We start from the raw sequence: 288358 nt of genomic DNA on the forward strand, positions 1-288358 counted from the left end.
ACTTGTTTATTTTTCTATGTGCAATTTTTTTTCCATCAAAACGTACAGTTGTATGGAGGAAGGATGTGCGTGTTCCTTATCAAATTAATGAATATATAGTTCAAATGGGAGAAAACTATGTGAGTATCATGGACAATTACTTTGATGCATTCAAAGACAAGATGAATAACAGATTTAGGATCCCAAAGAAACTTGTTGATGATTACAAAGATGATGTTTGTTTCATGGTTGATAGTGACAAAGTATATTTTTAGGAAGTAAGACCAAGAATTGTATGGGTTAAGCCTCTTGGTTATGAAGTTAACATTAATGAAACCAAGGAAATTATTGAAGCACTAGCTAATGCGCCTATTGACCCTAATTTTGCATACTTTGGCACCTATGATGAAGCAAAGGCAAGAATTGAACTTAAAATTAAACTCCCTTAGGCAGTCAACAAAGGGAAGAAGAGAACTGCAAAATTGAAAACTAGCTCCACTCTTCTGTTGAATGAAGACAAAGGAAATGACATTAAGGATGATGAAGCAGAAGAGAAGAGAAATCAGAGGAAAAAGAGCTATTGAATCAGAAAGGTAAGGTTATTATAACCAAGCCTGCCAAAACATCTACTGTTGTATTCCCAAGAAGGTATCTAGGAATAAACTTGATAAAGAAGGAGGAGATGTAATCTTTAAAAGGCATCCACCTACTTTTTAGGAAAGAATGAAAGAAATAGAGTCAAGATCTAGCATAACAAACTTAAAAGCACTAAAGTATGAGACTAGGACTGCAAAGGAGTAGAAGCAAATAGAAGATATGATAATGTCTAAAATGGGTAAATGGAACTATTCCCTAGACCAACTTACTTAGCAGATTCTTAATATTTTAATGGAGAAGATTAAACCAAGATGGGAGAATGCCATGAAAACTACTAAAGGTATATATGAGCATACTCTGAGGCAACTCATGCCGAGTTTGAATGACAAAGAGCTAAGAGAATCATTAAAGAAAAATGAAGAAAATATTACCTTGAGATTCAACACCTGTCTTGTATTGTTGAATGACATTGAACATGTGGTAAAGAATGCTACAAACACATGGAAGAACATTTATCTTCTTCACAAGCTGAGTGATTTTGTAGTTAGTGTTAGTGACAAGGATGAAGATGATGATGAGCATGAAAAAGATGAGGAAATTGATGATGAAGAAGTTACACAATATGATAACACAGATGATGAGGAAGAGGAACAAGGATGGGAAGCTATTGAGGAAGATTTACTTGAAGTGCAGAACACTAAGAAGACTGACCCAAAGAAAATTGTAGTAGTGGTCATAGCCTCACTTCCTCATTCTCTGAGCAAGGCATTGAAAATATCAAGCCTAGAGAAATTTGATGCAGGATTGAGTGTGTCAAACACTATAAGCACAAGCACCTAATCAATTTTTGCACCTATTCAGCTCAATACTTCATTGACAAAAGTGGCAAGCACTTCATCTATCGAGCATACAACACTTCCTCCTACATCAATTTTGGTTACACCAAGTATTTCAACAACTGGTATTTTAGGAATAAGTGTAGTATCTACTATTTTTAGCAAGTCCTACTATTTCTACCATTATTTCCATTCCTAGCATGCAAATAATAAGTGCAAGGATAGTTGAGACCAAGCCTCAACCAAGCACAAAATTCTTGAGTAAAGACAAAGAGAAAGAATAAGAAATTGATCTTGATGAAGAGATTGTTATTCCAAAATGGGACATCTCTTATCTAAATCCTGATCAAATGCATATATTTGGAGAAATTCTTTAGAAGAAAGCTAAGCAATAGAGGCTTAGAGATGAAAGAAATAAGTAATTCCAAATAATTGAAGATGCAAAGAATATCCTAGTAGAGGCACTAAACACAAAGGTTGATACTTCTCAACCAATTTTGAATTAGTTAGCAGAGGTAGTCCAGAAATTCAATGAAGAATTGAATGGACAGGAGAAATTGTTGCGGAGAGCTGAGAAGAAGTTTGAGAATAAAGTTTTGGAATCAGTAGCTTAGAAGATTTCTAGTCATCAAGTTGATCTATCTACTATTCTAGGCTCATTAGAGACCTCTTGCAACAATGTGTCTTCTCTATTTGGTAAACTCTATGATATTTTAATTTTCACCAAAGATATTAAAGAAAAACTTTCTAAAATTGATGAAGATTTGAAGGTAAGTGCACAACAGTTGTAACTTGACTTGAATTATAGCTCTACCCACTACACAAAGATCAAATTCGTGATTGATATGTAGGCAAAATTGCTAAGAGAAGAAGCTAGAATAAGAGCAACATTGATAAATATATAGGGCATGATTCTCCTAAACATGGATGCATTGCAAAAACACATTGCACGTGCTAAAATGCTCATCCATGATAACAACTTCTCAATTGCAGATCACATGATAGAACTTATAGTAGAAGTTCAAGTTCTGTTGCACACATGCAAGGTGTTGCAAGAAAATTGAGACAAGACAATGGCATTGATTTTAAAGGTACATTTAGATTTCTTCTCACATTTTGGCATTATTGTATAGTAAATAGCATACATCTTTGGTGTTAATGTCAAAAAGGAGGAGAAGATGTATATTGTATAAAGGAAGATGTAGAAGATGTAATATAAGGTGAAGTATACATAAAGGGGGAGAAAATGTATTTATCAGATGTAAAAAGATGTAAAGTATATTGTATACATATGTATGGGGGAGCATTATCACATTATACATGTATAGATACTCAGAACTACATTTCTTACAAAAGCAATTTTGAAAAATCCAAAAAAAGAGTACTTTACCGAGTTGGAGATACAAGGTGATGAATAAAAAGGTGTTCTTGATTTTTTTTTGAATTCAATTTTGACTGATAAGTGTTTTTGTCACTAATTCGAAAGGGGGAGATTGTTGACATTACAATCATGTTTATTAGTAGTGACATACACTTATTTAGATTGTAAGTATCTACCAAGCACATTATATAGTTAACAAAGTTAACCAAGCATTTCAAACTCTATTGAGTTCTATAGTTGCTATTGAGTCCAAGGGATAGTATTCAGTTTGCGTTGAGCAGTTTCTACCATGTTGGTGATCAGCTATATAAACCGAGCTTTGTAAGGTTTACCGAGTTCCTTAGTGCAAACCAAGTTGTGTAGTGCTTATCGAGTTCATAATTGATGTGATGTGAATCTAATGTTAACTAAGCCACTTAGAATGTTAACCAAGTCACTCAATTTATACTAAGCTCACAGTGATAGCATTGACCAAACTATGCAGTGTGAATCCGTTGATTTAGTCTATATGCTGAGTTTCATAGTATTTGTCAAGTCACCGGTGTAGACCAAGTTCAAGACTACTTAGAAGTGATCAGTATGGACTAAGCTTCTATGTCTACTGATTGCATGATGATGTAGAGCTTGACAATGGATGTTGAGTATTAGAACCTCACTGAGTTAGTCTTCAGAACTCGAGTTCCTGCAGTTGGGTTGACTTTGTGTATTTTGTGTAAACTTGTATTGTAGCCAACTTTGTAATTTGTAATTTGGATTGGTATATATGTAATGTATTGTATCACATCTAATGAGAGTAAGAAGTAATGTAACAAGCAAAGAAGAGAAGAAGAGAAAATTACAAAGGCTACAACAATATAAGGAGCATCAAAGATTTATCTATCATAGTAAGGTGATCATTACACTCAAAGGTATCTCACTCAGCAAACCAAGTTGCGGATTAGAGATCAGCCACTATTTCATCCTAACAAGTGGATCGACTAAATCATTTCAAAAGGTAGACCTAATAGTCTTTTGTAAATCTCTTTACTAAGTGCATACTTCATTGTATATTTGTAAATCCTTTTGCAAGGTGGACCTAGTAGTCCTTATTGCTCATAATAGGGCAAATTATCAAAAGTGATCATTGTAATCCTTAACAAGCCAACTTTATACTACAATACTAAAGCTTGTTGGTATCATCCCCACCCTACTTTTACTTTCTATTTGGAAGGTTTCTGGGTCACCAAATTGTGTCAAAAGTGTTATGAATGCTTTAATGATTTTAGTTTTTTATGCATACAATTAGATCAAAATACACATGAAGGATTAATTGCTAATAAAATATTAAAGTTTTATTGGTTACTGATTCACCCCTCCCCTCTTAGTGACTTAGCCTATCACATATATTCACACCCTTCAAGAATACATTGAGAGCTAATTCCTTAAGAAGAAAAAAGTTATGTAAACCAAAACAAACACTGAATATGCAATTATAGTTTGTTGTATAATAGTTGAGTATTATAGAAAGCGCGCTTCATGCCTCCAAATTTAAATTGGAATACAAAATTCTCATACATGATCCAAATAATAAATAGTATGCTATCATAACTACGATTGAGATCTGTAATCATCCCACATCCTTTTTTCTATGTCATCTCTAAACTTCCCCCAAATCTCTCTATCATGTCAAGTCATCTCATATGTCTGAAGTTTTGGTACATGTATGCCCTCACGATCATCTTCCTCATCAATGTCCTATTCTATATTAGATTATTTGAAAGCTTGATCTAGATGCTATAAAGAGGGCTTGTTGGCTTGCTCATGACCCACTAAATTAGAGCCTACGCAGGTACTACAAAAGGAATATTGTCTTCTATGGTAATGAAGTTGTGCAATATGTAGCATGCTAAAACAATTTTCATTTAGGTCATGATTTGATATGGCATTTCTTGCCTCAGGATAGGGAAGTGTTGATTCAAAATGTTAAATGTGTTTTCTATTGCATTCTTGAGTAAGGAGTGGTGTGATTAAACAACTCTTGAACAATGCTTATGGGGTTTGCTCTTGAAAACTCTTTTAGATGGTAATGGGTGCAACAATAAGGCATGAGAAATCTAGTTACATTGGGATATCCAACATCAACCAAATAATATTTACCTACATTAGATAAAAGTATATTAATATAAATTTGTAACAATTGTCATATGCATGACTATATAAACATATTTGACATATTGGGGGGGACTACCAATGGATCGGATCTTGAAAGAGTCAATACTAGAACACGACTATCTATGGTAGATCTTTCCCATCCAATAAGGATGTATTGAAACTTATAATCAAATGAAGGCACACTCATAACATTTTGTGACAAGTTGCCTTTTCTATCATGATATGGAGCTTGAGTGTTAACATCAACAATGATTGGAATATGAGTTCCATAAATTGCTCCCACATAATCCTACAATAGGAAAATTTATAATTAAATAAACATGCAATAATAGGATTTAGAGTCAAGAAGATAAAATTGTACAAATATGATATCTACCTTGAAGTACGGATCAAAATGATCCTTCCCACTAATTTTTGGAGGAATGGTTGGACCTGTTAGCAAAAGATAATTGCCATAGAGTGCCAAGATTGTCATCACAAAATTGTAGAAGTATCAACTGATTGTCTCTCAAGAGTGACCAAAGTTATGGGAAATCTTATGATTCCTCAAATTATGGCCAAGGGTATGGAGGAACATCACAAGTTGTTCTTCCAACGTTAAGTGCATTGATGGTATTTTTAATGCTTCCTTTTCCCCTAAGAATAGTTGCTAGATGAAAGAAGGCTCCTCTACTCATTTGAATTTGATCATGATAATCAGTATTATTTAAATAGATAATATGTTTATAAAATGGAATCTCTCCTCTTTTGTGCTTACGTATTACTCTTCTACCTTCTTGTGCAGACACTGTTATAGATGCAACAAAGGTAGCCAGACCAACTACAGGAGCACAAATGACTCTTCTCTTCCTAGCAATGTGTCTTAGAATGTTTTTATTTTTCATTAGATCCATCAGCAACCTAAAACAATTGTAGAGACACATTTCATTAGATCTATGGAATCACTACAATACAATTAATCCTATCATGAATTTATTGTAAACTTCATATAGGCTTCATTATAAAAATTTCTTATCATGTTTCATCCATTGCATCAATTTATTTATTATCATGTTTTATAACAACCTAAAAATATATATGACACCCTCGTCAGTCCCCAAAATATCATATCCACACTTCAGACAAGAAGTTTTGAGAGTGATGTATTCAAATTCTATTAAGTTCTAAAAGCGCAACTACCCCAAGATCACTTCAAGTATTTTTTATAATAAACTATTTTCCTTTTGTGCAAGATGGCTAGTAAGAACTTGGGCTCTTTACACAAAAATGTATGTGAGTTACCTATGCTACAAAACCAACAAGAAGATGCATACAACTTATTGTGTCCCAAACAAGTGTTTAAAGTAAGAGAAAAAATTTGAGCAACAATGTGTTATTAAAATCTATGAAAGCCTTGCATTGACTTGCCAATAAAATTGACAAATATAGACATTCCAAAAGTGTAGTTAAGTTAATCAAAGTTGCAGTTTCCTATCATAGTATTAAAGCTGACAAAAAACTATCATTTGCATTATCTTCACCCCTACTAAGGTTTTATTGATGTATAATAAACCATTGCTTGACAAGAACAAGTCCTAATATTTATGTTGTAATCTATGTTACAACTATTTAATTGAAATCTTGATCACCATAGGTTCTACTGAGGTTCAAAATTTTGTTTCTTTCTACAATCCACAACAACTAATTAAAATAGAAATAAAAGAAACTTTATAGCTTCATTAGTTAGGTGTTACAAATTATCATCTTGCTTGTATGACAGATTGACAAGTCCCTTGTTGAAAATAATTATTCAATTGTATATTATCATTGATGTTGCACAAATGTCAAAGTTTTACCGAGTACAGTGTTAACTAAGCTAAGGAGATTCCAGTATTAGCTTAGCAGAAGTTAATGTTAACTGAGTTTAGTTGGTCAATGAAGGAAGCTAATATAAATCGAGTTAGCTTGATCAATGAAGAATAGTTAGTGTTAATTGAGTTTGGTCAGTCATTAAAGGAAGTTTTGTATTAACCAAGTGATTAGTCCATTATTAGCCGACTTTCAACAAATTACTTTTGTTAATTAATTGGTTAATACAAGTTGACTAATGGATGTTAAATGTTTTTATGAAAGGCTATTCAAGCCGACTTGACATTGAATATTATATATATGAAAGGTCAAGTTGTAGATTTAAAAAATCAATTGAGGAACAATGTGAAAGAAGTGAAATGAGAAGGATATCTTAGTAAGGATAGAACATCTAAGGACCTACAAAGAATATTCTAATTAGGAAGGATCAAGAGGATAAACTAGAATAGTGATTTGAATCTGCATAGTCAATTGATTCAATAATAAGGTCAATTATTGTTACTCTCTAACAATTGTAGTAGTGAAGAAATCTCTTAATAGAGTTGGCTTAATGGTCATTTTGTAAATCCTCTAACAAGGTGGTCCTCCAACAAGATGGCATTTCTAGATTGAAATTTATGAATACCTCTAACAAGGCCACTTTGAACAGGGTGATTCAAATCCTTTAATAGGGTCACACTTAACTGTGTGTTTTGTAACCTTTAACATGGTTGGCTCCTAGTAGGGCTCACTTTAGAAGAGTGAAAAGTTGTAACTAGTTACATTGGTGGTTTTCCCAAATTGGGTTTCCATGTTAAATCTTGGTGTCTCATCTATTCATGTTATTTGCCTAATGATTTATGTTCTACAACTAAGTTATTAAAGCTTAATACACATTAATATCTTAAGACTACTTTGTTAACTAAGTTATAGTAATTACCTAGTTCTAACTAAGTAGAGCAAGGATTTTGTTTAGTAAGAGAGAAGTTTGTGTTGACATCTAAGGGACTTGGTATTATTTTTGTGGTAATTGATTCACCCCTCCACTCTTAGGTACTCCTTGCATTTCCAACAATTGGTATTAGAGCTATTGGTGCTTGTAGGAAAGGTTTTAAAGACTTAAGCTAAATATCAAGTTGTCTTACAGAAGAGAGATTCCTAAGCTTAATTGAGAGAACTTTTCAGTATGGCAGGAACTGATGAAGCTACATCTAGGAACCATTGGAGATACAGGTCTACACTTCTTATTGAACTAGTATGTGGTACCACCTAAGCCTTTAACTGTGGATCAAATAGTGTATACAAAGAATCATAATATAGTGATGATTGATATTGCTTCCTCTCAGCTATTCTGAATTTGATGAAGTCAAAGATTTCTCTATTTAATACGACATGTAGAATATATTGGAGAAGATCTATGGAGGAGATGATAATGCAAAAAGAGCCAAAGCTGATCAGATGAAGATGAAAGAAGATGAAAATATTGTAAAATATAGTAAAAGAATCAAAGCAAGTGTAAGTGCAATTCGAGTGTTGATTTATGGAGGTATAAATAGGATAAACAATATAATGAGAGGTGGGAGTAGGGTGAATCAAAATCTTAAACACTTTAAACTTTTCACCAATTCATGCCTATTAATAAACTTGTGCATGTAAAACTTGTAATGTAAATCTGTTGTAGCATATAAATCTGATCAATCACATACATGAAAATGAAACATATAACAAAATATCAGTTACCCATAAACCCTCTAGGGTGAAGGTAAAATTGGGGTGGGGATGACACCCACAAATCTTCACTACTACAATAATAAAGTTAACCAGTTAAGGTTACAATGTTTGATCATAAGATATGATCTACCCTATGAGGAGTCCACTCTTTTAAAGGCTTAAGAGACTGCTAGATCTCTCCTTGTTAGAGGATTTAACACTCACAACAAAGTAAGGACTCTGTTAGTAGATTTACAAAGTTCTATTAAGATATTTACCTTGATTCAAGTCAGTTAAAACCGATTCAGTACCTAACTCTTAGTTTTCTTTGTAAGATAATTTCAAGTCTTTTCCTTTCCAATTGATCCTCTCCTATGATCTGATATTACTTGTCTTTCGCTTTCACTTTGCTACTATGATTAGGTCACGTGCTATGTTAGATGATAACATAACCCTTCATTCACTTCTGATCTAATCTCAATCCTTCACTTTACTCCTTGTTTTCATGCATACACTTCTTTATTCATGCCCTTTCTCTTTCTCACACATGCATCACACTTTATGATATAGGTTAAGATCTTCACCATTTAAAGAGTTTCTTAAAGAGTTTTCTATATTCTTCCATAGTAGCCTCTCCATCTGAATCATTGATTGCACAACACAGGGATTCGCGATCCATGTCATGTAAATGTTTTGTAACAACCTTTGCATGTATTAAATGTTCTATAACAACCTCTACAAAATTCAAATGTTCCTTCCAAGTAATCTTGATAATCGTTTTGCCTTAAACTCTGTTCCATTCCTAACTTTTATGTAAACTCTGCATTACTTGGTTTTTATTATTTCCTAATGCTCAACATTTTTGTTGCTTAGCCTTTATTATCCTTCTTATGCTCAACATGTATTGTGCTTGGCACACACTATATAACTTAGCACTTGTATACTTGATACTTTCTTAGTCACTGATGAGCTTGACTTGTATTGAAATACTTGGTGATCATACACGTACTTGGCTCCTATAGAGATTGGTACATACTTACTTTTGTACATGACTCAACCTATATAGAGTAGCTTAGTCATAGCAATGATCGTCTAACTCTGCCTTGTAAATGACTAAGTGGTTGAGACTAATAAACAACAATGGTTAGAGATACCAACATAGAGCTGCAAGAGGAAAAATATAACAGTAGTCAGCAATGTATTAATAACTCTTCTTCATATTTATGCAATTAGAGTTTCATCTATTCAAGAGATGAGATGTGATCCTAAAAATGATATAAATTGTGATGCACTAGTTGGAAGATTGATTGCTTTTTAGTTGGAAAACTTTGATAACTATCTTCCTAACACTAACAACGTAGAATTTGAATTCAAAGCCAAACTAGCTCTTGGTAGAAAGGGAGGAAATGCAAAAGGCAAACAAATTGACAATGAAGAAGATGGTGATTCCAAGGATGACCCTGAAGCCATTGAAGCCCTACTTGCAAGAAGTTTACCAAAAGGAAAAGATAAATTTAAAGGTAAAATGTCATCGATTTCTTTCTCTTATGAAGAAGTTCGTCACATTACTGCAAGGTGTCCAAATAAAGAAAATAAAGATGACAAAAAATTCAATAAGTTCAAAGGCAAGAAAGACTTCAAGAGCTGCATGGACTAAAAAGACAAATGTGAGAAGTCTTGTTACATTTCTAAAGATTCTGATAGTGATGATGAAGATGAAATGGAATATATTATTTTTAAGGATGAATCAAATTATGAGGGAAATGAAAAGATGGTACTTATTCCTCATGTTAGAAAAAATGACACATGGATAATAGAAAATGGTTGTTCTCATCACATGACTAGGGACAAAACTAAGTTTGAACACTTGGAACATTATGATGGTGGAAGTGTTAGATTTGGAAATAATGAACCATGTTATGTGAAAGGAAAAGGATACATTGCATTAACTGATGGAATCAAATGTGGTAATCCCTACTAGGTTGAAGGACTAAGGCACAATCTTCTAAGTGTGGCACAAATAAACAACATTGGATACAAGGTAGAATTCATGAATGGGAAAGCCAAGCTGTTGGATGGTAAAGAAAACCTAGTTGGGATTGGCAATCAGACAAAAGGTAATCTATTCTATCTAGACCTCACTGAAAGTTCATTTGTAGAGGAAAGTTGGCTATGGCATAAATAAATCTAGCATGTAAACTTTGATAACATGGTTACCATAAGAAAGCAAAAATGAGTAAGGGTTATTCCAAATCTGAAGAAACCTAATATGGCCATTTGTAAACAATGTCAAATTGGAAAAATGGGCAAAGGTAGTTTCAAAAGTAAGAACTATAATACAAAAGAAGTCTTGGAACTAGTTCATACAGATCTTAGTGGACCAATAGGCATAAAGAGCTACAATGGAGACAAAAAAAATTATTTTGTTTGTTGATGATTTTTTTAGGATGATGACAGTAATGTTCCTACAAGAAAAATTTGAAGCTTTTCAAAATTCAAGTGGTATCTGGCTAGGTTTGAAAAAGAAACAAGAAAGAATCTAAAACACCTAAGGTCAAATAGAGGAGGTGAATTCATCTCTAACGAATTCAATAAGTTCCTACAATGAAAGAGAGATCAAAAGACAAGTATCTGCACATAGTATACCTCAGCAAAATGACATAGCTAAAAGAAGAAATAGATTCATCATGGATTGTGCAAGAACACTTATGATTGAGAAAAATGTTGTAATGAAATACTAGAAAGAAGAAATTAGCACAATAGTTCATACCTTGAATTGAGTTCAACTGAAGAAAAGGTACAAATCAAACACCTTATGAATTATGGTATGGCTATAAACCTAATGTTTGTTATTTCAAAGTATTTGGAAACAAATGTTGTATCTTGAAAGAGACAAGGAAAGGAAATTTTGATGCAAAAAGTGGTGAAGGCATATTCTTAGGCTACTCCAACAAGAGCAAAGCATATAAATGTTTGAATCTTGGTACTCACAAAGTTATAGAAAGTGTACATGTGAAAATTAATGAGTTTGTAGAAAAGAATGAAGAACAAAGAAACAAGGAACCTGATGACTAAAAAACCTTTGTTTAATATGAGTGTGAGACTTTACTCAAGCTACAAGAATGTATGGTCGAACAACAACATACCATACCACTTGAGTCACCTAAGTCTATAGTACAAACTGAGTTTTAGCCAATGCAACCTAAGCAACAAATAGTTCAAACCAAGTCTCACACAAAGGAACCCAAGTCATAGATAGAGGGAACCAAGTCTCAGACAGTTGAACCAGAGAAAAGAGTAGAACATGGTGAACTAGGTATAAAAAGTCTAGAATTGAGAAGGAAAGAACCTATACTTGCTAAATATGTCAGAAGGCATCATGCACCTGAACAAATAATTGGAGATTAGATAGGAGGCATACTAACAAGGAACAAAATAAAAGGTACATGTTTTCTTAGTGAATTTGAACCTAGATCCATAAAAGATGCTTTGAATAATAAAAGTTGGATAGGGGCAATGAATGAAGAAATTGAGCAAATTGAAAGGAACAACACCTAGACTCTTGCTCCTAGACCCAAGGACAAAAACATAATTGGTACAAAGTGAGTTTTTAGAAGCAAATTGAATGAAAAAGGTGAAGTATCAAGAAACAAGGCATGGCTAGTGTATAAAGCATATGCTCAAAAAGAGGGTATTGACTATGGAAAAACATTTTCTCCTATTATAAGACTTGAAGGAGTTAGAACACTATTTTCATATGTTGCAGATAAAGGATTCAAAGGTGTATCAAGTGGATGTAAAATCAGCTTTCTTGAATGTAATTTTGGATGAAGAATTCATTAAACAACTTGAAGGTTTCTTTGATCCAAACAAAAGAAATATGGTTTGCAAACTACACAAAGCCTAATATGGTCTAAAACAAGCTCCTAGAGCATGGTATGGAAGACTACATGGATATTTAGCAAGGATTGGTTTTCAAAGAACAAATGAGAATAGTAGTTTGTATATTAAAGAAGGACCTTAGAACAAGATATTACTGGTAGAAATAGTGGATGACATTTTATTCACAAGACATGACGACTTATGTAAATAATCTCTAAAGAAATGAAGAAAGAATTTGAAATTTCAATGTTTGGAGAGATTAAATTCTTTGTTGGTTTACAAGTTAGTCAAATAAGAAATGACATCTACATCACTTAGTCAAAGTACATCAAGGAAATATTGAAGACCTTTGGAATGGAAGATTCCAAACCAGTTGGAACACCTATGTCTATTGGACACAAACTATCTAAAAATGGTGATTCAAAGGAGGTAAATCAGACTACATACATATCCATAGTTGGGAAACTTCAGTATGTAGTACACACAAGGCCTGATATTACATTAGCAATTGGTATAGTTGCAAGGTTTTCTACAAATCCTAAAGAAAATCATATGATGACACTCAAAAGAATTCTGACATATCTAAAAGGCACTGAAGACTATGGTTTATGGTATAAGGAGGAATCTTTGAGTTAAAATCCTTTACTGATGCATATTGGGTTGGAAGCATTGACGATAGAAAAAGCACAAGTGGAGGAGCATTCTTTCTTGGAAAGAGGTTAGTGCCATGGACAATCAAGAAGCAAAATTGCATCTCCTAGTCTACAATAGAGGTAGAATATGTTGCTACAACAGTTAACTATTCTAACATAATATGGATAAAGCAATTGTTGTCAGGAATGAAGGAAGAAATCAAGGAACTAGTGGTTATCTATTGTGATAAAACAAGTGCAATCAATATATCCAAGAATCCAATGATGCACACTAAGACAAAACACATAGCAATCAAGTATCATTTTTAGAGGGAATTAGTTAAATACAAAGAGGTAAGATTGGAATATGTGAACACCATGGAGCAGATTGCAGACATATTCACCAAGCCATTACCTAAGGATGCATTTTTGTATCTAAGAGGTAAGTTAGGTGTCATTCCCCTATTTGATGCTCACTAGAGTACACATTAGTGATGCATCAACCAACTTGCATCGAAGAACTATCAAGTTGATGCTATATTTTCAAAGCACATTGCATATAAATCAGTACATCACGTACACTACAATTTCATTGTACAAAGTCTTGGGCATTTGACATCAAGGAGGAGAGATTGATGGCATGTCAAAGAAAAGGATCAGAGGAAGAGATTTGTATAAGAGCAAGAGGGAGAGATTGATAAGATTGAGTTTGAAGATAGATGACAGAGGGAGAATCTTAGAGGGAGTTCTCATAGATGAAGAATTAGAATCAAACTAAGGATATTATAAAATCTCAGTTATCATTCTATTGCTCTAAGTTTTCTTTGCATAATGACTGTTGGAATAATGATACATTTGTCATTAGTTACAACACTTATTTGATTCTGAATGCTTACCGAGTTCATCACTCAGTTTACAGTTCATACCGAGCATTCGTTGGTTACCAAGTATGTTCAGCAGTGTTTACCGAGTCAGGAAGGTAAACAAAGGTTTTAGTGTTTACCGAGTCAGAAAGGTAAACAAAGGTTTTAGTGTTTACCGAGTCAGAAAGGTAAATGAAGGTTTTGGTGTTTACCGAGTCAAGAAGGTAAACGAAGGTTTTAATGTTTACCGAGTCAGAAAGGTAAATGAAGGATTTAGTGTTTACCGAGTTAGGAAGGTAAACGAAGGATTTAGTATTTACCGAGTCAGGAAGGTAAATGAAGGTTTCAGTGATTACCAAGACAAAAAGGTAAAAGAAGTATTCAATGATTACCAAGTGAATCGAAGGAGTTAGTTTCTACCGAGTGACACAATGTTTACCAAGTCACCAGTGGTTACCAAGTTCCAAGCTACTCAGAGTGATTAGTATGGACCGAGCCCCTACCTCTACCGAGTGCATGACGATGCTGTGTAATGTAGTGGATACCGAGTGTCAGAAAGTCACCGAGTGAGTTTGAGGAACCTGAGTTTTCTACTATCTGGCCGACTTAGTAATGTTTTGTCCACTTGTGTTTGGCTGACCTTGTTGCTGTAAATATTGGAATGGTATATATGTAATGTATTGTGCCATTTGCAATATAATAGAAATAATGAAGACAAGTAACAATGAAGTAAGAGTGAATTGAAAGAGAATCAGCAGCGGAGTATTCAGCAAGGTTATCAAGGAGCAGCAAAGATATATCCATCACATCAAGTAATCAGTACATAAGATCTAATCAGCAAACCAGTTACAAGCAGATCCACTGCTTCATCCTAACAGGTGAATCAGTTTTGTAAATCCTTTAACAGAGTAGACTTAACAGTCTTTTGTAAATCTCCTAACAGAGTGCATACTTCATTTTATGTTTATAAATCCTCTAACAAGGTGGATCTAGCAGTCCTACTTGCTCCTAACAGGGCAGATCACCAGAAGTGATCATTGTAAGCCTTAACTGGCCAACTTTATACTGCAGTATTGAAATTTCGTGGGCATCATCCCCACCCCAGTTTTACTTTCAAATTGAAAGATTTCTGGGTCACCAAATCAGTGTGTTAATCTTTTCATGCATACAGTAAAGTAGATGAATGAATGGTGAATTTGTTATTATGCTGAATTGATTTAAATTTTAAAGTTTACTGATTGACCCCTCCCCTCTTAGTAACCTTGTTAGTCCTGAATATTTCCAACAATTTGTATCAGAGCTTTGTGGTTCTCAGGACAGAGCTTGATAGCTTGAGCAAAGATCAAGGACAATGGAGATATTCAGACTTGACAAAACTATTGAGAATGAGAAGCTAGATTTGGAGATGGCCATGATTCAACTCAAAGAAGCAAAGGAACATCTTTCTCAATCCCTAAAAAGAAGAAAGGAACTTGCAAGACAAATAAATGACCATTTTTATGTTGAAGAAAGGATTGAAGATTTGTTACCATCAAGTAATACAACAGAAGCTGACAAAGCAATCAAAGAACTTCTAGAAAAGAATGGATCTTTGCAAGAAGAGGTAAGAAAGCTTAAAAGAGAGCAAGAAATACAGTCAATCAAGCTATGTGAAGTTTTGGAACAAAGAAACAAAGCACAAGAAGAATTGGAAGATAGAAGTCATGAAACTCAAAATCAATCCCTTGAACATGAAGATCTAGCAGATCAACTATCCAATGCAAATGAAGAAATCAGGACTCTCAGAGCACAAAATGAAAGTCTACAAAATGACTTAAGAACTGAGAGACAAATCAATGAAAGCTTGGAAAATGATCTAAATATTGAAAAACAAGTCAATGAAAGGATGATGAAATCTCAAGCAGACATGAATCAATTGAATCAACAAAATGAGCAAAATTTTTATAAGCAAAAAGGTAAAGTTGGTCTTGGATACAAGGAAGAAGGTGAATCTTCTGAACAAGGTACCCAAAGGAATCAAAGACCCACTTGTAATCATTGTGGCAAGATAGGTCATACATCTAACAAATGTTGGAGTAATGGTAAAGGTAAATTCAATGGCAAATGTTTCAATTGCAATCAGCATGGTCACAAAGCCAATGAATGCAAGGAGAAACCAAAGTTTGAAGGCAAATGTCACAAATGCAAGAAACAAGGACACAAGGCATCTGAATGTAGATCAAAATCATTCAATCCAGCAAAACAAATTGTTAAAGCAATATTTGGTTGGGATTACAATACTTGGTGTAGATGTCACTATTGTGGAGAATATGGACACATAGGAAAAAACTGTAGAAGGCATCACCTAAGGAAGAAAGATACAACCATAAGATGCTATACTTGGACTGAACTTGGTCATATAGCCAAGAATTGCATGAATATAGGAAAGGTTGAAGATGAAAAGAAAAATAGAGCTGATAATATTCGAAAGCAAATGAAACAACAGTGGATTCCTAAGTCTACCGAGCAAGAAAATTCAAATGATGGAAATGTCACTCTAAGAATGGGTGACTCCACCATTCCTAATTAGACTTATCAAGAAGGATAAGGGACTGCATCTACAAGCCATATCCTAAGCAGTTCCAGAAAGAAGGAGTGGAAATGATAAATCATTATTGCAGATACAAGTCATAATTCACAATGTTGCATCTACCGAGTAAGGTTGATTTTCAGACTTTACCAAGCTTGGTCGGGAAAATAAGAAAGATTTTGTCTGTTCACCGAGTTGCAAGGTTTACCGAGTAAGTCGGTAACTATTTATAAAACCCTAATTCTCAGCTACCTTCGTACCCGAGCATTAATGATAGGATTTCGATCAAAAAGGCAGAATTTGATCTCATTCTTCACCACGAATTCAAAATTCACAGAACAAATATATTTTCAAGTGCATCCAAGCGAGTTCAAGTGATTTGAGGTGATTTTTCAGCAAAGAATTTGTGTTACGAAATCGTTCTCTCACCGAGTAGCAATGGCATCCGCAAGCACCAGCGGCAGTAAGGCAAAGAGAGGTTCTGAAATGCTTGTGAAGGGAGTCGAATGGGAGGCGCCCAATTTCAAAATTGTTCCTACCATCGCTGAATCACTCGACCCGCATGGAGCTCAATTGCAGATTCCTCCAAAGGTACTTCTTATCAATGATATTCGTACTCATTTCAAGTGTACTGTGCAAGAAATAGGGACATTAGATATGGATAGTACCCTAGCTGAGTTATGCGTGGATGGAACCCTAAAACCTGAGTTTAAACATTTGGAAACCAAAGGTTTAACCCATATCCCGCATCTACCAAGAAGTTTCCAAGTGAAATGGGTGAGGTATATCTTAAGCCGTGTGCATAATGGAAAATTGTGGTTAGAGCAACCCATCCTCATAACAAAGAAGATGATCCACAAGATCACGGGTTTACCAATGTTGACCAAAGCCAAAACCACCAAAACCCTAGGTCGAGATGAACTTTAAAAATTAACCCAAGCTGAATGGGATGGCAGAGATTTAAAGCTCAACAATGTTTCAGATATAGAACTAAAATTTGGTATTTGTGTTATTGCATACAAACTGTATAGTTCCAGCAGGCTGAATAGTGTACCCTGTGAGGTTGTAGATTTGGCATATAAGATTGTAAAGAAAAATATGGAGTTTGACCTAGCTGATGTGCTATTAAAACAATTGAATAAAAACATGGATAGCATAAGGACTGCAAAGACAAACCCTTGTAAATTTGGTTCTTTGCTAGTTTGTTTATTTTTCTATGTACAGAAATTCTTTCCATCTAAGGGTGCAGTTGTATGGAGGAAAGATACTCCAATTTTGTATCAAATAAATGAATTCATAGCAGAAATGGGTATGAATTTTGATAAGGTAATGGATAATTATTTTGAAGATTTCAAGAAAAGGATGAACAACAGGTTCAGGATACCTCCGAAACTTGTTGAAGAGTATAAGGATGATGTCTGTTTCATGGTTGACTGTGACAGAGTCTACATCCAGGCAGTCAAACCCCGAGTGGCATGGGTAAAACCATTGCCCTATGAGCTAAATATTGATGATGCCAGAGATATTATTGAGGCACTGGTAAATGAACCAGTGGATCCCAAGTTGCTTGCATTTGGAACCTATGAAGAGGCAAAGGTTAGAATAGAGCTCGAAATCAAGCTTCCTCAAGCAATCTCTAAAGGCAGGAGAAAGATAGAAAAGCTAAAAGCTGATACTGGACCTCTCATGATAACAGAAGGGAGAGGAGAAGATGAAGAAAAGGAAGAAGAAGAAGAAGAGCCTCAACGAAAGAAAGGTAAGGTGACTATCACCAAACCTACAAAGCAAACCACTGCAGTATTCTCTAGGAGAACAAGACAGGGAAAAAAGGAACCTGTATTTGTTAAGCCTCCACTCACCTTTGAAGCAAAACTAAAGCAATTAGATGAAGGAGGTAGCTTCACAAACTTCAAAGCATTAAAATTTGAAACCAGAACAGAACAGGAGAAAATGCAGATTAAGGATCTGGTACTGAACAAAATGGGTAAATGGAAATACTCTCCAGACCAGATAGCCTCTCAGATCTCCAAAGAGCTATTGGAAAGATTACAACCAAGATGGGAAGCTGCTACCAAGACTGTCAAAGACATTTATGAGCAGACCCTGAGGAATCTCCTGCCAAGTCTCTCTAATGCTGAAGTGAAGAAATCACTGAAAGATCATGAAGGTAATATGATGATTAGATTCCACACTTGTTTGATACTTGTCAAAGACATTGAGCATGTAGTAAATGATGCAACAAACATGTGGAAAAATATCTATCATCTACACAAACCCAGTGAGGATACTGTTGAAATCACGGACAATGATAACAGTGATGATAATGATGATGATGATGATGGTGATGACATTGAAGACATTCCAGAAGACCTACAATCATTAATGTTAGAAATTGAGGAAGAAGCTGAAAGAGAAATGGAGGAAGAAATAGCCTCTACTGGTGAGATTGTGAGCTCAATAGCCTCATCAATTGATCAATCTCCACTTGTCTCCTCTCAGCTCCAGGTTTCTGCAATGCAAGTGCCAAGCACTTCATCTACCGAGCTAGCAGTCACTTCTTTAGATACCGAGCTTCCAAGCACATCATCAACCACCGAGTCATCCACTGCAACAGTCACTTCACCGAGTGTATCTCTTCCACCTGCAGCTTGTACAGTAACTCTTCCAAGTTTCATATCAATTTTATCTTCCTCAGCCACATTGGCCCCAATTTTTGCTCCAGTAAGTTCTCCAATTGTAAATATACCAGTATGTACATCATTTTTGACTAGTACTTCATTTTTGGGAAGTATATCAAGTTTTGATACAACCAACACTTCTCTTAGTTTACCTTTAGTTGGTCCCATTCCAGTTTTGACTGCTAGTCCTGCAGCATCGACCATTGTATCTACTTCAAAAGGAAAGAAGGTAAGTACTGTAGATAAACCAAAGACACCCTTGAGATTGCTGCTTATAGATAGTGATATAGATTTGGATGAAGAAATTGTCATTCCACAGATAAATCTAGAAATTGCTACAGTTAATGAACTGAGATTGGCTAGTCAGCGTCTAGAGCAAAAGGCACAACAAATGCAGCTAAGGAATGAAAGGGACAGAGAATTCAACATCATTGAGAGTGTTAAGAACATAATAACTGAGGCTATAAGTGTTGATGTGGATTCATCTCAACACATTTTGTTACAACTAGAAGAAGCGGTGAATAAATTTAATGAGGATAATCTCAGGACAAGAAAAGTTAATAGAGAAAGCAGAAAGGAAATTTGAAAATAAGGTGCTTAAGCACATTTCTCAGCACTTAGCAATAAAACAGGTTGAATTAACCTCAATTTTGTCTGACATTGAAAATTCTTTTAATAATGTAACCTCACTTTTTGCAAAACTTTGTGATGTTACCGAGTATACAAAGGAAATAAAAGAAAAGTTGAATAAAATTGATGAGGATATAAAGGTCAGTGCCAAAATACTGCAATCTGACCACAGTGCAAGTTCATCCCATCATCTGAGAATCAAATTTTTGTCAGAGAAACAGGCAAAATTGCTGAGAGAGGAAGCAAGGATCAGGTCTACTTTGATTGACATCCAGAATATGATCCTTCCTGTCATGAACACAATGCAGAAGCACATTGCATATTCAAAAACATTGATCCATGACAAAAACTTCTCTGTTGCAGACCATGTGATTGAACTTTCTGCAGAAGTTCAAGTAGCTCTCTCCACATGTAAAATCCTGCAAGACAATTGGGATGAAACTTTGCAACTAATTCTTCAGGTACATTCTGAGTTTATCACACATTTTGGTGTCTCCATGTAAATACACTCTTTATTCTTTGGCATTATTGTCAAAAAGGGGGAGAAAGTAATATATAGAGGAAAATCAGACACAAAAAGGGAGAAGGTAATAAAGTAATAATGAATAAAGTCATATAACTCATGTAAAAACCTTGTGTATATTGTATGGGGGAGTTATATGTAAGGTAGCCCATGTATATTCAGCACAACAGAATCAAATCAGTTTTGTCAGATCTTGTATATAAATTTTGGCTCATAAGTGTTTTTGTCACTAATGCCAAAGGGGGAGATTGTTGGAATAATGATACATTTGTCATTAGTTAAAACACTTATTTGATTCTGAATGCTTACCGAGTTCATCACTCAGTTTACAGTTCATACCGAGCATTCGTTGGTTGCCAAGTATGTTCAGCAGTGTTTACCGAGTCAGGAAGGTAAACGAAGGTTTTAGTGTTTACCGAGTCAGAAAGGTAAACAAAGATTTTAGTGTTTACCGAGTCAGAAAGGTAAACGAAGGTTTTGGTGTTTACCGAGTCAAGAAGGTAAACAAAGGTTTTAATGTTTACCGAGTCAGAAAGGTAAATGAAGGATTTAGTGTTTACCAAGTCAGGAAGGTAAACGAAGGATTTAGTATTTACCGAGTCAGGGAGGTAAATGAAGGTTTTAGTGATTACCAAGACAGAAAGGTAAAAGAAGTATTCAATGCTTACCAAGTGAATCGAAGGAGTTAGTTTCTACCGAGTGACACAATGTTTACCGAGTCACCAGTGGTTACCAAGTTCCAAGCTACTCAGAGTGATTAGTATGGACCGAGCCCCTACCTCTACCGAGTGCATGACGATACCGTGTAATGTAGTGGATACCGAGTGTCAGAAAGTCACCAAGTGGGTTTGAGGAACCTGAGTTTTCTACTATCTGGCCGACTCAGTAATGTTTTGTCCACTTGTGTTTGGCCGACCTTGTTGCTGTAAATATTGGAATGGTATATATGTAATGTATTGTGCCATTTGCAATATAATAGAAATAATGAAGACAAGTAACAGTGAAGTAAGAGCAAATTGAAAGAGAATCAACAGCGGAGTATTCAGCAAGGTTATCAAGGAGCAGCAAAGATATATCCATCATATTAAGTAATCAGTACATAAGATCTAATCAACAAACCAGTTGCAAGCAGATCCACTGCTTCATCCTAATAGGTGAATCAGTTTTGTAAATCCTTTAACAGAGTAGACTTAACAGTCTTTTGTAAATCTCCTAACAGAGTGCATACTTCATTGTATGTTTGTAAATCCTCTAACAAGGTGGATCTAGCAGTCCTACTTGCTCCTAACAGGGCAGATCACCAGAAGTGATCATTGTAAGCCTTAACCGGCCAACTTTATACTACAGTATTGAAGTTTCCTGGGCATCATCCCCACCCCAGTTTTACTTTCAAATTGAAAGATTTCTGGGTCACCAAATTAGTGTGTTAATCTTTTCATGCATACAGTAAAGTAGATGAATGAATGGTGAATTTGTTATTATGCTGAATTGATTTAAATTTTAAAGTTTACTGATTCACCCCTCCCCTCTTAGTAACCTTGTTAGTCCTGAATATTTCCAACAAATGACATGTTGTGTTGTCATCAATGCCAAAGAGGGAGATTGTTAAAAATAATTATTCAATTATATATTGTCCTTGATGTTACAAAAATGTCAAGATTTTATCAAGTACAATGTTAACCAAGCTCAGGAGATTCCAGTATCAACCGAGCAAAAGTTAGTATTAACCAAGTTCAGTTAGATAATGAAGGAAGCTAGTATAAACTGAGTTAGGTTGGTCAATGAAGAGCAATTAGTGTTAACTAAGTTTGGTCGATCATTGAAGGAAGTTTAGTATTAACCAAGTGACCAGTTCAGTGTTAGCCGACTATCAACAAATTACTTTTGTTAATTAATTTGTTAATACAAGCCAACTAAATGGATGTTAAATGTTTGTATGAAAGGGTATTCAAGCCGACTTAACATTGAATATCATATATATGAAAGGTCAAGTTGTGGATTGAAAATAATAATTGGAGAACAATGTGAAAGAAGAGAAATAATAAGGATATCTAATTAAGGATAGAACATCTGAGGAGCTGTGAAAAATATTCTGATGAGGAAGGATCAAGAGGATAAACCAGAACAATGATCTGAATTTGCAAAGTTAGTTGCTTCAATAATTAGGTCAATCATTGTTACTCTCTAACAATTATAGTAGTGAAGAAATTTCTTAGCAGAGTTGGCTTAACAATCATTTTGTAAATCCTCTAACAAGGTGGCATTTCTAGATTGAAATGTTTGAAGACCTCTAACAAGGCCACTCCTAACAGGGCGATTCAAATCCTTTAATAGGGTCGAAATTAACCATGTGTTTTGTAACCTTTAACAAGGTTGACTCCTAATAAGGCTCAGTTCAGAAGAGTGAAAAGTTGTAACTAGTTGCATTGGTGGTTTTCCCAAACCGGGTTTCCATGTTAAATCTTGGTGTTTCATGTGTTCATGTTATTTGTCTAATGCTTTACGTTTCTACAACTAAGTTACTAAAGGCTAATACACATTAATATCTTAAGACTAGTTTGTTAACTGAGTTACAGTAATTATCTAGTTCTAACTGAGCATAGCAAGGATTTGGTTTAGTGAGAGAGAATTTTGTTTTGACATCTAAGGGACTTGGAATTGTTTTTGTAGTAACTGATTCACCCCTCCCCTCTTAGTGACTCCTTGCATTTCTAACAATAATGTTAAAAAATTATCTCAATTGGAAAGCAAAACAATTATACTGCATAGTTGTTGAAAAAAAGAGTTTTGATTCTCCTTGGTTGTTGCAAAACATGCAAAGGAATTTTGTTTATACAATTCACTGCAATTGCTAGCATATGTAATCTCTTAAATTAAGCTTTTAACTTAGCAAAGAGTTGACACAAGCATCTTACGCATAAAACATTAAATATAGCAAAAAAATCCTAAAGTGTTCATGCCACTCACATGGTTACTAAATATCTTTTACAATGATTGATTCTACATTAAAACTGTGCAAACTTTTATGGATTTTAGTTTATCGTGTATATTTCAAAAACAAGTAGCATACAGACATACGAATCTATAGTTATCCAACCAAAAGTTACATATGTTGCAAGGCATATAGAGCTAATGAAATTACATGTGTTATAAGGCCTACAGAATTAAGAGAATTAACATATGTTGTAAGGCATATAGAATTAACAGAATTAACATATGTTAAAGGCATACATAATTAAAATTCTCCAGTCCATATTTTTGCAAACAAATTGCCTATGGTGTCAGAGCATATATGTATTTACAATTCCCTTGTATGTTTGACAAAGTTGCATACATTGTTTAGGATTCCCACTCTAATATTTTCACAAACTAGTGGCATATTGCACATTGTACATTCTAAGTTCACTCAGATGATTCTACAATCAAGTTGCACTTTCCACTAGAGAGGTTGGATTGAAGGTAGAATGCAAATATGAAGGCCAATGAGGGCAATGGTTGAATGAAGCTAAATGGTTGAAACATACCAATCATAATGCAAACCTTAACATGAAGTACATGGTTAATGTACCATGCATGATCAAGATCTAGATTCGAACCCATCTAATTTGCCGTAGATTCAACTAAAACATTCTCCCTATATTCTAGAGGCATATATTGAAATAGTCAAATCATGACCTCTTTGAATTTTAAGGTTGTCGATGACCACCAGAATTGAACTTAGTTGTTGAATGGAAGAATAAAGTTGATCAAGAAAGCAATGGTGAAATGAATGTCATAAAGAGAAACAACCCCAACCATTGGGTCTATAGTCTCTATCTATCTCTATTATATAACTCTAAATCTATCCATTCCGAAAGAGAACTAACGGATCCGAGATACAAGATTAGCAGAAGCTTATCATATCAATTGGATCAATGTTTGCTAAAAAATTAAGCAACCCAAAACCATATTTTAGGCTGTATTAGTAAGATTAAGGTTTGCTCTGTAGTCTCCTTGCCTCTAATCATTCTTACAAAATGTTGCAATCCAAAAACTAAACTTCATGATTTGGTACTCTTGTGCTAAAACTTTCTTCTTATTATTTTTCAGGCTTCAATGCTTATTTTCTTTTTATAGTCATTTCCCATTATTTCTAGTATAAATTTTCTCTTTTAATATTTAACCAATAACGATAATATAATTGTTGAAATACTTAACTTAGGTATTTTCACAAAATACTTAACTCAAATATTTTGACAAATAGATTCAACTAAAATATTCTCCCCATATTCTACAATATATTCTAGAGGCATATATTCTGAAAAGTATGACATGGCATAATATAAGTGCTCAGATGAGGAATGGCTAGAGCAAGCAAACTACATAGGATACATTGAAGATCAAGTTTTTTCCTAACCTGTTTAAATACAAGACAATAAGTAGGGCAAATAAATTCTACCCAAGCTTGAAAAGTAGATAACCCACCCTAAAATTTTAAAAAGTTGTAGTGCTTGACAAAGGGTAGAGATGATCGAAAGCATATCAGAGAATAACCTCATGAAGATGTAGGAATTAGTCTAGTTGCCCTTTAACATTTTTTGAAAATAAAATTCTTAGTCTTGTAAACCCAAATCAGCGTGTTGTTGTTGCCATTGTGTATCATGGCAACTTCCATAAAAGTCAATATTAATATGATGCAAATGCAAAGAAGTCCTCCAAACAATGGGCTACACAGGGGAAATGGGGACTAGGGAAAAAACCTAAAAAGAAAAAGTGCATGTGAGTCTGTATACTTTTACCATAAAAGGTCTAAGCTGCCGGTACTTTTAAAGCCAAAATTTGTAAAGCGACACAACACTAAAACCCATAATAATATCCATCAAGAAAGGGACGACATATATTAGGGCCAAATTGATTCTTCGAGACTATATAGAGAAACAAAGCAGCAAAAATAGAAGAATGACTAGAAGAAGCTTTAAATTGTTACCTGGAAGAGGAATGACTGGTTGGCTTCCTCTTTCGTTTCCCACACTTTTTATCTACATAAAAATATGAAGACCTTTAGCCATAAGCTAGCTACAGAGCAAATGAGACCAAAAAAACCAAACAAGAGACCAAGCAAACACGTATCTATGCAGAGAAACAATTTGTAGGGAAAACTAGAGCCAAAAAAAAGAAGAGCAAAGCAAACTATGACCAACACCAAGATTTTAATGAGCAAGTGAGCGGGAAAGAAAATAGGTCACCTGGACCTCAAAAAAATTCATTTTAATTGTTGTGTAATGCCCATTTTGGAAAAATTGGAATTAAACAAGAATCTAGCAATTCCACATATTTTTATGGAAAACCAAATTCAGATTTTTGGAGGGTAAATGGGTATATCAAATTCACATTTTTCCTAAATCCAAATCTAATTGTGCCGACCTAAACAAGTGATTACAAGTTTTTAAGAACTCTAAATGTCAATTCCATTCCAATTCCAACAACCAAAAGGATAACTCACAAACCAACTAGTTCTTTTGAAAAAGAATCCCTATAAAAAAGGCTCTTAAAACAAAATAATTTGATATATCTTCATCCTTTACTCTGAATCCACTCAACTGGACATCAAGAAAATATTCACTCAACATCATTCATATAACTTCATTTAGTTCTTTTTTGAAGAGAGAACATACGCATGCACAAGCACATCTAGGAATCATTGAAGTAAAATAAAAGCATGGACAAGGATGAATGATTAATTGAGCGGCAAAAGCTATGGACTGTCTCTGCGTGTTCTTGACCACTTCTCCATTAAACTTCAGGTATGTTTTTCTCTGATATTCAGAGCTCTGGGGTGGTGGTTTAAATTCGTCCGACTCTAACCTTATTGTTTGCTTGCAGCAGTCACAAGCTTCATTCTCAGCAGCCTCTTAAAGTTGGGGCTTTGCCATGCTTTGCCAGAGCAAGCACTAACCGTGCCGTGTCCTCCTCAAATAAGAAGGCATCCTCAATATCATTAACATCGTTACCATCATCAGAGAGAGAGTGGAAGATGCTGATGATGGACATTGAGAGTTGTGGTTCCGCAGTTCCAGTTCTGAGGAGTCTGCTCACGCGGCGTCGTGTCCTTCCCAGAGAGCTTCTTGTGGGTACTCTCGTCCGATTCACTCAACTCAAACAATGGGATACCGTCATTGAGGTAAGCTAAAATGGTTTACATTTTCGTTCTAAGAGATTTGGTGTTGTTTTTCCATTGAGTTAGTTGGGACTTTACTACTAAACTACCGGCTCCAGTGAGGTTTGCTCTGGCATTTAAGCTGGGCAATACGACAATTCAAGTGCAGGGCAGAAGCGCCCTACTTTCATCGTTGAGGAAGTTGCAAGTCAATTTTGCTTTTAGGATCAAAATACGCAACGGTTTATTGCAGATTAATACACAATTTTTAGAGATTGCTATTTTAGATTAATTAGAGAAGTCAGCAACCCAGAGCATTTGTGCAGGAGGAGGTTAATGTTAACGTTGGAGATATCACGACTGAAGACCCAAACTCCAGAATAATATTCAGTCCCAATAAAAGACATATGGTTTCAGATTGTTAAAGGTTCATATTCAAGCAAGCTGCACAATAAATCGGACACAGTCTGGGAGAGAATTGAGAAACTTTGAGATGCTTAGGTGGCCACCCGGTAGCTCAAATCATATCCAACAGAGATAAAAGATCAGATAGAGTGGCAAGCTACTGGCTTTAATGCCTTGAGGTATGTCCCTCAGCCGTAGCCAAGTATCACCCAGTAACTTGGACGAAATTGAAACAATACGTGGAGAGGTAGAACATCCTGGGGTGACTAATGATGGAAAAATGGGGGAGAATGTAATATCCCAGTCGGATATTCTCTCCAATTTTTCCTCAAATAAATTTCAGAATCATAAACAAGAATTTGTACAATAATAACCAGCAAATAACCAACAATCATCAATCACCGTCAATCATCAATCAATAATAACCAACAATAACTCTAGAATTCGTTATTGCATTATAAACCAACAATACAATAACAATCCAATCGCATAAACAATGACAATAGTCACATTGGATAATTAGAAAAGAACCTGAAATGCAACTGTGAACTCTGTCCCAAATTCACCACATATGATGAATCGGGGTTACGTCCAATCCATTAAAGAAGACCTAAGGGTTTGCATCCTTGGTTCCTGAATAGAAGTTGAGTTTTCTTAATTTCTCTAATAGAAATCTCAAACCAAATCAATGTCCAAGCATGCTGAAAATGAGCTCTCTATTCCCCTTTTAAGCACAATAGGATGACTCTTCATATTTCCTTACCTGTCTCTTCAATTTTTATTCTCTTTTTCCTTTTTATTGTCTTTTTCCCTCGTAAGAGAATAATATAACTTTATAAGCTAAAGTGACTTATTAATACCCCTTTTTTAAATTTTAAAGTCATTTTATCAAAACTAGTTAATCTTCAGGCATTAAAATAAATATCTTATTGAACTCAGAAAACCATGTATAATAGCTTGCCAGAAAGCTTTCGGCAAGACGCTCCAAGTCCAATATTGCAAACTTGGAAATATGGACGTTTTAGATGTAAATGGATAGAAAAGGGGACATTATAGTTCTCCCTTCCCAAAGATTGCTTGCCCTCAAGCAATTGACATTTGCATGTTGCAACCAAAAATACCTAGATCCCATGTCAATCTCAGGGAAGTTGCTTCTCCAAGCTGCTGCACTAATCTGATACAAACAATATGTCCAAAACTGTGAAGTTGCTCATCAATTCCCCACATCCGCAATGCACCAATCATGCTAATACCAAGATCTTGCATCACTACACATGCATAATCTATTGAATCAACCGGCCATGTGTTGCTATCATATGTGAGAAAATCCTTAGTCCAACTAAGAACCTCACTCGAACTGAGATCACAACCACTGCTAGAGTCAAATAGAGATGGGAACTCAATATCTGTAATGTTCCCGTTATAAAATGAATTTTAATTAAACTGTTGTAATTGGGCCAGTTGATTAAATATATCTCGGATCCATTTTTATCTTTGTAGTTTGTGTTGCCGTCAACTATCTTTGTACACCCTCGGAAAGTTTTCCTTGACGGGTATTTAAGCATGGCTTGTAGGTAGTCATTAAGTAATGCATTTTTGGATTATTTCTTTGTATTGCGAATTCCTGTTGGAGTTTTGGTTGTTCGCCATTTCAGAAGTGAAAGGTCTTCCCTATTTGGTTTGTGTGGGATTTAACTCTCACCCTATTCCATCTCCTGTAACACTTCGCTTGGATCTGGTAAATCAGAGCACCATCTTTTGGCAAATATTAATTGAAGGTTGTTTGTGTTCTAATCTCCACTCTTGTTTGGCATTGTTTGATGAATTTGGAATTAATAATTTACAGTGTAGATCTGAAATCATTCTTTCTGCTTCTCACAACATTTTGTGCAATTACCATTATGCACCCGTACGGCTTCCAAGCTAAGCCGTATTGCCTCCCAACCAATTGTACGACCTCCATATACTCAACCGTACGGCCTCCATATTCTCACTGTACGGCCCCATAGTCCCTACTGTATGACCACTCTGTTCACTGTACAACTTCATTCTCACTTCACCATATGGCCCCCCTTATACCTTCGTACGACTAGACTGCTAATTGCACAGCTATACATCATCTCTCTCCCACTATATGACACATTTGGTGTCCAATAACATATCGTACGACCTGGGTTGTACGGCCTTCATCCTTTTTCGTACACCCTATTTGGTATCCATAGAAGTGTTTCACACTTCCCTACTGCACTCAGCTGATTGTACGACTTCATTCTAATGGCTGCACATTGTTTTATAGAGGAGTTGTAGGTAAGGGTCATTACAATATCATGCCAAGTAGCTTCTTGAAATAATACATAACTCTAATCACTTGGTTCAAAGCTTTTCTATAGCAAATTTGAACTTTGTGAGTTCTTAAGTTGACAAAATCCTTAAACTCAAACAAAATAAAAGTTATATGAATGCTTTGGGATACTTAATTGTAAAATGAATATTTTTGAATGAAGGCTGTAGTTTTTATGAGTTATGGATATGACAAAATACTGAACTTCAAGGTCTCAGACATCAACCCACTTTCACAAAATAAATTGCAGACTAGTACTTTATCCAACCTACGGTAAATAGAGTCAAACTTTCTCTAGATCCCTATATACAACCTTGAGAGATAGTGCTATACCATCCACTACTTTATGGATTGAAGATTCAATTGGCAAAACAAATCCTAGTCTAATTGAATTTAATTTCTTGGGAGAACCAATTAGACAAAATTTACATAGACAACATTTCATATGCAAATTTTGATGACTAAAGACATGTATTGAAATCAATTTCTTCACCGCTAGTAGCAATTGATTTTGAAATTGATGCAGGAGCATCCTAGGTTTCCTCGTAATCCTACACATTTGTTTATTCTACCAGTTGCTATTGAGTTCCAATTATTGCTGAGTGCCAGAGTTTCAGTTATTGCCGAGTTCTCAGTAGGTGCCGAGTGTTTAGTGGATGCTGAGCTTCCTGGTTGATGTCGAGTTCATAGTTGCTGCCAAGTGATCTTTGGTTGCCGAGTCATCCTTTGATGCCGAGTTCATAGTTGCTGCCAAGTGATCTTCAGTTGTCGAGTCATCCTTTGGTTGCCGAGTGATCATGTGGATGTCGAGTGTCAGTATTTCGTGGAGCCTTCGTTTGTCGAGTTGCTTGTGTTTTGGTTCTTAGTGGGAGCCAACTTGCGTATTTAATTTTGATCATGAATTTAACGATAGGATCTTGTTTAGGGATGAGTGTTGACCATTTCGAGGTCGGCCTTTCTATTATGTAATGTTCTAGAAACTTCTGTAAGCCGTTTGTGCAAGTATAAATAGGGTGTTTAGGCTTAGAGTTAGGTAGATTCGGGGGGGAATAGCTAGAAGAGAGAACAGAGAGAACTTAGAAAGAGAGGAGTAAGAATGCAAAGTCATATGATATTCACCAAGTACTTTGTGTAATGGCCTCTAGAACATCAATTTGCATAACATTCACCATGTACTAAAAATGTTGATAAGGCATGTGCACAGGTATTCTCATAATGTGTACCATATAAACATCCACCGTGCAAGGTATAATCTATCATAATCTGCATAGACATCGTAAGGTATCCATAATAATAGAAATTTATGTTATTGTAAGATCGTCACCTTTCAATAACTTCTGCAAATACAAGTGACAATCATTTGGAAGTTGTCACTTCCTCATGATGTACTTAGGGGGTAGGCCCATTAAATCATGCAGTCGCACAGATGATACCAAAAGTTTACATGAAGTCAAAACTCCCTTCGATTCTGATATGATCATGATCTTCAAAGATCAACTGAAACATATCCTCTATTCGCTCTTGCAAACAGATATGTCAGACAACCTCTGATCATCAATCTTTAGAGCTTTGTTCCCTTTGAATAAGTGTTAGACATCCTTTGAATTTGATATCAATCTCTCTTTTCCTGCAATAACATTCTTGTATAGGAAGATCAAGGCACATAGCTCTTATTAAAATACAAATAAAAATTAACTATAAAATAAATAAAATTAGTTCTCAAGATATAATATTAACAAGGACTTATCTCTCTCCTTATCTTGAGTACCACTTAATAATATGTAGGATTTCAATCATTCATTATTTCTTGGTTATGAAGATCCTAAGTATCCTATATTTTCCTATGGATATTCTCTTTCATATAAATATATTTACTTTATATTCATGCACAATCACCATGTATTTGATGGCATATTAGATATACGGGGCTTGTATACATGTATATATCCTCATATCCTTTAATAATGCAAATATATATATTACCTTTTATACCCAGGCGGTTGGTGGTGGGTCCCTCACCATTTGTGACCTATACTTACCCCTTAATAAGTGGTGTCCAGTGGCATACATGTCATCCTTGGTTTTGACAATGCTACAAGGGAGGCTTCCCCTTGAATGATATTATACTTTTCTGTGTGTTTAGAAACACAGTTGGGTATTCGGTGGGGTTGAGCCAATGGAAAGGCCCCCTTCTTTTCCTTGTGCGTGGGGTCTGACGACCGCTTGTTCTACGTCCCCCCCCCCCCCCCCCCCCCTTATCGATTGAATCACAAGTTATTGCATTGTTTTGCATTTCAAGGGGAAATTCTAACCTTGTTTACAACTTTGGGCCTGCGATGATCTGTCTTCCTATCATATTAGATCTTCCATTTGCATTCTCCAAAAAAAAAACTATGGTCAATACAAACACTTGCTGTTATTGACAATAATATTGGCGGTTAGTAGTCTATCTATGCTTTTTGTGCTTTTTGCTTTGACTATCGGCAAAGCCGTTCTGCATTGGTCCCCCCTCTTGAGGCGTATGCTCTTTTTCCCAGACTTGGACTTTTTATATATAGTACAATGTTATTCCCTCTACAGAGTGCATCATTTCAAATCTTGTATGCCAAGGCATTGACCCAGATGAGAGATGAGCATAGGCGCACTGTGTGGGCACAAATTCAGATTGAATTACTAGGCCCTGATTAACTTGTATCTGCAGTGCACTATCATGACCCTACTCTCATCTATTGGAGATTCTCCAAATGTACTAAACACTATATGTTTTTATGTGCTTTCGGCCCCCTTATATACCCCATGTAAGAATGAGAATACCGTAGGCGTTTGGATTTGATTACTTGTCTTAGATATTTGGCAACCTATGTATCACCATTCTCCACATTATCATCCAATGGAATCTCCTCCTAAATTGGCGTTTGAATATTTTATAACCTATGTTTTGCCTTCTTTTTAGAAGAGGCTCCCCTTTATATTTTTTTTTTTTGTGTTCGATTGTTTATTTCCTCCGATCCGAATGGCAATCAAAATCTCCTTTTGACCCTGTCGTGATCTCTATTTATTTCTCATTCTATCTCCTTCATTCCATCCATGTAATTTTTTTCTCCCCTTGTTTGGTGTTGAAAATATGTAATTTTCCCAAACGATGTTTGCGTCATTGCCTTATTTCCCTTGATTGCCGCATCAAAGCATGCACTAGAAATTTGCCCATGCTCGTGAAGCTCTGGCCTTTGTGCTTCCAATCCAGGAGTTGCTCCCATTGCTGCAGGGTTAAATTGCTTCCCGCCTTCGATGGCCATTGCTAGGTGTAAATAGCATAGAGTATTGGATCAAACATATGGATTCACCCTTTCTATCATTTGTTTCTTTTTTCTTTTGAATTTGATTGTCATATTCCATTCCTCAAAACACCAATATCCCAAAAACTGATTCATATAGACATTCACAACGATTTTATACACAAGCATCTAGATGCAATTGTCTATTGACTTCCATTTTACAGGATTCACCACAAATCAGCACCAGTCTGATTTGAAACAGTCGATGAAGATTACACCTTAGATCTAGCACTCCTTCGCAATGAATTTAGATCCGATTCTTCATGACTACCAGGATTGTAATTTGTGCTTTGATAACATGTTGATTTTCATGGATTGCTACAAATGTAATAGCACTGCCTATATGGTATTTGTGTTCCAAGTGCAGCGATCTCTCTTTAATATTTATATTATGGATGAGATATGGATAGACATGTCCCTTCATGGGACATGTCTATTCATTAATACTTAATTAATATAATAGTTTATTATTTAACTACATGGACACACACATATAACTTCAGTTTAGTCTCATGAGTTAATCCAACTGAAGCTACCAAACTTTAACAATTCTGACTGCCATTGTTTGACTTCTTGGTATTTAAATATTAGAAACTTTCGTATCTCGTTTCTTTTCTTGGTAAACTTTGTCTGGCTTCAAATCTTGTTAATAATTATTAGAGGCTCAAAACTTCAAACTCTATTCTTTTCTTATTACAAGAAACACATGATTACTATATTTGTGTCATTCTCATCCCTCTGCAATTGCTTTATGAGTGATGATCTTCATTCCTTGGAAGACTTTAGTGAAATATGTGCCAATCATATTTATGGAGGCTTGTATATAATAGTTTGTTGTTACTTCAAGTGGCTATGTATTTTCATCATATCTAAGTTAAGGACCCTTTTTTCTGTCCTCATAGCATATTAATTTGATGTGCATTATACTTTTCAGCCCATCGGGCCTATTGCTGCTGATTACTCATGGTTCTTTTGTCTATAATTTATGAAAGCCTTTGTCGTTCATGATTATTGTGTAATAGTATCTTTAGTATGAGTGATGATCTTCATTCCTTGGAAGACTTTAGTGAAATATGCGGCAATCATATTTATCGAGGCTTGTATATAATAGTTTGTTGTTACTTCAAGTGGCTATGTATTTTCATCATATCTAAGTTAAAGAACCTTTTTTTGTGCTCATAGCATATTAATTTGATGTGCATTATACTTTTCAGCCTATCGGGCCTATTGCTGCTGATTACTCATGGTTCTTTTGTCTATAATTTATGAAAGCCTTTGTCGTTCATGATTATTGTGTAATAGTATCGTTATGACTTGGTTGGTTCTTGACATAGAATGCTCGAAGCTCCCCTTCCTTGACTGTTAAGGTTGCATATAACTTATTATATGATATAGGATGTAAGAACTCCAACACTTAAGTTTGCATTGTAATAAAGTCACAGCTGCTTCATATTAAAGATTATAGATGAGGTAAATATTTCATCATATATATATATATATATATATATATCCAACTCTGTAGACATGAGTTCTTCATAATTTCCATCTCTGTTTTGACATAAATTATATTGATGTCAATTCAATGAAAGTGTCTTGTTCAATTCTACTTTCCAATTTCCTTATTCTGCCCTCAACATTTATGATGTTGACACTATAGATTTGTTCATGCTTTTGACATCAATGACAATCCTTTCATCAGCTCTCTCATCAAGTAAACAAGGGTCGACTCTCCATTTCAGATTTTTGTCAACAACCTGCCTTAGTGTTGTTGCAGCTTGATCATTTGTAGCTCAATATTTTCAGCCAAATCTTTATAAGTGAAAAATCTGTGCTGTAGAAATCGCATTAATTGTACAGATCAAATATTTTTGTCCCATTTGATTAAGCCACCTCTCTTTTGTTTGAGACGAACAATCTTTAATATGATTAGAAGATAAGACATGAATCTCTAACATTATTTCTCAAATGGACTGTAATGACCCTCCTCAAATCTGCTCTAAAAAAAAATGCTGATGAAAGCCCAAGGAATTTCATCAAACAATTCACATGCAAGGGACGTATGACTGATATAGTATTTCAGCTGGCTTTAAATGACTCTTTTTCAATTTGCATCAATGAGAATCTTGTGCTAGAAGACTCCAAATGGACTACACAATGGCCTAATATGAGTGTGCTACTAATTTTGACAATATTCAGTGTATATATATGATCTAAGCATGAGAAATGAACACCTACAGCCAACTGACATTTTTACAAACAGTTCGTGTGCAAACTAACTAGCTGATAAATAATGATATTGAATTGTTTAAATGACACCAACAACTATTATCTTCTTAATTTGCAATGAAATTTCTAATACAATGCTCATGAAATATGGCCAAGACTTTTGGCATTTACATGGATTACAAAATGATAATGCTGGTATAATGCACACTTACAGCTGAAACTTATAACACCCAAAAAAAACAATACTAATAAAGGAACCTGGTTGTAGATGGCTGTAATAATTTTCTTCAATGTTGCCCTTTCTGCTTTGCTTTTCTGATTTGCTTTTTCGAACTGCTTTTTCGGACTACTTTATCGGTTCCGCTTTTTCGGATTGCTTTTTCGGCCTTCTTTTTCGGTTCCGCTTTTTCAAATTGCTTTTTCGTATCTACTTTTTTAGACTGCTACCCTGTTGAATCTCAAGACCATATCTTTCAATGGCGTCAAGATTTTCGGCTTGAAAGGATTTCGTCTTTCAAACTATTGAGACATAATCTCCAAAATTTTTTCCAATTTTTTTGATATTTCCAAACCTCCTAAAAAGAAGCTCTTCCCTTTCTTTTATAGTGTTCTCACAAGAACTCAATCCTTCATTTTCTCAATGTGGGATAAAACATCACTCCCTTTATGTAACTTATGTCTCCAATGTGTTATAAAATAAAAGGGACTCTTTTAATTTAAATATTTCTCACAAACTATAGTCTATGCATTAATAAAGTTAAATATTTAAATTTAACTTTATAAAATAGCTTTATTAATGCATAACAAATCTTATCAATGATAAACAAGTCTTCTTGCCGATTTTAAACAATTACCATCGACATACTGCTGCCACTAAATGTCCGACCATATCCAAGATGACTTACTATAAATAGTAAGTATGCCCAAAGTTGCCTCAAAACCCCTCAAAAAGACCTGCAACTGAAACTATCTAGGCCAAATGGCCTCTAAGCCCCTTTAATGTCCTGGTTAGCCTACGGGACCGTGGGGAAATAGGCTAACGACAACATCATGCTATGAATGCTAAAAAGGGGACATTACATGGACGCCCTAATTTGCAAAAGTAGGGCTCCATTAGTGGCTCTTGTTGGGGACATATGTCCCTTGGAGACATAATGAGATTCCAGCTATCTCTGGAGAAGAAGACCAAGTATTCATACTTAATCTGATGCAAAGTGAAATTGGGTGGCCCTAGGCCCCGGAAAAGTGAAAATTGATCATTTCCTCTATCAAGCACCTGATTATGATCATGCAATACATTATTCCTTTTGATCACAGTATTATATTGTTCCTTAGTATAATCAGGTTCATTAGCAAAAATAAAAAAAATAACACAGTCTGTCATAAATCCTTGCTAAGTGCTTATTTGAATATTGACCAAGGAAACCTAATGCTTGATTGCATCTATTTTCTTCTGCAACCTTGTGATAAACATTAACATACATGTGTTTTTCCTTCATCACCTCGGTCTATTGCACATGTTTTAAACCTGCATTAGATGCATCATCCTTATGGACAACACTTTGGTTCCATTTCATCAATGTAGTCTTTGGTATCTGACTTTTGCTTTGCATTGGAGAAGTCATCAGGTGCGCTATGGTCATTGTTGAGTGGAAGATCCCTATAGTCATGCGTTTATCAGTCATACAAGCATCTAGATTAATTTTCTCCGCTTGGATGTCTTCTTGCACACAATTTGCTCCATCTCCATACTCCAAATACCGTTTCTCCTCATAAAAAGGTTTTGATGATAGCTCATATTCAGGAAATATTACTTCTCTTTTATCAAGAATCTGATCAGATAGGACACTTGGAAATTTTTTAGAACTATTCTTCAACATATTCTCTTCATTTTGTCTGTCTGATTTCATCACATCTTCACATGTTTGATATAATTCCTGCTCATAGGATGAATTGAAGAATATTTCACCTTCTGAATACATATCACAAGTTTTATCATCTTCAAAATTATCATTAGGCTTGCTATCTTCATCATGGTGCATGTGCTCATCTTTTGTAGGGTCTGATATATCTTTCATTGTGTACATCCTTGTTTTATCTATAAAACACAACTCACATTCAAGGAAGATTTCTTCATGCTGCTGATGGACTTGATTGCATAGAAAATCCTCTTCGAATGTTTCATCTTTCTGGACTTGATCTAGGACTTCATCAAAACTTTTTCGAACATGCACTGATTCATTAACTTGTTTATTTTGGTGGATTGAGAAAAAATTTGGACTATTTTCCTTAACATGTTTATGATATTCCATGTCTAATAAGATTGTGATTTCTTCAGAACTATGAGGATCCTTTGCCTCATCTTTACACTCACTGATATTTGTTGTTGTATAAGTCTCATCATGGGTGGATTCTTCTTCAATTTGGTCCAAAATTTCTTTTACATTTGAAGTTGAAGCATCATTTGGTTCTTGTGCCCCTTCCCCTTCTATACCCCTCTCCCTGTATTCATTTTCCTCTGCAATTATTTGATCGTATACACACTTGATCAAATGATACACCTGAGAGTCATAATAGATCCCTAACTCATACAATTTATTGCATATTTCATAGAATAGACGCTTAACCTCTGAAAATATCACCTGATAAATGTTAAACATCCTTAGGAAGAATTTGACTGGAGATTCATCTTCTTGTCTTCTTATATTCAGAAATTCATCCAAGGGAGACATATAGGATTCTTCTTCCAGAATGCAATTCTGATTTTCCTCTTGTTTATAACACATGTTATCTTCTTTGCTTGCATCATGAAATTCATATAAGAACCATTGTTCAAGCTCTTTCCAAGATGAGATGCTCTGTGTAGGTAGTGATTCCTGTGCTTGTCTTGCATTATTCCACATTGTTCTAACAAATAGCATCATTACCTGGTCCATAGTATATATCTGATTTTCCTCTATGAATATGTTGAATGCATTTAAGTGGTCAAGTGTAGATTCATCCCTTTCTCCATAAAATTTAGGTACAAGCTTTAAAAAAGGTTTACAATCAAATCTTCTGAGATCTAATGGCTTGATGCCATATGGGAAAAAAGGCTTTTTTTGAGATGATTGATACATTTGAAGTAAAACTATCTACCATTTCCTTTTGAGTCTTCTTACTTAGTAGAGCTACCAACTGAAATTTTTATTGAATAGAGTTGCCATCTCTTTCAAGAAAAACATTGATTGCTGGGTCTTCTGGGCTCTTCCCTCCATCATAGTTTACAAATATCTGATTTGAAACAAAATTCTTGAATATCATAATGCCTTCGATAAACCAATCTCTCTATGTTGGTTTGAAAACAAAAACTCTTTAGGTTTAATATGCAACTCTTCCCCAATAGAGTCACCAATCTATTGGTTCCCAAATCCACAGATTAGAAATCCAAGGGCTTTTCCAATTCTCTAATAGGATTACTCAATCATTATTAACCAATGAACGGCCCTAGTTACCGATTTGGGATACGAATCCGATTCTGGCACGTGAATCGGATCCGTGGATTCGCAATTTTTTTTTCCAATTAGGATTTGTGGAGGATTTGTGAATATATATATTACTGATCTTGGCCAAACCCCAACTAGGAACAGAGGTATATTTCTCTCAGTTTTTAGTATATATAATGCATAAAAGGGTCATTTTAGCACTAGAAAGCAAAAATATATATTTAAAAAAGTCATATTAAATAACTTAGACTCACTTAAACTCGTCGATCCTTGAGGATTTGCACTAGATTCTTGAGGATTCGTGCAAATCTGGGCAGGATCCTTGTTTTACACTGGATTCGTCTGGATTCGTGTGCTACAAATCTAGACAAATCCACAGTGTAAAACAAGGATCCTGCTCGGATCTGCACGAATCCAGATCCGGCCTCTAGGGTATGAATCCGGTAACTAAGATGAACGGGAATAACCTTTTGATCCAGTTCCCTTGCACTTAAGGCTTCGCTAAATCTAGGTGGGTAAACCTTCATCGTAAACCCTAATCACTTGGTTCAAAGTTTTTCTATAGTGAATTAGAACTTTGTGAGTTCTTAAGATGGCAAAATCCTTAAACAAAATAAAAGTTATATGAATGCTTTGAGATACTTAATTGTAAAATGAATATATTTGAGTGAAGTCAATAGTTTTTACGAGTTATGAATATGAGAACATATTGAACTTCAAGGCCTTAGACATCAACCCACTTTCACAAAATAAATTGCAAAAATTAGGGCTCCATATTAAGATATGATAGCGTCGATTATATTTCAAGGATATACCAGCATGGCAACTGTATGCACATGTGTGTGCATGTATGTATACCAGTTCATGCATAGACATTAAAATTATCTTGCCGAGATCATCCTTGTATTGAACTGATATTATAATTATCAAACTAAGACTGATATTATAATTATCAAACTAACTATGAAGATCTGAGCAATCAGATTATATCTATCTCTTGGATCCGACAGTAAATCCCAGATCAAGATCGATTGAATGACAATCATATGGGATTGAGTTACGAACCTCTATATTCAGATCAGAGGCTTTAATGTTGAAATTGGCTTAGCAAATAATCATGCTCGATAACCATAGGGTCTCTTGATAATTTGTTTGGTGACTAATTATACCCGATAACCTTTGGGTTTGTTGGCTAATTAAGTTTATGCCTTTGTGTCTTTTCAAAGAGACATGTAGTTGAACAGTCAGCCGCCCCTTATATGCCTCTTGATTGCAATATATAAGATGACCGATCACAAGGGATAGCTTATTGAAACTCATAGATGATTCTATCTCTTCGGATTGGAAGTTCTTATCAGTGATCAAATTATATATTCAGACCTGACAAACAGTTTTCTGTATTGGATTAATTCATATCCATTCTATATTGATTATCACCTGCAGAGATCCATTACATTTGCAGAGATCCTTCTTTATTTAACATGGTATCAGAGCTTGGCTGCAGAGTTAGAGAAGCTTGAAAGATCTATTCTTCAGAAATCAATCTCAACAGTTTGTCCAAATGAGAATGAGTCAACGTGGAACAAAGCCATTTAGAAATTGCCCCCAATTGCTGCTGACAGTTAGAAAAGAGTGCTGATGCCCTCCCTATGCTCTAGCAACACACTATCATCTTTGTCGAATGCTGACTTTTTAATGGCCCATGTGTGCACAATGCTCAGAACCCCTGCTGCAGCGCGATAGTTATACTTTCTGAATCATGGCAGATTTAAAATCAGTTAACACCTACAATCAAATATATGTTCCTTTTCCATACTGGGTAAGGCTTAATATATGTCACTGCAAGTAGTGCAATAATCTCCTCTTGATGCTGCAACTTTATGGAATGCTCACAACTATTGATATCTGATGCAAATCATATGCTCTTGAGGTTGCACAACAGTGATGCGTTCTCTGGAAAAACGAGCACCAAATAATCCATTAACACAACAGGGACCACATACAAGTCTGCTGATTAGGATAGGCAATTTAGATGTGGCAGATAAAGTCATTGTTAATGCAACACATATGCAATCGGTTAAGAGGAAATTGAGAGCATAAAATAGAGGAAGTTTGGAGGAAAAACAGACTGGAAAATAAAAAACATTTGATAGGAAGAATAGTCTCCCTATTAATTGGAAAAGTATTAAAAAAAAGGGAGGTTTAAAAGGATATTTATTAGCATGGAAGTTGAAGGGAACCAAATGGATGTGAAGCAACCATTAAGAGAGATGAATGATTAGATATAGTGCAAGATTAATGCTGTAATTCAGTTTTCCAAAGCCCTAAACTATTATCTAGTACAACTGGTCTATGCATCTGCGGTCTCTTTGTTGATACATGGAATCCAAGTAAGCTTCATCTTCCAGTTGAGAAAATATGAATCTGACATATGTAATTGCAGAGTTAGTTTAGCAGAGCATAGAAAATGTTTGATATGAAGCCCTGTTGATGAGGTAATTACTTGGAAACAATTGCATTTAAAGCAAATGCAATCAACATGTATGAGGGCCTGATATATCAGCTCATACTCCAATAAGGGAAAATAAATTCATAATTCTACATACAGTAATAAAGAGTGATATGGGACAGTCAAATGCTCAAATCATGGCACGTGTTTATCAATTGAATGCACATTGATTGACTCTTGTGTAGTTGTGATTTGTCTACCATCTAAATTGGATGAAGTGACTGAAATGATTACACTGCAGTTGATGATCAAAGACAGTAACTTTAATTGGACTGTAAAAAAAATAAAGCAACTGTATTCAAATATGAATATTTAATGATCACAAGGAAGTGTTGAGACAAAAGGAAAAGTCCTAAATGGCCATTCACATAATGTGCAATAAACAGTGACGTTTCCAATTTAACTAAAGCCTATAAATTGTAGATTAAAGTCCATCGAAACAAGAATTGAATTCAGCATTGGATTCATATCAGAATTGATGATAGCAAACAACTGTTAACATTCAGCAATTGAACAAAGTAGGGCAGCAAAGAACTCCCTTCTATGAAATTTTGAGGAAGGCAATCTTAAATTCCATAAGATTGACCAGTGGACAATTCGGATCATTGTACAAGATTGGCTAGGGGACATCATGTTTGGTTGATTATACACAAACTACTACTGCTATTAATGTAGCTTGAGAGATGAGTGAAATTTGATTGATAGCCTCTCATTGGATTTGATGGTGACTGAAAACTTTATAAAATGGTGTAAGTGGTGTTGTGCTCATCACAAAATGGAGGTAACAATACGAAACTTTTTCAAATAAGTTTTACATATCTTTGAGGTAATTCACTATTTAATTGACCAACATTGATCAACCAATTGTTCCCAATTTGCATAGTGAATCCTTTTATTAAAGGCTTTTGTCAAGTTCTTTTTGTTTTTTCATTTTGTCAGTGAATGCTTGATTTTTGAAGCCTTCAACATCACTTTTTGTGTTTTTTGAGTGTTTGTTTAGTTTGTTTTTAGCTTTTTGTTTCGCTCAATCTCTTGCTTTCAGTTTTCTATTCTATTCGGTATATCTTAAGGCTTAATCGGACTTAGATGTTATATTCTAATATTGAGTTTCACTTTTTCAAAAAAAAAAACTTAAATGCACTTTTTGTTACGTTTTAAAGTTACTTTATCACTTAAGTGACTATAGTGCACTTTGTGTTATAATTTCATGTTGAGTTGCTTTTTGATTTTTCACTTAAGTGACTATAGTGCACTATATAGTCTAATTCAATGTTCAGATTTACTTTAATGTATTATTTAAAATGTTTAAGTAAATATTGCTTTTAAAATAAATATTTACACAATATGTAAACTATATAGTGTAAATGTTATATTTGACCCATTTTAAGTGATATTTACTCAATAATCAATTAGACGTGCTAAATAGAAAGTTTAAGTTGTCCAACTGAATAACATGTCTTTTTTTGAAATATGTCAAATGCAAATGCATCTAGAGAATGAGATTTACCTCTTGCATGCAAATGCAAATGACAAACATGCAAATGCATCTAGAGAGTGAGATATACTTTCTCTTACCCAAATGCATGTACAGTCAAAGCATATTTTCAAATTTCAACACATGCAAATGCACTTGGAGAGTGCAATTTGCACTTGAAGCCAAAAATAAAAAATGCAACTGCACTTGGAGGGAAATGTTTGACTTAGAAAAATGAAAACATGTGTTTGCATGTCTAGAGTGTGATTTGCACTAAAAGACTCAAAACATGTTATTACCAAGTCATTTTAAATATGCAATGCTCTTTCTAGAGTGCGATTTGCATAAAGAATGCCTTTTACATGCAAAACATCACATGTAAATGCCTTTCTAGAGTGTTATCTTGCACTACATGTTTGATTGATGACTTTTTAAAACATGCAAATGCACTTGGAGAGTGCGATCTTGCACTACATGTTTGATTGATAACTTTTTAAACCAGCCAAAACGTTACATGTCTTTTCATGTTGAGAATGTGTTTTTTCTCTCCAAGCAAAAATGTTGGGGTTTAAGGAGAAAATAAAACATGTAAATGCGTCCCAAGAGTGTGATTTTCCTCTTGGATGCATATAAACATCATTGAAAGGCATTTTTTACTCAATCCATGTCAAAACGTTACATGCAAAGGCAGCCAAAGGGTGCATTTTCATCAAACATGCCCAAAAAAGACATTTCCAGCCCATGTGTTTGCATTTCGAGGTTACAATTCAGCATTTGAATGCATGTATATGGATTAAGAGACCACGTTTTTCATCATTTCCAGCGAAAACATTTCATGTATTTGCATTTCTAGGACACTTTTTTTTCAAAAACGCCAAAGAAGATGTATTTTGCCAAAACATTTTGCATGTAAAGGAGTTCGGAGATCACATTTTGGCATCTACTAGCAAAAACACCCATGCATTTGATCTTGGAGATCACGATTAACAAATTTGAATTTGTCAAAGGCTCTTAGTTGTTGCATGCGTTTGCACTTAAAGAACCCGATTTTGGAGAAGACTTGTTCATCCAAACTTCTCGTTCCTCCATATTTGGCTCATTGAGCTCCAAGTAAATAGAAGGATTCAACTTTGTTTGTATTTCTTACTTGTTTAGCTTCAATATTGCATTCTTTGGCACGTATTTGGCCATTCGTTCAAATGCAGCCCATATCTTTTGCATTTTAGCTTTAAATAAATTTGAAATCCTCTCATTGCAATTGCAAAAAACTCCTTTAAACTCCAAAAACAAAAATTGCATGTAAAGGGATCTCTTGAAGTTTGTCATGTTTGAGTCAATATCAAGAGGTAAGTTTTTGTTTTGTTCATAGTTTTTCTTTCTTTTTTGTTGCTTGCTTTTAGTTTGTTTTGGGGGAAAAGTTGAAGTTTTTAATCCAAGAATGCAAGTGCATTTCCATGTTTCCATTTCCCATACTCCATCCATTTTCCAAACTCATTCATTTTCCACTTTCCCATACATGTAATCGCACTCTCCGAACCATATTGCATGTTTTATATCATGTAAAATGAGGAGTTTTTACCACATGCAATGACATCTAGAGAACCCAATTTGGGTGAAAACTCACATTTTGAAATGCCAAAACTTTCATTTTGCACATACCCAAATGCTTCGGACTTGCATTCTTGGTCACTCAAAGCAAAAGCCTCATTTGCTAACATGCAATCCACCATCTTAAAGTCAAATTTGGCCATTTTTTCCCAAAATTCAGGTTCTCTTAAACATTTACAGCCTTCCAAAGTGTTTAGTAAGTATCTAATCCATACTTTGAACACTCATCTCTCATGGATCCTCATTATAACTCAAATCCTATTGTTTCAAGGATCCAATGTCATTGGAAGATGTTTTCCTCTTCATAATGCGACACACTCTTCGAGATATGTTAGAATTTCCTCAAAGAATAGAGACATCCTGTCAAGAAGACGTGCTTTGGATCCAATGAAGTAATAATTCATTTGGTCTTCACTTTCCCAGTAGCTGGCCTTGAACCTGAGTTCGCGTGGGAATGTGCCAAAGCACTTTGAGAAAAAAAGAGATAAAAGAAGAGAAGAATCATTTGAAGATGTTGATTGGAAATTCATTTTTGAGTTTACATACAAACATCATTGAGAAGGGTTTTCAAAGTATTAGAAACTCCAGAATGTGTGAAATTGACAAAGAGGAATTCACAACAATTGTGGAATGAGGAAAAGCTTGATTACATCAAATTTTCAAATGAGAATCGCCGATTCATCAGAGAGAATGCAGTAATGTGGAATACAGGAACTCCTGATTTGTTGATCATCCATGATTACACCATCAAGTACAAGGCCTTTGCTGATAATCTACAGGATTGATTCATTCAGAATCAACAACTTCAACATTTTCTTTAAGTGTTTTCAGCTTTGTAGTTGTAGAAGATTAATTGCATGTGATGCAATTGCATATAATTCGATTGCATGTCCTCATGTCATGTAATCCAATAATTCTTGTCACCTAGGTTGACTAGGTCAAGGTGGTTGAGTTCCTCCCACCTTTTTCTCCTTCTTTCATTGCTTTTCCCTATTCGAGGAGTGCCCCTCTCATTGTATGCAAGAAAGCTCTAATAAAATTGTGCAAGCATAATTTTGATTGTGTAGTATTGTTTTGAAGAAAAGTGAATACAAAGAAGCAATTGGAGCTGAAACTTTGATTGAGAGCAATTGTGATATGCAATCTTTGATTCATGTTGTTATTGTATGTTTAATAATAGACAATAATGAGTTAAGAAGCAATCAGAGCCAAAACTTTGATTGGGAGCGATTGTGGTGATACATAGACTAGATGCTTTGACTATAGCTTGTATTGCCATCTCAATTCACAAAACTGTTAGAATTCCCTACTTCTAAAAGTCTTTGTGCCCCAATGGTAGAGGTTATTCTTATAAAATAGATTAAAACAAGACTAGCCTTTGAGTTGGTGTTTGGCATCGGTATCACCATTTCCAACTATTAGATAGATGTGTAGTTAGAGATTTCGTCTTGCTCATTACATGCTCTACAGGTGAGTGAATTATTTTGTGAAAGATAAGAGGATAGAATATTGGTAACACTCCTTACAAAATCTCTCAACTTCTTGCTTACCTTGAGTTGATCCAGGCTATGGTGAGAAGGGAGAGCCTTCCCTTAAAGGTAGGAGAGATTCTGTCTCATATGCTGTGGCTGGTCTACCTATTTTGCAATTGAATTTGCACAAACTGCCAGTTGTAAAATATCCACCCAACAAGTGGGATTTTTCATTGTGGGGGGGAATAATAGCCAATGTCTCATTCTCATTGTTTAACAAATGCTTAAATGGAGGAGTTTTCTGATGGACCTTGATTGGAGCAACTCGTATCGAGGGTGTTGATGTGCATATAAGAAAATAAGAATGGTACATTAGAGGTGAGTCTGTTAAAGAAAATGATCTTCTATGAATGGATATCTTTCTATGACAAGAGGGAGCAACTAGAGGATCTGATTAAATTGATCTTCGAGGATAGATGGATACCTAAATGCTTACAGTCATGTGACTAAGTTGATGGCTGCAACATTTTCGAAGGAGAAGAAAATAACATTACATTAGAAGCAACCTTTGACGAGGAGGTCAGCAGTTGACAAATGTAGCTGGATCTTTAGAAGGAAGCCAAATTAGCATGAATGTCTGCTGTAGCCAAATCAAGGGATAAATCCACAGTTAATTACATTCACTCATATTACTATAAAATCAGACAAGTACATTTGTGTATGGAAAGTTGCTCTTGTGAACAATGTGGTGTTTATTATAACTAATAAATGTGCCTAATGATGAGTCCTTTGAAACAAGATATTTTCCATGATTAGAGTATATGAACATATCATAGGATCTACATCTATTGACATCCAATGATATTGATTTAGAGGGAGTAGACCATGACGAGATGTTTTTTCTAAGTTTCAATTGAGGCACATTAACATTGAAGAACCGACGACCGACATTCTCACCAAGCCTCATGGTAGAGAGAAGTTTTGTGTACTTTTGCGACAAGCTTGATATGTTGGAGAATGAAGCCCTAGTTGAAAAGGAATTTCAACATCAGTAATCTATTACTTGTATCCTTGCATATTCTTTCTTTTGAGAGAGAAGTTTGAGGAGAAAGTCATTGTTTTCACCCTATGGATTGAGCCATAGTGGATCCACTCTCTTATATGGTTCATGGTGGATGTACGTGCCAACTTCTCATGAGAGAATCTGTAGTAACTCTGTGTAAAATCTTTTATTGTTATGTGTGTGACTCCTTGACTTTATGGGCCCCTTGTATACATTACTGGAACTTAATGATTTATTTGATAATATACGCTTGTATTCAACATTGTAAGGTAACGACTTTACAATGTTCACCATCATGATGAATATCAGCTAACTCGATATTCATGGAAATGTCTTGATAGTTAATATCTCTTGAACTTATTGATAGATATTATGCTGAGTTGATATCAGTTGTGTATTAGTATGTTCTTAATGAGATAATTACGGTGTATATTATTTGACGTAATATTCATGGACATGCCATGATAGGTTATGGTAGATATCATGCGACATGGTGTTTGTATACATATCATAAGTAGGATATACGAATGCCATATGACTTGATATTTTGTTTACTCTTTGATATCATGTGTTAGGCGATATCTAAACTAGTTCATACTTAGTTATCTTCCCTAGCTAAGTGGGAGTGTTAAAATATGATAGTGTCAGTTAGAATTCAAGGATATACCAACATGGCAACATGTACCCATCTTTGTTAATTTTCTTCTACCTCTCATCATCTCCTTGGCACTATCTATGGCTTCAAACAAATAGCCCATGGGGGATTTATCCCATCCAATAATCTTAAAAACTTCATTAGAAGCTTTGCAATTTCTACAACTTGTTCAGTAACATCCCAAAAGCTAGTAGATTACATGTAGCTTTCTACTGCTATGTCATTCATTGATTTGTGAAGTCAGACTCTATCCTCTCGTTTGAAAACAAATATTCCTTTCAAATTCATTTTTTTGTTGGCAAATAGTCTATAGTGTAAGGAATTGTGTTGCGAATCTTGTCATCCTGGCCAGAATATCTCCTTGGCTTCCATGAAAGAGAACATCATACACAAAACTCTTGTGTGATATAGATGAATTTGTTAATCACATTTTCTTTTGTGGTATTTCCTTAACCCATTCATGTTTTTTAATGTCATCTAGGTTATAGATCAAGACAATTTGCTACACATAGTGTAAAAAGTATACAGGGTTATTCATCCATTTAAACTCCTAACAACAACACAAACAAGAGCATCGTTAACACTAAACTAAAACACATTTGGTGGCCCTACATCATATTGACCATCATGTCAAAAAATTCGAACAATGTAGTTTCAGATTCGATTCTGTTTGATGCCACCACAAGTTTCAAAATATCATGCCAATATCACAAGAGAAGAGGAAGTTGATGATTTTTTAGTTTCTTTTGTGTTTTCATCGATCTAACATTATGGCACAACTAGTCTTTGCCCACTCTAGGCAACATTCATTAACGTCCTGGATTACATCATTAGGCATGCCAACCCTTGATGTCTTGTAAGATTGGACTTGGAATTAAGGACTTACAACTGTAATAACATCCACCATACCTTGCCATTATGGGGGCCTAGCAACATGGACTGGCAAACTAGAGCAATACTAGAATATACAATCACCTTTTGTGCTTGTCCATTGACATTCTTCATCCATCTTGTAGTCGCCAGAGTGATGCTAGATCTTGGTTTAGTATGAGTTGTGAAGAAATAATTAATGTTTTCTACACTTGTGTTTTGGCCATGTGTTGGAGAAAGCATTGACCTAGATTCCTTGAAAGTCACATGCACCATCTTCCTTGTCCAAATGATTACACCTAGCATCTATAGAATTAGATCTTATTTTAATCCCAGTTTTGCCATTTTCTCTTCCCCTAAAAAATCCCTTGAACAACATTTTCACAATATGTGACATTTGCAAGGCATTTTGTGTGATCAGTGGTGTCATGTTCTCTCTCCTTTGCCGGATGCTCCTTGAAGTGGTAAATTCCACCATTGATATCATTTAAACACCAATTGGTATAACTCTACGTGTACTTGAATTTGACGTGCAATATGTTCATGTAAAGTCTCTCTTACATGGTGTTATGATCAAATATGCAAAAGCAATTTAATGCATTGTTTTCACAGTACCATCTCATCCAAACAATTTTTATAGTCCAATTTGGTGCCAAAAGCCACAAGAAAGTTTGAAGGCACAAATAATTTTTGTGGAAACATTGCAAATTTCATTTTATTTCTCTTGTATTTGGCATTTTGTTTATTATGAGATGAGCAATGCAGTTCAATTGTAACTAATTTGGAGGATAGATAATCATGTAAGACACACATGCTCGTTGATAAGAGTTGAAAGGCATGTAGTCACTAAATGTTTTTAAGCTTTCATCTTTATCAGTGTTTAAAATATGTCATTCATTAACTTGGGGAGCTTCTTTGGTGGCAACCTTAAAGCAAGCCATCCGAAATATCCCTGCAATAAAAATGTTTTTCTCTACAATACAATTGTTTATGACTGAAATCAAATATCTAAGTAGTTTTCTTGTGGGATCAGCTTAACAAGGACCTGTAATTGATTTTCATTATAATGGAAAATGAATGAAAACGTGTAGAATTGACATGAGAGCATTGAAAGAAAGATGAGCAACACACATCACCATAATGTCATGTGTTGTCCTCAGAACATCCCTTCTAAGTGAAAACTGTTATTATATATTGATATTTACAATAGAGACGAAAGGCTCTATTTATAACAGATTACATGACGATTTTTATAAACGTAACACTAATGAACAAAAATAGGAAATAGAAACTTACTAAAGCAACTAAGATGTCCATTGAATAAACATTACATTATTTTAATACTCTCTTAATGGTCATCGTTCTAACTACCCTACAAAAGACATAATTTGTGTTATTATAAATTGATATATACAATAGAGTTGAAAGGTTCTATATATAAGAGATTACAATACAATGTTTTTAAACATTGGTTAAATGAAGCCAAAATTAGAAACACTAAGCTAAGATGACCATTATCAATGAAATCTTAATACCCTCCCTTACTGGTCACCGTTCTAACTACCCTACAAAAGACATAATTTGTAGGTCTTCTGGTCACAAATGCATAGGAGGTTGGTGCCTTATGGCCACAAATGCATAGAGAAGGCTGCCCCTTTCTTCTTCACACCAATTATTCCAAGTAAATGGAAACTCAATATTGCTTCGTAGAAAGCCAGTAGGAGGATCCAACCTGAGATTTCCCCTCGTTCTCTCTTCCAAACTTAATATTGCATGAAAATCCCTTGCCAAAATTGAGGAAAATAAAGGAGTAAGAGAATGAAGTGATCTTATCTGTGACCAAAGAAGTGACTTCCCCAAAAGGTCCGTTGCAACATAAACATTAACAAAGAGAAGGTTCTCACTAGATTCATGGCTTGTGGCCACCAAAGGGATAGAAGACCTGCTAGAGACCCACTAGAGTGGTGCAATCTTACATGGATCCCACAAGAAAGCCATACCCCCAGAGCTGCCTTGAGCCCCAACGTACTAAAAACATTTTGAACATACCATCAATAGATAATTCTGTTTCCTAGATAAAAACAACATTAGGAGATTAAGAGACAATCAAATATCGATTAGCCTTTTTTCCACGGATACTATTCAACACCCTTAGATTCCATGAAAGAATCATTTTTGAGATGTAGAAAAACGACAATTAGTGGTCTTCATCAATCCAAACTCCACCAAAATCTCACCCACTAGCTTCACTTTTTTTTGATCCTTCTTTCTAATGACTTTCTCAGTCTTCTCCTAATTGCCTTTTTTGAGGGCTTTTAATTGGATTCCCAACACAAGTGGGGTCCCCTTACTCTTGCTGCTCTCATGTGAATCTTTTGCCCCAAAAAGTCTAGTGCATATGAGGCTTAAACTATTTTTAATCTCGATATCTCCTTTTCGTCCCAGTTCCTTTCAGCCCTCTAAAGGAGCACCTGCACCCATTTGCACACCTAAAACCTCCTCCCGTGGTCCAGTTTGAGCACTATTACCAAACTCTCCCTCCAAACTCTTGAAGCCAAAAGTTCCTGACACATAGGAAGATTGGCAATAGCCCCATCAAGCTGATCAAGGTCATCTAGAGCATCAAACCTATTAAAAATTTCATTAGATTGTCTGTCATGTAAGGTACACTCTTTACCTCTTCCCTTGTTCTAGGTTTTACAGGGATAAAGCTCTTCTTGTTTGTAAACATAGGAGCCTTCCCCTTATCTTGTTTAGGAAGTGAAACATTTGGTCCACTTCTAGAATTCCTTGCAGGTTTAGATTGTAATGTCCCTTGTCTCCTTGGGTATCTTGTGAATCTTTGAGCTTATGAACCTACGAGTATGTCAGTATTCTAATAGGAAAGATATGCACATATTACTACAAAAACAAGGTAAACTTTGAAACATTTATGGATCCTAATTCCCATCTAATTCACTTATCAAGGAGAAAGTTTTTGGTCAGGTCCTCAGGTCGGTTTTCTGAGGCTATTAGTTGAAAAAACCAACTTTTCACTAAGAACCTTCTTTCCACAATGCTCCTTTCTCCTCAAGTCCTTACGGATAGTTAGTGCTAAATCTATCCATCCTTCCTAGAAGAGATCTTCCTCATTCTAGGCCTCCTGGATAGATATATCCAGTCTTACCATATGCATGTCTTAAACTACAGTATATACTAACCTTCAGAGATTTGTATTGCTGCCCTAGAATTTATAACTTCCGCTGGGGAAGTCCTTGCTTTTGATTATACTGCTTTCTTAGATCATGTTCATGTATTTGTTTTTGAGTCTCGTCCTCTATTAGTCTTAATTATTATTGATGGCCCTTGCAGGACATGCTACTTCACTCCAACCCAAAACTTGTCACTCCCGTGGTTTCTAAGGATGATTGAGAATGCAAAATGTTTGTACTTTGGAGTCTGTAATTTAATTATAAGTATATGCCCTTGTGGTGACTAGAATACTCCTACCGTAATATGATATTGTTGTGAAATCTGATGTTTCCACTTGATGGTATTCTTGGTGGTGTTCCTTGTTGCTCGGTCTTCTTAGTTTAGTCTAAATCGCAAGGGCAAGTATTGTGGACTCCACTTGTCTTCCTCATGCGAAATCCTTTTTTGCAATTTTTCTCTCTCGGGAAAGTATTATATATGTGAGATGATTGCGTTGCGCTTCTATTCCTGACGTTTCCACTTTCTTGTCTATTGGTGATTGTTCGATAATTCTATCGTATGCTTCTTTGCGTTGTTGGATTTGAAAATAACTCCGTTAGTCTGTGCTAGGTCAGATCTCTAGTTTGTGTTAAATAGATCCTTCACTCTTCTTCAATCGGTTTTCTTCTATCTTTTTTCCCTGTGTCCTTTGATTTCTTCCTCCGTCGGTTTATACGAATTGGTGAATTGCCCGTGAAGGGTCGTGTCTTTGGTCATTGATTTAAATTGCTCAACTTTGATTTATTCATTATGGTAAATTATTTAATTAATTGTTATTATATATATTTATTAAAGAGTCAAATAAATGGTAATAAAGATTTATAATCTATTTTACTGATTTATTACATTTGATTAATAATTGTCATTGATTTCTAGGGTTATTACAGTCCCTTCCGCTTGATTTTGCTTGTCCTCAAGCATTTTAATGGTCTCTTCATTCTCCCATGTGGCATTCTCTTTAGGTAGATTCCTCCATTGGACTAAATACTCTGTGATAGTTCGATTTCTCAACTTCCTTTTTCGTGTCTCTAGAATAACCTCAGGTTCCAAAACAAGTTGGCCTTCGTCATTTAATGGGGTTAATTCGATACAAGGTTTATTTGCTTTCCCAATACTTTCTTATGGCATGATACATGGAAAATATTGTGTATTCTACTTCCTTCAGGCAGTTGTAGTTTATATGTTACCTCCCCAATTTTCATTGTTATTTGATATGGTCCATAGAATTGTGGTTTGAGTTTTTCTACTCCATTCTTTTTGATCGACGTTTGTTTATATGACTGTAATCTTAGGAATAGTAAATCTCTAATAGAAAATGTCCTTTCGATGCGCTTCTTGTCAGCATACATCTTTTGTTGATTCTGGGCTTGCTGTAGGTTCTCCTTGAGTGTTTTTGGAATATCTGTATTTTGCTGAACAAAATTGTGCGCTTGGTACTCGACTTTCTGGTGGAATCAGATTTGCAAATGTAGGTGCCTCATAACCATATAAAGCTTTAACAGAGGTCATCCCAATGGACATGTGATGTGTCGTATTATAGCAAAATTCTCCTAACTGTAGCCATTTGATCCATGCCTTCTATTGCCTGGTTAAATGGTTCCTCAAATATCCTTCCAACCACTTATTTACTATCTCGGTTTGTCCAGTTGTTTGCGAGTGATAACTTGTATTGGGGGTTAAGCTTGTTCCTGCTAATTTGAATAACTCTTGCCAAAATTGACTGATGAATTTGCTATCTCTGTCCTAGAATTTATAACTTCCACTAGGGAAGTCCTTGCTTTTGATTGTATTGTTTTCTTAGATCTTGTTTATGTATTTGATCTTATTTGTTTTTGAGTCTGGTCCTCTATTAGTCTTAACTATTATTGATGACCCTTGCAAGACGTGCTGCTTCACTCCAACCCAAAACCTGTTACTCTCGTGGTTTCTGAGGATGATTGAGAATGCATAATGTTTGCATTATGGAGCCTGTAATTTAATTATAAGTATATGCCGCTGTGGTCACTGGAATACTCCTACTGTAATATGATATTGGTGTGAAATCTGATGTTTCCGCTTGATGGTATTCATGGTGGTGTTCGTTGATGCACGGTCTTCTTATTTTAGTCTAAATCGCAAGGGCAAGTATCATGGACTCCACTTGTCTTCCTCACGCAAAATCCTTCTCTGCAATTGTTCTCCCCCGAGAAAGTATTATATATGTGAGATGATTGCCTTGTGCTTCTATTCTTGACGTTTCCACTTTCTTGTCTATTGCTGATTGTTCGATAATTCTATCGTATGCATCTTTGCATCGTTGGATTTGAAAATAACTCCGTTAGTCTGTGCTAGCTCAGATCTCCAGTTTGTGTTAAATAGATGCTTCACTCTTCTTCAATCGGTTTTCTTCTATCTTTTTTCCCCTTGTCCTTTGATTTCTTGCTCTATGGGTTTATACGAATTGGTGAATTTTTAGTGAAGGGTCGTGTCTTTGGTCATCGATTTAAATTGCTTAACTTTGATTTATTCATAATGGTAAATTATTTAATTAATTGTTATTATATATTATTATTATTTTATTAAAGAGTCAAATAAAATGGTAATAAAGATTTATAATCTATTTTAATGATTTATTACATTTGATTAATAATTAAATGATAATTGTTATTGATTTGTAAGGGTTATTACATAGATTTAGGGCACATCCACTACAAATGCTCATATTCATGATAAACCCAACGATGAAATGGCAAGGCTTCATAATCAAGTTGTTGAGTCCATCAGTTTAATCCAAATTGGATTTCCATTGAATTTGGTAATGGCTTGTGTAAATCAATTCCAACACAAATGTAGACACGTGATTACCATTTTTTCCAAGTTTTTTCCATGAAGGACCAATTAACTTTCCTAGTTGCATTACAATCAGATTGAGATGTCCTCTTGCCAAAATTCTAGCGGAAACCATGCAAGCCTCACACAAACAAGAACCTCCTCCTGTGGTCCAATATGAGCACTATTACCAAATTCTCCCTCCAAAACTCTTGAAGCCAAGAGTTCTTGACACACAGGAAGATTGGCAATAGCCCCATCAAGCTGATCAAGGCCATCTAGAGCATCAAACCTGTAAAAATTTCATTAGATTGCCTGTTGTGTAAGGTACACTCTTTACCTCTTCCCCTGTTCTAGGTTTTACAGAGATAAAGCCCTCCTTGTTTGTAAACATAGGAGCCTTCCCCTTATCTTGTTTAGGAAGTGAAACATTCGGTCCACTTCTAGAATTCCTTGCAGGTTTAGATTTAGGGCACATCCACTACAAATGCCCATATTCATGATAGATCCAATGATGAAATGGCAAGGCTTCATAATCAAGTTGCTGAATCCACGAGTTTAATCCAAATTGGATTTCCATTGAATTTGGTAATGGCTTGCGTAAATCAATTCCAACACAAATTTAGACACATGTGATTACCATTTTTTCCATGTTTTTTCCACTAAGGACCAATTAACTTTCCTAGTTGCATTACAAGAAGATTGAGATGTCCTCTTGCCAAAATTTTAGTGGAAACCATGTAAGCCTCACTCAAACAATAACCTCGATGGAAGCTCTTTAGTAAGCTTGAATCCAATGTGCCATGGTTTGATAAAGAGGTCAATTTGACTATAGAAATCCTTTAAAAGTTCTATTCCTATTAGACATTTGTGAGAAAACTACCAAAAAATTACCCATTAGCAGCTAATAACACCTCCATTTCCCCCTCCGGATTCCATGTGCAACGAGCCTATGACTCTAAAAAGGGTAGATACACTCTTATCCCCATAAATTTGCAAATCAAAGCATGATTAGAAAGATAATTAATATCTTCTTCCTCTAAGGTAGGTTAGATCACAAGAACATGCCTAATCTTGCTCCTTGCAAGGCAGCCATTAACTTTTGAATGCTTGAAACCTGCTATATTAGAGGAAGTCTCACCCATGCCTGCATCAAATGAACCAAGTGCAAGATTCTCACAAATGTGAGGAGGAGAGATTCTACCTACTACAACATCCCTAATTGGAGAGTTCTGATTTCTATAACTACCTCCAATATTCTCCATGTACAAACAAATGAAAGCTCCCACCACTAACACACAAATCTCCACAAACAACTATTTTACTACCATAAGGAAACACAACTAACAAAAAAAAAAAACACCTAGCCCCAAAGAAATCCCTGCAAGAAATCCTTCTCTGATCGAAAATCCTACAACTTCCTAAACAAACCTCTGTAAAAACAAATTAATAAAGGAACCTTGCCCCCTCCGCGCAACTCCTTGTTCACAAAACACAACCCCAAAAACGCAAACACAAATCCTCAGCAGAGGCTAGTGCATAGGTGCCCTAGTCTTGGTGTACTATGTCACTCTTCATTTCCAAAGCTATTTCTTATTGATGGTTGTTTCAATCAAACATGTTTTATTTGTATTAAAGTTTACTTTAAACTATTATTGTGGGGATTTAACATGTAGAAGGTATTATGGATTAAGAAGAATTTGAGGTGCCTAGGAATCGAAGAATTTTTGGTGGTTTTGGAACCTAGCAAACAAACACTACATTATACTAAATATAGAAATGATATAATACTCTTTATTGGCCATCATGTGATACAAACAAATTTGACACTTTTTCTTGAAATTCTTGTGAGAACTTGCTACTTGTCAATGTTAGAATTGTTGCAACATTTTTGGTGTGGTTTTGGTCACCCATGTCAATGAGATGGGGCATGTTGGAGTGTAGTTTTCTTGAGGCAAAAATCTATCTTAATAAAAAATAAAATAAAATAGATATTTCCAAAGAAAAATGTTGTACTTGGGCAACGCATCATTATAACAACATTCTAATTACATTGAAAACATGATACAAAGAATCACCACCATGACAACAAACTACCATAAGCCCTGTAATGTCCCCTTCTCCACACTAGACCTATTGGTGCCTAGTTGGTCTATCTTTCCATCCAGATAGACTAACGACATTTGTTTTAGAATGCCAGTCAGTCACATAAGTCTTTTGGTTTCAATAGAGGATATATTTAAGTGGGAAACTCTAAGGTTGAAGTCACATTTTTCTTAAGTTAATTTAAAAAGTACTTTATTATTTAAAGTCACTTTATGACTGAAGTGACTAAAAGAAGAAATAGTCTTTTATCCCACATTGCTATGTTTTACACATCTTCTCTCACTTCGAGGTTATAAAAGAGAGCAACTGCATAGGGATTGCAACCACAAATACATGTTATTTTACAAATCCTAAAAGGTTGCTTAAATGTGACTGGATTTTTCCTAAGGACAAAACCCCTTAAGGAAGAACAGTGAGACTAGACGCCAACCTAGCATCTCACATTGCACTTCAGAATCAAGCTTCCAAATTGATGCATTGAAGGTTTATGAGAAGTGGAAGTTCAGCGACAGAAATAGAGGTGATTGAAGACACTTACAAGTAACTAACACGTACAGGTCAGTAATTGGCATGTTGGATGTTTAGGAGAGACTGAAGCTTGACGATAGGAAGAAGTTTAGCAGAAGGCAGTCTGTTGTAGTAAGCAGTAAGTGCAATGCATCAGTAGACTGTCATGCTTTGACGACATTCAAGGTTAGCAGATAACCACAGTCGAGGTAGGTGAGCTAAAACGTGGTTGAGAAACCTGCATACCTAGCTTACATTGAAGTCGGGTCATCTTCAATAATGCGTGCTATAGTTAGCGTTTACACATCATAATCTACAAGGATCATAAGGGACGACAGTGTTAGCGGCCAGAATATTGGTTATGGAATCTCTACCTGCACTTACAGAGAGGACATGGGTCATACACATCATGCTAAGTCTGATACTAGTAAATCATGATGAGTGTTGGGGTGATTGGGAGTTGACAGTTCTAGAACTGTAGCCATTGGAGGCATGTCGTGGACCACAGTACAAACTTACAGCTACCTATGACTAAACCAGGTTTCATTTATCATTCATTGTGTTTACAAACTTGAGTTAGGGGTGTGAACATAAGTAATATGTTGGAATGCACTTAGTTATTATTCCTATATGATTCCGGGTATATACATCATTGTATGAGACTTGCTGTAGGGGTGAATAATATAATTTAGTACTGTTATTTTCTGAGTTTTTTAGATTGTTTGCAAACTCTATTAGTCATATTACTATATTCCCTAGAGTCGGATTTCTTACAGCAGTATCAAACTTTAAGACCCATGGATACATGCCAACTGTTTGACGAAATGCCTTTAGTCTGAACTTGATTTTCTTTGACCGGAATAGGTTCGGTTTATTACAAGCCCTAAAGAACCCACCTTAGTCTACAAAAATACAATACCTACACAATCAAACTACAACAAAATGTAATGCCCCCTTTTTTAGCAAGCTCCCATGGTTGGTTTGGTCAATTCATCATCACGCCCATCGTGAGCTGATAGTGGGATTTGAGGGTCTCATTTGTGGACTTTCTATTTTTACTTTCAGTAAGTCTATTTGGGCAATTGCCATAATTGGTGGTGTAGTTGGTGGCACTGGTTGTTGGTCATCACTTGCATTGCATGGAGTTATTTGTTGATGGGGTTCATGTTTACCGTATGGGGTAAATAGTTTAATGCATACAGACAATAGACAAGATCATGTAACATAGTAGTACTATTATTATTCGCATATATGCCGAAGAGATTACATAGTGTTTCCAATCATGATTACAACCCTGATCCAAAGTCCATTCCAGACAATGTACACATACCATTTCGAAGGGGTGACTCAATCGTCGCGCCCATTCGGAAATAATTAGTTCTACTCGTCGGCTACATAACAATTATCGACAACATGCTAATCTACCTGTCGGCTATTTTATAACTTTACCGACAACATCATCCCCCCAAAAAGAAAAGTCGTCTCCGGACGACAATGTAACAAAACACAAAATTGAAAATTGCACAACTAATCAATATATAGATACTAGGTAGGGGGATGGGTCCCTGGTGTGGTAGGTGTTCATTTTCTCAGTTCACTCAGCTCAGCTCGTCGCTTGTAGACTTGCTCCTTTCAAACTTTCAATTCAGCTTCCCCTTCCATCTGAAGCTCCAGAGCTGATCGCATCATCCCAACAATCTCTCCCAATTCCTTTTCTTTCTCATCTGCTAGCTTCTCTTTCTCTGCTGCCAATTGCTGTAACTGACTCTGTTTTTCTAGCAAGGCTGCCCTCTCGGGTTCCCAGGCTGCCCTTTCCACGGCTAACTCGGCAATTGACTCCTCTCGAGCCCTCTCAACTACTGCTTGATTTGCTTGGCTCCTCCGAAGGGTGTAATATGCCTCCGTGTATATCTGCACAATCTCCTGAGTCAATGTCTCTATCCGGCTCCCCAAGCCTGGACTCCCTATAGTGGCCCAATCTTGACACATTTCTGTAGTTTCCATGCTTGGCCAACCTCTATCCTTAAAGCAAACTGTGAAGGCAGCCAGGCATCTTGATCTCATAAAAGATACCACTCCCTCCAGCTCCTTCACCGCTGATTCTAAAGCCTGCGCCTCCGCGGATGCCACCACCTATCGAGCCTAAGTTGCTAGAGCGGCTATATCAGCAAAGAATGTTTCCACTACTTTTGACGCCCCTAGGTGTTCCTGTTGTACCCCCACAGCCTTCTCTACTACTTCCGCCATATACTCAATAGCGCTACGTGACGGTCCCACATCTTGTACTGGCTCCGCTACCTGTGCTTGCTAAGTGTTTTCCTTTGTAATTTTGTCTTGTGTAGGTGTCTGCATGTAGGCCATCTATACTCATCCTCTGAGTTTGACTCTTCCTATCTCGCTCAGGTGATGCTAAGAGTGCTGAATCCATTGTAACTACTGTATTCGAACCCACTACATCCAAGTGCACACTAGGCGTATTCTGGCTCTCTGCTATCTTTGGTACTGGTAGTTTGGGTACCTCCATGGTAGTCTCCTCTCTCTCCTCCGGTACACTCTCTGCTGTAGGTGCCACGGTTTCTACTACTAGTTGTGCTTTGGCAGGAGCTGGCATACTCTCTCGGTTGACGGGTTCTACCACTCGTGCAAACCCCACGACAAACCTAACTGTTGGTCCAATTGATCGGATTGGGGGAGGTCTTACCTCGTGCTGCGAGGGTGCAGCTACTGTAACCACCTGTTGTGGTGCTGTAGTCATCACTATCGGCTGTCGTGCCCGTCCAAACCCTGGTATATGTGCCATGTGCACACCTGCTGGGACTAGGCAAGAAGTGGCAAACAGTGTAGGACGCGGAAATAACAAAGGGGTGGCTGTGACAATCTCAACCTCGTCATCATTGTCTTCCCCTTCCTCCTCTCCCGTGCTATTCTCCTCGGAAGATGTCTCCTGTCCTCTGCTGTTTGTATCACCTCCTGTATCTAGCAGGGGTCTTTTCTGCGCTGTAGTGCCCTTTTGCCCACTGACTGAGTCTAAGTGTTTCCACTGCATTATAGGAGGTTCCCTAGGGGCTAATGGTCTAGGTCTCGCCTGCAACCTATCTTCTAGAATCATCTACGCTGTAGCATCGAGAAAGAGGCCTATGGCATAATGCGGCATATAAAATGTCTAATGCTGGAGTGTCATAAATTCATGCATCCGTTCAGCTAGCACAAATGCCCAATCATGCACCTTTCCATTCATTATGCCGTTCATCATGGATACCTGCGGAAAGGAGATATCAGATACCTTACTTGATCCAGTAAGTCTGCTCTTGACTAAATCCATTAGGCATCGCCATGGTCCCTCCTAAATGTTTGTTTTCTTGAATCCCCTACCTTTTGATGTTTTGGCCAATAGTTTCTGTTCTACTTCAGCCATGTCTCCACATACTAGCTTGATCAAAAACTTTTTTACCGCTTTAGTAATCTTCTTGGGCTGTACCTTTTTTCCCTACGGCCCTGGTATGCCAAACACACGCCTGAAATTTGCTACTTTGAATGAAATTACCAGGTCCCTTCCTAGGTATGGGAATGAGCTTTTCCAAGAGGCCCTGCCATAAGTCTCGATCATGGTGCATAGGAAACCCTCATACTCCTAGATGCAAAAAATAGGCATCCGAATCACCCATTCCACTTGTGCCCTTCTAATGCTGGCTTTTATGGGATGACTGATAGGAGTTTCTTGCCACCATTTCCTACATTCCATACCACTCAGTCCTTCAAATGCTATATTCCGTGGTGTGATTTCAGCAGTTGTAGGTGCATGTGTCTGCGCCTTGGGCTTCTTCTTGCTGCTACTACTGGTGTCTTCACTTTGGTTACCTATGGGCAACATTTTCATACCAGCTGAAGATTCTTCCTCTAAGTTTTTCTTCCACTGCCTCTTTCCTGGAGACTCCATTTATTCTTCTGCTTAATTAGGTCAGTTATCCCTCTATACACACATTCTTCTCCTTCCTAGCGTCCGTACAACCCTCCTTGAAGACTTTATGAAGGGCTTCTGGCTTTTGCTGCACTTATCGATCCCTCCTGCAATTATCTAGTAGTGAAACATATGACCTTATTAGCTCCTCTAGTCACATGCCAAGATGTTTGTCTCATTGGCTGTACAGGCTTAATACTTCTTCTTTATGAAGTTGTACACTGTACGACAATCAACCTAGCCGTCCCTCTGTGTTACGTTGTTGGTTTCCGTACAGTTAAGTTTCCAGTGCGATTGCCGTATGGTCCTCATTGTTCCACATGCTTGCTCTTTGCTGTACCGTACAGTCTGGGTTTTGCCCAACGATTCTCCTCCACTGTACCTTTTTTCCTCCTTTACAGTACGCCGTATGGCCTTTGCCCTTCACTCCTTCCCTTTTCACCATACATTGTATGGTTGAATGATAGACTTTTGCTGTAATTGTTTAGTTCACTTCATCTCATTGGCCGTACGACCCTTTACTTTTGTATTTTTCCTCCACGAAATACTTGTACAGTCCTACTAGCTACTGTTTCATCGACTATCCCCTTCACCGTACGGCGTACAACCTTTGGTCTGCCTCCCTTAAAGTTTCTTCAACCACGCCATACGACCTTTATGTCGAGGGCAATATGTACAATTTCCTTGTCTATTCGCCGAACAGTATCTGTTTTTGCATATGACCCCCCTTCATGCAGCCGTACACCGCATTACTCTTGATTATGTTTACCGTACAGTCATGGGGGGCACTTAAACAATCGTATGGTCGTGATCATTAGCTTTTTGAAGTTGCCGTACGGTGACCTTTTTTTTTTTTTTTTTAATAGTTTTTTTTGAATTTTACTGCTCCTCAATATTTGTTGATGACGAAACAGTTCGCACATGATATATTTTTAACTTGGAACCGTTCATCGTTTTTGGAATTTCCTGCCTGTCCAATGTCCATAGCTTTATTGCTCTGTCAGCATCTACTTCCTGGATTTGGTATGGCTTGACCCATTTGACTTTAAACTTTTCTGGTTTGATTTTATTCCATTTGTCATACTTAAACACTAGCTGTCCTGGTTGGAACTTATTGAGTTTTAGGTGCTTATCATGCCACGCTTTGCGCTTGTTCTACGTCACCTCCGTGACCCGTTGTGCCAATAGCCGCTTCTCCTCGAGTTTGTTCAGATTATGCAACCTTTCTCTCAAGCTTTCCATGTCGCCTAACTTATTTTCAAGTGCGATCCTCTGACTCGGTATCATAAATTTTGCTTGTCGTAGGTAAATATTGTGTAGCAGACGGGTCTCGTCGGGAAGCTTCTTGTTATGTAGCCAACGGACCCCTTCGGAAAGGTTCTTCGAAAAGTATTTGTACACTCTTCGAGATTATTGTAAATCATCATTCAAGCATAATGTAATGTCTTTGGCATATGCGAATAATATAAGAAGTTCTGCTATTCATATCTATTGTTTGTGCATTGATTTCTTTACCCAGTACGGTAAACACTGCTAGTACCATCGCCTCTTGTCCAAACATCAATTGGAATGGTGTGTATCCCGTTGTCACCTTGTATGCCGTGCGGTATGCCCAGAGGGCAGACGACAGTTTTTCCTCCTAGTCTTCACCTTCGACTGCACGACTTGTAGATGATTGCTAACAAGATCTTGTTCGTAGCCCCGGCCTATTCGTTTGTTCTTGGGTAGTACGAGCTTGATAGAGTGATATATTTTGAATTTCGTGGTTAATAGTTTAATGACGTGATTGACAAAATGCCCTCCACGATCACTTGTTATCTGAAGTGGAATCCCATATCGAGTGATTATTTGCTCATATATGAATTTTGTTGTACTAATTGTTGAGTTATTTGGTAGGGCCCGTGCTTCTACCAACTTCGTTAAGTACTCGGTGGTTACAACTATGTATCAACATTAGTGCATTCAGCTTACTCTCAGGGGTCCCACGAATTTCAATCTCCATCATTCGAATAATTCTTGTGCATGTGAGGGGTTAAGCGGCATGAAGTCTCTCTTTAGTGGCTTTCCCGCCCTTTGGCAAGTGTCACACCTGACGATCCATTCCTGTGCGTCTTTGTACACTGTTGGCCACCACAGTCCTGCCAGCAATATTTTTCTCGCCGTGGCATTTGGTCCCATATGACCTCTTGCTGGACCCTCATGTGTTTCCTTCAACACTCTTGATATTTCCTCCTCTAACACACACTGTCACAAGATATGATCAGGACCCATTTTGTATAGTAATCCATTAATCAATTGAAATGTACGACTCCTTATTGCTAATTTCTGCCTTTCATTTTGTGGCATCTCCTTCGGTGGCTGTCTCGTGGAAAGGTACTCCCCAATACTCGTGTACCATTTTGGCAGTACTGCAATTTGAAATAACTGTGCATCAGGAAAATCATCATTCACTCTGTCCGCCTGTTCACCTGTTTTAATTCGTGACAGATGGTCTGCGTTGACATGATTCTTCCCGGGCCGTACAATGATCTTGAAGGTGAATTCCTGCAACAAAAGTAGCCACCGGTTGATTCTTCCTTGAATGATAGGTTTATTTACTAGATACAACAGAGCCTGATGGTCTACATAAAACACGAACGGTGTCGCTAGCAAGTAATGTCAGAACTTCTACACTGCATACACCATTCCTAAGGCTTCCTGTTCTGTTGTATTGTAATTCTGTTCTGCTTTTGACAGTAGTCTACTGGCAAAATACACCAAGTGATCTAACCCGTGGTTACCTATTTGCACCAAAGTTGCTCCTATTGCATAATTGGATGCATTGACGTGAACATGAAATTCCTTGTTCCAATCTGGGTATACCAATATGTGCTGTGGCCAATCGTACCTTCAACCCTTCAAATGACTCATCCTATTCTTTCTCCCATTTGAACGGTTCCCCTTTGCATGTCAATTTGTCCAGTGGGTACGATACTTTGGCGAAGTTCTTGATGAATCTTCTATAATATCCTGTGTCCCAACAATGACTACCTCCATTACATTTGTAGATGGTTGCATGTCCATTATTACTTTGACTTTGTCAGGATCTGTTTCCAATACCTCCTTACAGACTATTTGTCCCAGTAATTTTCCCTGCGGAACCATGAATCTGCATTTCTTTGGATTTAAGGTGAGTCACGCTCTTCGACATCTTTCCATGCATTTGCCCAACGCCGCCAGATGTTTGTCTTTGGTGTTGAATATAGACTAGTCATCCAAGAATGCTTTGAAATTTTCGACAAACATTTTGTCGAATATGTGCAATATGATCATTTGGAACGTAGCCAGCGCATTGCACAGGCCGAATGGCATTCGGTTGTATGCGTATACCCTGCCTTCTACCACAAATGTCATTTTAAGTTTGTCCTCTTCTACTATGCAAATTTGATTATATCCTGAGAACTCGTCCATAAATGAATAAATCTCATGTCCAGCTACCTCCTCCAATATACTGTCTATGAATGGTATCGGGAAGGGGTCCTTGATTGTTACTGCATTGAGACATCTGAAGTCGACACATATCCTGATTTGGGTGGTATCCTTCTTCAGGGATATTACTATGGGTGACACTCATTCACTTGTTTGAACTTGAAAAATAATACCAGACTCCAGTATTAGGTTAATTTCTTCTGTAACCTGTGCCACGTAATTTTTATTCATCTTGTAAGGTAGCTTCCGTACAGGCACTGCACCTTTGACCAACAGAATGCGGTGAACACACAGCTCCAGCAGTACTCTTTTCAAATCCTTGTATGTTCAAGCAAATACATCTTTGTATTTCAGAAATATTTTAAATGTCGTTGCTTTTAGTACTGGATTCTAGTTATCCCCCACTAGTATGTTTTTTGGTTTGGCCTCATCTCCTAAATTCATGGTTTGTACTGTGGCTTTGTCATATTTTGTCGGCTTTCTCTCATCGAATACATGTGTAGGTGTTTCATCTAGTGGTGCGTCCCCTTCTTTTATTTCCTTAAATTCTTTTGGAAATCCATCTTCGTTGTGCCCTTCCTTTATTGTTAGTATGTTGCAGCTCTGGAATAGCTCATAATCCTCCATTTGCCAGTAAAATAATTCGTTCACCGAATCCAAGTCATCGTCTGTCGATCCACCTACCAATCGTAGGACTCCTTCCTCATCCAGTTCCATTCGCTGATTTCTCTCATCCTCTTTTTCGAAATCAGATGATAAAGTTTCTTCACCCACCATATGTGTGTGTAAATCAATAATGAATTTTCGTCCTTTGCTTTCAATTGATAGTGTATTCTTCTTCTAGTCATGCTTAACCTTTGCTTGTGTGAGCCATCCTTGGCCTAGAATGATGTCATATCCTCTCCTTTTCAGCAGGATGATAACAAAATCGAGTAGGAACGACTGTGTTTCAATAGTCACTGGTTGTGCCATTAGGACCCCAAGAGGTTTAATGCCGTATTGGTCTGCCGTTAGTAATTGGAACGTAAGTGGCCACAACGTCAGCTATCCCAACTTCTTCCAAGTATCTTCTGGTAGGATGTCTACCCCTGAACCTCCGTCCACAATTATGTCTGAAAGGATCGTTCCTAATATACCCATCTCGACGATTGTCGGATGCCGTCCGGATGTGAGGGCTAATAGCACTGGGTCTGCTGCACTTGGTCCACTTTCCTTTTCCCTTCCATGTTCTCTTGGTAGTTTAGCAGTTAGAGCGATGTTCGTGAGTGCCGATCGAAGTTGAGGCATTGTGAGGATCAGATCATTTAACTTGACTGGTATTTCAGTTTGTAATATCTGTCTTATGATGTTTTGTTCCATGCAGTTCCTCGTTGAGGTATTGGTAGTGTCTTTCAATTGTGATTTCTTTGTTTGTGTTGCTTTCTTAATTTCTGCTCGTGCTTCTTGCAATCTCTTCTTTTCTTCCGTGAGGTCGGGGTATAGTTTTGCTTGTTGACGGGTGATTGCCAAGACTTCTTCGTCCGCGCTGATGCTTATCAAATTAACTTTTGATTTCGGTCACTTGGCATCTTCATGGTCTCTAGGACCGCACCATCTGCATAACAACTTTGGTGCGTTTGTTGACATACAGTTCTGTGCAAAGTGGCCCCACAAATTGCATGCTCGGCATTGAACCATCAGGTGACCGTTCGCATCGTATTGAATTCGGCTGCGGCCCCCATTATTATTGTTGGTATTGTTGTTTTGCCCTCTTCTATTATTTCTGTACCCACTCAAAGTGGCACTGCCATTGCTAGTGTTTCTGCTCCCTCTTGACGCGAAAGCCTCCTGTGTTAGGAGCACTTGTTGATGCCCTCTTGTTTTCATATTGAAGGGGCATTCTTTTGTGGAATGTTCCATAATCTGACAGATATCACAAAATTGGTTTTTCAGACAGGACCCCTTCATGTGACCTTCTATCTTGCATTCTGTGCACCATAGCTCGTTTCCCTTCATCTCTTTCTGTATATTCTTAAATTCCTTCATCATTCTGATCATATCCTTCTGGAGAGCTCGGACCTTCTTACTGTCCCTTTCGTCACCACTACTATCTCCTTCCAAAGATGTGTTATCTGAGTTGGATGAGCTACTTTTCTTCCTCTTTTTCGTTTTCTGTTCACTCTCTAAGTCCATCGCCTGATTGTATGCTTCGGTGTATGATGATGGCCGCACAATTTTCATTTTTTTCATTAACTCCGGGCGTAGTCCTTCAATGAACCATCTCTTTTTCAGCCCATCTGCCGACTTACTTTCCATTTTATTAATTAATTCTTTTAATTTTCTGGCATATACACGGACTGTTTCATTTTTCTCTTGCTTTGTGGTGTAGATTTCTGCTACGATCTTATTGCCGTCTCGTAGCAATTGAAACTCGGCGATAAACTCCTTTTGAACTGCTGCCCAACAAGTTAATTTTTGGGAATCGGCATCGGTAAACCAATCAATTGCTACACCCCTTAGGGTTGCTGGAAATTGTAGAACCCATTCATCTATGTTAGTTATGCCTTTCGTCGTCCAAATTGTTTCGCATGTCTTACAATGTCTGATTGGATGGGTCATTCCATCACCATCACACTTTGGCAAATTCTCCTTTGGTCCAGCCATTACTATTCGAGTTGGAGGTACTTGTTGTGTGCCCACATTGTTTTGCACTCCCGCGCTATTTTGCACACCTATGCTGCTCTGTACACCCATGCTGTTCTGAACACCTGCATTGTTTCGGAATGTCATCTTATTTCCCATAGCTGTGTTATTTGGTAAAAAAGGGTCTTTGTTAAGCGAAGTTGTTTGTTCCGGAAGTGTATTGCGGACGAAGAGTTCACTCCACGCTCGTGCTCCCTTGGCACTTCGAGCCGTGTGAGTTAATTCCCTTCTGTTTAGATTCTCTTCCCTCGACATATATAGGTTAAGAAATTCGTCCCTTGTTTCTTCCACCAAATCCAACCGCTGTCGAGTCTCTTCCGACAATTCCTGGATGCTTCGGTGTCTGTTGGCAATTTGCTGAAACCTCCATTTGCGTTCAGCCTGTTGTGCCAAAATTAAATTCCCTTGTGCGGTGCGTATTTCATCTTTCTTTTAGCTTATTCTTATTTTTGTTCAGCTGATTCAACATTAGTCTTCATTCCTCTGCCTTCGTTCCAGGTCCATAGGGCAACAGTGCCAAATGTTTACTATATGAGGTAAATAGTTTAATGCATATAGACAATAGACAAGAACATGTAACACAGTAGTACTCCTATTATTATTCGCATATATGCCGAAGAGATTACATAGTGCTACCAATCATGATTATAACTCTGATCCAAAGTCCATTCCAGACGATGTACATATACCATTCCGAAAGGGTGACTCAACCATCGCGCCCATTCGGAAATAATTAATTCTACTCGTCGGCTACATAATAATTATCGACAACATGCTAATCTACTTGTGAGCTATTTTATAATTTTACCGACAATAGTTCAAATTCATTAGTTAATTAACGACACTCTATTATTGTTAGAAATGGAAAAAGAAATATGGAAATAAGCAAAAAACCAGGAAAGAATCTAAGTGAGTTAATGCATGAAAAGATATTACAATAAAATAGGAGAGGAAAAGCTTCAAGATCCAACACCATGAGACAAGATATTTGGAAAGGGGAAAGCAAAGAAAACCCCTTGGGACATTATGAATGAGGCATGAAAAGCCTAAGAAGAAAGAGAGAGAGAGCAAGAGAGCAATTGCTCATATAATAATTGAGAAGAGGAAGAAACCTCATTAGAAATGAGAGAGGAGGGTCATCTCTTAAATAGAGATGAGAGAAAGGAGTTAGAATGTAACTCCCATGTCTATGAATGCCACCATTCATAAGTGTGTGAGGCCAAGTGTGAGAATTTTCTTAAGGAGGAATAATCTAAATTACAAATTACAATAAATATTTGTCCTCACATATTCCACTAGATGACAAATAAGATGTAGTGGAAAAAGGACAAAAAAGAGATATATTAGGATACCTTGGCTTATATCCTAATATATTATAACAATAAAGAAAGGAGGTCTAACCTTGGTTTATAAACACACCAAGGAAAGATTACAACTTCTAACACCCCCCTTTAATCTTTACTTGGGGTAATTACATCAAAGGGTATTAAACCCATAATTTACAAAAATCTGCAACTTAATCTTCAATATGAAGTAATTTGATTGTCTTCAAGCGATATGGTACATTTGCAGATCCAAGAGAAGTACATGAGTCCTTTGAATGTGATCAAGTGGAAGCATAGACACATCTTCATATGTGAAAAATCGAGAAGGTTCCTTGATGGATCACTTGGAAAAAAAAGACAGAGAACAGAAAAAAGACAACTATCTACAAGTAGAATATTAGTAAAAAAAGTTATAATAATTTAATCGAGGAGGAACTAAGAGAGATGAGAATAAATGAATGTGTTCACCAACATGCAATGGAGTTAACATGATATCTAAAATAAGTCATAAGCTCAAAATGATCATTATAGATGCAATAAATCTCTCATGAAAGGAACATACCAATGCACAAATGACCATAGACAAGGCCAACTAATGAAACCTGCATCAACATTGCGTCAATCGCATGGATATAGACAGTCCATTAATGAGTCATCCCACTATAAGTGAATGGGTCGCGACTCCATCACCTATATGACCCATGATCTAGGCAATAAAGTATGCAGAACATTATTACATTGTATATTTATCAAAGAAATATAAGAGAGAGAAAAATAAATAAGTAGAACATGTGCCTCAAGCACCAAATAATTCAATTTACAGTTTTTCCAAGAATTATAGCTGAAGTGGACCAACGGAAGAGTTTATGAGGAGTAACAACATATTGCCTTCAAATAAGAAATCCATCATGGACAAGCAACATCATTGCCATGAGGAAAAAGATCAACATGGGTCAAAACAACTTTCTCAAATAAAGTCTCCAATATAGGAGTGCTCCAAGATATGGTAGCCTCGTCACCTATACACTCAAAAATGAGCAAAGTGTAGGAAGTCATACCATGACTAAATCAAAACTAGGAGCATACACCAAGGAGATAAAGAGATAGAAATGGGAAATCCCCATAAAATATCATCCTCGCATTGAGGAACAAAGTGGAACAAATGGAGTAAACTCTATTGAAGTAAGTGCACACCAATTATAGGTTGGAGGGATACTCCACGGGCCAGATAAGGCAACTACGAGTCAGTTTAAAACTGTCGGGTCCACCATAGTTAACCTTGATAAATTGGCTCTCGATGCAACTTACAAAAAATATCATATAAATCAATGGTATAAAACCATAAAGTGCCAACATGGGCATGAAACGATGCTATAAAAGCATAAAACTGCAACCATGTGCAGATAGATCAATTAACTCAAATCATTAAATAATGAAGGCAATAGTGTAAGATACTCATAAATCTGAATAATTGAGATAAAAAAGAAGTATTTGGAAGAGCAATAAGCATAAGTTATCAGTTAAAATCTCCATGCAAGGTGAACACAAGTGAGAAGATATTAAGGATGGGCTCACTATCAAAGACAATAATCCTCCTAGATTATGGCAAAAAAAAATTATAAAAGAGGATATTTATTTATTTTTAAAAAACATAAAATCTCTTAACTTTTTATGTAAAAGAAATAATAAAACTTTAATTAGTTTTAATATTTAATTCTAAGAAAACTTCTCAAAAAAAAAAATCCTTAACTTCTCATTTTTTACTTAAAACCACGTAAAGGAGTAAGAGAGATTTAAAATAAAATATTGCACTTGTGTTTGCAATTGCATATTGAGCTGTTGACAATGAATGATTACATGCCAAAAATAGGTTGACAAAAGGCAATGATAAAAGCAAAAGATGCCTCCGTCGAGAGCTCAAAAAAGAAAAAAGAATCTTGCATGAAAAGACAAGAAAACATTACTAAAATAATAGATTTTAGGAATAGTAAAGATACGTTATGGCAGACTGAGGAATCCAAATGAAATCATAGCTGGTCAAAAGAAACACCTGCAATAAGGCCGAGCGATACTCGCCTGTGACTTTAAAGTCTGCATTTATGTTCTGCAGAAGCTTCAAAAGAATGCTTGAAACTAATGTCGCCATAACTAAACCAGAAATAAAATTTTAAGAAGCCTGGAAAGGATCACCAGGATGTAGGGAAAGGCTGGATATATGCAGTCACCCCTTCATCAGATAATGACCGCAAAGGCTCAAAAATTTAAAGCTTAGACCATGCCCGTTTTCTACCAAAACCGGGCTTCGCTGCTTTAATGATGCTACCAAATGAGTTAAAACCCAAAGTTTGGCAAATATTCATGAGCAAAAAATAAAATAAAATTTTATTCTAAATTTCCCTTGAGGAAGCTCTAAACCCCTCCCATTGTTGTGAATTTGCAGATAGGATACTCGGGATGCAAGAGTACCACAAATATTGGTACTGAGAGTTCAATGGCAGCTCGTTATGGCACATTTTCAAGATCAGCAAGGAATGCATTCACATCCACATTCAGATCTTCAACAAACGGCGCGCATTGATATCGGTCTCAATATCAATCTCAATCCCAATCGGCGCATCGAAGGAATTTCTTAAGAAATGAGGGCGCAATCTTTCGGCGGCGTTTAGCGGAAACATCGATTCCACTGCACAGTGCAATTGCAGCTGCAAAGCTTGTGTCCCATCTCAGTTTTAGTTCCCGCAATGCTAAAAGCGCCCTCCCTCTCATTTTTATCGAGAAATTCTTCCTTTCAACAATTATGGACTGCAAAAGCTTGAAGTTTTAAGAAAGAAAATTAGGTCTTCAAGGATATATTGACATATTACCAGTAAGACGTGTGGTCTTGCCTTGATTGGATCATTGCTTGGTCTTCAGCTCCATGTGTGCAGTGGGATATACTGCTATTTTACTTATGGGCGGGCACAGAGGTTGTTGTAACAATGTGGTCAATTTACTTCAATTTACTTCAATGATGGTATGAAGAGAGGAGGGAAGTACGGCTAAACACCCATCTACTCTCTCCATGGCTTCAGCCTCTAAGCGGTTCAACGTCGCCGAAAAGCCATGCAAGACAGTATCATACGCATATAACAACTCCCCTGATGGCGAGATCTGGCGAAGCATTGAGGCATACCAGTGATGGTGTGAAGTAAAATGGTTGGGTTTTGCCGATTTTGCCACATGAACAATGTAAGCTTCTCTTGTGCTTTCATTTGCACAAGTACACAACGAAATTGCAAAAAAGAAGCCCAAGATTAGAAAGAAAGAGGCAGCAGAGGCGCTCGCCATTATTAGCAGAGAACAAGTAGAAGCAGAAGTGGGAGTTTATGTGGCATCCCTAGATAGCAGTCGAGAAGCGATTGGATCATAGTAAAAAAAAGATATCTAGATAGGAAAACCTTTTGGCGGCAAGCCTTCTAAAGGGGGTTAGATGAAAACTAATAGAAAATAAGAAGTAACCTGCACAAATTAGAGCAAACAGAAGTTAATCAGATTTGGCGGTAAACTAGCCAAACTCAAAAAAAAATAATTCAATTTCTTCCAACTTAAGAAGAAAAAAAAATTAGTGAAATCTCTCTCCAGAGTCTCCTTTGAATCGTACCTTCATGCAAGTACTCAAAACAAAGATTAAATTGCTCTGATACCACGTTAGAAATGGAAAAAGAAATATGGAAATAAGTAAAAAACCAGGAAAGAATCTAAGTGAGTTAATGCATGAAAAGATATTACCATAAAATAGGAGAGGAAAAGCTTCAAGATCCAACACCGTGAGACAAGATATTTGGAAAGGGGAAAGCAAAGAAAACCCCTTGTGACATTATGAATGAGGCATGAAAAGCCTAAGAAGAAAGAGAGAGAGAGCAAGAGAGCAATTGCTCATACAATAATTGAGAAGAGGAAGAAACCTCATTAGAAATGAGAGAGGAGGGTCATCTCTTAAATAGAGATGAGAGAAAGGAGTTAGAATGTGTTAGAAATGGAAAAAGAAATATGGAAATAAGCAAAAAATCAGGAAAGAATCTAAGTGAGTTAATGCATGAAAAGATATTACCATAAAATAGGAGAGGAAAAGCTTCAAGATCCAACACCATGAGACAAGATATTTGGAAAGGGGAAAGCAAAGAAAACCCCTTGTGACATTATGAATGAGGCATGAAAAGCCTAAGAAGAAAGAGAGAGAGCAAGAGAGCAATTGCTCATACAATAATTGAGAAGAGGAAGAAACCTCATTAGAAATGAGAGAGGAGGGTCATCTCTTAAATAGAGATGAGAGAAAGGAGTTAGAATGTAACTCCCATGTCTATGAATGCCACCATTCATAAGTGTGTGAGGCCAAGTGTGAGAATCTTCTTAAGGAGGAATAATCTAAATTACAAATTACATTAAATATTTGTCCTCACATATTCCACTAGATGACAAAATAAGATGTAGTGGAAAAAGGACAAAAAAGAGATATATTAGGATACCTTGGCTTATATCCTAATATATTATAACAATAAAGAAAGGAGGTCTAACCTTGGTTTATAAACACACCAAGGAAAGATTACAACTTCTAACACTCCCCTTTAATCTTTACTTGGGGTAATTACATCGAAGGGTATTAAACCCATAATTTACAAAAATCTGCAACTTAATCTTCAATATGAAGTAATTTGATTGTCTTCAAGCGATATGGTACATTTGCAGATCCAAGAGAAGTACATGAGTCCTTTGAATGTGATCAAGTGGAAGCATAGACACATCTTCATATGTGAAAAATTGAGAAGGTTCCTTGATGGATCACCTGGAAAAAAAAAACAGAGAAAAAAAAAAAGACAACTATCCACAAGTAGAATATTAGTAAAAAAAAGTCATAATAATTTAATCAAGGAGGAACTATGTTAGAAATGGAAAAAGAAATATGGAAATAAGCAAAAAACCAGGAAAGAATCTAAGTGAGTTAATGCATGAAAATATATTACCATAAAATAGGAGAGGAAAAGCTTCAAGATCCAACACCATGAGACAAGATATTTCAAAAGGGGAAAGCAAAGAAAACCCCTTGTGACATTATGAATGAGGCATGAAAAGCCTAAGAAGAAAGAAAGAGAGAGAGAGAGCAAGAGAGCAATTGCTCATACAATAATTGAGAAGAGGAAGAAACCTAATTAGAAATGAGAGAGGAGGGTCATCTCTTAAGGAGAAAGGTGGGTTTATAAACACACCAAGGAAAGATTACAACTTCTAACAATTATTATTAAGACACTTTATGTTATTTGATGTTATAAAATGAAATTGTGAATTTGAAGTTTCTTAAGTGAAAAGAGTGAAGAAGAAGCTAAGTGCCATTTGGTGTTATAAATACGAGCACATTGTGAGAGAAAAACATCCAATTGTCTATCTTGCTTTTGTTGCTTTTGTGAGGGTTTTTGAGTTTCTGATCCACTGCTGAGGTATAGTAGCACTGATCTAATTATAATTTGAATATTGGTTTCTTCTCATACTGTGCCGACTGCAACTGAGAAGAGTTTAGTGCTGAGAAATACTTTGAAATTTGTTGGAGATATCTGTTGAGAAATCGACCATCATTGTGGTTTGTTCATTACTGAAAATTGGTGTCTAGCTGCGATACTTCAGCGTGCTCGAAATTGACTGCTATCTGGGTGTGTACATTTGGAATTCCAGTTCTGCACATTTGGCGTCTAAAATCTGTCTTTGGGCATGTGTTTCTTCTGAAAATGGTGCTCAGTACCTCTGTTTCAGCGTGTTTATTATCTGCATTATGGGCATTGTTTCATCTCTGTTTTTGGGATTTCTACCTGGAGTTTTAATGCTGTACCTTAGCTGAGTATTAATGTGCATATTGGGCATCTTTGGAAGACCCAACTTCTTGCAATTCTTGACGCCAATTCCATGCACTTTCTTGGGCAGTTATATCTGTAGCAGTCCAACTCTGCCGTACATTTGCATTTGGCTTTCCTTGACTAGGACCGAGCTGCATCTAGGGGACCTCTGTATATTTTGACTGGGGCGACGATAATACTTTCGCAACAACACCTGCAATGGGAGAATTGTAGAAGGCAGCATGTGGACAGATCCTTTATCTACTACAGTGATCTTGGAATTGTTTATAAAATCAGGTTTCTTTCAAGAATTAATTGTAATTCCTCTTTAGGTTTCTTTCAAGAATTAATTGTAATTCCTCTTATCATTGCTCGATTGATTTGATAATAAAGTGTTTTGCAAACTTTCAAAATTATTAGTTGGTGTGAGTTATATGTTACATATGCAAAAATTTCCATTTCAATCTAGTATTTCATTTCATAATCATTTGAAAAAACCAAATACCCTCAACGCATTCACTTGCATAGCCAATAGAGCCAGCGTGTGTTTGTGATATTGGAAATTACAGTTTGATTGCCAAGTGTTTGATGAAATTGTTGGGTGGATATTTTGCAACTGACAGTTTGGGTAAAATTCAGTCACAAAATAGGTAGACCGGCCACAACGTGTGAGACAGAGTCTCTCCTACTTTAAAGGGAAGGCTCCCCCACCTTAAAGGGAAGGCTCCCCCTTCTTACCATTCCTTGGATCATCTCAAGGTAAGCAAGAAGTTGAGAGATTTTGAAGAGGTATTACCAATATTCTTTCCTCTTAATTTTTAGGAAAGAATCCACTTACCCGTGGAGCGAGTAATGGGCAAGATGAAACCTCTAACTACACTTCTATCTAAAGTTGTAAACGGTGATACTGATAAACCAGCACTAACTCAAAGGCTAGTTGAAAGCGTACTAGTTTGGCTCTAAGTCCGGTCTTAATCTATACCATAAGAATAACCTTTACTATCGAGGCACAAAGACTTCTAGAAGTAAAGAATTCTAACTATTTTTCTAAGTTAAGAAGGAGATACAAGTTATAGTCAAAGCTCCTAGTCTATGTATCACCACAATCGCTCCTAGTTAAAGCCTTGACTCCAATTGCTTCTTAACTCCTTATACTCAATTATCAAGAACACAAAAACACATGAATCAAAAGTAACAAATGCAAATCACAGTCAAAGCTTCCAACTTGCACTAGTCACAATTGCACTCAATCGAAGTTCAACTCCAATTGTCTCTTTGTATTCAATTTTCTTTCAAAATAGTATTACACAATCAAAGTTATGCTTGCACTATTTTTCCAGAGCTTTCTTGTATACAATAAAAGATGATTTTTACAATGAGAAGATACTCCTTTGTATAGGAAAATGAGTTGAGAAAAAGATGGAGGAAAAAGTGAGAGCAACTCAACAAATTTTGACCTTTTCTAACTAAACAAGAGAAATTATGGATTACATGTTATAAGGACATGTAAATTGAATTACATGTAATTACACAATTTGATACAATACATCCTCTCCAATCTACAAACATGAAAAAAGAAGAAGAAGAAAGCTAAAATTGTTGATTCTGAATGAATCAATCCTGTAAATTATCAGCAAAAGCCTTGTACTTGATGATGCAATCCCGTATGATAACAAGATCAGGAGTTCTTGTATTCGTGCCACCGCATTCACCTTGATAATCATGGTGTTGCATCTTTTGATAGCCTCTGACTCTCTTTGATGAATTGTTCATTGTCATTTGAAAATTCAATGTGATCAAGCTTTTTATTGTTCAAGTTGTCATGAATTCTCCTTTGTAGATCAGCACAAACTGGAGTCTCTGATACTTTGAAAACCTTCCTGATGATGTCCGGATGTAGAATTAGAACAAATTTTCCCATCAACATCTGCAACTACTTTTTTTTTGAAGCAAACAGTTTTGCGTATTCCCACACGAACTCAGGTTCTTGGAAAACCATTGGGAAAATGAAGATTAAATGAATTATTGTTTTCTGAGGATCAAAACATATCTTCTTGACGGGATGTCTTTGTTATGTTAAGAAGTTTTGACATATCTTGAAAAGTGCACCGCAACATGAAGATGAAAACATCTTCCAATGAGATTGGATCTTTGAAAACTTTGGGATTTGAGTTACAATGACGAGTCCATGAGGGGTGGGTATTTGAAGTATGGATTAGATACTTAAAAAACACATATGATGGCTGGAAATGAACCGAAAAGCATATGTATTTGGGTAAAAAAGGGCCAAAATTGGACTTTTAAGGGTGGATTGCATGTGGGCAAAGATAGGCTTTTGTGGGTATGGACAAGAATGCAAGTTGAGATGCATATGGATGTGATGTGGAAAGTATGTGCGGAGGGCTAAAATGGAACTTAGGAAGATGGATAGTATGAAAAATGCATATGGGCACTTATGTAAATGCTTTGAGGAATGAAAGTTGGGCACATGAGAATGCTTGTAAATGAGGACTTTTGACTTTTAAAGAGTGACCTTTAGTCAAAATCAGGTTCTTTGGATGCAATTACATATAAATCATCATGACATGTAATTGGATTAGGAGGATGGAAATGCATGTAAGTGGGAATGAGGAATGAGATTACATGTAAGTGCGGGTGGAGGTTGAGATTACAAGTAATAGCGTATGGAGAATGAGATGCAAAGTGCTATGGCATGTAATGATGGACATGGAATAAAATGACGCACTTGCATGAAAAGGTGAAACGTGGAGTGAAGTGAAATGCACTTGAGTTCTTGGGAAAGAACTTGCAACTTCTTGCAAAAGAAGAAAAACGAGAAAACAAGCAAATAAACAATGAAAACAAGCACAAAACAAACACATGCCTTTGGTCTTAGACTCAAACATGTCAACAAGCAAGTCGCTTTCAAGTGCAAAGTCGAATTTGGAGATTGCGGAAAATCCAAATATGTGAAAATAAAAGTTCTCATCAAAAAAAGGCAAAATGCACTTTTCATGGCATATTTTTGAACAAGTGTACAACATCAAGCTAAAATATGCAACAAAATAGCAAGATAAACATGAATTAATAACCAAGTTTCTTGCCCTTGAATCTTCAAATTTGGCTTCTATCTTTGCCAATGCATGAAAATCTGCAAAACACATTCTTGAAGGGAGTTTGCATATTTTAAAAACATGTATTTGTGCTCCTCATGTAAAACGCATTCTAGGAGTGCATTGGCATATTTTAAAATACATGCTTTTGTCCTCTAGATGCAGAACACATTCTAGGAGTGCATTGGCATATTTTAAAATACATGCTTTTGTCCTCTAAATGTAAAACCCATTCTAGGATGGGCAATGCATATTTTAAAAACTTGTTAAAATAAGTCTTTTAGTGCAAAACACTCTCTCTGGAGGTCATTGCATATTTTAAAAAGACTCAAATATGCAAGTCTCACTCTAAAAGGCCTATTGCATATTTTAAGTTACATGTATAAGTGTTTTAGAAATGCCTTTTTAAGTCCAAAAACGTGGTCTCTAGAGGCATTTGCATATTTACACGCAAATGGGTTGAAAGACATGTTTTGCACAACTTAAGTGATCAATTAAGCACATGTCTAATTGATTTTTGAGGAAATATCACTGAATTGGGTCAAAAATAATATTTGCACTATAGTTTAATTACTATGTGCAAATATCATTCAAAAAGTAATATTTACTTAGATGTTTTAAATTAGAACATAAAGTAACTCAAAAATTAAATCAAACTTTATAGTTAATAAAGTGACTTGAGCGAAAAATTTAAAAAACAATTTAACATGAAAATATAACATAAAGTGCACTATAGCCACTTTTAAGTGATAAAGTACCTTAAAAACATAATATAAAAAAAAAATCATGCTTTGTGAAGTGGGAGCTATATCTATTGAGGCTCATGCTATGGCCCATCTCATTAGCTATCTTAAAAAAATTGAAAAGATGGAGGCAACTAGATAGCCTAAAGTGGTTGCTAAGGATACTTTGTGTAAATGTAAAAGGACTTGGATGCAACAAAACATCGAATGGATGAGCAAATGGGATATCCGTTTCAACGCATGTCCCGCCAACAATAAAGAAATAAAAGCATTTGTTATGAAGAAATTTCATAAGAGAAAATGGGAAAAGGGGACTAGTAGGAAAAAGTCTTGCTACATCAACAAGATCAACCCCATGTATGACCAACGCCAAAAGGAGTATATAGAGGTCAATATACCTTGGAGAGCTAAGACCTCATTGCACAACTAAGGACCAACTCCCATCAACTTTGATGCAAGACCGAGCGGTGGAAGAGACCAAAAGAACTTTGGGAAGAGGGAATATGCTTGTTTTGCAATTCAGGAAAGGTAGATACCAAACAACACTTCATTTTGGAATGTGAGGCATACAGGGACATCAGGGTCAAATTCACGGATATCATATCCGACAACTCATGGTACAACCTATTTATTAAAGAGAACATTGAGAAGTTTGGTGGACTCATCATCAGCCTTCACAAAAAGAAAATTGAATGAACTAAGTCGATGTTGGGGGTATAGTGTCCTATAGGCTATTTTTTAGCCTCGTGGACATTAAAATCTTATCTAATCTAGTCTAATCTAAAGTGAATTTATGTTATAATTTTAAAAAAGTGAATGTCAACATTAAAATATAACATGATTTTTTAAATCATGCAATTGCATGTGGAGAGTCCACCTTTTGGGCACTAAAATTGTCATATCTTTTGAATGCCAACTCCAATTAAGCCCTCAGATATACCTAATCGAAGGGAGAGCTGGAAGCAATGATTTGAGCAAAACCAAAAGCTAACAAACACACTCAAAAATGAGAAAGAGGATGTTGAAGGCTTCAAAAATCAAGCATAAGCTCAACAAATAAAATAACTAAAAAGACTCGACGAAAGCCTTTAGTAAAAGAGTTCATTATATCAATTGGGATCAATTGATTGATTAATGTTATCCAATTAAATAATGAACTAACTTAGAGAAAAAGGAAACTAAATTGGAAAAGTTTCATACTGTTATCTACATTTTGTGGTGACAAAAATGCAGAACAATAGAAATGTCATACAACTACTTAGTATAGAGAATTGGTGTTTGTCTAAGCTATAACCAATTGGGCTTATTATAGTGGTATCAGAGTGGTTTCCTGCCATCCTGTGGGTTAGGAAATTCATTGTTATTTCTCATTTGGAGTTGTAATTGGTCATTAAATGCCCTCATAAAATAGGGTTGCCTTCTATGTCAAGCAAAGTACACGTAATCCACCAATAGATCTATGACCTAATGATAAATAGTCAGTATTTACAATGATAAATTATACACAAAATGTGGCTTTCGGGGACAGTTACTTTGAACCCTGCTAGGGCACATGGCTTCCGGACTCCACAAGGCAGGTATGCCTCCATTACAGTCCCCAATGCTCATTTATCAACAGTAACATTTTATAGTTGCAAGGTTGTGACAACATTATTATAACATTATAGGTCCTTTTTCAATCTTTGAAGAAACATCTTTCACCACATCGGATATTATCTCTTCCTTTGGTTTTCAACTAAACAAGTAAAACCATCTATTGAAGCTTAGCCTCTTTCAAGTATCGTGGCTCCTGATATTCTATTAGAGGAAATGTTGACAAACTATCTTCATCTTCTTCTGACCTGCAATGTCATAGGTTCATCAGTCCATGCATGCCAGCCAACTCTATGCTTTGAAAGCTCATAGATTCTTCAAGTTGCAACTATATGTATTACTAATCTTACCCAAGTGAATAAAGAAAAATGTCTTCATTAAGTTATATCCATTTAGACTTTACAACTATTACCAATACATTTTTGGCTCAACTGTTGTGTACATATAACTTGGCTTTAGCATGATTACTCATTTCTGAAATCATTTTTATTCTCATTGAACAACAGTCCAAGCAATCTTAAACAAGAAATAGTCCAATCTTTTTAGAGTCTTAATGTAAAATAACATGTAAAAGCCTATGCAAAATAGAATTATAGAAATCTGTCATTCGCTTATATGCATCTTGAGATTATTCGTAATTTGTTCCTTACTCCTTAGTTTCAATCAGCTTTTGTTATCCAAAGTTTTGTGCTGTATCTAATTGTAAGTTTTTTATTTAGTTGCTTGACCTTTTCCTAGAGTTAATGCAAAGGTATCACTGGGACTCTACAGTCTCTTTAGATCTTATGTGAGACAATCAATACTTTTTTTTCAGCTATTAAATGCTCTTAAAATTTCAATGCTTTTCGAGACCAGTTATACATTTTGATCTAAATCTGTGCAGCATGTTCAGGGGCACTGACATTTCTTGGGAAGAACTTGTCTCCAGCAATGCTTCACTTATGCATCTTCTCATGTCGCAGTAGTAGTTACACACCAGAAGCAAACCAGCCATTCATGCAACTATACATTTTAATTATGTTACAGATTAATACAATTCAATATTTCCAGAAAAAAATGTGTATTTACAGAAGTAACTTTCCTTAATTTGCTTGAAGGAGCAATGTATTAAGAAAAAATAGCAACAAACAAAGTAATTCAGAAATCTCCATCTTTGTATCCGACTGCTCATTATTTGCTCTAGAATTTTACTTTTCAAGTTGCTATTCACTCCTTGATTTTGGTTCAGAGCTATTAGTCATCATAAGTGCATCTAGAATTAGCTAGTAAATTACCTTAGCTGGCTATTGACTATTTGAAACTTACGTGACACTCCTATCTAGAAGCTCAATAATAATTAATCAAACTACTTAAGGTCACTAGAATTGCTCAACTGCCATTTGTGCAATAATCGTTTTCCTGATTATATTTTCTGGGATTGCAAAAAGGCTGAAGGTTATAGTTATATACATTTCCATCTCTCTCTTTTTGACTCATTATCATTTAATGTAATCTATTGGATTTGTTCCTTCTGTCATCCAAGATATGATAGCATGACTTACTATTTCAAGGAATTGCGCTTCTGTTAGGCCCAATGTTCATTCCATATGATGAAATTTTCCTTAGGGATCTTTGTCTTTATCTTTCCTTGTGTATTTTTTTGTTTTATCTTACTGTCAGATTAACCATTCTCCGGATCTACAGATACTGGAATGGCTTCGATGGCAGTACTGGTGGAGCTTCAGTGAGATGGATTTCAAGATGCTTGCTTCAGCCTATGGAAAGCAGGGCAACTCCGAGAAGGCAGAGGGTGCATTGAGATCATTGAAAAAATCTGGTTTGGTGTTGGATGTTGTAAGTTATACAGCCCTTATGGAGGCATATGGAAGGGCAGGAGACTACAGAAGGGCAGAATCCATATTTAGACAAATGAAATCATCTGGTCCGGAGCCATCAATGTTAACATACCAAACAATCCTAAAATTGTTTGCGGAGGTATTGCTTTTCTATTTTTAAGATCACCCTGATATGTGACTATCTGAATATTACATTCTTAATAGTAAATACAATTAGTTGTCAGTATCTTATGGGAATATAGAAAATGTTTTTGAATAGTCATTTGTATTGAATTTACACATACATTGTATAACAATTCTGGCATAGGAGCAAAGAAGCCTGAATTTCTGTTCCATTTTTGATGCATGGTTTTTGCCAATTTCTAAGACCAATCTACTTTTGGAAGTTTTAATTTAGGCATATGCAATGTTGACGAGGACATACCTTAAAGTTAGATTTTTAGAAAGATCAATACATTCAAATGGACTGGAAAACGGTATGACAACTGTATATAAAGTAGGAAATAATTTTAACACATGCAAATGGACTGAAAAAAATAAAGACAAATATATACACATTTGAATCTAAAGGAGCATTAAAGGATAGTTAGTGATGAATTAGAAGTACATGGACTGCTGGCCCAACAGTGAAGGGTAGATGGCGATTAATAAAAAATAAATGGACAACTGAAACAAGTGGAATGGGTAGATAGAAAATAAATAGACAGTCAAGAATATTAGATTTAATTTTAAGATAATTTTAGCCTTTATATACGAACAGATGTAAATATACATTCAGAAAAATAGCTCTATCAATTGGTGTTGGAGTTTGATCAGGCCTTTCCGTAACTGTAATTTTTTGTACTTGTTTTATAAACCATATTAGTTAAGCTCCGATATACGCCTTCTGTGTATTTGACATGCTGTTTGACAAATTGAAGTTCCCATTATTTACCGTACTGGTAAAGAAATCAATGCATACAGACAATGGAACAGAATAGCAGAATTATATTCGCATATGCCAAACATACATTATGCTTCATAAGATGAATAATAATAGAAGATAGTAAAGAAATCAACGCATACAGACAATGGAACAGAATAGCAGAATTATATTCGCATATGCCAAACATACATTATGCTTCATAAGATGAATAATAATAGAAGATCATTTACAATGATCCTAGACGGGATATAAATACTATCCGCTGAACCTTCTTGAAGGAGTCCGTCGGCCACAAACATTATGTCCACTACAAACTATTTAACCATCGGCTACAGAATACAAAACACCGACGACAATCATTCCGTCGGCTACAGAAACACCATCGGGACCATCCAGTCGGTTGACACCATCCCCCCCAAAAAAAAAGTCGTCTCCTGATGACTAACAAAATATCTTGATAGCCACCTGTGCTGCTTTCTTTGTTTTCAATTCCTCGGTACCCTGAGCCAAGTGTCGTTGCACTGCCTCCAATTGGATGATTAGCTCCTCCCGAGCTCTCTACACATCCACCAAGATAGCCTCTCGGCCAACACCTACTCCCAGTGCCTCTGGTACACAGAAAGTCCATGCCTGCAGCAACTTCAACTCTTCTCAACTGGTCAGACTCCCACGACTAATATCCGCAACGACTGGGGGTCCAAGGGGCAACGCCCCTGACGAGGTCGAGGGGCAACGCCCCAGGCCGCCAAGACCAAATTAGCATTTCGCAACCCACACAAAAATGCACGGAACACACCATTTCTGTCATTTTCTGCCGATTCTACACTCTTTCTGGCAACCACTGATGTACCCCCTTCCCTTTGACATCATCTGTAACTCATTCTGAACAATTTGAATCTGTCGTCGTTTTTTTTTTTTTTTTTTAAATTTAATTAGTTAACTCCTTCACTTCTGACTGAGAATGGGAACGATAGAAAAACCAATCCGCATGAGATATCCAGATGCCTGTTTGCCCCCAATCGATCCAAAGCAAAAATCCACATAGTTCCCAACTACAATTAGAAGCTCCTCAGGATCCCTTCTAATCTCACGATTACAACGAGTTGGGTCACAGATCAAAAGCTTCTCCAAATCTACTTTTCAATCACACGGGCGCGATAGGTACAAATCCCACATCTTCGATATGTGATGCAGCTTCCAAGTTAACCCTGCAATTTCATGGACTGCTCTCATGACTGGCTCCCGAAATCTTGTCTGAGTTCTTCAATATTCCACCAGCTACAAGCCGTGGGCAAAGCACAAATCAAGGCGACTCAACTTCCCTACAAACACACGCTCAACATCCGGAAATGATTTCCACGCGCAGAAAAGAGAGTTTGTGAGAAAGTGTGAATTTGTGAACTCTGGCGAACAAAACAATCCGCGGCCCAGCCAAGTAGAAAAAAGGGTTTGCGGAAATGTGGAAAGACTCCGCGAAAAATAAGATTCCGTAGACGAAAAGAACTCCGCGGGAAGGCAAGAAGGGAGACCTTGCGGACAAGCTGTCCAGGCGTCGCCATTCTGCAACGACGACGACGAAGGAGCTCTCAGAGCATTTGGCGACGACTTCTTCAGCGACGGCAACAACGTCAGATCATTCTGCAACGATTTCTTTGACAACGACAGCGACGGTGATGAGATCTTCCAGGCGCGGTATGTTTTCAATTTGGACCCCCTGACCGCTTGAGGGATCTCTTTCCTGTCCAAGGTTGACAATTTAATTGCTTCATTGTCGCCAACTTCTCGGATATGGTATGGTCCGACCCATCTGACTTTGAACTTCCCAGGCTTGATTTCATTTTGCCCATCATTCTTGAGTACCAACTGCCCCGGCTGAAACCTGTTGAGTTTGTCATGCCACGCCTTATGTCTGTTCTGTGTCACCTCTGTCGCCCACTGTGCGTGCGGTTGTCGCGCATCTATCTTATTTTCTTGCTGTCGATACCCTTTAGGTAATTCTATGGTGCGATGCATTCTTTTTTTCCTGTGCGGCCCGTTCACCGTGTACTGAATGGTGGGATCTTTCTTTTTTTAAGGTTTGGATTGTATGTTCTTCCCCTTAGCTTCAGGCATAACCGCCTTTCCTTCTTCCGCTGCTCTGTATTCCTTCAAACACTCATTTTCCTCTTTTTTCTCACCTTCATCGACCCTTAGCATATTACAATTCGGAAAGAGTTCGTAGTCTTCTATTTGCCAGTGGTAAAGGCCATTCACCGAGTCTAGGTCGTCTTCATTCGATCCTCCTTCTAGTGTCAATACTCCTCCTTCATCCGGTTCCATTCTCCTCTTGCCTTCGTCGTCACTATCACCTTTACCTTCTGAGTCTGACGATGTTGCCTCCTCACCTACCATTTGTGTGTGCAAGTCAATTATGAATCTTTTGCCTCCGCGCTCCATTGATAGGGTATTTCGTTTCTAATCATGTTTTACTTTTGCTTGCACCAACCAAGTTCATCCCAAAATAGCATCATATCCTTTTCTTTTCAATGGAATGACTACGAAATCCAATAAAAATGGTTGCGTTCCAATAGTTACCGGTTGCGCTTTCAAGATTCCCAACGGCTTGATTCCATGTTGGTCTGCCGTGAGCAACTGAAATGCAGGTGGCCACAATGTCGGCTTTCCCAACTTCTTCCAGGTATCCTCCGGTAAGACATTCACGCCGGACCCTCCGTCGACAATTGTCTGTCAAAACATTTCCCAAAATCCCCATCTCGACGACCACCGGATGCCTTCCTGTCATGAGCGCCAGAAGCATTGGGTTTGTTGCTGTCGTTGGACTACTGTCGCTTCCTGTGTCCTTTGTTGCTTTCGGAAATGGTGTATGATTCAGAATGGCCGTTCGTAATTGGGGCATTGTGGGAAGGTCACTTATCTTGATCAGTATCTTTGTTTGTAAGATTTGTCGTACAATGTTTTGTTCTGCGAAGTTCCTTGCCAAGGTGCCGGTGATGTCCTTCAACTGAGATGTCCCTGCCGACGATGCCTTTCCAATTTTCGCCTGCGCTTCCCCCAATTTTCTTTTTTCCTCCGTCGACAGTTTTGCTTGCCTTTGCGTAATTGCCAGAACCTCCTCTTCATCTGTGCCGACAGTGATCAAGTTTACTCCAGACTTTGGGCACTTGGCATCTTCGTGGTCGCCGGGTCCGCACCATCTGAATAATAATTTCGGTGTGTTTGCTGCTGTACAATCCCGCGCAAAATGACCCCACAAATTACATGCTCGGCATTGAACAATCGGCCGTCCGTTTGCATCATACTGGGTTTGACTTCGGTTCCCATTATTATTGTTATTGTTCGCATTATTGTTATTATTTTGCCCTCTGTTATTATTCCTGTATCCTCCGGATGTGGCACTTGTGCTATTCGTATTTCCGCTACTGCCTGACGGGGAAGCCTCTTGTGTAAGAAGCACCTGCGGAGATCCTCTTGTCTTCATGTTAAAAGGGCACTCTTTTGTCAAATGGCCCATGATTTGACAAATGTCGCAGAATTGGTTCTTTGGACACGATCCTTTAGTATGACCGTCGGTCTTACACTCCGTGCACCACAACTCACTGCTCTTTGTCTCCTTCTACATGTTTTTAAACTCCATCATGTGGATTATGTCCTTCTATAAGGTGCGGACCTTCTTGCTACTGCCTTCATCGTCGCTGCTATCTTCTCCGGCAGGCTCGTCGTCATCAGAATCAGATGAGCTAGTGTTCTTCTTCTTCTTTGTTTTCTGCTCACTTTCGAGGTCCAATGCTCTGTTATAAGCTTCCGTGTATGATGACGGTGGCACAATTTTCATTTTCCTCCGCAACTTCGAGTGTAGGCCTTCCACGAACCATCTTTTCTGAAGTCCGTCCGCCAGCTTACTTTCCATTTTGTTTATCAAGTCTTTTAATTTTTTGGCGTAAACGCGAATGGTTTCGTTCTTCCCCTGCTTAGTATTGAAGATCTCTGCTACAGTTTCATTATCATCCCACAACAGTTTAAATTCTGCCAGAAACTCCTTTTTAATGTTATCCCAACTGTTTAGCTTTTGTGGATCTGTATCAATGAACCAATCAATTGCTACGCCTCGTAGGGTGGCCGGAAATTGCCTCATCCAGTCGTCTTCATTAGTTATCCCATTTGCCTTCGAGATCGTTTCACATGTTTTGCAATGTTGAATGGGATCGGCCGTACCATCGCCATTGAACTTTGGCAGTTTCTCTTTTGGTCCCTCCATCAAAATTGGTTTCTGTAAACAGGCGTTGATCGGTCCTGCAACATTGGTGCTCTTCACTCCCACACCAGCAGTCTGCACTCCCACATTGGCGGATTGGTCTCCCACACCGGTGGACTGGTCTCCCACATCGGCGGACTGCTCTCTCACACCGGCGAACTGCACTCCCACACCGTTAGAATCAACAATTGCGAACCTTGGTGAAGAAGGGTGTTCTGAAGTTGTCCCTTGCGGAAGTATATCCCGGACGAAGAGTTCACTCCACGCTCTTGCGCTGTCGGCACTCCAAGCCGTGCGAGTCGATGCTCTTCCGTCTGGATTCTCTTCCCTCGGCGAACACAAATTCAAAAACTCCTCCCATGCTTCTTCCACCAATTCCACCTGCTGCCGAGTCTCCTCCAACAATTCTTCGGCGCTCCGGTTTTCGTCAGCAATCTTCTGAAATCTCCGTTGGCGTTCGGCTTGCTGTGCTAGAATTAAATTCTCTTGCGCAGTACGGATTCCATCTTTTCCCTTGATCTTATTTCGATCCTTGTTAAGCTGATTTGGCATTAATCTTCATTCCTCCCACCTTCTAGGTTCATAAGGCAACGACACCAAATGTTTACCGTACTGGTAAAGAAATCAACGCATATAGACAATGGAACAGAATAGCAGAATTATATTCGCATATGCCAAACATACATTATGCTTCATAAGATGAATAATAATAGAAGATCATTTACAATGATCCCAGACGGGATATAAATACTATCCGTCGAACCTTCCTGAAGGAGTCCGTCGGCCACAAACATTATGTCTGCTACAAACTATTTACCCGTCGGCTACAAAATACAAAACATCGACGACAATCATTTCGTCAACTACAGAAACACCGCCGGGACCATCTAGTCGGCTGACACCCATAAACTTCTGATGTTTACAGAATTTCAATTTCCCAGTCTTTTGATGTGTTACTCCTTGGTGACATTGATCATCTGAGATAAATCGCCATACATCATTGCAACTTCTAAACTTTTCATCAAATTATTCCTTCTTGACCATTTACTGAATAATGGTTCCAAGATTGTCACTGCAACAGCACACACTTCACCAGCTTCTTTATCTAATTGAGAAAATAGAAATAAACTAATAAACTAAATATGTCTAGATGACCATCAAATACTTTATTACCCCCCTTAATGGTCATTTTAATAACTACCCTGACAGGAAACAAATTTTTGAAGTCATGCGGCCATGGACAGATAGAAGGCTGACTCCTTAGACTGCTCTACTTCATGATCAGGTTGTTGAGACTCTCTTTTGGTTGGATTTCTGGTTAGCCAACTGCTGCTTGCAAAACCTCTAGATATGACCCAGCTTCCCACAATAGTGACGTGATATTCTTTTTGGAACCCTCCTCAGATGCCTGCTATCTTTTGTGCTGAGTGGACCCACCTTTGCCTTTATCTATGGTAGTAAATGCTTGTTCTGCATCGATCATGTCACTATCTTGCGACCAATAGCCTCCAATTGATTGTGTGTATTCTTGATCTTCATAAGATGCTCCTGAAGAGAAATCTTCTCATCCATTATAAGGGAAAACAACACTTTCTTCAAAATGAAAGCTCAAATTTTATCTAAAGTTTCATGCAGACTCTTCAGGTGCACCTGAATGTCTGTAACAGACTTGCCAAATAGCACTTCTGGAAGCATCTCATCGGTGATAGATAACTTCAGCAAGACAACCATTTCTCGATTACATTCATCAAACTTGTCTTCGTCTTTGCCTGCCACTGTGGGGCAAGTAGATTTACCTAATACAATCTCGTTCGAGTACTAATACTAAAAGATTGAGAGCATCCTCTGTTTCCAAGTATAGAATTCCTCCAGTTGAACTGTTGATCGCCTTCTAGGATGTTGGTCAACAATGACATCCCTCCCATGTACAAAAAAATGATGCAAACTTGAACTTCAAAAGAATCTGATTTTTCTATCAAAAACCAGTATAAACATTAGCACGAACCCCAAGGTAAATTTGGGCAGATTACAAAACTTTGATTTTTGAGGGAAAGCAGTATAATCCTTTTAGGGATTAAGTATATTCATCTATTTTAATAAATTTTTTGGTAAACCTAGCATTCACAAAAGAAATTGACGACCTTAAAACCCTAGCTGAACTGAAGAGAAGAAACTGACAATCTTGACACAACCCTTAGATCATCTGAAAAACCTATGTAGAAATAACTCTTCAGGAAAAACCCACAAAAATACCCTAGCCTCAGGTTGTATGAAACCTGAAAATGCAGGAAACAATTACCAAGATCGCGGGAGAAAGAAACAGACATGCCACGATATTGAACCTTGTAGAAACCTCTTAAAACAGCACAAAAACAAACTTCCAGTTTGTGGAAAATACAGAAACCTCATGCATGGGAAGGCACCCACGATCTAAACACTTCAACCGTCATGTGCGAACACATGAAACAAGGCTGTGATGCTTGTGAAAAACAATATACAGAAAATGAGATACAAATTGTGTCAAAATTGAGGTGGGCAACACTTTCGTTGCACAGGCAAAAAAGGTAGCAGAAAAAGCCCTTCACGAACAAAGATGCTAGAAAAAACATGGTGCAAGGCCAAACTTGGTGCATAGGAAGAATAAACAACCCAAACAACTTCTGCATGATTTCTAGAAGAACAAAATCCTTCTGCTGCAGGTAGAAAGGCCTTCGATGTCTAAAAGAATCCCACAAAAAACAGAATCACGTATGTCTTCTTTTTTGGAAAAAAATAGGTAATGAGTCATGAGTTTTTAAAAAATTGTGAGATCTTTTTCCTCAGATACCGTGTTACAATATTGCATTATTCAATGATGAGTGATTACAAATGGAGACATTGTCTCCTTATATAGAGAAACAACTAAGAGCAAGATAGAAACTTTTGAAAAGACTCAGGAAAGATTCTATGTTATTTAATTGAGAAAGTAGAAATAAACTAACTAATAAACCAAGTATGCCCAAATGACCATTAATTACTTTAATATGATGTACTCCTTGTGTATATCTAATAGTATAATACACAGCCCAAAAAATAAGTCCCCTGTACAATTATTCTGCTCATTTGAGCATCCACGTGAGACCAATACAAGCTCTTTTGAGTACAGCAATGAGACTAATAGAAGCTCCTGTTGAGCAATCACAATCAGATACCACCACCAAAATAGAAACCAAAAATGGAGGACCAGTTGTAGCTTATAATTCCATATTAGATCTCCGTCTTGGGATTTGAAGTTAGGCCTCCATGATGAGAACCCAAAGCATTAACCAATCTCAACTTTTTAGGTACCCTTTACAGTTTCTATATATTTTTTTAATTTTTAATTTTAAACTTTCTGCTCAACAGTCTGTGTCCTCTTGCTACAGCCAAGATACCCAGCAACATGGCTATTTATTTGAATTCAAGTTTCTCGTTGCAGATTTCAGCTTTTGAGGTCAACATCCATTTGTTTAATATGCTGTAGCCAATTTTCACTTCAAAACTTTTTCTGTTAAAATCTGCAGTCAGTTCTATTTTGATATTTTTCTAATGAGGTGTCAGAATTTTGTTATATAAATTGATTACAATTTCACACTTCTGGTATTCTACTGTTTCTTTGTGATGTCTCCATTTTTTAAATAGAGTTCAAGTGTAGAACCTGAAGCCTCTCTGTGCTCCAAAGGAGGAGAAAATCTGCAGGAGAATAAACTAATAATAATTTATCAAGCTGTCCAAAATATTGATTAAGTTTAAATGTTAGAAGGGGCCACTTAGTTAAATTTTTAATGTAAGAACCCTTGCCAATTTGCACCAAATTTTTGCACTTTTCCTGATAAGCATTTTATGATTTATTATACAGTTTGCATGCATGCACAGATTAAATGGTTTTCTGATACTTGCAACTTCAAATGTAGTTTGCGTGATATGATTTATGAAATATTGTATTCACAAGGAAATTCTTTAGTTCAGCCTGTTATATTAAATGTAATGAAATAATTAGCAACACTTCGTACAAGGACTTTTAATTAACAACTATCAATGTGACAGTCTTCTGTAAGAATAAGCAGATTACAATATGAGCAGTTCTTTTTTTTCTTACATTGTTTACTGGTAAATTTAGACCATTATACCTTCTTTTATGTCGCCCAGCTCAACTGGCTTAGATTACGCCTCATGCCACTCCTTCCACTCTGCTAAAGATGTCAACAAACTGTCAAATCCTAATAACTTGATTATATCAATGTTCTGATATTTCAGATTAGACAGATCTAATATGCATGTAAGTTCCCTTACATATGGCCTTATGTTAGTTACTTCTCCCTATACTGATTGGCGTTTTACTAGGAATATTTATATGCCTTTGTAATTAACTATTGTAGTTGATGATTAATTAACTATTAGTTAAATGGAAAGGCAGCCGATTTCTATTGGAATGGGATTGTTTCATAGAGGGCCGACCTAGAAGGTGTTGTGTCTTATGGAAAGACAAGACCCTTGGTTAATGTATAAAGAAGGAACAAGATTGTGGATAGAGGACACACAACATTATCAAAGTCTGCTCTTAGCAATCTGCTCTTTGACGATTTAGATCAGAGATAAAATATCATTTCCAGAATTCATTTCAGACTTCCCAAAAAATAACATTCAACCCAGATTTGAAGTAGATTGATTTGCAGCAAGAGTAAAATCATTATTTCAGTATTTGTTGATCAGAATTTGTAGAAACTTTACATGGTATCAGAGCTCTGGTTGTCAAGTTTAGGCTCTGCAAATTGACAATCAGATTAAAAATATCTAGCAACATCCTTCTATCTTCAATGGCTAGTGCAATCAGACCTGAAGACAGGTTTGATGGAAAAGAACACTTTGTTGCTGGGAAATTCAGAATTACGATGGTTCTTGAAGAGAATTATGTAGTACTGTTTGTTGATAAAGAATCCAAGCAACCTGATGCTAATCCTCATAAAACTATATGGATTAAAGGAAATAGGAAAGCCATGCAAATCATATTAGACAGAGTTAAAAATGAAATAGTACCTATGCTAATGAAACATCATACAACATTTAATATGATGATTGCATTATTAAATGCATATGAGGTTAACAATGCAACTAGAACCCTCGCACTAAAAAGGCAACTAAATCACATAAAGATAAGGAAGGGAGAATCTATGAATTCATACTTACTAAGGGTGGATAGTCTAAGAGATGAACTTGCAAGTATAGGGACCATGATTGAAGACAAAGAGCTATCGCTTATGGCTATAGATGGGTTACCGGATTCATGGGAAACATTCTTACAAGGAGTAAGTGCTAGAGACAAACTTTCAGACTTCAATATGCTTAAAGTAGATTGCCTTTTGAGAAGAATCTAGACAATTCAAGAAAGGAGGGAAATTAAAAACTGAAGATGAAGAACTTCATGTCCTCAAAACAAATTCCTATAAAGGTAAGAAGAAGCACTTCAAGAAGAGGGTAATCAAAGAAATGACAAACCTAAGAGAGATTTATTCGAAATAAAATGTTTCAAATGTGAAAATTTTGGACAATATAAATCTAATTGCCTTGAGAATACAAAGCAACAAGTAAACTATACAAATGTTACTAGGAAAGGGGAAAACTATGATCTTGAGAAACATGTATCAAATGAAGTATCAAGCAAAGCATGGGTAATTGATAGTGGATTATCTCGATTCTCGACACATTACAGGATACGAAGAAGTATTAGACTCAATATTAGAAGAAGTTATTACCATAGGTGATAATTCCACTCATTCTATCAAAGAAATTGGGAACTACACCTTGAAATTGGAGTTAGGTATTTCTCTTCATCTTAAAAGAGTACTCTATGTACCAGGAATCAAGAGGAATCTAATTTCTATTACAACGCTTGAAGGTGATGGACATAAGGTTGCATTCATGGATGGTAAATTAATGACATGGTCAAAGAACTCTTCATTTAAGAAGTCAAAGTTGATTAGTCAAAGAAAGGGATGCTTGTATGAATTAAATATAGAACCTATTCAAGCCTTAATTGATGAAGTTGCTGATATAAACAAAATATGACATAGTGTAATGTCCTGCTTAACTATGTGCTCTTTACGTAAGGATTTTTACCCTTCGTTTGATTGAATTCCAGCGGATGGAAATGAATGGTGCTGTGCGTACAATGCAGGATGACTTTCGTACGGTTAGGGCATGTATCCCATTGCTTGGAAGGTGAAGAGACAAAAGCTGTATGGTGGACTGACCAACCTTGAAATAGCCGTACTGTGTGCAGGAAGAAGAGATATGGTCAAACTGGACCCATATGTATTAATTTCTGGGGAAGATTGTGTGAGTTTTTTCATCAACGTTTCGGATCATACTGTATGATCCATTTTTTTGCTCTCATTGACTCATTGGCATCCTGATGATGGATCATACAGTATGATCCGAAACGTTGATGAAAAAACTCTCACACAATCTTCCCCAAAAATTAATACAATATTCATGGATTGTGGAAATCTGTTTGCTTGGACCCATATGGTAAAATAAGTGTGTTGGCTGGATATTTTGCAAACCGATACTTTTGGGTAAAAATTCAGTCGCAAAATAGGATGACCAGCCATAACGTGTGAGACAAAGTCTCTCCTACCTTAAAGGGAAGGCTCCCCTTTCTCATCGTTCCTTGGATCAACTCAAGGTAAGTAAGAAGTCGAGAGATCTTGTTAAAAAAGTGTTACCAATATCTTTTCTTCTTAACTTTCAAAAAACAATCCATTTACTCGTGGAGCGAGTAATGGGTAGGGTGAATCTCTAACTACACTTATATCAAGAGCTGGAAACAGTGATACTGATAAACCTTCACTAACTCAAAGACTAGCTGAAAATGTACCGGTTTGGTCTAAGTCCGATCGTACTTTTGTATGGAAAAGCCTTACAATTAGGGCACAAAGACTTCTAAAAGTAAGAATAACTTAACTATTTTGCGAATTTAAGAAAGAAGTATAAGTTACATACAAATCTTCTAGCTATATATTTCCACAACCTCTCCCAGTCAAAGCTTCGGCTCCGATTGCTTCTTAAATCACTATGCTCTTTTATTGAACACACAATAATAACATGAATCAAGACAATAGGCACAAATTATAGTCAAAGCTTCTAATTTTCTCTATCACAATTGCTTCTAGTCAAAGCTTCGAATCCAATTGCTTCTTTTCTTCACTTTTCTCCCAAATTCATACTACACGATCAAAGTTATGCTTGTACAAATGTGGCAGAGCTTTTTTGCATACAACAAAAGATGATTTTTACAATGAGGGGGTACTCCTTTATATAGGCACAGGAGTTGAGAAAAAGGTGGAGGAAAAAGTGGGAGCAACTCAACCAACTTTGACCTAGTCTAACTAAAAGAGAAAATATAGGGTTACATGCAACTGCACATGTAGCTTGCATTATATCTTTTACATACACATGTAACTCATCTTTTACATACATGTGTAACTCGCATTACATGTAATTACACATTTTTATGTAATACATTCTCTTCAATTACAAACATGAAAGAAGAAGAAGAAGAAAGACGGAAGAAAATTAAAACAATCCTAGGGATTGTCCTGAAAAGGCCTTGTACTTGGTGATGCTATCCTGGATGATCACAGGATCAGAAGTTTCTGTTCTTTGTACCGCTGCATTTGCCTTGATAACTATGGTCTTGTGTCTTTTGATAACCTCTGACTTTGATGAATTGTCCGTTGTCATGTGGAAACTTGATGTGATCCAGCTTTTCTCACTCAAGTTGTAATGAATTCTCCTTTGTAGATTGGTACATTTTGGATTCTCTGACACTTTGAAAACCTTCTTGATGGTGTCCGGATGTAAACTCGGAATAACTTTCCATCAGCACCTTTAACTCTTTTTTTTGGAAGTGCTTGGCACATGGGAATATGTGCAATTGGAGATTGCTGATTTCCAAAATGTGACTTAGGGTCTTCAAGACATTATTGCATGAAAAATGATTACATGTTAAGTGTAACATATAATGGAAGATGAAAGGTGAGATGAGTGAAAATGGAAGCGGAAAATGGGTTACCTGCATGTGCAAATGGTGAATGAGATGGAAAACATGTAATCGCATTTGTTGGATGAGATGTGAAGTGTTGTGGCATGGAAAGATGAAAATGGAATGTGGCGATGCGCTCGTATGAAATGGAAAGTGGAGTGAAGTGAAACGTGCTCAAGTTCTTGGGAAAGAACTTGCAATTTCTTCGAAAATGGAGAAAAACCCAAAATGCAAACAAGCAAAACACAAAAACAAGCACAAAACAAACACATGCCTTTGGCAAAAGACTCAAAACATGTCAAGATGCAATGCACTTCAATACACAAACCAAAAACAAGAAAATGCACTTTCCATGGCATTGATTTCAGCAAGTGGCAATCGTCAAGCAATAATGTGCATGGATCTAGCAAGATAAGCATGAATTGATGAGCAAGTTTGAAAATGTTCACTTACTTGGAGGTTAAAGAGCCAAAATAGCAAGTTTTATAGACTTGAAGACCAATTCTATTACAAACAAAGCAAGCGCACATATTACAAACAAAGCAAAATCTATCTGATTAAAACTAGCCAAAAATGCAAATTTCAGATGAAACCATTCACTGGCTCAATAAAATAGCTACCTTTTTTTAGTAGCTTGCATGTTTACATGCAACTTCATATTGATGAAACACGAACAACTGGAGCAATGATATCAAACCCTGATGTAACACCTCTTGGAAGAGATGGAAGAATTCACCCTTTTGAGATGAATCATGTGTACTGCTAGTCCGAGAAAGTTTTATGAATTGAACTTGCTCCTCTAGAATTGAATATTCTTGAATATCAAATTCAAGCTTAGAGAAATGCGAAACTAGCTTGAAAAAGTTTTGTGCTGCTACCAACATTTTGTGGTGACAAAATGTAGGACAACAAAGTTTAGTCAATATGCTGACCGTATAGAAATCCCAAAAGGCTATATGGTATGATTGCTAAGTGTGGTGAATAAAAGGGTGAGACCGTACGGTATGGTAGGAAGAAACAAGGTGATGGCCGTATGGTAACAAGGGAGGCCGTACAGTTGGATTGAGGGTAGTATGACTAAATTCTGTAGCTGTACGGGTAGGTGATGTGGAAGTGGCATTGAAGCTTGCGAGTTACAGATGGGGTATGGAGGGAAGATGAGTCCTGTTATACACCATAAACTACTAATCCCTAATTTATTAGACAAAGCCTAGCAACAATGGAGATTTGAACACGAATAACTTCTAATTAATATTTGCGAAAAGATGGTGCTCCAATTTGTCAGATCTGAGCAAAGTATTACATGCAACAATTGAAAGTATTACATGCAACAATTGAATAGGGTGAGGGCCGAATCCCATCGAAACTGCATGAGCCAAATAGGGAAGATCTTTCACTTTCGAAATGGCGAATAAATCTAGAACTCCACCAAGAATTCGTTGTAAAATAAATAATCGAAAATGCATACCTAATGACTACCTACATGCTGTACTTAAATACCCGTCGGGGAAAACTTTTGGAGGGTGTACAAAGATAGCTGATGGCAACACAAACTATGGAAACAAAATAAAAATGGGTCCAAGATGTATTAAATCAAACCGCCCAATTATAATAGTTTAATTAAAATTTATTTTATAACGGGAACATCACAGTCCTCCCATCCCAAATTTTGCTTGTCCTCAGGCAAATGCAATGCCAAATGCTATAGAATGTGCTTGCCCTCCCACATCGCGTTGTCCAACGGCAAGTGTTTCCAACATACCAAATATTCCTTAACCGTGCGGTTCCACAGGGTCTTCTCAAGTACTTCAATGATCTCAATTGGTTCCAATACGAGCTTTCCTTCTTCATTGAGCAGTGGAAGGTCTGCCACCATTGTGACGTTCTGTCCCACAGCTTTCTTAAGGTAGGAGACATGAAAAACGTTATGAATATGACTCTTCTCTCAAAGTTCCAACTCATAGGCAACTTCACTGATCCGGCGAACTACTCGGTAAGGACCATAAAATTGTGGCTTCAATTTTTCTTTCCCCTTTTCTTTCAATGAGGATTGCCGATATGGTTGAAGTCTGAGATAGACCAAGTCTCCCACTTTGAAAGTTCTCTCGATTCGATGTCTGTTAGCGTAGATTTTTTGTTGATTTTGTGCTTGTTGTAAGTATTCCTTCAAGCATCTGAGTATGTCCTACCGCTCTCGAAGCCAATCCCTCGCCCTTGGTGCGCGACTGTCACCCAGAATTGTGTCGATGAAGGAAAGGGGTTCATACTCGTATAGTTCTTTGAACGGTGCCATCTTGATGGACATGGTATGTATTATTGTAACAATATTCCCCTAACTGCATCCATTTGACCCACGCTTGTTGTTGTGCCGAAACGTAATTCTGAAGGTAACCTTTAAGCCACTTGTTCACAATCTCTAGCCACTTGTTCACAATCTCCGTTTGTCCATCTGTTTGAGGGTGATAACTAGTGCTTGGCGACAATTTTGTTCCTGCCAGTCAAAACAGTTCTGTCTAGAAGATACTGATAAATCGTCCATCCCGATCACTGACAATGTTTTGGGGCAACCCATGTAGACGAAAAACTTCTCTAAAAAATAGATCGGCTACGTGTGCGGCTTGAAAGTCTGGGAGATGGCAAATATATGTGCGTACTTCGCTAGTCTATCAACCACTACGTGAATACAATGTCATGTCCCCATTTTGGAGGCAATTTGATTTAATTAATTTAATTAATTAGGTTGTCCAAAATAATGAATATTTTATGAGGATGACTAATTAATTATATTAATTAAATAAATAAGTGGTATTAAGTTAATTATTTATAAAGTTATCAAATAAATAAATATTAAAAGGTAACTTTATATTTAATTAATTTAATAAAGTGACTTGAATTATAAAATATTTTTTACAAAGTCACTAATAGATAAAATAAAATAATGTTCTAGAAGTTTATGGAGAAAGTGGAGAAAAAGAATAAATAGGCACCCTGGGCTTCATTCTAATCATCCAGATTTGTTGTTGATGTTGATGTTTGTTGATGTGCATTATGGAGCCTAGGGTTTCTGCAATAGTCACAATTGGCCATTGAGAACAAAAACTCTCAATTGGTACGCAATTTTGAGGGTGTGAAATATCACTTGAATTATTGCAGCTGGGAGGAAGATAATTCAGTCTTCTATTTGTGCTACATTGAAAAAAAAAAATTTGAGTACAAAAAAGCAGACCGAAAAAGCAAGCCGAAAAAGCAAGCTGAAAAAGCAGGCCGAAAAAGCAGTCTGAAAAAACAGGCCGAAAAAGCAGTCCGAAAAAAGCAGGCCGAAAAAGCAGAACTGAAAAAGCAGGCTGAAAAAAGCAGACCCGAAAAAAGCAGGCGGAAAAAGCAGTCCAAAAAAAGCAGCTCCGAAAAAAAGCAATCCGAAAAAGCAGTTCGAAAAAGCAAAACGGAAAAGCAAATCCGAAAAAAGCAAGTGGAAAAAGTAGATCGAGAAAAAAGCAAGCAGAAGGGGCAGCATTTAAGGAAAATATTACAGCCATCCACAATCAGGTTCTTCACTTCTCATTTGGCATATTTTCTGAGAAATGTCGGTTTTTAGCTGAGTATCAAATATAACTTCAGCACTTCACTATTTCATATTGTACTTGTTTTTGTTTGCCATTTGGCATTATTGGTATCAAAGGAAGGCTAGGATTTTGCAATTGAAAGAGCATTGTAATTTTTAGACTAACTATATTGCAAGCCTAGAGTTTGATGATTAGCTTATTAGTTTGCATTCCAATTGTTTGACAAAATATCAATTGGTTGTAAGTGCATTAATGCCATGCTAGGTTGCATCCAAAGTATTTGTCATAATCACTAGTTGCTGTAGCTGCATATTGCAAGTAGTTAAGTCTCATATTTGTATTGAATATTGTCAAAATTAGTTGCACATTCATGTTTGGTCATTGTTTAGACAAATCTGGAGTCTTTTGTAAGCATTCTCTTTGATGCAAATCGAAACAAGAGTTATTGCAGCAATTTGAAAAGTTATATCAGTCATATGACCCCTTGTATACAAAGTGTTTGACAAAATTCTTCGAGCCTTCAATCAGCATTTTGAGATCAAAATTGAGCAAGATTATTTCAGTGGTATCAGAGCTTGCTTGCAAAGTGTTTGACGAAATGTCAAACCACTGAAGTATAAAGATTTTTGGTGTTGGAAGAAGTTATAACCTATTGGGGTTATTACATTCAATCCTTTCTGTTCAACTTGGGAAGTCCAGTAATGAAATCTATTGAGATACTTTTCCATTTCTATTCTAGAATTGGCAAAGGTTGCAGTAACTCGATGGGTAGAGTATGTTCGGAATTGTTCTGCTGGCAAACTGCACACTCTCTTACGTACTACAATACGTCTCCTTTAAGACCCTTCCATGAAGACCTCTCACTGAGATGTCTGTAAGTTTTGAGAAAGCCCAGGTGTCCTGCCAATGGTGAGTCGTGGACTTCCTTCAAGATTTTCTGCTTCAATTTTGATTCCAACACTAAAAATATCCTATTCTTATAGTAAATGATGTTATCCACCACTTTGTATCGATCATCGTGGGTGTTGCCATCCATTAGCTCACAAGCAAATGTATTTTTGAAATATTCTACCAACAAATGTGCTTTCTAATCAGCTGAAATTTGGGTCAGTAAGCAGATAGTGGGTTTTCTAGACAAACCATCTGCAACCACATTGTTCTTTCCTTTCACATATTCAATGTCAAAATCAAAAGCATGAACCTTGCTTACCCATTTTTGTTGCCTTGTTCAAGTGCCGTTGCTCTAGAAAAAATCTCAAACTATTGTGATCCGTACAAACAACAAACTTGACATCCACTAGATACTGTCGGAACTTGGTTACTGCATGTACAATGGCCAACATCTCTTTGTCATAAATGGAATATAAGCATTCTGTTTGTGTGAGCTTTCTGCTCTCATATGCTATGGGGTGTCTATCTTGCATCAGTATCATACCAATGCCTTCTTCGGATGCGTTGCACTCCAGAATGAAAGGTCGATCGAAATCAAGCAATGCAAGTACAGGAAAAGTGCTCATTGCTTCTTTTAGCTTATCAAAAGTGAGTTGTGCATTTTCATTTCACTGGAACGAACCCTTTCTTGTCAGAATGGGGCGCTAAACTGAGAGAATCCTTTTACAAACCTCCAATAATAACTGCACAGTCCAAAAAATCCTCACAACTCCGTGAGTGATTTTGGGGGAGGCCAATCAAGGATAGCCTAAATCTTCTCTTGATGAACTTGAACCCCATATTTATTGACAACATGCCCCAAGTACAGTATTTTCGTCATACCAAATTCACACTTGGATCGCTTGGCGAACAAGGACTGCTCTTTTATGATCCGTAAGACTTTGTCTAGATGCTTCAGGTGCTCTTCTCATGTCTTGCTATAAATAAGAATATCATCAAAAAATACTAGTAAGTACTTACGCAATTGTTTGTTGAAGATGCGATTCATGCATGATTGGAATGTAGCAGGTGCATTTGTTACTCCGAACGGTATGACGAGGAACTCATAATGCCCGTAGTGACAACGAAAGGCTGTTTTTTCCATGTCTTCCTCCCTCATGCAGATCTAATGGTATCTGGAATAGAGATCTATTTTTGAAAAATAGATTGCGCCATGTAATTCATCCAACAACTCATCTATCTTCGGAATGGGATATCTATTCTTTATTTTTTTTGTTCAATGCATGTTAGTCCACACACATCTGCATCGTCCCGTCCTTTTTGACCAATACCACTGATGTCGTGAAGGCGCTAGAACTGGGATGGATCCATCCTTTCTCCAGTAGTTCTTGAATATTCTTTTCAATCTCATTTTTGAATTTTTTGGGATGGTGGTAGGGTGTGGTTATGATCGGCTTGACTCCAACTTCCAACTCGATAGTATGTTCAAACCCTCGATGAGGCGGTATGCCAGGAGGAATGTTAACAAAAACTTTATCATGTTTACTAAAAATATTCTGGAGATCATCATCTTGGGGAGGTGTCCATTGCCTTTTTATAGGTTCCGCCAAGACAACAATATACAGCCCAAGCAATGTCATCACGTCAAAAAATTGTCTCCATCCGATGTGCAGAAACTTCTTTCGGATGTTCATTTGCGATTCGGTGGAGAACAACCTTCTTTGCATTGACAACAAAAGTGAAGTCCATCCATTTGAAGCTCTGAGTGTATTCATCAAGTGTCTCAATCCAATGTATGCCTAGAATAACCTCCATATCATCAAGGTCCACTATGAAGAAATCCTTGGTCACCGTGTGATTCGCCATTGTGATACTTAGCTGAGGAACAAGGTTTGTGCAGGGCAGGAGTGTCCCTTTGGCAACCTTGACTTTTAATCCTGCGTGTGTCTTCGTAGGTAGACCTCTTCGTTTCACCAGAGAGGAGATTATGAAGTTTAGAGTAGTTCTGCTATTGAGCATCACCATAACCCTTTGTCCTTGAAGGGTTCTCCGTACCCGAAACACTGTGCATCTTAGGCTACTAGCTAGGGCAATAGTTCCTCCGTGCTGTACCAATGTTGCAATTCTTTCCGTATAGTTCAAACTAACCATTTTGGTGTCCTCATGGGGTTGGTTGTCTTCGGTGGGTATATCTTCTTGTTTGTCCTCATCATTGGACACGACCTCAATGTAGTGGATCTTTCCTTTCCTGAGGCATCTTTGTCCAGGTTCCCATGGTCCTTTGCAGTTGAAACGTAGTTTCTTCCTTTGGAGCTCTTATTTGGTAGCTTCGTCCAACGACGGCTTCCTTGGCGGAGGTTTATTATATTTGTCCCTCGGAAACATTGGTGGTTTGGAATATGAGTAACCTCGAGAGGATGATGCTGATGATGATGCCATACTCCGTGCTTTCTTAATGGCCTCCGATAGCGTGATAGGATTGAACCTCTTTACTTAACTCTTTAGTGGTTTTGTCAGCCTGTCTATAAAGAGCACTATCCGTCTTCTTTTAGAAATGTCCGTGACCAAAACAAAGCGTTTATGAAATTCCGCACTGGTCAACCGATCTAGTTTGCCTTAGTTGAGCCAAATCTTTGAAATTGAGTTCCAGAGCTTTACCATCAAATCAATTTATCAATCTCTCAGTGAATTCCACATAGGTATTTATTTGATTACACCGCAGTGTGATGGTGCCGTAATGCCACCATTCATGCGCAACTCCCTCCAAGTGTAATGCCGCAAATTTAATTGCTTCGTCTTCTGGCATAGGATTCAGCTGGAAGTAAGTATAGGCCTTTATTACACACGCTTGCGTAGATATGGATCCAGATCCATCAAATGGAGACAAATTTACTTTATTCAACTTCCTCCTGAGATCATTGTTAAAATATCCTTGGTTTCTGCCTTCGGAATATCTCATTCTCAGATCTGCATAGTCTTTGTAATATATCTTCCTCGAAATTTGCATTCTTCCAGTCCTCTCTCAGTTGTTCTTGAGCCTCCTCAAAAGTTGGTTTCTTCCATCCTTGTGGTGCCTTTGTCCGTGGGGGAAAAGACGACATGGAAGGTCGTGAATGTTTAGGATGAGGGTTTGCTTTACCCGATGCAAAGTTCGCACTATGACTATTTTGTTCACTGGATACTTTATTGTTTGCCAATTTCTTGAGTTTCTTCCATGAGTTGCAAAGAATCATTGGTCTGTGCTTGATTCCTCGCAAGTTCTCTTTGCAGTGCCACAGGTTCGGCTGCTGTGGGTTCCGGTTCTACCACCATGTAACGCCCCGCCAAGAGATCCAAAAGAATTAACCTAAAGTTTTATTAAGTTTGCTAAACATTTTTTTTTTTTAAAGTAAGAAAGTATAACATACACATCAAACACATAGTAGCGGAAGCAATAACATGTAATCATCAACAAACATACATCACAAGTTACATTCCTTAAGGATCCCAAGATGTTGAGTCACATTTAAATTTAATTAATTCTAAGTCTAACAACTACCACATACATATGAAAGAATAATCAGAAAGTCCAATGTCCATAATATACATTTGTTCCGAATGCCTCTTGGCAAATTAATTCGGAATGCTCAATCATCCACTGTACATGTCACAGGGTATGAAAGGCTTAAAAGAATATATATATGTAAAGATAAAGATACATCGTCCCCAAATCCATGATACAAAGTACAGTAAAATAAATGAAACCATATACCATACTTGATACATCCATCCATCATAAAAGATATAAACATCCAACATGAAATACAACTATCCATCCATCATAAAACACAACTAATCTAAGTGCGTGGTTCCTCCCAACCATCAATAATATCATTAGACCATCATGGGCCCTAGTCATCCCCCACGCGTAACATCCCAAGTCACCGAAGAGATCATCAGTAGTATAGTAATAGGGACATCACTCGTAAAACATACTACATTATATGTATAAAGAAATCTAACATGCAAGAATAAAGCATAAGATGATCCTCCAAAGTAGAACACATCACCTAAACATTATGAACAAGCATCCCAAGAAGCTCCAGCCATGGTAGCACCAGACGGATCTCAAATGGTAAGAGTAAAAGCACTACCACCCGACCGCGTGGAACCTAAATGGTCCACTCCCACCGCGCTGAGGAGATAGTCTCAAGTCCCAAACAAGGTATCAAAACACAAAACACAAGTACTCTCTAAGTCTGGGAAATCCTAAAAGTACACTAACTCAAAGGTTCCAACATAGATAGACATCTAGACCCAGAGGCACCACAAAGACACGTAGGAAACCTGCTATGCAAGTGGGAAAGTGTCATCGCAAAAGTCACGTAGAAGTTACCCGAGCAATCCCTTAGGAATCTTGGGTCCTTAGTGATCCCTGCGGCCACTAGTATCCTCTCGTACTAACGAGGCATACTACGGAATGCAAGGTCGTAACCAAGCGTTCTCTCTACCCCATCCTAGCCTGTACTAGCACTCAAGGTATGAGAGAGAACATACAATTATCTTATTAGGTTCATTTAAGTCAGTATTTAGGTGAGATGTTTTCACTTATTAAAACAACTTACAATGGGTTACTCCAGGCAGCCTCTTAGGGCCCCGATCCCCATTGCAAGCCACTTTCCGACACTACACATAGATAACCTACCCTAGGCTCATGAAATCACAATTCAAAGAATCATAATAAAATCACCTTAGTCCTATACAAGCAACTGAAAAACATCACAAAAGATAAGCCACAAAAATTACATTAGTTCTTCATGAGCAACAGATAAGCATCAAATAATAATCATATGATCACAACAGTTCTCTATCAGCAACTGAAGGCATCAATGATAAATCACAAAATCCAATGGTTCTCCAATGAGCAACCAGAAAATATCCCAATAATAAATCACAATACTGATCAAAGAGTCCAAAATGGTCAAGTCAACACATGACATCATCAAGAACATAACAAACACTTCAGTCCTCTCAAGCGACCGAAAAGCAATCCAAGTATAACTGATCGAGACTCAAAAATGGTTATCAAATATAACTGATCAAGACTCAAAAATGGTTATCAAATATAACTGATCGAGACTCAAAAATGGTTATCCAATATAACTAATCGAGACTCAAAAATGGTTATCCAATATAACTGATCGATGACTCAAAAATGGTTATCCAATATAACTGATCGATGACTCAAAAATGGTTAAGTCAGGTATCTTATATACATACACTTCAGCTTCACACCAGGAAACTGGAAAGCAATAACAAACAGTAATCACAAACATGTCATAGAGCATATCAACACATCACCAGGGTTGGGTTTAAAAGATCGAGATCAAAACAACATAACATCACATTCACATAATCCCCGAGCCTTTGGTAACAACCTAGGACTGGTCAACATCTGATCAATCCCAAAAACCCCCAAAGCATAGATAGTACATATAAAACATCAAAATCTCACAGTTTGGTATGATTTAGAAATACAGAGCTGAGTTAAAAGTAAGGTTTTCAGTCTTTGTTTCATTGTATATTTCGTATTCATAATTTTCCCAGTTTGCCCCCACAAGTCAACCCATTCATTTATAGAATTACCCCTATTAGTTAGAATCAATTTTCTAAAATAACGTAAGAGTAATCTATTTAATTTAAGTCATTAAAACAATTCTTATTGATAGAATAATTTACAATTCTATTAGTTTTATCTTCATCATCAATTAAACTTAATTATTAAAATTAACAATAATTTTATTAATTAAAAATTATCTATATTTTAATGCATTGTTATTTTAATTAATAAATAAAAACTTATTATAATAATATTAAAATCTTAATAATAAATATTATAATAATAATTATTATTAAAATTGTTAATAACTATTAATTAAATTTTAATAATAACTAAATTAATAATTTATTAAAAATATTAATAATTAACTAAAACTTTAATTAAAATTAATAATAACTAATATTAAAATAAAACTTTATAACATTCAAACTTTAATGCAAATGCAAGTACGATTTAATATAATCGCAAGCGTATGCTTGCAGCTTTTATATAGCCGTACGACCTCCTAAAAAGGGGCCCGACCTTTAATACCTACATTGCCATACATGCAGGTACACTGCAATTCGACCGCTGACAAGTAAGTCAGGGGTTACGTTTATGTGATTTTATTTATATATATATATATATATAGATTTTTTTTAATTTAGTTTTTAATTAAAACATTAAAACAAATCACTCATCGCAGTTAGGTACACTACGATTACAGTGCCAATGCAGGTGGGAGCCACCGAACAGAGTAGGTAAGAGGTAAGTGTGGGGGTATAAATAATTTATTTTATTGTTATTTTTTTAAATTTAAATTTTCAAAAACAAAACCTCGTTTAAAATTAATATATACTATTATATATTTGTTTTTTTAAATACAAATTTTATTAAATTGATTCAAACACCCTCCAAATTGTAAATTATATCTTTTTCTTTTAAATCAATTTTAATTAAATTTATTTATTAAATTTTATCAATTATAAAATTTAAATGAAACAAATCTCCAATAATATATTTTAATTTATATATTTATAAATCCTTGCCCAAAATTTATAAATACATTAAATTTAATAAACAACCTTTTTAAATTATATATATATATATATATATTGTTTTCAACATTATTCTAATAGAGAAACTATTATTAACCATCCAAATTTTCAATCTATAATTTTCATTTTTAAATTCAAACCCTTCCCAAGTTAAATCCTAATTTCTTTAATCTAGAAAACAAGGGTTTATGATTACTTTCCAATCTCCACGCATGCAGAAGATATAGGCAAAGATTTAATAATTTACAATATTGAAATGTTTAAGCATTCATCATAAAGAATTTTGATTTACAATCCACAGGCACGAAGAAGACAGGAAAGGAAAATTGCGTTATTAATCAGCGATAAAAAAAAACAAGGCCCTACCTGAATCTGATGCTAATACGCAACCTTCTGAGAATTGAGAGAAGATTCACTTCCAAAATTCGTCTCCAAAATTTGTTCCCAAATCCCGTGTCCAATATCTGCGGTCCTCTAAAATGAACCCCTAAAGTTGTGATAAAGAGTTTTCTCCTCAAATCGGGGCACTAATTGTGCGTTCACCCGAGATGACTCTTTGCTCAACTGAGTTAACTCAAAATTATCTTTTATTAATCTTTGCTTTATCTTTTTAATGCATATTAAATGAATCATTAAATAACTTTATTTAATTTTTCCACTTGACTTCTATTTTTAATCTTTATTACTTTTAATCCCATGCGCACTTTATGAAATTAAAACAACATTATAATTTTCTCTTATTTTATCTTTTTAATTAATTTCTTTTATATTTTCAACTCATGCTCACATCATGCAATCTTACAACTTTTTAATAATTAATATATTTTCACTTTTTAATTTATTTTAGAAACTTAATTGATAAAATATTTAATTAACTTAAATAACAATAATATTTAGCATTTATTTAAAAATGAACTCTAAATATATTATTATTAAATTAAATAAATATTATAATGTTCTAAATTATCTTTAACTTTAATCTCCAAATTTAATTCTTTTTATTTAATTAATTTCTCAATTAATTAAATATAATTAAATATTAAAATATCATAATAATTTTCTATTAAATTAAATCATTAATTAACCTTTTTAATTAGACTTAATTAATAGAAAATACATCAAGGACTCATATAACAACATACAAAAACCCTTCATAGAAAAACACATACTAAATCAAAACAAAAAGGGTTATAATCACGAAATAACATCATTTGATGCATTCGGAGGGTACTTAACTCAGATACTTGTCCTAATTATCAATTAGGACAATTGGCTAAAGGGTTTAGGATTTGGACTTAAGAGTTTATCTCCCCTCTCTTACCATTGAGATAATGCGATAGGGTACGCTCATCCTGGCAATTCAGGGAAGTCGATACCCGGTACCTGCAACCTGCATAAAATTCACGCATGTACAAACACAATATTCTAAGCTAAACAGACAATGGCAGGAAGTGGTGCATCGTGTAGATCCCGACTAGCAGGTGACTACGACTCCCTTCCTTAACCACATCAGAAACACCATACATAAAGAAAACAAACACTCACACCATACACATGCAGTATGGGGTAAGTATCCATAAGAAAGCACATGTGATAATAAACCATCTAACTAATCATCATCGATAACTGAAAACATTGAATAATCATCATACATGCATGAAATATAGAGTACCAAGTAATCTCATCATATAATAAACTGAGTGTAAAACAACATCTGATAATCTCTAAAATAATAATACTAACCATCAAGTATAAAACTGGCCTAAAAGAGTTTGGCAATTAAAACAAAAATGTGAACTAGGGGCAGGCACTACACACCATTCTATCAACCGAATGGGTTCTCCTTCTCTTCCGGCTATAAACTCTCATTCACTATACACAGGTTGGCGAGATCAAAGCTTTGATACCACTGTAACGTCCTGCTTCACTATGTGCTCTTTGCGTAAGGATTTTTACCCTTCGTGGGATCAAATTTCAACTGATGGAAATGAATGGTGATGTACGCACAATGCAGGAAGACTTTTGTACAGTTAGGAGATGTATCCCACTACTTGGAAGGTGAAGAGACAGAAGCCGTACGGTGGATTGGCCAACCTTGGAATAGATGTACTGTGTGCAAGAAGAAGAGATATGGTCAAACTAGAGCCGTATGGTTAAACAAGTGTAGTCAATATGATGGCCGTACAAAAAACCCAGGTCGTACGGTATGATTACTAAGTGTGGGAAATAGAAGGGTGAGACTGTACGGTATGGTAGGAAGAAACAAGGTGATGGTCGTATGGTAACAAGGAAGGTCGTATTGTTGGACTGAAAGCAGTACGATTGAATTCTGTGGCTGTATGGGTAGGTGATGTGGAAGTGGCACTGAAGGTTACGAGTTGCAAATGGGGTATGGAGGGAAGATGAGTCCTATTATACACTATAAACTACTAATCCCTAATTTATTAGACAACCAAGCAACAATGGAGATTCAAACACGAATAACTTCCAATTAATATTTGCTAAAAGATGGTGCTCCAATTTGCTTGATCCGAGCAAAGTATTTCATGCAACAACAGAATAGGGCGAGGGTTGAATTCCACCGAAATTACACAAGCCAAATAGGGAAGATCTTTCACTTCCGAAATGACGAATAAATCCAGAACTCCAACAAGAATTCGCAGTAAAAGAAATAATCCAAAATGCATACCTAATGACTACCTACAAGCCGTGCCTAAATACCCGTCGGGGAACACTTTCTGAGGGTGTAAAAAGATAGCTGACGGTAACACAAACTACAAAAACAAAATAAAAATGGGTCCGAGATGGACTAAATCAACCGGCCCAATTACAATAGTGTAATTAAAATTTATTTTATAACGGGAACATTACACATAGAAGGTTAGGACATCTAAACTTCAAAGTCTTATCGACTATGGAAAAGATGGTTACTGGTTTACCTAAGTTGAATAAAGATCATTCGAGCATATGCAAAGGATGTGCTTTAGGTAAGAATGCCAAAAGTCCATTTCAAGATAGCACTAGAAAAACTAACAATGTTATAGAATTAGTCCACTCAGATTTATGTGGACCTATGTCTGTTCCTTCTCTTAGAGGATTCTCGTACTATATGCTTTTTATAGATGATTTCTCTAGGAAAACATGGATTTACTTTTTACAATATTAGGAATTAGAAGAAATCCTTAAGAGATTAAAAAAAATTCAATTCATTAATTGAAAACCTGTCAGGACTCAAAATTAAAACTCTTAGGACTGATAATGGAGGGGAATATACTTCAAATTTTTTTAAAGATTTTTGTAAAGAAGCAGGAATTAAGAGGGAGTATACTGTTCTTTATAACCCATAGCAAAACGGTGTAGCAAAATGGAAAAATAGAACAATTATAGAAGCAACAAGAACTATGATACTTGATCAAAATTCAAAATATTATCTTTGTGCAGAAGCATTGTGTACTACTATCTATATTAAAAAAAAAAGTCCTCACTCTCACCTTAGAGATGAAACTCCTTATGAAGTCTTTTCTAAAGTTAAACCAAATATAAGTCATCTTAGGATATTTGGTTGCCTAGTATACATACATGTTCCAAAAGAAAAGAGAATTAAGTTAGAACCCTCTGGGAGGAAAGGTATTTTTGTTGGGTATAGTGAAACATCTAAAGCATATAGAGTTTACATACCTGGTTAGAAAAACATTGAACTTAATAGGGATGTAATATTTGAAGAAGTTTAACACTCAAAAGAGCCCTAAGTTCTGAATAACCTCCACATATGCCTAGTTCTGAAGAAAATCATGAATCTGAGTTTTAGAGGGAGAACATTGAAGAAATTTTAGGTGAAATTCAAAATCTTAATCTCGAGGAAACTCAAAATCCTAAGAAAAGACCACTTTGGGCTATTAAGATTGTGGAGGAAGCACAAGACTTTGCTGCACCATCTGAAACTTTTAGAGAAGCAGAAGACTCAAAAGATTTTCTAGCAATGCAGCAAACATGAGTGATTTATCTAAATCATAACCAACCAATGTTTCAGATGCTATTAAACATATAGCTTGGAAGGATGCTATGACGAAAGAATACTAATCCATTATTAAGAATGATGTTTGAGAAATTGTTCCAAGGCATGAAGAAAAATCTGTTTTTTCTTCGAAATGGATATTTAAAATCAAGCATGCTACTAACAGTAGCATTGAAAAATATAAAGCCAAATTCATAGCCAGAGGATTCTCTCAGAAGGAGGGAATTGATTATGAAGAAACCTTTTCTCCATTTGCCAGATACACCTCTTTAAGAGAAATCCTAGCTATTGCAGCATTGAAGGGATGGAAAGTACATCAGATGGATGTAAAAACAACATTTCTGAATGGAAAGATTACAAAAGAGGTATATTTGGAACAACTTGAAGATTTGAAACTTATGATCCTAAAATCTTTGTTTGCAAACTCAAGAAAGTTCTCTATGGGCTTAATTAGGCTCTCAAGGCATCTTATGAAAGAGTCAATACATATCTCACCAGCTTAGGTTTCTCTAAGAATGAAGTTGATCCAAATCTCTATTATAAAAGGAATAAAAATGATATGATAATTTTGATATTCTATGTTGATGATTTACTAATAACAGGTGATGATCATCTTATAGATCAATGCAAGAAAGATATAATCAAAGAATTTGATATGAAAGATTTAGGACTCTTTCATTACTTCTTAGGACTGGAAATGTGGTTGAACTTTGACAACATCATACTTAATCAAGGAAAGTATACGTTAGACATCTTGAAGAGATTTGGAATTTGGAACTGCAGACCTATGTCTTCTCCAATGGAGACTAATCTACACAAACTTAAGGAAGTAGCAATAGAATTAGCTTACATAGATTCTACTCTTTATAGATAGATGGTTGGGTCTCTTGTGTACTTGGTAAATACAAGACCTGATATTTGCTATGGTGTTAATGCTTTAAGTCAGTTTATATGTGAGCCAAAGGAGATTCACCTAGTTGTAGTTAAACACATTATGAGATAATTACAAGACGCTCTTAATTTTGGGCTCAAGTATGAGAAAGGTGACTTGGACTTACATGGGTTCACAGAGTTGGATTGGGCTGGAAGTGTTAGTGATTAGGGAAAACACTTGTGGATGTTGTTTTGGTTTATGCTCAGCAATGATATCATGGATATGCAGAAAGTAGGCATCGGTAGCACAGAGTTCCACATAAGTTGAATACATTGCAGCAGTAATGGCCTCTCGGGAAACAATTTGGCTTAGAAAAAGTTACTTGTGGGATTATTTGGTCAACCCATGAATCCCACTATCATTCACTATGACAATCAGAGTTCCATCAAGCTTTCTGTGAATCCAGTTTTTCATGATAGGTCCAAGCATATTGAAATTCCTTACCATTATGTAAGAGATATGGTAGACAGGAAAATTGTCAAGTTAGAATACATTTGCACTGCAGATCAGACAATAGATATTCTTACCACACCTTTCTCTCTTGAGTGAAGATAAATCACTTTCGAAAAAGACTTGGTATGGTTGAATTATAATACACTTGTATTCTTTAATTATCAATAAAATAATTTTGTTTTAAAATTATTATTGTTAGGCTATTGATTGTTATGAGCTTCACCATTTGTATTCATTATCTAAGAGGTGACGATTTTTGAGATGATGAACACTTGTATAAAAGACATTATGAGAGATGACGATCTTTAAGATAATGTACTGAACAGTAAAGAACTACTTTCAGATCTGGATGAGTTCAAGATCACATTGTGATGTAGACATTTCTATGCCTATGGGTCACAATTTGGATAAAGGAAGAATTTTATCATTCTTTGGATTTTATCCTGTGTACTAGTAGATCTTAACTTAAGATCATATTGTGATATAGACCTGCTAGTAGCTATGAGTCATAATTTGGATAAAGGAAGAGTGTTACCATTCTCTGGATTTTATCATGTGTATTGCATTACATGAATACTTTTATCACAAGTGTTAGTGATAATCCATAGTACAGGTTTAGTAATATAACAAAGTATCATATGTACCATGATACTACATGCATGGAAGAATCAGATAGATATAGAGTACAATTCTATGCTTAAACAATGTTGCTAGATATGTTTCTCTCATTTATATTATCAAGTTAAGAGAGACTGTTAAATCCTAATAACTTGATTATATCATTGTTCTGATATTCTAGATTAGATAGATCTAATGTGCATGTAAGTTCCCTTACATATGGCCTTATGTTAGTTACTTCTCCCTATACTAGTCGATGTTTTACTAGGCATATTTAAATGCCTCTTAATTAACTATTGTAGTTGATGATTAATTAACTATTAGTTAAATGGAAAGGCTGCCGATTTGTAGTGGAATGGGATTGTTTCATAGAGGGCCGGCCTAGAAGGGGTTGTGTCTTATGGAAAGACAAGACGCTTGGTTAATGTATCAAGACGGAACAAGATTGTGGATAGAGTACAAACAACATTATCAAAGTTTGCTCTTCTAGCAATCTGCTCCTGATGATTTAGATCAGAGATAAAATATAATTTCCAGAATTCATTTCAGACTTCTTAAACAATTACATTCAGCCCAGATTTAAAGTAGATCAATTTGGAGCAAGAGTAAAATTATTATTTCAATATTGGTTGATTAGAATTTGTAGAAACTTTACACAAACCTCACACTACCAACATTTTTCTTTCTATCCACACTAAGCTTATTAGACACAGTTCATCAGCTTTTGAAGTTGACCAGATTAGCATGCTCCACAAACAACCATATTAACTATCACACAGCTGTTGTAAGCTCATGCCATCCCAATCTCAATGCATGCCAACATACTCAGACATTAATGAGTAGAATATTTGATTGTCCAGCAAGTTCTGAAGGTGATAGCTAGCACAATGAATGAAGCTCCACAACAAGTTTCTATAGTATACCTCACTCATCTGAAAAAGATTTCCAAGCAAAGCTATGAGTATGAAGGTGACTAGAATGACATGACCCAATCACTTGACCCATTCACTCCAAATATATAAAAATTCTATGCTTTATAACTACATGTTGTCGCCCAGGCAATAGAGAAAAATGGCATCCAAGAATGTATCGTTCCATCAAACAATAATAACAACCACATATGTGCAATCACCTCAAGCACTCATATGCATTGTCCTGCTTGCATCACCTCACAATTTATACATCCGCAATCAATTAATCCATAGATGAAACTAGAATGTCCCTACCTGCAACCAGCTAGGGTAGATCTTCCACCATGTAAATTTTTAATGTTTTGACCCAGAAATATGGATAAATAGAAATAAAAGAGCATAAACAATACACAAAAGATGCAAAACATATATCCCAAGAAATCCATTCCACTTGAAGGGAAAAACCCAGCCACACTAGCAACATATCTCTGTTTTTGATCAAGAAATTTTCATAGTACAAGGCTTTCACTTGATTGATTTACAATATGCCAAGCAATCACATAAATAGATTGCATAAGACTCTTCATCTTTCACACAAAGGTCCCTTTGAGTCCCAAAAATAAGGCCCTTCATATTTGCACACGTTCAACACTTCACATTTCATTACGCATGATGTATGACCCTAGTGACAAGATTCACTGAGATTCACGTGATTTGATTTAAGCCAAACAATTTTTTGTGAATCGGTGAATTGAATTAGCGATAAAGGGTTCATGAAATATGTTACTAAATTTCAAGGGTTTTTTAAATTTGCGGATTCGTGGCCGATTCGATTTTGATTCGTAATTCGATTCGGCCTTTACCGATTCTGATTCTCGTTACTTTGCGTATGACACATGTCTTTTTTATATAATACTAACTTAAATATTCTCACAAATGCTCTTTCGACTGAAGGTGACCTTAATAATCCTAACAAACATATTTCCCTTTTTATAAGAGTAGAGATAAAGATCTATTGCAGCTACAAACTTCAACACTCCCTCTTAGCAAAAAAGAGATCTTTAATGAGGTAGGCACACATAGCTGCAACCAAAGATGTCAATGATATATTCTCATTACATACCATATGTTATCTCAGTATAACATAATTCACCATAGTTACTTCATAAGCACATAAAACTAGAGTCATGGAGTCACACCCACGACTTTTACCATGCCTACTTGCAGAGGGTGATCCATCATACCTACTCGTACAAGGTAGAACAAAGAGCTTTTATCTCAAAAATTCTCCCAGAGAAGGATACATTTCCACCATGCCTACTCGTAGAGGGTGGTCCAGTGTACCTACTTGCAGAGGGTGGAACAAGGGCTCTTACCTCAGACTTCTTCCAGAGAAAAATGCATTTCCACCATGCTTACTCGCAAAGGTTGGAACAAGGGCTTTTACCTAAATGTCTCCCAGAGAAGAATGCATTAATAACTGAGATTTTCTCTTAGCAGAGATTCCCTCTCAGCAGGGACAATTTTAGTCATGGAGACTCCCTCTCAATATGGCAACTTTAGTCACCACAATAAGATGGCTGACATTTCTCCCTCTGTCATGTAATCTCCCTCTGAAGTTGTGTTAGGTAGATATTTTGCAACGGACAGGTTTTGTTAAAATTCAGTCGCAAAATAGGATGACCAGCTCTAGAGTATGAGACAAAGTCTCTCCTACCTTAAAGGGAAGGCTCCCCCTTCTCACCGTTCCTTGAATCAACTCAAGGTAAGCAAGAAGTTAAGAGATTTTTAAAGAGTGTTACCAATATTCTTTCCTCTTTGCTTTCAGAAAAAAATCTACTTATGGGCAAGATGAAATCTCTAACTACACTTATATCTAATAGCTGGAAACAGTGACATCGATAAACCAACACTAACTCAAAGGTTAGGTGAAAGCGTATCGATTTGGCTCTTAGTCCTGTTTGTCTAAGAAAAATCACTACCATTGGGGTGTAAAGACTTCTAGAAGTAGAAAATTCTAACTATTTTTAGTGAATTTGAGATAGTAACACAAGCTACAGTCAAAGCTTCTAGTGTATGTATTACCACAACCACTCCTAGTCAAAGCTTCGGCTCCGATTGCTTCTTAACTCACTATGATCTATGACTTAACACACCATAATAACATGAATCAAAGACAATAGGCACAAATTACAATCAAAGCTTTTAATTTGCGCTATCACAATTGCTTCCAGTCAAAGCATCAAATCCAATTGTGTAGAATGATTATTAACACACGAAGTATAGAGCAATATACCATCGATTCAATAGGAACAACAAAACATTCATTACTCTAACCAGAATACGAAAATGGCGAGGAAATATTATTACTTTATTGATTACCAAAATATGAGTACATCATTCATAATTCAAAGTTCTTGTATAATGGTCGGTTGATTGGGAAGACCAATAGATGCATCCCCTCACTTCCTAAATACCCTTTCCCAACAAAGCTTAACTAACATTAATTACAACATTAATTTATTACGCACTACATTTATACTCCACATAAAAGAAGTTGTCTTCCAGATGACTACGCAGCAAACTAAAAAGGGAAATCAAACTTCAAGAAGTAGGTTGTGAAGACATCCTTGGACTCAGAGCTTGTCCACGGAGGCGTAGGAGGTCTTGTTAGCAGTCTTCTGTTTGATATGAACTCCCTGCAAAACACACAATGCATTTATCTTCTTTGCCTCGTTTGCAAATTTTTCCTCCAGGAAGCTTTCTCTATCTTCCATTTTTCATCCAAGGCATCCTTTGCCGCTTGCCACTTGTCTTCTAGAGTAGTTTTTTTGATCTCCCAGTCCTTTGCCAATTGGTCTGTCGATTCCTTTGCCTACTGAAGTTCCAAGTATGTCCTTCTAAATGCAACTTCCATCTCAGCAAGTGCATGTATGAGAGGTGATTGTTGGTTAGCTAGGGGTATGGTGTATCTAGCTATCTATTATTTCCTCCTGCTTGTATCCACCCTGCTGAAGTAACTTCCAGTCTGTATGACAGTCTTTTCTCATGAATGCTACCAAGGATTCAACCGTTCTAACTGTGGCTCCCCTAGTCTGATTTTTAGTATGCTTTATAATTTCCTCGGTGGTGTGCTCCATGTCTTGTAATTCTTTGAGGAATCTTTCTGCTTTATTTGCTAACCCCAGGCCCTTGCTTTTTTGTATCTCTATTTTTCCTTCCCCTTCTATCTCCAAGGGGGTTGGTGAGGGTGGAGGGACCAATCCTTCTTCTTAAAGTAGTTTATCCGCTTCTAATATTGTGTCCTCAATTGGTATTGCCTCTCCAATTTTGGGTTCTTCCACTTGCTTCTCATTTTGTGCATCCATTTGTCATATAGGTTGTGCCACTAAAGCAACGGTGTGAACCACTTCCATACCTTGCAGTGTTTGCAACCTTACCTTATGCCCACACTTTTTCTGGCACCTAAGATCTATCTCCTTAGTGCAAGTTTGGTGGTTTGCATGGACCAAATTTGCCACTCTTGGTAGTGAAAGTTGTGTTGCCCCCCATTTAGAAATCTCCTGTTGCTGTCCACTTGGGTTCTCCTCCATCACTCCATCACATTTCCCTCCATACTAGATCTAGTACAGATGCCTTGCTTTAGGATGCCTATCTCCGTACTAGTGCTGGTACAAACACCTCTTTCTACACTAGTGCTGGTATAGACACCTCTTTCTATACTAGTGCTGGTACAAACACCTCTCCATACTAGTGCTGGTACGAACGTCTTATAGAGTACTAGGTAAAGTATAGATAGCTTATACCGTATTATGCACTTCAACTTCTATACTCTCGGCTCTTGTACTAGCAGATTTGTGAATTTGGGTGTACTCACGTACTTCGGATGGCAATGGTCTTGTTGCTAGAAGAAAAATGACTTCTCCTGACGTACTGCTTATGTGACTCAAATCGATTTTTGCTTCTTGGGAGTCAGACGAGGAGGATGTGTCTGTGCTGCTCGTATCCTCTTCTGAACTATCCTCTCCACTCTTTTCTTGACTTAAGCTCTCTATACTTATTTGGGGGTTAATTTTTCCGGACCACGATTCAGTATGTGACCAGCTATTCAACCCAGAGTTAATAAGGGTATGGGTTCTCTTGCTTTGCTTGAGAAACAATGTTTCAAGCACCATTTCCAGGATACCTTGTCCAAGTTATCTCTCTTGGACTCTCTTGTGAGGCCAACTATTCTCTATGGGTCTGTGGTTTGGGGCCCATCTCTTCTTGGTTCTGATTAGGCCTCAATCGAGTGGGTGCAGACTTTATTTTTGAGGCACATCATTAGATGTCACAGGTTCAATCCTCACAGTGTCATTCTTGCAGAGTTTGGCGCTCATCCTTTCAATCTTGTGGTCATTTTTGATTTGGTTTGGTTCCTCCATTGTCTTTGTGGTTTTGCGGGTCATGCTGGTGATTGTGTTTGATACTCCTATTTTAACTTTTTGTTCGTCTGTGTCTACTACGAGTGTTGAGTCTGGTTCTCGTGCACGTTGTTGGTATGCATAGACCTCTTCTCTGCTTGGTTCGATTGGGATTGATATTGACCGCCTCCCCCCCTTTCAATTCTTGTTGGATGCCCCGATTCATCTTCTCCCCTCTCGGCAAGAGTTGAATGAGCATGTCAGACTTGACATCTATAGACAATACATTACCACTACCTGGGTTAACCCTCTTGGTGGGTTACGCCCACGACTATCCTTTTACGCGAAACACTTTTTGGAGATGTCTGATGGTATTATTGTTCGTCCTAGCTACCTTTCCTAGAGGTGGTCTCATGCCTTGCGTATCTCTTTGGGGTCTTTCAGAGTTGGTTCTCACCGTCTTCGGGTCCAGATTGATCATCATATTGACAGTGGTGAGCGGATCTGTAGGCTTTGTACTTTGAGTGAGGTGGAGACTGAGACACACTTCATTTTCCATTGCCCCATTTATTATGAGATCAGAGGGAGATTTTTCTGTCTATTTCGAGAATGCTTCTCTCTCTATGATTTTTTCAGGTACTATGATCAGCACTGTCTTGCACTTTATCTTCGAGAGACCACTATGCTCCGTGATAGCACAATCCAGTCACTGCTTCCGCATCGACACTCATCTACTCAGCTCATTACTATCTTTTTCACACCATTATCTCTTTTGTGTGGTGTGAAAATGTCATCTAGCTCCACTAGATCTACCAGGCATTCCAGATGCATCAGGTCTTGGACCAGCTATTTGCACCAGTGACACTCCTCTATGTGTGGCCACAGACAAAGCAGTGCCTTTACTCATCAGCATGCATATCATTCAATGACTGACTTCTTTTCGCCTAGAAAGGACTCCTAGTCTCTCTCTTGGCCTCCTTTCTGGTTCGTTGTTTGCTTTCTCTTGCTGTTGTTTGTATTTATTTTTGGACACCTTTGTGTGCTCCTGTTGCTGTCAGCCTCATTGATGCAATTCTCCAATCTCATAGACCTTTTGTTGGTCTTTTGTTGGACATTAATATCATTATCTTATCTTATCTTATCTTACCTTACCTCTGCAACAGAGGCTACTTGTGGTACTTGTGTGATTGCCTATTTTAATTTCTTTCTCCGAGTTTCTCCGCCTGACCTTGCTCCGAACTTGTCCATGTGAACCCAATATTTCATTGCCGGCCTGTAGGGTTCTTCTTTGTTTGTTGGAACCAATGCCCCTCTATGCTCAGTGTCCACTTGAGTCCGCACTGCTTCCAGAAATAAGGCTATGGCATGGTGTGGGTGGCATGTAGAATGCCTTGTGCTTCAACTCCATGAATTCGTATAGCCATTTGATAGAAAGTTTGCCCAATTATATACATGTCCTCTATTTAACCTATCGACCACAGGTAACATCCATAGAGAAATATCTGATGTGTGACTCTCGGTTGTAAATTTTCTTTTGACCAAGTCTACAATGCATCGCCATTCTTCATTAGCTATGAAAATTTTCTTTAGGCCCTAATTATTCTTCTTGCTGAGAATGCTTTCCTGCTCTTGTGCATTGAGATCTTTTCTGCACATTAACCCTAGCCACTTCTTTTTTCTTCCATTGTCATCAAGGTTTCTGTGAGTTCCTGTCCTCGGTTTGGGATATCGAATACTTTGTTATCTCTTTAGCAGAGTAGGAGATTGTCAGAGTTTGCTGGGAATGTTGCACTACTAATTTATGGCCTTTGGTATCACAACCTGTCACCATGGTTCGTAATATAGTTTCAAACTCTTTTAAATCAAACATGGGCATAAAAACTATTTTGTCTACCTCCGCTCTCCGCAAGGCCTCCTTTAGGGGGTGATTATCTTCTATTTTCTCCCATGAGGTCCGACGCTTGCTTCCCATTACACTTTCAAAAGTGACATTAGCTGCAGTAGTTTTCTTTATTGTTTTGCCTTTATTCTGTTTAGTAGCCATCTTCTTTGCCTCCTTGGTAGTTTGCAATATTGACTTCTCTTCTTGGAATCAATAATCTTTCCTCAGCTAGGGTTCCCCAGGTTTGTCTTTACCATTTTATAGTTGGAAAATCTCCAATTGGTTGTATCTTGATATAAGCTCACATGGTTTTGTGCCTCCACGTGCTTGAGTCGGATTGCTTGTTTCACTTCCAATTGTCTTCCCTACCTCCTAGGTACGTTGCCTTTGTCCGTATGATCACCTTCTCGCGTATGGAGTGTTATCAGTGCATCATCCTTTCACTTGTCCTATTTGTACAACTGCACAATTGAGTTGAGGTATGACTCATATGGCTGACTCGTCCCTACCTCTGCTTGTTTCTTGCTCCTTCCTTTGTACGCTATAGAGAGTTGCACAAAAACAATTGTACGTGGTAGTATATTGCAATCTTGTTCGTATGCTTGCAACCTCTCCTTCCTTGATGGTTATGCTTCCGCTGTATTACGCTTATTTGTCCTTGATGTCCGTACACAGACCTTCCGATACTCCCCGTCTTTGATGGTCGTACGCAAACCTCCATACCTTGCTCGTACGACGCTTCTTTCCTCCTGTAGACCCTCGTACCTTGCTTGTACGTCGCTTATCTCTCCTAGCTTATACTCCAGTTGCCTTCCTTTTCTTGAGTCTATACGCATGACTTGCATAGAGGACGTCCTTTATTGATCGATGTACTCAGGGGGTTTGAATTTTTTAAATTCCTTATAGCACTGTTGTTTAATTTTTCCTTGACTCGCAAGTGGTAAATGAAATAAGTGTCCTTTCATTATAAGGTTTTGATTTTGATCCATTGACTGGGTGTTTTAAAATATTATTATCTAATGTCAACAATTTTACAGCCCCATTTTCTTTCACTTCATTACTTTGTATGGTCCTAACCACCTAATTTTAAACTTACTAGGCTTTATCTCATTTTTGCCATTATACTTCAGTACCAACTGTCCTGGTCTAAAATTCATTGTTTTGAATGCTTATCAGGCTAGAATTTCCTCGCCCTTGGGCTACTTCAGTCGTCCATTGGGCAAATGTCATTTTCTTGTCCAGTTTCATTAGGGTATTGAGTCTTTTTAAAAATTTCTCCACATCTCCTAATTGGTGTTCAACTTCTATTCTTAGAATTGGTACTGCATATTCTATTGGCACTACTGCTTCATGTCTGAACATATTCTATTGGTACTATTGCTTCCTGTCCGTACATTAGATGGAAGGGGGTGCACTCGGTAGTGGTCTTGTAAGTAGTCTTGTATGTTTGGAGAATTGTTGATAATCTTTCTTCCCAATCTCCTTGTTCAACTCCACAAGTTCTGTACAAAATTGTCACCAATATTTTATTCGTGGATTTTGCTTGACCATTTGCCCTTGGATAATAGGGACCAGAAAAAGAATAAAAAATTCTGTACTCACCCATCATTCTTTTGATTGTATGATTTACAAAATGTACCCCTCTATCACTTCTCAACTGCAGTGATATACCAAATTTGGTTACTACCTGCTTACAAAGAAACCTGGCCGTATTGAGAGCTGTATTGTCCGGGAGTGTGTGTACCTCTGTCCATTTTGTAAGATATTTTGTTGCCACAACTATGTATTTGCATCTTTGCTTACTGCTAACAGGCAAGGGCCCTGCAAAGTCCAGTCTTCAGTGCTCAAATAATTCTTGTGGCTGTGATGGAAATAATGGCATAAAATCTCTTTTTAGGGGTTTGCCTACCCCTTGACATGTGTCACAGCTTAAAATCCATTTGTGCGTATCTGCGTATAGGGTGGGCTACCATAGTCCTATCAAATATATCTTCTGAGCTATAGCATCAGGTCCCATATGGCCTCCTGCCAGTCCCTTGTGGGATTCCCTTGGAACTCTCGAAATTTCTTTCTCCATGACGCATCTCCTTAAAACTCCGTCTGGCCCCACCTTATACAATAGTCCCTCGATCGACTGGAATGTATTGCTCTTGAGTACAATTTTTCTTTTGTTTGCCACTGAGATTTCATTTGGAAAGCTAGCCATTGACAGGTATTGTTCGATCCCTTCGTACCACTGAGGTAGTACGACAATTTAGAAGAGGTGGTCACTTGTTAAATCCTCGTTCACTGCGCTTCCAGAGGCTTCCCCTGACTTCATTCTAGACAACTGATCTCCAATTACATGAGTTTTCTCTAGCCAAACTATGATCTTAAAAGTAAATTCTTGTAAAAGAATTAGCCATCTACCTACTCTCCCTTGAATCATAGGCTTGTTCACTAGATACGTAAGTGCTTGATGATCATCCAAGAATGTGAAAGGAGTAGTTAATAAGTAATATCCAAATTGTTGTACTGCATAGACCATACCTAGAGCTTCCCTTTCGCTGGTGCTATAGTTCCGTGCTGCCTTTGATAATAGCTTGCTTGCTACGTACACAGGATGGTTGAGTCCTTTCCCCATTTGTGCCAGAGTAGCACCAATTGCATAGTTGGATGCGTCCACATGGATGTGAAATTCTCTGTTACAGTTCGGGTATATGAGAATCGGGGCTCCTACTAGTCTCTTCTTTAACTCCTGGAAGGCCTCCTATTCTTTCTCCCAGCAAAACCGTTTTCCTTTTTCTGTATAGCTTTTCTAGGGGTAAAGATACTTCCACAAATCCTTAAATAAATCTCTTGTAGTACCCTACATGTCCCAAGAAGGGTTTCACACTAGTTACATTTGAGGGAGCTTTCATATCTAGGATGACCTTGATCTTGGCTGGGTCTGTTTTCAACCCTTCCTTGCATTATATGACCAAGAAGTGTGCCTTGTGGAACCATAAATCTGCATTTTTATGGCTTCAAGGCCATCCTTGCTCTTCGACATTGCTCCATGTATTCACCAATGACTTTGAGCTAATACTCCTTCCCATTGTTGACGAACTAGTCATCCAATAAGGTTATGAAATTCCCTACCGACATACCGTTGAAGATATGTAGTATGACTCTTTGAAACGTGGTTGTTGCATTGTACAACCCAAACGACATTTTGTTATAGGCATATACCCTATCTTCAACGACAAATGTAGTTTTTAGTTTATCCTCCTCAACAATACTGATCTGATTATATCCTGAAAACCCATCCATGAAGGAGTACATTTCATGGCTGACCACCTCTTCTAGGATGCTATTAGTAAAAGGAATTGGTAAAGGATCTTTTATAGTTACTGCATTTAGACATTTGAAGTTGACACATATCCAAATTTGGTTGCCATCCTTTTTCAATGATATGACTATAGGAGATACCCATTCACTTGTTTGTACTTTGAATATTATCCCGACTTTAAGCATTTTCGTGATTTATTCTTGGACCTTGGCTGCATAGTTTCTACTCATTTGATATGGTCATTTACGCACTGGCCTTGCTCCTGGTATCAATGGTATCCGATGGACAAAATTTTGTGGGCACTCCTTTCAAGTCCTTGTACGTCTAAGTAAAAACATCTTCATACTCTAGGAAAATTTTAAAAGCTGCCACCTTCAACACGGGATTCCAGTCATCCCCTATTAGAATCTCCTTAGGTTGATCCTTCCACCTAGGTTTATTGTTTGCAATGTCACCTCCTTGTATTCTATTTTTTCCTCAAATCTATGCACTTGCTTGTTATTGAGGATTGCCCAACCCTCCTTGTACTCTTTATAGCCTTCTAGATACGTTTCTTTTGACTCCGCTTCTTCAATGTTAAACATGTTACATTCTGGCTGAAATACTTCATAGTCCCCCATTTGCCAATGAAACATGCCATTGAGAGAGCTTGCTTCGTCTTTTGAGCACTCCCCAAGTCGGAGTACTCCTTCCTCGTCTGGTTCTCCTCCACCTTCTTCTTCCTTTGGATCTGATGCCAGGTCCTCACCCACTGGCTCCTTAGATCTATAGTATATTTCCTGTCGTCTACTTCCATGGCTAGGGTATTCCTCATCCAATTATGGGTGGCCTTTACTGCCACTAGCCATCCTCTCCCTAACAGTGCATTGTATCCTTTCTTCTCCAGTGTGATCACCACAAAGTCCAAGAACTGTTGTCTACCTATTACCACCTTTTGACCTATTAGAGTTCCTAGTGGCTTAATTCCACGCTAGTTTGCACCAAAAAATTGAAATGTGGGTGGCCAGAGGTAGGTTTCCCTAATGGCTTTTAAGTATCTTCTGGGGAGATGTTCACCCCAGAGCCTCCATCGATGATAGTATTTGATAGTCTGCACCCTAGTATCTCCACTTCCACCACGGCGGGTGTCCTCCCTATTCCTATGGTGAACAAAGTATCGATCTCTTTTCTGGCTTGTGCTTCCTCCTTCGAGGGCGCCCCTTTAACACTTGTCCCTTGTTTTATAGCTACTCGTAATTGAGTTGGTGTTTCCAATAGATCCCCAGTTTTCACGGGGATGGTGGTCTCTAGTACTTGTTTCATGATACTTAGAACAGGCCTAGAAATTTTATCAACACTTACCTTCCCTTCTCTTATCATGTTGTCTCAAATGTCCTTTCTGGCTTCTTGGAATCTTTCCTTCTCCATGGTTGTATTTGGTAAGTTTCCTAGCTTGCATTTTTGTGATATCAAACACTTCACCTTTTGTTTCTACAATATCCAACATGCTCACCCATTCTGTCTCGGGCAATTTGCATCCTCATGATTGCCTGGTCCACACCATTTGCACAATTTACCTCCATTTTGACAGTCCCATGCAAAATGTCCCCATTCATTGCACCGTCTACAGTGGATCATAGGTCTCTCGTTAGAATCAAACTGGATTGCTCTTCGGGGTGTGTTGTTGCTGTTATTGTTGTTATTATTGCTCCCCCATCTATTATTTCTAGGTGGGGCTTCCATATTTGTATTTCGTGGAGGGGTGGAGGGTAGTGTGGATTGCTTGCCTTGGGTGAAGAATACTTGTGTGTTCTAAGCTTTTAGGTAAGGGAAATCTTTGATTGTTTGTCCCAATACCTGACACATATCACAAAATGCTTTACACGAGCATGTTCCTTTTGTATGGCCTTCTTTTTCACAATCCTTGCACCATAGTTCTGTCGCGTCTCTTTTCTCCTCCTTGTTTCCTGCTACCTCCTTCATTAACCTCATCATGTCCTTTCTCAGGGCTTGGATAGTCTTGGATTCATCCCATCTTTCTTCTGAGCTTTCACTTGCGCTACCATGCCTCTTGGCATTAGAGGTTTTGTTTCACTTTCTATATCCATTGCACAGGTGCATGTGTCTATAAAGGAGGATGATTAGACTGTTTTCATTTTTTTTCTTAGGGACAACATCAGCCCTTCAATAAACCATCTTTTTTTAATCCATCCATAGACTTGTTGTCAAGCTTTCCTATCAATTCCTTTAGGCTCATGCTAACGCTCTAACATATTCTTTCTTCCCTTGCCTTGTATTATAGATCTCTATCACTATTTCATTGTCATACCGAAGGATTTTAAATTCCTCTTCAAAGGCTGCTTGAAGATTGTTCCATGTGTTCTTCTTGCCCGCCTCTAAGTCTGTATATCAGTTAATGGCTATACCTCTTAGTGTGGTTGGAAATGCATTTAGCCATTCATTTGCATCATTCTCTCCATTGGCTTGCCATAAGGTTATGCATGTTTTACAATGACTTGCGGGGTCCTTCGAGCCTTCCGCCATGAATCTAGGGAGTTTTTGTTTGTCTATTGCTATTCTTCTACTGCTTTTCCCTAATGCTGGGATGCTCCCTTCGGATTGGACGCTTCATCCTGAGGGGCTAGATTTCTGGTTGCTTCACTCAACAATATCTCCTCCTCCTAGGCTGGAGTTTTGTTCCTCGTGCAAGGGTTTCAGGATTTCTGCACCCTTCCTTCCCGGTGTCTCAGATATAGCCAAATTGGCTATTCCTTCGATTGTGTTGTCAATCAATCCTTCTTGGATTCGGAAGTGGTCCCCTCGTCCCCTTAGATGATGGTGTCTTTCCTCCTATTGTTGGAGGCATAATGTCCTCAGGGCGACTTCCTACTCAGTTTATTCCTCTGGCACATGCCTTAGATATTTGTTTGGAAGTAGGGTCATGAATTATTTCAGCGTCTGGTTATCTTCCGTAGATTGACACGCTCTTCCAGTTCCCGCATACTTCTTCTGGCAAACTGTTGTTCTTGTTGTCTTCTTCGTTCTCTTTCTGCTTTTGCTCTTTCTTCCTTCCCATGTACCAAGTTTCTTGTTAACAGTCGAGGGATTTATCCAAGTAGATAATACACTATTGGTGGTACCAAAAGTTTGTCCCATACCGTGCTCTTCGGAATTGCTCTCTCGCGGGCTTCCCTTTGCATGTACTGGTCAACAAAAACTTCACAGGCTGCCACCAAATCGCGTGTCAAATGATCTTTTCTGGTTATTTCCTCTTCTCCGTCACTTTTATTACTTGTATACGTGGTGTAAAGGGCCTTCCCATTACTCCATCTTGCCTTGTTGACAACCTCTAGGTTCAAACTTAGGCAACGACACCAAAATGTAGAATGATTATTAACACAGGAAGTACAGAGCAGTATAACATTGATTTAGCCGTAACAACAAAACATTCATTATTCGTACCAGAATACAAGAATGGCAAGGAAATGTTATTACTTTATTGATTACCAAAACATTAGTACATCATTCATAATTTGAAGTTCTTATATAATGGTCAGTTGGTTGGGAAGACCAATGGACGCATCCCCTTGCTTCCTAACTACTATTTCCCAACAAAGCTTAACTAGCTTTAACTACAACATTAATTCATTATGTACCACAAATTGCTTCCTTTATTCATTTTTCTCCCAAATTGGTACTACTCAATCAAATTTCTGCTTGCACAAATTTGGCAAAACTTTCTTGCATACAAAAAAATGGATGATTTTACGATGAGAGGGCACTCCTTTATATAGGCAAAGGAGTTCAGAAAAAATTGGAGGAAAAAGTGGGAGCAGCTCAACCAACTTTGACCTGGTCAAAATAGGTGAGCGAAGTTATTGGATTACATATCATAAGGATATGCAATCGAATTACATGTAATTACATAATTTCATGCAGCTCATTCTCTATGAAAAACACTTGAAGAAAATGTTGAGGTTGTTTATTCTAAATGAATCAATCCTGTAGATTATCAGCAAAAGCCTTGTACTTCGTGATGGTCGCGGGATAGGGGATTCCTGTATATTGCACCATTGCATTCTCTTTGATGAGCTTCTAGTTATCATTTGAAAACTTGATGTGATCAAGCTTTTTCTCATTCGAGTTGTCATGAATTCTCCTTTGTAGATTGGCACATTCTGGAGTCTCTAACACTTTGAAGACCTTCTCGATGGTGTCTAGATGCAAACTTAGAACAACTTTCCATCAACACCTTTAATGTTTTTTTAAAATAAAGAAGCAAATTGATTGGTGCATTCCCACACAAACTCAAGTTTTAGGCCAGCCACTGGGAAAGTGGAGACCAAATGAATTATTGCTTCCTTGGATTTGAAGCATGTCTTCTTGATTGGATGTCTCTGTTCTTTGAAGAAGTTCTAACATATCTTGAAAAGTTTGCTACAACATGAAGATGAAAACATCTTCCAATGAGATTGGCCCCATAAAAACTTTGGGATTTAAGTTACAATGATGAATCCATAAGGGATGAGTATTCAAAGTATGGATTAGATACTGATGGAACACATATAATAGCTGTAACTTAACTAGGAAGCTTATGTATTTGGGCAAAAAGGGCCAAAGTTGGACTTAGAAGGATGGATTGCATGTGGGCATAGATGGGTTTTTGTGGGATGGTCGAGAATGCAAGTTGGGATGCATATGGATGTGTGCAAATGACAACTTTGGTGTTTAAAAGTGTGTCCTTTTAGCAAAATCAGGTTCTCCGGAAGTAATTACATGTAAAGTAATTCACATGCAAGTGTGACTTGATGTAAAAATGTAATTGGGTTTGAAGAATGTAATTACATGTTATTGGGTTTGAAGGATGGAATTATATGTAAATGTGGATTTAAATGTGGATGGGTGATGCAATTACATGTAAATTCTCTTGGAATTTAATTGCATATATTGGAAAGAGAATGCAATGTGCTTTGGCATATGTTGGTGGAATACGAAATGGTGTGATGCACTTGCTTGAAAATGTGGAAAGTGGAATGTAGTGAAAATGCTCTCACATTCTTGGGAAAGAACTTGCAACTTCTTCGAAAAGAAGAAAAACAAAACAGCAAGCAAACCACCAACGAAACTAAACACAAAACAAAAACATACCTTTGGTCTTTGAGTCAAACATGACAAGAACAAAGTTACTCTCTTATGCAAATTCAAATTTAGAATTTGGAGAAATTCTAAACACTCAAAAATGGAAATTCTCATCTTATTTAAAGAAAAAATGCACTTTACATAACACATCTTGGGACAAATGTACAAGGATGAATGAGAAGATGCAATGAAATAGCAAGGAATTGAAAACTTCAACTTGGTGATCAAAGAGTGAAATGTGGAGAATTAATAGGTTTGAAGAAAGATTCTCTTCCGAATTCGAATCCACAAATAACTATATTGACTTTTTCAACTTTGCAAGTGATGGACATTGATGAGTAATCAATGGGCGTTTTTGCATGGATATGCCCAAAACGTGCTCTCCAAGATGCAAGTCATTTCTGCAAAATACCAAGTAGAGGGACGCTTTTGACCAAAAAATGTGGTTTTTAGCTGCCACTACATGAATCGTTTTTGACAATGAATGGCAAAATTGTGTTGATTGATAGCAAATACAAGGCTAAAAACTCCAAAACAATTTCAACATAGACAAAAACATGATCAAAATGCCCCAAATCTAGGCGTTTTAAACCAAAATGTGCCCTCAAAATATCACAAAATGCATTGTTTCTTTTATGGATTTCAATGCCTAATGCATGGGAATGCATAAGGAGGCAAAAACGACCCTAGTTGGAGAGATTCCAAGCCATGGAATGGGCAGATCTGAAGTTCTCCTGAAAAGCGTGTTCTTCAAGGGCAAGAACATGGATGTTTTGCCCTCTTTTGCAAAGTTGTGGTCTCAAGAAGCAATATCATGTGTTGGAAAGCCCAAACGCATTCTTGGGGTATCTTCACATGTTTTAAAATGCACGAGACTTGGTCTTCTATGCAAATCACACTCTTAGAGTGCTTTTGCATGTTTTAAAATACGTGTATATGAAGGCAAGAGACAAATCACACTCTCAGGTGTCATTACATGTTTTAAAATGCATTCAAGTGTAAAACAATGCAAATCACACCCTTCGACCCTCATTGCATAGTTTAAAAACTTAACTTTTATTTGTTTAAGTCCATAAAAATGACTTTAGAGTGCAAATTACACTCTTGGGATGCAATTGCATGTAAAGTGAACTACATGTAAAGGAAGTTTTTTATGCAAAGTGGACTCTAGGAAGTCCATAACATGCATTTCAGTGCAAATCGCACTCTTGGAGGCCCTTTACATGTAAACATGTAAATGAGTTTGAAAGATGCATTTCCACAACTTAAGTGATCAACTAAGCACATGTTTAATTGATGTTTGAGGAAATATCTCTTAATTGGTTCAAAAATAATATTTTAATTATATCGTTTAATATATTATGTGCAAACATCATTTGAAAAGTAATATTAACTTAGCTGTTTTGAATTAAAACCAATGTAACACTAGTATTAGGGTACGTCGGAATGAGTTTCCAGGACGGGGGGAAAGTGTGCATCATTTTTGGGACAGCGGGGGACGGCCAGGGGATAGTGACAAGTGGAGGATGAGGCAGGGAGGAGTGATGCATAGTATACATATAGAACTTGAAATGCTTGTTATGAAATGATGTTTCATTGGAACATACCAAATTAAAATACTTGGACATAGCAAAATTGCAATATGGACTAGAACCATTAAACATTCAACACATTAACATACTACATACCCAATAGTAACATTGAAAAATCAAAATTCAAGTAGAAATCAAAGTCCCCATTCCTGCAGCAGCATGGATGCAGAATGGCAGAGGTGGGGGTACTTGGGTACATGAGTACCTGGTGCAAGGACGGATACTCCGAGGTTTGGGAAGGGGTTGCAAGTCCCCGTGTAACATTGATTAAAACATAAATTAACTCAAAAAAAAATCAAACTATATAGTTAATAAAGTCACTTAAGTGAAAAATTTAAAAAGCAACTCATGAAAATATATCATAAAGTGCTCTATAGTCACTTAAGTGATAAAGTTACTAAAAAACATAGCATAAAGTGAATTTGTGTTATATTTAAAAAAAAAATGAATGTCAACATTAAAATATAGCATGATATTTAAAACATGCAATTGCACCTAGAGAGTACACCTTTTGGACACTTAAATGGTCATATCTTTTGACTACAAAATCCATTTAAGACCTAAGATATACCGAATCGAAGGGAAAACCAAAAGCAATGGTTTGAGCAAAACAAAAAGTCTAAAAGCAAACAAATACACTTAAATATGCGAAAAAGGATGTTGAAGGCTTCAAAAATCTAGTATAGGCTTAACAAGCAGAAAAACTAAAAGGACTTGATGAAAACCTTCAGTAAAAGGATTCATTATATTAATTGAGGTCAATTGGTTGATCAAAGTTAGTCAATTAAATAATGAATCAACTCAGAGAAAAGCGAAACTAAGCTGAAAAAGTTTCATATTATTACCTACATTTTGTGGTGATAAAATGTAGTTCAACAAGCTGAATAGTCTCTCTAAATATTATCTTCCCGTTCTAGTAAAGTGTCACCAGTTTAGGATCAAGACTACAAACAACGTTGCATAATATCTCACCATCCCATTGCATTCTGCAACGAAGAGAGATTCATAAGAAACATTTATCATAGAGATCAATGCAAAGATATAAACGCTATTTACAACTATATACAAACACCATAAAATACTTATTTCGTTGAAGTTTGATCGCAATACACACATTAGAGATTCTGTCTTGTGCCTCTCCAATCAATTTCATGCTCATGACATCAATAAATTTTTTTTACTATTAAAAATCTGATACTAGTATCATAAAATAAGAACAATAAAACTTATCTCCTTATCATCTAACGTCACCTTTGAATAGCTTCTAGGGGAACACCATAGGCATCAATGCTATGGTTTAATCAAGTCATGATAAAAAATACATAAACTATATACGTAGACAACCCCAAAGAGATAGGCAACTCCTGGTACACACACATGTAGGCAACTCACACTAGAACACCGACTGTTAAACTAAACCAAGAATAGGCAGATTGGCATATAATCTCTCCTAATCAGAATAACAGATATTCATAGAGTTCGCCATGGCAAACACCAAGTCAACCAATATATCAAAGGAGCCAACACAGATTCTTTGCTTTTGAAAGGTTCAGAATACTATAATAACAAATGTCTTTAATACCAAGATGAAAGAGGCTAAGAATAAAAGGACTCTAAGATATCAAAACATAAAATAGACTCTATTATTGGCAAGGTGCATCATGCACTAGATATTATGATAATAGATAAGCTTCTATTATTAGTTAATGGTTATCTGTTTGTAATCTATTGTAAATATTAGAATGTTTCTAATATTTAGTTACCTGTAGTTATTTGTTAGCTTTCTTTATATAGAATACAATATTTCTATTCTTTACGATCGTTTCCTAAGGAAATTGCTTTATTCTTTGTATATATAGACCTCTCGATCTTTGTTAATAACAAACAAGTATTTTACCAATTACTTCCGTAATTTAGCATTAGAATATGGTTCCGTTTTTTTCGAAAGTAATATTTTTTTATTGAAATATTTGGTTTTTTATTTTTCGAAATTATTCTTTTCCTTGTTTTACCTGCTTCGAAATACCTATTTTCGTCTAGGGTTTAAGAGACGAATATCTGCAATTTTGTTTGCTAAAATCACGTTTTTCTTGGACTTTTTTTTTTGAAAATTGCAATCTTCATATTCGTCATTTCTTGGGCATTTTTCCTCATTGGTCGTCTATACTCCAAACTCCTCAGCTCATGACTAGATCTTCAACAAAAATAGGTCATTTTTGACAAGTTTTTCTACAGACGGCTTTGCCTTTTTCAAACGCCCTATGACTGCCAAATCTGCCATTTTTTGGCATTCAAACTTTGATTTTTAGTGCTGTCTTTGCCTGTAGTCGCGCTCTAGGAAACAAATTAGCCATTTTTCTCCAAAAAATCGCCATTTTTCTGCACATCCAATCTTCAAGGCCCTCGACTAGGGTTTTGCTCGAAACCCTAAATTTTGAGGTCAATTTTTTTTTTCGGATTTCAGATTCTTGGTGGATTTATCGAGAGCTCAACTAGGTTGTCCATTTTTTCTAGGTGCCTCAATTTTTTCATATATCGATTTTCAAGCCAAGAAATCTAGAAAATGACATGTTCTTTTTGGGTTTTTTGAGCTCTCTTCTGGGTCACTCTTCAAATTTTTCGGGTCTTCCGTTTTTTTGCCTTGAAGAACATGCCTTCATAGATTTTCATATTTTTCATTGAAAAATGTGCTATGGCATCCTTGACTAATATTTTGCTTGAGAGGAATTCAAAATTCAATGGTTGGAATTATGGCACTTGGAAGTAGCGAGTCATAGCAATTTTTGAATATTGGAATACCGATCAGATTGTTTTGGGTGTTAGACAACATCCGACTACCCCTAGCACTGATCAAGATACATGGGATCTGAATAATCGGGAGGTAGTGATGCTTCTCAAATTATTTGTAGCTGATGACCATCTCTCTCAGATTCTATCTGGGAAGACAACTGTTGAGATATGGACACATCTCAAAAATCTTTATGAGACTTCTGACAAAAGTAGAGCTTTCTTCTTGAAAAACACTCTGTTTTCAATCATCACAGATGAGCAATCATTGCTCTAGGCTCAGTTGAATAGGATTTAGAAATCTGTGATTAGTTGCTTGCCATTGGTCGCAACATGGAGGAAGAGGACATTGTGGTTATCACTCTTTGGAGTTTACCAAAGTCCTACGATCATTTTATCGGGACTCTCAACATCATGTCTTTTGGTGTTGATCTGAAGTTCATGGACCTTTTGTAATAACCCCAATAGGTTATAACTTCTTCAAACACCAAAAATCTTTATACTTCAGTTGTTTGACATTTCGTCAAACACTTTGCAAGCAAGGGTCATCTGACTGATATAACTTTTCAGATTGCTGCAGTGATTCTTGTTTGGATTTGCCTCAAAGAGAATGCTTACAAAGACTTCAAATTACAGTTGGTATGCAAGCTAACTAGCTGATAAAAAATGATATATTAACGCTCAAAGACAACTATTAATGACCAACAATTGTATCTCCTTGATTGAGAATGAGTATCCAATACAATATTCATACTAAGTTAGCCAAGACTCTTGGCATTTACAAAGATATCAAAATATGATGATTGCTGGTAAAGTAATATGTACCTACAACTGCCAATGAAAACTAATGCAATACTAAATATCTAACTTCAATACTCCCCTACAGCAGTACGCTATTCACATGCATGATTAAATACAACTAAAGCCATGGATTGCTGATACTATTGTGAGAAATGTAAAAATGAATGATGTATCTATTAATGAATGATAGGTTTGATACGAAATGACAGTTACAACAGCACTCGATAGTGAAAAGCAACTATGAAAATACACATCAAACCTGGCATATGAAGTCGCCTTAGAGAATAGATGTATTGCAATACCACTGAACAGAAAATAACCTCTTCAAGTGCCCAAGTCGTGCCTCTCTAGCTGCCGCCCCTGATTGTAGATGGCTGCAATAAATTACTTCAATGGTGCCCCTTCTGCTTTGCTTTATCCCGATCTGCTTTTTCCGGATTTGCTTTTTCGAACTGCTTTTTTTAGATCCGCTTTTTTTGAACTGCTTTTTCAGACCCGCTTTTTCGAACTGCTTTTTTCGGAGCTTCTTTTTCAGACTGCTTATTCGGCCTGCTTTTTCGGTTCTGCTTTTTCGGCTTGCTTTTTTCGGACTGCTTTTTCGGCCTGCTTTAAAATGGCTTCCTATAATTTCAGACTTGCTAGAAATGACCTCCAATAATTTCGGCCTTGCTAAAATTGCCTCCTGAAATGCTGAAATGCTGAAAATGGCCTTAGGCCCAATGATGCCCTAGCTGAAGTGACTGAAGTATCACCTCCAAATGCGCAACCCTTCAGAAGATATTTCACTTCCTCAGTTATGCTAATCCAAGGGAGTTTTCGTTCCCAAAGATCAATTGACTATCTGAAACCACTTGGCTCCAGAATAGACTATGTGACTGAATCACAATTTGATGTTAAGAGAGAAATAAACAACTGGATGATTAGAATGAAGCCCGGGGTGGCTATTTATTCTTTTTCTCCACTTTCTCGAGAAACTTCTAGAACATTATTTTATTTTATCTATTTAGTGACTTTATAAAATATTTTATAATTCAAGTCACTTTATTAAATTAATTAGATATAAAGTTACCTTTTAATATTTATTTATTTGATAACTTTATAAATAATTAACTTAATACCACTTATTTAATTAATTAAAATAATTAGTTAGTCATCCTCATAAAATATTCATTATTTTGGACAACCTAATTAATTAAATTAATTAAATCAAATTGCCTCCAAAAATGGGGACATGACACCTTTGCACACTTCTGCTTTAGCAAGATCGATGGAAACAACAATTCGGTAGCAGTTCGAGCTCCACCTCCACAGAGCAAGCCTTTGTTGCTAAATCCTTTCAGAAGGATAAAGGCAAGTCTTAGTAGTCTTCTCAACAGAAGTCCTTTGCTCTAGCTTTAGAAGGCTCTCGAAAGAACATTCAATGCAACTATTGCCACAAGTTTGGTCACATGAAGGTTGAATGTCGGAAACACTAAGCTGCCCAATCTAAGAAATTAGGCTCGTAGCCAAAAGCGAATAGTACAGAGCACACTAAGTAGACATAATCTACCTTTTACGCCTTCATAGCTATAAGATCTGCAGATCATGTGAAGTCGTCTTCTTGGTATATTGATTCATGTGCCTCATCATTTCACCCATCCTAGAGACTAGTTCACTGAGTACTAGCCTTACTCAGATTCTGTTATTTTTGGTGTCAGAGAAGAGTACACTATTGTCGGTAAAGGCAACATTTAGATTTAGGTTGTTGGGAGAAATCTCATTTTCCTCGATGTGTACCATGTTCCAGGGATGGAACTAAATCTACTCTCAATCAGTTAGTTATTGCTACATTCTCCATAGTTGGATGTCACCTTTAGTTCACATCAGTGTACCATTACTAATAGGGTGACTCAGACAATTATTACAGTGGGTCTTGAGGATCATGGTCTTTTCTGCCTTACTGATTTTGGTGATTCTCGGGACTTAGCTATGGCTCCTCGATGGTCTTCTGTTAGTACACTTTGGCATCAGTGGTATGGGCACTTAAATGTGCATTATCTCTCTCAGCTTTCTTGGGAAGAGCTTCTCCTCGGTTTGCCAGAGATTCAGATTCAACAACTTGGAGTTTGCGACGCATGCCAGGATGGGAAGCAACATCGTACACCTTTCACTAGTATTGATTCATGGCGAGCTTCTTAGGTGTTTCAGCTTGTTCATGCCGATATTTGTGGCCCTATGGCCACTCCTTTTGTTCTTGGGTCTAGGTGTTTTTTATTGTTTGTTGATGATTTCAGTAGAAAAATGTGGGTGTATTTTCTTAAAAGGAAATTAGATGCATTTCTTGTATTTCAAAAGTTAAAACTTTTAGTTAAAAAAAGAGTCTAGGAAATCGATTATTACTCTTAGATCAGACAATGGGGGTAATTTTGTTCTAATGAATTCTCTAGCTTCTTGGATGCTCATGGCATCAAATGCCAGTTAACCACACCTCGCACCCCACAACAAAACAATGTAGTTGAACATCAGAACAAAACAATCACTGAGATGACTTGTTTCATGCTCAAACACAGACATGTTTCGAAGAAGTCCTGGGTAGAAGCAGTTAATGCTACAGTTTATCTTTTGAACTGGTCATCCACTGTGGCAGTCAAAGGTAAGACTCTGGGAGAGGCCTAGTTAGGTCACAAGCCCAGAATCAGTCACTTGAAAGTTTTTTGCTCCCTTTCTTTTGTTTGGATCCTTGATGCGTCACACATCAAGTTGGATGCCAAGAGTAAAAAATTCATGCTTGTTGGATAAAATAGTCTTCAAAAAGCCCACCACTTGATTGACATTGAGACATCTCATCTCCTATATAGTCACGATGTAGTCTTTGATGAATAATGAGGATCGTTCATGCCTGTTTCTCTTGTTCCTGATTCGACAAACTAGCCTACGAAGGCTCATGATTTAGGAGTTAGGCTTCCATTAGGTCCACCTGATGGAGGACTCTAGTAGCTCTTGCAGCTCCAGTTATACCAGTTATCCATGTACCGACACCTCCAACTTCTCTTGTAGGATCACCTCGATTTGTAGATGCTTCCCCTGAGTTTGATCTAGATTCTTCTGATGAGAAACCTGATCATAGAGAATCTCCTGATACTAATGTTGGTCATTCTCCTCTCTGGCTTAATGGTGGGCTAAGACACTTGCTGATCTTTGTGATGATGAGTTCATTTATGATAGAACTGCTCTGAAAAAGAGCAAACCTATATAGTCTGTTAACTTTGCTCTCATGACCAACATTCACAGTGTGTTTGAACATCAAACATATTCTGAGGCTAAAGGAATTCTAAAGTGGAACAAGCCATGACATCTGAACACCAAAGCCTGTTGAAGAATAACACTTGGGTCCTTTCTGATCTTCCACCAAGGAAGAAACCTATTGGCTGCAAATGGGTTTTCAAAATCAAATACAAATTTGATGGTACTTTGGATAAGTGCAAAGCTCGTTTAGTTGCGAAGGGCTTTTCTCAGCTTCAAGGCATTGATTATGACGAGACCTTTGGTCCTACTCCAAAGATGAGCACAATCAGATTATTCCTAGCCATAGCAGCACATATTGGTTGGAAGGTCCATCTAACAGATGTTAGAGTGCTTTCTTGTATGGTGATCTCCATGAAGAGGTCTACATGACGTAGCCTTTTGGTTTCAAGGTTGCTAGTACAGACCATCAAGTTCTTAGATTGGTAAAAGCTCTCTATGGCTTGAAGCAAGCCCCTTGGACGATGGGCATGGTACATAAAAATTGATAAGTACCTCAGTGATCAGGGCTTCTCAAGGAGTTTTTTAGACTCAAATTTGTACATCAAGACTACTAACAGTTACATCATCCTTCTGGTTATTTATGTGTATGATTTGATCATCATTGACAGTTCGACATAATTGATTTAGGGAATTAAATAGAATTTATGCCAGTGTTTTCATATGACCGATCTTGGGCTCATGCATTATTGCCTAGGTGTTGAGGTTTGATAACTGTCTTCTAGTATATTCATCTCTTGGTCCAAATATGTGAGGGCTCTGTTAGACAAATTCCGTATGCAGTATTGCAAACTTGCATCTACACCCATGGAGAAAGGTCTCAAGTTATCAGCCAAGTCTGATTCTCCTCCAATTGATGATACTTTTATCAAATAACTAGTAGGCAATCTCATCTATCTCTCTACTACTAGGCTTGATATCAACTTCGTAATCAGCTACATCTCACGCTTTATGACAGCTCCCGAGGCTGATTATTGGATGGTAGCAAAGCATGTGCTTCGTTATGTGAAGACTTCAGATTATGGACTTATTTAGTCTTGAAGTTTTAATCCTAGACTTAGTGGGTTCACAGATTCAGATTGGGTAGCCTCTGTTGACGATAAAAACTCAACTTTTGGATGTGTTTAGTTTGGGATCAGGTGTCTTCACATGGACTAGTAAGAAGCAATAAGTAGTTTCTCTCTCCTCTACAGAGGTCGAATACAGAGAGACAGTCAAGGCAGGTTGTGAAGCTGTTTGGCTTTGTTGGATGCTTGGGGATATGCATATATCACTAGAAGGACCAACCACTTTGTTTGTTGATAATTAAGTCGTTGTCAAGCTAGCATGAAATCTAGTCTTCCATGAACAAACCAAGCATGTGGATGTTCATTGTCACTACATACGACAACTAGTTGAAGACGTGACAATAGACTTGCAATATGTTTTTACCACAGATCAGAATGTAGACATTCTCACCAGGCCTCTTGATCTTGATAAGTTTGTCAAATTTAGAGGACAACTTGGTGTTGTTGATAGATTAACCATTAAGGGAGGGTATTGTAATGTTCCTGCTTTCCTCTGGGGTCAGAATAAGACAATGGAGTAATGGTCTTTGGGCTTCCATATAGATTTAATGGATGGTATCCGAGAATTGTGGCTCACGCAAGTATGTATGGGGTTCATAGGAAGCCGTATGGTAGTCAAACCTAGCTGTCCGGAAGATATTTGCCCGTATACTAACAAACAGTCCATACGGAGTTGGGGAAGAGTTTGTACGGTGTAACCCAACAAGACCGTACAGGAGGCCTAGTAGACACCTCACGTATGGCCATACGGAAGTTGTAGAAGTCCGTACGAGGTTTTATAGTAGCCCGTACGATGATTCCAGTAGGTTGTACGGTGATTTCAGCAAGCCGTGCGAAAGATACAAATGGAGGGTTCGAATGGATGGCCACACGTAACTAGAAAACCCAAGCCGTACAATGAAGTGAAGAATAGCACGGATGGATGGATGGGTGAGGAATGAGCAATACGGGAGAACACAGTTGAGTATCTGAGACCGAAACACAATCTTGCTCATACACAAACACAAAAAATGTTGATGGAATCCACACAATAATGGAGACTTAAAAATGGAAGTACACAGAAAAAAGAGTAGATCGAACCAATAGATATTCGCAATATGATGGTGCTCCGATTTGCCAGATCGAGCAAAGTAATACATGCAACAACGAAATAGGATGAGGGTTGAGTCTCACTGAAACCGCACAAGCCAAATAGGGAAGGTCTTTCACTTCTGAAATGGCAAATTATAGAGAACTCCAATAGGAATTCACAGTACAGAGAAAATAATCTAAAAGGCATGCCTACAGACTACCTACAAGCCGTGCTTAAATACCCGTTGGGAAACTTTCCAAGGGTGTACAAAGATAGCCGACGGTGACACAAACTACGGAAACAAAATAAAAATGGGCTCGAGGTACATTAAATAAATTGGCTCGTTACAAAAGTTTGATTTATTATTTATTTTATAATGGGAACATTATAGGTATTACGATAATAGATAAGTTTCTATTATTAGTTAACGGTTATCTTTTTGTATTCTATTATAAATATTAGAATGTTTCTAATATTTAGTTACCTGTAGTTATCTGTTAGCTTTCTTTAGCTTTCTTTTAGCTAGAATATAATATTTCTATTCTTTACGATTGTTTCCTAAAGAAACATCGGTTTATTCTTTCGTATATACAGACCTCTCGGTCTCTATTAATAATAAGCAAGTACTTTACCAATTACTTCCGTAATACTAGACCCATGCAATTCTATGATAAAGATGTCATTGCCTTTCTTTTCCTTTATAGTTATGGTAAGAAAACATTTCCAGAAAATATAAAGCAATATAGATTACTAAACAGAACCCTATGAAGCTCATACAAAATGCCATACTTTCTTATTAAGAAAGATATTCCATAGATCATAGTGTCAACTAAATATGAATATGATAAAAGGCAAAGACGTAAAGCAAGAAGATGACTCTAAAACAGTTGTCTGACACAACAAAATACTCAGGATTAGAAAATGACAAACTCACTCTTCTTGATGCTTATGTCCATTCATCGATACAACAACCTGTAGTATGTCAAGATGTTGCTATACCTTTAAAGCTTTGAAATCACACATTGATCAGAATTTTAATTTCAATCTAAAAAATAATCAACTTGTAAATAAGAAATGTGATTAACTTTAGCACTTGCCATAGCATTTGATGGAAGATGAGTTCGCCTTATGAAGTGGTTACCTAAGATGATGGTGCTTCCAAAAAGAATGTCGAGTTACTATTGTGGAGATATACTCAAAAGTGAATATGCTGGCAGGACTATCCATAACATCCCAAGCAACTACCATGGTTTCCGACTTTGGTTTTCCAAAACAAATTTTGTTTTGTGAATCCCCGTCACTTCAACACGGAGAGATCCTTATCGCTGCTATACTCATCAAGCTTACACAGGGATGATAACAATACGACTCCTTGTAGAGGGGAATGCTCCTTCATTTCCATTAAAACAAATCCTTCTCAGAGTATCCAAAGACGATAATCTTTAGCCAACGATGCATTAAAAAAACAAAAACTAAATGGCACAAAAGTTCTTGAGAGTAGAATCCATTCACCCTCAGATGTTGAATACCTAGAACTGAATACATGCAAAAATGATAGCCAGATATTGAAGTGTCAACCTCAGAATCTAGAATTTTCCACCATTTACTTGAGTGATTCTTTTGGAAGATGAAAAGTTAGGAGACTATGACAAGACACAATCAACACATATCAAATGCGAAGAGAAGAAAACGCACGAACTGCTGAGGAGAAATAATAGTAGAATGATGTCGATCTAAATTCATCACAAGTAGAAATAAAGATTGATGAGGAGGAGAGCTGGCATCAACATAAAACTTTTCATTCTTGAATGAATGTAATATACAATGGCAAAGTGAACACATCACCAGGGCTGAATTTGAATCAGCAATCGGATAAATATAGAGGCCTTTGCTCACAATCCTTTTTTAAGAGATACAACAGCTACGATGAAGCCTGACAAATTTAATCATATTCTCATTCCATAGTGCTTTCAATGATATTTTGAACAGCAGGCATAAACAATATAGTCTGAGATTATTCAAGCCGATAATTTAATAATCTCTTGACCATAAGGCATCCTGAAATTGTCCGAGCCCGTCATATTCAGACACCAAGTCCTCAAATAAAATGGCTCACAAACCTTTACATATATATCTGCAGAACGAAGATGCAAACCTTATGCAACTCTAAATATAAATACGACAGCCAATGCCCTCAAAAAATAATATTAACACATTGAATAACAAGGGAAACTCTCTTAATTACTGTAAAAATTAACTTGGCTCTGATACCTTGTTAATGTTTTGACCCATAAATATGGATAAACAGCTATAAAAGAGCATAAACAATACACAAATGACACAAAGTACACAAAAGACACAAAGCATTTATCCTGGGAAAATCTTTCCACTTGAAGAGAAAAACCTAGCCACACTAGCAAAATATCTCTTTTATTGATCAAGAAATGTTACAATACAAGGCTTTCGCTTGATTGGTTTGCAATATGCCAAGCAATCACATAATTAGATTGCATAAGATGTAACATGCTAAAAATCTTGAGCCTATTTATTCGATTAAATAAAGGAAAGGTAGAACAATCTTAACCGAATGAAAAGAGATGTAGTTAAAATAGTTTTTCTATTCTTTCACATGAAGGAAAATACATTTAACTATAATTACTTTCCAACTAACTAGAAACCAACAACCATTTCAGTTGCTTCACTTAATCTTTAGTTACTAATGACCATTCCACTTGCATTTCATAAACTAACTACTTAACATAAAGAAATATACAAGTATATGAAAACACCATATCTATCAAATGAAATGCGAGAACATAAAATGGGTACTAGAGGATAAGTGATTGATGACCTTGAGTTGTGCAAGCCTTGACATTTGGAAGAGAGGAGAAGAATTGCCATGGGCTTAACCTCCTAAATGCGGACCCTTAGTATCTCCCCACAATCTCCATTGAGAAAGGTCCTCCCTACCCTGGGAGTTGGCTTAGGACACCCTTATTTAGCCACTGAGCATCCTAGTGTTAGAGTGTTGACTAGTCAACTGACAAGGCTGTGGACACTTTCCAATCAACCTATCTCACAACTGCTAGCACTTTGACCTCGGATGGGCAATTTAAATGCTCAATCACCCACCGCTCGACTTGACAACAAGAATTTATACAAAGGATTTCCATGGACTAATGTAGTTACTGTAATTAATTATTATTACTGATTTTATATTTTCTTTTGCAGGATTATTCCCGCTCTCTCCTTTATCTCAACCATGCTGGTCCTCTTTACTAAGGAGATTCATTATATGATATCTGATTCAAGAGTTCTTATAGATTTTCCATCCTTCGTGACAATTCTGGCCTATGGCATCATAAGGAAATTAAGCCTTCATTTTGATTGTTATTTTATCATATAGAGCAGTATCTCATCTTGGAGATATATCACTCATATCTTTGTATGGGTCAGCTCTCATGACAAGAGCAATAAGTATTTTCGAATTAAAAAGCTTATTACAGGCAAAGCATTTTCGGCAATCAAAGGGATGCTTCAAAATAACACATCCAATAATGGATTTTCAAACAAATATATGGGCTGGCTCTAAGAAGCAAACGACATAATCAGATTTCAAAATGTAAGCATAGTAATTGTATGTAAACGTAGAGCATGACCTGTTTTAGTTGTCACGATTGAGTAATATGGATAGAGCACCCGACTGTGCTCTACCAAGCTTCCAAAAGTGTCCAGAAAGAAATATTTAATTGATTCACAAGCTTTGGCAAAGACACAACACAACTGCCGATTACAATCACCCTCTTACTTGGGATTGAACAGAGAAATTAGCTTGAACAAGGAGATTCTATGGTGTGAAATGTAGGGAAAATTATGAACACCCGAGCGGGTGAGAGAGTATATAATACAACAAAGTTAGCGGGCAAGATAGGTAGTATCACTTGTGTGCATATTCAATTATGCCAAGACTAAGGTTGCAAGGAAATGTTTGCACAACCTTTCAAAATGCATAATTTTAAAAAAAGAGAGGCCGTAGCCCAATGATATAAAGGCAACAAGAAATAAAGGTGGCCGCTGAAGGCAATTACATAAAAATAAGAAGTGGAGGCCTACACTGACTAAATGTGGTTTTGGGAGCCTCAACATGTTCCCTCGCATCTGTCATGATTTGCTCGAACCGTCTAGGCATCCTAACTAATTCAGAAGGGGCTAAATGTGTAATGTCTCCATTTTAGCAGGCTCTTGCGACTAGGCTAAGTTAGCTCATCATGGCGATTCTTGTGAGTTGGCAATATGTTTTGAGGGTCTATGCGGCAAACTTCTTGTTTATCGTACAAGGTAAAAGGATACTTATCGCATGTAGTACAGTGAGATATAACATAGAATAGATACTTTATTCATATACGCAATATGCAGTCCAATGCTTACAATATGATTATGATGATAACCATGATGATGATGATCTTCCAAAGTCCCTTCTGGACGGTGTATATATACTTTCCAAAGGGGTGACTCAACCGTCACGCACCCTTTCAGATACAATTTCTGTCGGCTATAATATAGAATTTATCGACAGCATTGTCCCCCCATAAAGTAAAGTTGTCTTCAGAGGATAATTACAAAATTACTGAGACAGATTAACAAAATGGAATACATTAACTGTGACAAACTATAATAGGGTAGATCTTTTTCCTTCACATCACATTCACATTTCTCCCGTGTCTGCACCAAATTGGTCTCCAAAAACACGTTGCATTGTAGCCTTTGCTAACACAGTACTATCTCCTTAGCCAATTTGACCTTGATAAGCACCCATGCCGCTTGGGTACATTGAGCAAAGTGTCGCTCTTATTGCCTCCAACTGGATGGTCAACTCCTCCGAGCTCTCTATGCATCCACCAAGATAGCCTCACGTCCAACACCTACTTCGAGTGCCTCAAAGCGTAGCACCCTTCTCAAAAGGCTTGCTCCAGTGCTCTCTACACCTGTGTCATACAAACACTCTATGCTTGCAGCAGCTCTAGGTCTTATCAACTGGTTACACTTCCCACGACTGATAACTGCATTGATTGGGGGTCGTGGGGTCCTGGGTCAAAGCCCCATGTGTGTTCTCTGTTGCCATACAGCGCCTACAACCAAATCAGCACCTTCAAACCCACACAAAAGTCCATGGAACACACCATTTTTGTGATTTCCTTTCGATCCCGTACTCTTTCTGCCAACCGATAATGTTTTACTACCCATTTATGTCTTTCTCTTCCCTTCAGTATCATACGTTGTTCATTGTGAACTGTTTTGATTTGTCATCGTTTTTTTTTTTTAAGAAACTTCCTGCCATACTCTGGTATGCTATAATTATAGCCCTATTTCCTTGATTGTGTTGGCCATACGTTACTATTTTGTGCTTTGACTGGCTTCATTTCTGCTTGCCGTACAGTTCCCAATGTGAGATGTGTATATCATACGGTGTTATTGTTCTTTCTGTACCTTCCTATTGCCGTATGCTCATACGATCAAATTTTACTCTTCTCACTGATGTCCGTATGGTGGTGTGTAATCTCTCCTTGTTCACGCTTTTAGAAGCCGTACAGTGGTCTTATTTGCTGATGGCAGTACGGTATTCACATTCCTGTCTAGACCTTGAGCTTGACATATGGTCCCCCACCTCAAAATGTCATAGTCGTATTGCATTCCTTTCTTCTAGTTTCGTGGAAGCCGTATAGTGCCTATCTCCTCCCTATTTTTTAGTCGGTCATACGGTGATTTCCTTTCTTGCATAAGAATCATACGATGATCAGTGCTTCACTTTTGTGTCAAACGGTGCCTCGGGCATTTTCTTTATGTGTTGCTGTCGTACGGTGGGAGCGTACAGTGTTATGTATCTTCTGTAAATCACGCTGCTTCTATAATGTACGGCCGCACGATTATCTTGCTGCCACATGGTGAAGTTTAGTTCTTCTTAAGGACCGTACGGTATTATCTTCTTTCTCCTTGGTGACCATATGGTGCCTCAGTTTCCTTCTGCACTTATGCATATGATTTATTACAACTGTACGAAATGATTATCTCCAGTCTTCCATGGTCGTACGGTATCTTATATAGCCTTCAACTTGCTTTATATTATAATTTTCTTTTATATTTACTAATGTTTAACTTTATCATTTGCTTACATCTACTTATCTTACATATATACATCACTGCTTTTTATTACCTTTTATACTGTTTCTGAAGTGTTCGTCTGTACAGGCACGTTATTTCTTTCATAATAGATTTTTAGCTTCAACCCATTCACTGCATCGGGTACTTCCTTCTCGTCAAATGTCCATAATTTTATTGCCCTATTATCGCCAACTTCGCGGATCTCGTATGGTTCGACCCATTTAACTTTAAATTTGCCTGGTTTGATCTCGATACACTCATTATACTTTAAAACTAACTGGCCTCATTGAAATTTGTTCAAGTGCTTGTCATGCTGTGCCTTAAGCCTGTTTTGTGTAATCTTTGTGGCCCATTGTGCTTGCAGTCGTCGCTTATCAAGTTTATTTAAATTGCATAATCTCTCTCTTAGACTTTCCATATCTCCCAATTTGTTCTTGATCGCGATCTTTAAACTTGGTACCATGAATTCCGTCGGCTGCCACTTCTTGCCATCAATAACTGTATTCTTGATTCTAGAACCTTCACTCTTTACTACAGAAGTTTTTATTAAGCCCTTTCTCTTTGTTTCCTGTGCAAACCGTATGATGTGTTTTCTTTGATGCCGACACCTTTCTACTAAATCCGTGGTGTGATGTAACCTTTTTTTTCCGTGCGGTCCGTTCATTGTGTACTGTACGGTGGAATCTTTCCGTTTGCTAAGTTCGTACGGTATGTTCTTCTTCTTATACTAGCCATACGGTACGTTTTTTCCTTCAGCTTCAGTCGTAATTGCCTTTCCTACTTCTCTGTATTCCTTTGGACATTCATTTTCCTCTCCTTTATTGCCTTCGTCGACCCTTAACATATTACAGCTCAGAAAGAGCTCGTAGTCCTCCATCTGCCAATGGAGTAGGCCATTCACCGAGTCTAGGTTGTCATTGTTAGACCCTCCTTCCAGTCTCAATACTCCCTCTTCATTAGGTTCCATTCTCTTCTTCCTTTCGTCATCCCCTTCACCTTCGCCCTCAGAATTCGATGACGCTGCTTCCTCACCTATCATCTGCGTGTGTAAGTTGATTACGAATCTTCGGCCTCTGCGTTCCATAGATAGGGTATTTCGTTTCCAATAATGTTTCACTTTCGCTTGTACCAATCAGCCCCGTCCAAGTAAAGCATCATACCCTTTTCTTTTTACCAGAATGCCCTCGAAATCTAATAGAAATGGTTGCGTTCCGACAGTTATCGGTTGCACCATCAGGGTTCCCAACGGCTTGATTCCATGTTGATCCGTCGTGAGTAACTGAAATGTAGGTGGCCACAACGTCGGTTGTCCCAACATTTTTCATGTATCCTCTGGTAACATGTTCATGCTTGACTCTCCGTCCACAATTGTATCTATAAATACGGTTCCTAGGATACCCATCTCAACTACTGTTGGATGCTTTCTCATCGTGAGTGCCAGTAGCATTAGGTCTGCTGTAATCATTCCACTACCGTCCTTTCCTGTTTCTTCCGTTGCTTTCGAAAGTGGCATTATATTTAGAATCGCCATCCACAATTGAGGCATTGTAAAAAGGTCATTTAATTTTATAGGGACTTTCTATTTGCATTACCTGCCTTATCGTGTTTTTTTCAGTCAGGTTCCTCTTTGAGGTATCGACAGTGTCTTTTGCTTGCAACTTTCTTGCTTCCATCCGTTTTTCCAACTCTATTCATGCTTGTTGTAACCTCTTCTTTTCTTCCTCTGCATTAGGGTACTTTTCCTTCTTAGCTTGCTGACGCATAATGGCTAGTGCTTCCTCATCACATGTCTCGATGCTTAACAAATTCACCCTTTGCTTCGGGCATTTTGAATCTTCGTGGTCTCCCGGACCACACCATTTGCATAACAACTGTGATGTCTCCTTTGTGGTACAATCTTTGGCGAAGTGCCCCCAGAGGTTGCATGCACGACACTGTATCATCGGCCGTCCACTCGAGTCGTATTGTATCTGACTCCGACCTCCATTGTTATTATTGTAATTATTATTACCACCCCTTCCGTGCCGGTTATTGTTGCGATATCCCCCTGATGTTGTGTCGTTATTCATGTTTGTTCCGGTGGACACTTCCTGCCTCAGTAACACTTGCTGGTGTCCCTTTGACTTCATATTGAACGGGCATTCCTTTATGGAATGTCCTGCAATCTGGCAAATATCACAAAATTGTTTTTTCGGGCACGAGCCCTTTGTGTGGCCTTCCTCTTTATAGTCCGTACACCACAATTCCCCCTTCATCAAGTCAGGATTCTTTTTCAGATTTTTAAATTCCTTCATTATCCGTAGCATATCCTTCTACAACACTCGAACTTTCTTGCTTGATTCTTTGTTGCTATTGCTACTTTCGGACGATGAATTGTTTGAATCCGACGATTTGTGCTTCTTCTTGCTTTTTTTTGCTCACTCTCCAAGTCCATCGCTCAATTATATGCATTTGCGTATGATGTTGGAGGTACAATCTTCATTTTCTTCTTTAGAGCTAACTGTAGCCCCTCAACAAACTATCATTTCTTTAATCCGTCAGCCAATGGGCTCTTCATCTTCCCCACCAACTCTTTTAGCCTTCTTGCATACACACAGATCGTTTCGTTCTTTTCCTGCTTTGTGCTATATATTTTTACTACAATTTCGTTATTGTCCCTTAGCAGTTGAAACTCTGCTATGAACTCCTTCTTGATGTTTGCCCATGTATTTAATTTCTGAGGGTCGGCTGCCGCAAACCAATCAATTGCTACACCCCATAGGGTCGTTGGAAACTGCCGGACCCAATCATCCTCGTCCATTACACCATTTGCCATCCATATTGTTTCATATGTCTTGTAGTGTCTGATTGGATTTGCCGTCTTGCCACCATTAAACTTAGGCAATTTCTCCTTTGGTCTTGCGATTGCTACTTTTTTTTGATTTTGTGGTACCTGCTATGTACCCGCGCTATTCTGAGCACCCGTGTTGTTATGAGTACTTGCGCTGTTCTGAGCACCCATGTTGTTCTACACAACCATTTTGTTTTGGACAACCGTCCTACTTCCAACAACCGCGTTACCTGGTGAGAAAAGATCTTCCTCAAGCAAAGTTGTTCGATTCTCTACTTATATCCGTTCGTCAGGTGTATCAGGAACAAAGAGTTCACTCCATGCTCATGCTCCTTTAGCACTTCGAGCCGTGCGAGTTTCTTCCTTTCTGTTCGGATTCTCTACCCTCAGCGTATACAAGTTAAGGAACTCTTCCCTTGTCTCTTCCACCAAATTCAATCGCTATCTAGTCTCTTCTAGCAATTCCTTGGCACTCCATGGTTTGCTTGGTGAATGCACTCCCTCTGTCTGAGCTCCTTCACCCCTTTGATGTTCGTCAGTAATCTGCTGAAGCTTCTGTCCGCACGCCTCCTATTGTGCTAAAATTAAAACTTCCTGTGCTGTGTGTATTTCATCCTTATCTTTTATCTTATTCCTATCGTTATTAAGCAGATTCGGCATTAATTTTCATAACACTTCCTTCGTTCCAGGTTTGACTGGCAAGACGCCAAATGTTTACCGTATAGGGTAAAAGGATACTTATCGCATGTAGTACAGTAAGATATAACACAGAATAGATACTTTATTCATACATGCAATATGCACTCCAATGCTTACAATATGATTATGATGATTACCATGATGATGATGATTTTCCAAAGTGCCTTCCGGACGGTGTACATATACTTTCCCCAAGGGGTGACTCAATCTTCACGCGCCCTTTTGGATACAATTCTACTTGTCGTTACTGACAACACTTGCTATTTTGAGTAAGTCTAATTTGAGGTGGTTTCTATTATTAGCAGTGCAGTGGAGGCATTGGCGATTGATCTTCATCAGCAGTGGTTTGAGCATATTCACAGAGTTTGTAAAACTAGTTATTAAAGAGGCATTTATTATTAAGAAATTTTATTTTATCTCATGTTATAAATTGAAAGTGTAAATGAGAAACCTCTTAAGTGAAAAGTGTCTTCATGAAGCCATGTGCTTGAAAGTTATTTAATTAAGTAATTAGTTGGAAGCTTCTAACTGAAAGGTGTGTTGATGAAGCATCTGTAATGAAAGGTGTATTGGAGAAGCCAAGTGCTTTATAAAAGAAGCAATTTGAATCATCTCGTATTGTTTATTGCTTTTGATATTTTTTTGAGGGTCTTGAGACTGAGTTTGTGCATTCAATACATTGCTGAGGTATAGTGGACTTGAATTGAGTTCTTACAATCTAAATTGTGGCGTCTTCCTTAATGTATCTTATGTATCTGGGAAGGCGATTGTTTGGGCTGAAGGTTGGGTTTTTCAGCACTGTCATTTGGTGTTTAATACCTCTGCTAATAGGGCGATTTTCATCTGCAAATTATATGCTGTTGCAACTGAATTTGGTGCGTCTAATATCACTGTTTTGGAGGCAACATTAGCTTGCATTCTTGGCATCGCTGTCTTAGCATTCCAGCCATAGCTGGCGACATTTTTACTGGTATAAGGTACTGCAATTTTGGCTGCCCGAGATATCTTTACGGACCGTGTTATTAATACCGCATTTGGCATTTGTTCTCACTGCAATCACTCATGACTTGGTATGAGTTGTTCTCTTGGTGTGGTGACTGTTTTACAGTCTGTGTGGAGGTTTTTTGTAACCAATTACAAGGCAGCGATTGTTCTCCTTTCTAGCCGCGTACGGTTCTTGGCATGGGAAGTGTGGTGCTTCATGGAAATTGTATGTCTACAGCTGCGATCGGGTTCATTCTGATTTTTAATTGCATTGTTGTGAAAGTGATTGCTTAAACAGTAAGCAAAGGATATTGTTAATTTAGAGTAACTTGCTTGTCTATTTCAGTATAAATTATATTTGAAAACATTCAAAAAGCATGTACTTTTAAAAAATAAAAAAGAAAGCAAAAACACAAAATTTCCAAAAATATTATCTTTTCTTTCAGCATAGCCAACTAGATTCCTTCAACATAGCCAGTTGAGTCAGTAGGGTTCTCTATAAATGTCCCTCTCTTGAAGTTTGGCCCTTTGTTTAGAAGTTTGTGAACTCTTTTCACCTTTTTGAATCCTCTTGGAAAATATCCTCTGCAACTGTAGGTGGACCATGAGATTTCTTGGAGAACAAGTTTTCTTCAAACTTGACATCCCTACTCACAATTGTCTTCCATTGTGTCATTATAAAGACTCTGTAGGATTTTGACTTTTCACTATGTTCCACAACAATGGTATTCTTACTTGAGGGCTCCAACTTTGTCCTCTTCTCCACAGGCACATGAATATAGACTTGACAACTAAAAATCCTAAGATGTCCTATCTTAGGTTTAATCCTGACGAATACCTCCATCGGGTCTTGTCCTCTAAAACCTTGTGAGAACTCCTGTTTTGTAAATGTACAATTGTGTTGTATGCTTCTCCCTATAGAAACAACGACAAACTTTAATCATGGACCATGGCCTTCACAAAAATGATGGTAGATGTGTTCTTTGCAACCCCATTTTGTTGCGGATTATAGGCAATTGTCTTTGCCCTCTTGATTCCTGCTTCCTTGCAGAAACTACTTAACTCATCTGAGGTATACTTACCCCCGTTGTATGATCTGAACACTTGATCTTCTTCCCTTCCAAATTCTCCACTTGAGCTTTCAACTCCTTGAATAGGCTAAAGGCCTCATCTTTGGTCTTCATGAGTTAGATCTAGGTCTTCCTAGAGAAATCATCAATGAAGGTGATAATAGGATGCACCATTCATTGATGCCACTTGCATTGGCCCACAAACATAGTAGATCCAAAATCTCTTTGGATCAAGTCTTAGTGTTGGGAAATGAAGCTTTGACATTTTTGCCAAGTGCACAACCTCTACGTACCCCTTCGTGCTCTAGATTAAACTCTAGAAGTTTGGTGATCATCTCTCTAAATATAGGTAGTGCTTCGTGATGCAAGTGCCTCATCCTCTTGTGCCTCGGCTCATACAAGGTCTCACTGTTATACACCAGTGCCTGAAAGGGATTACCATGTAGCCTATATAAGTTGCCTTCCCTGACTCCAATCCTCACAGCTGTGTCGAGACTGGCTCCCTTTGGGCATATTATCACTTCCCCTTTCTGGAAGGTAATTGGGTAACCTTTGTCCTCCTCAATTGAGATGGAAAACCTGTTCTTCTTCAGACTAGGTACATACAACACTTCACGAGCATGAACTGCCTTGTCCCTTAAGTGGATACAAGGCATCATTGCCAAGCTCCACATTGATCCTTGAGTCATACTCATAAAGTCGACTAAACAACTCTTGAGCTTCAGTCATATGACAGGAGGCACCATTGTCCTGATGCCAATCATTTCTAACTATAGTGCTGGTAGAAAGGCGGGCTACAAGGGAAAAAAAACATTCTCAAACTTTGTTGCAAATTCACTCAATTGAGTCTCTGCTACTGCTGCTACTACTTGTTGTGTCTTCCTTGTGTATTTCTTATTCTCTAGATACTAAGAAGCATAGTGACCGTGCTTGTGGAAAACAAAGCACTTGATCTTGCTTAAGCTTTTCTTCTTTTCAGGCTGATGTCCTCCATAATTGTTACTTTTCTTGGCGAAAGCTTTCTCTTTTTATTTTCTTAGTCTTGGTGATGAGGGAAAAGTTTCCTCACCACCTCCTTGCTGTTGGGTATAAACTCCTCTCAGTCTCCTCTTGAATACAATCATCCCATAGCCTCTGCCAATGTAGAATGTTTTCTCGGGCACAAATTCCGTTAACAAATGGTTCACATTGCTTGGTGAACCATTTAGAGCTTCATTCACTAGCTTTGCATCCAAGTTCTTTTCTCCAACTGCTGGAAGCTAATCACAGATATGGGTGATCCTCATAAGATAACTAGTAACATTATAAGATTTGGTCATCTGACACTCTTGGAGCTTGTTCTTCAAAACCATTTGCGGGTTCATACTGTCACTCTGAAAGAGACCAAGGGATCAAACATGTCCCTGGCTTTCATCTTTTCTCCTAAATGTGGAATCAACTGATCTTTTACAACATCTAGAATCACCCTTTGTCCTTTAGTGTCCTTATCTTGTGTTGCCTGAAGTGCAAGATCTGCTTTTATTGGAAGAAGCTTTTCTACTTTCTACTACAAGTCTTTCCCTTTCAAATGCAGTGTGACTATTGTCTTACATTGCGAGAAGTTTGAAACCCCATCTAGCTTGTCCTTGAACCCGACACTACTAGCTGTCGTATGTCTTGTACTTTTCTTTTAGAGCTTAAAGCTCTGATACCAAGTGATTTTCTTAAATCCAATATCTAGGTAAATAGATCAAATGTAGATTTACTCCACTAGATTTATTTAATGGAATAAAGCAGCGGAAAACGAAAAACAAAACATAATCATACATAGTTCATATGCTCTTCAATTAGTTCATCATTCAAAATAACTTTTGAACTTACAAGAGCTCCCAATACATGGGAAAATGGCTTTGAAACTCATTATAAAGAAAATAGAGCAAACCTGCAATATACTTGGTATTGCTACCTTCTTTTTTGTTGTTAACTGTTGTAAACTTTCTCCTTTCTGCCATGCTGAAAATCAGAAATCTCTTCTCTGATTTTCTCTCTCAATTTACTTCTTGAGAAAGATAATTTAACTTTATTTTAACCCCTAGCTTCCTTTTATAACAACAGTTGGGAAAAGTAGAGTCCTACTTGAAGTCTACTTCCATAAAGTAGAGTCCTATTTGAAGTCTTCTTCTTAGGTGACTACTTTGATTAGTTAGGTGGATAAAATAGAGCCCTTCTTGAACTCTACTTAATCAAAGTAGAGTTCAACTGGAACTCTGCTTTCTCCAAGTAGAGTCCTACTTGGGTGTACTTCTAAGTTACCTTCCTGAGCTACAATTATAAAAAATAGGGCCAGTGACACTCTTTTTTATTCTACTGATTTACCATATAGTTACTAGTACTTTAAGACCCATATGATGATTTTTAATCAATGGTGGCTTGTTGTTGACACTTGACGTTATTACTTCTAAATTTTAATATATATCATAGCAATTGAGCTTGAATAATTGACATTGTAATGTTTTTAATTTTTATTGATCTTAATTACTGCTACAAATGTGTTGGTGTGTGTGCACGTACATGCCTGCGTGTGCGTCATAGATCTACCATATAGTTACTAGTACATTGAGACTCATATGATGATTTTTAATCAGTGGTGGCTGGTTGTTGACATTATTACTTCTAAATTTTAATACACATCATAGCAATTGAGTTTTAATAATTGACATTGTAATGTTTTTAATTTTATTGATCTTAATTACTGCTACAAATGTGTTGGTGTGTGTGCATGTACATGCCTGTGTGTGCATCATAGCAATTTAGTTCGAATAATGGACATTGTAATGTTTTTTATTTTTACTGATCTTAATTACCACTACAATTGTGTGTGCGCATGTCATAGCAATTGAGTTCGAATAATTGACATTGTAATGTTTTTAATTTTTATTGATCTTAATTACTGCTACAAATGTGTGTGTGTGGGCGTGTGCATGTGTATGAGCGTGCGTGTGTGCATGTACGCATGTGTGTGAATCCTCAAACCTGAGCCAAAATAAGTTATCCAACATTACGTTAGTTACAACTACCAATCGAATCTTTTTGTACAATAATAAATGTAACACGCACACATTGGTGTGTGTGCCACACAGTTCTGTCTTAATATGTTTATTGATTCTTCCAACTGTTTTCTTTGGCATTAGTTGAAATGAAACTCATTTGCTTTGAATGATCCATACTATCCCTTTCTCTCTATGGCTTCATTGTTGTCATTTTGTTTGTTCTATCTGTTGACATTGCAGTCAAGTTTGTTATTAGTGACACACATTTATTCAGATAGTAAGTATATACCGAGCTTATTGTGTAGTTAACAGTATTATGCAAGTATTTCAGACTCTACTGAGTTCAAGGAATAACATTCAGTTTGCGCCGAGCAATTTCTACCAAGTTGGTAATTATCAGTGTAAATCGAGATTCTTAGTGTAAACCGAGATTCTTAGTGTTTACCAAGTTCCTTAGTGCAAACTGAGTTGTGCAGTGCTTACCGAGTTTGCAGTTATAGTGATGTGAATCTAGTGTTGACTGAGCCACTCAGTGTTAACCAAGTGATTTAGTTTATACCAAGCTCATATTGATAGCATTGATTGAGCTATGTAGTGTGAATCAAGTGATTCAATTTATAGGCCAGTTTCGTAGTATTCACCGAGTCACAAGTGTAGACCAAGTTTAGACTACTTGAAAGTGATCAGTATGGACTGAGCTTCTACGTCTATCGAATGCATGACGATGCCGAGCACTGACAGTGGATGCCGAGTATTAGAACCTCACCGAGTTAGTCTTCAGAACACGAGTTCTTGCAATTGGGCCGACTTTGTGTAAAGTTGTATTGTAGCCGACTTTGTTGAATTGTAATTTGGATTGGTATATATGTAATGTATTGTATCACATCCAAAGGCAATGAAATAAAAAGAAATATGATATGAAATAAGTAGATAAGAGTAGAAGTGCGAAGTTCAAAGGCTACAACAGTATAAGGAGCAACAAAGGTTTATCTATCACATCAAGGTGATCATTACACTGCAAGGAATCTCATTCAACAAACCAAGTTGCAGATTAGAGATCAACCACTGTTTCATCCTAATAGGTGGATCAGTTAAATCTTTTCACAAGGTAGACTTAACAGTCTTTTGTAAATCTCTTTACCAAGTGCATACTTCATTGTATGTTTGTAAGTCCTTTTGTAAGGTGGACCTAGCAGTCCTTATTGCTTCTAATAGGGCAGATCATCAAAAGTGATTATTGTAAGTCTTAACAAGCCAACTTTATACTGCAGTACTAAAGCTTGTGGGTACCATCTCTACCCCAGTTCTACTTTCTATTTGGAAGGTTTCTGGGTCACCATATTGTGTGTAAAAGTGTTATGAATGCTTTAATGCTTTCAATTGTTCATTTTTGCAATTAGTTCAAAATTCACATGAAGGATTAATTGGTGAAATACGATTAAGTTTTATAAGTTATTGATTCACCCCTCCCCTCTCGGGGACTCAGCCTATCATATATATTTCTAACAATTGGTATCAAAGCTTTGTGGTTCTCAAGAAAGAAGTTTAATAGCTTGAGCAAAGATCAAAGGCTATGGAGTTATTCAAACTTGACAAGGCTATTGACAATGAAAAGTTGGATTTGGAATTGGCTATTGGGCAACTCAAGAAAGCAAAGGAGCAACTCTCTTAATCCTTGAATAGAAGAAAAGATCTTGCAGTACAGATGACTGACCAACTCTACATTGAAGAAAGAATTGAAGACATCCATTTAGAAACCAATTCAAATGAAGCTAATGAAGCAATCAAAGAACTATTACAAAAGAATGGTACACTTTAAGAAGAAGTAAGAAAGCTGAGAAGAGAGCAAAAAATTCAGTCAGTAAGATTGTGTGAAGTCATGGAAGAGAAAAATAAGATAAAAGAAGAGATAGAAGGAAAGAACAATGAAATTTAGCACCTATCCCTTCAACAGGCAGACTTCATTAATCAACTCACCAATGCAAATGAAGAAGTCATGAATCTAAGAACAGAGAATGAAAGATTGCAGAATGATCTAAACATTGAAAGACAAACCAATGAGAGGATGATGAAATCTCAAGTAGTCATGGATCAACCAAATGAGCAAATCCAATATAGATAGAAAGTCAAAGTAGGAATTGGATATACAGAAGAAGGTGAATCATCCAAGCAAGGAGCTCAAAAGAATCAAAGATCTACTAGCAATCACTGTGTTAAGATAGGTCATACATAGAACAAATGTTGGAGCAAGGGAAAAAATAAATTCGATGGAAAATGCTACAATTGTAATCAGCATAGTCATAGAGCTAATGAATGCAAAGAGAAACCTAAGTTTGCAGGCAAATGTCACAAATGCAAGAAGCATGGACACAAATCTTCTAAATGCAAAACGAAGATATTGGACCCAATAGAACAAATTGTAAAAGCTATATTTGGGTGGGACTATAACACTTGGTGCAGATCTCATTATTGTGGAGAATTTGGACACATTGGAATGAATTGTGTAAAACATCACATGAGGACAAGAGACACCACTAGAAGATGTTTCATTTGTACAGAATTTGGTCATCTTGCCAATCACTGTATGAATATTGGAAGAATTGAAGATGAAAAGAAGGCAAAAGCTGATAACATTAGAATGTAGATGAGACAACAATGGATTCCAAAATCTTCTGAGAATGCTAGTCCGAGCAATGTAGCAAATGTCACTCAAGAATTGGGTGACTCAAGCATTTCTACTTGATCTACCACAAGGAGAACTGGAACTAGGGTTCCAAAGAAGATAACTTACATCAGTTCCAGTCAGCAGAATGGAAAGATCTATATTAACATTGAAGATGCAAAGGGATCACCAAGTGTTCAAGAAAATGCCAGTCATTATTGAGTGAGGTTGGGTTGCAAGACCCTACTGAGCAAGATTGGGAGTTACTAAAATGTTGTGTGGACACCGAGTCATGGGTGACTTTGCCGAGCATTTAATGCAAGCCGAAGTGGAAGATAGTCTGTCATCAACCAAGCAATCGTACCAGGCATTTATGGCAATCGAAAGACGAAATTTGATGAAAAGGGCGAAATAGAATTCATTTGTCACTGCGAATTTTCAAGAGCTATTTGTGCAAAGCGATTTTTAGTGCATCCGAGCGGTCCGTGCAAATCACTGTTGAAGATTTCTATAAACCCTACAGAGCAAATTTCATCCACTAGTAGCAAGATTAAGAAAGGGTCAGAGATAGTTCGAGGTGTGGAATGGAAAGCAACAGAGTTTACGCCTACTTTGGCGGTTGCTGAAACCCTAGATCCAACTGGAGCACAATCTCAAATTCCATCCAAGGTACTGTTGATTAATGGTATTCGTTGTGCTATCCAAGACATAGGAACCTTGGAAATGGATTAAACCTTGGCGAAGCTATGTGTGAATGGCATATTAAAACCAGAACATCAACACCTTGAAGCAAAGGGTTTGACTCACATTCCTCACATGCCATGAGACTTTCAGATTAAGTGGGTAAGATTTATCCTCAGCCGTGTGCATAATGGGTAGTTATGGTTGTAGCAACCTATTGTGATAACAAAGAAATGATTCATAGGATCACAGGTCTTCCAATGCTAGCCAAGGCAAAAAGGACTAAAACCCTAAGTCGGGTTAAGCTAGAAAAGAAAATCCTTGCCGAGTGGGATGGAAGGGGAATGAAGATCAGCTGTGTTACCGATATGGAGTTGAAATTCGGGATACATGTCATTGCACATAAGATATACAACTCGAGCAAACTCAACAATGTATCATCCCCACCCCAGTTTTACTTTCTATTTGGAAGGTTGCTGGGTCACCATATTGTGTGTAAAAGTGTTATGAATGTTTTAATGCTTTCAGTTTTTCATGCATGCAATTAGATCAGAATTCACACGAAGGGTTTATTGCTGAAATAAGATTAAGTCTTATGAGTTACTGATTCACCCCTCCCCTCTTAGTAACTTAGCCTATCATATATATTTCCAACACTGTCATCCAGAAATTTCATTGTTTTAAGCTAGAGTTTCAAGTTTAGGCTATCTTTGTGGAAAAGGTGTAAGATACTACTTTTTTCTATATAAGTTAGATAATAAGTGTTTTGATCAGCTTTTTAAATGATGAACACAATGGCATCTTTATAATCTTCTTTTTATTTTTTATTTAGAAAATGACAATTGTTGAATGGAAACCTGCAGGGTGGAAAATTTGACGAAGCTGAAGCAATTTTTAATGATATTTTGAATGATGAAAAATTTAAAGTAAAGCCAGACCAGAGGATGTTCCAGTTGGTGATGCACATGTATATGAAAGCTGGAAAATCTGATCAAGCTCACCAAATTCATGAACAAATGGTTGCTAGGGGAATTCCTTTATCCACTGTCACATTTAATGTTCTGATGAGTGGCCAAAAGGATTTCAAGAAGACATCCAGGGTATTTAATCAGGTAGTAAATCTATCTAAGTTTTTGCTACAGATTCTTTGAAACAAGAATTTGTGATGTTAAAATGCACACATTTTTTAAATGGTAATTCTGTTCAAAGTAATTATGCATCAGGGAAGATTCTTTCATCATGTTTATCTGTAATATTCCCTGCCATTACTAAATCCAAAGTCTGCAACTTCACTCCTCTAACTTTTTGTTAAACAGTTTGTTTGCCAATGTTTGAGTGAATGGTTTCAGTTTATATTGATGTTGTTTGGTTATCTCAGATTTAAAGAAAATTGAAAATAGAAAGAATAGCCAAGATAAGTATTGGCATAAACTGTAATAAACCATCCATTCAGTGACACAGTAAAGACAGAGAAATTGAATTTACAGGGTGACCTCAAAAATTGATATGACCACCTGAAGTGACACAAAGACGCTATGCTGGAACCTCCAGTTATCAGTAACATTATTTCCTCAGTCCCGCTGAAGTGAAAGTCACATTTTCAGAGATAGCTCAAAATTTCAGTGACAAAGAATCTGACTCCATCTGGCTAAATAATTTTTCTGGAAAATAACAGTTATACGCAGAGCAGAACTTCTACTGGTGTGATATCCTGGACTGCTAACTTTCTATGAAGTTCACCAGCCTGACACGGAGCCTTGTTGCATTAGATTGAATACATATATATGTGAATTGTTTTCTGCTACTTATTCTGACCATATAATCATCTCGGCCCTTATTAGTGGTTCACATTATCAGTGAACATTTTTTGGAGCACGGAACATAATATTAATGTTACCACTCCCTATATAGTCACTGTTTCTCTATTTCATAAATATATTCCTTTCAAGTCAGTGCCACACATTAATCCACCAAATATTAGTGCAATAAAGAATATTAAATATGAATGTTGAAGATATAAATATAAGCTTTTGCGGCCCAAAATGTACTCATCCATCTTCAGATGCTTTGCTCAATAATTTCTCAATATATCACAGAAATACTTGACAGATATTGAGTGTACTGGGACCCACAAATAAATTTAGGGATGACACACTTGTTTCTTTAGAAGAAGACCATTGGCAAAGATAAATTCTGCTAATATTGGCCATGAATTTGTTGCTAGCTATACTATTGACACTCTATTTATAATATTATTCTCCTTGCATAATGAATTTGTAATCTTATTTCCTCCCCTAGTACTTGAGAAAGAAGACGAATAAGAATTGGGTCCTCACCGAAATATTACACCCAGGACAGATAATCATTAGGCACAAGGGAAGAATAGCAATAATGATTTTTGGCAAAAAAAAGAACATTGATTTTTTCAAATCTCATGTCTCTTTCCATAGGATAGTCCCCTCAGGTGTGCAATTAGCCTATTATTCATCCTGACAAGCTAATCCATGCACTTAAGGGATGTCAGGTGGCTACATGGTGCGGTTATTTGTCTTGGCAAATTCATGTTTATTATTATTTTTTAAGTGGCCAAGCACTTAATGTTTAACATTATTTTGCTATTGTTATTTGTGGCCTTAGTGCTTATTGTGGTCACATTATTCCTATAATGTTATGTCTCTAATTTTGTTGCCACCTGCCTGCATTGGTCACATAATGCTCCATGCACCTTCCTTGTCTTGGGAGGAGTATAGGGAAGGGAATTGCAGGGAGGAGAAGGCATGCAATTTGATTTTCTGGAAAACAATTTCTTCTTGGTCATTCTTTGAATCTCCAGTTTGAAGATGACAACCTTCGGACTTCATTGTTTGGACACAAACCCAGACGACTCCATTGGTGCAAGTTCAAACAGAGCTTACCAGTGCATTGGATCGATATGGACTTTGTGAATGAGATTGATATGTGTTTTCTGGTGTTTTGAGAACAGGTCATTACCGTGGGTCAAATACGACTTCCAATTTTCCTATGAACGGTGTTTCTTGCATTCGATGTATTGTAGATGTTAGTTTCGGCTCCTGCGATATTGATGGTCAGCTAGTCTGGTGACATGTAATGATAGAAGCCTATTACTTCTGCAACTGCATTAACACTGAAGAATATACCAAATGCTGGGAGCCAGTATGATGTTGGGTTGATAGCTTAGCATCCTGTGAGTGTTCTGAGCAGGTCTGTTTGTGTTTGGCTTCGTATCGGGAGTTCTTTGTGGGTTCAGAGTTGATTTATTGCAGTATTTGGAATATTGAAGGATCACTACAAGGTTTATCTGGTTCAAAGTTTGGTTGAATGTTCACATTGCTTGTAAATTCATGAACATTTATCTGCAGTTTGATAAGTTTGGAAAATGTAAGGACTTTGTCCACTAAGTCTTTTCAATTTGAATATTGCATAAACTTAGAGGTTGCTATCTCAGTTATATATATATATATATATATATATATATATATATATATATATATATATATGTAACAATCTCTGCTAGTTCTGATTAATGAGTTTAAATCTGAGCTTGAGGTATTATATCAAACAGTTGCTTGAGGTATTAGATCAAACAGTTGCCATGAAATCACAGATCTTCAGAATTTATGCATACTGTACTCATCATCTTGCCGATATAATGGCTATGGAATGATATTCGAACTTAACCAAGTGGAATAATACTGAATTTAAATTTAAAGAACTATGCCCATACATTCATGACAGTATAATTACGGGTCTCACAAAGAATCAGATGACAGACCCTTCCACATTAACAAAGTCTACTATAAATAATGCAAGGAGAATATAAGCAGTGTACAGACCCGTTACAAGGAGAATGCCATTGAAGGAATTTAGGACTGCTCCATGCACACAACCCAGCCAACTTTTCTGATTCCTGTCCAACCTGTCGTCGGCTACAGTATGGTCTCACCACCCATGCTGAGGAAAGAACCGGCTTCAAACCGTGGAGAGAATAACCCAAGCTGCTCTGACTGTGGATTCCGTGAATATTGCCGGGACACACCCCGTGTTCTCAGCCCGTGGTTGTTCCTGGTGGACATGCTTACTCATATCCGTCTGACAATGATCCCTGCTCATACACGTTGCAGGGATTTGATGTGAGCTTGCTGAAGATTTCGTGACCCCCTGCTTTAGTATTCCCAGTCTGTTACAGCAGTCCACCAATTCAATATCCTGCGAAGAGTATACAGACTTCCAGAACTGTTAGCTTCTTCTACCTACGACACTTAAATCTGAGCATTTCTCCTCAGCCGACCACCCACTGTTCATTCCCTGATATACTAGATGTGTCTTATTATATTCCACTGTAGACAAAAACCAGAATGTACTTACTTCATGAAATAACCCCAACAGGTTATAACTTCTTCCAACACCAAAAACCTTAATACTTCAGGGGTTTGACATTTCGTCAAACAGTTTGCAAACAAGCTCTGATACCACTGTGGTGTTTCCCCACTCTAAGGGTTATCAAACCGACTCTTGACAATTCGTTAGACACTTGGCATGTAATCAGAAATGATGCTTGAAACAATTCACTAAGTAACGGATGAAACTTGTGCAGTAAAATACCAACAATAATTTGGAAAAAATCCGACTGTATCAGCAATTTAACTTATAAACACTCTAACGGAGATTACAATTATTGCAATATTCAAGCAGTATGTTCAAAATAATTTCTTAAATTATCAATGTACAAAAATATTGGAACCTGGGTCACCCTGAATCAGAAGCCCTAGAACTGAGAGTCGTCTGCTGCGCTTGTTCCACCAATGCATCCAAACTTGATTAACTGCCGAATAAGTGGAACATCAGGAATCGTCGAACTGATGCTAGAGGTTAAATGCAGACGTCAGATTCAAATAACGCCCAGCTCTCGCGATGTAATAACCGTCACAGTTCATATCGCAAATGTCTGGAGTAGGCGGCCGAAACTCTGTTGATGCATAGTTTACAATCTGGTTATGCTAGTGGTCTGAAACGACTCATGCAAGAATGCCCTTGGATATCCTTTGTTAATGATCCAAACGGTGATTGCCGGTATAAACAATTTAATTGCATAAACCTGAATCGCGTGATAGGCCCAAATCCCTTCTTCAATCTTCCGCCAAGAAATAATTCCGGCACTTGCGATTGCTTCGACCTTTCGGTATTCACTGGCCCTCCAATGACGAAAATGCCCTGATGAATGACGCTCGGCTCGGGTGAATTAAATCCCGCTTTCTTGGATGTCTGATGTGATTGAGTTTCCAAATCGAGTCAAAGAAGGGCATGGAGTAACTGCAGGCTCATGCCAGTAATACACCCGACCACTGATATAGCTGTGCAGCGAACATCCCTAGCTCTGGCCCGGATTTCACCTAGTCCTGTAACAATTCGTAGATGGCAAATTGGTTCTTTCAGACACTCCAAAATTGCAAGAGTTCCTAATTGCTACGTAGTGTGAAGTAATGAGTACATATGAAAGTTCAGTCCCTGTATGAATTATCCGAAATTGCACTGAATGACCCCCGAATTTTGCTGACTGATTCTGCAAGAAGATGATGAACTCCAATAACCCTTCAAATAGCTTAAATCCTCAAAAATCAATTCTCAGAATGGTCCTCCAAAATTGGCCTTAGGCCACAAATTTTGCCCTGATGAAATGACTATGATGTCACCTCCAATCTGCAATAATTCAGATGATATTTCACACCCTCAAAATTGCGTACCAATTGAGAGTTTTCGTTCTCAATGGCCAGTTGTGACAATTGCAGAAACCCTAGGCTCCACAATGCACATGTGATTGAATCACAATCTGATATCAAGAGAGAAATAAACAACTGCTTTATTAGAATGAAGCCCCGGGGCGCCTATTTATTCTTTTCTCTCCATTTTCTCCAGAAGCTTCTAGAACATTATTTTATTAAGTGACTTTATAAAATATTTTATAATTCAAGTCACTTTATTAAATTAATTAAATATGAAGTTACCTTTTTATATTTACTTATTTGATAACTTTATAAATAATTAACTTAATATCACTTATTAAAATAATTAATTAGTCGTCCTCATAAAATATTCATTATTTTGGACAACCTAATTAATTAAATTAATTAAATTAATTAAATCGAACTGCCTCCAAAAATGGGGACATGACACTTAAGCTTGATTCTTATCTCATCTCATCTTGCCAATTTCTGCTTGGTATTGTTAATTTTTCCAAGAGGAAGGATTGGGATGACGTCCAATTTTCCTCAAACAACTTGAGGGATTTTGTCTTGAGAGTTTGCCAGTCAGATCAAAGCAACCAGAACTTTAGAATATTTGAGTTCATATAATCTTCTTGTGTGTAAATTCCAAGGCAAGGTCCCTTATTTATAACCTCAAAGTGAGGGAAAGACATTGAAATAAGGGATGTGGAATAAAACAACAATTTCGCCTTGTAGTCACTTGAGTCACTTATTTACTTAAATGACTATATAACATAAAGTAACTTTATCTAGACACTTTAATATAATAACTGATGTACTTGAGATAAAATTTCTGATGTGACTGGTAAGCATCCTGATAGTTAATGCCGTTAATCTATCTGGATGTGGAGATAGATTAACCTGGCGCCATAATAGTAGCGCGGAGAAGGGGACATGACAATACATGTATGTATGTACTATATATGTTCTTTCCAAATCATCTTTGCAAAACATTAAATCGCTGCGTCAATAAGTGAACCGAGAATCAGTTCTACAGCGCTCTAGAATTTTTGAGCCATTCAGGGATCACAATTTCAATATAACAGAGCAAGTCAATGAATTAGCCTTTTAACTGTTTGAGGAAATTTTTACCATTATAACCCTCAAGGATATCACATCATATCAATACCAAACTCTTCAAAACAGCGTTAGCTCCCAGAAATACATTTTTGTCTCCAATGGAGACTTCAGAAAATTGGAACCTTCTTGCAGGCACAATGTGAAATATTAGAATGTTATTTTCTACTGTAGACTAAAGTGGGACTGAATTGCTACCAAAACTTTTAAGAGCCTTCAGCTACCAAATTTTCAGCAATTAAAAGAGAAATACAAACATTTTGGTGCTTTATAAAGCCCAAAGAATCTCCTTATAAAGAGCTCCAAGAAATATCCAAAAGGTTATAAGAGGCTGACCATAGCTTTGATAAACAATGTATAATATTTTTGATAATCCAAAATGCATACCTAATGACTACCTATAAGATGTGCTTAAATACTTGTTAGGAAAACTTTCCGAGGGTGTACAAAGATAGTCGACGGCGACACAAACTACAGAAACAAAACAAAAATGGGTCCAGGATAGATTAAATCAATCGTCCCATTAACAATATTTGATTAATAATCTATTTTATGACTGTGATATTACAAGATCACCAAGCCCACCAAAGAAGGTAGGATCGAGGACCTAACTACAACTGACCTCCAATTAGAGTCTCTGGCTCTAGGGGAGGTTAGGCATGATACCAAAGTGGACTTATGGAGAGCAACTAATGAAGTGATAGAAGAACTTGAAGACCTCAAGCTTGCCAAGTTCAGGTTCAAAGCGAAAATTCATGAACTCAACTGCTTCATCAGGCAATTAGTTGCCCTGTTAGCAAGCATTTTGGGGATACCATCTACCATTGATCCCACAGCTACAGACATTTAGGCCATCATCTCTTAGCTGCAAGAGGACAAGCATTTTGGGCAAATTGGCAGGAGTTGGAGTGAAAAACTCAAGTCTAGAGGACTTGCAGTTATAGATCAACTTGGCAATGTGGTGTTGAGGCTTGAGATAGAAAAGGATAACATCCTAGCTAACTAGGCAACTCTATCAGCAGAAAATGCAAAATGCGAAGATTGCATCTCTCTCCTACATATGATCATTCACATGAAGGCTAAGGAAGCAGTTGAAGCCAAGATTTTGTAGAAAGGAGATGAACCTTTGTTTGAGTGGCAACAGAGCTTGCAATTCAAAGCTGACATGATCTCTTCAACAGAAGAAGGGCTACAGAAGATAGAGAGCAAAGTTAAGGAGGAACAAGATAAGGATTATGAGTTGCTGAAAGGCCTACACACCAAATCCCAAACAAGTGGGCAAGGGAAATGAGTAGTAGGAGTTGCCATTATGCAAAAGGCTTGCTCCAGCAACTTGGATAAATTAACAGAGAAATTTACTAGCCATTAGGACAGAGTGTCAGACCTCCAATAGCTCGGTGGAAGCATACACGTAGCGATAGAGGAAATGCAAGAGCGGTTGAGCGCAATCAAGGACTTGGCCAGAGAACACTCCAAGTGGCTTATTAGATACACCAACATCCATGTCAACAGACACCGAGGAGCTCATTTCGATCATCGTTGCTGCTAAGACCCATAAGGCGAAATTGGAAAAGGGGAAGAAAGAGAAATGATATTTCTAATTCTCTCATTCTTTTGTATTCTGACATGAAATTGTAATTGATAATTGGCTTCTTGCCATTTGTCATTTTTGAGAAGATGAACCAATTCAATTACTTTTTGTAACGGTTCATCTTAGAATCCTAGATGTACTCGTCAAAAAGATTAATGAAGGTTCGGAAAATTTTTGGTGTGAAATGCTTCAGATTGCAAAGACAACTTGAATATATTTTGTATCAATTGTTAACTGTTCCATTGTATGTTTTAGTTAGCAACGTCTTTGACTTGAATTAAACTAATGAACAAACAAAGCTTTGTTCCCCTGTTTTAATACCGCAAACTGATGATAATCGTAGTACTGTTAGAAGTTAGAAGAGGCTTTTTCCAGTTGTTTCTTGAGTTATATTCTTGTGTTATAGAATTTTAAAGCAATCTGTTAAACATCTTATCCATATAAATAAGTTTCCTTATTGCATCACCAGATTATGCGGTTCATAAGATGTGTGGATTCACAAATTTGGTTAGTATTATGACCCAGATTCTAGCCTGAGTTAGTTACTGTCTAGGCCTAATGTGGTTTTCCTCTCTAATTCTCTAGTCAAGAATAAACCCCATCTTAGAATTAGAAACAAACAAATTCATTGCAAATCACAAACACAAGGGAGCTGTACCTATAAATTCAGAGGGAAATCAGTCACTTAGTTGCAGTTTCCCAACTGTTGTAATCAGTCGTTTATAAATATTGGGCATTCAAAGAGTTAATTTAAAAAGGACAATTTGTTTACCAACAACTGGTTTACCTCAACTAACAGTTTCCAGTTTTTTAATGGATCCTTTAACTTCTTAGTAAGATGAGTACTTCTTTAGGATTTGGAGGATAGAGTCGATTGGTGAGTGTTCTTTATGATTCTAAAGCTGGGAAGATTACTAGTTTTTCTTTTTTAGATGCTTACATACAAAGTTTTTCCAGATGCTTTTTTTTTTCAATAGATAGAACATTACTGATGTGCAAAGAATTAATAATATTTTGCAGTTACAAGATGCTGGATTTCGACCTGATGTAGTCAGTTATACACAGTTGATCAATGCATATGGTAAGGCAAGGAAAGAAGAGTCAGCACAAGCAGTTTTTGATGAAATGGTTGATGCTGGTGTTAGGTGAGGATAATGTTGAGCCATGTCTTGTCTACATTAAATTATGATGCAAACCATTTAAATTGTGTTTGATTTTATTGCCTATCTTTAATAGTTAATAGCTGTAAGCCATTTGAGTTGGTGCACTTGCATCAATCATCAATACTTGGATGTTTTGTCCTACTTATAAGTCTTCTTTCATCAGAATCTAGCTCTCCTGTTTTAATACCAAGAAGCTCAATGCAAAGTATAGGTGGCTATGGTGAAATTGATTTTTGTATTTTCACACAATGCTTGTTATTAATTCTATAGTTGAGCTCTCATTTTATTTTGATTTCTCTATTTCCACAAAAACTTATGTATTGATGGTTCTTTCAGTTTCTATAAAGATGCTTATTTTTATGGGTGTTAATCACATTATACACACACATGTACAGATACAGACACATGTCTATTTGAAAAAATGTATATACAGCAGAAGTGTGAAAACTTGGGCAAGCCAGTTTATTGATCAGATCCTGCACAGTTGTCAAGAACATCTAAATACTAGCTGGCCTATATAAATGAGAAAATTGTGAATGCAGATTACAGTCCATACTTACAGACATTACTGCTGTGATTTCTGACAGTGCATTTTGATTCTTGCTTCTAGGTAGATGGAGCTTGTCTATGTGCACCTATAGTTGGTTGGATTCTTTGCTTAACATTCCCAGGTTTTAGAGGTTCAAGGTGATAGGATTGATGCTTTGACATATTATTGTGAATGCTTCTTACAATAGTTATCACAAAAGCTTGCACCCTTTACTGAAGTCATCAACTCAGCTATCTTGTGACACATTGGATGGCCTCTCAGAGTGTGTGCCTTGAAAGTTAGAGGTTGACCTCTAGAGAGGGATGGTTTCCTTTACTGCTTCGCCTAATTAAATTGCTGAGAAAAGGGAGAGAAATGGCTTGGAATGAAATGCAAGATTATGAGGTGTGATGCACAGGATCAATTTTCAAAACCTACTTCTGTTTTGAACACATCACTAATCATTGATAATGTTTTCTTATGCACAAATTAGAAATTTCACATTCTCATGTATTAAAACTTAATAGGAAGATCATGGTACTCACTATCTTAGAAGGAAAATAAACGCTTCACAACTTTGACTGTTCATGTCATGCACACAGCTTATGACTTAGGGGGAAGAGCATACTTTTTGCCTAAAGGTGCTGATCACGAGAACGATTTCTAGGATCCTCATACAAATCACAAGAAGAAACATCAGCGTACAATAGCGCACAATGAAACAGCTTCTCTGGAGGCAAAATAATATATCTTTTATTGATAAAGAAGGTGTTTACAATAGCTTGTACGAGGCTATTGAGTTACAATACAATGTAGACAGGAAAAGAAACTTGTTTCAGGTCACAAAGCTCAACCTAAATGGCAACAACTAAATATAAAGAGAGGCCTAAAACTGTGCTTTATAGCTGTGCAACAGTATACTACAACTTAGGAACATGTGCTAAGAAATAAATGACGAAGGATTTGTTACCTCAATTTTGCTGAGTCAAACTTCCTTTGGGCGTCTGACTGATTTGCTGTTACTTTTGAGGTATGAGAAGTGCTTCAAATAGGCGAGAAGATGCAAAAAAATCTCCTTCTTGGACCGTCTGTTGATGAGGCTCCTCAATGGCTCCTAGATGTTGTCAACTGGCTCCAACTTAGTCAAAAAACTCTAGAAATCCTCTCAAGCTTTTGGAAAAGACACCAAACTACCTTATATTCTCTCTTTGACTGCTGAAACTCCCTTTAATAATCATAGGGTGTATTTTTCAGAGGTTTCTGAGTTAAAAGTGCTGGGTTGGATGAAAACGAAATAGGTCATTAAGACCTCTTAAAATGCTTTAGAATGTGTCATAATTGCCGACAACGGCTCCCGACATGTGCTTCTACCCTTGGCATGCCTTCCTGCAAGCTGACATGCAAAAGTCATCATACCACCTCCTGGTGATATTTGGACTTGGCAACATTGCCATGGCTGTCCTCTACTTGATATCATGTGAGCAATTAGCGGTGTATATCATGCCAATATACCAGCTCAACGCTATTTTGGTCCTTTGAGATTTCTTTTATCTGTCACTAAAAGTCTTTAAACATTTGCCTCTGGTCAAGTGACTGAGACATATTCCTTCTCTTATGCTAAAACTGTTACAGTCACCAAGCTTGTAGACTCCTATCAAACTTATGACTGTGCTTGACTGTCTTCTACTTTTTCATTCTCAACCTTTTTTTTGTCTCTTCAATCATTCTTTACCTTCTGGACTATGAAAACTTTTTAGGATTCACTATAATTGTCACATGTCCTCATCATAAGGTTATAGGGGTTATCTCTTCAACAATGTAATGGGACATACCACTATCTCAGGTCTTAAGCCTTAATTATTTACAAATTCAATCATGTCTATACTCTCATATACCTCAAATGTGCAAAGATATAGAGACTGTCATTACTGTCACCGCTAGTTTTCTACATTATGATGATCCCGAATTCGTACTCCATGGGACTTGACTGTGATTTAAGGATCCAGGTTGCTACACTCAGCTGCTACATCCCAAAGTTTCGCTACCCCTTTTTGTAGTGGGGATCTTTACATGACAGAAGACACAAATTGGCATGAATGTAAACCACATCTTCAACTCTTTTTGAAGCCAACCAATTACATGTCACTGACAGAATGAAGGAGTATGCATGAATGAAGAACTTGCAACCTGGAGAGAAAACCAACAAAATAAAAATGCAAAATGCAAAATAAATGAAATAATGTTAATAATAAAATTTGACAATACAAGTGGTATTAAAGACATTTTTCCTATGAGTGAGAGGGTTGATTGCAACATGTTGGAGGTACATATAATCTTGAGCATGGAGGTACTGCCATGTACTAGCATCAATTTTGGATTGGTCATTAACAACGTACGGAGTACGACTGCTTCCTTAGACAAAGAAACCAAATTCTTTCCTAACATTTTCCCCCACTTTTGGATTCTAGAACAGTCTACTAACTGCGTGTTTGTACCCATTAGCAATTTTAGGATCTCTATATGGTGGCAATCTCCTTGGCAAAGAAAGTACAACATCGCTATAGTACCACGGAGATCGGCATATGCAAGGAGGTGCAATGGTGTGGTCATCTTGTTCTGATGGTGAAAAGTAATTAACTCCACCTTTCTAAAAAATGTGTCTTTTGCGTCATTCTATTTTCTTTGTATTACCAGTTTTATTTTCTCTATCATTGTGTCTATGCCATCATAGACATCCCCCGATCTATATCAGCAAACCGAAGCATAGTCATAATAGGGTCGGTGAAATCTGATAGATCCATCAATTGTCATCCAAGATCAGTGACTTGACCTTTTGGGCCATCTCTATATGTGTCTACTTTTATACACCCCATTGGTTGCAAATAACCTTTTGACCCAATGCCTCTCACACCTAAAAAATTCTTCTCATTACAATTGTATGAGATGCAAACCAGGCCTTAACAACCTAGGATCATGTTAATAGTTAGTTAATAACATATTCAAAATACATAAATATTACATTAAAAAAAATTACAATACTTATGGATATTGAAAATGATATAAATAAAATTAAATAAATTAACCTTCAACAATCCCAATCTTGATAAAGCTCTGAAAATTGTTCGTGGCACATGCTAGCTAGTCACAAACATCTAGATCTCCTTGTCCTCTTGGTGTAGTTTCACCCATTCAAATTTGGGTGCTAATTTTTTGCAGCACCAAGTTAAGGGAATGTATGGTGCACGATGCTCAAAAAACGTGCTCATATCTTGCCTCGACTAAAGCACTTGCTGACCTACAATTTTTAACATTGTTCATAATTACTTGGAACACATTCTCATGACCCACCATCTCCATGGACTTGATGATGATTCTAGAAGCGAACTTTGCATCTTTGGCTTCCCCTTCACAATCAACCACCCTTAGAAACATTGCCCCTTCGGGGGACACTGCAATAATATTTATTAATGAACACTTTTTACAATCTTTGTACCCATCGGAAATAATAACAATATCTTATTCAATCTAAAAGTCTCTAATTGGTTTCAGTGCGACCTCTATAGAATTCTTCTTTAATTGCAATAAAGTGGTATACAACTTTGTATACCCAAGACTTGTGAATTCAGGAGGTACATTATTGATTGCTAATACCATGTCCTGCCAATATGGTGATGTCACTAAGTTGAATAGAAGACCATTGGCACAAATGCAATGTGCAATTTTTTATTCAAAAATATCTTTTGCTTCCATTTAAATGCCTTGTCCAATGAACCTCTCTTGCGGGTGAAAATTTCTACTTAATCTTCAACATCCTTAGAGGGTGTAGGCAAGAAGGGATGTTTGGAGGTCGTTATTTATATCAATGGGTAAATTTATCGCTGTTTTCTTTGGAAGCATAAGCACTTTGTTTTCCTCTTGCAACCACTTTGTCAACATCTTGTTCTTTTATTAGTTCCGCTATTTCTATGGTAGACAACTTGTTCTTGTTTGGACCCCTACACATGCCAATCACTTTACCTACAAGGCCCATAAAATGAAGTTTCCCTCGAGAATAGACCTATTAAATTGTATATTACAGATATTTGGCTTCCAAATATTTGTACTATCCCCTTTTTGGGACATTAGAAATCCTAAAGTCCAATCCATAAAATATTAGTTTTGGCTTAAGGGAGTCAAATGCAAATATATAAAGTGGTCAAATTAATATTATAAAGTGGGTCAAATAGCGACAAAGAAGAATAAGATGAAAATATAGAAGGTAGTTGAAGAGTCATTGTTGATGCATTAAAAGAAGGGAGGCTCATTTTGGATACGCTTGTATTTGAGATTGATTTTTTGGTTTCTCTTTGGAGAACTTTGGGAAGCTGCTAGCTTTCTCTTGTTGAAGCCTGAGGACATAAACCTTCATGATTCTCTAGGTGGATTGGACATAGTCCCGATTCACCCTTGCGGTGGATTCACATCAGGTGCATCTTGTTGTTTCTTTCCAATCTGACTGTGTGACTGTATTTAAGATTGGATTAGATGTTATTCATGTTATTGTATTTCTGATGTATAATGCAATACCTTATTTCTGATGAATTTATATGAGCAATTACTGGTTAATATTGTTGGGTTTCATTGCATATTTTATTTGTTATATTCTGAAATTGTTTGTGAGAAAATTTGGAGATAAATATCCTACCGGGATGTTACATTGGTATCAAAGTAGTGTATCCTGCCAGCCTACGAGGTTGACATTTGTAGAGTAGAGCCTTGATATCTTCAGTTTGATCTGATATTGAGAATCAATAATTTTCATAGAGGAAATATATCTCTTTGTGGTCATTGTGCTTTAAGTTTTCAGTATATTTTTGGAAGAATGTAAGGCTATGAGAAGAATTAGACAGGGAGTATTTGTTTCTAGTTGCACAGATTCACAATGGAAATTTGTAATAGAAGTATTGAGCTTATTACTGTGGTTCTCAACATTACAAAGGAACATATAATGTTAACTATATTCGGAGGAACTTGCCAATTCATAATTTGTGCAGAGTGCATGATACATTTGCGGAGGCTATTTAAAGTCCTTTATTAGTTGTTGAGGAAATAAGCTATTGTGAGGTCCAAGCCTAATACGACCTCTTCTAATTTTTATGAATTCCTATATTATTTAGTCCAAACCGTGGAAAATAGAAATTCATATTATTCCTATATTTGGGCGAGGTGATTAAATATTTGGTTTGACTCTTGACTATCAACTTATCAAGCATCAGATATCTGCATGCAGGCCATTAAGTAAAATCGGGAGGTGTCATGAAGAAAATTGTTGAGAACATTTCACAATATTGTAGTGTTGTGGGAATTATTTTGGTCTCAACTCCTAAGCCGACTATTCCTTGCATTTTGGCTTTAGGAAGGGAGTTGAAAGTTACAACAAATGATATTGCAAAGTTCTTTTTTTAGGGCATTACAAGAACATGATGTGTGAATCACCGTTAGGAAAGCATTGCGTATCAATTATTATTTACAAAGTTATCACAAGAAACATTGCAGGCAGGTAGAACGATATGTACCAAAAGATTGTGGAGACGCTTCATAATTCCTTTGAGCAATTATGACAATGGTGTCCTGAAGATGTGTGACAAAAAAGTATCTGCCAAAGAACTATAGTTGCCGTGTAACAGGAGAAGGCGAGTCTATAGGGAAATGAGAATGGATATGAAACATTTCAATTGACAACGGATATTAAGGTATTCTATTTTGATATTGTCAGCAATGTTCAAGGTGTTACAATATTTATGCATCCTAGTTTGTGTCAAACAATTTATATTGGATTTTTTTTGGAAAAGATTAAAGTTCAAGGCAATCATTTGAATATTGCATGTCCGTTTGGATGCTTATATTGGTATGGCGAAAAAAAATTCAACAGTGGGGACATTTGAAGTACCGGGTTTTGTCAATGTCGGGCAAGGATATGAAGGGTTGAAGTATGGAAGGAATGTTTACTCCTCTGAGTAACTGTCACAAAAAATTGCCTAAAGAAGCCATTAAAGACAAAAACATCTTTATGTGGGTGTAGAAGTTGGGAAGCCTTGATGGGATACAGACTCGAGCTGTGGTGACAGGCTAGTGGTCCTGGAAAATGATTTTGTAAGAAGAGGAAATATTTATGCATTTTGGAAGGAGTATTTTCCAGCCATATGGAGATATAATTTTGGTGTCTTCATTCCTTAATAACTTTGAGATTTGTGGCTATGGGAAAGCATACAACCAATGGCTACAACAAACTAGAGGCTCGTTGTTGGAGTTTAGGTGAGGGTGTGGGAGATTACCGTGTTTTTGATTCCATATGAATTGTTTCCATTGAACAAAGCAGCTAAGGCCTGTAGAGAATGATACGACTGAGTTTTGGCTATGTAGTTTGTTAGCGCTAAGAGTGAAGTTAATGCCATTTCAAGCTTGTAGTTAATATCTTGTGTGCTATAAACCGACCACCAAGTCTTTCTCAAGCATTGGTAAGGGCTTATCAATAACTACAGTTGTTTCCTAAAGGAAGAGATATGACAATATATGTCTAAACATGTACATCTGAAGCAGAAGCTACAAGTAGGAAACATGAAATTAGGTGGGTATCATTGTGCTTCCTCCTGGTGCTGTTTAAGTTTAAGTTCATTTCCAGAAACCAAAACTTGAGCGACGTCTTCTATTCACATATTGCTCCTTGCCGTATATGATCATCGTTTGCATGAGTTAGCAGTCAGCGGCATTAGTGTTGTAGTCGGGTGAAAGGTAAAAAGAAGCATCATGGAAAGAACAAACCAAGTGTTCAAGCAGTTGGTTGTCAAGCATCCACATGAGCACATTAATCATTGAATGAGGTAGTCAGTTTGTGTATGCAGAAGTGGCATTGCAAAGATCATAATTGTTCAGCCAATTAACTTCCAGGTTGTCTAAATAGTAGGATAAGTTGGTACAGAGATTGAGTTGTGAATTTCCTTTGTATGCAAGTGACTGTACCAATTGTTTGACATAACGTCTTTGCCTTACGAGTCACTTGTTCAGAATACATGCTGATACAAGTGCTTGGGGTAAATGCCTTGATAATTAAAATTAAATCCTTGAACACTACAAGAATCAATTTTAGGAGGCTTTGTTACCTGTTTCTTATACCTGTTACCAAAGTTCTCAAAACTGCAAATCTGCACTAGAACAAGCAAGGAGTTACTGGGTTAAGCAGCAAGCCTTTTGAGAATAAGAAGGATATCAGGACTTTGTGTCTAATTGGTAATTATCCATGAACTATCAAGAAGCAGGAAGAGTTTTCCAGGACTATCCAGCTTGGATGTCAACAATATTCCAGAATTTAGACAATGGAAGATCTGAAACAGAAAGCATTGTCAAAAGAATTTAATGATACATTCAACAATGAACTGCTAAGGAACCTGCAGAGAAAAAGACATTGGAAATTGGTTGTACATAGTTGGATTACAGTTGGAGTCATTGATATCTCTTGATGGTCTTCTCCCCAAGTTGGAAGAATTGGATGCGTGTCTATCCAAAATGGACCAATCTGATTGGGGGTTCTTAAATTGAGCCTTACAGTCTTCTATGATTGCAATAGTCCAGCACAGGTTACTGGAGCATCCATGTGAAGAGGTGAGGTTAATAGTTGCTACTTGTCCCAGTGAGATCCTTAGAATAACAGCTCTTATTGCTTCTTATAATGATAACATATTGAAGAAGGTTCTCCAACTGATAGTGGACAGCTTGCATGGACTACATGATATCAAAACCCCTACCGTTGGTAGACGGGCTAATACCTTGAAACTTATGGCAAAGGCCATATTTTTTATCATGATGTTGGATTTAAATTGTGAACGAATGGTGCTACAAATGTTTCACTCTTGCTTTAGGGAAGTTAGAAAGCATCATCTAGACAAGGTGTAAAGTTGCATAAAAGCAATCATGTGTTTACTTCTAGATGAGGATGACGACGAATGTAAGCAATTAAAGTCAGACTTACTGGCTTTATGGAGGAAGGAGGATATAATCTCACCCTTGGCTTACGAGCTTGTAGAGGAAGTAATCGAACATAAATTTGATATGTTCAAGGAATACATGACTAAAAATGAGCTAAGATCAGCAGGCATGCAAGTTGTGGGATCTTCAAACTTGAGTAGGAATCAAATGAGGAAAGAGCACCTTTGTTTTAATTACAAGCAAGCTTGGTCGCTTGGTCACTCTTGTGAAGAGAAAAAGGAAGAAGACTCAGCTCAAAAGGTGCAGATCAGCATTGAGGAAGTTGAGGATTCGTTGGTCCAGCTTCGACATGATAAAGGTTATGAGAGGGAACCTACTATGGATGATGGTAAGATTGGTACTAGCATCTTATTTGGTGAATTGGAGGTTTTAATTGACAAACATTATGGTAACCATATGACTGAAACTGATTCTCTCCCTGAGGATGAATTATGTGGAGACAATGAAGTAATAGTTGAGGAGACCATACATTTGGAGATGGTGGAAAATCATGAAGTTGGTGCAGCTGAAAAAAAGATGAATCTAGCAATCAAGAACTAGAGCAAGATAATGCTATTATAGGAGCTGATTTGAAGGACCAATCAGAAAATTCATTTTTAAATGATGGTGTTGGAGCATATAATTTGGAGGATAAGCTGAAAGCATCAGATGCTATGGTTATTATAGCCTTAGTGCACCTTGATAATACCCATAAGAGCATCGAAGAGGCGATGTGGAAGGTTCAAATAGAGGAAAGGAAAAAAGGGACAACAAATAGAATTAATTGTGGATATTTGCATATACTCGAGGCATTTGAAATGATGAAATCTGATTACTTGAAGTTGCTAAAAGACAGGGATGCAATTATCAAACACATTGAAGATAAAGAGAGGGAGATAGATGAGTTATGTCTCCAACTAAGTACGACACAATACTCATTACATTAGGCTGAAAATCAGATTTCCAGGACAACCACTGATTAGGATAATCATGATCAAGAAAGTGAGACTAAGTGTTTATTGCATAGATTAATTGATTAATGCACACAAATAATGAACAAGAACAACAGCAACAGTACTCCCTTTATTACTCGCATATGCCAAGAGATTACATACAGAGCATAAGATGATTTACAATGATCCTAGACGGGGTATAAATACTTCCCGCCGAACCTTCCCGAAGGGGTCCGTCGGCTACATGACAATACTAATCTATCCATTGGCTACAAATCTTTACCGACAACATGCACCTGTTGGCTACAAAATCTTTACCGACGACAACACCCTGTCGGCTACACAATATTTACAGATGACACTAAGGAGATCATACAAATAATAGGAGGAATTCACACCCTTGGTGAGAATGAAGGGGAGCATAATATATAGACTTCGCCTTATCAATATGAGGTTCATTATGATGAAGACATTAAGGACCAGCAAATTGTAAACCATGAGAACTCTGATTTTTATGACAGCAGTGGTGTATCTCCACAATGTTTTGTGGATAGATATGAACCAAATGGAAATAATTCAGAGATTTCACTTCATGATGATCATGTCATTGATGGAGATGCTGATTTCAGTATTGGTACTTATGGTGATGTTGACAGTTTCTACCGATTATCTAGAGACATATCTCACAGTCTTCATGAGATGACAGCTATTTATTTGCTAGCTAGTGATTTTATCTTTATGCATACTCCAACTATAATTGGTTTCTACATGTGGTCTGTTGTTATATTTTCAGATTTGGCTCAAGTTTTGGAAGATAGTTAGTTGCAGTTTGATTTCCTCTTGATGCACATATCTCATGAGATGATTCCTATCCTTTTTTCATATTATAGCAGCAACATGTGGGGGTCTTATGAGTTGGACTTCCTAAATATTGGAGATGTTTTTGGTTCTGGAGGGGTGATATGTTTGTTCAATTGGCTGATTTGGAATGATAACAGGTTGATAGACACTTATTTCTACTGCCAGGATTGAGTTGATAAGCTGGGTTGGGATCCAGGTGTTAACAGGATGTATATTTTTCCTTTTGAGGTTTTTTTGCAAGTTTACACAATCTAAGATTTGATGCAGTTATGATCAGAGATGTACAACCTACAAACACAGTAGTACTTAACAAATTAACATGGGATCCAGGGATCTAGTTGATGAATGGGTTGCATTTTGACACCTTGCTTTGCAGTGTTTTAGGATTTGTTTTCAGATCGGGCTATAGAGCCACCTGTATTTGTATGGGATCTTGGTACCAATTTTTTGTTGACAAGCAATCTCAAGGAGGGAGGTCTTGTAATGTCCACTTTTTGGGACATTAGATATCCTAAAGTCCAATCCATAAAATATTAATTTTGGCTTATGGGAGCCTAATGCAAATTTATAAAATGGTCAAATTAATATTATAAATTGGGTTAAAGGTGACAAAGAAGAATAAGACGAAAAGACAGAAGGCAGTTGAAGAGTCAGTGTTGATGCATTAAAAGAAGGAAGGGAGACTCATTTTGGATATGCTTGGATTTGAGATTGATTTTCTAGTTTCTCTTTGGAGAACTTTGGGAAGCTACTAGCTTGCTCTTGTTGAAGCTTGAGGGCGGAAACCTTCAGGATTCTCTATGTAGATTGGACGTAGCCCCAATTCATCCCCTACGGTGGATTCACATTAGGTGCATCTTACTGTTTCTTTCCAATCTGACTATGTGACTGTATTTAAGATTGGATTAGATGTTATTCATGTTATTGTATTGCTGACACAAAATGCAATATCATATTTCTAAAGAACTTATATGAGCAATTACTGGTTAATATTGTTGGGTCTCATTGCAAATTTTATTTGTTATATTCTGAAAGTGTTTGGGAGAAAATTTGGAGATAAATGTCGTATGGGAATATTACAATATCTCCCCCGTCTCTTGAAATTTATGGAAGCCTTGTGGTATCTCTCCATAAATGATATTCTTTACCAATTTTCTAAGTTGCCGGTTCAGATTCTAGTATGGATGTGGGTTCAAGATTTGAGTTCGAAATTTGTCCATTTTTTTTGGGGTGGGGTTCGAATTTGTTTTGGGTTCATCCTTAAAAAAAAAAGTATTATTTAAAAGTATGTATGTGTGTATATTACTATATATATGCAACAACAAATAAGTCATACATCAGTATGCTAATAGTAAAGCAACATAGCAAAATATTCCACGATACATATGTTTCGGTTCAATAGGATATAAATTGCATCATTAAGCCATACATACAACATGATACACTTGCTTGGTCACATGCATGGAACATATTTCCATATCAAGGAGACAGTTTTAGAATGAAAGAAATTGTCAAAAGATAAGTGCAATTATCTGAATTTTTATTTTCTATTAGTTAAATGATTTCTAACTAGGCTAGATCAAAAGTTGAGATTCAAATTTTAAGCTTGGGATTGAAAGATATCATATCGTTTTTAAAGAAATTCCTCTATAATAGTCAATTTTGATGTCACCTATTGTCAATTTGGATTCCCTCTAAAATAAAGTTTTCATTTTCATTCACTAACGCATAAGTAACAAATAAACCATCTTTTTTGGTCTGCTTAGTGGTCACTTTACAGTTGGAAGGATTGAATAGACCTAATTAGGCAAAAAAAAAACTTAAAAAGTCCAGAAAACATGTTTTGAGACAAAATTCAGCCCAGGTTTAGCCTTCGGGCCAAAAAACTCTTCAAGATTCACTGCAAATTCTGCCTGGGTTCCTCTGACAGGATTTGCAGCAAATTCGTCCCTCTGCAGATGAGTTTGGAGAGAATTTGACAAGGACCAAACTCTGTACAGAATCGAACCAGACTTTGAGAGTTGTTGGAAAGAATTTGGTAACTTAGTCAATTTTAATCTTTTGGATTCCTTACAAACCCAATGAACTTTAACTACTAGCATTGGCCATTCTTGCAATCCAATTTTTGGTTATTATAAGAAAAATACATGATTTTAAATTTGAAAAATACAATAAATGTAAGCACAAAATTAGCAAAATGAAGTTAGAAAAACCTTATAACAAAGTGCTAGTTTTTTTTTCTTTTTTTCTTTGAAGGAAAAACAAATTTAGGAAAAAAACTTGAAAAAATTCAGTTAAGATTTGCAGACCAAGGACTGAAGTTTTTGGTGAGGAATTTTGTTGAAAACTTAGCACTTGGAACAAGATGAACTTACTTCCAAAATGCTCGAGAAACAACCAAACATGTAGCATAACAGTTCATTCCATTATACCAATATTTCAATTACATCCAAAGACATTAATACAAACAGATAACAATCTCACTATTCTGAAATATATCAGACGTATTTGAAACATTTGTCATACAATTGGCAACAATAATCCTGATCTGTTTGCTTGGACATGGAAACCTTTCAGATTACCAGACAGCAAGTAAGATGCTAACAAGCATGGGTAGACGTCAAGCTTCCAAACTTACAGATTTCATTGGAAGAGAATGTGTAGGGTTGCTGATACTGTTTACAATCTATCTCCAAGCTGAAACACCAACTTCTGGAGCAAGACACAGGGCTGTCTGGGGTTCTATCACCCCCTAGCAACCAATCTTAGATGTATATAGAAAATGCAGGCACTAATCTGTCCAAGTATTTCGTCACCTCCTTTCTGTGCAATAACAGAACCAAAATATATCCCCCTTCTTTAGCCTAATACGAGGGACATCCAGCTGAGAGAGAGCAAAGAGAGTTGAAGTTAATCATTATAATCGCTATCCAAACCTGTCACAATGCCCAGCACATCCTTCTAATCAGCTTCTTCCAATCTGTGAAGTATTCTTGTCAAATTGCAGCAAATGGCCCTTCCAGTACCACATCCAATTGCCACAACTTCTAACACAAGACAACAGATAAAACCTCCACAGCTAGGAAAAGAGTAAACACCTAGTTAGGTATTCATGCACAAAATTACAAACCAGTTTGCTTAGGCGGGTAGAACGAAGACCAATGAACTTTTATGTAAAGTTTCTGCAAATTCTGGTATAAATCAGACTGAGATAATACCTTCTTTGTGCTTGCTAAAGATGATCTTCTTTAGTTCAGACTTGAAGTGTTTATCGATAGTATAAATCATAGTTTGCAAACTCAGACTCGGAGAGTACTCGGGAAGCCCAAAATTTTCAACTCGGCAAAAACTCTTCATATACTCGACAAAAACTCGGGGAAAACTCGGCAACTTGATAAGTACTAAAATTTAAAATCTCATAAAGAAACATATATTCTTTGTAGAATTCAATTACAAATTTGTATTGAAGTATAAATTGACATCTCAATAGAGAAAACACATAGCTTTATAGCAGTAAAATCATGTGAAAAATGCATCTTATCTAGTGTTTTCCTTGCATCAACATTTTTACCTATGTTTTTTTACATCTATAAATACGCGAGAGTTAAACTTGAGAGTACTCGCCTAGCAAAAGAAAAATGAGAGTACTCAACAACTTTGAGAGTACTTGCAGAGTTTGCAAACTATGGTATAAATACTAATCTGGAAATGTTCTTACTCTGCAATAATTTGAATCAGGCAGTAATGTAGAGGAGTAGACTTTGTTTCTATTGTGTGCTCTCTATCCTCATACTTACCCTATATTTATATTGAACCCAAGAGGCATGTCCTTACAAAGGACATGACTCTTCTAGCTCGGCCCTTATAATAAGTACATAATTATCCTCCAAGATTGACATCTATTAGAAGATCAAATTAGATAGCAAACAAAGTTTAACAACTATGCAAACTAAACATTATTTAATGCTCCTAATAGATGTCGATAAGGTAATTCATAAAGGGTTATAAATAGGCAAATCCTACACGAGGATGTCCATGCTTTATCTGATCATGTGCAATCTGTTGTTCAGATCAGTATGTTATCAAAGATGCATAGAATTAACACTCCCTTTTAACTTGATAATCATACTGAGAGATAACATATCTAGCAACATCAATCAAGATGAATAAGCATAGATTGATTCTCTATATCTATCTGAATCTTCTAAGCATGTGGTATCATAGAACACATGATAATCTGTCATATTACCATCTTGTGATATGACTTATCACTCATAATAGTAATAACAATATTGCATGGAATGCAACATATAGGATGAAATTTGAAGAATGATTAAATTCTTCATTTATCCAAGTTGTGACTCATAGGTATTGGCAATCCTATACCACAACATGATCTTGAGTTAAGATCTACCAGAACACAAGATGAAATCCGGAGAATAATTAAATTCTTTATTTATCCAAGTTGTGACTCATAGGCATAGAAATGTCTATATCACCAAATGATCTTGAACTCATCTAGATCTGATAGTAGTTCTCTACTGTTAAACACATTATCTAAGAGATCATCATCTCTCATAATGTCTTTTATACAAATGTTCATTATCTCAGAGATCGTCACCTCTTAAATAATGAATACAAGTGGTGAAGTCCATAACGGTCAATAGCTCAACAATAATAATTTTAATTAAAAATTATTAATAATTAAAGAATACAAATGTATTACAATTCAACCATACCAAGTCTTTTCTTGAAGTGATCTATCTTCACTTGAGAGAGAGGTTTGGTAAGAATATTTGCTGTCTGATCTGCAATGCAAATGTATTCTAATTTTACAGTATTCCTATCTACCATATCTCTTACATAATGGTAAAAAATTTCAATATGCTTGGACCTGTCATGAAAAATCGGATTCATAGGAAGTTTGATGGAACTCTGATTATCACAATGAATAATAGTAGGATTCATGGGTTGACCAAATAATCCCACAAGTAACTTTCTAAGCTAAATTGCTTCCCAAGAGGCCATTGCTACGGCAATGTATTCATCTTTTGCGGAACTCTATGCTATTGATGCCTGCTTTCTGCATATCCAAGATATCATCGCTGAGCCTAAATTGAAACATCATTCTGAAGTGCTTTTCCTATCAGTAACACTTCCAACCCAATTTGAGTCTATGTACCCATGTAAATCGAAGTTATCTTTCTCATACTTGAGTCCAAGATTAAGAGTGTCTTGTTAGTATCTCAAGATGTGTTTGACTGCAACTAGGTGAATCTCCTTTGGCTCACACATAAACCGACTTAAGGCATTAACAACATAACAAATATCATCTTTATCCCTTTTATAATATAAATTTTGATCAGCTTCATTCTTGGAGAATCCTAAGTTGGTGAGATACTTATCAATTCTTTCATACCATGCCCTTGGAGGCTGTTTAAGCCCATAGAGAGCTTTCTTGAGCCTGCAAACAAAAAATTTAGGGTTATGAGTTTCAAATCCTTCAGGTTGCTCCAAATATACATCTTTTGTAATCTTTCCATTCAGAAATGTTGTTTTTAGATCGATTGGATGTACTTTCTATCCCTTTGATGCTGTAATAGCTAGGACTGCAGTAGCTAGGACTGCTCTTACAGAGGTGTATTTGGCAATAGGAGCAAAGGTTTCTTCATAATCAATTCCCTCTTTCTGAGAGAATCCCTTGGCTACAAATCTGGCTTTATATTTTTCAATGCTACCATCAACAGCAGGCTTGATTTTAAATATTCATTTAGAAGAAATAACAAATTTCCCTTTAGATCTTGGAACAATTTCCTAAACGTCATTCTTAATAATGGAATGGTATTCTTCCATTGTAGCATCCTTCCAAGCTGTATGTTTAATAGCATCTAAAACATTGGTTGGTTCTGATTTAGAGAAATCACTCATGTTTGCTGCATAACTAGAAAATCTTTTAGGTCATTTGCTTTCTCTGAAGGTTCTAGATGGTGCAGTGAAGTCTTGTCCTTCCTCTGCTGTCTTAATAGCCCAAAGTGGTCTTTTCTTTGGATTTTGAATTTCTTCAAGATTAAGATTTTGACTTTCATCTTCAATTTCTTCAATGTTCTCCCTCTGAAACTTAGATTCAATATTTTCTTTAGAACTAGGTAAGAGAGAGGGTTCTCCAGATCTTAGGGTTCTTTTGAATGCTAAATCTTCTTCAAATATTACATCCCTACTAAGTTCAATGTTTTTCTGACCAGGTATGAAAATCCTATATGCTTTAGATGTTTCACTATACTCAAGAAAAATACCTTTTCTCCCGAAGGGTTCTAACTTAGTTCTCTTTTCTTTTGGAACATGTATATATACTGGGTACCCAAAAATCCTAAGATGACTTATATTAGGTTTAACCTTAGCAAAGACCTCTTCAGGAGTTTTATCTTTAAGGTAGGAGTGAGTACTCCTGTTTTGAATATAGATAGTAGTACAAGAGGCTTCTGTCCAAAGATAATATTCTAAATTTTGATTAAATATCATAACTCCTGCTGCTTCTATAATTGTTCTATTCTTCCCTTCTTGCTACCTCGTTTTGTTGTGGGTTATAAGGAATGGTATACTCCCTCTTAATTCCTGATTCTTTACAAAACTCTTTAAACAAATTTGAAGTATATTCTCCTCTATTATCAGTCCTAATAGTTTTAATTTTGTGTCTTGATAAGTTTTCAGTTAAGGTTTTGAATTCTTTAAATCTCTTAAGGATTTCTTCTGATTCTTTACACTTTAAGAAGTAAATCCAAGTTTTCCTAGAGAACTCATCTATAAAAAGTATATAGTACCAGAATCCTCTAGGAGATGGAACAGACATAGGTCCACATAAACTCGAGTGGATTAATTCCATAAATTGTTAGTTTTTGTAGTGCTAACATGAAATGGACTTTTGGTGTTCTTACCCAGAGTGCATCTTTTGCATTTGCTTGAGTGATCTTTATTCAACTTAGGTAAACCAATTATCATCTTCTCCATAGGTGATAGGGTTTTGAAATTTAGATGTCCTAACCTTCTGTTCCATATTTCGTTTGTCAGCAACTTCATGAATTAAGGCTTGAATATGTTGACAAGATTCTGTATTTAATTCATATAGGTATCCCTTTCTTTGACCAATCAATGTTGATTTCTTAAACGAAGAGTTCTTAGACCAGGTCATTACTTTACCGTCCATGAATGCAACATTATGTCCATCATCTTGAAGTGTTGTAATCGAGATTAGATTCGTTTTTATTCCTGGTACATAGAGTATTCCTTTGAGATGTAGAGAACTACTCGACTTTAGTTTCAAGGTGCAATTCCCAATTCCTTTTAATGAATGAGCAGAATTATCACCAATGGTAACTTCGCCACTAGCTTCTTTAGGTATAGAGTCCAGTGCTTCTTTGTATCCTGTAATGTGTTGACATGATCCGCTATCAAGTTATCCATGCTTTGCTTGATACTTCATTTGATAGTGTAGAATACAATACATGATTCTCAATATTGTTGTCCTGCATTTTGTCACCACAAAATGTAGGTAACAACACAAAACTTTTTCAAGCTAGTTTCGCATTTCTCTAAGCTTGAATTTGATAGTCAATTGCTTAATGTTGATTAATCAATCCATTTCAATTTGAATATCAAATTGTTTTATTGAAGGCCTTTGTCAAGTCGTTTTTGTTTTGCTTTCTGTCGAGCCTTTGCTTGATTTTTGAAGCCTTCACAGTCCATTCTTTGATTTTGAGGTTTTGTTTGCTTGTTTTTAGTCTTTTGGATTTGCTCATGTCATGCCTTTCGTTTTCCCCTTCGATTCGGTCTAACCTAGAGGTCGATCGGAGTTGTTAGTAAAGAGATATATTCATTTTAGTGCCTCAAAAGTGGACATTTTAGATGCAACAACACAAATTAAAAAAATGATGTTATATTTTCATTTTGACATTCACTTTTTCAAAAATATAACATTTACTCACTTTTTGTTATGTTTTGAAGTTACTTTTCATTTAAATTTATAACTTAAAGTGACTATAGTGCACTTTATGTTATAATTTTAAGTTGAGTTACTTTAAAATTTTTCACTTAAAGTGACTATAGAACTACATAGTTACTTTTTAAATTTTTGATTTTTAAATCAAATACTTATATAATGTCACTTTAACTTAATGTTTATGAATTATATTGATTAATATAATGTATAAATGTTATTTTTGACCCATATTGATGACAATTTCATAAAAATAAGTGAAATGCATAACTTAAAAGCCTTAAAGTGGACGTTTTATGTACATATGCATGTAAAAACCTATGAAAAGTGAAAACTTTTCATGTTATTGCATATAAAAACTCACTTTGAGGATTTTTCATGCCATTACATCAAAAGCTTGTAAATGTGGACCTTTTTGATGCAATGACATGAAAAGTTGAGTTTTTGTGCTTGTGCATCAAAAAGGTGAGACATGTTTTTAAAACATGCGACTCCAAAAGGTCCGATTTTGGAGTCTTACGCATTTTAAAATATGCAATGAGCTTCGAAAAGTGAGATTATGCATGAAGGCATATTTTAAAACATTCAATGGTCTCTAAAAGGTCCGATTTTGCCTTCCAACATGTTTTAAAATATGTAATGAATATGAAAATGTCCTATTTTGTGAAGAAAATATGTTCTTGCTCCAAAAACTTCCGATTTTGATCATAACTAGAGATTTTCTCCATGGATTTGGAGGAAATCACTTGCATTCAAAGCGTTTTGGAGTGGTAATCATTTTGCCCCCATAAAAAATCAGTTTATTGAGCCCCAAAATGTGTTCAAATCTCTCAATCTAGGGCACGAGTTTGCATAAAACTCCATAAATCTTCAAAGTTGGATCATGTTTTTGCTTGGAATCAAATCGTTTTTACCTCATTAGCTGATTACATTGCATTGTGATCATCATTTTGCTGTTTAAACACCAAATCAACTTGATTGGAGAATCATGTTTTTTGCTTGGAAGAACACGTTTTTGCAAAAATGTCTTAAGGGATTGAAATCTTCAAAACGTTGCAAAAAGGAGACAATCTAGGGCACGTTTTGGCATCTTGCACAATAATCTCTTTGTTTGTTGCCCTTCATCATTCGAATTTACAAAATTTAAAAAGTTCTCACAATTTTTGAACAAGATTTCAAACAAAGAGCATCTTTTCCTTTATTTTTGGCACTTATTCTTCATGTAAGTGGACCTCTTCTTTCTTGCATTTTATTTCATGCTTATCTTTGCTGATTTTATGCATGAAATCGTTGAATGGATGCCATTTGTAAAAGTCTTTGCCTTAGAATGTGCATTTTTCCTTTAAATATGAATTTCTCCTTCATTTTGATGTTTTTGGTTCTTCCCCAAGTTCCAAATTCGAATTTAACTTTGGAGTGCATTGCATCTTGGCATGTTTTGAGTTGTTTTCAAAGGTATTTTTTTTATTCCTTTTGTTTTGGTTTTGTGTGCATGTTTGTTGGTTTTTTTCCATTTGGAGAAGTTGCAGGTTTTTTCCAAAAAAACTTGTTTTTCCCTTCATTACATGCGAAAGCATTATCATTTTTCACATTCCATTTCCATATCATTATATCTCACATTTCATCCAACAAATGTGATTACATGTTTTTCACCTCATTCGCCATCCGTACACGCATGTAATCCCATTTTCTGTTTCCATTTTCATCCATCTCATTTTACACCTCCATTCGCACGACATGATTACATGAAATGTCTTACGTGTAATTGCATCCAAAAGGTCCAATTTTGATCAAAAGTCATGTTTTGAAAAGACAAAAGGATGTCATTTTCGCTTTCCATGTACTTTGACTTATTCCTTCTTCCAAAAGTGACTATATAACTCATTATCTCACCTCCATTTTTCATTTCCATCTTCTCATACGCATTCGCGCTTACATGAATAAGTACATGTTTTCACCTCATTACATGTTTTACATGTTACTCTTCATCCGCATATACACGTAAAGTGTACCTTTCATTTGCACTTACATCTCATTTCACTTTCCACCTTTCGTTACATGTTGCATTTACATATATGCATGTTTCATTCAATAAAGCCTTAAAAACTTTAAGTCACTTTTGAAATCAGGAACTTTCACTTTGCACGCATTCCCATGCGTTTCACCTTCGCACATTTTCATTCCATTCCATTTCATTTCATTTTCCATATTTGCATTTCCAAATCATTTCATTCCGCATTCTGTTCATTCCATTTCACTTTTCATTCCATTGCATATGCATATGCTTTCTCTTCGAAAGTCACTCATTTTCGAATCTTCACTACTGCTCTGGAATTCACTTGCATGGAGATTCCTTCTGATGATGTGATAGAACAAATCTTCAAAGTTCCTCACAAATCAGAATGTGCTGATTTGACCAAAGAATCGTCATTGGCTTGTTGGAATGAACAAAAAAGCAACTATTAGAAGCATGTCAATTTTTCCAGGTGGCCAAAGACTCTTCATTGGTCAAATTTTAAATAGGAATACAAGGATCTCATCATCCTTCTCAGTAGGATCTGTGGTCTTAAGGATTCTTCCAATTTTGAGGCATGGATGTACAAATTTATGTTTCAAATTATAGAGAACAAAGAACACATCTTTTGGGGAGAGCTTATCAGTACTGCGCTCTGTCAACAGATATGCAACGTAGGAATATAAGTACCTTTTTACATGAATTCTTATCTAGTTTACATTGCTGCTGCCATGGAATCTTTTTCGGTTCTTTCCACCGAAGGTGATCGTCTTCAAGTACCTGTTTGGGAATACTATGACCAAATCACTTTGGCTAACAGTAAATTCCATTACAGAAGAGTCTAAGATGCCTTCTTTGGACATTACAGGTGTCTATTCAATAAACAGTTGTGTATCAAAAGAGTATCTGATGTAGCATGGGAAAAGTTAAACAAGTATGGCTGCATTTTTCGTCAATTTCCCACTTTCACATACTTGAGAGTTGGATATTTCAAAGGAGAGTTGTATACCTTACTTAGGTATGCTATAGATCAAATCATTCTAATGGAGTTAGCAAGACAACTCATGGACGTGCAGAGTGATCAGCATGCTTCACATAGGCCCGGATTTGGCATTACCTCAGCTAGGCCTTTATCTATTGGCAACTATTCAATTGTTTCTGTGCCTAAAGTAAAGAATATGGAAGCAGAGTTGCAGTTGATTACATTGAAGAAATTCAAGGCTAGATTTGATTTTGATTATCGAGAGATGAACTCTCAGATAAAGAAGGCCTACACTCACGTTCATCGCATTGAAGATATTTGGATTGACATGAGAATAGAACTTGACATTATGAAGATGGATTATTGTAGGTTAACCTTGCAACAAATAATCAATCTTAATATGTTGGAAATTCTTCCAAATTTTCAAGTTGAAGATGATGGCAACATATTTGATCCAGAATTTCATCAAGTCGGTTTTGATAAAATGTGCCCTTTCCCTATTCAATGGCAACAAAAGGAAGGTACATCTATTATGGACAGGTTTCAATCTGTCTTAGCAAACACTAACAAGTGGTTGAAAAGTAGAGGCCATAAAAGAGTAAATCCTAAGATGGGTTTGGATAGTGGAAGTTTTGGTCCTCCTGGCAGGAAATCACAATTGGAAATTATAGGGAAAGATGGTGCCTAATCTTTGAATATCAAGAGTACTCTCAAATTCAAATTAAAGGGCAGAAAATGAACTCAATCATCTCAAGTTCTTGAACCAATTCAAGAATTAGCGACAGAATTAGAAGAAGAATTGGAAACAAAATCCAAGAAAGAAGATTTAGATGAAGGAGAAATTAGGATCACATCTCCTCCAAAGCCTACACGAGCTTGCACGTCTTCTCTACATGAAGAGCCATTTTTGTATGAGGTTGATGATGATGTAGATTCATTCTCTACTGTTTTCACTGACTCCATTCTAGTCTCGGAAGTTAACACCATGGCTCTTCTAATTTCATCTGCTGCTCCTCGTGTTCCTGCACATGAACGATATGAACACTTGGCAAATGTGTTTGAAGATTTTTCGACTCTTACTAGTGGTCAAGTTTCTCAACTTGATACATCTTTGACAGGATTTGAACTTTTCATGACATAATCTTCACAACATATTCCTATGCCTACAACAGTACAAACTGAATCCTGTTCAGTCACTACAGATATACAATCTAGATCAATGTCAATGGTGTCCACGGTGTTTGCTTCTACAGATGAAAGTTTCAGCCTGCCTGCATGGTTGAGTAGAATAACAACAAAAAGAAGGAAGGTTGTTGTTCCTCCTGACGATCTTCTTGTGAAAAGACTAAATCTAAATCTTTGAAAAATAAGATTGTTTCCAGAATTTTGGTTGATTCCGACAAAATATGTTGAGGTTGTTGAGCCCTTAGTAGATAAACCTGTTGAAGAGCTTATCCGTTCTGACTACAAGTCTACTAAGGTTGAAGTTGGAAAGCAATCTCGTTTGAATTGTTTACAAGATGCTCAAGATGCATTGACAAATGTATCAAAAAGCAATCATGAGCTTTGGAAAAAGAAGAATCAGCTGAAACAGGAAATAACTCGTTTGAATGAGGTTAGTCAGAAGCAATCTTCTCAGAATGTTATTGTTACATCACAAACATCTAAAGAGAGAAGGCTGATTGAAGCTGCTAAGTCTTGGATATAGAAAATCATTGCTGAAGGAGTTCGAGCTATCACAAAAACACTTGCAGTTCTAAGGCGTGTCAAAGAGATGAACAAAAATGGAACTAAGCTTAATTTCTTCTTTGACTCAACAAGCAGATAACCTGAAGGAAATCCTTGAGGATTGAGATGAAATGATAAACTTTGATCTGAATGCTATGGTCTCATGTGACGTTCTTCCGTCATGTGAAATGTTTTTTAAATTTCAAGGACTCATTGGTTACAAGGAAGAGACATTAAGAAAATTGATCACAAAATTACAATTGGCTCTTGAAGATTGTCAAGTAGTTGAAAAAAGCCTTACTTGTGATTTGGAGCAATTGGGATGCTGTGTTACTGATAATCTTGGTAATCTTTTGGCAGCAGAGAGTGAATTCAGAATATACAATCAGATCAATGCTGATGTAGATTCTGAAGATTTTGATTCGCACACAATGAACAAGTTTGTTTTGTACAAATCCTTGACAAAACACTTGTTAGATAATACAACAGCAAATTCCAAAGGTGTGTAATCAGCATATGAAAATGCAGTGAGAATTGAAGCCATATCAAAGACTATGGAGATTGCTGATCTTCCCATAGTGCATGACGTCATTGTGAAATTCAAGGCATTAAGAAGCAATCTTTAAGATTGTTGTATAGTTTTTATTTCATAGTTGTTTAGAATGCATTACATGAAAAAGTGTAATTGCATGTAATGCGAATTGCATGTATGCAAAAGATGTAATGCGAGTTGCATGTAACCCTTTAGTTTTTGTAGTTAGACTTGATCAAAGTTGGTTGAGTTGCTTCCACTTTTTCCTCCCCCCTTTTCTCAACTTCTTTGCCTATATAAAGGAGTGCCCCCTCATTGTAAAATCATCATTATCTTTATGCAAGATAACTCTGGAGAAATTGTGCCAGCATAACTTTGTTTGTGTAAAACACTATTTTGAGAGAAAGTGAATACAAAGGAGCATTTGAGACTTAACTTTGATTAAGTGAGATTGTTATTTGTGTGAATTATAAGCTTTGTTTATGATTCATCCAAGTTGTCTTTGATTCATATTGTCTTGTGTTATTGGTAATTGTTCTAGTGAATTGAATTGAAAAGAGTTAAGAAACAATTGAAGCCCGAGCTTTGACTAGGAACAATTTTGAAAATCCATAGTTAAAAGCTTTGTCTATAGCTTGTATTTTTGTCTTACTTCACAAAATAGTTAGATTGTTCTTACTTTTAGGAGTCTTTGTGCCCTAATTGTAAAACTTTTACCATATAGAAGTACGACCGGACTTAGAGCCAAATTGGTACATTTTGGCTAGCCTTTTGAGTTAGTTAAAGTTTATCGATATTACTGTTTCCAACTCTTGATAAAAGTGTAGTTAGAGATTCACATTGCCCATTATTTTCTTTATTAAGAAGAAAGGATAATAGTAACACCCTGTTTATAAATCTCTCAATTTCTTGCCTACCTTGAGCTGATCCAAGGAACTGTGAGAAGGGGGAGCCTTCCTTTTAAGGTAGGAGAGACTCTACCTCACACGCTGTGGCTGGTCATCCTATTTTGTGACTGCATTTTTACCCAAAATTGTCGGTTGCAAAATATCCATCCAACAAGTATCATAGTTATCTTCTTTGCTTGCTCTTCTTTATCTTGAAGTGCTTCTTCTTACCTTTATAGGAATTTGTATTGAGAACATGAAGTTCTTCATCTTCAATTTTCAATCTTCCTCCTTTCTTAAATTTCCTAGATTCTTCTTGTAGACAATCTCCTTTAAGTCTATTAAAGTTTGAAAGATTGTCTCTAGCACTTACTCCTTGTGAGAATGTTTTCCATGAATTTGGTAACCCGTCTATGGCCATTAGTGTTAGTTCCTTGTCTTCAATTATGGTCCCTTTTGCAAGTTCGTCTCTTGGACTAGCCACCCTTAAGAAGTAAGAGTTCATAGATTCTCCCTTATTTATCCGTATATGATTTCGTTGCCTTTTTAGTGCAAGGGTTCTAGTCACATTGTTAGCTTCATATGCATTTAATAATGCATTCATCATATGAAATGTTGTTTGATGTTTCATTAGGATAGGTACTATTTCATTTTTCACTCCATCTAATATGATCTGCATGGCTTTCCCGTTTCCTTTACGTTAGATAGTTTTATTAGGTTCAACAACAAGTTGCTTGGATTTTGAATCAACAAACTGTTTCACATCATTGTCTTCAAGAATCATCATAATTCTAAATTTCTAGTCGCATTATTAACTTCATATGCATTTAATAATGCATTCATCATATGAAATGTTGTTTGATGTTTCATTAGGATAGGTACCATTTCATTTTTCATTCCATCTAATTTGATCTGCATGGCTTCCTCATTTCCTTTACTCTAGATAGTTTTATTAGGTTCAACAACAGGTTGCTTGGATTCTAAATCACCAAACTGTTTCACATCATTGTCTTCAAGAATCATCATAATTTTGAATTTCAAAACAATGAAGTGTTCTTTCCCATCAAACCTGTCCTCGGGTCTGATTGTTCTTTCCATTGAAGGTAGAAGGATGTTGCTAGATATATAAAGTCTGATCATTTAATTTGCAGAGCCTAGGTTCGACTGCCAAAGCTTTGATACCATGTAAAGTTTCTGCAAATTCTGCTATAAATTAGATTGAGATAATACTTGCTTTGTGCTTGCTAAAGATGATCTTCTTTAGTTCAGACTTGAAGTATTTATCAATAGTATAAATACTATTCTGGAAATGTTCTTACTTTGCATTAATTCGAATCAGGTAGTAATGTAGAGGAGTAGACTTTATTTTTATTGTGTGGTCTCTATCCTCATACTTACCCTATTTTTATATTGAACCCAAGAGGCACGTCCTTACAAGGGACATGACTCTTCTAGGTCGACCCTTATAGTAAACACAAAGTTATCCTCCAAGATCGGCATCTATTAGAAGATCAAATTAGATAGCAAACAAAGTTTAACAACTATGTAAACTAAACGTTATTTAATGCTCCTAATAGACATTGATAAGGTAATTCATAAAGGGTTAAGAATAGGCAAATCCTACATGACTATGTCCATGCTTTATCTGATCATGTACGATCTGCTGTTTAGATCAGTATGTTATCAAAGTTGCATAGAATTAACATTCTAATCTGAGTGACTTCTTTTAGCATCATTCCCACGAATTATAAACATTAAAATAACTGAGTCAATGGGACTTGCGAATTGACCTTTGGATTAAAGGGCATACTTCTTGATATTCAAAAGCTTCCAACACAAAATCTTCTATTACACTTCAGATGTGATCTCTTTATGGATTCACTAATCTTGAGGGGGCTAGGTTTGTGTCCAACCTCCAAATCCTCGTAGGGTTTGTGTCTTGGAAGAACCAGTCACCATTTCCAGCAACAATGGTGAAATTATCTTAATAGCATAATCTCATAACATATTTGTAAAATGAGAGAGCAACTTGTTTATATTACCTCTCGAGGTGGAGGATACACTTCCATAAAGCGATGTGGGATAAATCGTACTCGCTTTGTAATTTCCTTCTTAAGAAGTCTTCTCAGCTAGGTTGGAGACCTTCAATAAATAAAGTGACTGTATAATAAACAGTGTAAAATCAGCATAGCGGTACTTCGGAACGGGGGGATGCTGGGATGAGTTTTAGGTGTGGGAAAAAAAGAGCCTCAATTTCAAGACAATGGGGGTACAAGCGGTGGGGGATTGGATAGTATACTTGTATAAGTTAAACTGCTAATTATGAATAGATGTTTCAATATAAAACACCAAATGTAGTATACTTGAACATAGCAAATTTGCAACATGGACAAAAAGCATTGAACATTCAACATAGTAACATAGTAATATTTAAATTTTTAAACTTGCCTAGTTACTCACATAATCATACATAGTAACATATGAATCATGTTCTAAACTTCTATCAAAGATTCAAAATTCATTGTTCAAATATGAAATATGATATAGCATAAAGATAAATCATGATTACAATGAGTAGAGTAGCATGATGTAATGAATCATGATCAATATTAAAATTAACTAAGTTGTTGGTTCGGATGTGGGTTTGACATTTGGGCTTGGTATTCGCTCAAATTTATTTTGGGCTGGTTTTGGGTTCGTTCGTACAAGATTTTTAAAAAAAAAAATTTAAAAAAAAAAAAAAAAATATATATATATATGCTGCAACAAATAAGTTGGCACACCACTACGCTAATATAAAACAATTTAACAAAATACACCACCACATATATTAACTATTTTGTTTGAATGGCATGACAAAATGTCAATACACCACCATATGAATGTTTCGGTTCAAAAACTTTAAGACAGAAATGTCAACAATAGTAATCAGTAATCAGTAATCAATTATAGACTCATATGTGATCAAATATCGATATATCATCAAAATCATCAAATAATTCATTATCAGTAGGCAGTTGTTGATTAGAAGCACAATTAGTGCCACTAGCATCAGTAGTCCACACTGTAGTCTCAGTCGTAGCCTCAGGATTGACTCCATCATTATTATGTATCTCAGGATTACAATCTTCAATCGCAAGTGCATCAAAGTGGACTTCCAACTCTGCAGCCTTTGGTTCAACATCCCATTGTTTTGCCTCCCCCCTTTTGTAGGTATTCTCTTTCTGAGTTTAGCCTCAAGTTTGAATGCACAAACATCAAGTTATCTACTCTCTTGGAGTTTAGTAGGTTGCGTTTTATTGAGTGGATGGAGTATGTGCTCCAATTCTTCGCAAATGATGATGAACTAGCAACCTATCAAGATTTGCAAATTTACCAAGAAGTAACTAGAAATTAGAGTTTTGATTATTTACCAACAAGAAACTAGAAACTTGAATCTTAAGATTAAAGAACTTACTCGTAATAAAATTTTGATGGCAATGGGTTGCAAGTGTTGGTACTTTGTCCATGGAAGTACTATCATTTATGAGCATCCGCTTTGTTCTTGTCTTCAAGAGCATCAAGCCCACAATCATCAGTGCTCGCAAAACTCATAAATTCAGATCTTAGTGCAGGTCTAAGGTGCTCAGGAAAGAGTCTTTGAAGGGCTGCCTTGTACCCTTGAGCATCTTTAGGATCTTTGTATGGGGCAACTCTAGTGGTACTCCCCTTGATGATTGATTGGCTATAGAACCTTGGGCTCAATGCAAAGGCAAGTAGATGCAAAGGGGTAGTCATTTTGTTCCATCTCTCTACCATGATTACCTGTAGCTCCTTGAACATTTCATCAGGATCTTGCTCTTTCTCATTTATGATATTTCTAATGTCCTCAATCATGGAGTCAATGCCATCATATACCTAACCCAAGCAAGGCCTATTCAAGTCGGTGTAATGGATCATGCTCAATATAGGCTTGGTGATCTTCAAAAGATACTCAACACTATCCCACCAAGATTCATCTAGTATCAATGCCCTTATGGTAGCTGCCTTGGCACTATTAGATTGCCTCCATACACTTCAATTAGCAATGGTTACCATTCTAGTCAATATGTCTTTAACCTTGACAAGGGGTCTCAATACAATAGTGTTGGAGGCAAAGCAGGTCTCAGCAACCTATTTTAAAATCAAAACAATAAAAAGATAAAAAATTTGAAAACATAGAATGTAATGTTCCCCTTATAGAATAAATCACTAGTCAAACTATAGCTAATGAGCCGATTGATTTAATACATCTTGGACCCATTTTTATTTTGTTTTTGTAGTTTGTCTTGTCGTCGGCTATCTTTGTACACCCTTAGAAAGTTTTCCTTGACGGGTATTTAAGTATGGCTTATAGGTAGTCATTAGGTATGCATTTTGGATTATTTCTATGTATTGCGAATTCCTGTTGGAGTTTTGGATTGTTCGTTGTTTCAGAAGTGAAAGATCTTCCCTATTTGGCTCGTGCGGTTTCAGTGAGATTCTACTATTTGAAGGTTATTTGTGTTCTAATCTCCATTATTGTTGGGTTCGATTTCAAGAATTGTGATCTTTAAGTTTATAGTGGCATCGCTAGACTTTCCCCTCCATCTGTACACTTCCCGCTACTTGTTCTACATTCCACACAACATTGTCTCCCTCTGATGCCGTACGACTAGTATTAGGTACGACCATCATATATCCATCACCGTACTACACTTTCTTGTGCCATACGGCTTGCTACCTCCCTCGTACGGTCTGCAAATATATCTTGCTGTACGGCCTACCATACCATCACCTTCCACCGTACGGAAGACACCCTATACACCCACTGTACGACCTTTCTTGTGCATTGCCCTGGCACCATATAGACTTCGTGGATGCCAAAACCATTTCATTGCACTGTACGGTTGTTCTTTTCACATCGTACAAGTTTTCTGAGGTCATCTCCGTCAATCATCCAGCCCTTGTGTACTTGGGAATATTACATAGAAAGTTTACTAAAGTGACTAGATTTCTGAAACATGTTTAAATTTAAAACAATTCAACTTACCTTTAAGAGCTCCAATTTGGAGAATTGTCTGAATATGGCTTGCATCATATGGTGGTTTGTGACAAACATTTGGATCTCTTGTGCCTCTTCATACATTTTTTTAATCTACTCAATCTTAGTGTCAATTTTTTGCAGCATAAGGTTGAGTGAGTGCACAACACAAGGTGTCAAAAAAATGTGTTCATACCGCTCAACCAATAAGCTGACAACCGTACAATTCTTCGCATTTTCGGTTATCACTTGAACAACATTTTGAGGTGCAACTTGCTTGATAGCTTTGACGAGAATGTTTGCAATGAAAGGACCATCCTTTACCTCTCCTTCACAATCCACAGCTTTCAGAAACATTGCATCTCTTGTAGACACTGCAATAACATTCGCCAAAGGATGGTTCCTTGCATCTTTCCATCCATCCGATGCTATTGTCACACCTGTTTCGACCCATGAATCCTTTATGGGTAGCATGGCATTCTCTACATGGGCCACCTCATCATCCAATAAAGTGGTGCATATCTTCTCATAACCAGGGCCCTTGATTTTGTTTGGAGCCTCATTAATTGCCCTCACCATGTATTGCCAGTATGGCAAGCAAACAACATTAAATGACAATATATTTGCATAGACACATCTGGCTATAGCTTGATCAACAATGTCTCTAGCTTCATTTTGGAATGATGATTCCAAGGGTCCCACAGGTCTCTTACAATCTGCTGTTGAGAGGACACAAGAATGGATGGTCCTCTGTAGGTGGCTTATTAGGAGTGGTAGTTGAAGACATGGATGATGTTTTTCCTTTCTTAAGAGGCCTACCACTTTCCAACAGATGTGAAGAATTTGCCCTCCCAATCCTCTGCTTGCTTTTGTTCTTGAATGTATTTGTTTACGATGTGATTTGGAAGGAAGGTTTTAGGTAGCACTCCGTTTACTCTTGGCTTCTCGGTGCAAAATTTGATGCCTTTTTGAGGAATAGAGTATGAATGTGCTTTTACTCTACTGTAAGAGCTACTAAATTCCTCTTTGCAGTGGCTACAAATCCACACATAACCTCCACCTAGTATTGGTTGAATCATTTGCACTTTTCCAAAGTGGGGAACATTTGTTGATTTTGAAGTGGGGGTTATTGGCAACGAAAGCACTTGCAACCATGATAGAATCTACAAACAAGCAAAACAAGTTAAAACAATGAGAAAAGATTCGAGAAAATAAATCGAAACAAATCATTTCATTTTGTAAAAATGCAAAACAAACAACTTTCAGTCATACACAAGTTACATTAGATCAAAATGCATCTGCAATCACAAATTAAATTTTAAATTTTAATATATATGCTTTAATTTGTATCTATTTAGATTTTGAAATATTAAATACTAATATTAATATTCATATTGGCATCTCATATAATAATAAAAGTGATAATATTATAATAAATTAAAAAGCAATTAGAAAACTAATAGAAATACATTAAAAAAACCTTAAAAACTTTTAAAAACCAAACAAAAATAGTAAATACCTCAAATATACTGCTGTTTGAATGCTAGCAAGGGGAATGGTAATTGAAAGTGTTGGAATGTCGGTGGTCGAACAACCTCCCGAATGGCGTTGGAATGCTGCTGGTGTTTGAATGTTCTTGGTGTTTGAACAACCTCAGCCTCCCGTAAGTAGATCCAAGCAATCGCTCCAAGCCAAAACACATATGCTCCAAGCCAAAACACAGTTGCAAGGTATCAATCCAAGCCAAACAATCCCAATGTAAATGATTTCGTTTCCTAGTCTCATGCCAAAACACAATTGACTGAAACGATTTTGTTTTGTTGTTGTAGTCGCACAAGCCCAATGTAAATGCTATTCATATAACATAAGAATGATATAAAGTGATATAACTATTAAAATGAAGCCTTTTAGGTCGAAACCAAGCCAAAAATCACTTTATTAAACCGTTGACAAGTCAACATTTTAATGCCATTTTCCAAATTTGTTCTAAAGTCAAACGCATTCCGTTGAGGCTTGGTTTTTGGTTTGCAAATTCCGTCAAAATTCCTTTAAAGTCGACTTGGGTTTGAATATGTTAATCCATAGGGGATTTTCTAGTCAAATGGCAAATTTGAAGTGATTTCAAACCGCATTCGAATGTGGACAAATTGAATGTCGACTTGCAAGAATTCTGAGCAAATATGAGAACTTAGAAAATTAGTATAAAATGTCAAAATCTGAAATCATATCAAAATTCCTCTAATCATCGCCCAAGCCGAAGTTCTCATCACTAGAACTACTGAAGTCAAAATGCTCATAGTCAAGGTTTGCCAAAGGAACGCCAACTAGCCCTACATCGACTTCTGTTGTAGTCTTGTCCTCATCAATCTGAGTTGGATCGTTTGGCTCTACATCCCATCATGCTGCTGGGCTCTCTTTGAACCTGTGTGTCTTGCAATCCACAATATGCAAGACATTATGCACAACAATTGGCTTTTCCGTTGTGTTAGAGGTAAGTCCGTTCCTCTTAATAGAGTGGCTAAACCTATAAGTAGACCAGTTCCTCTTTGAAGATGAAGAACTAGAAACATGGGATAACAAACAAATGGTCTCTATGAGAAAATTAGGAAACTAAAACTCGAGATTTTATAAAATAATTTTTTTTAAAACCTTGTATATTTTCTAAAGGTGAGGAACTACAAATATGAGAAAGCAACCAGGTTGCTAGTGTGGTAATCTTCGCCCTCTACAACTCATGACATTTCCACTACAATATGAGATACTTCTGTGCCATAGTTGTAATGTCCATCTTTGCCAAATTTTAGTATCCTGGAACATAATAAGTTGTAACATAATGTTGTCTCATAAACATACCCAATAAGTAACTAATGTCTAGATAGTAATATTAGTAATTTAATAACGAATATTGAATTAACAATTACTTGTAAGAGTGGAAAATTCCATTCACTTAGACCAAATCTCACCAATAGTCTGAACATCAAACATCGTACCAATGCACCAAAAGAAGTCAACCTTCACTTCATCATCCTGAAGTGGTGTAACTCTACCAGACCTTGGTATGTACCACTTAGGATAAAATGTATAGGCAACCATGTGCAAAGGAGTGTTAAGCTTCTCCCATCTGCTTTGAATGATAGATTGAATGTGCTCATTATAGAATGCCACATTGGGGTCTCTCATGCACAATAACCCTCATTTGGCTGAGCATGGAATCAATGCGCATATAAACCTCTCCAAGGGTAGGTGCATCCCCATCACCATATCTCATGACCTGGAAACATGGAATAATGATGGAGACTATATTTGGCATCAGTTTAAAACTGATCACTCTTCATTGTCTCCTTCACCTTCTTCCCCTTGTCAATGTTGGACTTAGCCCACCGATTTCATTCTTGTGTCATAACCATGAGTTGTAGTGGCCCTTGCAGCTCAACCATTTTCTCCAATAGAATGTAATATGATGCATATTTGGTGTCAACTGGTTTTAGGAACTCCTCCACAAAGCCCTTGAAGAGTGCATGTGAAGTGTGGTGATTGCAAATAAACATCTGAATTGCACTTGCATCATTAACCACTCGTTTAATCAGTCCAATTTTTCCATGTCCTTGAGTGCATAGTTCATGATATGCACACAACATGGAGTCCACCAAATATGTTTATAGGCTGCCTCAACAAGTGTCCTCTTAGCTTTGCACACGTGTGCTTCATCTGTCACTCTTTGGACCACATTTTGTTCCCCAACCTCCTCAATGGCCTCCCTAAGGATGTGAACTTGAAAATCAACATCTTTATGATGCTCTAAACAATCAATTGCCCTCAGAAAGTATGAGCCCTCAATGCATGTGACCATGATGTTGAGGAGTGGACAATGTCTAATGTCACTCCACCCATCAATAATAATGCTACAACCCGACTCTATCCAATGTGCCTTCATCTGCTCCATCAAAACCCTGACCTTGTTATGCTGTGTATCCAAGATCGTAGTCCTCAATTTGTGCTCACTTGGTGGCACAAATGATTTCCTTTTGTCCTTCTCCACCATGAACATCATGTTCCTATAGTAAGGAGATCAAGCTACATGCAATGGGATGCGATTGGCAAAGAAGGATTCACCGATGGCATCATCTAACTGATCCTTCAGGTGCATGTTGCTATGGGTTTAGTAGTAGTAGAGCTTCTTGCCTTCCTTTTCCCCTGCTGCTGTCCTTGCTGAACTCTGAATGGATGAAGGAATGGGAGCTGAATTTGACAAAGTCCCTTCTCTTTGATGCAAGATGTGTAGAAGTATCTCTCAGCCCCTGTAACTGCTGAATAGCCTGAACTTGTTTTGTACCAGTCAAAGATTTAGGCATATGCTAGTTTGTTTATATCAATTCTATACTTCACATTTTCAGCATTGCAAGAAATTTGCATGAACTCACACCATATCCAGTCTAAAAGAGAAGGCCCGGGTTAACTCTAGTAATGCTGCCATACCATTCTACGCCACACAAGTTACATTTCCATTTCTGTTTTCCGCCACATTTAACTATAGGGAGTGAAACTGTGATTGCGAATTATAACTTGTTTCAGCCTAGTTTAGAAATTGAAATAAGTTTCAGCCTAACTTAGTTACAAAAAAAATTAACACAATACATTCAAAATTTCAAAAACAAAAATAAAATAAAATAATCAAGAAGAATCTTAAACTAAAACAATTCATTCAAATTAAAACATTTAGTTTTAGAATTTTTTTTTGACAAAAATGAAATCTGAAAATAAAACAAAGAAATTAGCAAAAATCCTACCTTGTGTTTGATGAATCACTTGCAAAATGGAATCTTCTTTCTCGTCTTGTGCTTGCAATCAGTTCAAAATTACTCTCCAGGCTCTTTCAAACTTTTCTTCTCACCTTCCTCTCTGCTGTTGCAAACAATTGAATGCCAAATGAAGTATATGAGCTTTATGAAGGCTTAGAGGGCCCTATATGGGATCCACATCCTTTTAGGGTTCCCTAGGAATCCATTAAAAAGACAAATTAAAAGAAAATGTAAAGAGTCTTAACTGATCTTTATTGTGATTAGTGAAATGTAGACTCAGTTTTACCTTGTTTTTATAAGTTTTCCAATTTCTACAACTTTGGATTTGGATACTAAAATTGCTCTGGAAAATATTATATTGAATAGAATTCGTATAGAAATATGCAATGATTAATATTATTGTTTGCACAAAAATCCAGAAAGTACAATATTGAAGGAACCTGATTTTGAAGTATTACAGAAGGAGCTTGTAGAGGGGTGCATGTTCAAAGACCAGTGTCATACGGAATTCGGTACTATGCCGCAGGCAGTCAGCAGGCTTCAGCCAGTAACCACGTATGCTTCAATGGAGACGCAGATGGTATGTTTGCAGATCCCACTCCTTCACAATGGTTTTGCACCCCAATTTGACCTTCAAAAACTGAACACAACCTCTGGAATTTCTTTTCACGGCCAGGAGTAGGTTGCTAGTTGATTGCAATTGCCATCCGCTTCTTCCAAAGAGTAAGTACAGCTCAGGAAACTAGACTGGAAGCAATGATTAATGCTGGACGCCGCCCTCAGATGAAACTCGACCCTTTTTCTACTTCCAAAACTCGTCTCCCAATTCGCAAATACTAGAATAATAGTAATACGTCTTACTTCACCAATTCATTCTAGAATCAATAACAATCTCCACAGCAAACAGCAGTAGGAGACTATACTGAATCGCTATACAATAGCAGCAATTCATAGAATCGACCTTCAGACCAATTCTTCAGAACTTCAGAAAAACCCTCACTAGATAATCAAGAGATAAAATATGAAATCAAGATGATCTCTCCTTCTCCAAAAAGCCATATTTATAATACAGAGTTGAGCCACTGATCTTCACGCTCACACTTTTCACTTAAAAGCAACTTTTATAATATGAAGTCATAACACTTTATATTATAAAATACAATGATAATAAAGTGTATCGTAAATAGTCATTAAACCACAATCCTCCAAATAAATATGACTTCCATAATATTTCATCGAGAGATCAACTCACACACTAGACGATCACCTTGCTTGAACAACACATCCCAAAATAGTAACCGTTTGAGAGAGAGTTACTAAAAATAGTAAGTCCAAAAGTAGCAAAATCTAGACAAAGATCCCCAAATCCAAACGTCAACTCATGAGGGTTGTGATGATGAGTTGACAAAACCACACTTCGGAAACCTTCTAAATCGGGGACATTGCAGAAAATCTTTTTTACTTTTCAATAATCCGTCAGACGTGTTGGTTCCCAAAACCACAGATTGGAATCCTACGAGTCTTGCCAACTCGATGCTGGAATATCCAACCGGTTATGACCAATTTGATGGGATTGATCGTTGCGATCCAAATCCCTTATGCTTTTGGCTTTGCAAAACCAAGGCGTGCATACCTAATCCTGGACAACAACTGTAAATCCAAGATGCTTAAAGCAGATTGGTTAGAACACGAATACAACGAAAGTTTTCCAAATGGCAAGAATTATGGAAAACCTCAAACTTGTAATTTATGAATTAAGAATAATAAATGAATGTATGAATGTTTTCAAAATAAGTATAGATTAATGCAACAAATGAATATATTAATTCCCCAAAAGAAAGAAATGAAATGATTGCTAGCATATGGATTGTGAATCAAGAGTAATATAAAGACTAGTACTTAATTAAATGGGCAATCGGAGTCAATATTATAAGTTGAAACATACAACTTTATAATGTTCAATGTACTTTAAATAATTTTAACAATTCAGATGCGATGGATCAATTATATGAGCACAATTTTAAACTAGTCTAGGATGCACTTTAACTGCTGCAATATGAAGACAAACTAGACATAAATACGGAAACTGTTTACCGTATTGGTAAAGAAATCAACGCATACAGACAATGGAACAGAATAGCAGAATTATATTCGCATACATTATGCTTCATAAGAGGAATAATAATAGAAGATGATTTACAATGATCCCAGACGGGATATAAATACTATCTGCCGAATCTTCCCGAAGGAGTCCGTCTGCCACAAACATTATATCCGCTACAAACTATTTACCCGTCGGCTACAGAATACAGAAACACCGACGACAATCACTACGTTGGCTACAGAAACACCGACAACAATCCAGTTGGCTGACACCTTCCCCCCCAAAAAGAAAAGTCGTCTCCTGACGACTACCAAAATATCTGAGACAAATTAACAAACAAAAGACATTAACGGACTAATTACAACAAGATAAATCTGCTTCTGACACATCACTGTCACCTTCGTCTTGTGCCTGTAGCCTCTGCTAACACAACATTGCCTCCTTAATGAAGCTGACCTTGATAGCCACCTGTGCTGCTTTCTCTGTTTTCAATTCCTTGGTACCCTTGTTTACCGTACAGGTAAAGAAGTCAACACATACAGACAATAATAGCAGAATAGCAAAATTATATTCGCAATAGTAGATTAATGATGATTTACAATGATCCCAGACGGGATATAAATACTATTGCCGAACCTTCCCGAAGGAGTTCGTCGGCCACAATTATTCTATCCGTTACAAACTATTTACCGCCGAACCGTCGGCTACGGAATACCGAAACACTGCCGGACCGTCGGCTACAGAATACAGAAACACCACCGGACCGTCGGCTACAGAAACACCGCCGGACCGTTGGCTACAGAAACATCGCCGGACCGTCGGCTACAGAATACAAAATACCGCCGAAACCATCCAGTCGGCTAACAACCCTGAGCCAAGTGTCGCTGCACTGCCTCCAACTGGATGATTAGCTCCTCTTGAGCTCTCTATGCATCCACCAAGACAGCCTCCCGGCCAACACCTACTCCCAGTGCCTCTGGTACACAGAAAGTCCATGCCTGCAGCAACTTCAACTCTTTTTAACTGGTCAGACTCCCACAACTGGGGGTCCAGAGGGCAATGCCCCCGCGGGGTCCTGGGGCAAGACCAAATTAGCACTCCGGAACCCACACAAAACTGCATGGAACACACTGTTTCTGCCATTTTCTGCCGATTCTACACTCTTTCTGGCAACCATTGATGCTTCCCCTTCCCTTTGGCATCATCTGTTACTCATTCCGAACAACTTGAGTCTGTCGTCACTTTTTTTTTTTTGGTAAGAATACCCCTCACACCCATCTTCTACACAAACTCGAATAATCTCTCCTCAAATGAGAAACAGAACTCCAACAATCTTTCGTTGAAGATGGTATGGAATAATAACAACAGTGGTATATTGTTTTTCACCCGTGGCAATTAGATTGAAATCCACGGCCTCCAGATAACGCCGTGGGAATAGGACCTCCACCAAATGCAATGAAGAGGAATTGAAACCCGTGGAAGATGTAGAATTCGTGGCTTGACAACCTCGTGGAACACCTCCGGCGGACAGGTGCCCGCGGAGCACCTCCCGCGGACAGGTGCTCGTGGACAGATGCTCGAGGAGCACCTCCCGCGGACTGTTTTTTTTTTTTTAAATTTTAAATTTTTTTTTGTTTTTTTGTTTTTTTTGACAAAAATAAAATTAAAAAAACAGCACCTCAATTTTGCCTCCACGCGTCGCCATTTTGCAACGATGACGACAAGGGAATCATCTGATCATTCTGTGACGGTGACGGTGACGACATCTTCCTGGCACGGTAGGATCCGTTGATTGTGTGAGGTACCTCTTGCCCGTCCAACGTCCCCAACTTTACCACTCGATTGTTGCCGACCTCCTGGATCTGATATGGTCCAACCCATCTTGCCTTAAACCTTTCCTATTTGCTTTCATTCCGATCATCGTACTTGAGTACCAACTGCCTCGGCTGAAACCTGTTGAGTTTGTCATGTCACGCCTTATGCCTGTTTTGTGTCACCTCCGTCGCCCACTGTGCCTCCGGTCGTCGCGCATCTAGCTTATTTCCTTGTCGTTGGTACCCTTCAAGTGATTTTATGGTATGATGCATTCTTTTCTTCCTGAGCGGTCCGTTCACTGTATACCGAATGATGGGATTTTTTTTTTCTGGGTTTGGACTGTATATTCTTCCCCTCAGTTTCAGGCGTAACCGCCTTTCCTTCTTCCGCTGCTCTATATTACTTCAGACACTCATTTTCCTCTTTTTTCTCACCTTCGTCGACCCTTAGCATATTACAACTCGGAAACAATTCGTAGTCTTCTATCTGCCAATGGTAAAGGCCATTCATCGAGTCTAGGTCGTCATCATTTGATCCTCCTTCTAGTGTCAATACTCCTTCGTCGTTCAGTTCCATTCTCTTTCCTTCGTCGTCACTGTCACCTTCACCTTCTGAGTCTGACAATGCTGCCTCCTCACTTACCATTTGTGTGTGCAGGTCAATTATGAATCTTTTGCCTCCGCGCTCCATTAATAGGGTATTTCGTTTCCAATCATGTTTTACTTTTGCTTGCACCAACCAAGTCCGTCCGAGAATAGCATCATATCCTTTTCTTTTCAATGGAATGACCACAAAATCCAATAAAAATGGTTGCGTACCAATGGTTACCAGTTGTGTCCTTAAGGTTCCTAATGGTTTGATCCCGTGCTGGTCCATTGTGAGCAACTGGAATGTAGGTGGCCATAGCGTCGGCTTTCCCAACTTCTTCCAAGTATCCTCTGGCAACACATTCATGCCAGACCCTCCGTTGACAATTGTGTCTGTCAGATAATTTCCGAAAATCCCCATCTCGACGATCGTTGGATGTCGTCCGGACGTGAGTGCCAGCAGCATTGGGTTTGTTGTCATCACTTCCTTACTGTCCCTTCCTGTGTCCTCCGTTGCTTTCGAAAACGGTGTATGATTCAGAATGATTGTCCGCAACTGGGGCATTGTGAGAAGGAGGTCACTTATCTTGATCGGTATTTTCGTTTGGAAGATATGCCGTACAATGTTTTGTTCTGCGAAGTTCCTTGCCAAGGTGCCGGTGATGTCCTTCAACTGAGATGTCCCTGCCGATGATGCCTTTCCAATTTCCACCTGCGCTTCCCCCAATTTTCTTTTTTCCTCCGCCGACAGTTTTGCTTGCCTTCGCGTAATTGCCAAAACCTCCTCTTCATCCGTGCCGACAATGATCAAGTTTACTCCAGACTTTGGGCATTTGGCATCTTCATGGTCGCCGGGTCCGCACCATCTGCATAATAATTTCGGTGTGTTTGCCACTATACAATCCTGCGCAAAATGACTCCAAAAATTACATGCTTGGCATTGAACAATTGTCCGTCCGTTTGCATCATACTGGGTTCAACTTCGGCTCCCATTATTATTGTTATTGTTCGCATTGTTGTCATTTTGCCCTCTGTTATTATTCCTGTACCCTCTAGATGTGGCACCTGCGCTATTCGTATTTCCGCTACTGCCCGACGGGGAAGCCTCCTGTGTAAGAAGCACCTGCGAGGATCCTCTTGTCTTCATGTTAAAAGGGCACTCTTTTGTCGAATGGCCCATGATTTGACAAATGTCACAAAATTGGTTCTTTGGACACGATCCTTTAGTGTGACCGTCGGTCTTACACTCCCTGCACCACAACTCACTACCTTTTGGCTCCTTCTGCATATTTTTAAACTCCATCATGTGGATCATGTCCTTCTGTAGGGCGCGGACCTTCTTGCTACTACCTTCATCATCGCTGCTATCTTCTCCGGCAGGCTCGTTGTCATCAGAATCAGATGAGCTAGTGTTCTTCTTATTCTTTGTTTTCTGCTCACTTTCTTTGTCCAATGCTCTGTTATAAGCTTCCATGTACGACGATGGCGGCACAATTTTCATTTTCTTCCGCAACTTCGAGCGTAGGCCTTCTACAAACCATCTTTTCTGAAGTTCGTCCGCCGGCTTACTTTCCATTTTGGTTATCAAGTCTTTTAATTTCCTAGCATAAAAACGGACGGTTTCGTTCTTCCCCTGCTTAGTATTGAATATCTCTGCTACAATTTCATTATCCTCCTGCAACAGTTTAAATTCTGCCAGAAACTCCTTTTTAATGTTATCCCAACTGTTTAGCTTTTGTGGATCTGTATCAGTGAACCAATCAATTGCTACGCCTCGTAGGGTGGTCGGAAATTGCCTCATCCAATCGTCTTCATCAGTTATCCCATTTGCCTTCCAAATCGTTTCACATGTTTTGCAATGTCAAATGGGATCGGCTGTACTATCGCCATTGAACTTTGGCAGTTTCTCTTTTGGTCCCGCCATCACAATTGGTTTCTGTAAATAGGCGTTGCTCGGTCCTGCAACACTGGCGCTCTTCACTCCCAGATTGGCGGACTGGTCTCCCACACCGGCGGTTTGCACTCCCACACCGGCGGATTGGTCTCCCACACCGGCGGTCTGCACTCCCACATCGGCGGACTGCTCTCCCACACCAGCGGACTGCACTCCCACACCGGCGGATTGCTCTCCCACACTGGCGGACTGCACTCCCACACCGGCGGACTGCACTCCCACACCGGCGGACTCAACAACTGCGAACCTTGGTGAAGAAGGGTGTTCTAAAGTTGTCCCTTGCGGAAGTATATCCCGGACGAAGAGTTCACTCCACGCTCTTGCTCTGTAGACACTCCAAGCCATGCGAGTCGATGCTCTTCCGTCTGAATTTTCTTCCCTCGGCGAACACAAATTCAAAAACTCCTCCTGTGCTTCTTCCACCAATTCCACTCACTGCTGAGTCTCCTCCAATTCTTCGGCGCTCTGGTTTCCATCGGCAATCTTCTGAAATCTCCATCGGCGTTCGGCTTGCTGTGCCAGAATTAAATTCTCTTGCGCAGTACGGATTCCATCTTTTCCCTTGACCTTATTACTATCCTTGTTAAGCTGATTTGGCATTAATCTTCATTCCTCCCACCTTCCAAGTTCATAAGGGAACGATGCCAAATGTTTACCGTACTGGTAAAGAAATCAATGCATATAGACAATGGAACAGAATAGCAGAATTATATTCGCATACATTATGCTTCATAAGAGGAATAATAATAGAAGATGATTTACAATGATCCTAGACGGGATATAAATACTATTCGCCGAACCTTCCCGAAGGAGTCCGTCGGCCACAAACATTATATCCGCTACAAACTATTTACCCGTCGGCTACAGAATACAGAAACATCGACGACAATCACTCCGTCGGCTACAGAAACACCGATGACAATCCAGTTGGCTGATAGAAACAATTAAATATTTCACAATATCTATGTTTATCAAATTTAAAATGCAATAATGACCCAATCCCCTTATCCGAATTTTAAAATGTTTATAGAAAATAAATAAAAATATTTATAAAGGACACAACTTAATAATAATTTAAAACTCCAATGCAAATAAATAAAGTAGATACGCTTACAAATTATGCCAAAAATAAAAATTGCACTAGAGACACTCCTTATGGATGATCCATCCAATGCACTTCAATTCAGGAATTGCATATAAATTTGCTCAAATCCATGAGCTTTGTTCAGTCGCTCATTCCTTTACCAATGAAAGAATATAATATATCAAAGTGTATATACATAACTTGGATATGTAAAAATTTGTATACGGATATGAATTATATCTATTATGTTTTACATCTCATATTTATAGAGGATCAAAAGGCATCGGTTGCCTTCCCAAACTTTGCACCTTTTCATAAAAAACTAACCAATATTTAATACTTAATATAACTCTAATTATATTCCAACGCAATTGATGGTCAAATAATTTCCAAGGCTTATAAATTTGGATGTCATTATCTTTATTCTCGTGGATGCCTCTCTGTGCAACTTCTATCCACCAAACAACTTCCTTTACCACGTTCTTTAGATCATAATCTATAACATACAACTTTCTTTTCCACATAATACTCAAACCATATACAGAATGTTGATTTAGAGCCGCCGTGGTTATAAATTGGAGCAGGTAGTTTTAATTGATGTCTGAAAAAATTATCATGCCCTCTTCTCAAGCATATATTCTTGAACTTGGGTGATTTTCCATCTTGCTTGATCAAACTTCTGATATGTCCCGAACCTGCAAACAAGCACAAGATATCGTTAGATATCAGTCACAAATAATAACATCCTCTTCCTAAGCGATCTGGTGAAACTTGGGCATCGAATATTCCGCTATGTAGCATGACTCGTCTCATAACTTCGCAAGTACAATAGGTTGACAAAACTAGAATTATTCTACCATGTATGTCAATATTATTCCTCTTTGGGCACGTGAGTCATCCTCGACAATTACTTAGACTCTTCCTATTGTTCGAACATCTTCATTCGCATGCATATAAGCGAAGAGTCTATATCTCTCTGAAAGCGCAAGGTACTTTCATGATTTTATCTGCGAAATCCAAAATTAGTTCAAATTTGATTGTTTATAGTAATAGCGGGCTTTGTTCTACCACCATAATTGTATTTAATATAATCTCCCATCACCATAGAAAACTCTTGATGACTGCAAAGCCAATATGTTTCTCGAGTATCTCATCCTATGCTTCTTGTACGTTGGCATCCGTTACTTCTAAACATTCCATCATTATGTTTGAATAGGCTCAGCGAGAATCTAATTACAAACCAATTCTGGAACTTATGATTGTTTAGTACTTTGGAACTTCATTTTACAATAATCCCAAAGGCACTATATCTCTTGGTTATATGCTAACGCTGAATTCAATAAGAATACCATTTTGCTTCTGATTTTTTAAAATTTTTTTTTGGTATGTGCTCTTTCCAATCTGTATTCGATGCAGAGTAGCAAAGGATTAGGCATTGCAATTAAGTGCTAACTATCATTCTAGACCAGATGCCCGTTATTCCTGACTTGTAACAAATAAGTATGCCTAGTGGTAGTCCCACCAAATAACAGGATTTGGTAGCACCAAATCAGCATGATATATTCTGTGCAATAATAGTACTAAGGAGACTTAATATATATGTGAAAGAAGTTATCCAATAGACCACAAAATGGAAGATTAACACTTTTCCATAAATTTAGACTACTGGTAAAATTAAATTCTGTTCATGCAAAAACTTTTGCACAGATAAATTTGTGGCAAATGCAAACGGTTGAGGAAGCATCAAGTTCAAGAGAACTCCAGACTTAGCAGCAATGATGGTGGATTGTCCCAACAATTTGAATATAGGCTCTGAAAAAATGCTTGGTATAAACAAGAGAATTGCAGTTGCTGAAAGTATCACAATAGATTGTTGTATGTAGATGCCAAGCATATGGAATTGCCTCGTTCCAAAAGTTTGTTCACAAAATGTTCCTAGAGCAATTTCTATTCCTAGTTAGCCTCCCGAGATTGGTAATGTTGCAAGCATGAATGCTGATGATATTCTTATGGGGGAGTATTGCAAATATGTTACTATAATGATATGCTACATTCATGACTGAGTTTGTCATTGATGTCAACATAGCAGTTTTTTGTTGTATCTAATAGAAGAACAACGGAAAGATCAAGTTGGCATGGACTGCTAGTTGAGTATTATAACTATCCAAGGTTATGAGAGATACTTTTGAGTATCTGGTATATGTAGTTAATGTCGGAAGAAAAAATGATAAGTCTAGAAGAAGTTATGTAAGTATTGGTGATGTCTGTTTTGAGATAGAGTTTATAGAGGCATGTTCTGGTAAACTTGCTATATCTCTTAGCAAAGTTGTTATCTTGAGAATTGAGGTTGAGGACATGAAGAAGACAGGTTGATGATAACATGGCTAAGTTCTCTTGTTATAATATTGCATGTACGGAAAGTTATTCAAGTTGCAAGACGGAAGATTTATGTTATCGCTAAATGTAATGTGTTCTTAATGTGGTCCTATAATAATTAATTGAGAAAGTCTAACAGCTGACTTAGAGAATTGTTTTGAGGACTCAGTATAAGGAAGGACATATTCCTTTATCAGGGAGTATTGCAAATATGTTACTATAATGATATGCTACATTCATGACTGAGTTTGTCATTGATGTCAACATAGCAGTTTTTTGTTGTATCTAATAGAAGAACAACGGAAAGATCAAGTTGGCATGGACAGCTAGTTGAGTATTATAACTATCCAAGGTTATGAGAGATACTTTTGAGTATCTAGTATATGTAGTTAACGTCGGAAGAAGAAATGATAAGTCTGAAAGAAGTTATGTAAGTATTGGTGATGTCTGTTTTGAGATAGAGTTTATAGAGGCATGTTTTGGTAAACTTGTTATATCTCTTAGCAAAGTTGTTATCTTGAGAATTGAGGTTGGGGACATGACGAAGACATGTTGATGATGACGTGGCTAAGTTCTCTTGTTATAATATTGCATGTACAAAAAGTTATTCAAGTTGCAAGATGGAAGATTTATGTTATCGCTAAATGTAACGTGTTCTTAATATGGTCCTATAATAATTAATTGAGAAGGTCTAACAACTGACTTAGGGAATTGTTTTGAGGACTCAGTATAAGGAAGGACATATTCCTTTATCAGGGATGACATGAAAAAGAAATTTGTACATAGTACAAGTGTGGAATGCAAAGTTAAGTAGAGCAGAACGAAAGTGAAGGAAACTTCATTGCCGAGGTTTTGCTGAGTGATCCGAGGTTAGATATTTGGATTTGAGGTTCGTGACCTGGTCTACAAGGTCCGACAGTGATTGGTTCGATTGACAGAACAAATGAAAGAACATAATAGTAAATTGCATGTTTGAGCAGTGAGCTCTTCTTGTAGTTGAAATTGCATGTTTAGGCAGTGCGCTCATTTTGCATACATTGTACTACAACTCTTAACAGGGTTGGCACAACTCTTAATAGGGTTGGAATCTCTTAATAAGGATTCAATGTCTCCTAATAAGGACTATGTACTAAATGTTGTAATAGACTCCTAACAGGGTCCATCCTCTAACAAGGAATATTTATAATAGTACATCATCTTGTGGGCATCATTCCCTTCGGGGTTTTCCCTCTAATCAAGGGATTCCCTAGTCAACATATTTGGTGTAATTGTCTATGTGCATCTTATTATGGTTGTTGTTTACTTTGGTTTAATGGTTAAGCTTATCTAAAGAAGATAAATGTTTTAATTGTTAGATAACTAATTCCCCCCAGTTATCTTGGTGGACTATTGTTTCTAACAATTGGTATGCGAGCGTCAGGTCCTTGAAGATAAAGTTTAACAACTTTGGGAGGTCCATGGCAAGCATGTTTAGAAAAGATAGTTTGAAGTTCGTTGGAACAAATTATGACAGTTGGAAGGAAAAGATGAAGACACATTCGTTGTGTATGGGTTCGGGATATTGGATCTTGACAAAATCAGCAAAGACAATCATTGTTGAAAAGGATTTGGAAACTTGCACTGAGGCAGAAAGAGATCTTTTTATGTGCGGCATGAGAGCTAGAGAAGCAATATTGACTGCACTTCCTGAAATTGAATACAATCAGGTAAAATCACTTGTTATTTCACATTTGATTTGGAAAACTTTGGAAACTAGTTTTGAAGGTGAAGCACATTCTAAGAAGTTGAGGTTACAAAGTTGGATATGTGCATTTCAAGATGCTAAAATGATGGAAGATGAATCTGTAAGAACAAATATAGGCAGGATATCAGAATTTACTGCAAGTATTAGATCTCAAGGAGGAACCGAAGAAGATGATGAGGTTATATGGAAAATATTGAAGACTCTAACACCACCATTTAAGTGAGCAGTTCAGATGATATAGTTGTTGATATTTTGTACCAAAGATTTCACAAAGGAAACATTGCTTCGAAAACTTGAAGCAGTTGAAAATGAACTTAGATAGTTCGAAGAATTGGCTAGAACAGAGACAACCTTCAGTGCCTTAAATATTCGACCTAATTTATAAAGGAGCACAAGTGCTAAAGGAGATTTTGCTTGCAGCAGCAGATTTGAGGAGGACAGAAAGATTGAAGGAGTAGCCACCCTTCTAGTAAGAAGAGAAAAAGGAGGTAAGACAATCTTTAAATGTTGGGCATGTGATGAATATGGTCATTATGCATCTAAGAGTCCTAAAAGAGAGAAAAAGTATAAAAGAAATTACAAGCATAGAAAAGATAGAGAGTGGTTGTATGCAAATGAAGCTAATGATTTTGATGAACAAGCATTAACTGCTAGTGATGATGAAATTGGATTTGTGGCAATTAAAGAAGAAAGTCCAGAAAAAGTAGCTTTGGTGTCATAGGTTGAGAAGAAATCTAATTGGATAATCGATAGTGGTTGTTCACATCATGACTCGTGATATGAACAAGTCCGTTGATTTTAAAAGTTAGGATGGAGGAATTGTCAGAGTTGGAAACAATCCAGATGGCCAAGTTAAATGTATTAGATCTATAACTCTTGATGGTAAAACTAACACTGAGGATGTATAATTTGTTAATGATTTGAAACACAATCTTTTGAGTGTTGGACAACTAGTGGAAAAGGTTATCAGTTGCAGTTCACAGAGAAGACATGCATGATCAAAGACAAAGATGGAATGGTAATTGGAATAGGAACCAGATCTAGAGGTGATGTATTTCAGTTGAATCCTACTGAAATGACATGTTTGGTTACAAAGGTAGATCATATAAACTTTGACAGTATTGTGAAGACTAGTAATGTGTTTTCGGTTAGAGATTTGCCTAAGATTGTAAAGCCTACTAACACAATTTGCAAGGAGTGTGTTTTGGCAAAGCATAACAGAGCTTCTTTTTCTTGCAAGAAGTTTACTACTACAGAGAAGTTCGAGATTGTACACATAGATCTCAGGGGTCCTACAAAGACTAAAAGATTCTATGGTGAAAGGTATTTTATGATTCTAGTTGATAACCTTTCTAGAATGATGTGGGTTGCATTTCTTAAAGAGAAATCTGAGGCATTTGATAAGTTTAAGATATTCAAGAATAGAGTTGAGAAGGAATCTGGTATGAAGAATAAATGTTTAAGATTAGACAGAGGAGAATTTACTTCAAATGAGTTTAACATGTTTTATGAAGAAAATGGAATCAAAAGACAGTTATCAACTCCGAGAACCCCTGAACAGAATGGTATTGCAGAGAGAAGGAACATGTCAGTTACAGAAGCTGTAAGAGCTATGCTAGCTGAGAATGATGTATCCAAGACATTTTGGAGAGAAGCTGTGAATACAACAATCTACACTATGAACAAAGTGCAAATTAGCAAAGACACAAACAAGACCCCTTATGAACTGTGGTTTGGTCACTCACTTATAGTTAAGTATTTTAGAATTTTTAGGAGTAAGTGTTATATCAAAAGAGATGATAATATTGGTAATTTTGATGCTAAAAGTGATGAAGGTATGTTTCTTGGTTATTCATTGAAAGGAAAGGCTTATAGATGTTATAATCAGAGAATTAGGACTATTATGGAAAGTGCAAATGTGAGAATTGATGAGAAATTCAGATACAAGAGAGAATAGTTGATTACAATTCAGATGATGATGTTGTTACTAAACCAAGGAATGATGAGGTGTTTCTTGAGACTAACAACAATTTGCAGAATGAAGGAGAGCCAAGGCAAGAACATAGCTCAGAACCTTTAGTGGAGCCAAGAGCTGAGATAGCAACTCCTACTTTAGGAAAGAATATGATAAAGAATCACCCATTTGAGCAGATCATTGGAAACAAAGACAAAGGTGTGATGACAAGAAGCAGAGTCAATGAAGAACTATGTTTGATATCTCAAGTTGAGCCGAAGAATGCAGATGAAGCATGCAAATATGATTATTAGAAACAAGCTATGAAAGAAGAATTGGATCAGATAATAAAGAATGAGACATGGGAATTGGTTTCCAGACCAGTAGACAAGAATGTGATAGGAACTGAGTGGGTATTCAGAAACAAGATGAATGAATAATGTGAAGTTGTAAGAAACAAAGCAAGATTGGTATGTAAAGGTTACAGCAAGAAGGGATAGATTATGAAGAACCCTATGCTCCAGTGGCTAGAATAGAAGCAATAAGATTATTCTTAGCCTATGCAACACAAAAAAAATTCAAAGTATATCAGATGAATGTCAAGTCAGCATTTCTGAATGGAGAACTTGAAGAAGTGTACATTGAGCAGCTCGAAGGATGTCCTTTGACAGAAGACAAAGACAGTATGCAAATTGAAGAAAGCATTGTATGGGTTGAAGCAAGCACTAAAAACTTGGTATGTGAGGTTGGACAAGCATTTGACAAAGCTTGGATATAGCAAAGGTATGACAGATAGTAATCACTATTGGAAAGAAATTGATAATGGTTTGATGATTTTGGTAATATTTGTTGATGATATCATATTTGAAGGAAATGATGAGGAAAGCAAGAAGTTTGTAGAAGAGATGAAGAAAGAATTTGAAATGAGTATGATAGGAGAGATGAAATATTTTCTAGGATTGTAGATTGTACAAAATAAAGAAGGAATCTTTATTTCTCAAACTAAGTACGTGAAGGATTTACTGAAAAGGTTTGGTTTGGAAACATGCAAACCTATTGGAATACCTATGGTAATTGGACACAAGTTATCTACAAAGGATGAGACACCTATTATTGAGTAGAAAAAGTACAGATATATGAATGGAGGATTACAATATCTAACTCATACAAGGCCGGATATAGCAAATGCAGTTCAAATTGTTGCAAGATTCCAAGCTAATCCTAGAGAAGCACATTATGCAACACTTAAAAGGATATTTAGATATCTGAAGCGAACATTTGAGTTCGGATTGTGGTATGACAGATCTAATAATTTCACTCTAAGTGCATATATTGATGCTGATTGGGTAGGCAGTATGGGTGACAAAAAGAGCATTAGTGTTGGAGTCTTCTTTCTTGGAGGAAGATTGGTTTCTTGGCTAAGCAAGAAGTAGTAGAATATGTGGTAGCAACAAACAATTGCAATCAAGTTGTTTGGAAAAAGTAGATGTTGAAGGATATAAGGATAGAAATCAATGAATCTATTGTCATACATTGTGACAACACAAACACGGTAAATATGTCTAAGAATCCAGTATTGCATTCGAAGACTAAGCACATTTCAATTAAGTATCACATGTTGAGAGAGAAAGTTGCAGAAAAGGAAATTAGACTGGATTATGTGAGCACTAAAGAGAAGATTGCAGATATATTCACTAAGCCTCTTCCCAAAGAGACTTTTGCGTATTTGTGAGGTATGCTTGGGGTTATGCCCCTTCCTACATTACAGTAAAAGATGCAAGAGTACATCAGTTCAGTGTAACAGAGCACCATTGTTGTCTGGACTTTATGCTGATGTTTCTTGTATGGGAGAGTATCTGTGATGGACAGAGTCATCTAGGACTCTTGTTGGATGTTATTTTGAACAGTGTCTTTGGACACTTGAGCTAAGTAAGAATCAGTTGTTGCAGAATTTGATACAATAAAGTTGGTTGCTGAAACCTTTGACATTAATGTCAATGGGGGAGAAGTATTGCATGAAAAACATCACGAACAACACGATAGTTGGAGAAGTTCGGCATGAGCGCAACATGGAATGATAATTTGACAGAGAGCACATCGAGGTATATCAATAAGGGAGAATAATTACTGAAGAGGATTTGAAAAGATGATGAACAATCTTCTGTTGATATTCTTGGAACTAGATGTTTTTCATCTATGTTGCCATCAATGCCAAAATTGGGGATTGTTGCAAGCATGAATGCTGATGATATTTCTATGGGTGGGTATTGCAAATATGTTACTATAATGATATGTTACATTCATGATGGAGTTTGTCATTGATGTCAATATAGCAATTTTTTGTTGTATCTGATAGAAGAACAACGGAAAGATCAAGTTGATACGGACAGCTAGTTGAGTATTATAACTATTCGAGGTTATTGGAGATATTTTTGAGTATCTAGTGTATGCACTAAACATCAGAAGAAGAAATGATAAGTTTGGAAGAAGTTTTGTAAGTTTTAGTGATGTCTATTCTAAGATAGAGTTTATAGAGGCATGTTTTGGTAAATCTATTATATCTCTTACCAGAGTTGATATTCTGAGAATCGAGGTTGAGGACATGAAGAAGACATGTTGGTGATGACATGGCTAAGTTCACTCATCATAATATTGGGTGTACGGAAAGTTATTCAAGTTGCAAGATGGAAGATTTATGTTATCACTAAGTGTAACGTGTTCTTAATGTGCTCCTATAATAATTAATTGAGAATATCTAATAGCTGACTCAGGGAATTGTTTTGAGGACTCAGTATAAAGGAAGGACATTTTTCTTTATCACGTATAACATGAAAAAGAAATTTGTAAGTAGTACAAGTGCGAAATGCGAAGTTAATTAGAGCAAAATGGAAGTGAAGGAAATTTCATTGCCAAGGTTTTGCTGAGTGATCCGAGGTTAGATATTTGGATCTAAGGTTCGTGACTTGGTCTACAAGGTCTGACAGTTTAATTGTCTATGTGCATCTTATTATGGTTGCTGTTTATTTTGGTTGAATGGTTGAGCTTATCTAAAGAAGATAAATGTTTTAATTGTCAGATAACTGATTCACCCCATCTCTTAGTTATCTTGGTGGCCTATTGTTTCTAACAGGTAAAACCAGAGACAATGAAATGTCTGATTACACTTAGTTTGTAGATCTTAGGATAATAATCTTCAGCAACAATGATATCTGTCTCTTACTCCAATCTCAAACTATACAAACCTCTTAATAAATTGATGAAAATATGATGCCCTAGTTGAATTATATTCAAAAAGTAATGTCCATCTGCCTGGAGCACACATAGATCACATCTAATTCATATTTCCTTTTATATCTTACTAAAGAGCATATATTTTCTCGAGAAAAACTCTGCTATACATTAATATGTCTCAATCTTTTAGTCATTTTCATTAGTTGATGCATTGGTCACATTAGTCATTACTTTTATTCATCAGCAATAGTCAAGGTATGCTACTGATAGCACCTAAGTAACTTTCACCTTGTAAGTATACAACTATTCGTTTGAGTCTTTATAAGGCTGTAAGTTCATCATCAATTATTACCAATGGAAATGATATTCTTAGTGTTAATGACACCCATGACAATATTCTCTTTAAATCTCCAACATCATAAATGGAGGCACTAAATTTTTGCCAAAAAATAGGGCTCCATTAGGACGATTCTACCTTGTGGAGTCTCGGGTGCAATCGAGAGACACCTAGGAAGTGCACAGGTACTGTCCCCCAATACCCATGTCTTAGAGTACTTGTGTAGTAGAGGGACGGGTGCAAACATGTTTTGACTGTGGCAGGGGTGCTCGGGTGCATGGCATACTTGTCCAGGGGACGTCCTTGCACCTAGCAGTCTAGGTTTTTTGCCTGGGTGTGTGTCCCAAGGTTTCGCTGATAATAAAGTTACTTTATTAATTTAAACTCCCTCATTACTCCAAAAATGACCTTTTTGTTAAAATATCGACAACTTGACACACAAGGTCCCTGTTTTATGTGCCCAAGATTTAAAACTTCTTATCACGTTTTCAATGAGCTATAACACTAAGATTTTGATAAGAAAATTTTCAATAAATTAGCAACCTTAATAAATTTAACTAAATTATTACTAATTGTATACTCAACTCACAAAAATATTTGAAAAGCATCGAAATCAAAGTCCAACGACACAAGAGTGGTCTCAATGATGAAATATGATAAACGAACTTGATTGGGGGAGTCTCAAAAATAGACGCTCCCTCCAAGAGTCTTGGAGACCAAACCAAAATTTAAAAATAACATCTAAAAGTGTCTTTTAACTCCACTAAACCATCTGAGCTCATTGGAAATATCAGAACACCCCTAGAAACAAGCTGCCACAAGCTCTGAATGTGAACAACAATTGCTCTGCTAAAGTACCCAAAACAGGGACATTATAGTGTCCAAGATGCACATCTTGACTATGGATGTGTCCCTTTTCAGTATTTAGTGAGGTAGGATTATTACTCTGATTACGATGTCAAATAGATTGGATTTTAAGCTAGTAATGGAAGATAAAACCGAAATCTAACTATTTATAAATATATACAATATACAATGTCTAATTAATATAGTGTAACGAGACTCGGACTCGGCTTGGACTCGGCAAGGGTAACTTGACTCATGACCTGGCTCTAACTCGTGACCCGGCTCGGCGGTGACTCGGCAAAGTGTAAAAACCTCTAAATTTTGAGATTTTTTAGGATTTAAAGAACATTCCATGCACCCATTATTGAATAAAGTGTAAAGACACAATAACATCATTAAATAGAAGATAATTTGATCATAATGCACATACTTAAAGTTAAAACTTAAAAGTCAAACATTGATTACATAAGTACAATACTACAAACTTACAAAGGTAAATTGCTAAAAGTAAATACTATATTACTAGTAATTAAAGTCAAATTAAGATAAATCCATGCAAACCATCAAAATGTATATGTATTATTATTTATGCATTATGAAATCCAACACATCAAGATTCAATAGTCATCATCAAATTCAAATGTTCCAAATGCTGATTATATATTAAGTTAAACTGTTAAACAAAAAGTTAAAACAAGACTATAAGTCTACAGCTATGGCTCCTAGTCGGAGTCCTCATCATCATCCTCATTCTCAAGCTCATCCTCATCATCATCGTCATCCTCATCCTCATCCCCAACCCCAGCCTCAACTGCAGGCTCAGTATAATCTATAAAATGCCTCTTAGTAAGGCATCTAAGGTAGGTCCTGGATGTCTTAGTAGCCATAGCATCAGCCTATGAGGTGCCTCTAGGATCAATTGTACTCTCTGCCTTTGGCTCTGGCAATGTCTATGAGGTGCCACTAGGAACAACTAGAGCTCTCTGGTCCTCTATTGCCATAGCCATAGCCTCAGCCTGGCCCTCTCTATCTGCCTGGTCAAGCCACTGTAGGTCCTCATCATCAAAGACAGGATCGGTAGCCTCAGTGATCTAATCAGACTTTGGATCAACCTCCTCTAGAGTAATCAGAGAGGTGTCACTATCCAAAATCTCCTTGATCCTAATGCGCAGGTTGTAGTGCACAAAGACTAGACTATTCATTTTCTGCACAGACAACCTGTTACGCCTCTTCGAGTGGATGTGCTCGACCATGCTCCAGTTGCGCTCACATCTAGAAGCGCTACTTGGCTGGCTCAAAATGCGGATGGCGATTTGTTGAAGGTTTTTGGTTGAAGGCCCAAACATTTGCCACCCTCTATCTGAATTTTGAAAAAAGGAAAACAAAAAAATATTAGTCTCATTTCAAAATTTGAACTCTAAGTTTAAAGCTAGAAATTTAGAAACTAGATTGTATAAGGCTTAAGCTGCAATCTTTACCTGGCTGCAATTTTGTACGACTTTCTTTGCAAATTTGACTTGAAAAAATGGGCCCTGATGCATTATTATAGGCATCCATCTCAAGCAATATATCTGTGGGATTAGGGGACATCTTCGATATCACTGTGTATAGGCCACTAAGAACCTCCTCATTTGCCTTGAAATCATCACAGAAATGGTATGCCGGATTGAGGTAATAGGTTGCTGCGTGGATGGGCTTATGAAGCTGATTTTGCCATCTCCTATCAATTATGTCCCAAATAGGGGCATAGTTTTCCTCAACTCATACATATTTGGCCTTAATAGTCTCCTTGACCCTATCCATGCCCTCATAAATATAGCCCATAGAGGGCTTCTCACCATCAACAACTCGTAGGAGGGCTACAAGGGGCTCGGTGATCTACAAAACAATTAAACAAAAAAACAATTTAGTGAATGATGAAACTTTGCAAAGTTGCACAATGAAAATAAAACAAAAATATGTATGAGACAAATTAATTTATAAAATTTTAAGACTTAAGCTTTTAAAATTTAAAATTTAAATTTTAAATTACCTCCACAATCTTTGAACATGGCTCCCAAAAATCATCATCATCATAAATGCATTTTGTTGCATCTATCCCTGTAGGGCTGCTGGCAAAGGAGGAGGAACTCCATTTTGGACCAACAAACAAGCACCTCAACTCTAACCTTGAACTCAGCAAGGATTTTAATGTGATAAAGTTAGAGGCAAATCTTGTGATACTAGGACAAGCCAACTCCTTTCCCTTCGTGTATTTCCTCAGTGCTGAGGACCAAGGCATGATTATAGATGAACTTACAAAGATTTTTGGCCTTGGTAACACATGATTTCACCCATACAAGCTTGCCAATATCCTCTAACATGAGGTCGATGCAATGGGCCGCACATGGAGCACAAAAGATTTTTGGGTGTCTCTCCATCAATAGTTTTCCTGCAGCAATTTTAAATTAGTTAGTAAACAATGAAATTTCTTGATGTATTAAAAAACTTTTAATTTTCAAAATTTAATGAAAAACTAAAACAATTTTTTTAGAAGTAGAACTTAGAAAGTTAGAAGTTAAAATTTTACCTGCAACAACATAATTAGCTGCATTATCTGTCACCATTTGGACAACATTGTCTTCCCCCACCTCCCTTATGACCTCTTCAATTGTCTCACATAAGAATTTTGCATTTTTCACACATGAGGAAGCATCTATGGACCTCAAAAACATGGTGGATCCTGAAAGTGAAAATTAAACAAAATAATTATCATTCAAAAATCAATACCCAATAAAACAAAATTTTCGTTATTCAATAATAGTATACATTAAATATTAGACTTCAAGAAGTAGAGCATGATGAATTACCTCCGCTAAAAACAAGAAAATTTAGGATGGTTCTGGACCTCCTATTTGTCCATCCATCTATCATCATGGTACACCCCTTTTGGCTCCAAATCTTTTTGTGGTCCTCCAACTCAAGTTTCATCTCCTCAACCATATCTAGTAAGAGGGGGCCACTCAACTCATCTTCAGTGGGGGCTTTGAACCCTGCACCACAGATGGAAACTGCATCAATCATCCCCTGCCAATAAGGAGTCCTATTACATTTATAAAAACATTTTAATTAGCATATTTCAAATTTTCAACATCAAGTTAAAAGTATAAAATTGAATATAAATTTTAAAACTTAAAACGTGAAACAATCAAATATAGATGAAGTTGAAAACTTGAAGTACCTGGCTGCTATAAATGGAATGTCGTAGAAAAATCAAAACTTGCAAATTGCTCTTACTCCAGCTTCATGTATCTCCTTATTCCAGCCCATGCTCTCAAGTGCGGGTTGTGCACCAGGAGTGGTACGTGGTACAAAAAAGTTGTCCAACTTACTAGATTTTCTGACTCTAGGACGAAAGGTAAAGTCAACACTACTAGAAGGGGCAGCAGCAGTAGCATCACTAGAAGTGCAAGGAATAGATGTATAAGAAGCATGAGCAACAGAAGCACTAGGACGATAGGGGGGAACGGGAAGAACCTTCTCCAACACAGCCTACTGACTCAGAAACATTTGCAGATGAGCGTGGAAGGGAACTAGAACTAATCTGAGCTAACTCTTTTAATTGTTTTCTTTTTAATTCTTTTTCTTGGTTCATATTTTTCCAAGGCTACATAACAAAAACGTTGAGCTTTAACAGTTGTAGCTCCACAAGGCTCAATATCATGACCTCGTAAGCCAGCAATATGGTATTTTAATCTATTTATCCCCCTACTATTAATGGTTTTGCAAAATAGGCATTTTGTTTGAGTTCTCTTTCTACTCGGAAATTCTATGGTGAACTTCCAACACTCATCTTTTTTGTTGCCTTTAGAGAGCTTGGGTTTTTTACCTCCAGAAGCCATTATGACTTAATTAAGGAAAAATGTAAAGGTTGCTGCAATAAGACATTTTAGACCAAATATTACCATTTCAGCATTGCATTTTATGAAGATCTAAAGTTATAAAAAAACTCATAAACAAACAAAAAAAACTCATGCAAAAAACCCATAAGCATAGACAAAAAAATCATCAAAATCTAAACAATCAAGTCTTACCTCTTTCAAATGCTTTGGGAAGTGTTGAGAAGAGCTCCTATAAACTCCTTAATGATCTAAATGCAAGCTCCAATGTCACAAATGCAAGCTTTTCTCCTCCTCCTTTCAGCTGGTTGCAAAACAAGAAAACTCTATTTCTCTTCTACCTCTCTCTCTCTCTCTCTTCTTTTCACTATAGACTGTTATGGGAGCCCTTTTAGGGTTATATGAGTGAGAAATGTAAAAGAAAAACATTAAAAAAATTTGTAAAAAATAATATTTTAATAGCCGGATTTAGAGCTTGTCGCGGCTGGGTCAAGATGGGCCGGGTCACACGAGTCATTCAGTGACTCGCGAGTCACGCGAGTCACTCCTCGTGACTCGCCGCTCGCGGGTCACGAGTCATTGTGACTCGGCGAGGTCAGTGCGGTTCGCTGACTCGTGTGACTCGCGTGACTCGCTGCGAGTCACGTTACCCTGCTAATTATGATGCTCACTATAATGTGAGTTGCAATGAATTTATGATGATAGTGCCAGCTCTATAATGATAAATCTATTGTAGCAATTGCAATATCTGATATATACAACTATAGCAAATATCACTAACCATTGTGCAAACAATTGTTGTATTTACACGTATATGTTTCTTCTTCTGATGAAGCGCTGATTATATGCAATGTCTGATGTAAACTTATTATAACCGTCTGTGTCTGATTTTTAATTGTATGCTTGCAATGGTAATGCTGGCTGTGTTTGATGTAGGAATAAATCTATGCACAAGAGATGCTGTTTCTGAATATGGCCCATAACACGAATTTTGTCTAATGTATCAATAAATATGTGCATTTGAGATGCCGTCTCTGAATAAATCTTTAACATGTTTAAGTCCGAATTCCTTACTTCTCTCCTAAACTCAACTAGAGGGAGAGCATGGATTTAATTTTCATAGGGCGCTTGACACTAGTACACTCTCTAGACTTACTTCGCCTTTTCCTACACAACACACACTACCAATTTTGGGGCTATAGAAAGAGATTAGAGATGATGCTCATATGTTAATACTCCTGTTATGAATATAAGCGTAAGCATGATCAAATTGACATATACCTCTGAATATCCATATATATAATCTTAATTTTAATTCTCAATATTGAATTGCTCTCTATTTAAATATTATATATATATATATTTCATATTATAAATATATTTATTATTATTAGCACATATATCGTTACAATGATATGCCATAAGATTGTTTACGTAGTTACCTTTACATGTTTGGCTATTAATTATATTATACCGGTGTTATAAAATTTAATAATAAAGAAAACCTTAGAATTGATATCTCGAAAAGTGATAACGATTTCCCAAATTCTTATAACCGACATCTTACAGTAAGATGGGACTAATCCTGTCTCCTACAAACTTCTTCTTTTCCCTTTTTAACTAGCCTTTATTATGTGACTTGACCAATATTCTTTTATTGTTATATATTAATTCTCTTGCTATTGTAATACATGATTTTTTACCTTTTTTATGCTTCACTTGTAATATTTTCCTTCAGTGCCAATAAACTTGGATATGTATCGTAATAATTTAATCTTATCAGCAATCAAATGATTTTCCAACCTTGCTTTTTCTTATCAAAAAGGGAATTTGACTTGTCTTCCATTCGTGCTTCTTCCATGTTGTTTTCCTAGTGTTTGGTGGAGGATGAAGGCCACCATTAATATAGGTCTTTCCTCCTAACAATGCGGCCCCTTGCATGCAAATTTTGGTTGCATAGTTAAATATTAATAACATTCATTTATTAATCGGCTAGCTAAATATTGGTCGCTTAGTTAAATATTATATGTGGTGGGCGATATTAAGTATATGGATAATATAGTAAATTGATATTGATTATATATATATACATATATATACATATATATATACATATATGTACATATATATATATATATATGTATATATATATGTATATATATATATATATATATATATATTATCAATTTTAATTATATATTGAGTGATGACTGATTATTGATACTATAACGTATTAATTGGTTATAATAATAATAATATTTGATTAATTAATTGATTAATTATTGTTATTTCTAGTAGTAATGGTACAATGGTCGACATCTTCAAAATGGTATTCACAATAATTAAAGAACTATATATATGTATTAATGCATCAGTTATGGTTTGTGACAAAATGAACCCACGAGAAAGACAACCAAATGCTAGATAAGGAAAGGAGTGTAGCACAAAAAGCCCCGACTCCTACCTTTGATAGGCCTATCCGTTCTACCTTTTGAGGGATGAACTAGAAGATGATACTGTTGAAGAAGGAGAGGCAACAATTCCTGATCTTAAGGTGACGATTTCTGATAATCTTATAGCAACAAATAATGAATGGAAATTGTTTACACCACAAGTTAGGGAGTGCATGAGCTTTGACAGATTTGCATGTCAAAGAAGAGAGCATTACAAAACAAAACAAGATTGCAGACCGAGAGGCCAAAACAAAGACCTTGAGCATGCCACCAACAAACTCACATTGCCTGTGTTTGGTGATAGTAGAAGGGTTTTAACTTAGTCTTGGGTTCACAAGCTAGACACTTTCCTAAATCCACGACCCATGGCAGATGAGGATGCAATAAAATATGCCACTTTACACTTAAAGGGAGTAACACATGACTAGTGGTATCATGTGATAGTCACAATACAACATAATCGCTTCACCTCTTATCAAGAGTTTGTGGATAGGCTGATTGAACACCTTGTTTAGGATTGTAAGACCTCAACTCAAACAAATTTGGAATTTGGAGAGTTATACTAGTGACTTTCAAAAATTGCCCTTGATTGTTTCAAACATAGTTGAGAGATAGTTAGTTGTGCTATTTATTGAAGGTATATTGGAACCTCTAAAAGGGTGTATAAAATCTTTGATTTCCTAACACTGCAGAAAGCAATGAAAAGGCTAGAAGCATGGAACTAGCAGCCTAGTAGAGCAAGGTCTCATCCAAGAGATCTTCATACAAGGACAACATGACAAACTTTTCTACCGGTTAACTGAGCTATCACAAAGTATATTCTAAACACTAGTTGCCTTAACAATAATGCGATGATAAAAGCAATTAAGTAGAAGCATACAAACTCACACACAAATGCATACATCAAACGACACAATGATTTTGTATGTGGAATCTCTCAATTGATTAAGAGGGTGAAAACCATGGTGGGAGTATGACGCACGGAGGATGAGAATAACTAGGGCCAAAGGCACATTCAACAATCCAAACCAACCTTGCAGAGTAAACACAACGGAAGCAAACACACAAGAACAACACCACAGAGAGAGAACAAGATACTTTTATTGATTCAGGAAATAATCAACATACATGCCCACTTGTAAGGCCTTTTGGGTTATGGCTAGATACAAAATACATTCCAGATCCAAGATCCAACTTCAAATTCACACTTTCAAACACATATGCAACCAACTTTCTAAACTTCCCCTTCTCTGCCCTAACTCTAAGCCTAAACACCCTATGTATACTTGCCAAAATGGCTTACAAAACACTCTAGATCATTACATAATAGAAAGGCTGACCCAATAATAGTCTATACACATCCCAAGACGAGATCTTACAATAAACGTCGTGATCGGAATTAATCCCGCAAGTTGGCTTGTGTCAAAAATGTAGAAAAGTTGTCCAAAATGCCGACGCTCGACATCAACAAGAAAACTCGACACATGAAGGATCACTCGCCACACACTGGATAACTCGGCATATGAAGGATAGCTTGACATACATTGTGGAACTCGGCACACATTGCAGAGTGAGATGGGATAACACGCTAACCCAAGTATTAACATGATGTTGGATAACTTCAAGTCGGCTTATACTGAAAAATTACTGGCAGTCGACAATTGCTGCAATTTAGCAATGACTGTAACTTGGCAACAACTGGCAAATTGAACACAAATGAGTAGGATAACACATCAACCCAGGATGCTCTTGCATTAAACAACTAGGGTAGAAAGAAATGATTCTCCTGAATCATTCAAGTGTCACAACTTGAGTTGAATCCAACTTAGATTGAGAAATCCATGTGGCATCTTCAACTAGTTTGTTCTTCCATTTCACCAAATATTCATAGTAGTCTTTTCCTCTTGCACTTTTACCAACTCTCTGATCCAATATCTATTCAAACTTTTCAATCTGCTTCTTAGGATAATTATTAGGTACAACAACTTCATCATCTGACTCATGATATTTATATAGATCAATAACATTAAATATAGGAGATATATCCATGTCATCAGGTAACTCAACTTCATAAGCATTTCCATTATCAAACTTCAAGATTTTACAAGGTCCAAACTTCTTCATCGTCAACTTACCATATGTTCCAACCGGAAATCTTCCTTTCTTCAAATGAACCATCACCTCATCACCAACTTCAAAAACATGATGCATTTTAGACTTATCAGCATTCTCCTTGTACTTTTGATTACTTTTTGTTCCAACTTCAGCTTCACTTTCTTATGCAAAGACTCCATAAAATCAGCAAATTCTTCTCCTGCAACACTTCTCTTCACCAACAACATCCCTTAAATCTGATACTCCTCTAGGCGTCATTCCAGTATCAATCTCAAAAGGTGTCTTCCTTGTACTCTTATTCATAGAATTATTATATTCAAACTTAGCTTGTATCAATACCATCTCCCAATTATGTCTTTCATCTCCAACTAAGCATCTTAACAAATTACCGAAGCTTCTATTCACAACCTTTGTCTGTCCATCAGTCTGTGGATGGAATGTAGAACTAAATTTCAACTTTGTACCCATCTTCTTCCAAAAAGTTCTCCAAAAATAACCAACAAATTTATTGTCTCTATTAGAAATAATACTTTTTGGTAATCCATGCAGTCTAACAATCTCTTTGAAGAAAAGTTTAGCAACATACTCAGCATTTGATGTCTTCTTACATGGTATAAAATGAGCCATTTTAGAAAATCTATCCACAACAACAATTATAGAATCATACCCCTTTGTTGTCTTAAGCAATCCAAGAACAAAATCTATACTGATATCACTCCAAGGTTTCTCAGGAATAAAAGTACGTGTATACAATCTAGTATTCTGACTTACTCCTTTTGCAACTTGACAAACTCCACAATTCTTCACAAACTTCTAAACATCCTTATACATCTGTGGCCAATAATACTTCTCCTTCAATCGCTGCAATACTTGTCTAACATGCCCAAGATGTTCTTCCTTAGTCTTACTAAATATGATAATATCATCCAAATAAACAATCACAAACTTACCCAAGAATCTTTTTAGAACTTCATTCATCAACCTCATGAAAGTACTAGGTGCATTAGTCAAACCAAACGGCATAACCAACCATTCATACAAACCATCTTTTCTCTTGAAAGCAGTTTTCTATTTGTCATCTTCTTTGATTCTGATTTGATGATAGCCACTCTTTGTAATGTCCCCGTTTTGGCGGTAATTTGATTTAATTAATTTAATTAATTAAGTTGTCCAAAATAATGAATATTTTATGAAGATGACTAATTAATTATTTTGATTAAATAAATAAGTGGTATTAAGTTAATTATTTATAAAGTTATCAAATAAATAAATATTAAAAAGGAAACTTTATATTTAATTAATTTAATAAAGTGACTTGAAAAATATCTTATAAAGTCACTTAATAAATAAAATAAAAATAATTTTCTAGAAGTTTCTGGAGAAAGTGGAGAAAAAGAATAAATAGGCATCTTGGGCTTCATTCTCATCATCCAGTTTTTATCATTTCTCTTGACATCAGATTGTGAATACAATCACATGGTCTATTGTGAAGCCAAGGGTTTCAGATAGTCTATTGGTCTTTGGGAACGATACCTCCTAGTAGATTGCATAACAGAGGAAGTGAAAGATCTTCTGAAGGGTTGCACTTTGGAAGTGGTATTCAACCATTTCAAGTTGAGCTTAATTTGTATATTCAAACTATCTGAGGGTTTGAGTTTTTGAAAGCAATCCAAAAAAGCAGTTTGGAAAAGCAGATCTGAAAAAGCAGTCCGAAAAAACAGTCCGAAAAAGCAGATCTGAGAAAGCAATTCGAAAAAGCAAAGCAAAAAAGCAGATTCGAAAAAAGAAATTGAAAAAGCAGGTCAGAAAAAGCAAAGCAGAAAGACAGCATTGGAGAAAATTATTACAGCCATCTACAATCAGGTTCTTTTGGATATTACATGTATTGTTCTTATCATTTAGATGCATATTAAAGGTAAGGCTGTAGGTGAAAGTTGTAACAGATTTAAGCATTATTCTTGCGGATGTAAGCCAAGAGTCTTGGCCATTTCATACTAGCATTGTAGTTAACATTTTATGTGCAATAAAGGAGACATAATTTGCTGGTCTGACATAGTGTAATTGAATATGTATTTATCATTCATGATCAGCTTAATTAGTTTGCATGCCAATTGTTTGACAAAATGTCAATTGGCTATAGGTTCTTTTTTTGGCATAAATAATGTTATAATTCTGCATACCAAGTGTTTGTATTAATGCCACTTGGCTATAAGTGCATTAACGCCATCACAGGTTGCATCCCAAGTGTTTGTCAAAATTACTAGTTTCTGTAGCTTCATATTGCAAGTAGTTTCAGTCACATATATGCATTGAATATTGTCAAAATAAGTTGCACATTCATGTTAGGTCATTGTTTAGTCAATTTAGAGTCTTCTTGCAAGCATTCTTATTGATAATAAATGAAGGAAAGAGTCATTAAAGCAAACTGAAATTTTATATCAGTCATATGACCCTTGTATGCAAAGTGTCTTCTTGAACTTTTATCAGCATTTTGGGATCAGATTTGAGCAGGGTCATTACACTCTTCAAATCAATCTTGGCAAAATACTTTGCTCCACTCAAAACAATCCATTATGTAATCCATCCTCGGCATGGAAAACTTATATTTCATTGTGATCTTGTTAATAGCTCTAGAATCAATACACATCCTCCATTCTTCATTCTTCTTAGGTGCTAATACAACAGATACAACACATGGACTCAAACTTTCTCTGATTAATCCCTTCTGCAGCAATTTATGCACTTGTCTGTTAAGTTTTTCATTCTTTGTAAGTGTCAATTTATATGGTGCTTTGTTTGGCAAACTAGCTCTAGGAATAAGATCCATACAATGACTTATACTTCTTACTTGCGGTAAACCATCAGGAATATCCTTAGCAACAATATCGTTATACTTCTTTAGCAATTCTATAATTTCTTTTGGTACTTGGCTACCACTATCCGCTGTCACTCGGTCATTACTACCCAAACTCGGTCCTCTAGGAATTATGGCAAAACAGACTTGATTCTTCTTTACTTCTTTTTCAAATTGCTTTCCATTAACCATGCAAACTTTTATTGCAATACAATTAACCTCATCTAGACTTTCAATTTAAGACAGCAATATTTGCTTCTTCCCATTCACCTAAACAGTATATTGACTCAATCTTCGATCATATACAACATATCTATCATATTGCCAAGGTCTACCCAACAAAATATGACAACAATCCATAGGCATGATATCACACAATACTTCATCAAAATAATGTCCAATCTTGAACTTCACAATGCATTGCTCACTTACCAACATCTTATGCTCATCTTTGATCCATGAAACATGATAGGGTTTATGATGCTTCAACCTCCTAAACTAAAACAGTGTAACCAACTCTTCTGATGCCAAATTTGTTGAACTTCCACTATCAATTATCACCTTGTAACATTTTCCAACCATCTTACATCTGGTCTTGAAAAGACTTCTTTTAAGGACAAGTTCCTCATCACTTCCCTTATTACGTAAAGTTTCTCTCACCATCAGATTTTCTCTAGCCTCAGGTCCACTTGGTGAATTCTCAATCTCTTCTTGAATCACAACATTTCTATTATCTTGCCCACTTTCAGAAGATCTACATTCAAAGGATCTATGCCCTTCTTTATCACATCTGAAACAATTACCACGAAAACCACCTCTAGGATAAGAACTACCTCTTCCTTGGTAAGAACCAGTACCTCCTCGGTATGAACTACCACCTTTCCACTCGGTCTTGTCTTTGTCATCATTCTTCGATTCAGATTTGCCTTTATCTTGCGTAGAACTGTCAAATGTGCCACCTTCACCATAAGATCCACCTCTGCCTCTTTGGAATCTACCACCTCTACCTCTTTGTCTTTGTTCATCCTTCTTTGTCAAGATCTCCTTAGCATTCAACGCATATTGATATGCTTCTTCTACACTTTCCAATTTCACAAAACTTAGTTTATCTTGAATTCCAGATTTCAATCCATTTAGATATCTTGCAATTTTCTCAACATCATCATCCACATGTCTAGGTCTAATGTCCAATCTATAGAATTCCTCAGTATATTCTTTCACAGTCATGTCTTTTTGTCTCAAATTTTGCCTCTTTCTCAGCAAGCTAACTTGGTAATCAGCAGGAAGGAATTTTTTCTTTACCTTGTTCACCATTTTCAGCCAAGTTCTGATCTTCTCCTTTCCTCTCCTTTTTCTATTAGTTTGCAAATGCTCCCACCACAGTGAAGCATGACCTTTCAGCCTAGTAACTGTAATCTTCACCTTCCTATTATCAGGAGTGTTTTCATACTCAAAGAACTCCACATCAGAGATCCAATCCAACACAGCATTGGTATCCAACTTTCCATCATAAGGAACAACTTCTACAACATGCTTCGAAGGTGCCCTAGACAATACTCTCAACAATCTTTCCACATCTTGATCTTCTTCATGTCCTAGATTAGGGTTTGGTGCTACCGCTTCATCATCACTCACATCCTCAAGATGTGCTCCTCTCCTTTGGGCTGTCTCCATAGCATCTAATCTGTCTGCAATTTGTCTCAATGTATCCAATATGGCATTATCAGCATTTTCTCTACCACGAACCATCTTCACAAATCAGGTTCTTGCAAGATTGTAACCCTCTGTAAGTTATAGGTCAAATCCATAGATTTGCAACCCTACGACCAAATCCAAATCAGGGTTCTACACGATCCAATCTCCACAAGGATGAACCTCAAGCTCTGATACCACTTGATGCAAGGAGGGCGAGAATAACTAGGGCCAAAGGCACACCCAACAATCCAAACCAACCTTGCAGAGTAAACACAACGAAAGCAGACACAAAAGGAGAACAACACCACAGAGAGAGAACAAGATGCTTTTATTGATTTAGGAAATAATCAACATACATGCCCAACTGTAAGGCCTTCCAGGTTATGGCCAGATACAAAATACATTTCAAATCCAAGATCCAACTTCAAATTCGCACTTCCAGACATATGTAACCAACTTTCTAAACTTCCCCTTCTCTGCCCTAACTCTAAGCCTAAACACCCTATTTATACTCGCCAAAACTACTTACAGAACATTCTAGAACATTACATAATAGAAAGGCCGACCCAACAGCTGTTTGGACACATCCCAAGACAAGATCTTATCATAAATGTTGTGATCGGAATTAATCCCGCAAGTCAGTTCGTGTCAAAAATGCAAAAAACTTGTCCAAAATGTTGACGCTTGACATCAACTAGAAAACTCGGCACATGAAGGATCACTCGGCACATGAAGGATAGCTCGGCACACATTGTGGAACTCAGCACACACTCCAGTGTGAGATGGGATAACACACTAACCCAAGTGTTAACATGACGTGGGATAACTTCAACTCAGCTTATAGTAAAAAGTTACCGGCACTCGGCAATTGGTGCAATTTGGCAATGACTGTAACTTGGCAACAACTGGTAGAATGAAAATGAATGAGCAGGGTAACACGTCAACCTTGGATGCTCCTGCATCAAAGTAATATACCTACTAACCCTTATAATGCATGTAAAGGGTTGCCTGGTTAAGAGCGACAACAGGAACACATTATGTGAGGAATGCTTATAACCTTGTTAGGATTACACAAGCTTGTGAAAGCTACTTGGTTAGAGGGTTTATAAATCTCTTTCTGAGAGACACTTAGAGGATTTACAAAAGCTTTCTATTGAAGCTTGCCCTGTTAAGAGTGTACAAATAGATGCAATGGTGAGAAAGCAATTTAAGTGAGTAATCTATGAATAACACTATCTTCCCTTATAGATCTTTGCTACGTATCCTTGAAGATGCACTAATCTTCTTCTTTACTCTGCTTGCTTAATGAGCCCTTTAGTCTCACCTTTGTCTCGTTGTTCACTACAGCCTGTCTACTGTAACAATTCCCTCTACAATTGTGTTCTTCGCTAGCTTGCACTTCAAACAACAACACCAATACTCTCTTGGCAGCAGCAGCAAGCAACAACTTCACAAATGAAGGTTGAGTGCCTTTATACATTGGAATGTCAGGGCACTGTTACCCAAAACAAAATCCCACTCGATTTCAAATTTGAAATTCATAAATGAGCCGTTCATAGAAAACCCGTGACATCTACTCATAGGTTCTAGACTAGTAGCCTTGCCAATCCATCTGTAAGCCTATATGTAGCCTCTATCCTTATGTTGTTTCGCCTCTTCGACCTTTTATCCCTTTCACATCAACTCTAAATGAGCTTGTGTCTTGTCACATCCATGTTGACTTATCTTTAGATGATCCATGATCAACTAACCTTTGCGCCTGTCTACCAGTTGTGGCGTGGACTGCATTAGCATACACTTGTATACTGGTTCACTCTTCTACCAATGGCAATGTTACCTTGTAACATCTACTTCTTCCTTGACCGGTTGCGTATCAATGACAACACATCGGTTTGCTGAGGGTTAGCCTAACCAATTTACAATCTTCATGCCAATAAGACTTGTAAGTCCAACATATCTTTGATGAATTAGACTATAAGGATTTGTACCAAGAGACTATGTTTTTGTAACGTCCCTATTTTTGGTATGTCTTTTTGATTGATTGAGTCAGTTTATCATAGTGACCCTCGTGAGCTGATAGGGTGGTTTGAGGGTCTCAGTGGTGGATTTAATATTTTTAGTGAGTCCAATTCAAGCAGTTGCCATAAATGGCAGTGTAGATGGTGGTGCTGGCTGTTCATCATCACTTTTAGTGGATTGGGCTATTTATTGCATGAGTTCATATTTATTAATTAATTATTCAAAGTTTACTTTATTATAATGACACTTTATTATTATTAAATATTATAGAGTGATGTTGTGTTGGAGAAGTTACATTTTGGAAACAAAATGCCATTTGGAGATTATAAATATGAGCTCATTATGAAGGAAAAAGCAACTGATTATCTGACTAATTGTTTGCTTTTGTTCCCTGTGAAGAATTTCTGAGTTGTTTGTACTTTTCCCTTGCTGAGGTATAAGGGATTGGTGATGTTGCCTGGAGATTGTTTCTCCTTGATTTATCTTGTGCAATTACAGCTGAGGTATTGAATTGATACATCTCTACTGTGGCATGCTGTTTATGAGAAGTTAGAATTCATTGTTGCTAAGGGTTGGTGTTGCAGAGGTTGGTGAGCAAAGTACCTGATCTAGAGCATCTTTATAACTGCTGTTGGCGTGGGTTTATCTTTGATATTTGTGTCGCTCAATTCTGCATTCAAAGAACACCATTTCTACTACATGTGGATGCCTGTAATTGGACGTCTGTATTATTGTAGACTTGGGTGATTATTGGGGCTTGATTTGCACTCTAGGAGGCTGCTGTCTCCTACAAGGCAGCGGATAGTGTTTATACAGTTCTGCATTAACAATGGAAGGCCTACGTGAAGTTTCTAAGCACCTGTGTTTAATGTTGTGGAGGCCACGTGCATGATTTGGCGCCCAAACAGCTCAACCTGGAAGCTGTGTTGAGCTTGAAGGCAGCAGACTTTGGTAATCTGCCTAATGTGGGTGACTGAGGGGAATAACAGTGACTGCAGTGAGTCATATGGGGTTTGGATTTGCAGCTGGGCAATTGTTTATTGCTTCATTGGACAACATAGCCTGCATAATATTCAGTTTCCATTTATAAATAAATTGAATTTCATGCAATTTCATTTCCAGTTGTCATTAATTGTGCAAACAATCAAATTTGCTGAAGTAAGAAGATGAAGCTGATTATCTGTTGTTATTAGTTCCTTGATATTGCATTATCAGTTCCCTATTAATATATCTCAAAGCAAAAAGCAACGTTCTGCAAATTTCTTTAAGTCTTATTATGTATGGCAAAGATATGTGGTAAAATATCTGTTTTATATTTCAAAATTCGAGCTTCAGTTCTCCAAGACAAAGGTGTTACAAATTGTTAGACATTCGGCATACATATTGTTTCAATTTGTGGAGTGAGCCAATTTGGGTTCTTTAAAGTTGTGGGCTGTTGACCTCTGTCGCTGGTATGACTCATCCTGCCAGTTTTCCCCCTTAATAATATTGTATGGTTCCCCCGCATCTGAACCGGTAACTTTGGTTTCTAATGCATGGTTGACAGATTTGCTTATAAAAACATATAATTAACAAGCCTGATTACCATTAATAGTGCAGCGATTACTGTTAAGGAGAATGTATGCCAAGGCATTTATGTTGACAGGAATTAGTATAAACAAACCAAAAGTGGCAATTCGTTTTGCATTGAAGTGGCACGATTTGTTAAAATAACATGTGTGATTACTAATGAATACAATTTGCTTTAAAAAAAATGAAAAAAAACATATTTCAAGTGGTGTGATTCATGAATAAACATTGTGAAGAGATGTGACTATTTGATGAAGGGATATGTCTCTAAAAGAGACGCGAAGGTATAAGATAACCATTGTATGGGAGTCGGAGAAGTGAAATCAAAGGCATATACGGCAAGGGCAATTAATGAGAAGATAAATTGCAGATTTGTGGAGAAAATTACAACTGCACAGAAAGCATATAGCTGGTCTACATCATTTATTTGCTATCATATTCTTGGCTTTTGTAATAACCCCAACGGGTAATAACTTCAGTTTTGACTCTGAATTCTGTATGGTTTTGAGAACTTTTTGTTTTTGCAATTTTTTGTGTTTTCAGAATATATGCTTGTTTTTCAAATATTTTGACAATTTATGGAACTTAAATAACAATACTACAAAGACTAATTCAAACCAATTGATTCACGAGCTTCTCTTTTTATTCTTTCACCAAAGAAATGTCTTCAATGCAATATAATGCATGTGGAAATTATTTGAAAAGCACTTATAATGAACCAGTAGCAGCAATGTATTTTCAAATAGACACTCAAGATTGAAATCACAGGTCTCTGGGATTTGACATTGCTAATGCCTAGGCCTGAATTTTGAACTGTTGGCATCCTTAATCCAAATTGTGCATCTCAATGCATCAACTGCTGCTCTTGATTGCCAATCACAGCTTCTATTCCTTGGCTGCTGCCTGTAGCTGATGATGGCTCTCTAGTGCCACAATGTGCTTTTCAACCACTGTATGTGCTGCCTAGAAATTTGGACACAGCCTTATAAGTCTATAACATTAACTGCTGCCTGCAAATGATGAATCGGGGCTCTCAATTCTCAAACGCAGCTCCTCCTTTATGATACACTGGCTCCAAATACAAAATGCAGACTGTCATAGATTATGGAGTCTGCAATTTATAACAGTCCCACACTTTGTCAATTATAACTGTAACCATGCTGAAAGCCTCCTCTCAAAATTTCCTCAGCTTGTAACAACTAGATGGCTCTGAATGATGCCACCTCTAGGCACAATTTCACTGGGTAGTTTCACCAGTTCAAAGTGCACAAGACTCCAAAGAATTCTCCATTCTTCCAGTCTGTAACTACCCAAACCACAGGCACAATCCGATCACCAAATTCATCCAATAACAATGCTCAATAGAATGCTTCCATCCTTGAATTGAATGCATTTATAACTTTCAATCCCAATCAGCCAGTCGCTTCTTGGATACTCTTGACTTAAAACAAAACTTGGACATTTGAACATATTTGCTTTGTTGTCATGTTTGAAATATAATAGTTTAATATATTTCCTTCCAAATATAATCAAGTTGCTTTATAATTTAATAAGTATTTAATGTAAATGGAATTTAATTAATGATTATAATTAGCTTTAATAGCTCTTTAAATTCTTTGAAGGACTCCCTCCAAGTCTATGTGCTCACTACTTGACTCAGATGCCAAGGTGCCTTGTTGAAAATAGCACTGACCATAAATTGACTTACTAAAAATAGTAAGTTCCAAACTGGAAGCCCTGTACCGATAGGTATTAAAAAGGTTACAAGGAGTATTATTATATCGATTTCTGCCCCACCCCTCACCCTCCACCTCATTATCCTTTCCTACAATATAATAGGTTACATTACCCAATTCACGAATGTCACTTTTAGACTCATTGACATTTTGGCACATAACCTATGCTTATCATATATATATATATATATGTATTTGAGGTGTTCTTTCATGCATTAAACTTAGTTACTGGTTCGAGTTCAATTTGAAATACGGGTTCGAAGAACCAGTTCGCTGGTACGACAAAATTTTGGAAAGGGATTTGGGTTTGTTTGGGTTCTTTCATACAAAAACATGTAAAAATTATATATATACATATTTACTATGTTCCCCTGGGATGTGTGCTCCCCAAAAAAGCTAGTGTTCTGGGGATGGGGACGTCCCCATCCCGGGGACTTCACTGGAGACTTGCATCCATCCCCAATTTTTAAATACACAAAAAACTAAAAAAATAAACAAAAATGTTACTTTTGCCGTCCCCCCAACCCAAAATCGGCAAAAATATTTGCCGTCTTGGAAACCCGTCCTGCTGTCCCAGAAACTCGGGGGAACATAGCATATTTATGAAGCCTAGAAGCATAGAGTATCATAAAATCATATGATTTAATCATTTAAACAACGAAAAACACCATAGACATAAACTTTAAACATGTAACCGTAGCATCATGAATCAAGATCGTACGATCACATATATCAATTTTCAACTTCAACATCAAAGATTCAAATTCAAAACATTAAAATTAAATCATGATCCATGAATCATAACAGCAAGTATCATTGTTTCAAGTTCGAGTTTCAACTAATCATAATGTATAAAATTTTAATATTCATCATTTTCATCTTCTTCATCATCTTCCTGCCACTGTAAGTTTGCAAAGATGCAGCAATGAGACACAAACACTTCAATATAGCTAACAATCAAATCTTCCAACTCCACCTTGCACAAACTTACTTTTTCTCGATCAGCTATTTGCACACCACAAATGATGTTAGAAGCCAAAATAACCTATTTACATTCACTTTTTAGGGCTGTGGAACTCAAAACAATATCTTTTTTGTTATAAAAGATGCCTTGAAAGTCATCCGTCACTAAAAATTTGCTTGGGTTCGCACCAAATTCGATTTGGGCACTGAAATCCGCCCGGGTTCGAATTCCTAGACTGAGTTCAACCAGCCCAAAGAAAATTGAACCCTGTTCGAACGTGGGCCAAACCGGACCAGTATTTTGAACTGGTTCCAACCCAGCCAGGGTTCTGGGGGCAAAACCATGAACCCAGGTAACTAAGGCATTAAAGGACCCACAGCTATGGAGGAATTGAAGAGACATGAAACTCTGCACAGGCATACAGGGCAGGATCACTGGTGTCAAAGGCAAAACCATGAATTATGTGCAATTTGTCAGCTGCAAGGCTGTAAGTGTCAAAAATACAACTGATATGCAAGGGGTGTTCCTACATCTGTACCTACAACTTATCTGTTTGAGTTGGACAAGTGTTGCTTGCTAGTTTGTTTGTTGCCAAGTATGATTGTTTCTAATCCTATATGAATCAGAACTGTAGGCCAGGTATATGGATTTGTGACAATGAAGGTTTCAGTTATTATTCTAATTTAAAATATGATAACTATGATTATAATAGACACCTCCAATTAGCTTCAATAAAGATTTTAACTTTGGAATTATTATTGAAGATTAGCTGACATACTTCAATATTTTCTCAGGTGCAAGACAGAGGAGTGTAGAGAAACTTTGTAAACTGTTTTGAGAACTCAATGTATAGCCGTGGACGTTGATAAATATTTCATTTTTTTTAGTGAGGATAATCATGGATTTTAGACTATGAAGAAATTAGCCAAGGTGGATCTATTCTTGTATTGTTTTCAAACATGCATGTACAAATGAATGAGAATTTGATTATTTTCTTTTCAATTTGCAGACCTACACGAAAAGCTTATAACGTCTTGTTGGATGCATATGCCAAATGTGCATTAGTTGATGGAGCTAAATCTGTATTCAAAAGAATGACGAGAGACAGGTACTTATATTCTTGAGAAGTGTTAAATAATATCATTTTTTTCAATTCTTCCATCAATTGCCTAAGCTTGATAAATGATACAATGATGACAGATGCCATCCTGACTTGTGTTCATATACAACTCTTTTATCTGCATATGTTAATGCCAATGACATGGTGGGAGCTGAGAAGTTCTTTCTTAGATTGAAAAGAGACGGGATTGAACCAAATATTGTTACATATGGAGTATTAATAAAAGGATATGCGAAAGTTAATAATTTAGATCAAATGACAAAGAAGTATGATGAAATGAGATTACAAGGTATCAAAGCAAATCAAACTATATTCACTACCTTGATGGATGCTCATGGTAAGAATATTGACTTTGGGAGTGCTGTAATATGGTATGAAAAAATGGTAGCTTCAGGAAACAAACCTGATAGGAAAGCGAAAAACATTCTTCTTTCACTTGCTAACAACCTTGAAGAAAAACAGGAAGCTTTGGATCTTATTGGAAGCCCTTAGGAATGACATTATTGTTTTCTTTTGTGCATCACTTACAAAAAATGTGCACATTTTCTTTCATCACTTTCCATGTAATACAAGTAAGGTTCTTTTATAGCTTTTCCATGTTCTCTAATAAATAAAAAGAACACAATTATATTGAAGAAGAAACTTTCTTGAAGCAGAATTAAATATGCAACAAAGAAATCTCAGAAGCCTTAGAGAACTATAGTGAGTGAAAGCACTTAAGAAAATTATTGTAGTGAGAGATATCAATAATAATAAGAATTCAAATTGCAAAAGAGCAACTTTGTACAAAAATGTAGTTATGATTTTGTGTGGTGAATGTTGAATATGTTATGGTAAATTGATGTTGTATTAAACAAAGGAAAAAATAATAATTTCTTATTAAGATTTAGAAAGACAATTTTCTAAAAGATACAATTGTGAACTAAAGACGGAAAAATAGAAACTACCTAATAAACTAAAGACTAAGTTGATCATTAAAGAAACATTATAATATTCTAAAACCCTCCCTTAATTGTCATAATCTAATTGCCATGTTTTGGAAACAATTTTATTACAACATTATGTTGTTGAGACCCTCCTCAGATTTGCAAAATGTTAATGATTAAGAAACCAAAATCCGTTCAGAAACAAATAGAGAAACCCCCTTCTTAGAAAGATTTGCAAAAAGAGACGAGTTTACTATTGACTATGCCACATAAATGAGTTTGCCACTAACCTTGCTAGAACCAACACATATTTTGACCATAAATTACCACAAAACATCCAACCCAATGTTGGATAGCAAAAATACTCTTCCTTGGAGATAAAGACAAATATTGAGATCATGAACTAGAACAATTTTGAGGAAAAATTGACAAATCCTCCAAACTTTGTAGATGACCATGATGTCCCAAAAGAGATTGCAAAAGTCACAATTTTTTAGGAGAAAATTAGCCATGATTTTTCAATTGAAAAAACAATCAAAATTAAACAACAAAATCAAAGACATGAATTAGAGAATACAAAGCTTTGTTCTTGAGGAAAAACAACAAAACCCAAAATATATTTCTTGAAAAATAAAATAAAAACCCAATAGATATATTATAAGGAAAATAATAAATCTGCTAAATAATTATTGTCAAACATTATAAAAATGCGACCATAATGTTTAAGGGGAAAATTATGAAAACCCATAATAGAAACCTTCATATGGTGAAACTTGAGACCTCACATGGTAAAACAACACATGTAAGTAAAAATATGAACATGCAAGCTATGCAACTCATTCACAACCTTAAAAATCAAAGAGTTTTGCTCAAACTAGGAAATCATGTGACTCAACCTTAATCAGGCTTGCGATTTTTAGCAAACATCTTTAAAGATAAACCACATTTCCCAAAATACTTCAAAAAATTGGAAAACAAAGTTTTGGAAAAAAATTGAGATTAGAAGAGGCTCTTTTATATATAGGAAAAATGTCGAATTTTATGAAATTCTGTCGACTTCTCTAATACCATGTTATGGTAAATCAATGTTTGTTTTATTAAACAAAGGAGATAGAAGTTGCTTAGAAAGATTTAAAAAGACAATGTTTCTAAAAGAAACAATTGCGACCTAGAAATATAAGAATAGAAAACTAACTAGTAATTTAAATACTAAGATGACCATTAAAGAAATATTATAATATTATAATATTATAATAGCATCTCTTGATAACTACACATTAGAGACATGATCTAAAATAAAGATCCCAAAAGAAACATTCATGCTTGAGAACTATTTTAGTGCCATGTGGATCTCAAATCTAGAGTAGTCATAGGATGTGGCCCACTATCTCTTGTTTTGTTCCAATTGCATACGAGTGTTGTGTATAGCATATATTTGGGATGTGGTTCCACATTTTTTATGCTCAATGTAGCGGTGGAGATTTTGAGGGTGAAAGGTATTTTTCTTTACCATTCCAATGACAAAGTGCTTAAGATGAGGTCAAGTCACCTCCCCTATCATAGAAAATTGAAATAAACTCATCTAATGGGGGGTATTTTTGCAAAGTCCCAACTGTTGATATAAATAACCCATTTGCAAGTATTGTTTGTTGGAAGTAATCTCTAAACCTTCTATGTCCTCTTGCATTTGGGGTCTTGCATTACAACCATATCTCTTGAATACTTATATTTTGTTTGCAATTTGCACATTGAATTTATTACCAATAACCCCAAAGGTCTATTTGTCATTTCAACATAAGTTGAGCATTATTTTTGATAATGGAAGTCGATATTTGGCAGATTTTTTTAATTAGCACTATTTTATCCTTGGATCTCAAGGCAATGGGATCAAAGGATAGCCTTGAGATGTCGAAGCCTTTGAGGAGAGCATTATATTAAGCTATACTCAAATTTTTGCTCACATAGCTTCTTCAGATGCGAGAACAATGCCTATAAGCATTTTGTTAGTGAAACCTTTTTTATAGAGGAGCAATATCTAAAATTAGTCCATTTCAACTTTTATTTCCTTTGACCAAACTCTTTCTTTTCACCAATTTTATTATGCCTTTATCATCTTAATCAGTCAAGCAATTTCTTTCAAATTTAGGTGCCTTAGTTTTGCAATTACCAAATTGTAGTGAGGGTAGTAGCTTTGGCACAAATGTATGATCCACCAATTTTATTACTCTTGTATCATTAGTCAACCATATAACTTATTTCCAATTTATACATGCTAGTTTCATAATATTTTGAAACCATAGCAAGGTTAGTTATCTTTCACCATAAACATAAAATCTTGCACGAAAGATGAAAATATCACACAGTACAACTAGTCCCTAATCCCAAACCTTTTCCTTGAGGGCTTATTTGAAATGGCCTTGTACATGTATCCCTTTTTGGTAATTAGAGGCTCCATAGTTTATATGATAAACCAAAAGGCTTCATCCACACAATTTGGATAAGATCTTTAAACTTAACCATTGATTGAGATTTTGCTTCCAATTCAAGCCATATCTGATAATATGATGTCAAACGTACCCTAGACAAGTGTTAGTACAATGCCAACAACAAAAAGGAACATATAACCATGTTATTTCTAGCTTATAAATACATAACATGGACCCATTGTGATTCTCTTACATAAATCACACATATTAAGCCCCTTACAATAAAATGACAGTAAGGAAAAGGAAAGCAAGTGTATCCTCTTCTACATTGTGGGTCCATATTTTTCCTCTTTTCTAACCAGCTAAACCAAACGTGTAATTGTCTACTTTTGTCGAGTGGTTAAATAACTGCTTCCTTGTCTAGTTATGATGATGAGATAAATATCCCCTATTACTTGTTATCATCATCCACAAAAGAATAACATGAACACATGTAAACATTGGTAATAGTGCCATAGATTCCACAAAAGAATAACATGAACACACATGTAAACATTGGTAATAGTGTATCCTCTTCTACATTGTGGGTCCATATTTTTCCTCTTTTCTAACTAGCTAAACCAAACATGTAATTGTCTACTTTTGTCGAGTGGTTAAATAACTGCTTCCTTGTCTAGCTATGATGATGAGATAAATATCCCATATTACTTGTTATCATCATCCACAAAAGAATAACATGAACACACATGTAAACATTGGTAATAGTGCCATAGATCACTAACATTTGAGTCATAATAGACTAAATATATTTAGGATGCCTTATGATTTTACCTCGTGTAAGATTAGTTCTCATGCTATCAATCAACTAAATTAATTTAACAACTAGAAACATGAGAACCATGCGCTGAGAAAGACACTGTACTGAAAGCACACATATTCCCACTTATACACCAATACCTACATTGTATTCCTAATATTGGTCGGTTGACACCTATACACTATATTTGTGTCACACTCTAAACCCTTCTATCCAAGTGATTCCATGAGTTGGGAATGCTGAGATGTCGGCTTAAAGTTCCCTATCCACAGAGTGCAAGAGAGTACGTTTCAAGCATAAGAAGGCTCTCAGCTAAGCCTTAGAGATACTCTTCTTGCTAGTAAACCATGCAATGAGAGGTTCTCCTAGAGATGAGATGCAAGAATGCAAATATCCATAAAGAATGCCTCAAGAATGCAATGCAAATGTAGACTAAACTAGTATGAATATGCAAAATGCAGCTACGTTAAAAAGAATGAGTGTTACCAATCCAACTATTAAGCTATGTGAGCTAGATTATCGCAAAATAGAAGCTAAACTAACATGAAACATGATTCTAAGTTAAAATGCTATAGTATGAGAGAATGTAGACAAGAAATGGAAGTTCTCCACAAAAGGCTCTCAAGAATTTGAATGGTAAACCTGCAACATAACAGTTCTCAAGAGTGTGGATCCTTTGAGGGGGGAAGCTCTCTCTCTTTTAAAGTCGTACAGATGGTGGAGATCAAGGTCAAGCTGACGGAGGATCAAGGGTGGAGTTTGAAAATAGGAGTGATCCATGTGCATAAGTAAGTCAACCAATAAAATAGATGTTGACTTCCCATATAAGACAAAAGTCACAAAACCTTTTCTTTTAATTCATAAACTAGAAAAAGGACTTTATGCATGCACATTGAGTGGGTTAGAAGAATGGGGCCTTTTATTTAATTAAAAGGGGACATGTTCTTTTAATCAAATAATGAACTTAGGATAGCTTAGTCAAACTATAGATTATAATCAAATTAATTGATTTTTAGCAATTCGGTCTAGGTAATCGATTAATTAATTTAGCCAAAATGTTGAATGGCTAATAGTCTCAATGACCATTTTTAGGTGATTACATTTGCTCCTCTTTGACTAATGTGTGATTGATCTGAGAACACATTACGTCAAAGAAAACATAGAAGCCAAGTAGGCAGCAATAGATATAGAAATATGATTCTGAAGAATGAAATGTAGAAAGAGATAACGAGTCTTGAATGTACAACCTGATAGCTTTAGTACTGAACACTAGGAAATAGATGATTTATAAACTCACGAGGAATCCTAACATCAATCAAAGTAGATAGATCGAGAGAAAATGAAAAGATCCAACATATGCTCCTAAGGAATAGATAGTTGTAGCAAGCGATGATAGAGTATTTGAACCCCCTTGGGATCGAAATCGAAATGAGGTAAGGGAGATGCAGAAACGAGCTAAATATGAGTAAATCAAGATATAATAGTGTCCAAGAATGATAAATATTTAATTAGAACCAAAGAGTGAGCATACAGAAATGATAGAATGCCCCAGTTTGACCAGAGTTGACTATGAAGAATAAAGCATGAAAATTAGGTCAAATCGAGTAGAAAGGTGATTTTAGACATGAAAATGTGAATTGGAGAATATATGAAGTGTAGAGATGATGAAGACATGAAGAGGTGAAGATGCCCTAGCAAAGATTTAAAGATTAGACCTCAAGAGGTCAGCTAACTTCTTACAAGAAGGTAGAATTTTAAAATGTGATTTTGACTATCAAGATGAACTCAAATTTCAATTTTGATCTCGAAAATGGATCTAGGACGTCAAAATTATGCAAAAGGTCAAAAGGTTATATATGTGTGTGTGTGTGTGTGTGTGTGTGTGTGTGTGTGTGTGTGTGTGTGTGTGTGTGTGTGTGTGTGTGTGTGTGATGATAGGATAGCAGAGAGACGAAGTGAAAGATCAAGAAGATGAAAAGACATGGTAAAGAAGAAAGTGAAGAAGATATGAAAGTAGTTAGCTGACATGTCCGAAAAAGATGAAGAGAGAGCTTTCCTCATATGTAGGAATGCAAGACTAAGCTAGAAAATGAACCTAAAATGCAAACCAATATGCAAAGTGGTTTACTAGTAAGAAACACATACCATTTAGACTCAAATTTCATCATTGAGCGTTTATTAGGGACATCATGAGATCATAGAACCATCACTAGTGTAACTATGAGGATATGAATATGATCAATATCATATAGGAATGTGGAAATCCAATCTAAGCATCAAAGACATGTAAGTCAAGATGGTTATGCGATTAGATTCCTTAAGTTTAATATAGCAAGATTACACCTGTATCAAGGCATAAGCGCCAGGATAACCCTCGAGTGTGGTCTTGTGAAAACAATCAAGGATGATACGTTTGTGAGTCAAAGTGTCAAATAGGACAAGCATGAATTCTTTAAACACTGTAGACGAATAAAGTATACCCACAAGAAAAAAACAAGAAAACACGCCCCATGCTCCCAATCTTCTAGTCCATGACATCCTTGAAAGATTATTTAGGGAGTGAACATAGAGCAAAGAAATCATCATAGACAACACACAAAGAAGATAAAGTTCATCATAGCTCAACTGTTTAAATTTTTAAAAGTATGTGTGTGTGTGTGTGTGTGTGTGTGTGTGTGTGTGTGTGTGTGTGTGTGTGTGTGTTTATAAGTCACTTAGCCATTTCTTCGAGACTTGATTTTGATAGTGAGAAATATCGCAACATTGGAGACTATATGTGGACAATCTGAAAAAGTGTTGAGAAATAGTTGATGTCATGGGGGGTGGGGGGGTAGTGTTGAGAAACACTATTTTGGAAGACATTGTCAAAGAAAAATCTCCTTGCGCAAGAAGATCCTTGATAAGCTAAGAAAACTATGCTCCCTAGAATATGACTAGAGTTAATTCCAAGCTAGGCAAGGCAAGATAGATTAGTAAAGCATATGGGCAACGAGTGTGCAACAAGCTTGATAGACATAGGTGCAAGGAACCCTAATGTTCTTTTTGGTGAGACATCAAAGTATTCAGGAATAGGCTTTGACTAAGATGCTCATTTTTTCAAGACATTTTTTGATTTTTTAGGATTTTTTTTCCAACATTATATACGGCTTTTAGGATTTTTTAGAATGACTTAGAGATCACTAGTTCTCAAGCAAGATCAGATCATTTTGTTCCAGCCTAGCAAGGTGTAGGACATGGAGCAGCAAGCTCATGGATAAGCTAGTGGACAATTTTGGGGACCACCTCAATATGCATATGACAAGCTATGATTTATAGAACAATTACATTCTTATGCCCTTGGACTATCCTTTTGTTACCCCTATTGTGATGCCATTGATGTTGGCCTATTTGTTCTTGGTTCACGATTCTAATAGTCAAAAAGTACATAGGTTGATTCAATACATAACATCTTACAGGTTTATAATTTTGGCTAGTTAATTAGTTAGAATACTACATATAGGGATCTATTGACCTTTTCAAATTATTTCCTTATAAACTAGCTTGCAAGCGAATACATTTATATAAATAGGTTCATAGTCACTAGGTAAGAGGATGGGGACACAACCCTAGCACAGAATGGACACAACAAGAAAGGGAAAATTTTATTAACTATGTAAATATGCTAATACATTCAGTACAGAGAAAATAGACTTCAAAACATGCCCTACAAGCTTACAATAATATAAATTTGGAAATAATTTCTCTTTTTAGTACCTCCTCTCAAACTCCACTCCGAATTGCCTTTTACAATGCTAGAAATGTCCTTAAATAGACCCCAAAGGGTTAAGGATTAGGAATACATTCTAGAAAGTGCTAGTTGGCATCCACAGACCAAATAGAAGGCTCCAAAAGCCGTGTTAGAAGTCAGTGCAAAATTAGAAGAATCCAAAAATGGTAACCAAACTTTCGGGAGGCATAACTTTTGAACCGTAGCTCTGATTGACAAACCGTTTACATTTTCAGAAAGCTCTCGAAGCGCTCTATAACCCTATGGACCAGCTTCACTCATCCCCCATTTTTTGGCCCTGTACAAGGTCATTTAATGCCCCTAACCTGACTTTGAAGCATTCTTAGGAGGTCTCCAAAAACTGAAAAACTGCAATAACTTTCAAACCGTGGGGCCTTTTGACCTTTTTTTTTTTTTTTTCTGGAATGCTCTAAATTACAATTACATTCATCCAGCCAATTTACACCCTCTAATTCACCAAAATTATGGCTCAATTACATACTCCTATTTTTTTTGCATTTACATGTATCCCAAGGTGTTCAAATACTCTATCTTAGAACACTGATAGTGGAACTATGAGAGTTGGAACCTTTATTTGACCCAAATGGGTATCTAGAAATGAAAACACATGAAACCGAAACTAAGTCTAAGTACATTTTTTTTTGGTGACATAGGATTGCCCTTATACCTCTCGATGCTCTTGCATCATAAGAAAATTTGCAGATCATTAACTTCTCTCACTTGCTCATAAATCCATAAGAAAAAGTAACTCAAGAAAGGAAGGTTGGGGCTATGTAATAGCCAAAATGTTATAGCAACCACAAATGTTCATTATTAATATAATTAGGAAAACTTTGTGCTTTTAAGTCACACCTTAATAGATTGTGGGATATTTTAGATCACAAATTATCACAATTCATGTAATATATCTACCTTAGATATATGTATATATGTATGTGTGCGTGTGAAAGATTATGATAGATCCTAGACATATACAATCACCATTGAATAACTACATTAATAAATGAATATTGATACACAATCCATTTCATTATTTAGAACTAATTATTAATAATATATATGCTCAAAATAATATTATTCATATATATATATAAACTCAAAAATCTAAGCTATATTACACTACATTATATTTAATGTCACATATTTAAATAAAACAATAACAAATAGATGTGGGAGTCCACATAGCAAAGGGATGCTACACTTACCCATACCGTGGGTGGTATATTTACTTGGGAAATGAAAATGCATAGAGGGAAATAGTACAATAATCAATATAAGCATCGAAAGGAAGTTCTTAAAGTAAAAAAAACAAAACAAAGAAGAGCTGTGAGTGAGCTAGAGTCCCTACCTTATGAATGGGTAGAAATGGTAGAAATAATTAAAAAAGAGGGAAGAAACATGGCAGGAATGAAATATTTAATATAAAAGTATAATATAATATTGAATAACAAAATTTGTGAGCTTAAAATTCTATTAGTGAAAATTTGATTGAAAAATAGGACAAAGACTATCTCATTCTAGATGTCCTTGCATGCCTATAGATATGTTCATTGCTTGATGCCTCTATAATAATACTAAATGGATAAAAGTAAATATTGCAACACATTATCATATTGAATATTAAAAAAATTACAATCTTTAAATTTATTAATGACAAAAAAATTTGAACTTAAAATCTTTTGTTATAAATTCATTAATCTCACATTCTGATTTTTCATCCTCACATTTGAATTTGAAAGTATCTTTTAGTCATTTACAAATAATTATTTTTTACTTCTAAGTTTACTTAAATAATAGATAATTAATAGAATTTAAATTTTAAAGAATAATGATATGGTTTTGTTATTCTATTATTTAATGATTTGAATAAATATCATGTATATGTGTATTTATGCTTTAAATTCTATCTTAAACTAATGAAAGATAAACTAACTTCCAACTATTTCAATTACTTCTTCAATATTTTATATTACCAAAAATATCGTCTTAACATAATAAATGGAAAAATAAAATTGTATAAACATGAATTGATTAACTCCTAAAATAGTTTGTGAATATATCATAATATGCATACAAAACAATTTGTGAAGCAATTGATTAACTGAATGAATAGTTGTGAAGTAATTACACAAATCTCTATTTGCATATGAGGGCTAAACTTTAATTTTTAGTGGGTGCTGCCACTTGAATCAGCTTACTTTGAATTTTGTTTAAATGTGCGTCTTCATTTACTTTATTGGCTCTGCTAGCTAACTTTTATAAATTTAATTTATGACATGATGGTTTTCTATATCCGCGAAGGGAGAATATGTCATTTAACAGATGTCACTTCACAAAGATAATTTTTTTTTTGACAAGCATTAAATGCAAATTTATCTGCTACTTTTTATTTGATTTTTTTTTTTAAATTTGGAAAAAAAATGATTTATATCTTAGAAAAAGATTTAATGCCCAGCAAAATTGCTGTTGACCAATTAGGAAAAGGAAATTAGTTTTTTGTAATTGATTTTTAAAATAGAAGCACATAAACCTTAGCTCATACCTTGCTTTTTTGGAGAAATTAAATGAGGGGGGGGGGGGGGGGGGGGGGGGGGGGTGGTGACGAAAACATTAGTTTCCTGCCTTATATATAAGGTAGGGACTAAAAAACATGAAACAATATATTTAAGACAAAAACGTAACATAACTTCATAAGAAGCTTATAGAAATAATATAGAAGATACGTAGCATGCTTTAAAAGTAAGGAATCAAAATAAGACAAGGGAACTAAAAAGAGAAAAAAAAATTTAAGGAGACAATTAAATAGATATGAATATGTAGCAGCCAATAATGCACTGAAGACAAAATGGAGAATCATTGAAAATAAACTCCAAGAAAATATAACATGGTAGATGTCGATACAATGTAGGGAGGTAATAATATAAGTATGTCCCTCTTATATAATTATTATAATTAAGAGGGACTTGTAAAAAATAAGGTGAAGACATAAGATCGCCATATATTAAAATAATAGAAGAAAGAAGGAGTATAAGATAATAAAGCTTAAATAACAAAATAGGATGGGAAGATTATTGAAGATGTAAAAATAATAATAAATTATGAAATGTAAAATAAGGTGTAGAATGATAATTTTATATATATATATATATATAATGGAAATATAGAATTTTGTCACTGTTGGGTGGATATTTTGCAATTGATAGTTTTGGATAAAAATCCAGTTACAAAATAGGATGACCAACTACAGTGTGTGAGACACCGAATTCCTCCTACCTTAAAGGGAAGGCTCCCCCTTCTCACCATTCCTTGGATCAACTCAAGGTAAGAAAGAAGTCGAGAGATTTTATAAAATGGGTGTTACCAATATCCTTTCTTCTTATCTTTCAAGAAAGAATTCACTAATCTCTAACTACACTTCTATCTAGAGTTGAAAATAATGGTACCGATAAACCTTTATTAACTGAAAGGCTAGTTGAGAATGTACCGGTTTGGCTCTAAGTCTTGTTGTAATTCTATATGGAAAACCTTTACAATTAGGGCACTAAGACTCCTAAAAGTAAGAAAAACTTAACTATTTTGTGAATTAAGAACGAAAATATAAGCTACAGACAAAGCTTCTAGCTATACACTTCCACAATTGCTCCTGTTAGAATTCTTCAGAATAACTGAGAGGGGGGGGGGTGAATCAGTTATCCAAGGTCCAAATGCCCTATTAATACCTTTTTACCACTTTTAATGAATCCATACACTTTTCATCCATCCAAACTTAAATCAATCATATAAGCAAGTTACAGTAAATCAATATGCAAAGATAAAACATCCAAGATCAACACATGACACAATGATTTACGTGGAAACCCAATTTGGGAAAAACCACCAGTAACATGCTACTTGATTCTCACTCTTCTGAAGTGATGCCCTGTTAAAAGCCTGCCCTGTTAAAGGCTTACAACACACTGTTAAATGTGACCTTGTTAGAGGATTTCACCAAACTGTTAGGAATGGGCTTGGTTAAAGGTCTTTAGAACATTCACTTGGAATGTCACCCTGTTAAAGGATTTACCTCATGGCTATTAAACCAACCTAAGTCCATAGGATTTAAACTTACTGTTACAATTGTTAGAAAGTAACGATAATGGTCTTTTGATCTGATATAACTTACAACATACTTTGCAGATTTCAAATCACACTTTTAGTTCAATCCTTATGCTTGGCTTCAATCACTCCAGCTCTGACTGCTTGTCTTCCTCTCAAGCTTCGTCTCCTTGAGTCTTCTTACTCATTTTGCCAATGCAATCATCCTTGTGGTCGTCTATCCAAACAGAGTTCCTGTGCTTTCTTCTCCTTAGCACCTTCTTCAGTACTTCATGCTTTTATGCTTGACCACCTCTCTCTTTTTTTCATTAACTTATGTCTTCTTAAATAGAAATCTGATTTGTCTTTGCCGCTCAATTCTCCCTCTCCAATTTTAGGGTTTCAAAATGGATTAGGCAGGATACAATGTATCTACCCCATATCTTGTTCTCTTCTAGAAACTTCGCTAGTTGTATCCTTAAAAACGTTCTACATGGTGTTCTGTGCCACCAGCTCATCATTCTTATCTTCCTTTTAATTCACAAATTTCTAGATAACAACCTTGTCAGCTTAGATCTGGCGAATCTTCGATTTCCAAAATAATGCAGCAACTCGGCATTATTGAGTTATTGGTGCTCGGCACCTCTGTGTTACTCGGCACCTATACCTGCTCGGCACTTGATAAACTCTGCGTCACTCGGCATCTAAACTTGCTCGGCATCTGAAGTTTACTCGACATTTGAAGTGTACTCGGCATTTGAAGTTTACTCGACATTAACTAAGAATTTTCTCGGCTCCTCTCTAATGAACTTAGTTGAGCTTTACAAAAGACTTAGCTAAAACCTTAAATCTTTGATATGTTTCAGTGTGCCCATTCTTTGTATCTTATAGTATGTCATCAAATACACTTTTTCATCAATGGCTTAGCTGATCATTGTACTTCATTACAACATCATAACTTCAACCTTTCTCTAGGTGTTCTAGTTACATCTTATTGATTGCCTCCTCCTTGACAATCAACTAATTGATAGTATTTGGATCACTAAAGCAATTGTCATTCCTGCGAGTAGCAAGTTTGACATCAATGACAAAACAATGATTGAGGACATTCTTTACCAGTTCCATATATTATTCCAACAACTTTTCTTATGATCATTTCAATCATTTCCAACAATCTCCCTCTTTGGCATTGATGGCGAACCAAACTGATCAATTAATCAACTTAGTTACCACCAAGATCATATACGTTGTCTTGCTACATTTTTACTACTGATCTCATATATCTCCCTCTTTCATATATATCTCCCTCTTTCTTTGTATTGATAAGATTTTTGCATATTTCTCCCTCTTTGACATAAATGCCAAAGATGTAGCATCTTTATCATGCAAAATATAAGCTTTGGCTTATTGTTGATTTTCTTCCTTTGTCACCATGCTTGTGACTGATTTGGAGTTTCTGCTCCTGCTGTCATCCTTTCCATCAACCTATTAATATTCCAATGATTTATTCCTATTGATGCAGGGCAGCTTCCTTGTTGCCTTAAACTGCTTGAGTTAGGGGTATTACCCCCAACTTGCCTCTAAGATATTCATAGGCATCCTTGGGCAATGGTTTGGTGAAGATATCTGCAATTTGTTCCTTTGTGTGAATGTATTCCAACTTTACTTGTTTGTCTTCTACCAATTCTCTGACATAATGATACTTGATTGCAATATGCTTGGTTTTTGCATGCATCACTGGATTTTTGGATATGTTTATAACACTTTTATTATCACAATACAATATCACAGGTTTTGTTACTTCTTCTTTCATTCCATTCAATAGATGTGTGAGCCATACAATGTTTGTGCAATTGACTGCAGCTGCCACATATTCTAACTCTGCAATGGACTGGGATGTACATGTTTGTTTCTTGCTAGTCTAGGTGACCAGTCTTTTGCCTAGAAATAATGCACCTCCACTTGTGTTTTTTCTATCATCAATGTTTCCTCCCCAGTCTGCATCTGTATATGCATTGAGCTCAAATTTTCCATTCTTTTTGTAGTATAGACCAAAGTTATTAGTTCCTTTAAGATATCTCATTATTCTTTTTACTGCTATGAGATGATTTTCTTTAGGATTAGCAGAGAACCTAGCCACTATTCCAACTGCTAATGCTATGTCTGGTCTACTATGTACAACATATTGTAGTTTTTCAATCATGGATCTATACATTGTTTGATTGACTTCAGTTGATTCATCATTTTTGGATAGCTTATTTCCTGTTGCCATTGGTGTGCTGATTGGTTTGGATTCCTCCAATCCAAACGCTTTAAGAATTTGTTTGATGTATTTTGATTGTGTAACAAATATTCCATGTTTGAGTTGATGTACTTGCAACCCAACAAAAAAATTGATTTCTCCAAACATAGACATCTCAAATTCATGTTTCATTTTGTCAGCAAAGCCTTTGCAAAGTACTTCCTTACCACCAAACACTATGTCATCCACAAAGATTTCAGATACAATAATGTCTTTACCTTCTTCTGCTTTGATGTACATGTTGTTATTATCAGTTCTTTCAAATCCAATTTGCACTAGATACTTGTGAAGTCTCTCATACCATGCTCTAGGTGCTTGTTTCAAACCATAGAGTGCTTTATGTAGCTTACACACCATCTCCCTATTGTTTTCATCAACAAATCCTTCTGGTTGTTCAATGTAGACTTCTTCTTCTAGTATACCATTTAAGAAGGCAGATTTTACATCCATCTGATAGACTTTAAAATCTTTGTAGGCAGCATATGCAAGTAAAGTTCTTACTCCTTCCATTCTAGCAACAGGGGCAAATGTTTCCCCATAGTCTATTCCTTCTTCTTGAGCATAACCCTTGCATACTAGTCTAGCTTTGTTTCTGGTAATCTCACCATTCTCATCTAGTTTGTTTCTGAATACCCATTTGGTGCCAATCACATTCTTGTCAGTTGGTCTGGGAACCAAACTCCAGGTTTTGTTTTTTCTTATTTGATCAATTTCTTCTTCCATAGCTTTATACTAGTCATCATCCTGTAATGCACCATATACTGTCTTGGGTTCAGATTTGTTGATTAGACATGATTCATGTCTTAGTCTGTTCCTTGTCATTGGTCTTGCATCTTTCACTAATACATTTGGCATCGATTTGTGACGGCGAAGTGTCATAATTGTGATGAAAATGTGTCGCCACTGCGACGGTAGTAGATGTCGTTGTTTTTTAGTCGCAAATTGCGACGTCTATCCTTAAACATTTCAATTTCGATGCCTATTCGTCACAATTTCATCATTCTAACCCGGCACGACTCCCATTGCAATGCATGCAGATCCCATCACAATTTTGACATCTTCCCCACGCATTGCAACAGGGTGGCGTCGACATCTGCCCACGGATTTGCTGAGGCGAGAGCCTTTCCAGTTCTTCCCTGGGTGTCACACTTGCGACAGCCTTGGAAAATTATGACAGGGACGCGACGGTGCTAGTGGAACAGTAGCGCTGGTGTCGACGCCGCTGGCCGTCGTAATGTTTCCAAATGTGTTGCAATTGCGACGCAAAGTCAGGAATTGCGACGACGTCGCTAAGCATGCAACACACATTTTGTCGCAATGCGTGGGCAGACGTCGTAATTGCGATGGTCGCAGTTAGCAATATGGCAGGGCTGTTGTGGCGGCGACGCCAACTGCCGTCACTGCCACAGCGGCCCCGCCACAAGCATGATGCATCATGGGGCATATGAATTCATATGCCCCCCAGGTGACAAAAAACATGCATTCTTTCCAAACGACAACAATCTCTTTTAGTGTTGCAGGTGTAAACAAGATATCCCAACAGGTAGAAAATTTGTCAAATGTCAATTTCATTTCAGAAAGTCTAGAAAAGAACACAAGTTCTGGCTAGTCATGGAGTAAATCTAGATCATCAGCAAATCATGGTGCATCATGCTTGCGATGAGGCCGCTCACGTTGCCGCCACATCGGCCCCGCCGCAAGCATGATGCATCATGATCTGCTGATGATTTGGATTTACTACATGACTGGCCAGAACTTGTGTTCTTTTCTAGAATTTTTGAAATGAAATTGGCATTTGACAAATTTTCTACCTGTTGGGATATCTTGTTTACACCTGCAACACTAAAAGAGATTGCTACCATTTGGAAAGAATGCATGTTTTTTGTCACCTGGGGGGCATATGAATCTTGTAAGTGGTTTTTCTTTGGATGTCCAATGTTCAATGACACCCTCTTCTTTAGTTTAGAGCCATTATACTGAGATTCAGAGCCACCTGCTATTTGAATGCTAGTTTTCTTATCTCGTATATAGAATAGCATGTAAGCTTTCTAGGAAAGCACACTTTTTTCACTTACTGAATAGACCTAGAGTAAAAAATGTCATAAGAATAACTTCAATCAGTCTAAGCAACTTCAGCATAATTAGTGTTACCATATAAAGAAAAGGTTCTACATAAAATTGTAGTTCTTTTGTGTATCCTATTATACACAAATTATAATGAGCTTGCTCCACAAAATTAAACATGTCTTCACAACTGTAGCAAATGTATACCCGATTATCATCTAAAGCATGCCAGATGCCTGTGGATGAACGAATAAAGCAGAAATAATGACCAGAATGTGTGCTCCAGCCATCATGAACAAGAACACCATAAAGAGTGTTCTTAAAATTGCCCTCCTGTGATTGATCAATAGATAGAGAAACTAGAATATCATTCAAATGTGCAATATTTATTAAAAAACTAGTAGATATTACAAAAACTATATTATTAGATTCCATTGAAAATGTGATCCACTGGAAAATAATATTGTAAGGGTTACTTACATGTGAATTGCTAACAAATGGTTTGAGATCCAACATACAACCAAAGTCTACTTTTTTGTCAATTTTTCCTCCAGATCCAACTACACTGAAGCGCTTGAGATGAATTGCAAGAACATGTGGTGCTTTATCAATTTTGAGTTGTTCTAGATCCTTCACTTTTACTTTGCATCATTCACATTGATCTCTTTTCACACCCCCATCTAACTGCTCCACTGTCGTGTAATGGGATAATGCTTTCAACAAGGAATTTGCTCGAATGATCTCTAGGCTCAAATCTAAGAAAGGATCAAATTTATTTGAGCAATAAGAACATTGTGTGCACTTCACCTACAAGCCAGATTAAAGCAATTGTTAATGAATAAAATACTTTTCTAAGACTATAACCTAGAGTTCCCAACATAAAAATAATTTTGAAAGGTTTAAGTGACTCATAATGACCAAAATGTGTTCTCCCGCCATCATGAACAAGAACACCATAATCAATCATTTTCTAACATCTTTTTACCCATTGTGTACCCATTGCACATCAATGTAGTATTGCTAGTTTTTAATTCATGTTATGCATGGCAAAAACATATAGTAAGGGTCACATCAAAATTTTCATTGGTAAGGAGAAACCCAACAAATTACCCACCATATTACATGGGCCTAAGGAAAGCTTTATGCTTGACCAAAGGCAAGGCACCTGCAGCTAAAAGTTAGGATGATCGAACTGGAGTGAACAATGACTTTACAGAAAACACTTTGAAAACTTGTTAAGAAAATCTATCAACCTGCAATAAGATTGTATTAAAACTAGAATTATACAGATCCATATTATTAAAACTTAAAATACCTGTCAGTATTAGGTGTTCAAAAAAGCACACGTCGGACACCTCTTGGAATGTTCAAGGCCTCCATAACCTTTGCTATAATAAGAAAGAAATCCAAATAATATTAAATCTTTTCTGAAACTCCAATTCACAAGGATGTATAGTTATGTTCTAATAATAAAAAACTAACAGTAAAAAACACAAAGCTGAAATGGATATGTCACTAGTTTTTCTCCATTCATTCATAAAACAAGCTTGATACTAAAATGTAAGTGTTTTCTCTTTAAATTATATCATGCTGATCACAAATACTAATCACAGATTAGTTATCCAAAAGGGTGCAATAATGACAGAGGAGTCAAATACTAAAAGATGCAATGAAGAGTTGCAATTCTTCAAATGATATTAAAAAGGCATCAATAACCAATCCAAGGACATTATTCAGACAGAAGATTACTTTATATTCTATACAGACATAAGTGGTAGTAATCCACTAGACATCAGAAAGCCATATCCCATGAGTACAATGATTAAGATAAGGAATAGTCACATATATATCACATAAGTAACAAGAGTTACATCAGAAATTGCAATAGTACACATCACCCATCATTGGGTCATCACCATTACAAAGATATTATATCAGACAGAGATCAAATAAATATCCAACGTCTTTACAAACCAAACAGAATCAATCATATCACATTTCAATAAGGCAGATATCAAATACAGTGAATAACTTCAGACCAGTATGGTACATATGACTTTTACATTATGATAAATTTGTAACAGTGATTACTTGGTCTTGCAAATTGCTCTACATAAATTCTAATGATACTTATTGCAGATCAGTAATCAACATTAGATCGTCAGGATCTATGACATTAGGTCATTTAGTTGACTATCACTATACTTCCAACTTCAATATATATAATCCTTGTTTAGTCTTTGATATTGATTGGATTGGGAATTTTCACAAAGTCATTTCCATCATTATTGGAAGTGTTTTTGGTTATCAAGGTTTGATTGAAGATATCATAACTACTTAAAAAGACATTTGCATATTGTTCGTCTATATTCTTTACCAAAGATCAGTTGCATCTCTCTAGTAGTGAATTAAAGAATATATCAAGAGCATGGGTGATATTACTTGTAAATAACATCAAGATACATGCACAATTGCATTGATATATCTACCCCGAAAAAATATTGTTATTAATACCTAACATTTATTTGTGGCAAAATAAAGAATTGAGTATAAGTAATAATAGAAAGAAGTTTATTGTGATTTAAAATATAAGGATTTAGTCACAGACCCTTAGGAGTCATATAAGGGAACATCAAACATTAGCTCTAACCTCAAATAAGGGATTATTAACAAGCTGAAAGTTATCCTTGTTTCTGAAGTCAAATCTCTCTTCTTCCAAACTTTCCTTGTCTGATTTCTTTGGACAACGTTTTAGGTCATAGGTCTCAGCTAGCTAGGTTGTCCACTTTATCATTTCTTCCTTTGTCTTTTGGTTCCTTGAAGTGTTTTGTTCCTACACCTTGATTTTTTGTTTTTTATGTTTTCATGAACATCTATCAACTTATCATTTTTTCGCTTATATCAATCCAAGGTCCTACGATATATAGCTGTTGATCTATTCTTGCTCACTGTCTTGTTACCTCATCCTTAAAGGACTTGAATGCTATATGTTGAGATTTTTGACAAGGTAAATGTGAGTGAAGTTCTTGAAGCAATATTTGAATTACAATACTTAGTCTGAACAATCTCTCCTATTTAATTTTTTGCAACTTCTCTCTTTCTTGTGAAGCTATCATCTTGGCATGCCTAGATATCATAGAGCTCTTTCAACATCTTCAGCACGATCCCTTAATTTCCCTAGTTCTTCGCTTTCCATAGTTTCATCAAAACATTTTCTCACCTACTTGTTCCTATCCTTCACTATCACATCTCTTTGTCTATCTTCCTCGAGGTGATTAGATTTGACACACAATGTATTTTTTGATTGACTGACATTAGAAATATTAATCTTCTCATGCACAAACACTGACATGCTAGTCAATGTCATGTACTTTTTAAAAGGTGAAGGATAATTTTGATCAACATCCTTATCTCCAAGCAGCTTCACATAATCTGAATGATGACCCCTAGATTCAATCCCTACTATGTCATCCTCAATGTATGACGTTGAGATGCAGTAAGAACAATCTCATAATCATCATCAATCCATGTACTCATTTCATTTGTGACAGAAGGAGGACTCAAAAAATTAATTGCTTCTATTCCTTCCAAGTGTCAAAAACTATTTTCTCTCCTTGTATCTTGTTACCACTATTTTTGGTGGTCTATTAAGGTTAGATTCTGAAAATCTTCCTCCCATTCACTTCCTAACTTGGTTTTTTCTCGTTCTTCCTTTTTCAAGTGAGGCTTCAGTTTTTCCTCTTTCTCGGTTTAAATGTTGTGGTTGTTGTATGGAGACAAGTAGCTTTAGGATTTAAATTCTCCACCTCTAGCTCATGGAAACCCTTTGCTTCTACATATGCACGAATCAGTCTTTTGTACATAGCACTATGCATTGGAGTGGCAGTTAGATTTGTACTTTTTACACCACTTACCAATATTTGGCATGAGTAAATTGAAAAATAGAAATAAACACAATTTGAAAGTTAACATCGTGGATGGCCCCAACACATGAATATAGAGGATGGTCCCTCACAATGACCTTAAGGACAAAATTTTGAAGAAGTTTACAAGGACACAGACATAAGGCTGTTATCTTCACCTTTATACATTAGAAAAGTAACAACTTAGTACAAATAAATAAATCAATCAATCATTTACTAAAAATTTCAATTTATTTTCCAGCTTTTCAATCTGTAAATTTTGTCTTTGTAGATTTGTAGTGAGAAGATTGTGGTGCACAATCTTCGAAGTTTTCCATCCCTATAGTAGTTCTAGTTGTGAGTGGAATTTGAGCACATTTGAAGCCCTCCACACCAAGAAGTGCAAAATACTGACTCAATAGTACTTAAATAACCCTGTTCTTGTGCAATACATTTAGCATCTACCTCTCATTGACCTTCATGACATACTTTCATATTTAAATTCAACTGTTAATGATATGGACGAGCCTAAGAGACACTCTTTTTTAAGGAAGGTAAAACTAAAATTAATAAAGAAGTAGCAGAATGGGTAGAAGGTATAACCACATAAGAAGGCAGAAGGTATGTGAATGGATGCAGCTGCCTACAATATGCCTATTAAAGAGATAATTTTTCTCAAGTTGAATCAATATCATCAACTTCAAGAGCACCCACACAACCACTAAGAAGTTCTACTCATAGAAGAAATTTATAAAATATTACTTGTAATTGCAATTTTTTATCATATAACACCATGATTGTATTAAGCTTCTTTATTGTTTGTGAATGAATGACAAACCACTTATTTGCTCTCTGATATCAATTTTATAAATGTTGTTAAATGTGCTTTTTTTATGTTTGGAAATTTTGTTGAGTTGAGTCCAAGTCAAATTTGGGTTTGTCAAGTTTTATAAAGTTACAAGTTTCTTAATTAGTAACTAAGGAATAAATAATAAATTCATTAGTGATGTTGCAGTCACCTTACTGCTCATGAAAAGTAACTCTTCCCCATTTTCACTCTTCCATGAGGTCACTTGTCCACCATACAGCAATACCTACACAAATATAACATTAATAATTTATACATATGACCTAAAAGAGAATTGATAAATTGAAAATGATATCAGAACCACAACACAGATTAATCCATTAATTTCTGTTGACACAATGTTAAAATCAAGGGATAGAGAAAATAAAAAGGAAATAGGAAGTAGATCTAATGAGCCATATCAAATATAAGATCAAGGTTACATTAAACCATCCTATGCTCTTAAACTAGTATCAACAACCAGCAACAAATGACACAAGACCTGCTTGGACTTGTTACAATCCTAAAAACTAGAACCAATTATTTTTTCCTTTACTCACAAAATTATAAAAACTACCATAACCAAAGTCCAAAAAATCCAAAATCCAAAAAGGCATGAATTGGAGAGAAAACTCAAAAGCTTGATAGAAAGAACTTAAAACAATAGATCGTTTCAAATCTCAGTACAACCTCAACGATGAACACAATTCAAGAAAAAAACTTATTTATTGACCAAAAGAATACCTTAGAGCTTCTCTTAGATTGAGATTCCTGTGTAGATTTACTATTATTTGAACCAGACATTGATGTCCAGGCATGGTTCAGCATAAGTTGAGTTTCTAAGCCTAACTTTCTAACCTCTGAAAATGGAAGTTCAAATGTCGATCCCAAAAAATTAGTTGAATAATTGACCTGCAATAAAAGAAAGTGAGAAAAATTCATATACATATTCTATTAAATGTTTGAAGACATGAGCTTTCTACATTCCATCAGGTGAAAATTGAAAGAGCTTCTAGCAGTAACTGTGTAGACATTTTTCAATCTAACTAAATCAAATTAAAACAAAAATTATGTTAAAACACCATACAATTAGAAGTTACAGAATGCACAACATTTTTGTAGTAATAGAATCTCGACAAAAATGTAAACCATATCTAATACAATGCAGTTACATACCTGGGTCTTCCCAAACAACTAAGTGGTTGGTCATGACTAAAAATCTGAAGTATAGGATCAGACATTGTTGGACAGAAAGGCTTCCCAGCTTCAAGCCATCCAATCTCATGTTCCAATCTATGAAATTTTAAAAGGTTATTGTTTCAAGTGGTTCATTTACAAATCTTGTTTCATTTGAGATGGTTAACAAATTGAATCTAAGTGTTCCATTTATTCTCATGAGAGATGGATTCATGTTGAATCACTACTCATGAAACATGGGTCATCGAGTTTGACTCAAAATCACACAGTTAAATCCTGATATTCACATCAAAAATTGAATCTACCAAGAATAGCACATGTTAGGCCTTACAAAGCACAAGGATTGGATGTTGGATGTTGTGTTGATGTGAAGGAGCAAGCTTATGTTCCCTTCACCATTGGATCGTATAATGATGTTGTGCTATGTGACATTGTACCTTTGAGTGGTTGTCATATAATTTTAGGAAGGGCTTGGCAGGTTGAGGAGAGATCCCTACATGATGTCAGAAAGAACACCTACACTTTCACAAATAATGGAGAGAAGATAGTATTAACTCCATTGGAGGAGCACAAGACAACTTCAAAGGTGTCAGCAAGCATTGGCATCTTTGAGAGGGAAAGGTTCCTAAGAAAAGAGGAACATGGTGAAGCAATGGAAGATGTTTTGATCAAAAAGTTGAAGCAAACAACTAATGAGAATGAGGTTGAGGAAAAGAACCTAGAAAAGGATGATATGAAGACAAGTTGTCCATTTGAAGGACAAATAAAAAATGAGCAGCAATCAAGTGTTGAAGAGAAAGGAGAACCTGACACCAAAAAGGTTCAAAAGGTTGTAGCAGAGGTAAAGAGAAAGGATGTTGATGAAGACAGAAAAAGATCAGGTCTTGAAGGGCTTGAGGGAAAGGAGATGATTGGAACAAAGATGAAAAGTACAAATGCTGATGTAAATAGCAAAGAAACAAGGCTTGGAGAAGAAGATATGATATTGATTGGTTCTATATGGTGTCCATTGAAAGTTGGACAAAGAAAATTCACAACGATAATGATGACTGAATCGGATAGAACAGCCTCCAACCAGGAGTTGGTATACCAAGGCAAATGGCAAGGGTGTGAAGACATATTGTAGACAGCAGTAGAGGTCTCAAGGTGCAAAGAGAAGGATGAGAAGACAATGGAGATGAAGAGCCAAGTGAAGGCTAAACAAGGTGATTATATTCCAAGCATGGAGAAGTATGAAAATGTGAGTTATTTTTGGTTAGTTATTCTAATTTTGTTGCAGGCATATGAGAATATGATGGAGATTCCTAGTGTGGGGAAGATAGCAATAATTGGTAAGAGTTATGTTCTAGAAGGAGCTTGTTATTGCTTCTTGTTTCTACCTATTGTTAGTATCTTATTGAGCTTCACTTTGTTTCGAGAATAGTTTAATATTCTCTACTAAACAGGGCCAACCACGTGAAGGTGGAAGCTCATTTGGCCCCACCCCCCTCCCCCTAACATCACTCTACATTCCCCATTAACATGTAACATTCATTCACTCTTTCAACCATTAATAAAATGTAACATTCAATCAATATCACATGATAACATTCATTAACACATTAGATTCATTAACATGCAACATTCATCAATATTTTGCATTAACACATAATTCATGAACATTCATTAGCACATAATTAAATTCATTGAGACATAAAATTCATTCATTATCAATCAAGGTACGTAGATGAAAATCATTTCTTTTTTTTCTTTCTATTTCTTTTTTCTATGTAAGCTCTGAGAGGAGCATCAGTGTCATCATCAATTCCCCCCTCATCAATTGTTCTGTTCTTTGTTCTTGATGATCTCAAATTCCTATGCTGTTGCAAAGGGGGCTCCTCTGCAATAACAAATAAAAGAGTTAAATTAAAAATAATTTATTATAATTGTTACAAGTATTTAATTATTTTAAATAACATAACTGTGGCGCTCTTTACTTGATCTGACCACATCATTTTGTCTGGACTCAACGTCAACACGGTCATGAACATCGACCCCTCGATCCTCTACAGCTGCTATACAAAATGTTACTTTAATCCAAACACCAATTGCAATTACATATAAAAAATTTAATAGCAAATGTATACCTCCACCACTGGGATGCACATCATGCGAACCTTCGGCATCCACAAATTGTGTAGAAAGATTGTCAGGTTGCATTCCAACATCCTACGCATTGTTATCATTGCTTGCTTAAAACATATATACTCACTTTATATTGGAACTTAACATCAAATAGACTAATTGGTAAAGTGTTCAATTTGAAATAAATTTCATTTAGCTTATTTACCTGTGGCTCAGATGCATCATTATTAGAACCTTCCACATTAATTTCAGCTCGTAGCTGTTCAGCCATAGCTCTATAGCCTTGTTGGAAGCCAATTCTCTTATCCTCTTCTGTGAGGCATCTCTTGAACTCTGAGCCCTGCATTTTTGCATGGTATGGTGAATTTTACTTGCATTGTTTCATCAACCAATGGAGGGTAGTTAAAATATCAACAACAAATCATCTATATCCATCACAATATAATAGGAGAAAAATCGAGCAATTTTGATGGAGCAATCTACTATATAAATGTTGCGTTTTTGTATGCTTTGCTTGTACCAACATATTTTCTCCAAATTCTTAAGTTGGGTAAGAGTTAGTTCAACTCTTTGGAAATAAAAATGGCTGCAAGTGCTGCTGCATTCCCTCATTCTTTCAATCACTTCCTTTATTCTCAACTATTGGAGGAAAATTCAGTCTCAACCATGGCCTCCATTTGTGAGATTTCTTCATATGAGGATTTTGTGAACGAAGAGAAAAGTGAAATATTAGTGATTGGAGCCACTGGTTATATTGGTCACTTTGTTGCTCTTGCAGCTGTAAATGAAGGCCATTCTACCTATGCTCTCATTAGACCCATCACTGCCCATGATTCTGCCAAAGAAAAGTGCCTCTATGAATTGAAAGATTCTGGTGTTAACATTGTCTATGTATGTCACTAGCTCGGTTCATAACTAAGATTTTGTGGTAGATATGTATGGCACAGTTGTAAAGTGTGTGTACTTGTTTAAAATATTGATTTTACAGGCTGTAGATTGTTTTGATTGGTCATATAGGTTTAGAATATATGATTAAGCTTTGCTTGTTTGTTCATGGTAACTACTATTGCAGCTATTTGCTAAATTGTTAGATAGCGGTCATCTCACAAATAATCATGTTTGACTGTCTTGTTGTGAAGTTGGGCATTTAGAAATTATGTTAAGAAGGGGTGTTCGGTCAGTGATCTCCTTATCAATGAGTCTAATTTGGTTGGGATCATGAGCTATATTATAGTTGTAAAAATTTGTGTTGTAATGGGTTTTATTAATGTCTACATGTTCTGTAATGGGTCTTATTAATGTGCATGTATATTATAATGGGTGTTCTGCAGGGAGATTTAAGTGATCATAATTCAATGGTAAAGGCCATGCAAGGCATTTATATTGTTATTTCAATTGTGGGCGGTGGTCAACTTACAGATCAACTTAAGATTGTAGACGCCATTAAAGAAATTGGCACTATTAAGGTCAGAACATAGGACCCTAACATTATTACCATGAATGCTTGTTAATTGTAATAGACTTAAGAATTGTTGAACTTTGATGCAGAGGTTTCTTCCTTTGAAATTTGGGCATGATATAGATAGAGCCAATCCAATAGAACTAGGGCTAAGCTTTTACAAAGAAAAGAGAGTTATTAGGAGGGCAATTGAGGCATCCAACATTCCATACACTTACATCTGCTGCAATTCTATTGCTGGGTGGCCTTACTTTTATCATACCCATCCCTCTAAGCTTGCTCCTCCCCAAGATCAGTTTGAAATCTATGGAGATGGAAACATCAAGGGTGAGATTTTAAATAATGTCATATTAGTAAATGAAGGAATCTTCACTAATCTAGATTGCAGAGTCTGACTTCAATCGTTGAATTGTTTATATTGAATATGAAAATCCACTACTGTTATTATATTCTGTTGACCTATTTATAATTGATGAGCTAAATAAGGGAGTCCTAGCATTTTCCATCACATTATATAAAAAATTTGATACAATTTCTCATTTACTAATACTTACAACTCTTGCTTGAAGTTTCAAAAAACCACTAGAGCTGAGCTTGTGTGTCCCGTGCTTTTCTAGTCTTGCCTTTGTTGCCTTTGATGTGTCAGGCAATCTATGAAAAGTTTGAAATATGTTAGATAGTATAAATATAGAGGTTAATTAGTACATAATTAGATTCTCAACAGTATCACATACCTTGTTGTACTCTCCACTGGTGTAATATTATTTTTCTTGTTAGCTTTATACTTTCCATCCAAAATCAGAGCCTACCACTCAACCTCAGGAACATAGGGCGGACGCTCGTACTTGGGGTTATCCCGTAAATTTTTTCTGTACTGGTCCCTAATATACTTCAAACATAAACCAACTTTTTCAAGGAGCTTGTTTCTCTCGAATGCACGAGGTCCAAAGAGTTGGGTCATGCTCTCTATAAGATCATCCTTCAACAGTTTGCGTTGGTTATTCCACCTTTTAAGTAAAAAAAAACATGTTAGACTCATAAATGAAGTGAAGCTACCTTTAATATAGTTCAAGAAATGGATGAAAAGGAAAACTATTATAGCAATGATATGAAATCAAAATAGTGGTTTGGGGTTTTATTTAGGATATGATGTTCCACCAGGTACGCATGGTGGGCTCGAATATTTGCAAACACTCATCACCAAGTTTTCTCCAAAAAAGATCATTCCCTACAAAACAATCATGGGATCATTAGTCGATGAAGAGTGATCAAAAACTAAATTACTATTATATCACTATAGAATAATAATAACTTTAAAGTACTTGGAACTTTGGCTACTTTTAATGGAATGCCTTCATCGTCGCTGATGATCAATGTGACATCCTTCACCGTTCCCGTACTAGGAACATAGGAACATCTAGGAAATGATGTTGCAGCTCCTATTGCAAAAAGTTTCATAAGTTTCATAAGTCTTTGTCACGAACTATAAAAGAAAAAATAATAATTGATGTTAAAAAGTTGTCAAAAAAAAATTGTTTGTTGCTATCATAAGAGAGAAAAAGAGAGATTTGTGTACGAGCGGATGGTGCAACAGTCGATGCCTGTACGCTATGTGTTGTTGACTCAGTAGTCGGAAAGGATTTGTGGTTTTCCTGGATGGAGGCGGAGTCATCATAGGATTTAATTGATGTGAAGCTGAAGAATAAAATTGTTAGAGCATGCATAAATATAGAACGCATGGACTAGCATGGACAAGATTGTTAGAGCATTAAAAAAAGGATTGTTCGAGCATGTATTGTCAATGATTATGATCATTCCTATATATATTCAGTGGAAAACAAAAGTGGGGAATGGAACATGCAATCTACCTGAACCACCTACAACACCCTCATCATGGGAATGGGGCTCAAAATCACGCAAAAAACTCTATAAAGACAATGCATCCATATTTTAATTAATGCCATGAGTATTTGTGCAGCCGCTGCAAGCCTGGGCAAAAGGGCGAATGAAGATATCATTTTGGCTGAGGGTCCGAGCAAAAGAACAAGGAAGAGCTCGAGGAAGAGTGCTATGAAAGCTACTGCTACTATGGATGTTGTTTCCATTCAAGAGACTACTACAATTGGTAAGGAAGCAGCTAAATTGATCCTGGCACTGCAATAGTGGCACTGGGGTGGGTTCTCTGGTTTGGTGCCTGTCTGGTATTGGTCGTTGGTTGGGGACTCTGGTCTTGGTTTCTGGTTTTTTAAAGTTAAGACTATTTTTGGTTCCAGGTCCCTGTAAAACCTGGGTTAGTTTGTTTTTGGACTTTTCTAGTGGTTTCAGGTCCCTGTAAAACCTGATTTTGATACTGTTCTTCAGTTTGTTGTAGGTTTTTTCCTGGTTGGGCTGTCTTGCTTTATCGTTCTGTTTTTTGTTAAAGGGTTTTGGGGTCCCTTCAAAACCTACTTTTACCGTAATCTAAAACATAAAAACCATTATTGAACTCTTGTTATAATTAAAAATTTCAGTAATACTTACATTTAAGGTTTTAGAGGTGTGCATCAATTCAACTCCCCTTTCTCTTATTTCTTGAGTAGTAGGCTTTATGGTTGCCAAACGTAAAATTTCTCTGCCAATTTTCTTTAGCAACTTTTTAGTTGAACCGATCGGGTCATTGGTGTCTGCTAAATCAATATAAAAAGGGTCCTCCTCAAGGGGGGGTTGCTGATCAGGGACTGCAGGTTCCTTTCCCTCCCTCCGACCACTGGCCCTCTGTGACAACAATAGTATTAGTATTATCAAAATTACTCCAAAAAAATGAAGAAAACAACATTAAAAAAATAACATTTTTCTTCTATCTAGTTTGCACAATTACAATGAGTTTTACTTGCTCGTGCGTAGATGAGTCGAGAACATCGCCAACATCCCTTCTGGGTGGTTGCTCCATATTGTGCCCCTATGTCAAAGATCAAGTATAAAAATGTTAGCAAAAAATTTATTGACTAAATGGTATGTTGGAGTCATTGATTAGAAGTTGGTTTAATAGTATGTACCACCCCCATGATAGTAGCCTCGTTTGTATCTGTGCGGTTCAAATTGTAATCAATAAGAAGCTCTTCCCCTGCACGTATTGATTTTATCGCACAGATGAATACATGATTTCCCTCGCGTGCCTCAAATATGCAATTGGGTTGCTTTATAGTTGACCCAGGTCGTGTACTATTTATAAAATCCACAATATTCCCTGTTGCTTTTGGCCTTCCATCAATGTATATAGCCACACTTTTACTTTGATTATTGTCTTGCTGTTGTATATAATTGCCGAGAGGGCATACCTACGCATACTTTTTTTATATTTAACAATATGCATCCAACTTTTGTAATCGTAACATGGTCCAACATACTACATCAATTCAAAAACTTTGTTGTAAGACACCTTTATGCCGTCCATAGAAAATAGGCCCAAACCATGTAGTGATGATGGTGCTATGCAATATACCCTCTCGTTAACACAAAAATCAGTGTTTATTGGATGAAGTTCCTTGGGTACCCAATGTTTCTGTAGATGTTGGTACCTCAAGGGCACCTCGATGTCGCCTTCCGTCTCATCATCATAAGAACATGACCCCCCTTGAGCAAGGAAAAATTTTATGCGTTTATTGAATTTCCTTCTAGTCCTTTGACCTCTAGTTAATCTCCTTGTTCTAGATAAACTGCATGTCTCACTTTCCTCTTCTATTCCTATATTTCCCTCACTCGAGGAAGACACTTCTGAAAAATACCTATTCGCTGGTACCTACAAATGGGAGAGATCTTAGAAGAAACCAATATTACTATTGATAAGTGTATTAAATAGACTTTCTATAAGGAGTATTGACTTATACCTGTCGATCCATGAGACTGTGCGGGATGCTCCTGAAAGGGGTTCAGTTTCCTGCAAATGTAATTCAATTATCATGAGCATAATCACATCATAATCATTATCACATCCATCATTAGCATCACATAAAAATTAAAAACATTAAAAGGTACACAATAAAACACTTAAATCAGGTTCACATTATAAGCCTACTAGGGAAGTAGGCCTAGTGAAGGGCTAAAAATGGGTTTTTGTATCAGCTGATGAGTTGAGGGCTTAGTCACCTTGGGGACATGCTATTTGAAATTTTTTGATGTGTGTGGAGGTGGAGGAAACACCTAGTTAAGGTGAAGTCAAGTTTGGCACCTATTGAGGCATTGCGAGCATTTGATAGTTTGTTGATTAGATTGCTTGGATGAATGTATTGGATGGATTGAGGGACATTCATGGGATTATTCCAAAGATGTAGAACCTAAGGTGGCATAAGGATTTGGTGTGCACTCTGATAGGTTATGGAGTTGGCTTGGATCAAGGAGAGGGATCTTATGAAGATGCTTGGTTGGTGTTGTGAGAACACTATGGAAGTCCCTCTTGTTATGAATGATTTTAAGACCACCTAGGGTCTCTGCATCACCTACGGAGGCAGAATTATTAACCAACAAATTGGGTAAGCACTTATATTATGTTTTCCCTATGATATTCTACGTACAACTCCCTTTTATAGATATTTAATGAATTCCCTTTTCTAAACTAAACACTTACAAATGCTTTTGACCTAAAAGAAAATAAGGCTCAATACATTCACACATCAATATGTGTTTTAAATAGTTTTATTTAATTAATTTAGATTAATAGTTAATTTAGATTAGCAGTATTCTATTTGTAGTTGAAACTTGTAGCTTTTAAATAGATAATGAATAAACTATGTAACCATATATATAAGACAAATATATTTCTATCAAGAAATGAATATTAAATAGAATAAGGATTGATGGCATACCTCTAAATTCCATCATCATCATCCTCGTCGTCATCATCATCATCATCATCATCATCATCCTCATCATCATCATCATCGTCATCATATTCATCATCCTCACCATCATCGTCATCGTCGTCGTCGTCATCATCATAAACATCATCATCAACATCAACATCAACATCATCTTCATCATCATCATCAGTAGCAGCATCATCGTCATCATCTTCTTCTTCTTCTTCATGAAAATTTGTGTCAGGAACATCATCCAATAACTGTCGATCGTGATCACCATCTACATCATCTTCTACTTCTTCGGTATCTTCTTCTTCCATCGCATTATACTTTATTGTCCTTCCTCTCGATTCATGTCTAACAACAAATGACCAACCCGGTTTATGTGGAACATCTGAGTAAAATACCTGCTCACATTGGCTTGGAAAAACATAAGGCTCATCCTCAACTGGCTCAAACGACCTTGTATTAACCATTGTAAATCCATTATCATGTTCAATAACAGTTCTATTAGGATCATTTGGATTAAGTCGTAGCCTGTACCATTTGACAATGAAGAGTACTAATTTGAAGGAACTAAAGTCACACTCAATTATCTCATCCAAAATGCCATAGTATCGATTTTCAGACTCTTGAGGATGTAAGTCGTTTCTAGATGAAATATTAGTCACTTGAAAGACTGCAATTATTCCTGAGTCACAAGTTTTCTTCGTGTCATCCAACACTTTGATGCGAAATTTTTGACCATTACAGAACATAGCCTTGTGGTGTTTAACCTGCAATAATATGTGAAACATATCAAAATTATTGTATCGTGAGTTGATAAACATACGGGTGATTAATAAATTTGTACATACCTGGAAATCTCTTGAACCACGTGCTAAATCTATTTCCCTTTGCATAACATTGGAATCTCCATTACAATGAGCTTCTTTAACCAATGAAGATACACCTTCCCATGTTAATGTGCGACTAGAATGTTGACATCGTTCAATCCATATTGTTATCCAATCAAGATTGTTTGCAATATACAAATGTGGTGCATCCCACTCTCGAGCACCTGTACAAAAAAAAATAGACAACTTACAACCGATTTATTTTGAAGATTAAGAAATAATTTATTACAACAACATCTTATAATTTATTACCTCTCACTTTCCTCAATGTACCTTTCCCCATCAAGTACTCCCCTTCTAATTTTTTAAAAGGCTCGAGATCCCAAATGCGATCTACATGGATATTTGATGCAAACTTAGGAAGATATTCAGTAATGTACACCATAGTCTGGTATACCATATATCCCTCTACCATAGAACCCTCAGGATGTGCTCTTTGTCGAACCAAAGCCTTCAAAGATTTAAAATGCCTCTCAACCATCCACATTGACCTAGTGTGTACAGGTCCACACAATTCAATCTCCTCAACTAGGTGTATGAGGTAGTGTTCTTGTGCATTGAAAAAAGTTGGAGGTAGACACTTTTGCATTTCACACAGTAAATGAGAAATTCTTCTCTTCCAATAGTTTATATCTTCTTTATGGATTTCTTTAGATGACAACCACCTACATTAAGAGATTCAAGTCACAAAAAAATATAGATATGAGACTTTACAAAATAATATACAATAGATTACATAGCAAGAAAAAAAAATCGCGAATATAATAAATATATACAACAAATTGAACAAATATTGTTGCTTACCTCATATATTTTCCAAGATCGTATATCACTTGTTTGATGTTATTGTTGAAGTGCTTTGGGAGAGATAGAGGAAGCACGTACTGCAGTAATTATAAACCAATCATTTCATTGTTTTCTAACATAACATAATGAACAGTACACGTAGTTTATGAATATATTGTAAATACAGAAGAACATAAGTTTCCTTGACGAAAGTATGCCAATCATGCATTTTGAGCCCTGGCCCAAATTCACTTTTTTTTGATATGAGATTTTTTATGTTCACAGCAAATCCTGTGGGAAATCGAATTTTTCGTATGACTTCTTTTATGGCATCACTTTGCTGCTCTGTTAATAACCATGGAAGGGCACTTATATTAATATGATCTCTGTTGCTATTTGAGTGAATGAAATTTTTCAATGCATGATTGGATTCATGTATGTCATTACAAATTTTGACAATTTTTTCTTTGTCACGCCTTCCATCCAATATTTTCCACAATGTCTCTGTTATATTCTTTCCAATATGCATAGTATCAAACAAATGCACAATTTGTAAGTGCTCGTAGTAGGGAAACCTACTAAATTGTCTGGGATAGCTTTTTAGTCCCTTTGGAAGGTTGTCAGTATTGCCTTGACGACCTTCACGATCATCAATTACACAATTAGTCAACAAAAATCACAATAGAAATATATAAATTACAGACATAAACCATTAGGTGGAACGGCATTACCTCGACGATTAATTCTATTATATTCCAACTTCCATAGGCGAGGTGTCATTCTTCGTGGCTTTGATGTAGTCTCTTCTTTCCCATTGAAAAGAGGTTTTTTCGTACTTCGATACTTATGATTCCTATGGAGGAAGTTTCTACACTCATCAAACACCTACTTTCCTAAACTTTTTGAATGATGAGATTTCATCTTTGGACCACAAACTGGACATGCAAATTTTCCCTTTGTTTGAAGACCTACAAGATAATCATGTAATTGGATTATTAAATATGTTGATTTTTATAATTAGAATTATTGTGCGCAACTTAAATTCACTATAACATACCACAAAAATGTGTTAGCCTTGGGGCATCATGTATTGTCCATGCAAGTATTGCATGGAATTGAAATTGTCTTTGTCCTATTGGTCTAGACACGTCATACATAGTGACACCATTCCATAACTCCACCAAATCGTCGATAAGAGGCTCAATATATACATTCATATATTTTACTTGATATTTACCTACTTGAATGAACAGTAACATTACATAATTATTGTGACCATTTTACTGCAAGATTTGTAAGTACATGTAAATTAATAACTATCAAATGATAAGATACCTGGAACAATCATTGCCAACATAATGTGCTCCCTCTTTATTGACATCCACGGAGGAATGTTATTGTTGATAACAAAAACAGGCCACACCGAGTAAACAAATCTCATCTCTCCAAATGGATTGACACCGTCCGTTGCCAATGAAAGCCTGAGATTACGAGGTTCTTTTTTGAAGTGTTGCCACTTTTTCTCTATGTGCATAAATGTCGAACCATCCGCAAGGATTCGAATAATGTCATCTCGACTTCTATTGCATGCATGATAATCCATAAATTGAGCCAAGCTACTACACTTGAATAATTGTCACATCTGTGGAATAATGGGGATGTAACGAAGAACCTTTTGAGGCACCTTTTTTGTTAGTCGATCTGTTCGATATCTACTCATATGACATATAGGACATTATGTTGCAAATTCATGTTCTTTATAATATATAATATGATCATTGGGACAATCATGTATTGCTTCATACTCCATTCCAATATCTTTCATAACAATAGTTAATTCTTGATATGAGCGAGGTAGAATATTTGATGATGGTAACAGAAACTCGCCTATCAATCTACAACAAAAAATATAAGTTGTTAATATAAACAATATTAGTGGTACATTATTCACCCTTTGTTAACTATAAAGACATATATGACATACCTTAACATACGTGACATTGGTATGTTGGATAAACCATTCATAACCTTCAAGTTCAACAACAACAATACAGCAGAGAGAAGAGTTGTTTGGGAGTCTTTGTATAGGGGCTCGTATGCCTTCTGAAGTAGAGGTACATTGAGGCTATCATCATCATCATGATCAGATACGCTTGGACTAGATGTGTCATGGATCAATGTATTTATACCATCCTCTTCAATTGTGTTTTCTAGCGCATGATCGTCATCTTCCATGGGATCATTATCATCACCTTGGATATTTGCACCTCCATGTTCCTCCACTTCGAAAACCATATTCTTTGAATTGTTGTGGTTTATATCATGTACTTCCCTGGGAAGATCAACCTATATAAAATTGATTAACATAAATAAACCATGATCATCAACTCATCATCAAGTGATTTCATATGTATATAAATTGTTAAAATGATATAATGAATGACTTACCAGTGGATGATAGTCATGCCCCCCTTCAATGTGACCATTCTCCCTACAATGTCTCTTAACTATTTTGATTAGCAATCTTCTATGGTTTAAGCCCTTACAAATATTGCTAGGACAATAACATTTTCCATCACCTTTTCTTTTCAAGTTAGACCACAATCTAGCGATTGTCTCCCTATTTTGTTCTTCACTTATATTATCTGACATGATCGTTCTTTGTAGGAAGCAAAAATCGGGCTATGAAAACTTCGGTCTACAACTTTCACAAAATAAGCAAAACTGTCGAAAGTACACAAATCTTCTTAGGCCTAGCTAAATACTTTAATATTTTAAAAATACTTTCTTTGACTTTATTCCTAAGATTATTTGTAAAACTTTGACCAACCGCCTGAAGGTCTTATTTCAAGAGACCTTACAACATTAAGCCACTAAAAGCAATTTCAAAACATATAAGCTAAAAGTCTAGTTAAAATATACATTAGAATTTAAAAAAAAACAATTTTCATACTCGAGTGCGCGGCTATAACTCGTGCAACGGCCTTCTTGCTTAGTTGTAGAAGCTCTCCAGCAATCAAATTATACAAGCTACAAGGCCTAACAAAAATTTTAAAACATATAAGCTACAAGTCTAGTTAAAATATACATTAGATTAGATTCAACAATAGCAAGCAATGTTATTCAGAATTGGATTCAACAAACCTTAGCAGTGTAAATAGCCATCTCCTCTAAACTAGACTCCAAACATGAGGGGGCATTCACATACTCTTCCCCTAAAGGTATCCTGAAGAACAAAAGCCACTATTCTTTAGTTTGTGAATTGCACCTCAAGATGAATGAAGCTTAAAAGGAATGAAAATTGTTTTCATACATTTAAATTAGGATGTAATATTTATTCATAAGTATATACCTTGCAAGCACTTAAAATTGTTGTTATATGTGTTGCGAGAAAAGAAGAAGTTTATACTTATGTGTATAGACGCACTTCCTGTATGCGATCCAAAGCTCGAATGTTATCAAGTGTGTCCAATGATGGGGAGAGACCTCTGTGCAAGCAGAAGATCTGCAATGAAACAAAAGAAAAGAAATTTTTCTTATAGTAAGAACAAGTTTTTTGTGCTGCACAGGGTACCAACAAAATAGTGTATAATATCTTTTTCTTTACTTGGCTTTCAATTCAGCATGAGAGCCTTTAATAGAAAAGTCTAGTTGATAACATATTTAACAAGAGCTGCAAGGCAGCATAGTTCCTGCGTAAGTCCAAGAAAATGTGTGAGGATTGACATAAATTTGTGTAAGTCCAAGAAGATGTGTGAGCATTGACATAGATTTTGTGAACATTTTCTATGTAATGAAGATTTTAATGCAAATATAATGAACCTAGGGGTCGATTGGTAAACTGATTATTTGTATCAAATGGTGTAAAATTGAAACTAAAACCATTTCAACTGGCCACGCCACTCATGGACTGTTCCTCCATATGTTATAATACTTTCATCATATATCACAAGTATGAAATAGAATATGTAGCACACTGAAATAAAGCATTAAAAGATAGTGTCTAAATGTAATTAAATATATGGAACTGGTTATAAGAATCTGTACAAATCAATCAGAATGGGTTGAAATCAGTGCATCTTACTTCAACATTTCATTTAACACAGCCAAATCCAAAAGAAATCTCGCAGACAAACTACCTAAGATTTATAACCTTTATCTTCCAATATCCAATGGCTCCTTATAGGCATTAATACAAAGAAGCCAACTGTCAAAAACTGTGGCAGTGATAAACATTTTGAAAAATAAAATTGTATTAGGTATTAATAAAAAATAGTGAAGAATGGTGTAGACTTGTAGCCAGAAGATAACACAGTGAAAATTGATGAGCTCTTTGTTATCACCCACCTCAAAGAAACATGCATATCAACTCCAAGTGTCAAATGTCAGCTATAAGTGCAATAATTCAAGTGCAACAATACATGTGTTGAAAATATGATTTTTTCTTGATTGATTCGTGATAGTTCGATAATTTCTGAATCTTTTGGTTTGCCTTTTTTTTACTAAGAAGATTTTTACTACTATGGTAGATAGTAGGAAACCACTGCAAACTTTCGTTTACATAAAATATAATGCCATGATCAATAATGTTACAGGCTCTTTTAAAAAGAGAGAATTACAATTAACTCTTGAAATGAGCTAGCCTATTACAATTAACTTTATCAATGTGCTGGACTATTAAAATTTTGATTGGAATTACACGATATAACAATGCACTTGTAGTCTGGTCTATTGCAAATTGACCACTTTTTCCAAAAGAATATGTTGCATTTTATTCCATTACACATAATATGATACTGCGAGCCTGCATTCCCTTCCAAAAACCGCACTGTATTATGGTTATGGCACACAACTCAGGAATTTGACTTCAATTCTTTTGGCATCTTTGCTGCTCTTGTAGAAAAAAATGATATTGCAAATATATAACCATGCAACTCAAGACAAAATTGTAAACCTACTATATTATAAAACCCGTTGCAAGCGACTAAGTTACCCCCAAATTTTCTCAACAATTGGGTTGCTGCCATCAAGCAAACCCATAGTTAAAGAAAGCGATCAGACCAACCATCGACCGAAAAGACTTGAAGAAGCTCAAAAATTTGGACACTGAAATGAATGGGTATGCTTTTGGTCCTGAAAAACATGGAGAACAAAGGAGTAATGGGTTTATTTGTCTTACCTTGCCAATGCACGTCTTTGCCTGACCCTTTGAATGCCTCGAGTTTGCCTCAATGCCCCTCTCAATGCTGCTGAAGTGATCTCCCGCGCGCGCGCCTTTCTTTTCAGAAGAACCCTATGTTGTACGATTTCATTCAAATGAGGGTTTTTGGCTTTTTTTTTTCTCTTATGTCTCGATGGTGTCGCAGTTGCGACGCCGACCATCACAATTGCGACGGCATCGGGCTAAAATTGAAAAAAAAAAGACAAAACCACATTACCTTTCTTGCCATCACAAATTAACATCGCAAATTGACCCCTAATGTATTAGTGTTTGTCACCAATTATCTGTTCAGCAAGTGATGTCTTTTTACATATTTGGATAACCTTGGCTCTGTCCTTGTTTCCATGTTTGATCTTCCAGATTCAGGATCACTATGCACTTCATTGTCAGGTTGTTCTTCATTATGTGTATTGTCTTCAGAATCAGATTGTCCATTTCTTTCTTTCTGCAACTCGGCTTCTGAATGCAACTCGGCATTCACTGGTTGAGACTCAGCTGAGATTGAAATTTTTTGTTGAGTTTCAATTTGATTGGCATCATCCTTATCAATAGTCATTCCTTCATAAGAATACACAAAGGTTCTGTACTCTTCCATTTTCTTTGGTACTTCAGCTTGAACTTTTATGTGCTCATCAAAATTTACATTTGCACTTTCCACAATTTTGTTTGTGTTAGTATTCAAGCACTTATATGCCTTACTTCTAGTGGAATAACCAAGAAATATGCCTTCATCAATTTTTGCATCAAATTTTCCATTTCTAGAATATTTAAGGATAAAGCATTTACAACCAAACACTTTGAAATGTTTTATATTGGGTGAGTAACCATACCATAATTCAAAAGGTGTTGTATTTGTACCTTTCTTGACTTGTACTCGGTTCAGTGTATGAACAGCTACACTTACCGCTTCTCTCCAATATTTTAGAGCAACAGTCTTTTCCATCATTAATGTTCTGGCACAGTCAATCACAGATCTATTTCTTCTCTCAGCAATTCCATTCTGTGGAGGAGTTCTAGGAGCTGACGTTTGTCTTTTGATTCCTTTATCATTACAAAATATCTCGAATTCATTTGATGTAAATTCACCACCTCTATCTGATCTTAGGTATTTCAATCTTTTTCCAGTTTCCTTTTCAACTCTAGCCACATACCACTTAAACATTTGAAAAGCATCAGATTTTTGTTTTAAGAACATAATAGTCATCATCCTAGAATAGTCATCAACAAATAGCATTATGTATTTATCTCCTCTATAGCTTTGTATTTCCATTGGACCACATAAGTCAGTGTGAACTAACTCAAGTATCTCTTTAGATGTATAGTTTTTGCTTTTGAAACTTGACTTTGTCATCTTTCCTAGCTGACATTGTTTGCACATGATATTATCAGGCTTCTTCAATTTTGGTAAACCTCTGACTTTCTTCATTTTACTGATGTTGACTAGATTGCCAAAGTTGACATGACATAATCTTCTATGCCATAACCATTCATCATAAAATTTTGCAAATAAACAAGAAACATCATCCATATCAAGGTAAAACAAATTACTCTTTGTTTGATCTCCTTTTCCTATCAGTTTACCATTAGTATCATAGATTTTTGTAGTTTTGTTTCCAAATTCCACTTTGCAACCTATATTGCCTAACTATGAGACACTTAGTAAATTGTATTTTAATCCTTCAACATAGTATGCATTGTCACATGAAATTTTTTCTGTGAGCTTAATGGAACCTTTTCCTTTGATTTGACATGGAGCATCATTACCAAATCTAACACTATTTCCATCATACTGAGTAAAGTTAACAAACTTACTTTTGTCTCCTATCATGTGATGTGAGCATCCACTGTCTATGATCCATCTTTCATTCTTGTTTATACATGTTACCAGTGTTGTGGGCTCTTCTTCATCAGATTGGTCCTTCATGGCTACATAAACAACTTCATCATCATTGTCATCAGAATTTTCTTCAACAATATAACACTTCTTACCTTTTTCTTTGTAATCTCTCTTGTCATCATCTCTTCTGTACTTGTATTTTTTGCCTTCCTTGGAATCCTTTTTCTGTGGACACCTTGCAGCAATATGACCTACTTCATTGCAATTGAAACAAATGATAGGCATCTTACCTTTGAATTTTCCTTTTCCCCTATGAAATCTTCTAGCGAGCAATGCTTCCAATTGTTCCACATCTTCCTCATCAGTGCTACTGTCACTGGATATATACTTCATTTTTCTTCCTTTCTTTGATTTCACCTGTTCAGCATCTTTCAGTGATAACTTGGCCTTAAAAGCAGATTCAACATTTTTAGATCTGTAGTTGTCAAAGTTAGATAACTCAAATTTAGTGAGTCTACCTATTATACCTTCAAAACTTAGATTATTTCCTGGTATACATCTTAGCTCTTGTATTGCTGATACTCTAATAGCATAGATAGGGAGCAAGGTTCTTAAGAACTTACTATTAATAGTATCTTCATCCAGTTGACCACTCAAGCATCTTATTGCACTTACCACTTCCTTTATTCTTGCACCATACTGAGAAACATTCTCATTTTCTTCCATTTTCATGTCATCAAACTTTCCTCTGAGACTTTCTCTTTTTTCTCTTTGTACATTCTGATCTCCTCCATAAATGTATGATAGGGCTTTCCACAATTTGAATGCAGTATCACATCCTTTGATATGATCAAATTCAGCATAGGTGAGTGCAGAGGCAATTTCTAGCATTGTCTGATTGTGTTCTTGCTTGTTTTTCATGTCTTCTGTAATAGGAGCACCTGTTGGATCTACATGTTCAGTGACAATTGAGTTTTGGGCATAATCTCCTATGGATCCAAGATGTAGCTTCATCAAACTTTGCCATGCAACAAACTTGTCTTTGTTGAGCTTGGGAACTTCTCTCTTTGGCATTTTGATCTTTTCTGCTTGTAGTCCCTTTAAACTGAATCAACAGTCAAGCTTTGATACCAATTGTTAGAATTCTTTAGAATAATTGTGAGGGGGGGTGAATTAGTTATCCAAGGTCCAAATGCCCTATTAATACCTTTTTACTACTTTTAATGAATCCATACACTTTTCATCCATCCAAACTTAAACCAATCATATAAGCAAGTTATAGTAAATCAATATGCAAAGATAAAACATCTATGATCAACAGATGACACAATGATTTACGTGGAAACCCAATTTGAGAAAAACCACCAGTAACATGCTACTTGATTCTCACTCTTCTGAAGTGATGCCCTGTTAAAAGCTTGCCCTATTAAAGGCTTACAACACACTATTAAATGTGACCCTGTTAGAGGATTTCACCAAACTGTTAGGAATGGGCCTGGTTAAAGGTCTTTAGAACATTCACTTGGAATGTCACCCTGTTAAAGGATTTATCTTATGGCTATTAAACCAACCTAAGTCCATAGGATTTAAACTTACTATTACAATTGCTAGAAAGTAACGATAATGGTCTTTTGATTTGATATAACTTACAACAGACTTTGCAGATTTTAGATCACACTTTTAGTTCAATCCTTATGCTTGGCTTCAATCACTCCAGCTTTGACTGCTTGTATTCCTCTCAAGCTTTGTCTCCTTGAGTCTTCTTACTCATTCTGCCAATGCAATCATCCTTGTGGTCATCTATCCAAATAGAGTTCCTGTGCTTTCTTCTCCTTAGCACCTTCTTCAGTACTTCATGCTTTTATGCTTGACCACCTCTCTCTTTTTTTCATTAACTTATGTCTTCTTAAATAGAAATCTGATTTTCCTTTGCCGCTCAATTCTCCCTCTCCAATTTTAGGGTTTCAAAATGGATTAGGCAAGATACAATGTATCTACCCCATATCTTGTTCTCTTCTAGAAACTTTGCTAGTTGTATCCTTAAAAATGTTCTACATGGTGTTTTGTGCCACCAGCTCATCATTCTTATCTTCCTTTTAATTCACAAATTTCTACATAACAACCTTGTCAGCTTAGATCTGGTGAATCTTCGATTTCCAAAATAATGCAGCAACTCGGCATTATTGAGTTACTGGTGCTCGACACCTCTGTGTTACTCGGCACCTATACCTACTCGGCACTTAGTTTTGCTCGACACTTGATAAACTTTGTGTCACTCGGCATCTAAAGTTTACTCGGCATCTGAAGTTTACTCGGCATTTGAAGTGTACTCGGCATCTGAAGTTTACTCGGCATTTGAAGTTTACTTGGCATTAACTAAGAATTTGCTCGGCTCTTACTAGCTTGCTCGGCTCCTTCTCTCTAATGAACTTAGTTAAGCTTTACAAAAGACTTAGCTAAAACCCTAAATCTTTGATATGGTTTAGTGTGCCTATTCTTTGTATCTTATAGTATGTCATCAAATACACTTTTTCATCAATGGCTTAGCTGATCCTTGTAATTCATTACAACATCATAACTTCGACCTTTCTCTAGGTGTTCTAGTTACATCTTATTGATTGCCTCCTCCTTGACAATCAACTAATTGATAGTATTTGGATCACTAAAGCAATTGTCATTCTTGCAAGTAGCAAGTTTGACATCAATGACAAAACAATGATTGAGGACATTCTTTACCAGTTCCATATATTATTCCAACAACTTTTCTTATGATCATTTCAATCATTTCCAATAGCTCCTGGTCAAAGCTTTGGCTCAAATTGCTTCTTAACTATTTTCTATTCAATTCACGAGATACAATTATTAACAACACAAGATAAAATGAATCAAAGATAACTTAAATGAATTATAGATAAAGCTTATAACTCATGCAAGTAACAATCTCACTTAATCAAAGTTAAGTCTCAAATGCTCCTTTGTATTCACTTTCTCTCAAATAATGCTTATACAAAAAAATTTCTACTAGCACAGTTTCTTCAAAACTCTCTTGCATAAAGATAATGATGATGTTACAATGAGGGGACACTCTTTTATATAGGCACAAGAGTTGGGAAAAAGGTAGAGAAAAAAGTGGGAGCAACTCAACCAACTTTGACTTAGTCTAACTACAGGAAAAAATAAAGGGTTACATGCAACTACACATGCAACTCACATTACATGTAATTACACTTTTTCATGTAATGAATCCTTTACAACTACTAACATGAGAGAAAAAAAAAAACAATCTTAAAGATTGTTTTTCAGTGCCTTGAATTTGATAATGATGTCACATACTGTGGGAATCTCAACAATTTCCATGGTCTTCGATATGCTTCTACTCTTACTGCATTTGCATATGTTGTTTGTATAAATTTGGAATTTTCTGCCATAGTATCCAACAATTTTTTCATCGAGGATTTATACAAAAAAAAATTGTTCATTGTGTGTGAACCAAAGTCTTCAGAATCTACATCAGCATTGATCCTAATTGTATATTCTGAGTTTACTTTTTCTACTGCAATGAGATTATTAGATTCATCAATACATGGTATCCCATCTGTTCCAAATCACAAGTAACACTTGCTTCAACTGTTTGACAATCTCCAAAGGCTGCTTGCAACTTTGTGATCAACTTCCTCAAAGTTTTCTCTTTGTAACCAATGAGTCCTTAATATCTAAAGAACATTTCACATGATGGAAGAACATCACATGAGGTCAAGGCATCTAGATCGAATCTTACCATTTCATCCCGACCATCAAGGATTTCCTTCAAGTTATTCGCTTCTTGAGTCAAAGAAGAAATTAAGTTTCACTCCATTTCATTCATCTCTTTGATGTGTCTAAGGACTACAAATGTCTTTGTAATGGCTCAAACTCCAAAAATGATTTCATGCATCCAAGACTTTGTGGCTTCAATCAGCTTTCTCTCCCTAAATGTTTGAGACATAACAATAACACTTTGAGAAGATTGTTCTTGAATAACCTCATTTAGATGAGAGACCTCTTGTTTCAATTGATTTTTCTTTTCTCATAGCTCATGATTGCTCTTTTTTACATTAGCCAATGCATCTTGAGCATCTTTCAAACAAATCAAATGTGATTGCTTTTCGATTTCAACTTTGGTAAACTTGTAATCAGAATGAGTAAGTTCTTCAAAAAGTTTGTCCACTAGGGGCTCAACAACTTCAACAAATTTGGTTCTATTTGAAACAACCAAAATCCTTGAAACAATCTTGCCTTTCAAAGTTTTGGATTTGTTCTTCTTAATAAGGAGATTGTCTAGAGGAACAACCACTTTTCTCCTCTTTGTTGTTATTTTTCTCAACCATGCAGGCCGGTTGAAACCTTCATCCATAGAAGTAGATACTATAGAGACCATTAGCATCGATCCTGATTTTATTTTCATTGTATCATAACAAGATTCAGTTTGCACAACTAAAGGCATAGGAACATGTTGAGAAGACTCCATCATGAAAAGCTCAAACCCTGTCAAAGATGTATAAAGTTGGGAAACTTGACCACTTGTAAGTTGGAAAATTCTCAAACACATTTGCTAAATGCTCATATTGTTCATTTGTAGGGATGCGAGGAGTAGCAGAGGAAATTAGAAGAGCCATTGTATTAACTTCTAAGACTAGAATGTAATGAGTAAAAAAAATGGAGAATGAATCCACATTGTCATCTAATTCATGCAAAAAAGGTTCTTCATATATAGACGGTGCACAAGCTTATGCAGGCTTTGGAGGAGATATTATCATGATTTCCCCTTCTTCATTTGAATCTTCTTTATCAAATTCTATTTCCAATTCTTCTTTTGATTATTCTTATGATTTTTGATGGAACCCTTAGCATCAGAACATGCAACACCATCTTTCCCTGTGATTTCCAACTGTGACTTCCCACCAGGAGGACCAAAACTTCCACAATCCAAGCCCATCTTAGGATTTACTCTTTTAAGGCCTTTATTTTTCAACCATTTATTGGTGTTTACAAAAATTGATTGAAATCCATCCATGATAGATGTACCTTCCTTTTGTTGCCATTGGATAGGAAAAGGGCACTTCTTATCAATGTTGGGTTGATGAAACTCCAGATCAAGGATGTTGCCATCATCTTCAACTTGAAAACCTAAAGGGATCTCCAATATGTTAAGATCAATTATCTGCTACAGGGTTAATTTGCAGTAGTCCATCTTCATGATGTCAAGATTTTTCCTCATATCAATCTAGATGTCCTTGATGTGATGAACGTGAGTGTAAGATCTTTTCATGAGAATTCATCTCTCGGTAATCAAAGTCAAATCTAGTCTTGGACTCCTTCAAGGTGATCAAATGAAACTCTGCTTCCATGTTCTTTTCTTTAGGTATAGAAATGATTGAATAGTTCTCAATAGCCAAAAGTTTAGCCGAGGTAATGCCAAAACTAGGCTTATGCATAGCATGCTGATCACTCTACACATCCATGAGTTGTCTACCTAGCTCCATCAAAATAATTTGATCTGTAGCATACCTAAGTAAGGTATATGACTCACCTTTGAAATATCCAACTCTCAAGTATGTGAAAGTAGGAAAAAAAATGAAAATACAACCATATTAGTTCACCTTCTCTCATGTCGTATCAGATACTCTTTTGATAGATAACTACTTATTGAAGAAGCATCAAAAATGCCCAAAGAAGGAACCTTGAACTATTCTATAATGCAATTTACTATTTTCCAAAGTGATTTGGTCATGTAATCCCAAATAGGAACTTGAAGATGAACTCCCTTGGTAGAAATACCAGAGAAAGATCTCATGGTAGCAACAATGTAAGCAAGATAAAAATTCATGTAGAAGGGCGCTAATGTTCCCATGTTGCCTATCTGCTGGCAAAGTGCAGTGCTGATAAGCTCTCCCCAAAAGATGTGCATTTTATTCTCCATGATTTGAAACATGAACTTATACATCCATGGCTCAAAACTAGTAGAATCTTTAAGGCCACAAATTCTGCTGAGAAGGATGGTGAGATCCTTATATTCTTGTTTAAAGTAAGATCAATGAATAGTCTTTGGCCATCAGGAGAAGTTGTTTCTATTATTGTCTAACCAGTAAAGATTGACATACTTCTAATAATCACCCTTTTGACCATTCCAGCATGCCAAAGATGATTCTTTGGTCAAATCTATACATTTTTCTTTATGTGGAACCTTGAAGATTTATTCAATGACCTCAGGATCAAGGCTAATGATAACCTTGCCATCAACGTTTTTGATAGTCTTCGTCTTTGGAGTAAATTGTCGTGCACATTTAAATCAAGTTCTATGGCCACCATAGGAAATGTAGACACTAGGTGAATGTTACTTCTCTTGATACGCTTCATTTCATGACTAGTTGATGCTTCAACTCTTTGCAAAATATCAGCCACATCCACATGACCAATATTTTTTCCCATCACATTATCCAAAATAGATATGACTAATCTGGAGGATATTTTCACTAAAATTTGAAGTATCTCCAAAACTCCAATAATCAATACCATGTTGAAGTCCTCAAAATTTTGGGTCCAATGCAACTTGAACGGATGAAAATGGAGTTTGTATGCTCAAGTTATGGCTAGTCAAAGGTTGGTCAAACCTAGGGTCAAAGGTCATCAGAAAGGCAAAATTTTAAACTCCACAAAATTGGTCAAACTCAACATCAAATTTAAGGTCTCATCAAGAGCTTTCCAGCAACATTCTTTTTGTCAAAATTGGAGCTCAGATGCAAAAGATATGCTCAATCAAAGTTGGTTGACCAAAGTGGTTGATGACATGGCATGACTGTATGGATGATGTCAGCATGGTGTTAGCAGATGCCATGACAAGTACAAGTCAATATTAGCCAATCAATGACTGACATGTGGCATTACTATATGTAAGGGACATGTGATGACACTCCATTAGCCCATGTGGTAGGCAAGTGGTTATAAAAAAAGGCACACATCATCGGGTGACATAGGCGTGTAGGTGATATTACGTCCATGTTAGCGGGTAATTTGTTAAAGGTTTGTGGTTAGGTTCGAACCCCTGACCACCGACCACCAAACTTGGCTCGTTGTCGTTAGGCCACCAAAAGGCTTTGAAAGCTATATATGCAATTTTCTATTTAAAGTGTGTTGTGCTGCCAATTCTGTTTAAAGGGGCCATCAACAGGGGTTGAACCCCTGACCTGGTAGGTAACAAAGCACTATGCGGCTGTTGTGCCACGTTTGTAGTTTGAACTATATATAGAAAAATCACTATTTATGTTTTGTTAGACTGACTGCCACCTTTTTAAAAATAGGGTTTTTGTTATTTTGTAATTATTTCAACCCTCATATTTGGTTTAAGGCCAAATTTATAAAATGGAAAAAGGAGTAAATTTGAGGGTTAATTTGTTAGAAGGCCTATAATTATATATTTTTGTTTTAGCCTATTTTAGGAAAATTTGATGTATAAAAGGTGGGTAGGAGGTCATTTTGAAAACATAGAAATTGGTGAGGAATTATTTTGAAACCAGGACGACTATTGCTAAAGAGTAGAGGGGAAATTTTGGAGGACATGTTTTCAGTCCCAAACATTGGAGCAGTGTAATGCTAACGTTCTTTAAGGGGTTGATTTGTAATACATTGTAATTGATTTTTTGGATTTAATTGGATCCGTCCACCAGTTGGAGCAAGACCCAGAGACATAGTCCAGATAGGGCAAACTCTGAGATCAAATTATGTTGTGCCTCTTATCTCTCATTTCTTTTCTATCAGTTGATTATGTGTTGTTCTTTCCTGCATTTTAGTTACATTAATTTGCTTCAGTAAAAGCATAATAATAACTTTGCGTAATTGGTTAAAATTCCTCTGTAGCAATCCTAAATTCTTCTTTGTAATTTTAATGATTTTCAATACATAGCCACACATTTATTACTTGGATCGAGAAAGTATATCTGATAGTTGGGATTAAATCCTAAAACTTGTAGATCCTAAATCAGATCAAGTTTGGTATTAGAGCTTGTTTTTGCAGTGAAATTATAGGTGGTGAATGTTAACCAGGTTGAAGTTGAAACAAGGAGAAGGTGAACTTGAAGAGTTCAATCTAGAAATTGGAAAAAGAAGAACTTTTTCATGAGTCATGGCATTTGAACAAAATCTTTTCGAGTTTGATGTGGCAGCGTTCCAGAGAGCTTTTGTGGAGTTGAAAGCTTTGGTGGACATTCTTTTTCAAGAGAGGCATGAATGATAGTTGAGAAAGGCAGACGAGGCTAGGAAGAAGAAAGAAGCTCAATCTTCATCAAAAGATGACAAAGGAAAAGGAGTAGGAGGTGGTAGTGACCCTCCTGAACCTCCATCCCCATCTTTTTCATCTTCTTCATCGTCTTCTTCTTCTCTATCTACTTCTTCTAAAAAGAAACAATCTATGAAGACACCTTTGTTAAAGCTTGATGTGAAGTTTGATTTGCCTGTATATAATGGTGAATTGGATGCTAAAAAATTGGATAATTGGCTTAAGTAGATTGAAGTGTACTGTAGGGCTCAAAATATTTTGGATGATTCTTCCAAAATCCACCTAGCTACTCTTAGAATGGGAGGTACTACATTAGTCTGGTGGGAGAGTAAGATCCAGGATGATCTTTCTACACACGATAAAATCATTTCATCTTGGTATGAATTTGCTTCTACTTTGAAGGAACAATTTTATCCTTTGGGTTATATGCAACAAGCTATTATGGACTGGCAAAATCTAAAACAAGGTAAAGGGTAGTCTGTGCAAGATTATACATAGGTGTTTAGGAAGAAGGCTTTAACTCTTGGAATTCCTCTTTGCATGCAAGATACTTTATTAAAGTATATAGGTGGAATGCATTCATATTTGAAGCATACAATATTGATGTTTAGTCCTTCTAACTTTGATGAAGTGTGTGTTCAAGCAACCTATATTGAAGTAGGTGGAGGAAACACACGTTTCAGTTTAAAGAAGGAATTTTCTCCTCCTAAAGGACACAAGAAGGGCAAGAAAGTAGCCACGGTGAAGAAAGAGGAAGGTGGCAAGCCTACTTGTTCACATTGTTAGAAGAAAGGGCACGCAAAAGAAAAGTGTTGAAAATTGCATCCAGAGTTGAAACCAAAGTGGTTTAAGAAGGATAAAAAAGGGAAGTAAAAGGTGTGAACTTTTTCATATAAGGGTGATTTCTAAGAACACTAAAATTGACACATTGATAGATAGTGGGTCCCAAGTTAATCTAATTTCAGAGGAAGTTGTTAAACAATTGGGATTGGAAATTAAGCCACATAAGAGATGTTATCCATTAGGCTAGGTGTGCAATGATAACATATTGCGAGTCACTAAGTAATGTAAGTTAAGATTTGCAATAACATCTAAGTTCATAGATGAGATTGAATTTGATGTGGTTCCACTTGATATTTATGGGATTGTGTTGGGTAGCCCATATTTATATGATAGGAAAGCTATCTTCTACAGGGAACATAACATGTATCGCTTGTTTAAAAATGGAATTGAATACATTATAAGAGCTCATCGCATGAAGAATGAAGGATCAATTGTAAACACAGGACAATTGAAAATGACAGTAAATGTAAGCAATAAACTAACTCTCATGTCTGTAGCAACTAGTGAGAATCAAGTGTAAGCAAAATCAAGTCTTCAACCAGTGATGGTAAAAAAGGATTTGAAAGGTTCATTTTCTAATGATGTTTCTGTATGAGAAGTCCAAAATGTTGATACCTTTTCCATTTCATCAATTATTTCAGTTTTATTGCTTCTATTTCTATTAGTTGGTACTATGTGGGTGATGAATCTAATAATGAACACTAGTGGATATATGGTCGATTGTATTAGCAGTGTTATGTCATTCTTCATAATGTTTTTGATGGTTCAGATGTTCAAAATTCTAGTAGTTTGTATAAGTGATATTGGACAAGTGAGGCAAACATGCCCTCATTTTCATTTTATGTAAAAATAAAATTTTGGAGGTTCGAAAGCTCTTTTTTAGTGGGAAGGCTTGATCAGGAGGATATTTTTATTAAAATTTGAATTATCTCCAAAACTCCAATAATCAATAACATGTTGAAGTCCTCAAAATTTTGAGTCCAACACAACTTGAACGAACAAAAATGGAGTCTGTATGCTCAAGTTATGGCCAGCCAAAGGTTGGTCAAACCTTGGGTCAAAGGCTGTTAGAAAGGAAAAATTTTGAACTCCACAAAATTGGTCAAAGTTAGCATCAAATTTAAGGTCTTGTTGAGAGCTTTCCGCAATGTTCATTTCATCAAAATTAGAGCTGGGATGCAAAAGATATGCTCGGTCAAAGTTGGTTGACCAAAGTGGGTGATGATGTAGCATGACCATGCAGATGACATGGCAAGTACAAGTCAATATTAGCCAATCAATGACTGACACGTGGCATTACTACACATAATGGACATGTGTCAACACTCCATTAGCTCATGTGGCAGGTAGGTGGTTAAAAAAAGGCACACATCATTAAGTGACGTGGTGTTGCAAGTGATGTCATGTCCATGTTAGTGGGTAATTTGTTAAAGGTTTGTGGTTGGGGTCAAACCCCTGACCACGGGCCACCAAAATTGGCTTGTTGCCATTAGGTCACTGAAAGGCTTTGAAAACTATTTATAAAATTTTCTATTTAAAGTGTGTCACGCCACCAATTCTGTTTAAAGGGGCTATCGACGGGG

General features: G+C 36.4%; 2 protein-coding genes across 3 annotated transcripts; both read left to right on the forward strand.

Annotated features, from left to right (window-relative positions):
• Positions 1-25903: 25903 nt before the first annotated feature.
• On the forward strand, positions 25904-238707 carry LOC149552340 (Tetratricopeptide repeat (TPR)-like superfamily protein). 2 transcript variants are annotated; one of them, XM_089787873.1, is made up of 7 exons: positions 25904-26041; positions 26121-26418; positions 80916-81206; positions 156619-156867; positions 165227-165351; positions 238011-238109; positions 238202-238707. In XM_089787873.1, the coding sequence occupies exons 1-7, from the start codon at positions 25995-25997 to the stop codon at positions 238611-238613; spliced, it is 1521 nt and encodes a 506-aa protein (XP_089643999.1). In that variant the 5' UTR covers positions 25904-25994; the 3' UTR covers positions 238614-238707. The 2 variants fall into 2 exon arrangements, with proteins under 2 accessions (XP_089643999.1, XP_089644000.1); XM_089787874.1 differs by having other exon boundaries at positions 26124-26418.
• Positions 238708-263253: 24546 nt separating this feature from the next.
• On the forward strand, positions 263254-266466 carry LOC149552341 (leucoanthocyanidin reductase-like). Its single transcript, XM_089790195.1, has 6 exons — positions 263254-263478; positions 263919-264053; positions 264136-264373; positions 266025-266047; positions 266210-266286; positions 266418-266466. Exons 1-6 carry the CDS (start codon positions 263254-263256, stop codon positions 266464-266466), a joined length of 747 nt encoding a protein of 248 aa, XP_089646321.1.
• The last annotated feature ends 21892 nt before the right edge of the window (positions 266467-288358 follow it).

The sequence above is a fragment of the Cupressus sempervirens genome, chromosome 6 (genome assembly GCF_028749045.1).
Source record: "Cupressus sempervirens isolate cs-2001-9-10 chromosome 6, ASM2874904v1, whole genome shotgun sequence".
NCBI lineage: Eukaryota > Viridiplantae > Streptophyta > Pinopsida > Cupressales > Cupressaceae > Cupressus > Cupressus sempervirens.

What these genes read in the sequence shown, in the direction of transcription:
- LOC149552341 (XM_089790195.1), top strand. Translation starts at nt 263,254, where the DNA reads ATGGCCTCCATTTGTGAGATTTCTTCATATGAGGATTTTGTGAACGAA. An exon ending in CTGGTGTTAACATTGTCTAT is followed by an intron (nt 263,479 to 263,918) that starts GTATGTCACTAG and finishes GGTGTTCTGCAG; the next exon opens with GGAGATTTAAGTGATCATAA. An exon ending in TGGAGATGGAAACATCAAGG is followed by an intron (nt 264,374 to 266,024) that starts GTGAGATTTTAA and finishes GTATTTGTGCAG; the next exon opens with CCGCTGCAAGCCTGGGCAAA.
- LOC149552340 (XM_089787873.1), top strand. Translation starts at nt 25,995, where the DNA reads ATGGACTGTCTCTGCGTGTTCTTGACCACTTCTCCATTAAACTTCAG. An exon ending in AATGGGATACCGTCATTGAG is followed by an intron (nt 26,419 to 80,915) that starts GTAAGCTAAAAT and finishes CCGGATCTACAG; the next exon opens with ATACTGGAATGGCTTCGATG. An exon ending in AAAAGAATGACGAGAGACAG is followed by an intron (nt 238,110 to 238,201) that starts GTACTTATATTC and finishes CAATGATGACAG; the next exon opens with ATGCCATCCTGACTTGTGTT.